Source organism: Spermophilus citellus (genome assembly GCF_964194105.1).
Source record: "Spermophilus citellus genome assembly, chromosome: 4".
NCBI lineage: Eukaryota > Metazoa > Chordata > Mammalia > Rodentia > Sciuridae > Spermophilus > Spermophilus citellus.
The window spans coordinates 63,261,863-63,550,220 of NC_138185.1; the positions used below are offsets into that span (position 1 = coordinate 63,261,863).

General features: G+C 40.4%; 1 protein-coding gene across 1 annotated transcript; it reads right to left on the reverse strand.

Moving 5' to 3' along the window:
* Positions 1–46,771: 46,771 nt before the first annotated feature.
* SV2B (synaptic vesicle glycoprotein 2B) lies at positions 46,772–227,309 on the reverse strand. The gene is made up of 14 exons (XM_081292247.1): positions 227,147–227,309; positions 129,391–129,479; positions 113,529–114,376; positions 85,993–86,173; positions 85,483–85,634; positions 79,649–79,782; positions 77,978–78,067; positions 72,549–72,659; positions 71,705–71,793; positions 68,820–68,984; positions 58,630–58,763; positions 56,695–56,895; positions 52,045–52,204; positions 46,772–49,587 (listed from the first exon to the last, which is right to left on the reverse strand). Exons 3-14 carry the CDS (start codon positions 113,977–113,979, stop codon positions 49,404–49,406), a joined length of 2,052 nt encoding a protein of 683 aa, XP_081148373.1. The 5' UTR covers positions 113,980–114,376; positions 129,391–129,479; positions 227,147–227,309; the 3' UTR covers positions 46,772–49,403.
* Positions 227,310–288,358: the final 61,049 nt, after the last annotated feature.

Below are 288,358 nucleotides of genomic sequence, written 5' to 3' on the forward strand. Positions count from 1 at the left end.
GAACAGACTCAGTGGCCTGCGGAGTGGCAGAGCTGCCAACCACACCTGTAAAGTAGGCGGACCTGCGACCCACCAGCAGAATAGGCCCAGCAACCCACGGAGGGGCAGAGTAGCCCCACACGCCTGCAAGGTAGGCGGACCTGCGACCCACCAGCAGATCAGGCCCAGCGGCCTGCTGAGGGGCAGAGCCGCGCCCTCCACCGGCGCCTGCAATGTAGGCGGACCTGCGACCCACCGGCAGGTCAGGCCCAGCAACCTGCGGAGTGGCAGAGCCGCCCCACGTCCCTGCAAGGTAGGCAGACCTGCGACCCACCAGCAGACCAGGCCCAGCGGCCTGCTGAGGGGCAGAGCTGCCCCCTCCCCCCGCACCAGCAACGTAGGCGGAACTGTGACCACCAACAGAACAGGCTCAGTGGCCTGCGGAGGGGCAGAGCTGCCAACAACGCCTGCAAAGTAGGCGTACCTGCGACCCACCAGCAGAGTAGGCTCAGCAACCCGTGGAGGGACAGAGCCGCCCCACACGCCTGCAAGGTAGGCGGACCTGCAACCCACCAGCAGATCAGGCCCAGCGGCCTGCTGAGGGGCAGAGCTGCCCCCTCCCCCCGCGCCTGCAAGGTAGGCGGATCTGCGACCCACCAGCAGAGCAGGCCCAGCGGCCTGCTGAGGGGCAGAGCTGCCCCCTGCCCCCCCCGCCAGCAAGGTAGGCGGAACTGTGACCATCAACAGAACAGGCCCAGTGGCCCACGGAAGGGCAGAGCTGCCAACCACGCCTGCAAGGTAGGCGGACCTGTGACCCACCGGCAGAAGAGGCCCAGCAACCCGCGGAGGGACAGAACCGCCCCACGCGCCTGCAAGGTAGGCGGACCTGCGACCCACCAACAGAACAGTCCCAGTGGCCTGCAGAAGGGCAGAGCCGCCTCCCGCGCCTAGAAGGTAGGTGGACCTGTGACCCACTAGCAGAACAGGCCCAGCGGCCTGCGGAGGGGCAGAGCTCCCCCCCCCGTGCCTGCAAGGTAGGCGGAACTGCGACCACCGACAGGACAGGCCTAGCGGCCCGCAGAGGGGCAGAGCTGCCGCCCGCGCCTGCAAGGTAGGCACACCTGCTACCAACCAGCAGAACAGGCCCAGCAGCCTTCCCATGTGGTAGGCACAGTGCCCCAATTGGAGGAGGAGCAGAGCCCCTGCCCGCGCCTGCACGGGAGACTTTGCAACTATACAAGAGTAATACAAATATATAGGGGGAAAATTCAATAACACAACAGTCTCAGTAAGCAGAAAGAAACGCAAACAGTATGAAGAGACAAGGAAAGAAAGGACCACAAGCAATGCAGGTCAACTCAATGTTAGAAGAGGTAATATCTGCAGCAGATGGAATGTCAGATAAAGAATTCAGGAGATACATGCTTCAGATGATCTGGAGTCTCAAGGAAGACATTAGACAGCAAAATCAGACAATGAAAGATCTCTTCAACAATGAATTACATAAACAAATCCAGGAAGCAAAAGATCAACTATACAGGGAGATAGAGGTTATAAAAAACAAACAAACAGAAATCCTAGAAATGCAGGAAGCAATAAACCAACTTAAAAACTCAATTGAGAATACTACCAGCAGAGTAGAACACTTAGAAGATAGAACATCAAACAATGAAGACAAAGTATTTCAACTTGAAAAGAACATAGACAGCTCAGCAAGACTGTTAAGAAACCATGAGCAGAACATCCAAGAAATATGGGACAACATTAAAAGACCAAACTTAAAACTCATTGGGATACAGGAAGGCACAGAGCTCCAAACCAAAGGAATGAGCAATCTATTCAATGAAATAATTCGAGAAAACTTCCCAGACTTGAAGAACGAGACAGAATCCCAAATCCTAGAAGCTTACAGGGCGCTGAATGTGCAAAATCATAAGAGATACACACCTAGACACATTATAATGAAGATGCCCAACATACAGAATAAGGAGAGAATTTTAAAAGCTACAAGAGAAAGGAAGCAGATTACATTTAGGGGTAAACCAATCAGGATAACAGCTGATCTCTCAACACAGACTTTGAAAGCTAGAAGATCCTGGAATAACATATTTCAAACACTGAAAGAAAATGGGTTCCAACCAAGAATTGTGTATCCAGCAAAATTAAGCTTCAGGATGGAAGACGAAATTAAAACCTTCCACGATAAACAAAAGTTAAAAGAATTTGCAGCTAGAAAACCATCTCTCAAAAAAATCCTCGGCAAAACATTACAGGAAGAGGAAATGGAAAATAATGATGAAAACCAACAGTGGGAGGTAGGACAGTAAAGGGGGGAGAATAATCAAAGAGGAAAACAAATCATATTCAGTAACATAAATAAACAAATATGGCTGGAAGGATAACCCATATCTCAATAATAACCCTAAATGTTAATGGCTTAAACTCACCAATTAAGAGACACAGGCTAGTAGAATGGATCACAAAACATGACCCAACAATATGCTGCCTACAGGAGACGCATTTGATAGGAAAAGACATACATAGACTGAAGGTGAAAGGTCGGGAAAAATCATATCACTCATATGGACTTCGGAAACAAGCAGGAGTGTCCATACTCATATCAAATTAAAATAGATTTCAAGCCAAAGTTAATCAAAAGGGATAAAGAGGGACACTACATACTGCTCAAGAAAACCATACACCAACAAGACATAACAATCATAAATATATATGCCCCAAACAATGGTGCAGGTATGTTCATCAAACAAACTCTTCTCAAGTTCAAGAGTCTAATAGACCACCATACAATAATCATGGGAGACTTCAACACACCTCTCTCACCACTGGACAGATCTTCCAAACAAAAGTTGAATAAGTAAACTATAGAACTCAATAACACAATTAACAACCTAGACTTAATTGACATATATAAAATATACCACCCAACATCAAGCAGTTACACTTTTTTCTTAGCAGCACATGGATCCTTCTCAAAAATAGATCATATATTATGTCACAGGGCAACTCTAAGACAATATAAAGGAGTAGAGACAATACCATGCATCTTATCTGATCATAATGGAATGAAACTGAAAATCAATGATAAAAGAAGGAAGGAAAAATCATGCATCACTTGGAGAATGAACAATAGGTTACTGAATGATCAATGGGTTATAGAAGACATCAAGGAGGAAATTAAAAAATTCTTAGAGATAAATGAAAACACAGACACAACATATCGGAATCTATGGGACACATTGAAAGCAGTTCTAAGAGGAAAATTCATTGCATGGAGTTCATTCCTTAAAAAAAGAAAAAACCAACAAATAAATGATCTCATACTTCATCTCAAAATCCTAGAAAAAGAAGAGCAAAACAACAGCAAAAGAAGTAGAAGGCAAAAATAATTAAAATCAGAGCTGAAATTAATGAAATTGAAACAAAAGAAACAATTGAAAAAATTGACAAAACTAAAAGTTGGTTTTTTGAAAAAATAAATAAGATCGACAGACCCTTAGCCATGCTAACGAAGAGAAGAAGAGAGAGAACTCAAATTACTAGCATATGGGATGAAAAAGGCAATATCACAACAGACACTTCAGAAATACAGAAGATAATCAGAAATTATTTTGAATCCTTATACTCCAATAAAATAGAAGATAGTGAAGGCATCGATAAATTTCTTAAGTCATATGATCTGCCCAGATTGAGACAGGAGGATATAGACAACCTAAACAGACCAATATCATTTGAGGAAATAGAAGAAACCATCAAAAGATTACCAACTAAGAAAAGCCCAGGACCGGATGGGTATACAGCAGAGTTTTACAAAACCTTTAAAGAGGAACTAATACCAATACTTTTCAAGCTATTCCAGGAAATAGAAAAAGAGGGAGAACTTACAAATTCATTCTACGAGGCCAACATCACCCTGATTCCGAAACCAGACAAAGACACTTCAAAGAAAGAAAACTACAGACCTATATCTCTAATGAACCTAGATGCAAAAATCCTCAATAAAATTCTGGCGAATCGGATACAAAATCATATCAAAAAAATTGTACACCATGATCAAGTAGGATTCATCCCTGGGATGCAAGGCTAGTTCAATATACGGAAATCAATAAATGTTATTCACCACATCAATAGACTTAAAGATAAGAACCATATGATCATCTCGATAGATGCAGAAAAAGCATTAGACAAAGTACAGCATCCCTTTATGTTCAAAACTCTCGAAAAAATAGGGATAACAGGAACATACCTCAACATTGTAAAAGCAATCTATGCTAAGCCTCAGGCTAGCATCATTCTGAATGGAGAAAAATTGAAGGCATTCCCTCTCAAATCTGGAACAAGACAGGGATGCCCTCTCTCACCACTTCTTTTCAACATAGTTCTCGAAACACTGGCCAGAGCAGTTAGAGAGACGAAAGAAATTAAAGGCATAAAAATAGGAAAAGAAGAACTTAAATTATCACTATTTGCAGATGACATGATTCTATACCTAGAAGACCCAAAAGGGTCTACAAAGAAACTATTAGAGCTAATAAATGAATTCAGCAAAGTGGCAGGATATAAAATCAACACGCATAAATCAAAGGCATTCCTGTATATCAGCGACAAACCCTCTGAAATGGAAATGAGGACAACCACTCCATTCACAATATCCTCAAAAACAATAAAATACTTGGGAATCAACCTAACAAAAGAGGTAAAAGACTTATACAATGAAAACTACAGAACCCTAAAGAGAGAAATTGAAGATGATCTTAGAAGATGGAAAAATATACCCTGTTCATGGATAGGCAGAACTAACATCATCAAAATGGCGATATTACCAAAAGTTCTCTATAGGTTTAATGCAATGCCAATCAAAATCCCAATGGCATTTCTTGTAGAAATAGAGAAAGCAATCATGAAATTCATATGGAAAAATAAAAGACCCAGAATAGCAAAAACAATGCTAAGCAGGAAGTGTGAATCAGGTGGTATAGCGATACCAGATTTCAAACTATACTACAGAGCAATAGTAACAAAAACAGCATGGTATTGGTACCAAAACAGGCGGGTGGACCAATGGTACAGAATAGAGGACACAGAAACCAACCCACAGAACTACAACTTTCTTATATTTGATAAAGGGGCTAAAAGCATGCAATGGAGGAAGGATAGCATCTTCAACAAATGGTGCTGGGAAAACTGGAAATCCATATGTAACAAAATGAAACTGAATCCCTTTCTCTCGCCATGCACAAAAGTTAACTCAAAAATGGATCAAGGAGCTTGATACCAAATCAGAGACAAGGCATCTGATAGAAGAAAAAGTTGGCTACGACCTACACACTGTGGGGTCGGGCTCCAAATTCCTCAATAGGACACCCATAGCACAAGAGTTAATATCTAGAATCAACAAATGGGACTTTCTCAAACTAAAAAGTTTTTTCTCAGCAAAAGAAACAATAAGAGAGGTAAATAGGGAGCCTACATCATGGGAACAAATCTTTACTCCTCACACTTCAGATAGAGCCCTAATATCCAGAGTATTTAAAGAACTCAAAAAATTAGACAATAAGATAACAAATAACCCAATCAACAAATGGGCCAAGGACCTAAACAGGCACTTCTCAGAGGAGGACATACAATCAATCAACAAGTACATGAAAAAAATGCTCACCATCTCTAGCAGTCAGAGAAATGCAAATCAAAACCACCCTAAGATACCATCTCACTCCAGTAAGATTGGCAGCCATTATGAAGTCAAACAACAACAAGTGCTGGCAAGGATGTGGGGGAAAGGGTACACTTGTACATTGTTGGTGGGACTGCAAATTGGTGCAGCCAATTTGGAAAGCAGTATGGAGATTTATTGGAAAGCTGTGAATGGAACCACCATTTGACCCAGCTATTCCCCTTCTGGGTCTATTCCCTAAAGACCTAAAAAGAGCATGCTACAGGGACACTGCTACATCGATGTTCATAGCAGTACAATTCACAATAGCAAGACTGTGGAAGCAACCTAGATGCCCTTCAATAGACGAATGGATAAAAAAAAATGTGGCATTTATACACAATGGAGTATTACTCTGCATTAAAATTGACAAAATTATAGAATTTGGAGGGAAATGGATGGCATTAGAGCAGATTATGCTAAGTGAAGCTAGCCAATCCCTAAAAAACAAATGCCAAATGTCTTCTTTGATATAAGGAGAGTAACTAAGAACAGAGTAGGGAAGAAGAGCATGAGAAGATGACTAACATTAAACAGGGATGAGAGGTGGGAGGGACAGGGAGAGAGAAGGGAAATTGCTTGGAAATGGAAGGAGACCCTCAGGGTTATACAAAATTACATACAAGAGGAAGTGAGGGGAAAGGGAAAAATAATACAAGGGGGAGAAATGAATTACAGTAGAGGGGGTAGAGAGAGAAGAGGGGAGGGGAGGGGAGGGGAGGGGGGATAGTAGAGGATAGGAAAGGCAGCAGAATACGACATAAGTATGTCAATATGTAAATCAGTGGATGTGTAACTGATGTGATTCTGCAATCTGTATACGGGGTAAAAAATGGGAGTTCATAACCCACTTAAATCAAAGTGTGAAATATGATATATCAAGAACTATGTAATGTTTTGAACAACCAATAAAAAAAGAAATTAAAAAAAAGACTAAAATTCTGAAGCAAGACTTCAAATTTGCTTTCAAAATCTGATAAACTCTGCTATAGAAACAGATTGTCTTGGTTTCATTCTCAGTAGAGTCAGAATACTACTTTGGTAACTTACCACACAGGAAATTAGGGAAGTTTGCTTGCCAAACACTATCTTAACATGACCTATTATTTAAGTCATTTTATGAAGGTGAGAGGAAGGGAGGGGAGAGGAAAATGGGGAGGATATTATTCTCTTCTAACAGTAATAAGTGTAGTTGGTGAAAAAATAAAGTAAGCAATAATAAAATAAAATTTATTTTCCAGATTTCTTCTCCACATAAAGGAGAAAGGAAGCTTCTCGCATTGCCTCTGCTCCGCAGGATACCAAACAGGAGAGAAAATGCCAGAAGAGAAAAAATATTTTTATCCTTATTTGAAATGCAGTGTGGATAGGATCTTCTAATGGCTCACATACAGCGTAATTGATTAAGTGCAGAGACTGGGATGAAATTAATAACTTCACTTTATATTCTTTAAAGGAACTGGACACTCTTGGAAGATGACAAAGAGATTAATTGCAGAGTGATAGGCAGTTATCCATGTCATATCAAAGGTCTGTTAATAGAATCTTGGAATGAGAATTGGTTTTTGAGTTGGTTTAGCTGTAAGACTGTAAGAACCTCTTCCAGGAAGACACTAATCCCCACTGGATGAAAGAAGAGACCGCTCTGCATAAAGCACAACCCACAATTTATGGCACACTTTTTGGTGAAGATCTGAGGCAGCTCCCAAGGGAGCTGTGATTCCACATTAATTGATACAAAGGATGCTGTTTTCCAGATGATCTCATAGCTAATTGAGTGAAGCAGACATACATACCATATGTAGTCATGTTTATTATATGCATTATTGTCATTTAGTGTGTATCATTCTTTACCAGCAATGTATTACAGTTAAGAGGGCTGGCCCTGAAATGAACAGACCCAAGCCCTGTCAAAAATCGCCTCATGATTTTAATTATCTTCAAAATGGTGACCAAGAATAGTATCTATCTCAAGTTATTATAGGAGACCATTGAAAAATATAACATCTGGTATACTTTGAACATTTGTGAATATTATTATTATTATTATTTGCATTTTCTGAAAGAATTACAGATGGATTAGCTAGCTAGACTCGGCTCTTTGGGAAAATTCAACTAATATTTTTCAGGCATCTATTTTGAACACAATGCTAAATTCTTTATGAACACTTTTTATTCCTCACAGCATTTCACTGATGTTAATACTATTCTTTCTATTTTAAAGCTGAGAAAACCAAAGTTAAAGTAAAATAAAATAATGTGCCCTCCATCACCTGAGCAAAAAGTTGTGAAGATTTTTACTTGAGTCCAGGTCTTCTGATTCCACAACATCATATAATGTTTTGTCCTTTTTACATATTGAATTTTAGAGCCCATGGATCATCCATCCACTGGTATTCTGATAAACTAACTCTTCAAAGAACAAGTTTATATTAGTCACATTTGCCAATTTCTGTGGTGTAAATACCTTCATCGTGGCTGATTTCAAACTGCTAAAACAATGGCTTGCAAAAGTTTTCTACACTTAACAATCAGTTTTCACTAGCCTTTATACTTGAAATATGGTCACCCGTATTTCCAAGTGCCCACAACTGAAGAAATGATCCTATACACTGGATCCTACACCTCTCTCTGCCTATTATTGACTCTGCTCTTTTTCTCTCAGCCTCCTTGACTTTCTCAGGCCTTGTGGATGCAACCTGGGAGCCTACCATGCGATGTAGGAGCAAGTTGGAGGTGCCAGACCACCACCTAAAAGATCCAGACTGTGCATCAGAATCTGAAACAGCAGAAAGCAAGGCAGAGACACAAAAATCATGATGGAGAAACAAGACCAATCAGCAGCCAAGAACCAAGGGAGCAAACCTAAGCAACTGCAGAGACAAAGCAGCCGAGCAAAGAATGATTGACTGGAGTTGCCAAGTGAGGATTGGGAAGCAGACAGGTTGGAGTTCGATCCCTTGCCCAGCCCCTTCCTCACTGGGCACCTTTGGGAAGTTTATTTCATTTTTTTGCCTCAATTTCCTCTCCTATAAGTTAGATCAATGGTATCTTCATGTGAATAATTAAATAACATGAGAATCTATCACTGCTAGTATTTAATAATAATAGGTTTTAAAAATTGGTCTTATTACTGGTAGGAAAGTCAACCCTTCCTCAATCAGGAAAGATAATTTTTATTTTACCATAGCCTACCTTTAAAGCTTAGACATATAGATTCAAGTTGATCACCTTCCTCAGCACATAGTAAGCTATGATCATCTATTTATCTGTGGCACTCTTTTAAAATTGTTGTCCACTTTATTTCTCACTACAATTCTATTCTCTTCCCCCTCATAAGCACTTTCTCTCCAGGGTTTAATAGGCATGTTTCTAAACTACATGTTTATTCAATCACCTTTATATCATGGAAAATACACATTATGGCTTCTGAGTGAACTTTTTAAATTCATGTAAGTAGTGTTGTATTAGTTCTCTAGCACTCTCATAACACAATGTCACATATTGATACTTTAATAACCTAGTTTTATTTTCTCCCATTCTGGAAGCTTGAAGTTCAAGATCAATGTGTTGGCAGGATTGATTTCCCCTGGGGCCTCTCCCCTGGCTTCTTCCTGTATCCTCCTGGTCTTTCCTCTGTGTGTGCACAACCCGGGTGTCTCTCTGTGTATCCCTCTGTGTATCCTTGAGTGTCTCTCTGTGTATCTTATTTTGCACTGGATTAAATCTTAATATTTAATCCACCCTAAAGTCCTCATTTTAGCTTAATTTTTAAAGCCCCTATTTCCAAATATAATTATGTTCTGAGATACTGGGGGTTAGGGTTGCAACATACGAATTTGGGTGTATGGGGGCACGATTCAACTATTGTAGATTGTTGTAATCATAGAACCCAATGAACCACATACATCCTGGGACCTTGGCCTCCTGTTTTCCTCTCTGTCACAGACTCCAAGCTCAGCACATAACTTGCTCTAGACAGTAGGACATTAGCAAACATGATCCAAGAAAGACTTAATAACATCTTGTACACTGGGGCTTTCCCTCTCTTGCTACCAGCAACTTTTTCACCACAATGTGAGAAAACCTGAGAGAGCCTCCTGCCAGTTGCTACAGGCATGAGGCCATAAGGAGCCAATGCCAATGGCTAGATGAGTGGGTAAAGTCATTTTAGACAACCTATAAGAGTTGGCACACTGTCAGTCAACTTCAAGGGCATGTGTGAGCCCAGAAGAAACCAAGAAAATTGCTCTGCTTAGCCCAGAACAAAATGTTGAGATAATAAACAATTATTGTAAGCCAATAAGTTTGGGATTTTTTTCTGTAGCAGTAGATAATAATCTATAGATCTCATTCGGTTTCTTGATTTTTTCCATCTAGTGTTATAGATTTGAGATGTCACTATTCATAGATCGGTTTCACTCCTCCTGGCTGCTATATGGCATTCTGTCATATGCACATGTCATATTTTACTTATCTATTCTTCTAGGGATGAACAGTTGGGCTGCCTCCAGATTTTTGCTCTACAAACATTTCCATGTACATATCTTTATCTGCCTATGTGAGAGTTTCTCTGGAAACACCATTTAGAAGTGAAAAATGCTAGGTTGCAGAGCATCTGCACACTTAATTGTAATAAATGTTTTTGAGTTGATCTGCAGAATAGTTGTACCAATTTACACTCCTAGAAGTAAAAGAGGACTGGCCAGGGGACTTTTATATTTCTTATTTGTGCAGGAATTATATGCTAATAGATGGTACAGAAAATAAAAACCCAGCTACTGACATAAGCAGATTTGAACATGCTTTCTCACAATTTCACTTCTCCACTAACTGATGACCTGTAATGGACATTCTGTTGTTTTTGTTGTTCATTGGATATATTTAATAAGTTCAACTGAGTTCAATAAATCGGTTGTACATTCCTAAATTGAAATTTTTAAATTTTAATATTTTCATTTCTTCATCATAAAATATCTAAAAGAGTAATCAGAATTTACTAGTTGTAGAGAATTATAATGAAAACAATGTGTACACATTATGAATGTGCTTGAAAATACGTGAAGAAAAGAAATTTTTATCAGAATGGGACTCAATTATGTTATAATTGTAAGAGAATAGTATTGGGATGAAGAATATTATGTAATGCATAATCAAAACTGTAATGACTGGGGCATTTTCTCTGAAGCTATCTGCCAATGCCACCTGATTAGAATCTGTTCTGAGTCTCTGAAAAGCAAGAGGACAAAATTTCAGGCCCAAAGCCTGCCCCAGATTGGAATTATCACAGGAATCCTTTCCCTCAGTAAGCATGACCCCTACGGACAGAGACAAAAGCCATCAATGATCCTTCCATTCACACACATGCAAAGCCTAAAACAGGATAGGTAACCTCAATTTTCTAAGGCATTCTGGAGGAAAATACATTCATCCTTGCCCTCAGGAAATCTAAACAAATAATTTTTCAAGTCAATCACATTCACTTTATCAAAGGTAACCAGAGGTACAAGGAAGCAAGAAAACATGAAAGAAAACAAACAGTAAGAAATAATAGACAGCTGAATTACGAACTATAAAACAACCTTGATTACCATGTCTACAGAGATAAAAGGCAGAAGATATCCAATGTTAATGAAATCTAAAAAAAATGACATGGTCATTCTGAAAAAAATCAAACAGAACTTCCAGATTTTAATATATATATATATATATAATAAAAAGATAGTAAAAGTAAACTAAATAATGTCTAACAACATATGCACATGTATACACACTTATGCAAACACACAAGCACATACATAGACAAAGCCAAATTACCATTTAACAATAAGATGGGGAAAGGATAACCAAATTGAAATATTCAGAGATTTATCAAGAAGGGGGCTATAGAATTTTATTAAATTTTGATTTTTAACAAGTTACATATGCATGTTGTCACTTCTATGGTAACTACTGACCAAGTCAAGGAAAAATAATATAATGAAAATATATTGTCTAGCTTGACAGTTCTGCTACTGTTATATGTATAAACAGGAGCTGAGCAATTAAGTAAATGGCTTGCAGATGGTTTCTTCTTGTTGGAGTAAGAATTTCAAGATAATCAAAACAGAAGGCTACAACTATCCATATAGTAATGAATTGAAGTTGAAAACTTACTAAGAACTCACATTAAGCTTAATATTGATACATATGGTTGCATAATAATGTATATGTACATGCCTACCAGTCAGAAGACAAACATACATTTCTTTTTTCTGTCAGTTAAGAGGGCCTAAAACACCTAATCAGTAAATGGGCCACGGACCTGAACAGACACTTCTCAGAAGATGACAATAAATCAAATAAATGAAAAAAAATCATCCACTAGCAATTAGAGAAATGCAAATCAAAACCACTCTAAGATTTCACCTCACTCCAATCAGAATGGCAGCTATTATACATACAAACAACAATAAGTGTTGGCAAGGATGTGGGGGAAAAGGCACACTCATACACTGCTGGTGGGACTGCAAATTGGTGTGGCCAATATGGAAAGCAATATGGAGATTTCTTGGAAAACTGGTAATGGAACCACCTTTTGACCCAGCTATCCCTCTCCTGGGTCTATACCTAAAGGACTTAAAAACAGCATACTACAGGGACACAGCCACATCGATGTTTATAGTAACACAATTCACAATAGCTAAACTGTGGAACCAACTTAGATGCCCTTCAATAGATGAATGGATAAAGAAAATGTGGTATATATACATAATAGAATATTACTCAGCAATAAAAGAGAATAAAATCATGGCATTTAAGTAAATGGATGGAGTTAGAAAAGATAATGCTAAGTGAAGTTAGCCAATCCCAAAAAATAAAACGCCAAATGTTTTCTTTGATATAAGGAGGCTGATTCATGTTGGGATAGGAGAGGAAGCTTGGGAAGAATAGACGAACTCTAGATAGAGCAGAGGGGTTGGAGGGAAAAGGAGGGGGCACGGGGTTATTAATGATGGTGGAATGTGATGACCATTATTATCCAAAGTACATGTATGAAGACACGAATTGGTGTGAATATACTATGTATACAACCAGAGATTTGAAAAATTGTGCTCTATATGTGTAATAAGAATTATAATTCATTCTGCTATCATATATAAATAAAAAATTAAAAAGGAAAATAAAAACAAGTAAAATAATAAAAAAGGAAAGTGTTCAAGAGTATGTTCACACACACACACATACATATTCACACACTAGAAAGATTATGTCAAAGGGCACAAGAGTCAATTAAAAGAGCTCTCAGTAGCCAGAGGTGAAAATTTTTGAGCAATAAAATTAATATTGGATTGTAACCCAAAATATAAAATAAATATCCATGAGTCAATATGGATATAAATCCATAACAAAATTAATAAATGGATAAATCTCACATAGAGAAGAACTGTAAATAATTTATGTACATTATCTTTCCTAAAGGAGGCGCAGCCTACTCATCATTGTTTTCTTGTTTTCTCTTGCAGTGCTGGGGATCCAACCCAGGATTTCACTCATGCTAAGCAAGTGCTCTACCACTGAGCTCTACCCCCAGCCCAACCGCTCACCTGCTGAGTGTGGGCTGCATATACAGTGTCTTTCTTCCAAAGAATACATTATGTCCCCAAAGAAAAGAATAAGTGTACAATGGAAAAACCTGACAGATGCCACCTTAGCTTGGTGATCAAGGTCAACACCAAAATCCACAAGTCACATTCATGGTGTTTACCTTTTAGATGATTAGAAGAAAGTGGCACTAAACACCAAGTAAATTCCAATAGAAGAATATCCTGCAAAATACCTCACCAGTACTCCTCAACCCTGTCAAAGTCATCACAAATAAGGTAAGCTTATAAAAAGTGTCACAGCCAAGAGAGATGGAGACATGATGTTTAAATACAATGTGGTGTTCTGAATGGAATTCTGCAGCAAAAAAAGAGATTTGAGATAAAAACTGTAGGAAATCTGAATCAACTGTGGACTTTAGTTAATAATAATGTAGCAGTATTAGTTCACAATTGTAAGAAATATATAATGCTAAGATACTAGGTAACCGGATATGTGTGTGTGTGCATTTGTGTGTGAAAAGGTACTTAATACTATACAGAAAAATTAAATAATGATGATGATGATGATTACCCAAGAGGAAGGGAAGAGGTTGAGATCACAATGGGCACATGGGTGTTTTCTAGGGTTCCTACAGTACTGTATTTCCTGACATGAATGAAGGAAAAATTAGTGTTTAAATAGGTATTTGGTTTAGTAATATTCTTTAAGTTTTAAAACTACATGTTAAGCCATATCTGTCTCTATTATTGCCTTATAAATGCAAAGAAAGAAGAGTAGACTGAAATAATATTGTCTCTGAGTTGGTGGGGTTATGGTTATTTTTGTTTGTTTGTTTGAGTTAGTTATACATGACTGTAAAATGCAATTATGCACCTTGATATACATAGATAGGATATAATTTCTCATTTTTCTGAGTGTACATGTTGCAGAATTATATTGGTCATGTACTCACATATATACACAAAGTAATAATGTCTGTTTCATTCTACTATCTTTCCTATCCCTATATCCCCTCCCCTCTCATCACTTCCCTCTACCTAATCTAAAGTAACAGTATTCTTCTCTAGTGCCCCATGCCTTATCGTGAATTAACAACCACATATTAGAGAAAACACTCTGCCTTTGGTTTTATGGGTTTGGCTTATTTTGCTTAGCATGAGGTTCTCCAATTCTATCCATTTACCTTCAAATATCATAATTTCACTCTTCTTTAAAGTTGAGTAATATTCCATTGAGGATATATACCACATTTTCTTTACCCATTCATCTTATTCTATTGAGGGACACCTAGGTTGGTTCCATAGTTTAGTTATTGTGAATTGAGCTGCTATTAAACATTGACATGGCTACATTACTGTAGTGTGCTGATTTTAAGTCCTTTAGGTATAGATCAAGGAGTGGGATAGCTGGGTCAAATGATGATTCCATTCCCAGTTTTCTGAAGAATCTCCATACTGCTTTCCATAGTGGTTGCACCAATTTTCAGTCCCATCAGCCGTGTATAAGTGTACCTTTTTTCCCACATCCTCACCAACTTCAGCTCTGATTTTAATTATTTCCTGTCTTCTGCCTTTGGTGTTATTTTTTTCTTCTTTTTCTAGGGCTTTGAGGTAAAGTTTTAGGTGATTTATTTGTTTAATTTTTATTTTTTTAATGAATGCCCTCAATGCAATAAACTTTCCTCTTAGCACTGCCTTCATAGTGTCCCAGAGATTTTGATATGTTTTATCAGTATTCTCATTTACCTCTAAGAATTTTTTATTTCATCCTCAATTTCTTTTACTATCCATTCATCATTCAATAGTGTATAATTTAGTCTCCATTTGTTTCAGTAGCTTGTATTTTTTATTTTATCATCGATTTCTAATTTCATTGCATTGTGGTCTAATAGAATGCAGGGTATTATCTCTGGGTTTTTTGTTGTTGTTGTTTTGTTTTGTTTTTGTTTTTTGTATTTACTAAGAGTTGCTTTGTGGCATAAATTATTGTCTATTTTAGATAAGGAGCCATGTGCTGCTGAGAAGAAAGTATATTTTTTCATTTATGGATGAAATATTCTACATATGTCTGTTAAGTCTAAATTATTGATTGTATTATTTAGTTCTATAGTTTTCTTATTTAGTTTTTGTTTGGAAGATCCATCCAGTAGTGAGAGTGGTATGTTAAATTCACCCAGTATAATTGTATTGTGATCTATTTGACCTTGAAATTGTGAAGGGTTTGTTTGATGTACATTGTTGCTCCATTGTTTGGGGCATAAATATTTATAATTGATATGTCCTGCTTATATATACTACCCATAAGAAGTATTAAATGTCCTTCTTTGTCTCTTCTGATTAACTTTGGTTTGAAGTCTACTTTATCTGAAATGAGAATAGAAACCTCTGTTTGTTTATGCAACCCATATGAGCAATAAGTTTTTTCCTATCCTTTCACCTTCAGACTGTGGATGTCTTTGCCCATGAGGTGAGTCTCTTGAAGACTTACACTGTTGGGTCTTGCTTTTTAATCCAATCTACTAGTCCATGTCTTCTGATTGATGAGTTTAGGCCATTAACATTCAAGGTTACTATTGAAATATGATTTATATTCCCTGTCATTTTGATTTATTTCTGGTTTTTGATTTGTCTTAGTTTCTCATTTGGTTGAATGTTCCTTTAGGGTAGATCCTCCCTTGGCTAGTTTTCAGGTCCCCCCCACCACTTCATCCTCATGGAATATTTTGTTTAGAATGCTCTGTAGTTTAGATTTTCTAGTTATGAAATCTTTTAATTTTTGTTTATCATGGAAGGTTTTAATTTCATCTTCAAATCTGAAACTTAATTTTGCTGGATATAAAATTCTTGGTTGGCATCTGTTTTCTTTCAGAGCTTGAAATATATTATTCCAGGACCTCCTAGCTTTGAAGGTCTGGGCTGAGATATCAGTTGAGTTCCAAATAGATTTCCCCTATATGTAATTTGATTTTTTTCTCTCACAGCCTTTAAGATTTTCTCTTTATTCTCTGTGTTAGTCATTCTCATTATAATGTGTCTTGGTGTGGGTCTGCTGTAATTTTGTACATTTGGGGTCCTGTAAGCCTCTCATATTTGATCTTTCATTCTATTCTTTAGGTTTGGAAATTTTCTGCTATTATATCATTGAAAAGATTGTGCATTTCTTTGATTTTTATCTCTGCTCCATCTATTCAAATAATTCTTAAATTCGGTCTTTTAATGTTATCACATAATTCTTGGATATTCTGTTCTTTGTTTCTTACTATCTTCTCGGCATGGTCAACTCTGCTTTCAAGATTATATATTTTGTCTTCATTGTTTGAAGTTCCATCTTCCAAGTGACCTAGTCTGTTGGTGATGCTTTCTATTAAATTTCTAATTTGTTTTACTGATTCCTTCATTTTGAGGATTTCTGCTTGTTTTTTGTTTTCTGTTTTTGTTTTTGTTTTCACAATCTCTAACTCTTTATTGAAGTGGTTTTTCACTCCTGTATGTTTTCTTTGATTTAACTCTTTATATTATCCTTTACTTCACATAGCAATTTAACTATGTACAACTTGAATTCCTTCTTGGACATTTCTTTTGCTATGTTATCAGTGGCTTCTGTTTTTGAAGCATCTTGATTTGTTTGGGGCACTTTATACCCTTGTTTTTTCATGTTGTTATTCTGTTTTCCCATGTAGAATTGTGGATCTAAGGCAACATAAATTCTACCTATAGTGTCCCTGAAGGTTTCCAGTGATTCGCCTTTACTGGTGAGACCAATATCAACAGCACCAGTGTACACAATATATAGCCCTAAACCTAATAGCTTCCACTAAAGCATCTACTGCTTTCTCGTATTAAACCAAAATGATGAGTTCAATAACTATAGTACACTGGATATTAGGGCTCTATCTGAAGTGTGAGGAGTAAAGATTTGTTCCCATGATGTAGGCTCCCTATTTACCTCTCTTATTGTTTCTTTTGCTGAGAAAAAACTTTTTAGTTTGAGCAAGTCCCATTTGTTGATTCTAGATATTAACTCTTGTGCTATGGGTGTCCTATTGAGGAATTTGGAGCCCGACCCCACAGTGTGTAGGTCGTAGCCAACTTTTTCTTCTATCAGATGCCTTGTCTCTGGTTTGATATCAAGCTCCTTGATCCATTTTGAGTTAACTTTTGTGCATGGCGAGAGAAAGGGATTCAGTTTCGTTTTGTTGCATATGGATTTCCAGTTTTCCCAGCACCATTTGTTGAAGATGCTATCCTTCCTCCATTGCATGCTTTTAGCCCCTTTATCAAATATAAGAAAGTTGTAGTTTTGTGGGTTGGTTTCTGTGTCCTCTATTCTGTACCATTGGTCCACCCGCCTGTTTTGGTACCAATACCATGCTGTTTTTGTTACTATTGCTCTGTAGTATAGTTTGAAGTCTGGTATCGCTATACCGCCTGATTCACACTTCCTGCTTAGCATTGTTTTTGCTATTCTGGGTCTTTTATTTTTCCATATGAATTTCATGATTGCTTTATCTATTTCTACAAGAAATGCCATTGGGATTTTGATTGGCATTGCATTAAACCTATAGAGAACTTTTGGTAATATCGCCATTTTGATGATGTTAGTTCTGCCTATCCATGAACAGGGTATATTTTTCCATCTTCTAAGATCATCTTCAATTTCTCTCTTTAGGGTTCTGTAGTTTTCACTGTATAAGTCTTTTACCTCTTTTGTTAGGTTGATTCCCAATAATATCCAGAGTATATAAAGAACTCAAAAAATTAGACAATAAGATAACAAATAACCCAATCAACAAATGGGCCAAGAACCTAAACAGACACCTCTCAGAGGAGGACATACAATCAATCAACAAGTACATGAAAAAATGCTCACCATCGCTAGCAGTCAGAGAAATGCAAATCAAAACCACCCTAAGATATCATCTCACTCCAGTAAGATTGGCAGCCATTATGAAGTCAAACAACAACAAGTGCTGGTGAGGATGTGGGGAAAAGGGTACACTTGTACATTGTTGGTGGGACTGCAAATTGGTGCAACCAATTTGGAAAGCAATATGGAGATTTCTTGGAAAGCTGGGAATGGAACCACCATTTGATCCAGCTATTCCCCTTCTGGGTCTATTCCCTAAAGACCTAAAAACAGCATGCTACAGGGACACTGCTACATCGATGTTCATAGCAGTACAATTCACAATAGCAAGACTGTGGAAGCAACCTAGATGCCCTTCAATAGACGAATGGATAAAAAAAAATGTGGCATTTATACACAATGGAGTATTACTCTGCATTAAAAAATGACAAAATTATAGAATTTGGAGGGAAATGGATGGCATTAGAGCAGATTATGCTAAGTGAAGCTAGCCAATCCCTAAAAAACAAATGCCAAATGTCTTCTTTGATATAAGGAGAATAACTAAGAACAGAGTAGGGAAGAAGAGCATGAGAAGATGACTAACATTAAACAGGGATGAGAGGTGGGAGGGACAGGGAGAGAGAAGGGAAATTGCTTGGAAATGGAAGGAGACCCTTAGGGTTATACAAAATTACATACAAGAGGAAGTGAGGGGAAAGGGAAAAATAATACAAGGGGGAGAAATGAATTACAGTAGAGGGGGTAGAGAGAGAAGAGGGGAGGGGAGGGGAGGGGAGGGGGGATAGTAGAGGATAGGAAAGGCAGCTGAATACAACAGACATGAGTATGTCAATATGTAAATCAATGGAAGTGTAACTGATGTGACTCTGCAATCTGTATACGGGGTAAAAATGGGAGTTCATAACCCACTTAAATCAAAGTGTGAAATATGATATATCAAGAACTATGTAATGTTTTGAACAACCAATAAAAATAATAATAATAACTATAGTACAAATAGAAAATTTGTTAAAATGCTTTACAATTTCAAATGGTGGATGAGAGAACAGAGGCAGTGTAATATGCGATATTTTCAAGGAAGGAAAAGAGAAGCTAGAAGTAAAAATTCACAGGAAGAGTGGGAAAGGAACCAACAGAGATTGGCTGTTGGTTGGAGAAAAATTGGAGAGAAAATAGATAAATGAGAGGAAGAATAAAAACAAAGAGAAAAAATTTTAGAGACATAAGAATACCGCAAAAATGCAAAACACCATTCATATATCATTGTTCTCCACACACTGATGCATAAAAAACATCATGTTCCAAATATGGTAGAGAGATTAGCAAATCAAAAAATAAAAATAAAATAAATGTGCTGGAAAGTCAAACTGTCTCTGTCAGTGTTCAACAGTTTCTCAGTCCTGTCTCTGATGTCTCTTGGGATCACCAAACCCAGATCAGTCCTCACAAACCTAGTCTCTATCCCACCAATCTGGGCTTCAGATACCTCAGGCTCAGCCACACTGCAGTCCCAAGATCTCAATGGTGCTCCTATTGCAGAGAGACCACCAGGGATACGCTCATGCAAAGGAGCAACCTCAAGATGCAGCAGCAAGACAAGGGCCACCAGCACTCTCAGCAGGAAGATCCCAGGCTCCTCCAAACCCATAGGCACCTCCACACCGGACTTTTAGGTCCCCGCTGGAGTCCCCTGACAGAGGCTCTTGTGGTGGTAAACCTGCTGGCACCCAGTCCCCAAGTCCAGGCTGGTGTCCCAAAATGAGTGCAGCCACGTGCAACCAAACCGGGAGTATCCCCTGAAGCAGTCCTCTAGGCCGTGTTAGCAGTGGCAGTAGCAGTAGTTTTTGGCAGAAGGCAGCAGGCAGCAGGTCAGCAGCAGTGTTGGCTTCAGTTGCATCCAGGGCAGCAGTGTCTTCTGTGGCATCAGCACCCAGAAAGAAGACCTCCAGGCAACCTCAGGCTGGCAGCAGCAGAATCAGAGGCAGCAGCAATGGTAGTAATGGTGCATGCATCAGTTGACTGACAGGAGATTTCAGGTTTAGCAGCAGAGACCATGGAGGTAACCTTGGAAGTAGTGTCCGAGGTAACCGAGGCAACTGAAACCGGGTCCAGAGAAGAGACCTCCAGGTCAGGCAGCAGCATTTGTGGCAGCAGCATCTACCTGAATATTTTTCCTTTATCCTACTTTTTAAAATATTTCCTAATTTTTCTGCTATGAACAAAAGTGTTATTTATAACCTGGGAAGAATATATTCTGCTTATTAAAGAAGGAAAGAAAGCAGACTTACAGAGACAATTTTCCCTAAAAGTAGTATTTCTTTTTCCTTCTATAACTTTATGTTCTGCTAAAAGTTGACTAGAAATATACCAGCTATGGTCATTTAATTGCATACCAAATGGAAATGTAAGGTAGAGTATAACACCTGAAAAAAAAAACTAGCAATGTCATATTATAGTTTTCTGTAAGTCATCCTGATGCTTTAAAATTTGTTTTCATAATTCCCAGTTTAGAAATAAGCTAGCAAACAACAAAAATGCAATGACTTTGGAGAAGACACCATGACCCACAGAAAAGATGGGAAAAGTTGCTTATCATTTAACAGTCCCCATTTAGAAGCAATTAAGCATCTGGCCTTGTACTTTCATTTGGTGATGTCAAATACCAGAGGGGAAATTACATGTGAAATAGACAACAGCCTCAGCCTGATTTTGTGCAGGCATTTCAAGGGAGCCACTCCATGAGATGTTTATCCTTAGAGAAGTCCAATATTCAGGAACTTGCTTGAGTACCTGTGACTTTCTGCAAGTTGCATAGGCCTCCCTGGACCTCAGTGTCCTCATCTGTAAAATGAGGGTTTGGAAGAAATAACCTCTAAGTATCCTCCTAGCATTAAAATTCTACACCTGAAGCCTATTCTAATATACAGCTCTTACAATAAAATCAATGAATAAAAACATAGCGTTGAATATTCTATAAAATTAATATCCTATAACATTTTAAAATCTATTTAAAATTTTTTTCAATCGGCATGCATTTTATACTCAGCAAGTTCTTTTGTAAATAGGAATAAAAATGTCATTATACCTATTATGGAAATGAGCAAACAAATGAAGTAGATATTGAAATGAAGCAATAAAAAGTGCCAAATTTCAATTTATTCTGGAAAGATAGGGTCTGGCATTATGTAGCTGTGTTCTTGAGCATTTGGGTTCTCAAAGTCTTATTTTTGTTTTTCCCATCTGCAAAATGAGCTGGTTAAACCAGATGAGATGGTATCTATGATTTCTGTCTTAATCATTAGCCTGGCATCATTATGACCAAAAAATACCTGACAAGAACAAGTGAAAAGACGGAAAGTTCATTTTAGCTCATCGTTTCAGAGATTCAGTCCACAATCAGTCAAATCCATGTCTCTGGGCCAGAGGTGAGGCAGAATATCATGGCAGAAGGGCATGGTGGAGGAAAGCAGCTTGGGACATGGTAAACAGGAAGCAGAGACAGTGCTCGGCTCACCAGGGACAATCATAAACCCCAAAGGCCCCCATCCAGTGACCTACCTCCACCAGCTACAACCTACCTGCCTACGGTCAGCACCCAGTTAATCCATTTGTGGATTAATGCACTAATTAGGTTACACCTCTCATAATTTAATCAGTTTTCCTCTAAGCCCTCTTGCATTCTTTCACACATGAGCTTTTGTGGGATACCTCATATCTAAACCATGACAATTCTCTTATGTGGCCACAAAAAAAAAAAAAAGGTGCTTGGACCTAAGACAAGTTCTCCTAATTATGAAAATGGCCTTCTCCCAATTGATGGTCACCTCATGCACCTAAGCCTTCAGTGCATGTGAAAATGATCTAGAAGTCTCTTATTTGGACATTCCTCCCCAACCAACATAGTGCAAGCTCTTCTATAACTGAATTGAATCTGTGGAGATCCATGTTTTAATTCCAACTCATGGTCTCTAGGCCTTGGTTTCTTAATCCTTAAAACGTTGTGTGGACTATGGAAGGTCTTGCAGCACTGCAGACACACCTTCCCTGTTTCATAAGGCAACACAACCAGGAGAGTGGTTTTCTTGGTGATGATATATCAGCTCAGCACCAGTTTCCAGAGCGTGTCCCACATTTATAATAACTGGATGTCACCCTTCCACAAGACATCCCAGAGGATGATGCCGATGCTGCTGGACCAGGGACCATAGTCTGGGATGTCTACCCTTCTGAAAGGCATACTATTACAAGGTCAGGCTGACTTAATAGTTAGCAAGTTTTTCTAACAGACTTTAATCTAGATTTTTTTCATAATGTACCCTTGCTGTTATTGCCTTCTCGTATAATGCTGAAGAAATTTGCCTTCTTCCACATGACTGCCTTCAAACATTTAAAGATAAATTTCTTGCCCACCCCACCTCTTTATAGTCACATCTAGCCAGCTACTGTAAAAAGTTATTTGATAAATTTTTAACTATTTTATCTGCTATTGTGGAAAAATAGTGATTGACCATGTTAATTATAGCAATTTTGTTTAAAAAAAATAAAATAAGCATGAGGTAATGAGACTGGTTCATGTGGTTCTTAAAGCTCTCCAAATTCTAATACGGATTACAAAGCAGTCATTATATGACATTCTGCACTGCATTATTATGATCTATTAATCTGAATGTATCTCTTCTCCCCTGTTTGATTATATGAGTTAGAATCTGAGTTCCACCACTAATTATCTCTTGACCTTGGGCAAATTTTCAGACTCATTTTTCTCATTTGGTGGCTTTGAGGACTAAAATGAATACACCACACATAAACACATACACACACACACACACACACACACATACACACTCATCATAGAAGAGTGCCATCATATACAGTAAGCCCTCTATATGTGTTTGCTATTGTTGTACACTGCTTAGGGAAAAGGACAATGTAAATTGATAGTTTTTCAGTGAGTGCCTGTCTGATAAAGAAATTGATTTCTCTAAGTAACTAATCCAATTAATAATAGAGGCTAATAGCTCATAGACTAAAAGTCTACAACAACTCACTTCTTAGGAAAATGAATTGACTTAACTCAGCAGAACTAATGAATTCGGTATTTGCTTAGGGAATGCCTCTTAAATATATTGACAAGCTTCTTGTTTTCATGCCTATGTTTCATCTTCTGAAGAGCCCAGCATTCTGAGACTTACGAGCCATGTCTGACTACTTGGTCTGACCTGATAGCATGTGAGCCCTGTGACTTGGGTCCCTGTCCCAAGATAGGCCAATCACAGTGCTGCCATGGGATTCTTGGAGCCAGGACCAAGTAAAAAAGCCACTACTTGAGGGTTTACTATAGGATGGGGAGCACAGACTGTATTTATAATCTTGTCTTCTGCAACATAGACTTAAAATAGAGGGAATCTTTATGTATAAAAAAGAGAGAAAGTCATTCGAATGTAAAGAGAATTGGAGATAAAAGAAAAACAAAGTCAATTCTGAGAGCAACCAAATTTCTGATCCCAGGTGTCCTGAGACCTGGTCATATTTGTATCCATGGCTTCTATAAGAACATGCAGTTTTCTTAAAATAAGTTTCCCTTTTGTTTAATTTAGCTAGTGTTAGTTTCTTCCACTTGCACCTAATTTCTCCCAAATGATACATTCGTGCAAGGCAGCTGAGGTCGTCGTTCATTTAGGTGTAATCGTAATGATACCCAGAACTCTACTGTGCTGAGATTTTAAAATGACAAGTAACAAAATACATACATGTATAATATTCATCTCAGATATAATAACCAAGATTGTTCATTTTCCAAAGAAAAAAAAACACTTCCAGAATATACAGGAGATCAAAGTCTGAATCTAATCCAGTACCCACTACAGCAGGAAGAGGAATTAATAAAAGAGACTGTTTTAACCCAGGCAGAACCAGGCTCATTCACCCCTTCAGCTCTGAGGTTCTGGTTTTAGCATTAGGAGAAAGGATCTCATCCTTCAATGAATTCTGTAAATTCAAGGCCAGTCCCATCACACTAAAGCAGACAGACTGTAATAAACAACCTTGATCTAAAAGGGAGAGAGAAGAACTCTAAGAGAAGTGGTGAATAAAAAAGACACAGCTTCTTTGGAGGTGTTCTTGAGATGTCATAAGCCATATTCCCACTTTCTCAACAATGCAATCAGAAGACAAATCTGCAGGAACCTACAGAGAGGGATGAGGAAGCTCTGTGGGCCCAGCTTGGAGTTGCTCCAAGAGTGGCAGTGTGTCATCCCTCAAAGTGCCCAACGTTGCACTGTTTTCTTCTTTGTCTAGAACAGTGTTAGATACTGCCTGCAGACACTTCCTAGAACTGGCAAACCATAGTCTGGTTTAATGGTTTACCCCCTTATCTCCAAAGAAAATTTACCAAAAATAATCAGGAAGGTTGGCCACACAGGTCATGGTTATAATTAATGTCATGGCTGGCAAAGATCTGGTTTTGGACTCCAATTTCTAAAGGAAAATCAGGGCAGCTCGTCTGTTCCATCTCCTGATTTATCTGTTCCATCTCCCTGTCCCAACCCATTGAAGATCTGAGCCTTAAGCCACAGTGCAGAGGGTAACTTTCAAGGAAATGCGAAGTAGAAAGCTTTGGCCTCTAAGTCAAGATCTTGTCAATCTCACAGCCTGCAAATGACTATTTTGCAATATTAGCCTTTCAGCTTCCATTATGATAAACATCCCTTGCTCATTTATTCTCTCTTTTTGGATCATTGCCTTCACAAGTTTCACTTTAATTGATTTCTTTTAATTGCCCTCTGTAGTGTGTGAAAGTGTAAACTTTCCCAGAGAGAGAGAGAGAGAGAGAGAGAGAGACAGAGAGGAGGTCTGTGTGAAGCAAACATCAGAATAGAGATAGAGAGAGGGAGAGGAGGTGTTTGCAGTGGGAACTCTCCTTAACGTAGTGACCTCCCACACCAAAGATAAATTTGCTTATCTCAATCAGTTAGAAAAAAAATTCACCACGAGACCCTCTTTATATTCCTGTTGAAGAAAGTAATGTAAGAAGTGGTTTGCAAACTAAATGCATGTGAATGGGTGGGTATAGTCATGTTTTCTATTCACTCATCCTATGATAGTCTTCTTATTTAACTGATGAATCCTTCAGGGAAGAGGCTGTGAAAAGAGTTTATGAATGTTTCAGTATTATCACTATAATTCCAACCTAGCATTCTTAAGTCTCTAGATCCTAAAATTAAGGCTGAAGCCCCAGCTCTATTGCATACCATTTATATGATCATGAACAAGTCTCTGAATCTCTTTAGCTCTACTCTCCTCACTTAAAAAAAAAAAGACAAGAGAGAATTTATTCACACCTAAAAGACCACCTCTGTGTTCATTTGATATTGCAATGAGCTATTATAACTCAACATGATGGTTGTAATAAATGAGTTTGAATAAAATTCTGTGGCCTGTGAAGAAGGAGCAAAGGATTCTGTCAGGAGGAGTTGAGCTGGGCTGCTCAGGGAAGACAAATTGGAACTTGGAAGGCCCATTAAGTCAACCATGTAAAGGGACCAGCGTGAGAAAGGGCAGCAAACTGCCAAAGCCAAGTGAGTTTGGAGAAGGAGACCTAGGAGGTGGGAAGAACCACGGGAGCAGACACTGGAGGGCTCAGGTTATGCACATTTGGAATCAAATAAGAAATTGCATGGGGAAGCATTTTCTAAACTGCAACATGAATGTGAATGTCAGCCATTAACTATGACTTCTTTTCTTCCCAAATATCCATAAGTGCTGCTGAGAATGCCACGTTCCCCCATCACATTTTCACAAAGTTGTGCTCTGAAGCCTTCAGACCTGAACTCGAACCTGGACTCCATGTTCTCACATTATGACCCATCATCACAGTACCTTGATTTCGCCATCCCAAAGCTGGGAATAGTCATACCTACTCTGCAAAATCCTTATGAAAATTAGAGATAATTTATACAGAATGCCAGCATGTCCAGGTGGTCAATAAATGGTAGCTATTAATACATTTTTATTAGATATAATGCATCTGAAGTGCCAAGATCAATGTCTGGCATAGAGGAGATGTAATAAATCCTGTCACTTACTTTGGAGATGACAAGGGCAGTTTCTTGCTTAGCATTATTTGAGAAGGGTTCAGAATTCTATCTCCTCCAGCAATAATCCCCATCTGAAATCCCCACTCTCGTTTGGTGAGTTATAGGAAAGCTCCTAAAGTAAGTTTTTAGGCAAAATACTTCTATGATCCAAATATGTTTCAGAAACACACACACACACACACACACACACACACACACACACACACATGCATGCATTTACAAACAGCACCTGCTATGAAGCATTTTCCAAACATATTTAACCATAGAACACTTTTTTTCTGCAGACCCAATCTCAGTTGGGAGAAGGCAGAATAGGGCTTTATCTGCAAAAAGCCTCTGTTACCACTTAGACATCTTGTCCAAGAGGAGATAACAATAGTGGTAGAGATAAAAATATCTACAATTCAGTGTCATCTGTATGTGAGAATCTCATTTAATTTATGTTCATTAAGGTCTTAAGATAATGAGAGCCACTCTTATATAATGCTGCGTATGTTGCCCTGGGAGCTATTCCAAGAGCTTTACATAATCCCTCAATTCTTAAGAGAATCCTCTGAGGTGCCTTTATTATCACCATATCAAAGGTGAAAGACTTGAACACAGAGAGCAGTAAGTGATCTTCCAAAGGTGACAACAATCCAAGCAGCTAAACCTGTGGAGCCCAGGCAGTGTGCTTCCAGAGTTCTGACCAGGCACACAGCGTTTGTCCATCCCTCAGGGATCCTTCCTGGGCATGAGAGTGAATCCATATGGAAAGACAAAAGAGAGACATGTCACAGAGAAATAGGAAGATGCTCACAAAAACAACTGGATGAATACTGATCATCCTCTGAGACTCTTCCAAACAAACTCCTAGGCAAACCTAAGACAGGATATAACTATTTCTGGATAGTTGGTTATTATGTGGTAGAGAGTTAAGGGCCCACAGTGGACCAGTCTCATCCACAGAAGGCCCTTGGCAAGTAACAAAGGAAGATTTATTAGGTAGCCCCCCAAAAAGAATTTCCTTTTCCTGCCTGAACTCAACTCCTAGTTTGAGATGGATCATCTTGAAACCATTCTAACTATAAAACCATCGTAGCTATGAAACCATTCTAGCGATGAAACCAGTCTCAGCAGATAGTCTCTTACAAGATGGGCCCCAAACCTTCCCTAAATTAAGAACTAAACTTTGCCAGGTAGCAGGGTTCACCTGCTGCTCATTGTCCTTGTTTAAGCACTTGGTTAAGCCAATTTTAGTTCCACTTTGCTTAATATTTTTATATTTAGCAAATGAGTTTATATGGCTCCTTCACCAGATTTACAAAGCCACAGATTCAGTTCTCTGTGTGGCTAAAATATTTTAGACCACAAAGTCAGGTCAGTGGGGTTGGAGCCTGGTGGAGTGTGTTATTGATGCTGACAGCACCTACAGATGCCTTTGTTTTTCCTCCCACGGGCAGCAGTTACACCAATCTAACAAAGAGGACTTTATTACTTTTCCAGCAAGCTCGCTTGTCTTCTCAGAGAAGAAAGGATTTATAGGCGCTTGAGAGTCCCCATGCCCTAAGATCCTCCCTACCATCGCTCAGCAGGTGTCGGCGCTCTGAAACCAAAAGGACATCAGCTCAGGTAACAGACGCTCAGCCTGGAGGCCTCCACACCTCCCCCTGAAATTATAAAACCTCATTATGACCCATCCAGATGACAAATTATTACATAAATACAAGAAGGAATTAATGAAAAACAAAACAACGTGAACATAGAAGACAATGTTCTGGTGTAAGAAAATGTAAGATAGCAAAATTCAGAACGGCCATACACTTCCAATACAACTCTGCAAAAGCATTTGTGCAAGTGAAACCATATAGGCAGCATAATAGGAACATGACAGGCATCATCGGGGGAAAATCCATTATGTGCTAGCATGTTAGGTAAAGATTTTTTAAAATTATTTTATGGTTTTTTAAAATTTATTAATTTCACAACATTGTCTAAAATTTTGAACATCACTCACACTATCCATGATAGCTTTTGTAAAGGAGGGAAGTTAACTGCCAATGAGAACTTATGAAATGTTGAGGGATGTACATGTTGAGGGATCACAATTAATCCCCACAACAAAATTACACGTGGTAGACGCCATTGCCTCCTTATTTCAGGTAACACAAAGCAACTTGCTAGAAGTTAACTGCAGTAGACCAAGTTGTATTTCCACATCTTTACTCCATCACCAATGAGAGGATGCCAACCTTTGACTTGTAAATTGGCAGTGCCCCTTAGATCCTGGTTTTAGAGAGGTGACTTGTTTTGGCTGTTGGGTTGTTAGCAGCTCAGAATGTGCTTTTGCAGTAGGACTTGCTTTCTTGTCTCTTTGCCATCACAAGTCTACTACTTCTCTGGTCCCAAAAGGATATATGAAACAGAGCCACCTTAACTGAGTCAGGTCTAGATCTGTCTACACACCCAACCCTCAGTCTTTCTGTCCCACAAACACATGTGCTAAACTAATCCTTACTGTGTTTGGAGAGAGGCTCAGTTTTAATTTTTTTAATCTTTTTTTTAAGAGAAAGAGAGAGAGAAAATTTTTTAATATTTATTTTTCAGTTTTTTGATGGGCACAACATCTTTGTTTGTATGTGGTGCTGAGGATCGAACCCAGGCCGCACACAAGCCAGGCGAGCGCACTACCGCTTGAGCCACATCCCCAGCCCTCAGTTTTAATTTTTAATGGACACCTGTAATTGTTTATATATGGCATACAGTGTAATATTTCAATACATGTATCCATTGCATAATTGAAATCATGCTAATTAGTATATCTATCACCTAAAACATTTAGCACGTCCTCGTGGTAAGGATATTCAAAATCCACCCTTCTAGCTATTTTGAAGCACACAGTGAATAGTTGTTGACAATTGTTGATCTTCTGTGTAATACTAGAACTTGTTATCCTGTGCCATATTACCACAGAGTCTGAAACTTTTTCAAATTCACACTTGATATATGGGAAATTGTGCTGAACTAAATAGGATATTGAACAAGTTAACTTTTTATCATCCTTTCTCTTTTCCCACTTATAATCTCCCAGGCCTAAATATCCAAATTAGGCTGGTCCATATGCTTCAAATGACAATAAATTTATTAAGCCTATTCCAATATGATTTTGCCTGGGACTTCGGAAGCTGGATTCAGTGTGGTCAAGAAAAAATTTTACAAAGTAATGTTCACTCTCAGATAAACAGAATCATAGCTGTTACAGATCTTATCAGGGAGGTAGTAAATAGAAAAAATTGCTAATAAATTGTTGTACATCCAAACAATGGAATATTATCCCTCTATTTTATACATAAAAACTTAAATATGTCTATTTGCTTATTTTTGCATAATCATAAAGCAAAGCACAGAAGAATATACACTACACTGTTGGGCTAATGAGCTTGGGGAGGGAGCAGCTGTCCCGTGTGGAAAGCCAGCTTAACCTGCCCACAGCCATGTTGGGCCATAACTACCATGATTGCCCCAAATAAGTCTGGTCTGTTTCCTCCACATAGTCTCTCAACATACTGTGAATAAACAGAACCAATAGAGTGATATGTGAAGCTTTTCAACTGCACCCTGGTGCCATTGGTGCCAGGAATATGGCTGGCATCCTTAATATTACCTTCAGATAAATTGGGTACATTCTAGCTGAGAAGATCACTTCTGTCCTGACCACTCTATAAGCCCCCCACTCTGACCCAAATCATGAAGATCTGCTGGTTTTGCCACCCTTGACTATCGTTCTGTCAATAAGTCCCCAACAAATTGCACTCTGCACAATTCTGAATCTGTCTCTTTCTTTAGTCTCAAGATATCTTGCAGACAATTCTCAGACACTGGAACTGGCTTTTTCTGGAACATGGGTGAAAGGTTATCAGCATTTACTTTATACACCTTCAGATTGTTTCACTTGTTTCAAAATCATATATCATTTTTCAGCCATTATTTTCATGAATACTTTTTTCTACTCCTTTCTTTTCCTTCTTCTCCTCCCCTCCCCTTCTCCCCTAACTCCTCCTTTTTCTTCTGATACCGCTATGTTAATATTCTTGATGGTTTCTCATATTTTTTCTGGGATTATGTTCATTTTTTTATCCTTTTTTTCTCTCTACTGTTCATCTTACATAAGCTCTATTGACCTATCCTCATTTTTGCTAATTCTTTTTTTTCTGCCATTTCAAATTGAGCCCCTCTGGTAAAAATTTCACTTCAGTTATGCACTTTTCAACCCCGGAATTTCCAGTTGAATCTGTATTCCAATTTCTATTTCTTTATCAATACCTTCTATTTGATGCACATTGTCCTCTTGCCTTCTTTTATTTTTTTAATCATGGTTTCCTTTAATTCTATGGATAATCTCAGCATTCCCAGTTACTTTGGGGGCTTAGGCAGGAGGACTATTTAGATCCAGGAGTTTGGAAGCAGCCTGAACAACATAGCGAGATCCTGTCTTAAAAAAAAAAAAAAAAAAAAAAAAAAAAAAAAAAAAAAAAAAAAAAAAAAAAAAGGTCCTTTGGCTACAATGTCTATTTCAAAGTCTTTGCTGTTAAATATGACATCTGCTCATTCTCATAAGCAGTTTTTATTGCCTTCTGTTTTATTCCAGTTTATGGGTCATACTTTGCTGTTTTTCCACATACCTCTCGTTGGAACCAGGACATTTTAGAACCATGGTCAAGGATGGCAGCAAAACTGTAGCAGCTCTGGGTACTGATATCCCCCTCCATGGCATGTTTTTAGCATCTGCTTGTCCATTGTTTTGTGGCCAACTGGATTTTACTGAATCTATCCCTCCTCTCCCTACCTCCCAAGCCAGTTTTAAGCCTCTGATGTTGGTCCTCTAGGAGGTGCAGTTTTGGGTATGTCCACCGGTCACCCTAGGATGACAGGAGTTCTCTTTCTTTCTCTGACGTCTCCCAGCTGTTCAGCTCTACTAGTTGCTTGCTGATTGTGCTATTATCTTCAACAACTCCCCAAAGCATATATTGCTTTATAACTAATCCAATCCAACTGTGATTCCTTGGGGGGAAACAATTGCTGAGGTTCATGTTAGAGATCATTCTGACCCCAGAGGGCTCAGAATATCTGTTACTCATTCCCAAGTTCTCTTCTGCAAACTAGCTGCTCAACAGGGTAGGCTATATCATCATGAAATTTAGGAATCAATTTCCTTTCACCACAACCTCCACTATACTTGAGAGGATCCGTAGGTTTGAACTTCACATTCCTTTGCAAATGAAGTCAGTTGCTTTGGAGAGAGATTAGGAATTGTCTATTTTAAAGAAGGCCTGTTGCTCTCCCAGGCAAAATCTCCAGGACACAGCTCTGGAGCATGAGTTGAGGGCATGACAAGCATCTCTGCTCTAGAAACAGAGTGCTTGATGAAGCAGGGGGAAGTAGACTGAGGTCTTCTTGATTTACTTCTCCTGACAAGGAGCCACCACCTCACAAGCTGGGGCAAGAGTGATTATGACCCCAGCATGCTCCACCTGCCCTGTCCCACAGTGCAGACTGAGCAGAAGGGAGCCCTCAGCCCTCACCACTGGTTGTCTGGGACCCTAACAGGCAGATAGAGACAATATAAGAAATGCTGATGGCCTGCTCCCCTCAGGAGGAAAGTCCTGACTGGGAGCTTGATAGTACACAAGAAAACTTGTGCCCAACCTGGATAAAGTGATCATTATGGAGCACAGTGGATTCTTAGGGCAGTGAAAATACTCTGTGTTGTATTATAATAGCAGATATACAGATTATGTAGTTGTCAAACCCATAGAATGTGCAATATCCAGAACAAACCTTAAGACAAATTATGGTCTTTGGGTAATAATAATGTATCAGTGTAGATTCATTGATGTGCCACTCTGGTAGGGGAGGTTGATAACAGAGGAAGCTGTTGCCCCCATATATGGGGGCAAGGTGCATAGGGAAAAATCTCTACACCTTACACTCAATTTTGCTCTGACTCTAAAGTTGTCCTAAAAGAAAATAAATCTTAAAAAAAGAAAAAAAAGTGTCTTCCTAATAGCTCAGGAGAGATGCCTCAATGTATATGAGCTGAAATATAAATGGAAGTTAAAATCCCTTTGAAATATCATAACATCCCTATTAAAGTAGTGAACATATGAAAGAGAAGCAAGACCAGGTGTTGGAAAGGATGTGGAGCAACTAGAATTGCTGGTGAGAGCATCAACTGATACAACCACTTTGGAAGAGTGTTTGGCAATATCTGTTAAACCCAAAGGCATGCTAATTCTAAAACCCAGCAATTCCTCTCTTTGATATGTACCCCAGGAAAATGCATATGCTTATTCACCAGAAGACCTGTACCAGAATGTTCATAGTGCACCACTTGCAAAAGTTAGAAATGAGCCAAAACCCACTGCTCCCCAGGAAGCAGCACTAGAGTACAGGCCATTTATTAAGAGAGCCCTCAGGACTGTACCAATAGGGGAGGAGGGAAGAAGGATTGGACAGAGAGAAGTCCACAGTGCAGTTCACACAAGAGTTCAGTCAACCCTACAAGGAGCCCTGAGACTAGGATAGCTCTTCAGAGTGGTCCCAAGTTGGGGCAAGGGAACCAGGCCTTCATGTTTCCATATATCACTAGCTCTAGATATGGTCTGCCCAGCACAGGTGTGCAACTCTGGACAAGCCAGCTCTCTTTGGCCAACAGAGCAGGGGAATTTGTCCTTCAGTCCTGAATTAGGATGCTAGGTAGAGCAAACAGTAGCATGGATAAATAAAGTGAAGTATGTTCACCCAATAAACAAATCAAGGTAAACTCCGACAAGTTAATCCAGTATAATAATGAGAATAAGCAAACAACAGCCATACATACTGATAAGGATGTGAAGCCAGACCCAAAGGGAGAACATATGGTAGGCTTCCATATGTATAAAGCTCAAAAATAGAGCAAGTCTGTGACGAGCAGAGTGCCTACTCTGGAAGGGGTTGGAAGTGGGAGGGACCCCAGGGAGAAGTGCTAATATCCCATTTTGATCTGAGCTCTGGGGACCCCAGGGTGACCCCTTATGGAAAGTCTTTGAGCTGCATGCATGTAATTCTACACTCTTCTGCATATATTTATACTTCAATTAAAAGTTTTTAAAAATGGAAGAAGGGGGTTCGGTTGAGGGGGGAAAGATGGAGCAATCGAGAAAGAGGGAAAGGCAGTGAATTCACCAAAAGCCCTATAACATGTACATGAGAAATTGTTTGGATTTTGTAGCCTGAAGGAAAGAAAAAAATTCATTTGCTTCCTTTCTCTCCTCCATTAGATATCTCAGGGCTAAGTCTGTGCTGAAGGAGAAAGGAAAGTGTAAAAGAACCAGAGTGGCCATGGGGACCCTTCATCCTCATCTTCCTTCCTCTGTTCTCTGTCTGCAAAGCTTTGGGGAGCTTGAGGGCCCTGCAGACCTGGGAGAGAGATGGCAGGTGCAGGTCTCAGAAGGGAGAAGGATGAGAATCTCCCCACGGCCCCAGGCATCCACCCCAGTTCAACAGGTAGCTCCCATTAGAGGGAGGTTTTGTTTATGTGGCACAGAGACCCCAACAATGCCAGCTCAATCAAATGTCATCCTGTAGAGCCAGGGGGGCTCAGTTTTCATTAGAACTGTTTCATTAAGTTGTGGCTCCTTTAATCTGGTTTTACTAAACATAACTCTGCTTTGTTGGACCAAAAAAAAAATGCATCTGGAGTACAAAATCTTAAAAGAGAATGTGCCCAGATGGTAGAGGTATTTAAGGAAATCAGTTTTCCAATTTGGGAATGTGTAACCCCCTCTGATTTCATTTGCATGATTTTCCAACCCCCCACCCCTATTTTAGCCTTACACACTGTTCAAGTAACTGGGGAGTTGTGTAGCGTAGTCATGGTAACCCCAAAGCCTCACTATGCTACACATACACACACACACACACACACACACACACACACACACACACACACATTCACTCACAACTCAAACTGTAATAATCATTTCTATCCTGAAAATAAGCTTAAAATAACAAATACAAAGTTATACGAACCTCCACATGTTGTGTTTTTGTCACTGTGTCTAATTACTATTCACACCAAAAGTAAAAAACACAAATGGGATTTGATGGCAGATTGCTTGTGGTTGAGGACTTCCTTCTTAATAGAGAGTGGGGAATTCGTGTGTTCCCCTATGCTAAAGGGAAAGCAGAAACTGAAGGTGTCTTAAAAGAGGTGCTCCTTCCTGATTGTTTTCACTTTCTTTGCAGTAATAATGATTCTTGGCTAATAATGTTGGTTCTTAAGGCAGGTAATTAGTGCTTCCAACACAGTAATTGAATTTCCTGAAAGCAAAGACCTGCATTCTACAATCCTGGTCCCTTTTATTTGACCAAAAACTGAATCTCAAAGACAGGAGGTAAGAATTCCCTTGTGTGTGCCACGTTCAGTCACACCTGGGTTGAGGTGGCCAGTTCCCAAGAGACCAGTTTCAGGGGAACATTAGCACACAGTTCCACATTCAGGGACAGCAGACCAAGTCAGTGGGCAGATCTACAAACCTTGTCTTAATGCTCTCGAAGCAGGAAATCTTTGGTGTGCAGGAGTGTGAGGGATTTTAAATCTCAAAGCCTGCATTTTATATCAAATGACCTCTGAGAGCACAAGAACTCCTCAAAAAGGAGTGTCCTTATGAAGTCCAACAACAACAAGTGCTGGCGAGGATGTGGGGAAAAGGGTACACTTGTACATTGTTGGTGGGACTGCAAATTGGTGCAACCAATTTGGAAAGCAGTATGGAGATTCCTGGGAAAGCTGGGAATGGAACCACCATTTGATCCAGCTATTCCCCTTCTGGGTCTATTCCCTAAAGATCTAAAAACAGCATGCTACAGGGACACTGCTACATCGATGTTCATAGCAGCACAATTCACAATAGCAAGACTGTGGAAGCAACCTAGATGCCCTTCAATAGACGAATGGATTAAAAAAAAACGTGGCATTTATACACAATGGAGTATTACTCTGCATTAAGAAATGACAAAATTATAGAATTTGGAGGGAAATGGATGGCATTAGAGCAGATTATGCTAAGTGAAGCTAGCCAATCCCTAAAAAACAAATGCCAAATGACTTCTTTGATATAAGGAGAGTAACTAAGAACAGAGTAGGGAAGAAAAGCATGAGAAGATGACTAACATTAAACAGGGATGAGAGGTGGGAGGGAAAGGGAGAGAGAAGGGAAATTGCTTGGAAATGGAAGGAGACCCTTAGGGTTATAGAAAATTACATACAAGAGGAAGTGAGGGGAAAGGGAAAAATAATACAAGGGGGAGAAATGAATTACAGTAGAGGGGGTAGAGAGAGAAGAGGGGAGGGGAGGGGAGGGGAGGGGGGATAGTAGAGGATAGGAAAGGCAGCAGAATACAACAGACATGAGTGTGTCAATATGTAAATCAGTGGAAGTGTAACTGATGTGACTCTGCAATCTGTATACGGGGTAAAAATGGGAGTTCATAACCCACTTGAATCAAAGTGTGAAATAGGATATATCAAGAACTATGTAATGTTTTGAACAACCAACAATAAAAAATAAATAAATAAATAAATGCATTTGACAAATTAAAAAAAAAAAGGAGTGTCCTTAATGAGGGAGATTCCTGCCCTGGGCATTTACCACCCTCCAAAGCAAAGCAAAAGATGGAGAATACACGGTGCCCAGCCGCTTGTGCTATTTGCTCACCATGTGCTCCCTACAGTGATGCGGTGAGTTTGAGATGCCCTCCAGGGAGGCAAGTCCCACCTCTCTTCAATTTTAGTCTATTGTTTTTCTAGTCTGCCTTACTCAGAGTAAAGATCAAGATGAAAGTTTATGTTAGTATGATTTCTTAGGGAGGGTGATTCTAGGAACCAGGAAATATAGAGGACATGGATACTAGGAAGAAAAACCAGCTCCAGAATGCACATGCATTACCAACCGGCCCTCACTCTGGGGTCACTGCCCTGCATAGAATCGCCTGAGAAGTCATGAAGTGTGCTCTGAAACACCTGCCCAGGTAAGAAAGAGGAAGGTGTGTATCCATGGGCTCTTGTCTTCTGTTGGTCTGGGTTTTAAACTCCCATCCATTTCACATGTTTGAGGGCTGAGCAATCCTCTGGGTGTACCGTGCTGTGGTTCACCAACACCCAAGGCAGGAAGCAAGGGGTCCACGCTGAAGGAGCTTGTCAAAGCCTGTGTGAATTGGTTACCACAGCAGCAGCCACTGAAGTGCAGGCGGACTTGAAATACAAGCAGAGTTGAGGTGATACCCAGGAGGCATCCACTACACCCAAAGAACAGTAGCTATGCATCGGGACCCCATGTGGATAGACACTGTCCTGGAATCCTTGGTCGTTTCTTACATAGGGAGTAGTAAGGATCTGACTGTCCAGTTCTGACCAGCAATGCAATTTCCCATTTCCTTCTGCAGAATCTTCCCCAACCATTGCTCTGTGCATGTGTGTTAGTCAGCTTTTTGTCGCTGTGACCAAAATACCTGGCAAGAACAACTTAGAAGAGGAAACATTTATTTTGGACTCAGGATTTCAAAAATCTCAATCCATGGTTGGCTGACTCTATTGCTCTGGGCCTGAGGTGAGATGGGACAGAGTGGCAGAAGAGTGTGGAACTTGAAAGCTGCTCAGCTCATAGCAGCCATAAAGCAGCAAGAGCAAGGATCCAGGGACAAGATATAGCCCCCAAAGACTCACCCCCAGTGACCCACTTCCTCCAGTCATGCCCCACCTACCTATAGTTCCCACCCAGTAGTCCATTCAAATGATTAATCCATCAAGTGGATTAATCCACTGATGAGGTTACAGATCTCATCATCTGATATTTTCCTAAAAGCCCCACCTATGAACCTTGGTGCATTGGGGAATCATACTTCCAAACCATGAGCTTTGTGGGAGTGGACAATTCCAAATCCAAACTATAACAGTTTGATTTACTTCCATCTGAAACTCTGCCTCCTCAGACATTCTGTCTCCCTCTGACCTACTGTAATGTGTGGTGCTGCCCCAAGTTCCTCTGAAGGAATCAGAATCACCAAACATTCCCCGACACCTAGAATGTCTCAGGGTGACCTCTTTCTTGCCTTTGCAGGCACCACTCGCCGTCCCCTCCTGGTGTAGCCTTGTTGGATATTCTGGCTCTTTCACCTTCTGCCTTCTTCTGTCTTTTCCACGTAAGTCGGTCTCCCTCTCCACCTCCCCCCTCTCTTTTCTTCTCTTATCATCTTTCCTTTAGGCTTCACTTCCCTGAGGGAAATCCTATATGCAGTGTAAATTAGATTTGAGAATTTGATGCAAATGTATTATTGATTTTTTAAGCAAGATTATGTAAATTGCCTACCATCTATTATTCTTACTCGCTGAAATTCTTTTAAGAAAATTATGAAATTGAAGTTCTTTAATATAAGGCAACCTGAAGTAAATACATAATGACCAAACCATGAAGGTGAGAGTCTAAACAATTCTCTTCGTGTGTGGGATGTAACATTCAGATTCAATGAAACCTTGACTTCGAGATGGTGGGTACTATCTAATCTCTGCTCAACTTCACTCAGGCTCCCTACATCTCTTTTCCATGCAAGAAACACCAGTTTCCTTCAATCACTCTTTACGTGCTTTAGGCCTATGACTGTTTCTTGTGCATTTCTGGGTCTCCTACAAACTGGGCCACATTTACAGTCATCGCCGTGTTTCTTAGGGGATTATTCAGGATAAAAATATCCTAAGTGAAAAATGAATTTAATACGCCTAACCTACTGAACATCATGGCTGACCAGGAGCTGCGGCTTGCTGCCAACGCCCAGCATCACGAGAGAGTGATCATACCACTTATCAGCCTGGGAAAAGATCAGAATTCAAACTTCAAAGTAGGGTTACTTGTGAACAGGTGTTGCTTTGGCACCATCATAAAGTCAAAAAATTGTAAGTTGACCATCATAAGTTGAACTATTGTAAATCAAACCATCGCAAGTTGGGAAGCAACTGTATAGAATTTCTGATCCCATTCAGAGTTTTGTGGGTTATTTCTGGAAGTCTACAAGGGATGCCACATGTTTACATATAAATGCTTTCCCCCCATATTCTTCTGCCTCTTTGAACCCCACATCAATATCAGTGCCCCCCAGACACACACAGCTGTGGGAAGGTGGCCTTTCTCCACTCTCACTGTTGTCAAGACCACTGCCTCACCGTCCTCAGCCTGCCTGTGGCTTCCTCTCACACAGTGGCCCAGCAACTGATTGATCTCTGCCATGAATCTGTCTTTCCCACCCTTCTTTCTCCAGATACTGGGCGCTTATTTGATCTGTTTTTCACCCGCCAGAAAAGAATTCTACAAGAATGCTCTCCAGAAGGTCCATTTCAGAGAACACACTAAGACTCACCCAGATAATTTACAGTTCCCTCTCCCATGTGTCTTTTCTGAGCTCCTTTCACTGCATGCTCATCTTTAGCTATGGAACATTCTGGAAATGGCATGGCATCTTCTGACCAGACTTAACATATCCTGACTCTTCCACTCTTCCACTACACTGTCTAGTGTCCTTTTCACTTGTTTGACTCTAGGGAGAATAAAATATGAAGTGCCTTCTCTCTTCACAGACTCAAAGCACAACAAAGAGGAAGAGGCAACTAATATTTATGACCATCAGATGGAAAAAGAGTCTCAGACGGGTCCCTCACTTGCCAGGATTTGAACCTTGGACTTTCTGACTTTCTAACTACAAGTCAATTCCAATCTCTCTCTCTCTCTCTCTCTCTCTCTCTCTCTCTCTCTCTCTCTCTCTCTCTCTCTCTCCCTCTCTCTCCAGGCTATTTCCTGTTCTTTCTGATTGCCTTCTTTCAGTCTTCACTGATTAGCTAAATGCAGTTTTTCATCACTACCTCGTTGGTATCTCAGCCAAGATCTTAATACAAAACTAAACTCCATTTTCTCTAAGGATGTTTAGTCCTAAGCCCTCATTTCTCTGCACACTACACTTAAAGATCACCTATTACTCCCTCTGCAAAAGCTACTCATGGGCAATAAGCAAATTATATCCTGCCAAGCGTCTCACAATGAAATACAGCTAATATTGCATGCATTCTCCTTCTTGTATCCTACCAAGACTCACACAGGAAATTCTGTTTCTGCATTTTGCTTCATTTGCATTCCCAAGTGGATATTGTTCTCACTGTAGATGGTCAAACCCTGGAGGGACCCTGCAGCTACTTTGTCTGCCTTTTTCTTTCCTAAACATGAGGAAATGGAAATTAAGCAACCAACCCAAGATCCCAAAGCCTTCCTTTACATCACACAAGTTAGGGGTATAGCCAAGCACCAGAAGGCTCCAAAAGTAAGCTGGGTACACAATTGCCTTTGCATGAATCAGGTGTGTTGAAAAGATCCGCTCGTGTGAGCTCAGCTCTTCAGTGGCTGCTGGTGTTTAATATAGTTAATGCCAGGAGCCTCTTCCCACATGCAGAAGAGTTCGGTATTTGAGCAGATGCCTTATGAATACACAAACCACCTCCATGTCCACATCCTTGATTACACTATATTGTCCTCACATACTCCCAGGCACATCCAGAGGTGGTTGGAAATTAATCAGCAACATTAGCCCTAACCCAGGTGAAGGAATGGTGAAGGATTGGTTAAATAAACCTGGGTTAAAAGAAAGATGGTTCTGGATATTTTCATACAGTTATGTCTAATAAATGATTGCTGAATCTACATCTCCCCACCATCACCCAAAGTCAAAAGGATGTTCTCGATTTCAGACCTGAGCCTATTATGTACCTAAAGGAAACACCAGGTCCTCCATCAAATGTCTTCTGGAACCACTTTCACATTTGGATACATCCTAAAGAGCAGAGGGGGAAATCCTAGGTGTATTAGAAAAGCTGAACCCTTCCACTGAGCAGAGACTGGAAAGACTGGGCCAACCAACCTCAGAGCAGGCGCCCATTTTGCATTCTCAAGGTATCTACTGCCCTCTAGTGTTGGTACAGGAACAAAGCAATAAGCATGCTTTACAATCTAAATCCAGCTTCACAGTTTTTTCTCAGCAGCTGTGGTAGTACTAGAGGAGGAAACTGCCCTGGGGTTGACTCCAGGCTCCCAAGTTGCCGGTTCAGCTAATTCACGCTGAAACAGCCGTATTTGTTAAAATGCTGAAAGGCTTCCTAGCCAGTTAGCAAAGGATGCCACCTTCAGCCCCCTGAGGACCAACACCAACTCCTCAGAACAAGGCCCTCCTCTGAGCCACCCCAAACCTCTCCACCATTCACTAAAGTTTTAAAGCTCAGCAAAACAGGAGATTTGAGATCCTTGCCCAAAGCTACAGCTGCAATGTGTTAGCTCAGCCTTTGAAGCAATCCAGTTGAATGAGTCATTTCGAAAATTGATGTTTTTATTTTTCTTCTGCATTCACCCAGTGTGCTCATTCACCTGCCCCCCTCCTCATTTACTGATGCCTAGGTGCCAAGCACTGTGTTAGTCACAATGTCTAGGAAAATGCATAGGACTGTCACATCAGCTCACAATCTTGTAGAGTACTCTACACTACAGATGGCATCTGATACTGGCCTGGTGGCACAGAAGCATCTGCAGCTAATGACCAACCTATGCTCAGGCTTCTCTGGGATAAGGTCAGTGGGGTTTTATTACCATACTCTACGCCTGGTGATGAGCATAATGGTCTCACCTCTCTTAACAGCTATTTGTTCTTTGGTTAGTTACTTTATCTATGTTTCAGTTTCTCCATTTCTAAAGAGAGGAAAATAGCACTTACATCATTGTTTATATTAAGAACTAAAGGTGATAGGCTTTAAACGTCTTCATCATAGTCCTTGTTATGTATGATAAGTGAGTTTTCAGTAAGTGTTTGATAATCTCTGGATCACAATTAAGATGAAAAATGTATTTGTCCATTACCAAATCAAATATGTCTACTACTTTAACATAGCAAAGAACAAAAAAGTGTAGATCATAGGAACATTTCTTCTTTCCAGAGACAATCAAAGGGAGAGGGAATCCAGGACATTAAAAAACATGATGAGAAATCAAGCATGCTTCTGGTTGCACCTACAGCATCAGCTTCAGAATTCCCTAGCTGCATTCACAGCATGAGGCATATTTATAGAGCAATGTGAAGAGCTCTAGATGGACTTATGGTAAAAACTGTCCAGTTAGCTGTCACATCATTGTGAACTGGTTAATGGGTCCCTTTGCCCGTCACTTGCAGACTTCATCATGACACATAGCATAAGGCTCTGTGTCCCCCTCTTGGCCATGGAAATCACAGGTCTGATAAGTAAGCATGACACAGACTAAAGTAAAACTGACAGTTTTAATCATGTCAACCTGAAGGTGCTTTACAGGAAGATGGCAGACTTCCAAAGAAACTTCTCCGTCCTCAGCTGGCTGTGAGTCAGCACCTCTCAATGACAGCAAGTGTGTCACATGCCTTCTGTACCTACAAATTATTCTTTTCCCGCTTCACAGGTCCATATACCTCCAGATACCTGGACACCTGTAGAGACTTATAGATACCAGGCACCACTGTTGCCTTAGTTCAAAGGCAATATCCACAGGAGTAAATTTCTGTAGTGGACACTGGTACTTAACAGCTTACCAAGGTAATGAAAGGTAATGACAGGCTGGAGGTAATGCCCCACCTACTTGAAGGAGGAAGAAGATGGTTGCTTTTGTAGCAGTTGCTAAACAGATGATTCAAAATCACTGGCCAGACACTCAGGGATACCCAAGAATAGTCACTGCTATGGTTTGGATAGGGTTTTTCCCTGCCAAGTCACTATGTGACTTCTCTCACATGTGCTTCCACCCTATGTTCCTATCCGCCATGTTGTGGTACAATCAAGGGTCCCTCACTAGATACCTATACCATGCTGTTTGAACTTTTCAGCCACCGAACCCTCTTTTGTTTATATATTACCTGATATTAGGCAATCTGTTATATCAATGTAAAACAGACTTAGACAGTCACCCATATCTGGGCTTTTTTTTTTTCTCTTCCCAAAATGGCACATCTCTAGGACCACCTCCTACCACAAAGAATGAAACCTGTTAATCTTCCAAATTTGCTTATGAGAGCCCAAAGATTAATTTGAACTTTCCAAGTTTAGGCTATTACTTTGAAATAGAAAAGGGGGAAAAAAAGATTCGCAAACAGGAATTACTGTGGATAGACTTTTTAAAAACTATATAAACTTAAAAAAAACCTTCTAATACCTCAATCTGTTTTATTTATGTTACCCATCACATCATGAACAGAGAAATAACAATAGAAGATATGATTGCTCTCTTCATCTGATAGGCCAGGGCCTTCAGGATTCAGATGGACCAAAAAGATGGAACACAATCTCATGCAAAATAATAACCTCACATACCTTCATTCCTGAAGGCTGAAATGCATGTATTGGCCATTTTGATATTTCACCCCTTTGAAATATAGCAAAATTGGCAATTTGCATTGAGCTACTCAGTAAATATTTTGAACTTATTTAAGATATCTTTTACATCTTAGGTAAAAATGGTCCAAACTGGCTTATATGTCAAAAATAATAATGATTTGAGAGACCCACAGAGAGAGAATAAGTTATGCCTTTATTTCTATTTTTTATGTCAAATACCTTCATATACTTCCACAGAATGTAATTTTAAAATGTGCTTCCTTTCAAAATCATTTATTAAGCTTACCGGATGAGCATCTGTATATTCAGGGCTACCTCTAAAATGACTCTCTTTTCTAGCTTATTTATCACAGCTTAGGAATGTGCTATCAAAATTTTTGCACATTTTGAACTCATAATAAGGTTGCTGTTTCCACTGTAAATTATGTAAAACACAGGTTTCTGAAAAGTATCCTTCTTAAAACCATTAGTACCTGTGCTGCTGGTAAATGTGATCACAGAATACATTTAGAGAAGTATACTTTTATCACTTTGAGTATTTGGAGGGGTCTATAGAATTGTTTTGGTAATTCTTGGGGGGAAATTCTTCAGTAGATAAAGAGTCATAACTGGTTCATCAAGTGCTTACTGGCTGTACTAGCTGTTTTTCTCCATATTTTTAAGCAATTCCTTGGTGATATAGTTGAAAATCTAATTTTCCTGGAAATTGATTTTATTTATTTATTAATTGAAAAGTCAAAATTGCATATACTTGTGGTACACAACATGATGTTTTGGTATACAGTCATTCACTTCATAAAAAAATGGGCCACATGTAACATGGTGGCTCCAATAAAATTATATCACCCTAGCCATTTTAGCTTGTATAAATATACCCCATGATGTCTGCACAACCATGAAACTGCCTAACTACACCTCTCTCAGAATGTGCCTCCGTCCTGAAGCTGCACGTGACTGTAGGTATACACTGTGGAGTGGCTAAGTCAAGCCACTTAACATACACAATACCTCACTACCTCTTTTCTTCTGTGGTGAGATGGGAAGATCTTTCTATAGCCTTTTTGTTGTTGTTGCTCAGACTCTACTGAAATCATCACTAATGCCAATATGGAGAAAGGTGAATTACTGAGGCTCTAATTTATTTGTAAGAGGTGAAGTTCAGGGTCCTCAATGGCTCGCTCTCCTGAGTGACAGTAACTGTGATTTAATAAAACTCCCTACCAGTGATTATCAAATGAGGCAACCTTTAGCAGAGGGCAGCTCTGAAAACCCATCTTTATGGTCTCTGAAATTTTAATATATTTTAAGCCTGTAGGATGAAAGGCAAATGGACAACTAAATGTGTGTTTCAAGGTGACATGACAGTGAGTCCTTGTTCTCCACTTAGGAACTGAACCTTCCAGAAGGTGTGGGAAGGACCTGCTAAACAAATCCCCCACCCAACCTCTAAATAGTGCCGACTCCTAACAACTTTCATTTTTCCACTGTGGCTAGCTCTACTCTGGTTCATTTCATCATCAATGCTTTGGGAATCTTGTGCTGCCACCAAAAGTCATGCACATGAATTCTCCGCCACGCCTCTGCAAATTAAACAAAATGGGCTTTCAGTATGCCTCAAATGCCAAGGCTCTATGTGATTGATTTCCCAACGGCTCTTAGGGCTGTGACTAAACATGACAGAGAGAGCCACAGTAGCACAATGTTTTGGACAGGGGGAAATCCACTTAGGTTTCTAGCACGGTGCAGGCCATACGGAAGCCATTCTGTAAATCTGTGTAGAACAAGGTACACGTGGAAGAATTTGTCCCACTCTGCCTTTCTCTAAAGGAGAATGCTATTCAAGAAACACTTCCAAGCAAGGGTCAGGCTCACTCCTAGCCATGCCTCAGTCACCCTGTGCTTCCTCAGATAGGGGAAAACTATTAGGATCAAAGAGTTCCATTATAAGGCCCAGTGAATTACAACATGCCACAAGCATATTTATCTACAAAAATCTATAAACATAGTTGCCACAAATATATTTGTCTCTGAAACTCACTACGAGGTAGATATAGCCAAAACAGAGATCTCTGCACCCAGGTGGAAGGGCTCACACCCTCTGCTTAGTCTAGCAATAATTAGAGCCCTTCAGGCAGACATGGGCCCATAAGGACAAGGCCTGAGAGAAACCAAGTAGTCTCTAGGGAAGGAAATATTGTCCCTGACACTTTCAGTGTATGTGCTGATGTCCTGCCACTAGCTGATAGTCTTCAAACTCTAATAAGATGGTTATCGTTTTTCACAGGCTGCTAGATTTTGGTGAGTTTCTGGTTGGGCTGACATTAAGTTATCAAGACAATGAAATTTAACCAACAAATCAGTATCACCTCTTTGCAGGTTGTCAGCGCTACTCAAGATGTGGATGTAAGCTGAACTCGTCCATGCCACCCGGGAGATTGTTAAAAATTCAAATTCTCAGACCCCACCCCAGATTTACTGAATCAGTGTCTCTGGTTTGAAACCCTGCCAGGTGATTCTGATGTATGCAATATTTCAGCATTTGTTCATCCATCCTTTCTCTTTTATAGTATCAAGATCCTCAGTTCAGGGATGTGTTGGCCATGTTCCCAGTAAGTACCACATTTCCTTGCCTTCTCTTCAACAAAGGGAGGTCAAGGATATGCATGTGGAGAGCAGTTTTCATACAGGCTGGCTCAGCTGAGGGGTGTCGCCCCTTGGTTCCTTGCCCTGCCTTCTGCTTCCTGCTTGAATTGTGGGTGTGAAGACTGTTACTTCAACAGCCGTCAAAGCCCATGAGGCTGCCTCAGTGAAAGATCAAAAAGTCTGAAGGTAAAATGAGTGTATTCCCAACGATAAGCTCACAGGGCACCCATAACAGCCATGGCTGTCTTTTTTCCAAGTTCCCTTCACATGAGAGAAACAAACTAACTTATTATAAACTTACTATAAATTAGCTTATTGGGGTTTTCAGTTAATTAATTAATTTTGAGTTAATTCTTACAAATCCCAACTATTACATCAGTCTTATCTCAGTACAAATTCTATCTAGAAAAACTAGATGTGCAGGTAGAAACGCCTTCCCAGGGCTACTGGAAGACTCACCTCCAATGTCCTGCATGCATTCCTGGCCTCTCTTCTTTCTTCCCTGACAAATTTTCTGCAAAATCCATCCCATAAAAACTGATTAAATCAATAGGAAATGAACAAATGCACTATTTCCCTTACCTTCCCTTATCAAGATAAGAAACTGGCACATTCCTTCAGGAAAAGTGCCTGGAGAGGAACCAGATTCAGAAGCCCACAGCTGTCTGGCAGGGCAGTAGGAATCCCCTTGCAACCAAGAGGTGCATCCTGCCAGCTATAAGGTCCCTGCACTTTGTGTTAAGACATATTTAATACCCATCGTGCCTGCTCACTGTAAGTAGAATAAATCAGAGGGCAGGAATTGTGACCAGCGTTTTTACCCTAACCTCAGGCCATCGCAAGAGATGGGCACAGGAGTATTTGCGGAGAGAATGAATGAGTGAGTGAAAGAAGGAAGGAATGGCTAAGAAGATGGATAAATACTAACCTTTTCATGTTTACACTGATCCTTCACATCTTCTACCTTAAACAGCCCAGTGGATAGTCAACAATGGTCTCAGGAGTGGAGGGTAAGTGTTGGTCACATTGTCTCACTATCAAAACACTGTGGGAGGCTCTATAGTGAGACATCGGTGACTGGGGGGATTAGTTCAGAAACTAAGCAAGCAGCAGCATAGGACCTTGTAGCCCACTACTAGCCCACATCACATGTGGCCACAGTGTCTCCATTTCACCTCTCAAGTTCCCTATGCACAAATAAGAAAATGATTCAGCTAATTTAGGAGTACAGAAAAGACCTTAGTGCCTGGAAACAATCTCTAACCCCAGTTCTTAAAGATTTTATTAGTTATTTTTATTATTTTTTTTTCATGAAATAACATATACCAGGGAACTCTGGGAGTGGAGTTATTTATTACATGACCTCAAGGTAAGACGCTACAAACTTCACATATAGGCACACCTCTTTCACTAATTATTTTTAATAAAACAAAAGATCAAAAATCAACATCAGGAGATGTCACAATACAGTTGAGACTGTTAAAAGAAACTACTCCCAAACTGGGCATCATTAAATGCATCACGAACTATGAAGGGATTTGCTCAATGAAAGAACACATCGTCCCTCTGCCCCTCCGTGGATGCTGTCAGGAGTTTCTCAGGGTAAAACACAAAATGAAAAAGAAATGGATGGTCAGGAAAGCTGTGCATTATCCCCCAAGGTCCTGCCACGGAGACTATTTTTAAAGACACATTAATCTCAGCAGTACTGACAGCTTGTGAGAAGTGGCCAGGTCCCAGTGCCAGGCAAACTCTCCAGGGGGAAAGCCTTCACCAATGCCCACATGATGGATGGAATGGGAGTCGCACTTGGTTGGTTAGGTAGTTGGTTTAAGGAGCCATAAAGATAATTCTGAAGTTGAGTCCAGGAAACCAACTGGAGTTAACCCATGAATTATTGCAGCCACCCTGCACTCAAAAGTTAATCATAATTTACATTTACAAGAGCCATCTTAACTAGAAAAGCAAGCTCTGTCTTGTACATTTCTTAAGTGGTTGCTGCTCATTCAATTGTACTATCCATTGAAGAACAATGTTACAAGGGATGTGGTAATCCTGGATCTATGCAATTCTCTTTTATGATCCTAGCCACTGTATTTCATATCACAAGAATACGGAAAGTATATTACAGCTATATTACATAGAGTCTGTCATTATCGACTTAGCGTTACGTTAGTTAACTCCTATAAAACACTGAGAGAAATGTTAATACATGATGGTATATTTACATATATATATGTACAGTTGGGGGGTTTGGGATGTCAAATCAGACTTGGTCTTCCTTACCCTGACACACACACAAAGGTCGAGTAAATAAAGAGGTGGGGATACGAGAAGCAGAGTAAACATTTTAACCATTAAAACTGATCTCAAATTGAAGGTGGAAAGGTGTCATAAAATTTACTCCTTCCCCCTGTTGACCTGTTAATGGAGAGAATTTCAGAAAGATGACCTGAAGCTAGGGCAGGATGTAAGCATTTTTGGAAGAAACATTCAACACCATTATCATTATGTATTAATTTTTGGAGCTTTCTGATAGGCAAAGTGAAGCCCTTTGCAGCAAATCAGAGAACTAGTTCTTGCAGATTGCCACTCACCCAGCCTGGGCACATTCACCTTCAGTGGTAGGAACTCCCTATGGGGGCTCACTGCCGCTTTTGCTGCTAGGCAATTCTGACTATTAAAACAAAATTATTCCTTTTTCTTGGAGGCAGGTCTTCAGTCTATTGCTGACCTTTGCCAGACAGGTTGGTCCTCCTCACCTCACCCACTCCCTTCTTATGTCCCAAACTGGAATTTTGTCTTAGAGCACTGAAGGAAAATACATCGGACTCCACTATATTCCCTGACTGCCAGGCTAATGGCCTGTGTTTCAAAAGCCTCAAACCAGAACATGTAGTATGTCTCATGGGACCTGATCACTGTAACAAATATGGATCCTGTTTTACTGCTAAGCAAACAGAAAGAATTCACACTTGGGAGAACTGTGGCTATGTTTCCTTATCCCTGAACTCCCCATGTTATTTGATTCTTGCCTATAAAGGAAGTGCCAGAGGCCAAGGAAAACATCTTGTGTTGTTTCTGGTTGAAAAGCCAAGTCAAAGACCAGTACTGAAGATGGTAAGCTTCAGCTTCACAGGTCATCTGTGTAGAAGAGAAATGTAACCTCTCTACCCACAGGAAGAAAAGTGCCTGGACTAAATGAAACCGCACTTTATTTGCTAAGTGCATCCTCTGAACAGCAGGTTAAATGGCTATAAGAAATTGTGCTTGCATTTTATTTGATTGCACCCAATTTCCTGGGACCTCAAACACCAAGTTCTCCCAAAATATGGCTAAAATGCTGGCAATGTTTGCAAATAAACCCAAAGACAGTTATATACAAACTTAGTTTACAGAATACTCATCCTATTAAGTTTCTTCAAATAGCAAAACAGCAATAAATGTCATTCTTAAATGTATCACCTAGTCATCAGGGAAAGCTGAGGACACTTAGCAAAGTCGATCTCTATAGATAGTGCTTAAATATTTGGTTTTGTATATCAGAGTATCTTCAATGCTATTGTGCCAATTTTCAAACGGAAAATATGTTCGGTGATACCTTTGAATGTAAAAATATGTGATCTCCCTAACTTCTAGGCAAGTTAATTCATTAGGTCATTGATCTCCTGGAAGCTTTATGTTTCTCAACCTCAAATTCATTTTGAAATGCAAATAAGTTCTTGCACCTCGCTTAGGGAAATGCACAGTCTTTGCTTAGGTATGTACTCACTGAAGGGTCCTCCCTCTACCTTGGGCTGGGGAAACCTGAGGCCAAGTACACAGCTCTGGGATCCTAAGAGTGGCTCAGGGCACCCCAAGTCAGTCACCTGAGTAACAAACATATTGACAACTGAAGTGGGTCCTAAACTAGGGATCTCAAAATCAACTTCTCCTGCGCTATCCAAGGTGTCCTGTGGACAATGACAGGTAGGAGATGTGGCTGCATTTTAGTGTCCTGGACAAGATTCTTTTGATCTTTCCTTTCCCCATAGGTTGTTCACATCAGGACCTGTTCTCGAGTCTCTGGCAGTCGAAGGGCAATCAGGCCACCCCCAACCAGAGAAGCAGCAGCCAGAAGGATTGGGACCACTTTGGTTATCCCAACAAAAGAAGCAAAGATGGTGTTTCCCAGGATGGCGCCAAATCTGCATAATCCATTGAGGATGCCAAAGGCTGTTGCCCTGCAAAAGAAAAGGAAAGGAAAGAATTCTGAAATTCTGGACCTTTTTAGATAAATGAGACAGGGTTCTTTTTCTTGAGTTGGGGGGTGACGGGGGCAGTTTTTTCCTAAATATAAAATTAGCACATTCTCATTTAATCAAATTTGGAAATACAGAATATAAAGATACGAGGATATTTAAGGCAATCACAATGATTAATGTTTTTAATTATTGCCTTCAAGTTTTTTTCCTTCTCTTTTCAAATATATCTGTTCTTAAAATACTTACAGTTAGTACTTGCTTGTTGCAAAAATAATAAAGACATATGCAAAACAGAAAGTGTAATGTTCCCCCTCAGTAACACCTCCTTGTGGCAGACTGCTAGTTGTCCCTCCATATAGTTCTTCAAATGTAAGACTACATTTCCCAGAATCCCTTGGTGCTGACTGTAGTCATGTGACTTAGTTCTAGCCAATGGGTTGTAAATACAAATGGCACCTACTAAGATACTTCCTTAAGAAATCTCTTGATCAGGTTTTCTGCTTTCTTCTTTGTCTTGTTTCCTTCTATCCTACTCCCTAAAACATAGATGGTCTCATTGTAGACCACGATTAAGTCTAGACAAGGAAGAACAACATAGAAAGAGCCTAAACTGCCTGCTGTAGTTTTCTACAAAAGAAAAAAATGAAATGCCTACCTCAGAAAGCCATGAAGTTTTGGGGTTTATCACCTAATCCTAGTTACTGTCCCTCAATCACACTTCCAAATGATAACTATTGTTCACCATTTATCCTGCCATGACCTCATCTATACACAGACACAATGTTCCCAACACCATTGCTCCCCAACTGAAGTAAAATATTTTTATACCAGAATTTAAGAATGTGGTTATATTTTTGTACTCACAATTCCTTTTTATATTTGTCTATAATTGAAAAACTTTTTACCTTTATAATCACTATCACCTAATCCCAGTATTTTTGTTTTCAGCATTTTCCTGTATATTTATTTTCACATGTGCTTTTCTAAATAAAATTCAGAATATTTTTTTCAAGATCCCAGAGGAAATAAATCTCATTGAATTCTGAAATACTCTCATAAGTTAGAGAAAAACTAAATAAAATTTGACATTGTCATGAGATTAAATCATCTTTTATACATAATGAGTTATATCTTGACATTTATTTAAGTCTCCATTTACCTCTTTGTAAGTTTTACGGTTATTATAGTTTTATTCCTATGAGTGTTTCAAATTGATTTCTAGGTGTTTTATTACAAATGGACTTCAATTCCTTTTTATTTTTTATTTTATTTTATTTTATTTATTTACTTATTTATTTATTTGGTACTGGGGATTCATAAACCCCAGTACGTTAACCACTGAGTTATATCCCCAGCCCTTATTTATTTATTTATTTATTTATTTATTGAGATGGTCTCACTAAGTTGCTGAGGTTCTTACTGGCCTTGAACTTGCCACCCTCCTGCCTTAGTCTCCCAACTTGCTGAGATTACAGGTGAGCCACCACACTCAGCTTCAGTTACATTTTTAACTTGTTTTGATACATTTTAAAACCTGTAAGCCATTAAAGTAGTTTTATTGCTGACCACCTGACCAGTATTACTTTCTTGTTTCTAGTTGTTTCTCTTCAGTCTCCTAGATATAAAATTACATCCCATTCAAATAACGATCAATTTTTTTCTTCTTCTTCTTTTTTTTTGGAGGGGGGGACTTAGTGTAGCTACCCAAATCCCATCTTCTCTGTCACTAATTTGGGGAATATTATTAAGGTTTTTTTTGTTTTGTTTGTTTGGTTGGTTTGTTTTGTTTGTTTTGTTTTGTTTTTAGAAATCCATTTACCCACCTTCCACACTCCTTCACATTCTTTTTTGGCCACAGGGCCACTTATCTTCACCTGAAAATTCACAATTCCCCCTCCACGTGGAGAAACAACTACCAAGTAATGGCCTTGACCCTGTGCCTTTAAACTAGGCCTTTTCCCATGTGGCTTGTACAAAATAAAAGTAAACCCTGGGCTTCTCTGACATATTCTCTGCAAATGCCCTGGAACTTCATCCTTCATCCCCACCTTTATTTCACTCCCCAGCCCCACCCCCACCCTTGGTTTTCTAGTTCACCTTTTCCCTTTATCTCCTGTGGGCAGGCTTGTTCTCACCTCCCTTGAGGATTGCATGACACAGGTTTTGCTAATTGTTCAATATTAATCCTCTGCCCAGATGTAGCTAGATCTTGTCTCTTACCTTTTGACCACCCACCCCATCCTATCGAGCCACAGACTGCCCACTTCAGGGCCTTGCCAACCCTTATGCAGAGAAACTCAATAACCTAGAATATATTTGGTGCATGGAGCACAAGAAAGACCAAGATGGCCAGGCACTTTGCAAGATTTAGTGGGCAGGTGAACTTCTAGCTAAAGAAGTCCAACAAGTCCAAAGGAAATCCCAGAAAGGACTGACCTCTGGTTGGTGGGATACAGCTCCACTGTAATCACATCCAGAGCATTCCAGGCCGCAATGCTGGTCCCGCAGAACAGGCATTGCCAGCCAATCATTGCAGACTCACTATTGCCAAAAAACAGGAAGAAGCAGCAGACTGCTGAGATTAGCATGGAGCCACCTGAGGAGAGAGGTCAAGAGCAGAAAGAAACATGAAACTTCATGGCTCAAACAAGACTGTCACCCACAGGTTCTGTCCTGTCTCCCATCTTCACAGGCACACCTAATGGGACAAGTTACCTGAAATATTAGGTCTATCCTCCACATGGAGAGAATATAGCCTGAATCCCCCTCCATGGTACTCCAGCCATGGGATCAGAGGCTTCTGCATGGGTCACCAGAGTTTACCTCCAGGAAAGATTTTGAAATTGTCACTCTATGGTACTGTTCAGTCCAAAAGAGTTGGGGGTGGTGGAAATGGAGGTATTTGTTGAGAATATACTAAGTGTCAGACACTGTTCAAGGTGCTTGAGAGACATAAAGATCAGTTTAAAAAAAGGAAAAAAAAAAAAAGCTCCACTCTGAATTTGCAATCAATATGTCAAACAGACACCTGCCCACGTTCTCACAGCTCTATTTACAATAGAAAAGATACAGAATCCATCTAAATACCCATCAACAGATGAGTGGATAATACATATACATAATGCATATGCATCGTGGAGTATCATTCAGCCCTTTAAAGGAGAGGAAAACCCTGTCATTTACAGCAATACAGATGGAACTGGAGGCCATTATGTTGAGTGAAATAACACAGGAAGACAAATACCACAGGATCTCACTTACGTGTGGAACCTAAAAAAGTGGAACTCAGAAAGTAGCATAGTGGTTACCAGGTGCTGGGGAGTGAGGATGTATCAGGAAGATACTGGTCAAAGGATACGAATTCAGTTAGAAGAATAAACTTCAGAGATGTATTGTACAGTACAGTGATGATATTGATGCTAACATATCATATTCCTCTGAATCACTGAAAATAAATTTCAAATGTTTCTCCACAAAAAATAATAAGTATGGGTGGTGAGGAGGTCAACACACTTGACTTAAGCATGCCACATTGTGTATGTGTAGCAGAGAATCACTTTGTAGCCCATAGATATATACAATTTAAATGTGTCAATTAAAATCATTTTAATTTTTTAATTTAAAAAATGTTTTTTAAATAAATTAAAATTTAAAATAAACTTCAGCAAAAAAAAAAAAAAAAAAAAGATTCTCATGCATCTTGCATTCCTGTGGGAACGGGCTACCAAAAGGGAACCTCAGGAAAGACTGACCTGCTTTCTTTTCCCTCCCATCTCCTCTCCACCCCAAGATCCCTCTGCTTTCTCTGCTCCAGGGTGACTGATGGACATCATTGTCACCTGGGAGGAGAGAGAGGTTGGAGCATTGTTCCTCAACTCCATTCTATTTTAGAAACCCCCCACTTTTATTGTTTTGGTTTGGTTTGGTTGGTTGGTTGGTGGTCAGTGGCCTCACCTCTCAGGACCACAGCTCCTGCCAGGTGGCTCTTCCTCCAGGGTTCTAGACCCCTAGGTTCTATGAGGGTGATTTCTCCCCTTGTCCCTGCTGCCACCGGGTTGCCTACCTGCCTCATTTGTTCTGAAAACCCCGTCAACATTTCTAAAGCCACCCATCAATACAGTCTCTTCCTTGAAACCAGTGGGGATGGATCTCTTCAGCCAGGACTCGAGCTGATGGAGCTAATGATGAGAGATCTCCTCAAAATAAGACCAGGCCAGATTCGGTGGGTCCACCCTGGGAGCTCGGGAAGCCAGGGTGGGGGCAGGGCGAGGCAGGACAGGTTGCAGCCCAGGAGTAGAGCTGGAGAGGAGGCAGGAAAGCAGATCCCAGACAGCCAGTGGGAAAGCAGGCTTCATTTCCCAGCAGCCATCGGGCTGAAGAGAAAGACAGGCTTTGGCTGCCAAGAACCCAGAGGCCTGGCCTCAGACCCAGGGCTGCAAGGCTAGTACCACGGCTTGCTGATGAGCTGGGAAATGCTAACTGTCCGCCTGGATGCTGCAGACCCTGGGAAGGTAGGGCTGAAAGTAGGTGTCCGTGGTCTCTTTCCCAATTGCTAGGAGAGAACTAGAAGGGGAGGAGACGGGCACCCGCGGACCACAAGTGCCATGAGAAAGTGCCCTCTACACACGACAGCCCTCAAAGAAACCATGTTAGTTGTTCCTGCTGTAGGTCCCTATAGCCCACGGTCCTCCCACTTTCTAATTTATTCCCCTGTATTTAAGAGGTTTGAGATCCAATTCTAGCTTCACCACTTCGAAACCTGTGTGACCCTGAATGAGTCACTTAACCTCTCTGTGCTGTCTCATTTCCCCATCTGTAAAATGTACATTAAAGTAGTGCCTGCCTCCAAGGGTTATGACAAGGATTTAATGTGTTAATAATGATAAAATACTTGGAACACAGCCTGACCTATAACAAGCATTTCATAGTGTTAGTTAAATGAAATTTCTAGCTTATGTCTGTCTCTCCCAATCTATCATTTGCTCTTTAAGCACGGAGATATTGACTATCTCAATTACCATTCCGGTCTCATTGCTTCCCACACAGCCTGGCAGAGAATAAGTACTGCATAAATAAATGTTTATTGAATGAACGAGTGGGTAACAGCCTCATTAGGAAAACTTCTCCTCTGCTGTTCACAAGAAGCAACTTCCACCCTGCCAAGAGCCCCAGAGAGTGAGCAGGACAGAGCTGCTCTGCATATTCTATGGGGGGCTTGGTCTGAGGGGCATGGGAAATGCTGTTTCAAAGCAGTTCACCATGTCCCATCGTGACACTGTGGAATGGATATTTACTGAGCACACAGAATTCACTGCGCACTGACCCCTGGGAGTCCGGCTTCTTCCTAAAGACTCAGGGTACAGAGACCTCTAGAGGAGGCACTGCCCGAGCCCCAAATGAGCTTGCAATCCAGCTCAGAAACAAAATTCTAATAGGAGTAGAATATGGAGAAATTCTAAATGGTAGTTCTAGATCTCTAACTTGGGAGCCCAAGTATGACCGGGGATGATAAGAAGGGGCTTCGATGGCATGGAGAAGGTATCGGCTGTCCTGCTGCCCAGCCTGTCCCCTGAGCCCAGCCTTCCTCCTGCATCCATGGAGAGCAGGACCCACCCCACCCTGCAGTCCCTGCCTTCCCCAGACCTTCCCCAGCTACTTCAAGACCTGGCCAACAGGGTCAGACTCTGGACTCAAGTCCAGCCATCAAGCCTGCTCTTACGAAAATGAAGCTCAGGATCGTAAAAGAATGTCTCCGGACTCATAAAGCTAATTTTGAAAGAGCCACCTGGCACTGACATGATGCCACCCTGTGGTACCCTCTGCTGAGAGCGAGGTGCCTCTGGAGAATGCAGGAAAGGGGCCTCCCTCATTGACACGTGACTAAGTGTCAACGCACGGCAGGTGCTTGCCAGGCATGGGGGTTTCAGAAATGAGTAAGTCCCCGTCCCTTCCCTCAGGGGTGTCAGAACTGACCAGGGCACAGCCTGTAGCAGAGACAGCTCAGGGTCCCACATCTGTGAGACGACTCTGCAGCCTGCCCGTAAGACTAAAAGCTTGAAGTCACAGGCACTTCTTATGCTCACCATTCGGAATATTCACGCTGCTATTTGTCATAATAATATTCCACATGAGTCGAACGCCAGGAAAATATTTTCTTCTCATGAACACCTGACTGACCAATTTTCTCCGATATAATGACTAGGTGATTTATTTTGTTTCCCTTTGAGTTTTGGTACTAGGAATCTAGGTATTAATTTTCCTGACCAACTATATCCCGAGGGCAGATCCTTAATGGCATTTTTATTAATGGGTCTCCTGCCTCCCCAGCCCTGGGATGTAAGATGTATTCTAATGTACATTTCCCGCGGTCCTCGATGTGTACTTTTTGTTTCTTGCTCACCATGCATGCCATTATATTGCTGTAACATACAGCTGCAAATCCTGGTGGAACTGAGGGGTGTGTGTATATAGCTACCATTTGTGGGAGCCTCCCATGTGCCAAACGTAGCACATGCTTGGGATATGTTATGTTCAACCCTCATCATCCCAACAGCTATCTACAGGTACCTCATCTTATAAATAAGAAACTGAAACCCAGAGAAGTAAAAGACTGTTCTCATCTAACAGTCTCGGGGTGCTCAGATTTCAACATGAGTCTGTCTAACTCCAAAGCCCCATCATTATAGTTAAACAACAAAAATAATCTGATTTATGTTAAATCATCAAGCTATCATTTAAGAGCATTTTGCATGTTTGTTTAAAATCCCCTTATGACACAGGAAGGGCAGATATATCTCATATTCATATGGAAGTGCTAATAGAATGAGTGAGGGCCACAGAATCTCTCAGCCTGAAAATGAAAGGGAGTCCTTCTCCTGTGCTAGAGCTCTCAAACTCCTTCCCCAGGACCCTGGGCTTCTGCAGATGCACCTCCTCGGTTCAACTGCACCAGATTCAATCTTACCTGCTTGGTTTTCTGTGCAAGCTCTCTTTAATTTAAAGAAATACCCCATGGCCCTCGGGTGCTTGAAAGCCACTGACTGGCCCAGCCCAGGGGAGTCCAGATGGGACACCCTAACAACTCACCGATCATCTTGAGCCTTCCGATTCTATCCATGAGCAGGGCAGAAATGATGTTCCCAGGCAAGACAGAGAGGCTGCCAAGGAAGCTGACGAGGTAAATCAGGAAGTCATTGTCTTCTTCGAAGTCCATGTGGCAGCCCTCTTTCTGCTCCAGGAAGGTGGAGTTGATAAACCGACAGTTGATGAACTTATGCTTGTAGAGGTCTGGAAAGAGAAAGAAACCTTTGGCTCATGAGAGTGTAGAGGAGCTGGAGAGAGGGGAAGAGAGGCAGAGATGAAGCTATGCCCCTTCCGTGAGCAGGCTGTGACCTCAGAGTCAAGGTGATGTGTACCAGGTGTGGATGAAGAGAGGCTTTACACTGAATTGACTTTCAGAAATTCAATGACCTGTTCTAATCACCACGAGGAGAAACAAAACCAACATTAATGGGAGCAACATTTTAAAATGCATCATCTCCCCAGCTGGATAACAGTCCAGTTTACACCAACTGGGTGACTCTGAGGGTCACAGAGGCTGGCCCATTCCTCTGAGGCTACCCGACTTAGGCAAGCAGAACACAAGAGAGTTGGGTCCGTATGGAACCATCCACTCCAGAGCTCCTGCTGTAGTCTGTGCAGAGACTTCATGTTCTTCAAAATAAAAACCGTTTCCTTTGGAAACAATTCACATATCTTCTGACACCTTCAAAGACAAGCTGTCCTAACAGAAAGAGGGTTAGATCGGCTCCCTGGACACCTGGATTTAAGGAGCCAGCCCTGCCACTGAACCCCTGCAACCTCCCTGAACCTGTACCTATAAAATTGGATCATCTCCAGTGCTTCTCCCAGCTCTGACATTTTCTGGCTACAAATGTTTGCAAAAACCCCTGCATTAAGAGTATTTGAATGAAAAAGCATCATTAAAACATGAAAGAATAAAAGGACATGCACAGTTTAATGATAAATAGTAAATTTCTGGAACTCATTGTTTTAAGTTCAGACTAACAGGAAATTCAGAAAGTAAGTCTCATAAGAATATTAAGAAACTGAGGGATATTGGGAGACCAGATATTGAATGGTTTGAGACTGGTATCACGGAGGGGAAAGATGTTCTTATATAAACTACACTTTGATGCTGGTGCTGGGGAGAAGGCATCCATCTGGACAAGATGCAAGTAGTTTGGTGGAAAGATTACAGACTTTAGGGCCAAATAATTGAAGAATGGATCCAAAATCCCCCATCTGTCTAACTGTGGCTTTGAGCAAGCTGCTGAAGTCCGAGTTTCCCTAACTATAAAGTGGGGATAACAATAGAATATTTCTGAGATAAGGTAAGTAAGGCCCCTGAAAACACACAGTTAGTTTCCTTCTGTTCCAACTCTATTCGATATTTTATTAATCTATAACAAGAATAATGAGGAACAGTGGATGAGCAGAATTTCGTGATTTTTTTTAAATCATGGAAACTTAAAATGGTATGCTCCTAAAACAATATCAGCATTTGTTTTACACACAAAATTTGAACAAAGGCAATTTTCCCTTTTCATTTTGTAATCATGAAAACATAAGTTTTGAATTGTGCAAGATTCATATTGGGCAAGGTCTTTAAGAATGTATTCTGTGCAAAAAAATGCAGTCCCCTGGAGTGCTGGTTTTTAGTGGTGTCACACATTGGTCCTACCAAAGGGCCTTAGCGTGTACCATCAGCCTCATCAAGATGTGAACACTTGGCCAGAACTTTGGTTTCTAATTTTTTTGTGTGACAAAAACAGACACAGATAAACTAAATGTTTGGTGAAGGCTGTGTGCCTAATTTGCGCCGTTCCTGGGGCTAGAGCCCATCTCTCCTCCCTAAGGCTTGGCACTAATATCTACAAACACTTCCCTCCTCCTAAAGCTTACAACTGAGTGTGCTGGTTCTTAGCCTACACCGATCCACCCCTGCTGCCTTCCTCTCACCTGTGTTATAAAAGACGGTCGATTCAATGGTGCAGTTTTTGAAATAGGTGTCAGTAGATGTGACATCTTCAAAATAACATTCATCAAAGAATGTGTCCTCGAAGAGTACGTGTTTAAAGTACATCTTTGTGAACCTGTGGGAGAGATGTGAGCCTCTGAGTGATTCATCCAGGAAAAGAAAAGAGACTTGAGACCAAAATGGAAAACACAGAAAGACAAAATAAGAACTGCATGACAAAAGGTGCTGGAACACTACTTTCAACCCAGATTGTTTCTGCATTTCTTAGCTGTTTAGTTAATTAGTGAGGAAGGCCTTCAGAACTACAGAAGTCAGGGTCCAGTCCAGGTCTGTATGGGGTACTGTACACAAATCGGGTATTCCCAAATGAGAGTCCATGGACCTTCCCCCATCAGAATCACAGAAGTGTGAAACAGTGTCAATGAAAATATGGGTAACAGTTCACTTTCTCCAAGGCTTTAAAAACATGCAGATCCCTTGGCTGGTCCTATAAGGTCTGGAAGTAATACATTGGTGAAGGCCTGATAATCTTTAATTTTAAAATTGTCCCAACAAAGATGTAAGGAAATAGGCATTTTCATTTACCCTGATGGTAGAATTTAATCAAGGCAGCCACTTTGGTGAGCAATTTTGCAAAAATTTAAAATTCCCATCCTCTTTCGCCTAAGAATACCATCTCTAGGAATTTGTCTTACATCTATTTATTCGTACAGTTGAAGAGACACATTCACTGGTCTTCATTGTGACATTGCTAATATTAGTAATGGATTATCGCACACATACATACAAACATACGTACTAGATAGAGGATACATAGACACCATATAATGGAATACTATGTATGATATAGCCAATGAGGCTGATCTTAAAGATATATTGCTAAGTGAAAAACATCAAGATGCAATATAAAGTTCACAGAAGGTGACCATTCATGTAAGAAAAAAGATGGTATGCGTGGTTCCAATATACACTCTCCAAATATATATAGGGAGTTACACAGGAAACAAGTGCTGGGATCTGAGGAGATGCCAAGGGGATAGAAACGAGATAAACTTCACTTTTACTATATCAAGTATACATATTACTTTTTCACTTTAAAAAACTCAGCTAATAAGGGGGTAAGTCATCAAGATGATCATGAGGTCCAGCCACCTTTGGGATCCACTTGCATCATTCCAATTTCTGCATTATCTTACAAAGAACAATATCACATTTAAGAATCTACCTCACATTCATTGACACCTTCTGTTGCTTGGTCAAATTTTTCAGGCTGCAAGCCTTGCTTTTAGCTATATCTCCATTTGTGAGTGATCACAACCTATTCATTCATTCATTGTCTAGTCACTCATTTATATTTCCCATCTTCAGCAAAAACCTGCTGAGCATGGGACTGGGAGCTATTAATATAGAGTGGAAGCCACCGTCCCTGCCCTTTGGTCTAATTGGTGAAAAGAACAAGCATCAGACAACAAGGATACAGTGGGAATCACAGGGACAGAGCAGGCAGAGAGACTTGAGGGTCATGTTCTTCAGGCTCCAAGATAATTCACTCCCAAACACATATGAAGGCCAGTGTCTATCTTGCCACATAGTGTTCTACTCAGAGGTCTAACCTAGAGTCACCTAAAATTAGCTTCTGCAAAACGGCCTCCCACCCAATAAGAAGAGCAAGTACTTGTCAAAGGGAGATGCCCCAAACCTCACATCAGAATGAAGAAGAAGGTTATTATTAAAGATATGGCTTCCTAGGTTCCAACCTGACCTTGTAAATGATAATGATCATCGGAGGCAACAGACCATTATAGTACTTACACAAAGATTTGAAAATCATTGGTCTAGAAAACCAAATTATTTTGAATATTTTTTCCTTTAGGCCAAATTTGCTTCAGGGTTTGAAAAACAGGGGCTTCCAAACATTGTCATGTACACTTTCATTTCCATAAGAAAAACCAATTGGTAAGCCTTTTATTTCAGAAAGATGCCTGTGACTTCAAATTTGCATGGCATATGTATTTACTCGGGACAGCTATTCCTGGAGACTGTCTCTGGCCTTTGCCTTTCTTAATATATCCTAATGTTCAATATAATAGTAGGCTGGCGATGCGGCCTTCAGTGATAATTTAATAGTCTTCCAAGGGTGGGTGAGAAAGCAGAGCCATAAATCATAAATGAGTCTGACGCAGGCAGATCTTAAAATGTATCTCCAAGTGGGTTATTAAAAGCCGAAAGGATGAAAGAGATGAACGGAGAAAGGGCCAGCACATGCTTTATGAGTCTTTATATGAATCATCTCTCCTGATATCTTACATAGTGAACTGGCCCAAGATGCTTAATTCAGGAAAGTTCAGAAGCTGAAGGAAAAATTAGCCAAAGGATAAGTATCTTGTGGAACTTTTCTTTTAAGGTCCAGGGCCTACGACAGAATTAGGATTACAAGAACTTAATTCAGTTACCCACATTGGAGGAACAATGCTTAGTCCAACAAAGGATCTGAATTTGGCCAAAGTCCCAATTATCTAGTCACTATATTTCAGGTTTGATGGTGTCACTCTCCAGAAACTCAGTCTAATTTAAGAGACAATGAAAAAAATCCTAACAATGAAAAAGGTAGTGTGAAAAATGTCAAGTTAGAAGTATGCAATCTCATCACCTCAAAGGGGGCACTTGTGATCCAGTGAGGTAAGTCATAAGGCAACTTGCCTGAAGGACAAGAAAAATTCTAGAAACAAAGACAAGGAAGGTGATTCTAGGCAGAGAGAACAGCAGGTACAGAAGTAGAGGCAGGTTATATAAACCTGTTAATGGTTTATCTTTATATTTATCTTTAATATCCTCTCCCCAAAAGTTCAAAAGTTCCTGTGTTAGGCAATGTTCTGGATCATGAGAGTTGGAACCTCATCAGTGAATTAATCCATTTGATGTTGTAATAATTTGAATGAGCTACTGGGTGTTAACCATGGCCAGATGGCACATGGCTATAGAGAGCAGGTTACTAGCGGCATGATCTTGGACTATATCTGTCCCTGGCTTCTTGCTCTCTCTCTCACTCTTTCTGTTTCCCAGCTGCTCTGAGCTGATAGCTTTCTTTCACTACACCCTTCCTCCATGACATTCTGCCTCACCTCAGCCCCAGACAAATGAACGCATCTGACCATGGACTGAGACCTCTGAAACCATAAGCCTTACAAAATAAACATTTCCTCCTCTAAGTTGTTTTTATTGGGTATTTGTATCACAGCTATGAAAAGCTGACTAACACAGTGCCCTTTAGTTGGCTTCTTTTTTAAGTAGAGAATTCACTTTCACATACATTACATCAATTTTCAGGGAGAAAATAATGAATGTGTTTCCTGGAAGTCCACGTCCATTCATATTCTACCACAAGCCCTGCAGGCACAGTGAAATGAAACAGAGTCCTTCAGGAAAGAGGTAGAGCCCCAGTCTCTCGCTTGTTAACTCCTAAAGCAAAACAAAAGGATCATTCACTTCAGAAAATACATGCTTAGGTCTAATGTCCTTAAAGATTGGAGGAAGCAATCTTGTCTGATACTTTGTATAACTGGTTGTAATTCCACACACATTAGGCATCAGGCATTTTCCCCAGGTCTAGTAACATTCTCCAAAAACTCAAGAGACCAACTTTTAGGACTTGACCACTAAGAGATCTTGGGCAAGTCAGCTCTCCTCCCTAGGACTTCGCTTAAGAATCTATAAAACAGGGGCATGGAGATGGCTTTTTCCAGCTTTATTTTCTAATTCTCTAAATAAGGAGCACCCTAACTTCCTCAGGAACCCTGGGGAAGAAGCATATGAATGGACTTAGGAGATGGCTGTCTTTCCCAATACTGAAATATTATTTCATGGAAACCCAGAAAATGTCTATGATAGGAAATCCTAGTGACAGTGTCCATCAAATACTCTAAGGAGATACATTCTTGTGTTTTGATGGACCTACCAGTGAATCCTACTTCCTCTCTTATTAAGTACAGAAATCATGATACCTCGTGCTTTCTCTTTACAAAGATCTTAACACATTTACTGCTTTTGAAAATAATGACCAAAGCAGAATTTCAAGAACAGAACACAATGCAAAAAGGAAAACAATGAGATAAAAACAATGACTAAAATAGTAGAACAAATTCACATATATAGTTATATACATCCTAAGTCAAACACTAACTATTGCCAAATTCTGGAAACAATTCCAAATCCCTTCAGCTGATGAATGGAAAATCAACATTCAGGGGTGCATACGTGTCATGAAATACTGTTCCACAATAAAAACAAATAAACTGCTATTCATGCAGCAACATGGGTAAACTCCAAATGTGTTATGCAAAGTAAAAGAAGCAAGTTCCAAAGGCTTCATAGGGTATGATTACATTTCTATGGCATACAGAAGGTCACTGGCTGCCAAGGACTGGGGGTTAAAGAAGGAACAAGTACAAAATGGCACAAGAAAATCTGAGGAGTAATGGCCTTATTCTGTACGTTGCTTGTGGTGGTGGTTACACAACCATATGCATTTGTCAAAACTCATAGAACTGTACGAAAAAGTAGGAATTTAATTGTCTGTAAATTAAATCTCAATAAAAAAAAAACTCCCAACAAATTTCAGGTAATCATAACAAAATCCAAACCATGTTCACCTACCAACTAGATCTCAACATCCCCACACACTGCAAAAGCCTAGCAGAGGAGGAGGGGCACTCACTTCTTCATCTTGATTGTCTGGTACATGCTATCTGCATGCAACCAAAAATTATAAACACATAAAGCAGCAAGAATAAAACAGCGTGATGGCAAGGCACAGTCATTGAAAAAATAAGCCACATGACACAAATACTTGAACTATCAGGCAGGGAATTTAATATAATTATTACTGATATCGTTAATTCTTAAAGGAAAAGATAAATAACATGCATGATTGTTGGAGATTTACAGCAGAGGAATGCAAATTCTAAGAAGAGATAAAATTAAAATGCTGGAAAAATTTTAAATGCAATAACTGAGACTAAGAATGCATTTGATGAACTCATCAGTAGATTCATCATAATTAAGAAAGGAATTACTGAAATTTTAATCCCATAAAAATTACAAAAACTGAAACACAAAGAGGAAAAATAAAGGCAGAACAGAGGAGAGCATCTAAGAGCTATGGGAAAATATCAAACAGACCAGCATAGGTGCATTTGAAATTCAAGAGAGAAACGAGGGAATTTGGCAGAAGAAATATTTGAATAGACAACTGCAAAGAGTTTTCCTAAAGTAATGAAACAAGGCCAACAGCAAGTCAAGAGAAAACCTCAAGCAGAGTAAATACCAGAAGAAGAAGGAAGAAGAGAAAGGGAAGGATCAAGCCTACGAGGTGCAAACAACTAAATATCAAATATAAAAGGGGAATCTTGAAAGGGGCAAGAGAAAAAAAAACAAAGATAAGAATATAGTAAACTGGGCCCAGTGATGCACACCTATAATCCCGGCTACTTAGGATACTGAGGCAAGAACATGGCAAATCCAAGGTCAGCTTCAGCAACTTAGTGAAACTCTATCTCAAAATAAAAATTACCAAGAGAGAAAGAGAGAGGCAGGGGGAGGAAGGGACAAGAAAGGGAGGGAGGGAAGGAAGAGAAAGAGAGAGAGCATGAGCAAACACACTGGGGTTGTGGCTCAGCTGTAGAGTGCTTGCCTCACATGTATGAGGCCCTGGGTTCAATCCCCAGCAGCACAAAAAAAAAAAAAAAGAACTTATCAGACTTCTTGTAAGAATATCCAAAATATCCTTCTACTCAGTAATTCCACTTCTAAGTATATAGACTAGAAAACATCTTTCATAAGAACACTTTTTGCAGTACTATTTGTATAGAAAAAAAAAGTTGTCAGTTATTTCAATGTCCCTCAAAGGAACAGACAAATTCACTATGGAATATGCATGTAATGCAATTAAAATTTAATGAAATGAGTTATGCAATTATGCTAACAGAGAAACTTCAAAACCCTGATTTTATGCAAAAAACAAGTTGAAGAATTTATATAATAGTAATATAGGAATGTGTAATATAATAGTATAGTGTTTATCTAAAATTTGAAAAATATGAAAGGCCACAGGACAACTTTTACAATCATGTAAACATTTGAGAAAAGTACAAAAGCATGCGTGAATGTAAAGCACCAATTCATGACAACAGTGACCAGACAGGGAGAGGAATAGTATCAAGGGTGTTCACACAGTGGGCTGGGAATGTTGCTCAGAAGTAGAACACGTGCCTTGAATGTGGAAGCCCTGGGTCCCATCCCCAGCACCAAGAGCAAACAAGAAAAGAAAGGAAGGAAGGAAGGAAGAAATGAAAATTCACACAGTGAGTTTAATCTATTTTAAAATCTGAAGTAAACGTATCATAGATTTTATAAAGCTAAGGTGCTCTGAATAGAGTTGTTTGTATCATTCTCTAGTCTTTGCAAATTTGAAATATTTCACAATAAAAAAAAGAGAAGGCATCAAACAATAGTTATTTGCAGATGGTGGGATTATATAACAATAATGAGGAAAACTGTTAGAATGAATAAAAGCTCTGATACAAAATAAACATCTAAAAATCAATAGAATTAAATAAACTAATAAGAATAAATAAATAACAATTTAAAATCTGTTATTATTGGCAATAACATATGCAAATGGTTGATGGGGGAGAGCCATCCCATTTTCAATGACCAAAATATAAAATATCCAGGAAGACTCCCAACAAGAACATGTAGGAACTTTATTAAGCTACAAATTTTACTGAGAAATTGTACTAACTCTGAAATACGATGGACATTCCATACCAGTATTATCCCTTCCCATGTGGAATCCAAAGCTGAGACAGTTCTGAGCTTTCCCAAGATGGCTCGCCTAGTTGCTGACCAGTCAAGGAGGAACTCAGCTCTGGCTGTTTTCTCAGACCTAGAAGTCAGCAGGTGTGTTTGCTCATTTCCCACCAGCAGCATTTTCAAAGACTTTTTACTAAAATTTGGTAATTTTAGTAGTTGAAAAAAAAAATCTTATTTATGCCCTACTGAAAACAGACTATCAGTGTGGCTAACATTTCCGTGTGAAGTGTGACATGATCCCCTCTTTTCCTCTTGTGCATGGCTTGCCTTCTCTCTCTCCTCTCCCTACTTCATTTTAGAGCTGAATCTTATAAACTTCCCTTTCATTCTGAGCTCCTCACCTTTGATTCTTCATGGGTAAGTCATCTGTGTAGAGGGTTAGACATTCCCATTTAAGACTTCAATCCTGAACCTGAAGAACACAAAGCAAGTTCCCTGGCAGCTCTGAGGAGACCTGGGATCAGGACCCTACTTCCTGGATCATGACCTATTGCTGAGGAATGCCCTTCCCCCATCCCCACCCTGACTGAAGTCAGCCCTGCCAAACAGAGGTCTCCTCCAGGGAGGAGAGGGCAAGTGAGTTCATTAATTAGTTAACATGTATTCTGAAATGAAAACTGATCCTGTCTTCAATGGATAATAAGGAAAACCTGAAATTTTGTCTCAGGGTTTGAAACATGAACTTATTATTTTGTCTTTCTTGCACTTTTCAAAACTTCACAAATTCTGAAGCAAAGGCTGTGTGGAATTCAGAGCCACCTGGCCCTGTAAGATGCACCAGGAGGCAGCATACAATGCTTTGGGAACAGACTGAAACTAGTCTGCATTTTTTGTTTCTTTTGGGGGTCAAAGAGATGGGTCTTGCAGCAGGAAAACTTTTAGGTTTCAAAAGGATGAAGTTTGAAGCCTGTGTATACAGAAATCATTTTCTCCCAAGTTGAATAGTAAATAAATAAATAAGTTATTTTTATCTAAATTTTAAAGCAGCAAAGTGTGGATAATGTTGAACATGGAATACTGGTACACAGGGGAGAAATGCCCCCAATCAAGCTGAAGAACAGATTCATGCCTAATTCCTCAAGTTTGGGGTTTTCAAAGGAAAGGTGTTATCCACGTTATGACCAGCAGATGGCAACATAACTCAAGAAAAGAAGCCGACTTCTTAAAACTCAGATACAGAAGTTGTAGTTAGTTCCCCGCAATTTTTGAAGGAATCTATATGCACATTTGAAACAGAAATGTGGAAGAACACCTGTGTTTACAGGAAGAGTGTTCATGAGCACTCTCAAACAATCCTTGACATGCCTACTCATTCCCTGACCCTTGGCAAGAACTCTGTGGTCCCCAGGGGTCCTGGATCCTTGAGGGGAAACCAGGACTCTCATTAGCCCTTTCTTCTTTCTCACTCCCACCCAGCAGTCCGCTGAAAGTTTGGAGAAACTGATGAAAATTAAAAAGACAGAGTGGGTTAAAATTCCTCACTTTCTACATAGCTAAGTCTTTCAACACTATTATAAATTACAAGGATTCTTGCTTTTCAATTAAATTTTTAATGAAGAAAACATCATGCCAATCAGGGCCTCTGTGGAAATGAAGAGTCTCCCAAAGGGAATGATATTTATAGTGGACAGTATTCACATGAGATCTCTGGAATCCTGGGAGGGGAGACAGACATTTCTATTTATATTAGCTATGTGACCTTGAGCAAGTTACTCAGCCTCACTCAGTTTCTGTTTCCCACCTGTTTTTCAATAGCTCAGTTCTGAACTCAGAGTTTTTGTGAGAATTAAATGAGATAATTTGCATAAGGCATTTAAAGCAGGAACTGGCACGTACAGTACAAGTACTCAATATCATTGGCTTCCACAGTTATTGCTATCAGCATTATTGCGACTCCTATCATTGTCACTTGTATCACAGTAGGGTGTGATTGAACATGGAACTTCACAAATGAGACTCCTTTAGTGAGTTCATCTCTGCAGGAGTGGTGTCATATCATGGGTGACAGCTAATCATCCATGGTGTTCCGTAGTTTTCAACATTTCCAAAGTGTTCTCAGAAAGCAGGGGTGACATTTCTTCCTTGGTATGCCAACATCAGGTGCCCTGGCTCTTATTCAAAATCTCGGAGGTGAAACATCTTGGGGGAACAGCTTCAAACATCATCCGTGTCGGAGCTGCTGTCCCTGGAGCAGATTAAGGTCACTCTGAGCAAGCAGTCTATGCGTGTGTGGCTACCTGGGCATGTGGGTGTGTGGAGCTCCAGCATTTTTTTAAAAACCACCTGAAAATCTGAACCCCATGTCCAATGATACTCCTTCCTACTGCTTCCTAAAGCAAATGCAAAATGTGTTTCTTTGAATAAGAGAAGGAGGAAGAAACAAGAAACATATAGAGACACACATACAATACCATACCCAAAGGTCACATATTTGTGGAAGTCATATTCCCCCTTTGGCTTCCCACTTTCTTATCCCAAGTAACAGCGACCTTTGCTAAGGTCATTAAGAGCAATGGGGGACTAGACTCCAGCAGGGATCTGCCAGACCTCCCCCACCACAGGGTCCTTTCCCACAGTCACCACCGGCAGGGACTTTACCAGGATGCCAGACACAGCTGAGAGCAAGTGGGGGAGAGGTCTACTATTTGGGGCTGTTAATTGTGTGTGGTGATGATAAAGAAGGAGCAGTTTATGTCCTTGACATTGAACCATCTGGGCCATGATATTTCTGATGCCACCACAAAGCCTGTAGCACTCAAACACTGATCATTCACAACCCGGGAGCTTGCTAAGTATAATTTGAGAAGAGAAATAGCAGCAGGTCCATACTCAGCTTAGAGAAGAGTGTGATGTGGGATAAACTTTCCTAATGTCCTGCCCTGACCCATCATACGTTTTCCCCTGAAGAACAACACCTCTGGTTGACAACAGAACATAATGACCCACCCTATGAGGTTACGTTAAGTGAAAGAATTTTAAAAAGTAGTGTCATAACAGGTCCAGCATGGAGTAGCTCCAGTTCTCAGTAAAGATGGCCAGATTGACTGTCCTCAGCCCAGTGCCTCATCCTCAGATGAATTAGCCATGGCCAAGAGACAGGAGTGACAGAGGTCAGCCCAATATGACTCAAGCACCAGGATTACTGTGTTTCTAGCAGCCACAAGAGGTGTGATGATGGTCGCATCCTCAGAGCTCATTCCCTGCCATACTGAACTCTTATCTTCCCAAAGGCTCTTTCCCAATGACATCCCAGTGGACACCGTCACCCTGACCCGAGGAAAGCCCATCGTCCCACACTTACTTATCATTCACAAGTTTCCCGTGTTGGTGGATCTGATTTTCCATCGTGAAGTTGATTGTGGCACCATACACGTGCTCACCGAAGAATACCTTCATTTTAGACTTGTATTCTTCATCTTGAAAATACCGGATCATATCGGGAAACCAGACCGTCAGGCCATAGTAACTGTAACGAGGAAGACGGACAGTCTGAGCAGCAGTGTGATTGAATTCCTCACAATCAGAGTCTGCATTCCTCACTAGAGGGAGATCAGACTCATTTCAGACATAGGAATTTGGTTCATGAATAGAAAAATCTAATGATATGCCTCATCATAAGGAAAACTTAGGACCATCTCCACAGATTTGGATTTGATTTTAAAAAATCAGTCTTGATTTTAGAAACACCAAGAGAGTAGGGTTTGGTGGACACTTCCTTAATACATAGGGAATAAAAATCACATTTCAGTTCAAACACCAGAATCTTAGTGAATCACGAAACACTAAAGACATTGCCAGTAACGATAGGAACAGGACAAAACATCACTATCACTTACTTAACAGTACACACTGCAGGTCTTCACCAATTCAGATGAGGGAAAAAACTTAGGAATGTCACAAATTGCAAAGCAAGAGGTAAAACTATCTCTACAGGCAGATGATATGATTTTATGCCTGGAAAACTCAAAATAACCAACTCAAAAAAAATAAGCACTAAACATATGAAAAAAAGATGCTCAACTCTATAGATAGAAAGAAAAATACAAATTAAAATCACACTGTTAGTTCTCATCACAGATTGTCAAAACACCAAAGTTTGCTAAATCACTCTGTAGGTTAACAGGTGCTGTCATAAATGCTGAAGAAAAAGACAAAATTGAAAAATGCCTTGTGGAGGAGGACTTGTCAATGCCTAAAAATATGACAGATGAACTGGACCCTTTGACCCTTTAGCTCCACTTGCAGGAATCCATTCCATTGATAAACCAGTCTCCACAAAAAGTAGCTTACAAGCACGGCTCCTCATTTTGGCATTGTTTACACAACAAAAATCTGGAACTGTCCCACCAGTCTGCAATGAGGGCCTGGTTGAATAAATTGTGATAATTTACAGTGGGGGGCTAGGCAGAGGAACTATGTGCTATAAAGAAGAATGAAGAAAATCTTAATTTACTGGCATGGAGAGATTTCCAGAATACATCACTGAGTGTAAAAAGCAAATGCAAAATGTGTTTCTTTGAATAAGAGAAGGAAGAAGAAACAAGAAATATATATGCATATACATGTATATATATATGTACATACATATCGTGTGCGTATACACACACATACAGTTATTTGTTTACATTTGCAAAAAGAATCACTGGGATAATAAATAGAAAAATGGAAGGTGATTACATACTGGAGGCATAAGGGAGTGGGTGGAGGGAGAGGGAACGGATTCAAGATTCCTGTGTTGTTTCAACATTTGAATGCATTACCTATTCAATGAAATTAAATTAAACATAAATAAATATGAATAAAACATATTTTAACACCATCAGTGAATTAATCCTAGCGTCTGTCCTTTGACTCCTAGTTGGGATTGAACAATTTGAGGAGTGCTAGTTCAGGCTTCTATACCTTTAGCTGTTTGTTTGCATCTCAAAGGTCAGGTCTCCACACACAGGTGCTGGAGAACATTAAGTCTCCCCATGTTGTTCCCAGAATCAGAGGTCATGAGAGCCCCTTTGCTTTCCTGGGGCGAGGGAGTATTTGGGGATACAGGTGGTGGTGAACAAAGCAATTTCCCAGATGGAAGTTTAAAATATTGTTAATATTTCCAAGTTGATAATAGCAATTTATTGAGTACTTATTAAGTGCCAGAAACTATTGCAAGTACTTGATACATACAGTAAAATGTTCCCACAGTGCCTCCAAGTGGGCCCCAAAACACGCATAAAGAGTAAAGTCATGTAAGCTGGAGGCCACTGGAGTGACTTGGTGTAAGCCTGCAACTTCTCAGAGGAGTCAGCTAAGCACCCCTTTGCTGCAGGGCAGTGTTGCATGGGTCCCCTGTTCAATCTTTCCTATATTCTCAGCAACATATATTTGTCTTCTCCACACTTGTTCCCTGCTACCTCTCTGTGAACAGAAACTTTTTTCCATTCAGGTGTCAACTCTTAGGAAAGGATGGAGCTTGTAGGTAAATCCTGATTTGCTCAAAACATAAGGAAATTCCATCCCCTTCATCATGATGAGTTTAGCCTGTGAGCCACCTCTGCCTACTCTAACAGGAGGGAAGATTGACTGGGAACCTTCAGAGAAAAGTTCCCTGACATTAAAAAAGGAAGTTCTGTAATGAGCAATTAGCTAACAATTAGCAATTAGCAATCAGTTAACAATATCATATTGTTTATTTGAAATCTGCTAAAAGGAGAGATCATAAGTGTTCTCAACACACACACACACACACACACACACACACACACACACACATAGACTTTAGCTATATGATGGGCACACTCATTAGCTTGATTGAGGCCACTAATTTACAATGTGTGTGTTTATGAAAACATTAATTTGTACACCTTAAATAGATACAATAATTATGCATCAATTATACCTCAGTATGGATGGGAGAGGGAGTCAGGACATTTTCCCCCTATCAACAGAATGCCTCCACCGGCATCCTGCAGTCACCATGAGAGCTGGCCTGAAGCTGAAACCCCTCCTGCAGTCCACTTCTCCTTGCTGGAACTAAATATTTCCTCTAACAGAAGCCACTAGCATATGCTGCCTGTGCCCTGCAGCCAAAAGCATCCGCTCTGATACAAACTCTCCAAGTTAGAACCCGTTATCCTCCATGTGCAAAGGAAGCATCTGAGGCACAGGGGAACGGAGGAGCTCACATAAAACAGAACTTACCTCAAAGCCATGGTAAACCAGACCACAGCCAAAATCAGCGTGTTCATTCTGTAAGGTCCCATCACACAGTACAGAGCGTTATCCCAGACCTAAACCCATACCAGAGAAGGACGGTTAAAGGAAGAAACTTGGGAAAGCCCACGTACCAGATTTTCTTAAAAATGGCCTAATAAATGACCTAGAACCCCAAGTAGGGAATGAGCAATCCATTATCCCCAGAAGCAGTAGATCTGTTCACATGGCAAGGAGAGCTTCCCGTCGCTCTTCTCCTGGGAACACATGCATGTGATAGAAAGCACACCAAATTAGAATTTTAGGGCCCTGAGCAACCTGGAGCAGTGAGTCCTCCCTGCTGCTGGCAGGGGCAATAGAACACGTGGTTAGTGACCACACAATATGAGCAACATCCAGCCTCTACAGACTCTGGCTGGTTGGCCACCTCAGTGCTCAATAGCTGACTTGTTCCAGAGAAATGGCTTTTCCCTGTATGGAGAATCTTTCCCCTAAGTCACTATAAACCCCAAGGAGCCATTTATTACATTCACTTCTCTATCTAGCAAGAGAAGTTGCTAGAAGAGAAGGATGCTTACTCAGGGAGGTCAAGTTCTTGCCTTGAGAAAGATGAGCAAAGGAAAAGTCTGAGGCTCAGGGAGCTTGCACTCCGAGGGCACTTGGCAAGTTAAATGCAGTCCTAGGCTGGAACCCCACATCCCCCACAAGCTGCTTCCTCTCCAGCTCTCTGTTCTGGTTGATGAAAGTGTTCAGGGTTTTTATTCTTCATTCACTAAGGTCATGGGTTCCCACGGAGTCTTTCTCCCACCCAACATATGTCCCCAGTTCATACCTGCTTAAAAGTGGTACTGAATCTGACCAGCCAGCGCTGGTACCAAGTTCCTGTTGAACTTTGGATCTCAATGAATTCATCCATTTGCTTGGGAGTTTTGATGTGGGAAACCTGAAAAGCAAAGCTGGTGTAGAGAATCTCTACCTCACTTTGTCTTCAGAATTTTATTTCAAAGTCTACCTAATTGACTTGATTAACGAACGTATTTAGGTGAGAAGAATGTGACCCTCTAGTTTTGTGATTTGGGGCCAAAGGTGTCCATAGTGTCTCTTAGGAAACTTTCTTGGGTGGATATGTCCCACTGAAACAAAATGTTCAGAATCTTTTTGCTAACTTAGGGCTTTAGGAGATTTGTATTAGTGGTTTCCCATTTAGGTCTGCTTTACCCACAGTAAAGTTGATGCCACATTAAAATTTACAACTCTGTCCTTAATGGACATAAACATCACAGAAATCTAGAACCCAGACAGATGAGAAGGGATGTTGCTACAACAAAAATACAACAGAGAAATCACAGCCTCCCTGCAATCCCTGAGTTTGCTGGTAAAAATCAAAGAGAGGAAGGGGATAGAGTAGCATAGCTCAGCATTCCCCTCAAGGGCCCTGGAAAGTTGGTGTGCCAAAGTCACACCCTCCTTCACCATGACATGTCCTTCAGGCTAATCAGATGCTTACTGTTAGGTGCAGGGCAGGCTGAACTAAGTTGTCTGCAGGGCAGGCTGAATGAATGTTAGCTGCAGGATAACCCAGGCACTCAAACCCCCCTCTGTCTGGTTCTTTATCACCTGTTTGCCTCAAAGCTGAACACTCAACCCCACTCAAGGCTGAACACTCACCCCCACCCGACTGGTGCAACAGAAACCCACATCTGACCCTGCCTCATCTGCCTGAAGGCAGAAAATGACACCCTTAGCAACTACTGTATGATCCAATCATTGTACACCAACAAGGCAGCTTGTAGACCCAGAGACCCCATTAGATTTGGGCTATAAAAACTCCCTTTTCCCCCCTGTTCTTTCTCTCTCCTCCTCCTCCTCCTCCTCCTCTTCCTCCTCCTCCTCCTCCTCCTCCTCCTCTTTTGCACTGCTGCAATAAAGATCTCTTAGTCACTCTGAGTGTCCTGGTCACTTTCTTTCACTTATAGCAACCACTGAAATTATATAACTAGTCACCACTTTAAGGAGATTCCTGACCCCACAAATTTTTTAGTCAAGTTATCAAGGTCCATGCTTGCAGATAATCTCCCCTAATTCATAGAACAACTAGGAAAGGGTACTAAAAAAAAACAGTGTCCATCACGTCCCCCAATAAGCCTAAAGTACAAAAAAAATGAGTCCTATGAGTGTCTCCAGCTCTTTCTTCAGCCCAAGGACTGAGAATTTGAGGACCCAATGGAAGAGAAATGGAGATGAGGTAGGAGGATGATCCGCAAGGAGAAGCCAGAGCCTGGTACAGACGCTGGCTCACTGCTGCTTGAGCACCCAGAGAGCTGGCAGGGCTTCTCAAAAGCCTCACCACAGAGGGTCAGGTGCCCACAGGAGAATCTGATAAGGCACAGACTCTCCCTGGAGTTGGCCTCCCTGAACACACTGAGCCTCCTGGATTCCTCTACCCTCCCAGGTGTGCAGCTGTTGCAAAGCCTCCTTTGCCCAGGGTCACACAGGAAGAGAGAACTGTCACAGCAGGCTACACAGAAGAACTCTCAGTGGCAGCTGGGCTTCAAGTTCAAGTTATCCAATACCCCATGGACATCAATGAACCCCAGTGACTCCAAAGGAGGCCAGAGGGGAAGGTTCACACCAAATCAGCAAGCACCTTAGAAAACACTCTCAGAAGCATTAAGACTTGCACTCAAATATAAATTTTTCTTTGCTTTGCTCCTTAGGAAACTAACACCCCATTCCCTAGGGATTTGGGAGCAGAGTGTATTGACAACTTCAAGCACAATTACTCTAATTTGTGATTAATTGGAATACTCGTCTTTGATTCAGTCTAGATTAGCAGATGGAAGGGCTGGGGATGTGGCTCAGTGGTATAGTGTCTGCCTGGAATGCGCGAGGCCCCGAGTTCAATTCCCAGCATCACGCAAAAACAGATTAGCAAATGGCTTGTGTTCCTTCCAGTCCTGCAGAACATGGGTCCTCAGCAGAATGCTTCAACTCCCGCCACCTTCCAAAGGTTTCTCCAGTGACAACTGCCAGGTGATTCAGAAGCACGTAAGGCTTGGGAAGGAGTTGATTAAAACCTGGGGCACGAGGTGAAAGTGAGGAGGGAGGCACCTAGCCTCAGCCCTAACTGGGATTCTGGCCAGCCCTCATTTCATCTTCTTAGGCTACTGAGAGCATTGAGCCATTTATTTACCGAGGGGGGCACACAGGTACCTAACAGTTAACTCCATCAGGGAGGTTGAGTACTCACTGATTGACCACCAAGCACGGGCCAGCTATCTGAAGTCAGCCTTCTCTCCATTCTTTCCTTCCTTCCTTTCCCTCCCTCCCCGTGGCCTGTGCACTCATCCACTTCTCAATGGTTTCATAGGATCCTAATTTACAGCGATGGAATATTGAACAACAACCTTTTTAAAGTTCCATTTTCCAATTAGTCACAAACTACTAAAAGCAGGGATCTCTGAGGACCTAGGAATTTACATGCTTGTTGGGACAAAACACAATCCCGGACCCCTCATCTCTATTTCTTCCTGAGCTTTCTTCCCTAGATCCCATTCCTGACATAAGGAACTCTGGTCCAGAAGTAAAAGGCTTAACTTTTGCCTTTGGAAATTGGAGTTTTATTGATTTGCATGCTAAGATCTTATGCTTCAACCTTAGGCTGCTTATATTTGCTAACATAATTAAATGGGAGGCCATTAGGATTAGGCAGTGCTAATGCTCTGGGCTCCAACACAAGCAAACTGAACCTAACTCAGAATTTAAGAGAAAATTATACTTAAGCTCTGCCAATGACAGGCACTCAACTGACTTTAGTTACATTATCTCATATTTCCCACCAGGAAAGTCCAAATAAATAAGGCAATTGCTCAAGCTTCAATTAATCTGCTTCCAAGTTCACCTATGATAGCTTTTCTCCTTGCTCCTCCTGTGGAGCTCCAAACCACTTCTGGGTTGGTTCTACCCAAATCACATTCTGCTCAAATAAACTCTTTAAGATTTCAACATGATAAAGTTTATCTCTTAAGACATTAGAAGAAGATGCCAAGAGAGAATACAGGATCACTTCTCTAATAAGGAGTTTCCAGGAGGACAAGCTGAACTGGTTGGTTTAGAAGGGGTCCTTCCAGAAGTAAAAGACAGAAGGCCCCGGGAGTATACTGCTATGGAGTAGCTACCATACCAGGGACCAAGTGTAAGATGAGGGACAGGAAGAGCCACTAGTTCCCTGGGGAAAGATGAGGGAAAACATGCAAAATGAGGCAGATAGGATTTATCTATCAGAACCCCTCTTAGGAGGAGAGACCATGCATGGAATAAATGTTAGTGTACTTCTTGAGGTAAAAGAAATATCAGGGAGATGGGCTCATACTTGAAGGACCAGCAACTATAGTCATGCGCTAGGAGAAGTTGCTTTAATCCACAAGGAAAAAGAGAGCAAGGGAAAGGAAAGGGGAGATTCCCCAATCCCCAAAAAATTAATGGAGGAAAGAGGAGAGAGGATGGGGTGAAGAAGACTGTGTCCTCTGTTGTAATTTCTGTTATCCTTAAATTCTCAGTAAGGCTATTAAATTCACAGATGCTAGGTGTGGGTGGTGGTGGTAGTGGTGGTGGTAGGGTGTGTGTGTGCACATGCGTGTCTGTCTGTCTGTGTTTTATACCCAGTTGATATAATGCAAAATCAATCTAGCTGATGTGGACTCAGAGGCTGGAGGCAGAAATGAATGACCAGGGAAACATTTCCCAGGAATAAGCAAGAGCTTGGAGAGAAACTTGGACTTCCCCAGGCTGGGGGATGGGGTGGCAGTGGGAGGATGCGGGAATGAGCCAAGTATGGCCAGCCCCCAGTGACCTGGAGCCCAGCTGTGGTATTATGTAAAATCCATCACTCAGAGGGAGGAGTGGGGGATGGAAGACTGGGAGAGCCATTAACATCTTTCATTTGGGGTATTTCTGATAATTCTACATCTTAATAATATTTGTGATAAAACTATTAATCCCATTTTTTAGATATTTTAGGAGCACTGGAATTGGGGAAATATGCCTTCAAGCAATTTTTAATAGTTTATAACTTGAATTAATTTATGAAAAACATTCATAACCTTTTTAATAATAACATTTTTTACAGATACTATTGTTGACAGATACTATTTTACATGTTTACAGATACTATTTTCTTGCTTTTCCCAATGATGAAACAAGTACGGAGAGTGCTTTGCCAAAGGCCACACAGCTAAAAAATATTAAAACCAACCAAGATTTGGACCCACACTGCCTGGCTCCGGATGCAGATGCTTAGCCATCCTGGGATTCCACCTGAGAATCAGGAGTTTTAAGCAAGGACAAACATTTTACTCTAGACTTAAATTATGGAAGCCAAAGAATCAAAAGCATTGAATCAGAAGTAGGTGAGAGTTCATCCAGGAAGGCTTCCTGAGGAAAGGGGTTTGAAGTAGGGCTTAAAGGAAGTTACAGGAACAGGTGCACAGAGCTGCCTGGCACAGGCATTCCTTGTGGTTGGCCATAGAGCACAGAGCATAGCAGGCAGGAGCACAGCATCTCTGCAACACGACATCTTAGCAAGAAACTACACTGGCTAATGACCAATGCTGGTAAGGTGTAGAGAAATGGATACCCTGTTTCGGGTGGCACCACAGAATTGCATAAACCCAATGGATATAACTTGGAGATATAACTCACAAGCTATAAAAATACCCATGCACTATGAACCAGTCATTTTCTTTCTAGGAATCTACTCTTAGAAAGCAAACTCAGAAAATGAAGGGGAGAACTATATGCCTGTGAAGTTTCATTGCAATAACATTTGCAGAAACAAGGTAATTAAAAGGGTAAATAAAACTCGAACATTTTAGGGACATTCAGGAAAATCGTGCTAACGTTCCTAACATTAACGTGCATCAAGATGAGCGTTATGAATACTATGAGGCAACATATAAAATGCTTATGAGCGCTGATAACTATGTATATGTAAATATGCACATGTATGCTTACACCCACACAAATAGAGCTAGTTTTTGCTATTATCTTTTTTTTTTTTTAAACAACACTAACCAGGGAAAAACCTAGAAAGATACTATTACAATACAAAGAATAATTATGACAAAGTGACAGGACTATCAGGGTTTTTTTTCTTTTGACAAATTTCAGTTATGTGCTTGTATAATAAAATTATTTTTAGTCATAAGCAAACCTCACAGAAGCAGTGTGACCCCCATGTTGGCTCAGGAACTGCACACTCACCGTGAACACCTTCTCTGGGGTCCCTTTGGCCCTCATGTTGGTGTCATGGACCTGCTTAAGAATCATCCAGGCTTCGTCATGTTTGCCCATCTGGTAAAACCAAGGAAACAGACAAGAAAATCCATCGTTGAATATGCTTTCTGTTCATTAGGTATATGGAGGATAATAGAGGGTACTGAGGCCTGGGTCAGAGGGATTGGACACCAACTTTTTATACTAGGAAGGACTTGGGAAAGACTAAGACAAGTTTCCATCCCCAGCCCATCTTGGAAGGAGAATAAAGTTGTGCTTCAAGGTGCAGATGCCTGGTATTATTACTATCATCACCTACTAGGAATAATACTTGCAGTTTTTTATAACATTGACTAGACCAAGAGGTAAGAGGCATGTTCCTCACTGAGTAGATAAATCAAAGAAGCTACATGTTATGGGTTGCAGTCCTCAACCCAGTACCTCAGAATGTGGCTTCATTTGCAAAGAGGGTTTCTGCAGATGTAATTAGTTAAGATAAGACCATCCAGGAGCAAGTGGGCTGCTAACCCAATGTAACTGGTACCCTTATAAGAAAAAGTCACGTGAAGGGACTGAGACTGTGGCTCAGTGGTAGAGCACTTGCCTAGCATCATGTGTGAGGCACTGGGTTAGATCCTCAGCACCACATAAAAATAAACAAATAAAATAAAGGCATCTGTCCATCTGCAACTACAAAAAAAAATTTTTTTAAAAAAAGTCATGTGAAGACAAGAGACACACAGGGAGAATGCCATGTGGTGACAAAGGCTGTAATTTCAGAGATGCAGCCACAGACCAAGGGACAGCAAAATTGCCTGTAGACCACTAGAATCTGGAAGGATGCTTCCCTGCAGATTTCAGAGAGAGCCTGGCCCTACAGATACCTTGATTTGGCACCTTGTGCTTCCAGATCTGTGACATAAGTTTGTTATTTTAAGTCATTCCATTTGTGGCATTTTATTATAGCTGCCCCCAAAAAACAAATACATAAGAAAAGGTGAATTTCAAGATGACTCCCCGCTGCATCTGCCTGATCAACGGGAGGCAGGAGGAAATTCAGTGTGGAGGATCACTGTGCAGAAAGCTCCAGAAGCAGGCAGATAAAAGGACTTGTTCTGTGGAAGCCTCAGAGTCCTTCTGCCCCTTTGACAGCTCCTGCTCTATCTGACCACTGCAAGCACAAAGAATCCCCCCAAACTTGGAAGACTCCTACAGACGTCTCTCAGGACCAAAGGGCAGTTTTCCAGGGGGAGGGGCCTGCATAGCTAAGAGTCCTGAAGGCCCTGGGAGCAGTGAAGAGGTTTCCCATGGAGCTCACTGCAGCAACATAGGAAAAACAGCACTCTTTAAAGAGCCTCCTCACCAGGACCTCTATGGGGAGTGGTCACCACCAGGCAACTCAGGAGCTGCCCCTTTACCACTGCCCAGCCTCAGATAGGGCTCCTGAGCTGCACTTCATGACCTCCTGGGCCCTGAAGTATCCATGGGCCATGAACCCACAGCCTGCCCCAATCACCAACAGGAGGGAAGCCACCGTCAGTTATGGGCCAACGTTGGCCTGTGTGGGTAGGTTTGCAGCATGCACTGAAGATAGGAGGGGAACCAGGGCTGAAAGAAGCAAGGATGTGGCTTTTGTGCCATGAGGAGGCACAGACTCACCTCTAGCAGAAACCTGGGGCTCTCTGGCATGAACTTCAGGGCCACCATGGACACCGTGCAAGGCAGAGCGCACACAATGACAAATACCCTCCAGCTGTGGAAGTGGTAATTGGTCCCCATGCTGAACCCCCAGCCTGTAAAGAAGCAGAGGATTTCGGGCAGTCTTTCCACTGCAGAAGACTGAACTCAGAAGCACCAGCTCTCAACTTGAGAGTACCACAGTATGGCTTGGGCAGCTGGTTAACATGCCACCTCCCCAGCGGCACCCCCAAAGTTTATGAGTCCTAATTCTGGGATAGAACCTGGGAATCCTCTGCATTTGGACAAATCCCTAGGTCTAGATGGCCTGACATTTACAAAGCCTTGGATAAGAGTACAAAACCCCATATTTCTATATGGGTGCTTAATTTCAAGTGAATGAATTTACATAAAAGATGTTCTATCCATTTGCTTTGACAAGATGGCTTGGCCCAGAATTACATCCACTTTTGTCAGAAGAACTTCTCTTTCTCCTCCAGCTCTTCTGCAGAACAGGGCCCCCCTGCCAACATGTAGGGACACATCACCATGATAAGAAGGGACACTCTTGCCTTGATCCCTTGAATTTAGTGGGAAGGCTGGATCCTGAGTGTCCATAGCATGATGCTGAGAGCCATTGCCAAGTAGGAATGACACATCGAAATTTTCTTGTCAGCCTACCCCATGTTGCTTAGAGGAAGGACTCTCCATTGTGGAAATGGGCTTGCTTTTGGACCCAGGTCATTTGCAGTGACATTGCATGTATGCTTGAGTAAGGTGACCTTGCTCAAGGACCAGGGCGGATCCGGGTTTAGGGCGGATCAGGTTTTAGGGAGTATCCTGCTCCTTGGGTTTAGGGCGGTTCCAGGTTTAAGGTGTACCCTGCTGGGAATAGGGCATATCCTGCTGCCTCAGGCATGCCCCCTCCTTGAGTTCCCGTTGAGTTCTCGTGGGATTCAGAGAGTATTTGGGATTCAGAGCCTGGTGGAGTACGTGGATTTTGCCCAGAAAGTGAATTTCCCCAGAACGTGTGAGTTCGGGAATAAAGAATTGCTGTTTGAATCTACAAGGCTGTGAGTGGCTCGTGATTTTGTACCCAGCCAGACTGCGGCAGCATGATCTGATTAGGAGCAGGAAGTCAAGGCCCAAGGAACCCCTCATTTTATTGGAAGACCAAAGAGGACTTAATGTGGCCAGGGCTTAAGGATGCCTCTCACCCAGGTCAAAAGGTAATGCCAGGGTTGGGGCTGTAGCTCAGTGGTAGAGCACAGGTGAGGCACTGGGTTCGATCCTCAGCACCACATAAAAATAAATAAAATTGTAATTGTGTCCATTCTACAAATATATATATATATATATGTATTTGTAATATTCGTATATATATATATATATATATATATATATATATATATATTTGTTTGAGTGTGTGTGTGTGTGTATATATATATATATATATTATTTTTAAAAAGGTAATAACAGCTCCGGGTGATTTCAATGCAAAGAATTAGGCACCAAACTTTTAAAAACACTGTAATGTTTTATATATATATATATATATATATATATATATATATATACTTTTTATAATAAAGTGGACTGATTCACTCAAATAAAGTTCACCATCACTGAAAAGGGAAAGCAACTATCATTCTACAATGTATTGCTAAAATTCATATTCAGAAGTTACTTTCAAGCATTATTTTTAATACCTCATGGGTAGCTAACTTTCCTCTTCTGAGGAGCCATAACACAAAAGGAAGACCCTGGACTTTTACAATCATTTAGATCAGAGTTCAGATCCTGAATTTATCACACCAAATGATGATGATGGGTTTTCCCAACTGTAGAAGGCAGGTAATAGTACTTCCACAAATTTGCTAAGAGAAAACCCCCTAGCAACCCATGAAAATTCAACTGCTGTTTTCAAAATAGCTGAATGACATTTAGTGCCAAAGATGTTGAATAAAATAGACAAAATGGATGAACTTCAGCGAAGATCAGCAAAAGAATTTTTAAAAAAAAGAAAAGCCTGAGATTATAAAATAAAATGATGCCACTCAATGCATCTCCAAAGACAGTTCAAACAGTATTTTTGTAAGACAAAACTACATAAATACATTCATTCCTAAATTTTAGAGGGTAATAATTATTTGGATATATAAGTTCTAGTTCTTTTACTTAAAACTATACTTTCTGACTTATTCCAGTGGGGGGAAGCTTACCTCTTGAATTTTCATTGGCTACCCCTTGGGCTTCTACTTGTTTGCCACAGTTTACTCCTAAACAACATGGGCTGCTCCCGGGGGTATTTCCTACTTTGCACAATTAAAGGACTAAGAAGAAAGAAACCAGGTAGCAAAATGTGGGGCTGTGGCCACTCAAGCACATTCAGCCCCAGCAACAGAGAACACACTTCATCCAACACAATCAGATTTTGCACAGCTTGGTTGCTTTTCATCTCACAGGGCTTTGTTTATTTGTTTTAATTTTAATTAAAAAGCCTTTCCATTCTCCTGGGAATAACACTAGAAAGAGGAAGATAAAAACCATAGCAATATTGACACATTCTCAGCTCATGTCCAAAAACTGCTCTAGCATCATTAGAAGTAATGTTGATTAGAACTGCACAGTAGTCAAACTTAGATGGATAACCAGGAAAGGGAGCAGAAGCAGGTATGGTTATAAAGTATTCTGCCTCAGAAATTGTTTTTCTTTATGATAATATGTGTAAATTATCCAAAATCCATTATCCCTCATGCCTCTGTGGTGTTTAGGGTGACTTCAGTAATCTGCATTTATTGCATTCATTAGGCACATCCTTGGGACCTTAAATTGAATAAAATTAAATGGTGAATTGCCTCCAAATATTTGGAACAATATTAATTTGGAGGCAGGGATTGTTCTGTTCACTGATCTTTTAGCTTGCCCTACTTTTCTGTCAGGATTTCACAAACATCTGGTGATGCTGGCTACAACGAGAATTAATCTTCCATAATATATCTATCTTTTTCTGGGCTATGCCCATGAGATTCCAGGAAAACATTCTGAGTTTCATAATTTTCTCACTCAATGAGTCAGTCACTCAAATTTCTGGTGCCAAGACCTCCCATCATTCATTCTTGCAAAAGCAATTATGTGGGTTACACAATCTGTACACAAACATCAGTCTCCTTTTTGTAGTCACCCTTGCATTTGTTAGAGGATTAATAACTTAGGCACATTGAGAAATATCATCACATGTCTGGTTCCCTGTGGACAAAAACATCTGGTCCTAGTAAAAGGAGGCTTAAAATAAATAATCACTCTTGTTATATTGTAATTCTAGTCCATCATATTTCTAAAATAGGTTTTCACCAAGCTAATGGATATTTGATTAAGTCTCTATTTTCAAATACAAGTGTCAAAGTCACAGATTTCATAAGACATACAAACAGGGATACGTCCTGTCCACTTGAGGTAAAATATTTAACCACAAGCTCTGCCCTCAAAACAGCAGTGGTCAGCCAGCAACCATGTGGTCCCTCTACCATGGGCTCTCATTCAATCCAACCTGAATTCTTTCAATGCTTTCTTAGAAATAAGGCACTTTGATACTGGAGTAAGTATAATCTCTAGTTTGTAGGGGCTACCATGGATTGTCGCCTGCCTTCACAACACCCACCCTGCCCTTCCTTTCCTACTACGGGACGGGGCGTGAGACTGACCCCACCCCCGATTCCAGGGATGAGAAATTATATCTAAACCATTCAAGAACTGCATTCTCTGTGGGTATATTGATGGTTGAGGTGGGCACATGACCCAATTGAAGGGAAGTCAAAGACTTTCACTCATTGCTTGAAGACGAGGGCTGCTTCCTTTGTGCAAGGACAGTATGCAAACAGAAAGCCTGGAGTAGCTACTGCTTCCCCAAAGGAAGCCAGCCAAGTACTAGAACCATATTGAAAATGTTCTCAACACTCCTTTGCATCCCAGGAATTGCTGAAACTTCACATTCTTCCATCATGTGATTCCATGATCCTATAATGATCCTACAGTCAGTTCTTTTCCCTTCTCTCCCCCTCTCTATGTTATAGGTGAAGGTACAAAGGTTAAAAAGATGGAATGACTTGTCCCATATCACATAACACAACTATATTGATTTGACTTTCATTCAATTTTTCCCCTCCCCCTAAAGGCTTTTCAATCACTTCATTTAAAGGTGGTAATCATTTCTTAGTTTTAACACATTTGGAGCAGTTAACAGAGGAGGTGATGTTATGTCAAGAATTGTAACCAAAAAAAAAAAAAGGCAATTTCTCACAAGGAAAATTAAACAATACATTTGAGTAAAGGGTAGAATGCAGGACCTGATATTAGGAGTATACAATTATGTGCCTAAAATTATAGAGAACTGCCTAGTGTCAGAATTAGCTAGAAATTCTTCAATCTTTATTTCACTATTCTTGTTCATATTTCTTCTCTGTTTCTGAGACAAAACTCAACAGGTTCTTAAATAGTAGATATAGCAAAGGCTACATGATGTTCTCACACCCTTTTCCCCCACATTCTGCACACACAACTAGATTGTTTCCCACTGTCATTACAATAGCATGTGGTCATATCACAAATGTGGGGCCAGTGGAGTATGAGCAGAGATGCTGTGCTCTACTTCCTGGCCTAACTTTTAAAACACCAACATACAAACATACAACTGCTCATATTCTCTTCCCAAACCAGAGAACTTGTGAGCCATGTGTTAAAGAAGGTGGCATTGCATGATGGCAGAGAGTGAGCCCCAGAATTACTGATGGAGCAGAGCCACCAACAGGACAGAAACAGCAGTCAGACTTTACTTTTATTGTATTAAACCACTGAGATTTCAGGGCCTATCAGTTTATTGCAGTAACGCACCCAATATCACCTTAGACTAATACAGTAGGTATTGTTCGCTTTAAAGCTTTCTAAAAAGATATACAACCGAGCCTCACTCTCAGAACACCTAGCTGAGAGTATCAGGTATAAAACAAGAAGGTGAATGGGAGGTAATGTTGGTTATCTTCAGGGACAAGGTTAGCTAAGGGTCCTCAGGATTCTTAAGCATGGCAAAGATGAGATTCATAATCCATGGTTTACCAAAAATGATTTTGAAGGATGCTGATGGCGTGACCAGTTATATTCATAATAAAATTCAAAACTGCTGCCTCCTCCCTAATTTACTGTTGAGAAAATCAATCATAAATGTTAATGTTGGCAGATCTCTATTTACAGAATACAGTTTTTATAACTATCCAGGGTAATAAAATTGTCCCAGCTAAAACCATGACCTTGTCTCCAAGGGCTGCTTCACTGTGCAGCCAAACAAGAATGACAGCAGGTACCAGAGTGGAAAGTGTGCAAGTGTCCTGCACCTGAAGGAGGCTTGGGATCCTAACCCCCGCCCCACCTTATGCCAGGGACATGACCTTGGACAAGGGCTGCTCTTGGCTTTTGTTATATCTGTCATCTATAAAATGGGGTTACCAATGTCTAACCCTGGAGGGAGGAGGGCTGGCTGGAGGACATGAAGTGTGAAATCCTTTCAGATAAAAAGAAGGATAAAAAAGGGGGAGATAAAAAGGAACAGAGGTAAAGAGGAAGGACAGAGTATACTATGTGTAAAAAGTCATGGATGTTGAAATTAAAAATATGTCTGCAGCGTTAGTTCCTTAGGAAGATCAAAGTCACATATAGGAACCTTGTGTGAATACTGGGAATGAAGCTGAGAACAGGAAAGGTTGTTTGGGTGCAGGTACCATAGAAACAGGGCCCCCTGGGCATTTTTTAAGCCAATGTCTCACCATAGTGTGGAATGATGCTCCAAGCCATGGCAGATGCATAGATGCCCCCAGTCATCCAGAAGATACCCAGCCAACTGAGATGTTCTCCACGCTTCTCTCGAGATAAGAATTCAGAAAAATAGGCAAAAACAATCGGCAGAGAGCCTCCAATGCTGCAGAAAGGAAAATGCCAGAAAGAGAGAATCAAGTTATGTGCTGAAAATGGTCATAACAGGAACCAAGTTACCTCTGACCCCACCCTTAGGCCCGGTGGTGAAATAACCCAGGAATGTGACAGAGCAGCCAGACAGTTCCTCTCTACCTTAGGGAAGCAATCTTTTGACTTTATACACTGACTTTACAATTGCTAGCCCTAAACCTTATTTTTTCTAATGTTCAACCTTAATATGATGTCTTGAAAGTCAATCACAAACAATCCAGAGCTTTCTGGAGGTAGCACACATAGTTAGAGAACCAAAGTGCCTAGACCCTTGGTCTCAGAGGGGCCAGCCCAAGGTCTCTGAGTCATACCCTATGCCTGAGATGAGTCGGCAGAAGAGGAAGGCTCCATATCCCTGCACAAAGGAGGAGAGGGAGGCGAAGGAGGCATTGATGGCCAGAGAAATGCTGAGGACTCTCTTCCTTCCCAGCTTATCAGCCAGGCCCCCCAGAATGAAGGCCCCCGCCATCATTCCTAGGTAGACTATCAGTCCTGTAAGACAGAGAAAGAAAGGGAGAAGATGGAGAGAAAAGATAAGACATTAGAGACCATCTGATGTTTAGAAAATCCAATGCCCCTTTTTACCCATCCTAGAAATTCTATATCATAGACACAAAAAAAGAAATGTGACAAGATATTCATGGAAAATTAACAATTCTATACAAATATGACCTTTTACAAATGTTAGTCCAACAACAATAACCTCACCAGGTTTACATCTGTGTACACATACCAACATAGATGAACTAAAGACGATTGTTTTAAATGCCTAATTCTAATACAAAAGGCTGTAATTTTACTTTAAATCAAAAAAAAATGTTTGTACAAAAAAAAAAGTCCTCACCCTAGGGGTGATATGTAAGGAGAGAGAATTTTCAACGTAAAGAGTGGCAACATCGGTAGGGGAAAGGTTGGGAAGGAAGGATATGGTACAAGTGTAAAAGAGCAATTGCCTACAGGGTCGACTATCATATTACACATCCATAGAGACACTTCTGGGAGCTATAATCAATGTTTAGTCTTCTTAAGGGAATGTAACATAATTTGAATATAATGTTAGGTGTGTCCAATTTAATTCTGCATGAGGGTATCCAGTGTTCTCAATTCCATTGATTGGAAGAGGTTGTACTTTTTGTTGTATTTTCTTGGCAAATTTGATCATATAGCAATTAACCATAAATTTCTTCCATTGGTCTATATATATCTTATGTCAATCCTATGCTATTTTGATTACTACAGTAATCAAACTATATTTGAAATCAGGTAGTGTTGATGCCATAAGATTTGTTTTTTTTTTTTTTTTTTGTCTTGTTTTGCAGTGGACTGAACCCAGGGCCTTCTGCATGCTGAGCAAGAGCTCTACCACTGAGCTACACCCTCAATCCTCAGCTTTGTTCTTTTAGCTCAACATTGCTTTGTCTATTTGATGTCTTTTTAATTTAACAGCATTAATTCTTCTAATCCATAAACACAGGGTATTTTTCAATTTATATGCTTCTTCTTCAATATTTTGTATTTCAATATTTTGTAGTTCTCAATGTATAGATCTTTCATTTCCTTAAATTTATTCCCATTGAGGATATTATAAAAGGCATTGTTTTCTTAGTTCCTTTTTCAGATAGTTCACTGTTAGTATTTAGAAATCATGCTGATTTTTGCTTGTTAGTTTCCCACCCTGCAACTTTAATGAATTTGTTTATAAGCTCTGACAGTTTTGGATGAAGTCAGAGTTTCCTGTATGTAAGATCATGTCATTTGCAAACAATTTTACATCCTCCTTTTCATTATGATAATTTTTATTTCTCTTTCTTGTCTAATTGCTCTGGCTTGAAATCCCAATTCTGTGTTTGACAGAAGTGGTAAGAATGGGCATTCTCACCTTGATCTTGATCTTAGAAGAAAGATTTTCAACTTTTCACCATCGAGTATGATATTAACCCTGGGTTTGTTATATATAGTCTTCGTTATTTTGAGGTACGTTCCTTCTATACCTGATTTTCTGAAAGATTTTAATCATGAAAAGATGTTTAATTTTGTGCTTTTTCTGCAGCTGTTGAGATGATCTTATGATTTTTATTTTTCATTCTGTTAATGTGGTATACAGTGTTTATTGACACACATTTGTTGAACCATCCTTGCATTTCAGGGATAAATCTCAATTGATCATGGTATGTGATCCTTTTAATGTGGTGTTGAATTTGACTTGCTAGTATTTTGTTGAGAATTTTTGCATCTATGTTATCAGTAATATTGGCTTATAATTTTCTTTCCTTGTAGTGTATTTGTCTGGCTTTAGTATCAGAGTAATGCTGGCCTTGTAAAATGAATTTGGAAGTATTTCATCCTCTTCAATTTTTTGAAAGAGTTTGAGAAGGATTGGCATTAATTTTTCCTCAAATATTGGGTAGAATTTGCCAATGGAGCCATCTGGTCCTGTGTTTTTCTTTGTTGAGATGTCTTTGAATACAGACTCAAACTTCTTACTCATGTTTGGTCTTTTCAGTTTTTTTTTTATTTCTTTATGATTCTGACTTGACAGATTGTATATTTCTGGGAATACATCCATTCCTTCTGGGTTATCCAATTTGTTTCTGTAAAATTGTTCACATTACTCTCATGATCTTTCATATTTTTTATAATGTCTCCTCTCTCATTTGTGATTTCATTTAAGTTTTCTCTCTTTTTCTTAGTTGAACTAAGTTTGTCAACAAATAACATTGTTCATCTTTTTAAATAACCAACTCCATGCTTTAACTATTACACTTTATTGATCTTCATAGTACTAATGGTAATAATAGTACCAGATTTCTCAGCTCTATATTAATTCATTCTTTCTTTGCTCAACTTCAGGACTGCTTGCTAAGTGGCTTCCTTTCATCCAAGGAGAGAAACAATTAAATGTATAATTATTATCACCAAGTGAGAAAAGTGCTCCAATAAAGGTATGTGTCAATTGTTACTAAGACACAGAGAAGGAGCATAATTTAGATATATCACACTCAATGTGGGAAGGCTCCCAAGAGAGTCATTGAGTTATTCTTGAAGGAAAAACAAAACCTAAGTTTCCATTCAGTGATTGGGGGAGTGCACTCAGGGAAGTGGCAGATGGCAAGTGCAAAGACAGGAAGGCACAAAGAAAGCCTGATACGTTTGGGCAACTACTAGTATAGTCTAGTGTAAGCAAAGCATAGTTCATGTGGGAGAACCCAATGAGGGACTGAGGCTGAAGTGTAGAAAAGAGGCCATAACATAAAAATGATAAATGGCTCTGTATGTATGTGTCAGAGAGAGAGAGAGAGAGAGAGAGAGAGAGAAGAGAAAGAGGAGAAAAAACACGCCCATGTATGGATGTATGCCATGTGTGGGTACACAAATGGATGCTTGCATAGGTCCATAAATTGGAGGGAAAGAAAGGGAAAAATTAAAGGTGTAGTCCAGAGATTGGCTAAGAACCAATCTCTACCTGCTCTACCTTGGCCCCCAACTTGGAGAAAAACATTATTATCCAATAACAATTCATTTTTATTTTACCCCAGTAAGGCAATCTTCAACACCTCTGTTTGACAAGTAAAAGCCACCCTTCTAGACCCTACTTTTAGATTCTGACTTTGCCTGCTGCTCCCCACAAGGATCTGCCAATAGGACATGAGACAGAGGCTCCAACGGTGGAGGAGGAAGAAAGCAACTGTGCTTTCTTTTCCTAAAAAACTAAGACTTACCGAGATTACTTCTTCACCCTGGCAGCAGCAATGCCTTTCCAAGGCAGCAGCTGAATGCAATGAATAGAAGCCACAGTGTGCCCCACCCTCCTCTCCCACACCAGCACCAGCCAGCTGGGGCCCCTCTTCTGCAATCTGAGCTGCCGCTCCTTGGGGCACCTTCTCTGAGCTGCCAAATTACAATAATTCCAATTCCTTCTCTTGATTTCTGCAGCCCTAGTGGTGGTAGCTGCTCGCTGCTTTCACTTTCATAGTGATACTTTCTAAAAATATTTCACTTACCCCATTAATATTTTATTCCAAAGTCACTAGCATGAGTTCTGTCTCCTAACCATGCCATGGCTGATCCAGACACAGGGGCAGATGAACAAACATTAGAAATCAGATATGGAATCCAACCCCTCAGCTTTACCAGAAGAAGAGGTTGAGCCCCAGAAAGGTCAGTGACTCGCCCAGAACCTTGACAGTGGATGAATATCTGTTGTCACCGATCCCTGGTCTCCTGGTTCTGAGCCTAGTGGTTTTGCTAGCAAACCTCCCTGTCTAAGGCACAGAGGCACCAAAGAGAACAAGGAGAGCTTCTCGAATACTGTCTTTGGAGGCTGGGAAAGGAGGAATGGAAGAAAAATGAGTCTTTCCACCAGGGAAGGAAAATGTGAAATTAACAATGCCTCTGAAATGGCTGTGCTATTAAACTCATTTAAAATCTGTCTTTAGCTGAAGAAATTAAGGCAATAAATTTAGAAAATTAGAGTGCAATGGAGTTATCAAAAATTACATGAAGCAGATGAGGGGAAAGCTAGGAACTATCATCCTTCAATTCTGCTCAGCAAGTTGAGTGGTATATTAGGGAAATGTCCCCAATACACTGAATTTTTAAGGAAATTAAAAACTATGATTGTAACTTGCAGAACAGAGAGGATGAAATCAAAGGGAAAGGGTATAGAGAGATGGGAAAAGCTTTTTTTTTTTTTTTCCTTCTTCTTCTTCTTCTATTTGGGATTGAACCTAGGGGCACTCTACCACTGAGCCATAACACCAACCCTAGCTTTTCTTTTAATATGTTAGTATTGTTTTGTTTTTGCTTTGTGTTTGTTTTGCAGTACTAGAGATTGAGCCCAGGGGGACTCTACTACCACTAAGCTACATCCTCAGCCTTTTTTATTTTTGAGACAGGGTCTCACTAAATTGCCCAAGCTGTGATCCCTGCCTCAGGCTCTAGAATAGTTAGGATTACCGAGTTTTTTAAAAAAATATTTTTATTTTAGTAGATGGACACAATCCCTTTATTTTACTTATTCATTTTTATGTGGTGCTGAGGATAGAACCCACTGCCTCACACGTGCTAAGCAAGTGCTCGATCACTGAGCTCCAACTTCAGCCCTTGGGGAAAGTTGGTTTTTTTTTTTTTTTTTTTTTTTTTGGAGGGATTGGGGAAAGTTTTTAATAGGTGATCAAGCAACAAAGGAAATGGACTACCCCTCCTTGGAAGAGGGAGGAGCCTGTGCTGACAGGAACCATGAAAGGAAGAGCCCAGTTGTAAAACAGATGGTGTCTGGTGGGTTCTGGGCTCAAGGATCAGCAGCTGCACAACCACAGGCAGCCCACTCAGTTCCCCTGCCATCGCTGCCCTTTGTAAGACTCAGACCACAGCCCTCATCCTGCAGAGTCGTTAGGGTTACATAGAGGAAGGGGTTGGAAGTACTGAGCAGGATGCCTGCCACCATGTACATCCACAGTCAATAACAGCTGCTATTGTTATCAGTATTGTGGCTCAGAAAAGTGAAAATAAGATGGTGGCATGTTAAAGTCAAACCAGCCACATATTACAGGAATCTGAAGAAAGAGGATCCAGAAAAGCAGACGAAACTTATTTTTAGCAACATGCCCTTTAAATAGACTTCCCTTTCTCTCTACCTGGAGAAGGAGCCAGATTCCAATAAAAACCTTTCTTTGACTAAAATAGTTTTCAAATTTTCTCTAACAAAACTTTCAGGGAATTATCTTTCTAACTCTGTGTTTGTCAAATTCTCTGGTTAAATGTTATCTTCACTTAAAGAGGCAACTCTGATGTTCGAAACTGGGCCTCATCAAACATTTTCTGTAAAGGGCCAGAAAGTAAATATTTTACTCATAAATAATCGTTTTGTATACCTCTGATAGTCTCTGTCACCTCCTTTTAAAATTTACAACCCTTGTCAGGTGAGGTGGTGCATGCTTATTATCCCAGCAACTCAGGAGGCTGAAGGAGGAGGATTGCATGTTTGAGGTCAGACTCAGCAACTTAGACCGTGTTCTCAAAATTTTTTTTTAAAAAAAGGAGCAGGGGGTGGAATGTGACTCAGTGTTAAAGCACCCCTCAGTTCAATCCTCAGTAACAAAAATAAGTAAAATATCTAACCCTTTATACTAAAACACACCCAAGAGGACTATTCTAGTGTTCCACAGCATTGAAGGGTGACTATATTTCACAGCAACATAGTTTGTTTCATAAAGAACTAGAAGACATTTGGTATTTGTTTTTTAAGGATTGGCTAGCTTCACTAAGCATAATCTGCTCTAGTGCCATCCATTTCCCTGCAAATTCTATGATTTTGTCATTTTTTATTGCTGCATAGTACTCCATTGTGTATAGATGCCACATTTTTTAATCCATTCATCTATTGAAGGGCCAAATGTCTTCTTTGATATAATGAGAGCAACTATGAACAGAGCAGGGAGGAAGAGCAGGAAGAAAAGATTAACATTAAACAGAGACATGAGATGGGAGGGAAAGGGAGAGAAAAGGGAAATTGCATGGAAATGAAGGGAGACCCTCACTGCTATACAAAATTACATATAAGAGGTTGTGAGGGGAATGGGAAAATAAACAAGGAGAGAAATGAATTACAGTAGATGGGGTAGAGAGAGAAGATGGGAGGGGAGGGGAGGGGGGATAGTAGGGGATAGGAAAGGTAGCAGAATACAACAATTACTAATAGGGCATTATGTAAAATTGTGGATGTGTAACCAACGTGATTCTGCAATCTGCATTTGGGGTAAAATTGGGGGTTCATAACCCACTTGAATCTAATGTACGAAATATGATATGTCAAGAGCTTTGTAATGTTGTGAACAACCAATAAAAAAAAAAGAACTAGAAGAGAAGATGCCAAAGATTCTCAACACAGCAAAATGATCAATGATTAAGGAGATGAAAATGCTAATTAGCCTGATTTCCATTATGTAGTGTGTATGTATGTCAAATTATCACAGTGTATCCTATAAATATGTACAATTATTGTGGATCATTTTTAAAAATTTTTAAATTTGCAACCCATGTAAAACTAAAAGAAGATCACGGGTTTGTGGGTCATTGTTTGCTGAACCTTGTTCTAAACAAAATGCAGTCAACTCTGCTCCTCTTTTCATAATATATTGGTCCATCTCTTCATATCATATATCTCTATTTGCTAGTAGATATCTATTGGTTCAATGCTTATCAAGGTCTGTTGACTGTCAATTACTGGAGGTGGGGACAGGGTTAGTTCTAAGTTGAGTTCCTTATTGTGTCTTGCATTTAGCACATACAAAGCACATAGTAGGTGCTCCATTAACATTTGTTCAATAGAAAAATAAATGATATAAAAATTCATATTTACTATAGAAAAATCTGAAAATATACCTGAAACAAATAAAAGGTAAAACAAAAACTATCCATCACATTACCATTGAAGGACAGCTGTTGTTACATGTTTGTTTGTTTTTGTTTGTTTGTTTGTTTGTTTGTGGTCCTGAGGATTGAACCCAGGGCCTTGTGCATGGAAGGCAAGCACTCTTCCAGCTGAGCTATATCCCCAGCCCTGAATGTTTGTTTGTTGTTGTTGTTGTTTTTAATGTTTTTTAGTTATAGATGAACACAATAATTTTATTTTGTTTATTTATTTTTATGTAGTGCTGAGGATGTAACCCAGTGCCTCACATGTGCAAGGCAAGTGCTCTACCACTGAGTCACAACCCCAGGCCACATGTTTTATTTTTGTATTTATATGTTTACATCAAACTGTATTGACTTGGTTGAGACCATTCTATATTGGAAGTTTCCTACTCTGTTTTTTCCACTTCATAAGTAACTCAGCAAAGGACATCTTTGTGCATAATATCCTCATCTGCAATTCTGGTTATTTGCTCAAAATAGAAACAGAATCATAAGGTGAAAAGGGATCAACAGCTTTGTGGTTCCTGAGATGCAATACCAGATTTTCTTCCAGAGAGCTGACACATATCATAAACCTATCACCAGCTCCAGATGATTTTATCCTCAGACAGACAAGATATTTCCTCTCTGCACCAGAGGCAGTGGGAGGAGGAGGCACACAATCAGATTGCACTGGCTTATAGTGATAATGTGAAAAAAGAGGCCCCTGCATGGATGATCATCTTTATTCAGCAATTAACCAAGGACAAAGAAGCCATTTCTAGCTTTCTTTGCTTGAATACATAGACATTAAATGCATTAATTATGCTGAGAGGATTCTGAGATCCCTTTTCCTGCAACCACTCAAATATTTATTTGACTGTATACATTTGCTTTGCAGGGATAAAAATCAGCATCTCCCAACTAAACTATTCCATTCTACTTACAATTTCTAACAGAAAATTCCTGACAACTCCTTTCCATTTCTTTATTATGTAATAAAATATATCTTCTTGAAAGATGATACTCTCCTGGATTAGGGTCTAGGATTCACAGGCTCACAAGCGGTAAATGTGATAAGGGAATCATGGGAATCCCCTAGGGAAGGCTCACTTGGATATCAGATCATGGAAGAACATCAGGATTTCTGTCTGCACATCCTATGAAATCAAATGCATTGGGAAAGTTGGGCAAATTATTTCTATGACATCTTGATGCTTGGAGACCTCCAATTGTGTAAACATTTTCTATGAGGGCTAAGTACTTCTTGGCACAAGAAAACGTTTGGCTTTACCTTGTTGTCCAGTAGAAAACAACCTGGAATCACCATGCTAGACTTTTCTAATCCTTTATGTGTCCAACACATTCAACTGAATGAATTTCGGGGAGTAGGTTAACTTTCCCAGTCTATTGGAATTTTTTCCTAAATGTCACATAAAATATTCAGAAACAAATATATAGAGGATAAATGAAAGGACAAAGGAACTAGCATCTGGGAAGTCTCTGCCATGTGCTAGTTACTTTACTAGATGATATATACAGTAATTTCTGTTTGCCATTCCAACTTTATGAGGAATATTAATATCTTCATTTAACAGATGAGGAAACTGAGGTTAGGAATTTTCCTTTCTGTCCACAGTTACTAGAATATTGAAGTAAAGCTTCCAGTTTGGATGGAAGAATCCAAGTTGAGTGATTCGTCAATGCTGATTGTTCAGATCTTTGCATAGCTGGCCCAGGTTCAAGCCCAAGTTCAGAGAGCCTTTCCTAACCCTCCATCTTCAATAGCTTTTACATCCAATGAAAGAAATCACAAAGACCAGGTAGAAGCTGTTACATATATTCCAAGTGAGTGATATTGACAACTTGGTCCAGGATGGTAGCAGTACAAGTGGTAAGATGTGGCTGGATAATGGATGCACGTTAAGGGTAACATCAAAAAGAAGAATGGAATTTAAAGTTGGGACTGAATGAGATCCCCAAAGGAGTGGGTGGCAACAGAGTAGAAATTCAAGGACCCAGCATCAAAATATTCCAGTGTTCAAAGGTCAGGGAAATGGGGGGAACTCAATGATGGCCAGCAACCAGTGAGGCAGCAGGAAGCTAGGAGATAAGGGTAGCCTAAAAGTCCAGCAAAGAAAGTACATCATCGAGAACTTTTGGTAATATCGCCATTTTGATGATGTTAGTTCTGCCTATCCATGAACAGTTTATATTTTTCCATCTTCTAAGATCTTCTTCTACTTCTCTTTTTAGGGTTTTGTAGTTTTCATTGTATAAATCTTTCACCTCTTTTGTTAGGTTGATTCCCAAGTATTTTATTTTTTTTGAGGATATTGTGAATGGAGTGTTTTTCCTCATTTCCGTTTCAGAAGTTTTGTCGCTGATATACAGAAGTGCCTTTGATTTATGCGTGTTGATTTTATATCCTGCCACTTTGCTGAATTCATTTATTAGTTCTAGTAGTTTTTTTGTAGACCCTTTTGGGTCTTCTAGGTATAGAATCATGTCATCCGCAAATAGTGATAATTTAAGTTCTTCTTTTCCTATTTTTATGCCTTTAATTTCTTTCGTCTGTCTAATTGCTCTGGGCAGTTTCGAGAACTATATTGAATAGAAGTGGTGATAGAGGGCATCCCTGTCTTGTTCCAGATTTTAGGGGGAATGCCTTCAATTTTTTTCCATTGAGAATGATGCTAGCCTGAGGCTTGGCATAGATAGCTTTTACAATGTCGAGGTAAGTTCCTGTTATCCCTAGTTTTTCTAGTGTTTTGAACATAAAGGGATGCTGTACTTTGTCGAATGCTTTTTCTGCGTCTATTGAGATGATCATATGGTTCTTATCTTTAAGTCTATTGATGTGGTGAATAACATTTATTGATTTCCGTATATTGAACCAGCCTTGCATCCCAGGAATGAATCCTACTTGATCATGGTGTACAATTTTTTTGATGTGCCTTTGTATCTGATTCGCCAGAATTTTATTGAGGATTTGATGCAATCCCAATCAAAATCCCAACGGCATTTCTTGTAGAAATTGATAAAGCAATCATGAAATTCATATGGAAAAATAAAAGACCCAGAATAGCAAAAGCAATTCTAAGCAGGAAGTGTGAATCAAGTGGTATAGCGATACCAGATTTCAAACTATATTACAGAGCAATAGTAACAAAAACAGCATGGTACTGGTACCAAAACAGGCGGGTGGACCAATGGTACAGAATAGAGGACACAGAGACTAATCCACAAAGCTACAACTATCTTATATTTGATAAAGGAGCTAAAAGCATGCAATGGAGGAAGGATAGCATCTTCAATAAATGGTGCTGGGAAAACTGGAAATCCATATGCAACAAAATGAAACTGAATCCCCTCCTCTCGCCATGCACAAAAGTTAACTCAAAGTGGATCAAGGAGCTAGATATCAAATCAGAGACTCTGTGTCTGATAGAAGAAAAAGTTGGCTCCGATCTACATATTGTGGGGTCGGGCTCCAAATTCCTTAATAGGACACCCATAGCACAAGAGTTAATAACAAGAATCAACAAATGGGACTTAATTAAACTTAAAAGTTTTTTCTCAGCAAGAGAAACAATAAGAGAGGTAAATAGGGAGCCTACATCATGGGAACAAATTTTTACTCCTCACACTTCAGATAGAGCCCTAATATCCAGAGTATACAAAGAACTCAAAAAATTAAACAATAAGAAAACAAATAACCCAATCAACAAATGGGCCAAAGACCTGAACAGACACTTCTCAGAGGAGGACATACAATCAATCAACAAGTACATGAAAAAATGCTCACCATCTCTAGCAGTCAGAGAAATGCAAGTCAAAACCACCCTAAGATACCATCTCACTCCAGTAAGGTTGGGAGCCATTATGAAGTCCAATAACAACAAGTCCTGGAGAGGATGTGGGGGAAAGGGTACTCTTGTACATTGCTGGTGGGACTGCAAACTGGTGCGGCCAATTTGGAAAGCAGTATGGAGATTCCTGGGAAAGCTGGGAATGGAACCACCATTCGACCCAGCTATTGCCCTTCTCGGACTATTCCCTGAAGACCTTAAAAGAGCGTACTACAGGGATACTGCCACATCGATGTTCATAGCAGCACAATTCACAATTGCTAGACTGTGGAACCAACCCAGATGCCCTTCAATAGATGAATGGATAAAAAAATGTGGCATTTATACACCATGGAATATTACGCAGCACTAAAAAATGACAAAATCATGGAATTTGCAGGGAAATGGATGGCACTAGAGCAGATTATGCTTAGTGAAGCTAGCCAATCCCTAAAAAACAAATACCAAATGTCTTCCTTGATATAATGAGAACAACTAAGAACAGAGCAGGGAGGAAGAGCAGGAAGAAAAGATCAACATTAAACAGATACATTAGGTGGGAGAGAAAGGGAGAGAAAAGGGAAATTACAAGGTAGTGGAGGGAGACCCTCATTGTTATACAAAATTACACATAAGAGGTTGTGAGGGGAACGGGAAAATAAACAAGGAGAGAAATGAATTACAGTAGATGGGGTAGAGAGAGAAGATGGGAGGGGAGGGGAGAGGGGATAGTAGAGGATAGGAAAGGTAGCAGAATACAACAGTTACTAATAGGGCATTATGTAAAAATGTGGATGTGTAACCGATGTGATTCTGCAATCTGTATATGGGGTAAAATTGGGAGTTCATAACCAACTTTAATCTAATGTATGAAATATGATATGTCAAGAGTTTTGTAATGTTTTGAACAACCAATAAAATAAAAGACAAGTGAAAAAAAAAAAAAAGAAAGTACATCATGAAGAAGGAAGTGGTCAATGGCTACAGTGGCTGTGAACAGGTCAGGAGAGCGGAGGACTAAGATCTGACCACCGGATTGAGTAAGTGAGGGCCACAAGTTGTCTAGACAAGAGCATGTTTCTACATTGATAGGGACCAAATCCTCCTCAAAGTGGGTTCAAGTGCAGATGGGAACTAAGGAATTAGATTCCGTGAGTTCTGCTAAAAAGAGAATAGGAAAGGTATGTGTGGGGTCAGGACCACATTGTGTGCAGGTGGGAATGGTTCCACGCAGAGAGAAAATCTGATGTCCCAGGGAGGTGAGAGAGAAGGAGACCTAGTGTGCAAATGGACAGGATACCTCTGCCTGGGTCACAGGGCAGATGGAAGCACAGAGGCAATCAGGGAGGTAGGTGTGGAGATAGGATGTACTTTTCTGGTTGTTTCTATTGTTCTTAATGAAAGAGAAACTCAGGTTACCATCCTGAGTGAAAGGATGGGGATGGGATGCTGGAAAATGGAGAAGAGTAAATAATGCACAAAATAGTTATTGAGGAGAATGGGAGAGGGAATGGTCCAGGGAAGAGAAGGATGCTGGCTGGCAGCACAAAGGGCCCCCTTTGTGGATGACCTTAGTGAATGAATTTATTGAAGCCAGTCAGCACAGTGTGTTTCTCACCAGCCACCACGTAGAGGGTACAGGGAAAGATTGATGAAAACTTAGATGCAATTAGGTTTGGAGACTACAGCAAAGTCAGAAAGGCACAAGGAAATTGATGGCATACACAAAGAGTGGTTATGATAATGGGCCTTGAAATTAAGTTCAGTGAGGACAAGGGGGTAATTAGAGACAGTTTGATTAAAAGCTATAGGGCCAGGACTGGTGGCTCACACTTGTAATTCCAGATACTCAGGAGGCTGAGGAAGGAAGATCACAAGTTTGAGGACAGCCTGGACAACTTAGTGAGAACCTGTCTCAAATTTTTTTTTTTAATTGTTTTACACAGAGGGCTGGAGGTGTAGCTCAGTAGTAGAGCACTTGCCCGAGCATGTACAAAGCCCTGGGTTCCATCTCAGCACTGCAAAGAAAAAGAAAAATGTCCATTGGAGAAGACTTGAAGGAATTTAGAGAACAAGATATTGGGAAATAGCTATTGAAATCACCAAGAATTATAACAGAAATACTGTTGGAATGTGACAGTGAATTTGGAACTAAAATTCTTAAGATATGAGAGAGCATGATTCAGGTGACCGGCAGATGATCACTACAAGAATGCATAGGAAGTGATACACTTTGATGACAAAAGACTCAGATGTGGGGGTTTTTAGTGAGGAGAGAGAAAATTGTCCAGAAAGGTCAATAAATATCAAGGAAGACAACAGTGCTAAGGTGCGGGGTGTGAGGTATGACAGAGAAAACAGCCCCCGTCTAAGACTTCACAGCTTAGCTATGTCCTCAGAGGAGAAAATGTTTCAGTTACAACAACAGGGTAAATGGTGAGGTAGGACAGACTAGGGACCCTGCCTCCATCAGCAGAGCTGACATAAGGCTAAGGATCTCCCTGTCACCTTGCCCCCTTGCTTTTATCACAGGGGCTAACTTTCCCAAAGTGCAAGATACTGTTTTTCAGAAAGATTGTCCAAACATCCCAAGGAGTATACACAAACCCCAAGTTTGACCTATAATCTAGGAGGCAGAATCCCCTACATACGACCTCATACATATTACTTGCATCTCATGCATTTAATGTAACATTTGGGGAATAAGCATTCGGTGCATGTGCAATAGGCATTATGGGCAAAGCATTGTAATCTGTCAATCACCCCCCCCCATTTAACACAATCCACTCTAACAAAAAGCCTGCCAAAGACAAATAAAGGACTCAGAAGCACATATAAGCCCAGATCCCTGTGAACCTGCAAGCAAATGTCTTTGTTCTGTCCCCATTGTGTTCTTACAGAGTATCTTTCTCCAATAAACTCTTTTAACTGTTCTCTCTTTTTTTTTTTTGATGAATTCTCACCACCCATACAGAGCTGTCACCCAGGTCCCAAGACCAACAGCATTGGGAGAAAAGCTTGACATAAAAGTTTGGGGACTGAAGGTTATAGAGTGTTCTACAGGAATAAGTCTGGGTGATAAGTGATGTCTTGGGAGACAAGGGCCTCTCAGGGTGACTGACATTTACAGGGACAAAATGCATAATGAAACTAATCTTGATTTCCATGGCAAGGCTGGTAGTGTAGTGAAGGAAAAAATGCTTGGGATCCTATCAAGAATGCATTGAGCTCTGGAATTCTCTTCAGTCCTGCCAGTGGAAGAGTAGAGGTCCAGGGGAGTCAGCTTGTTTATGATCTGTTTCTCCATTGAAATGTCACTTTCATGAGAAGAGGGACTTGTGTGTCTTGGTCATCAAGGAACAAGTGAACAAAGAGTTGACTCCTTAAACAGTTATTGAATAAAGTGAATAAATTAAAAATATGCAACTATAGGGCTGGGGTTATGGCTCAGTGGCAGAGCGCTTGCCTAGCACGTGTGAAGCACCAGATTCAATCCTCAGCACCACATAACAAATAAAATAAAGGCATTCTGTCCATCTACGACTGTAAAAAAAAAATTAAAAATAATATATAACTATAAATTCATTTGTATTGGATTCTTATGTTGTTCCAGAGATTCTGATGAATATTTCATGTGCATTATCTTATTTGATCTTCATAATAGTTTAAGGAGGTAGATACTAATAATATCTTCATTTTATAGATTAAGAAATAGCTGGGTGGTGGCGCAGGCCTGTAATCTCAGTGACTTGGGAGACTGAGCCAGGAGGATGACAGTCTGAGGCCAGCCTCAGCAATTTAGCAAGATCCCAAGCAAATTAGTGAGACTCCTTCTCAAAATAAAAAATAAAAAAAGGGCCTGGGGATGTGGCTCAGTAGTTAAATGCCCATGGTTTCAATATCTGGTGGGCTGGGGGGTGGGAGAAAGAAAGAAGGAAAAGAAAGAAGGAAGGAAGGAAAGAAGGATGGAAGGAAGGAAAGAAGAGTTCCGCTTCAGAGACCTTAAGTGACTTGTCCAAGATGGTTAGTGATGTGGCCAAGCTATGAAATCAAGTCCATCTCTAAAAACTTGTGTATGTGGTCCCAGCAGCATTTTTCTCTCTTCTTTCTTGGTAGGGGAACCTTTTTATTTTTTAGGTATTAAAATATTTTTTAGAGACATTTCCACCATACACACTCAAACCTTGGGGATGAGTCGTAGTTCATTTACGATGGTCATCTTCAACTAATGTTTCTTTTTTAAATTAATTTATTTATATAAATGACAGCAGAATGCATTTTGATTCATTGTGCACAATTGCAGCACAACTTTACATTTCCATGGTGTACACGATGTAGCATCTCACCATATGTGCAGCCATACATGTACCTAGGATAATGATATCCATCTCATTCCACCATCTTTCCTGTCCCCATGCACCCTCCCTACCCTCCTTCCCCTTTGCCCAGTCAAAGTTCCTCCATTTTTCCCATGCTCTCCCTCCCTGTTATGAATCAGAATCCACTTATACAAGAAAACATTTCAGCCTTTGGTTTTTGGGGATTGGCTTATTTTGCTTAGCATGATATTCTCCAACTCCATCCGTTTACCTGCAAATGCCATAATTTTATGCTCTTTTAATGCTCAGTAACATTCCATTCTGTGTATATATACCACAGTCTCTTTATGCATCCATCTGTTGAAGGGCATCTAGGTTGCTTCCACAGTTTAGCTATCGTGAATTGAGCTGCTATGAACATTGATGTGGATGGATCACTATAGTATGCTGAGTGATTAATCCAAGGAAGGTAATAGTCATCTTTTCATCACTGTGATGAAAATACCTGACAAGAACAACTTAGAAGAGAAAAAGATTGGCTTTGGTTCATCGTTTGGGAGGATTCAGTCCATAGTCAGCCAGCTTCATGGCTCTGGGCCTGAGATGAGGCAGAACGTCATGGCAGAAGGGTGTGGCAGAGGAGAGCTACTCAGCTCATGGCAGTCAGGAAGAAGAAAGAAAGAAGATGAACCCTTTCAGGGCATGCCACCAATGACCTACTTCCTCCAACCAGGTTCTACCTCCCAGTACTTCATTCAGCCATCAAGCCATTAATGAGATCTGAGTGCTCATGATCCAATCACCTCCCCCCACAAAAAACCCACCTCTAAACACATAAGACTTTGAGGGACATTCTAGATGCAAACCATAACATAGGGGAACCTTGTTTTTTATTCAGGTTTTAAAATGTATTCAGAAGAATCGCCTCCATACAGACTCAACGCTGGGAGATGAGTCATGGGTAATTTAAGACGGTCATCTTCAACAAGTCTCAGGCCAGTGATTAATCCACGGAGGCAGTCATCCGGGTGAAGGCATCATCCAGAGGCTTCTGGGAAATATTTTCATGCCTAAAGAGGGGCATTATGGGGGAAGCACTTTCTCGCCATCACCTCTCTTCTTCCCTACTTAGAAAGCTGTTATGAAAGGATGTAAATCTAAGGGCTAGGGTGGCAATCTTATGACTTAAAGAAAAAGGCAAAGAGAATCACAGTGATGCCAACCTGGGGGCCTGACATCAATGGGCCATTGAACCAACTCTGGAACCACACCTACTTGAACGTTCTTGTTCAGTAAATAATAAAGAGCTTTATGATCTATAGTCGTGGTTACCAACAGCCAAATGCAACTGAGGCATACAACCCTTTAAAAAAAAGAAATCATCCAGATAAAAGATCATCTGATTGATTTACATAGTCACTCCTTAATAGCGAAAGGCAAGATGACTTAGTATAGAGGAAAGACCTCTGTGGCAACAGACAGGAGTCCCAGGTCCTGGCCTCTGAATAAGTGAACTTGACCAAGATACTTCATCTCTAGGACTCAGTTTCCCCATGAATTAGAAATGAAGAACATGCCAGATCTCGATCCCTTTCACATCTAATATCAGGTGGTTTCATAATATTGTAACCCCATGCTGTTTGCTTTATAATCTGTTGTCACGTCTTTCAAGGATAAGTTCCCTTTCTAAGACCCACTGAGCGATGAGGCATGGAGGCCAAAGAAAGAATGAGAGAGACTTCTTTGAGCTACTTTCTGCACATCCCCGGAGAGATTAATGTGTGCTCTGAGTCAGCAAAAGCTCCAGCTGTGAAACACAACACGCTCACTCTGCACTTTTGAGCAGCCCAGGGCAACCCACAGGGAGAGAAGCATGTTCACCCTCAGTCTGTTCAGTGGACCCCATGGGGCACGCCAAAGGCTACTCTCCTTTCTCTCTTCCCCTGCTAACATCTGACTTTCAACCTTCCTTCTCTGGAAACTAAATCAGTACTTTGCAAAGTGAAAATCAGCTCACCTGGGCTAGTGCTGCTTAAGATTTATTTTAGAGAGAGAGATTTCACACCCACTGACCCACAAAGGACCATTTTGGCTGTGCAATCATGAGATCCACCGAGGACTTGCATATTCACTGTCCGATGTGGTTGCTGGAGAAGGGGATTGGAGGAGTCATTTGTGCTTCTGAGTTTCTGATCTATACCTAGTGACAGATGGTGCCTTGGGACACCTTTCATGGCCTGACTCAGGATGATGGCAGTGTTTCTGTACAGCTCTCTGGACAGCCTATTCTGGGTAGAAAGTCTATGCCTTAGGGATCATTGCAGACCCTTGAAGTTCCCCTGGGAATTGTGATCTAGCTGTCTGGGACATCCTCTTGTCTAGAGAGATGAGCTGTTCAGCACTCTGCTGGAGACCCAGCCCTGATTCATACTTGTAACTTATGGGAGTGATGTATTTTGCATGAAAGGTTGCTGAAGGTTATATATGTCATGGGCACCTGCAAAAATCTTCCATGGATGGTACAGCAAGGTACAGGGGAAGCAAGAGTGCAAAGTCAAATATAACAGTTTCAAATCCCAGCTCTGGCACTGACTAGTTTTGACAAGTTATTTTAACTTCTTAGTGCCTACATTTCCTCATCTGTAAAATGGTGAAAATAATGTTTACTTTGCAGGTTGTAATAAGAAATAGAAATGCCCTATATAAAATACCTAGTACAGAATGCATGCAAGGAAAGAGCTTATCAAATTGTAACTCTTGGTGGTGGTGGTATAATTATTATAATTTTCTTTTAAAGTAGAAGAAAGGTAATAGAGGTTGAACCAGGCACTTGGAAATTACTGACTCTTTTAACCACCAGTTCCTTTTGCTTTCTAGGAAGAACTCTGTACATAATAAAATAAATCTTCCAACCTCATTAGTATAAAGTAACCCATAGTGAAGATGAATAGCAATGAGTGGATCACAGGGCCAGAAAACTTCGTTAGGAACTGGAGTCCACCATGCATTGCTTAAGATCTCAAAGCAGCACTTCCCTTACTGTGGGAACTGGGATTAGCATTCTGCCCATCTCACAGGGTCATTCAAAGATCAAATGAGAGTGTCCAGGGAAACTTGAAAAATCTATCAAGCACCGTACAAGGTTTTCAGGTGCAACTCCATTTCACTATGCTGGACAAGACTTATGTACACACAAAAAACCATCACTGCAAACACAAAAAAGAAGCCGTGTGGGGTCAGTGCCTACACCTTATATAGCACAAAAAGAAAAAGTCCTGGCATCTGTGCAGTTCCCGCTGACACAGAGTTTCTGTGTAAAACTACCTGGCTCTCTATCCTGGCTGCACAATAAAATCACTATATGCCTATAACTCACCTACAGAGACTCTGACTTAATTTTTCCAGAGCCAGATCTGTATTTTTAACAGCTTCTCAGATGATTGTAATGGAAAGTCAGGGCTGAGAATACTCTTCCAGAGCAGCAGTTCACAAATGAAAGTGATCTTGCCCCCCAGGGGACATTGGCAATGTCTGACATTTTTGGTTGTCACAACTGGGAGCAGGTTGCTATGGGCATCTATCTGGTGCTTAGAAACCAGGGATGCTGCTAAGTAGCTTACAATGCACAAGACAATCCCATCCAAGAACAAAGAATTAACCAGCCCAAAGCATCAGAAGACTGATTTAAAAAATAATAAAAACAGTAGCTAATTGTAATACACAGAAATGACTCAGCAATATTTCTGTTCCCATCTGTTCTCCCCACCTCAAGAGGTAGACTGTACTTCCCCTGTCCATGAAACCAAACAATCTTTATGACTGTACAAAGGAAGTAACGCATCTCAGCCTCTGAGGTGAGGTCACAAAAGGCAATGTGGCTTTGGTTTGCCTTTTTCTCTTGGGGTAGGCACCTTGGAAGCCCTGAGCTGACAAGTGGAAAACCCAGCTACAATGGGCTACCATCTTGGAAAGATCACACATAGAGAAGCCCACAAGGAGCCCCAGTGTCTGTCTTCCCAGTGAGGGCCCAGAGTGTGAGTGAGCCTTACTAAGGAGTCCAGCATCCCGCTTCCAGCTGCCCAAGGTGACAGGCAACTAGAGCAGAGGCCTTGTGTCACCCAGACTGCAGACTTATGAGCAAAGCGAATGGTGTGGAGGTTTTGATTCTCCAGGGAGTCTGTTTGTTTAGTATGCAAAATAGGTGATCAAGACAAAATCTGTTATGATTCTATGGAAGATCCACGTCTGAACCCCCCTGGTTAGGCCACCAAAATTAAATGCTTGCATGTACTCACTAGAGAGTGAGATACTTACATATTTCCAGCCCCCACACAACCCTGCAACCTCTATCTCCATTCTCAGTAAATACAGTTTACTTAAGGTTCTTCCATCCATGCCTGCTGTGTTTTCCATGGTCTGAAGGTCATGTTTTAAAGCATATGGTTTACTCTTAGTGAATGGAAACAAATATTAACATAATAAAGGGAATCAATCTAAATAAATAATATCTTATTCCATAAATAGAAAAATCGATAATTACCAAACATCTTTCACTTACAAGGTCTTCCAGGAGTATGCATCAAACTGCGAAGAATATAATTTACAAACTCCTTAAAGTCTTTGAAGTCCCATCCTTAGTACATCCTTGCCCCACATAAAGTTAATACAAGGGAGAAACTAAAGCATCGGATTGGATTGCAGTTGGATCAAAAGAACAGGATGAGTATTGACTGAGAAACAACCATGTGCAGACCCTAGGCTGGACAGTTAGTCTGGGTGACTTCATTGACTCTCCCAAAATCCTGAGAGCTAAGAACCATCCTACCATCCTCCACTGTCCTTGCACCCTGTTCTTCTCTCCCCACATCCTCCCTCTTTAGACACTTCCCTTTACTCCCAGCAAAACTAAAATACACACACTTTAAGCTTCAAATATTTTTATTCACTCTTGGTCAAAATTTAAGTAACAACTGAGAAACTATAAATTTGAACAAGAAATTAATCACTGGAAATTGTCAACACAAGCACTTTTGAGACTGAGGCAGGGGTTCTATCTCATAACATAGGAGTAAGTCAAAAAGCACAAAAGCAAAATTGCTCTAGACAAGTGGGAAAAGCATCCCACTCTAAACCAAATCCATACTTAATCTACATCTATATCAGCAAAGTGGGTTGCTGATAAGATCTCCTATTGAGCTTTGTTTGGGTTTTTTTTTTTTCATTTCATGATAGCTCTTAATCATGAAGCTACCATGCTTGTCTTTTGGTTGTTGGTTAGCTGGTAGGTTGTTTAGAATTTGTTTTTATTGATTTTATGTTAGTTGTAGAAAAATGAATTTAATCAGCAACCTTGTCTGAATATGAGTTCTCCAATTTTGTAAGAAACACAACTTATATAAATCTAAAAATATAAATTTCTTGGGGTGGGTACTGGAGGTATGGGGATTAAAATCAGCCTCATGCATGCTGGGCAAGTGTAGTACCACTGAGCCACATCCCCAGCCCTAATCCTTATACTGCAAACTGAACCCAGGGGTCCTCTACTCCTAAGCTACACGCCCAGCACTTTATTTTTTTAATTTTGAGACAGAATGTCCCCAGATTACAGAGTCTGGCCTGAACTTACAATCTTGCTGCCTCAGCCTTCTGAGTGGCTGGGATTACAGGTGTGTGTCACCATGCATGGCTTAAAAACATAAATTTCTCTAAGAGAAATTTGCATAAATTGTACAAGAAAATAATGGTACTTAAATTCAAACTAAGTTTTAAGCCCTATATTAAAACCTCAGTTTTCAAAACATTCAGTTTGTTTCTCAGATAACCTTCTATCAGGTCTCCCATCTTTAGTCTCTGTTCCCAGTGATCCATTCTTCATTGACATAGGGATTCTGCCAGTACTAAGTCTATCTATTTAGCTTACACATTACAGAACTGATGAAATACTGTAGGTCCCCAGACCCACTGGCCTAGGATGAAATGACCAAACCAAACTTCCATCAATCATCTGACCTCCATAAGCCCGTATTCAACCTCACAGAACACAGTGAAATTTGGGGTGTCCTGAAATGAGAATCAGTTCAGAACCAATATCCAGTAGTTCCCAAAAGTTCCCTTTATTTCCTTTCCCCAATGCATAGTTACCCTGGTAAAAGTTTGTAGGTCCCTTTGGAGAGCATGGGAGAAAGATTAGCAGTATTGATCTGTGGTAGTGTACTGGGGTTCTTTATCAAGCAAACCCAGCATCCCCTTCATTCAAGGAGTTCTGGGTCTATAAACTGGCTCCAATCTGGGGAATGATTTTAGACTTTTGTTCACTTAGCCTAGAATGTTTTTGCTTACACAGATCAAGTAAGAATTGAGTAGGTGTTAGCTTTTTGTCATTATGACCAAGATATCTGACAAGAACAACTGAGAGAAGGAAAAGTTATTTGGGGCTCATGGTTTCAGAGGTCTCAGTCCTTAGGCTGCCAATTCTATTGCTCTGGGCCCACGGTAAGGCAAAACACCACGGCAGAAGTACACGGTGGAGAAAAGCTGACAAGAGGCAGAGAGAGAGAGACGGGGAAGGAGGAAGGGACCAGGGACTGATATAGTCTAAGGCCACAGCCTCAGTGACCTACTTCCTTCAGACATGCCAACCTGTCTACATTCAAATTATTAATCCATCAACCAGATTAATCTACCAGTGAGGTTACAGCTCTCATAATTTAATTTTTTCAATACTGAATTGTTCCTTTGGGGTTTATATTTTGCCCCTAGTAAGGGAAGCTTTCTCTCTGCTTCCTGGGGCCATGTTCTGATCTGCTTTCCTCCACCAAGCCCTTCCACTGTAATGTTCTGCCTCACTCAGGCCTACAGCCAAGGAGTCGCTGTTTATGGACTAAGACCTCTGAAACTGTGAGAACCAAATGAATTTACTTTTCTCTATGGTGTTTCTGTCAGGTCTTTTGGTCACAGCAATGAATCATATACATGGCCAACCAGATCACTGCCTCTTATAAGTGTTTGATTAGGAGTATTCAATGATAATATTTTACATAATCTCTACTGCACATCACACCAGAGATTATCAGTATTCTCATTACCACTAGAAATAGAATCAACAGTATTTCAAATCTATTCAAATTACCCTGCCTGTAATCTCAACTATTCAGGAAGCTAAGGCAGGAGGATTGCAAGTTTGAGGCCTGCTGGGGCAACTTACTGAGACTTGATCTCAAAATAAATTTTTAAAAAATAGATAAATAGGCCTTTTCATTCGACCTCAGTGGTAGAATGCTTGCCTAGCATGTACAAGACCCTGGGTTGGATCCCCAACCGTGGAAAAAAAAAAGAGAAAAAAATCTAATCAGATTAAAGAAAAAATTCCAGAAACCCCAGAACCAATTCAGAAACCTGAACCTTAAGATTCTGATCCTCTGGAATCACTCCCAGGACCAACATCACCGGGGGGAGAGTGGACATCACAGTTCCTGCCATGTCACTCCCTTCCACGAAGACATTCAGTGTCTCCCTATTGCCTGTGGCACCAAGTCCACACTCCTTCAGGTGGCAATCAGTAATAAAGCATCCTATGATCTATAAATAAAAATTACAGATATAAACACATAAAGGAATATATGAAAATTCCCAGTTGTAGGTCTCCTTATCATGAGTAGCTGTTTATTAGGTGCATATGTCATGTCAGGGTTTGTGACATAGAATGGCCCCTTCTTTCAGGAACTGACTCACTGAATTCAGGACTAAGGACAAAGTAGCTCATCAATCAAATGCTCTCCCCAGAGGCTCAGCTAGCATTTGCATATAAAACAATTAAAAGATCATTTTCATGACAGCAGAATAATATATCCATCTCTGAGATGTTATGAAAATTCAACTCATAATTTATGCTAATGGATTCACCCTATCTGACATTTGCTCTCTGTCCTCCTTATAGCTGGCACAGACCCCAAGCCCCAGGGGGTCCCCTATTAGGCTCTAAATTACTGTCTGAACCATAAGACTCCCTGAGTCTTGGAAAGCCACTACAGATGGTAAGAAAAACTAACAGCCAACAAAATACACCTCAAGGGACTAAACCCTTCCAAGAAATCAAAATTTTTCAAGCAAACACAGAACACATGCCTAACAGTGGGGCTCTCTTTTGATCAGCATAAATGTGGAAAATATCCCATAGTTAAGAAGTACTTTTGCAATTCTGAAAAAACTTTGGTGTCAATTTATCAAAGGTAATCAGAGAAAGATGCTGTTGGTTTGTCTTAAATGTCACTTATACTAAATGTTGTCCTAGCTGAAAAAACGGTTTGTCAATAATTCAGGGTCACTCGAAAGAACCAGATGGTTTGTCAGCCAGGCATCACTGACTTCCTACCTTCATGACATTTCTTTAGGTGATTGGACTTGGGGTTTTTGTTTGTTTGTTCGTTTGGGGAGTTTTTTTAGCAAATATCCAGAAAATGCATAACATTCACCTGAGGGGAAATCAAAAGACATGGATTCATTCATCAGCCACCTGAAATCATGGAGCTTCAGATAATCCAAAGGTCACACACAACAGTAGAGATGATGCAAAAACAAGTCATGTAACTCTAGGCACTCCCCAGGCTCTATCTCTTATATTGTTTTTGTTTCTTTCCTATCTTAATCAAAATGATAGGAGTGGATATTACATTGCACAATTGTCTTGAGCCATGCTAAGCAGGGCTGAGTCTCTGATGCTACCAATATGTTCATGGACCTTTATCCTCCCCAGGTGAGACAGTTCTAGGTGAGGAACTCAATAAAACACAATGCTGGAGAGAAACAAACTTTCATCTCTCCAAAAAGCTCATAGAAGTGGCCCAGATATCTTTTTTACCTGGCCCAGGGGCATTTCTTTTATTTTCTGAACTGATTCATTCCTTTCCAGGAAGAAAACAAAATATCCTGTGATTTGAGACCTGAATCTGGGAGCAGGAAGTTCTCTTACAGCATTCCTGAGTCATTGACTAGGAATCAAGCCTAGAGGCATTATTTCAGAGGGTCCCCCACCCCCAGCAAAGAGAAAGGAAAGGGAAAGAGAAAAAGCACTGGATTAGCACCCGAGCAGGAAAGGTATTTTCATCAGCTAAGGTCAAATAGCTTGACCTCAAAATCTATACTACATGATTTGGCTGAGAAAAAATGCACAACATCATCTGAGAAAATCTGGTCCTGAACTTGGGTGGCTCATCATTTTAAGCAATCAGGTTAGTAATAATAACTTCAATCAACAATAACAATAACTAAGGTATCTTGAGTACCTGTTATATGCAGGCAGTATTTTAGCCAAGTTTACTATATTAAACTCCATCGATTCTCATAATAACCCTGTGAAACAGACATCCTCATCATCCCCATTTTACAGATGAGGAAACCAGGGCATAGAGAAACTACATAATTTTTCTAAAGTCACTCTACTAAGAATTGACAGAGCAAGAATTCAAACCCAAGCAACTGGTCCAGCATCCACATTGACCCATTATTTGCCTGCAGCTATAATTCACTGCAAATGCTAGAAGGGAGAGCATTATAACACAAAGGAAACTGACAACTGTTTAGAAGGCATTAAGTTCTGATTGCTTTACCTGTGTTATCTCACTTAGTCTTCATTCCAAATGTATTATGACCCTTCCTTATTCCATAGATGGGAAAACTGAGAACCAGAGAAGTTATGATGTGCCCAGGGTCACTGGCTGATCAATGGCATAGCCAGTTACCAAACCCTGGAGGTTAGAGTCCAGTACCCAAATCATTATGCACTGCACCACACTCCCTTTCTTGCAAGCAATTTGCGGTACCCCAGCAATCTGTGCGTGCTTGATGACATGGAGAGGAGCCTGGGCATGGCATGGTCTTTTTCCCACAGAGCATGTGTGAGAGCAGGCAGTATGGTGTATCAGAATGAGCACAGACTGCAGTCATCCAAAGCTGGGGTCAAACTCCTGCTTGGCATTTACTGTCTGTGCAGTCTTAAATAAGACTCTTTGCATCTATTTCCTCACGTCTAATCCTCAAGGTGATTCTAAGTGTTATGTGTGATGGCATGTGGAAATTCTGGTCTCAGAGGCCCTCAAATTATCTACCTCCCTGGATCCACTTACACATCTTTTGACTACAAAGAATTCAACAAGTGCACAGAAAGTCCATCCCTACTCAGGAGGACTGTCTACCCTCCTTGGGCTAAGTCATAGCATCTTCTTAGCAAACACTATGGGCATAATTGCCCGTACATGGGCTCTCCAGTTCAGGACTGCATTTCTTCCACCACTAGCATTTGCCAGCAGGAGCTGCAAACATACTATAGCCCTGTTACTGAGGTTTCCAGGCACCATGGTGCCGGAGAATCTGACAGGGCATGAAATCATTATTGGATCATTGCCAACTTGGAGTTATAGGGACCTAGGTTTCAGGTAGCAATAATGTAAAAGAAATTAATGTCTTGGAAATGCTTACATCGGTTGACAATGGTTTGGTTTTGGTTTGGATTTTTGTTTGCTCTTAAAAAAAACTTGTAGGGCTGGGGTTGTGACTTGCTTTACATATATGGGGACTGGGTTTAAGCCTCAGTACCACAAAAATAAATAAAGATATTGTGTCTTACAACTAAAAATAAATAAATAAATAAAACTGTTGTAGGCATTCATCCTTAATAACCTGCAACATTAAAGGCAGCTATCAGAATCTATTTATCTATCATATCATTTTTCAAACTTTTCAAATTTTGCTAGTGTTTAAAATCCCTGGTTGATACCCTTGCTTCTCAAGTCATTGCTTCTGTGTACATGTATTCAATCTCTTTTGGTTCCCTGAAGGTCACGTCTGACACAGTTCTAATTATTTTAAATTGCCTTTTTGTTAAACATGAACGTAAAAAATAATTTTAAAGCCTCCAGGATAATTCTTTATGAGAACTTTTACTTATTTTATGCCCAATCTTATTTATAGTGGCTCTAAATTAGCGACTAGCATACTACAACCCACAGACTAAATCTGGCCCACTGCCTGTATTTGTAAATAAAGTTTTATTGGAACACAGTCACATCGACTTCTTTACATTTTGCCTATTGATGCTTTTGTACTATAGTGGAAGAGCTGAGTAGTTGTGACAGAGGCCATCTGGGCGTGCAAAATCTAAAATATTTACTATTCAGGTCTTTGAAGCAATGTTTGCCAACTCTTTCTCTAAAGCAAGTAGTAAGGTTCAGAATCACACAAGGTATTTTATAGCACTTATCCTTACAGTAATTAAATAATTCTTTGTTTGTGAGTGCCTGCTTGTCCTGTTATAAGTAAGTTCCTTTGAGAGACAATGGCTATTTTCTTCCCAGGGCCCAAGCACAGAAACTAGCACAATGTAGATGAAAAACTAATATCTATTAGTTGAGTGAATGAGTTACATTGTTAGATAGGTTTGAACTCTTGAGGGTCATAAATATTCTTGGTTCTGAAAGAAAACCCAAGCCATAGAAACTTCTCAATATCAGCATATTTTCTGAACTCTAAATCTCATGGACTCTAAATGTAGAACGTAGATATGTTTTTTCAGGACATTTGGTGACAAGACAAACCCTTGTCATTATTGATAAATCTCTTCTATACCACACCATTTGTGCCCACCCTGTCTTTAACCTCACAAAATTTTCTCTGAAGTTTGGCACTGCTGGTGCTAGCCTCATAATTAACTTGCAAAGCTGGTCCTCCATCTTTGGAATCCATCTGTGCTTCACAGCACGATGCCCAACAGCCTTCAGGGGCTCTGCTGGTGTGCTCAGGCCCATCACTCATCCCCAAGGCACACAGGCATTCAACCACTAATACTCAGATACAAGAGAAACCAGGAGCAGATGCTTCTGGATTCTGGAAAGACACAGAAAGAAGAACTGAATGGAAGAGATTTCTGGCCTTCCACTTCCAAAATGTATTGTAATTTGGACATGGAATATGGTTAATATGAAGAGATAAATCTGACTCTCAGGGAGGCAACAAGACTTGAAAAACAAATTAAGAGCTCAGAAGTCTAGCAGACCTGGATAGGAAACCAAGCCCTGGTACTTACTTGTTGTGTAAAGTTGAGCCAATGAATTGATTTCTCTGAGATAAAAATATTTTAATTGCAAAATGAGTATAAAATGACAACTTTGCAGGGACACTCTGGTATATTTTAAGGTGTCTACCTGTGACAGGCATTACATGTATTTTACTTTTTGCTGCTTCACATTTTTGAATGCACAAGAAGAATGATCTTTAGAAATTTCTACTTACCAAGCATTCCTTTCTTGGAACTGGATAGACACATGTCCTTCTCTGCACTGGGCAGGGCAAAACTCACCACAAACACCTCCACTCCATCAGCCATCAGGGCCAAACCCAAGACAAAAAAGAGGGTCCACTGGAAGCGCCCATGACCACACTCATCAATGATGGTCTCATACTGGTGGGCCAGCTGCTCCTCATCTTCCATTCTCTCAGCCATAAGATCTGCCTGGCCCCGAAGGCCATCTTCCCTGGAGGGTGCCATCTTGTTCTGCTTGGCCTTGATATCATCTGGATGGGGGATGCCCTGGTACTCGCCCTCATAGATCTCATCCTCCTCATCATGGCCCTCTGTAACATCACTCTGCGCATCTTCATCCGGGTTGGATTCATTGCCCCGGTAATAGCCATCACTGGGGGCATATCCCTCATAATTGTCCTGATACTTGTAGTCATCCATCTCTTCACTCTGGGGCTGACTAGTTATCTCTCAGCTATATTTCTTGGTCTGTGGTAGAGGTTTGGGCTGTTCCAAAAACCATCATCCGTGTGTAGGATTTAAATGTAGAATATGTTCATGTGTCTTCTTGAGTGAAAGTCACACCTGTTTTCTTCCTCTTTGCTTCTCAAGACAACCAGATTTGTGCAAAGATTACCTAAGTGTTATTTTGCGTTCAGTGTCTGTTTGGAGGTCTTCAGAAAGTTGCAAGCTCTGGCCTGGTCTCCTTCAGTGACCCGAAGACACAGGCTGGGAAGTGCTGATTAAAAATGGACCCAGCTGCTCTTCTTGACAAGGAGCAAGTAGATTTGGCAGCTTGCTTGCTAGACTGATTTGTTCTGCCACTGAAGGTTATGCCCTGAGAATAGAGAAAGAGAAGAATGTTATAGAAGGCTGAAGTTCTGACAAAATGCTCTCAGGATTAAACCAATATATTTAGTCATACCAATGCTTCATGGGTAAGGTAGAGGAAATCTTGATTAAACATTTGAATTTGTATCAACTGAATGATGAGTGACTCAGTGAGACTGAAGGAGGAGGGAGAAGAAACCAGGTCAGAGGCCCTTTGAAGCTCTGATTCACCCATGAAAGGGGTCAAATCTTATGCACGAATGAATCATGAAGTGGTCAAGGGATTTTTGGTACAAGATAATTTTGTGCCCCAGATTTCCTCTTTGAATGTAACAGGGCTTTATTAACAGAAGAAGTTTATTGCAGTTCAATGTCTGTTATGAAAATGCCAGCTTTTCTAACTTTGTGAAGTGGCTGTATGAGGAAGGAAGGGAAGGAAGAAGGAGGGAAGGAGGGAGAAAGAGAGGAGGGAGGGAAAGAGGAAGAAAGGAAGGAAGGAAGGAAAGAAAAGGAAAAGGGAGGAGAGGGAAGGAAGACAAGAAAGAAATATAAATAGATAAATCCAGGACAGTTTTCCTGAGGCTCAACACTGTAGTTCAAAGACCACTCTGACCTAGTATTGGCTTCAATGGGAAAGAACAGGAAGGAGTGGTGAAGACCCAGAGCCTCACTGCTTGGGTCTGAAACTGGTTGGGTGACCATTCATTCATCTTCCCAAGCCTCAATTTTCTCATCTGTAAAATGAGAATAACAATGGAACTTAACTCATAAGATTATACACAAAGTGTCTAATCTGAATTAAGCCCTGATATTATTATTGTTGTTGTTTGCTAGTTCCAATTCTGGAAGCCAGAGGCCTGGTCTATATCACAGTTTCAATCCCTAGTTCCCACTGATGAGTTCTATACCCAACACACTGACATCCTGCCCTAAATTACCTTCCTAGAATCTCAAGTCTCACAAGGTTTGGAGTCACCATTTAATGATACCTACCCTGTAGCAGGAAATGTGCTAAATGTGTCACATCCTTTATCTGAAATTCTCAGAACATGGAAGGAAGGAAGGAAGGAAGGAAGGAAGGAAGGAAGGAAGGAAGGAAGGAAGGAAGGAAGATCTTCCACTTACAGAGGGTTAGTAACGTGGGTTAGTAATGTGACAAGGCCACAGAGCTAGGATCAACACAAGGTCCACTGGTCCCAAAGCCAGTTCCTTCCAGGCCCTTGTGCTTCCTAATAGTGCTCTGAGAGACTGTCACTTTACATCACCTGGGAACTTTAAAAATACAAATTCCCAGACCTTGTAAAAGGCTCAGAGCTCTGGTTTGCACACAACTCCCCAAGTGGCTCTGCTCCACCTCACTGAGCACTTCTCAGGGGCAGAGGCTGCCCCCCTCCTTCCCTCACTCCCTCCCTCACTGCACTCCAACTGTGCCAAAATGCCAGACCTCCAGAGGGACAAATGCTCAGGTCTCTGCATACCAGCGCTGCCAGAAACTCACTCCCCAGCCCAACCTACCTGCTAAAAAGTACATCTGCCATCAACTCTTACAGTCCTCGTTATCACACCTGAGATTTACTGTACTTTCCCCAGGCTCAGCAGATGTCACCTCACAATGGGTTGGACAGGCTTGTCCTCCTGCTGCCCACAGCCCATCCCTGGGTCTTCTGCCTCACATCTGCCACCTGGCTCTCCTAGTCCTCAGCAGTGGACAGACTCCAGCTCTGGAAATCATCTGACCCCAACAATACAATGCATTTCCTTCTAGGAGAACGCCAGACAGCAGCCTTTCTCAGATGTGGGCCAGAACCACAGGGTACCAGTGAGAGGCTCATTAGTTATGCAAATCCGAGGACTCCTCCCCAAAGACAGGAGTGCAGACACAAGGACACAAAGTGCAGGAGGCCTGGAAATCTGTATTTTCCATGAGCACCACAGGGAATCCAGGGGACTGCACTTCCAAAGTGCTATGGGAGCCCGCAAGAAATATTTACTAACCACCCTTCCAGGCTTTTTATCATTCCCAGTAAATAAATTTATATTAGACCATGCTGGCCTGAACTTGTCAGATTAATATTCTAAATCTGTTTTTATTACATGCATTTAGGGACCACAGGAGAAATATAAATCACATGTAAACAGCATGAGAATTTGCAGAGTGCTACAAAAACGGGAAAGGAATGCCAACTGCCTGAGATCTGGTGTGTTATTTCCATTCTGGAGGCCCTGCAAAAGTGTCATGAGCCAGAAGTGATGGATTTGTGATTTCAAAAGCACATGTGGGAAATACCACTTTGGGCAAAGATTCTGGGACTCGCCTATGGAAAGAAGCATATCCTTGTCAACACTAATCCCACTTGCCTGATGCAGTTTTAAATGCAGTAGAATAAAGGGGCTTCACAGTCAAACATTCTTATTATTTTTTTAATCTATTTAATTGAGAAATGCCAAGTTGTTTATTTGATTGTTTGTTGGCAGCAGTACAATTTCTAGAGAATGCAGCAATTAATTATTTGCAATATTGTTGATTAAATTGTATTCCTCCAAAAAGGTATGTTGAAGCCTTAGCCCCCAGGATCTCAGAATGTGATCTCATTAGGAACAGGGTCTTTATAGGGGGTGGTCAAGTTAAGATGAGATCATTAGGGTGGTCCTAATCCAATATGAGGATTGGTCCTAATCCAAAGGGGAAACTTGGATGTAGAGACAGATGTGCACAAGGAGGAGGTGATATGGAAACCCAGGGAGAGTACCATCTATAAGACAAAAAATGCCTGAAGCTACCAGCAGCTGAGAGCCAGGCCTGGAAAAGATTGTCCAGCACAGACTTCAGAAGGAGCTGACCAGCTGACAACTTCATTTTGAACTGTAAGCCTCCAGAACTGGTCAACAACAGATTTTTATTTAGTCACCCAAATTTGTACTATTTATTTCAGCAGCCTCAAGAAGCTAATACATTCAACAAACCTAGAGTTTATCAGCTAACTAGCCATGATAAAACAATCACGAGAGCAATTGTTAACTGACCACTAAAGTGTGTTACAAGCACATTTATTGATTCTCAGAGTGAATAGCGAAACAAGATTATTTTATCCATTTTGCAAATGGAGAAACTGAGGCCTAGGAGTATTAAGAATAGGCCCAAATCAATACCGTCAATATCAGGGCTTGGATCTGAAAACGTGTTCCAACAGGAAGTGAAGGATGATTTAGGAAGGACTATCAGGGACTTGACTAACCAAGATAAGTCAAGGTCAGACTGAGCTGACAGAAGAGCTAAGCTGGATTTCTGACTCCCCCATTAGGGTTTGCTTGCTCATCCTCAACAAACATTTCCCAGAATGCTAACTTAAATCATTATAGTAAATATGGAATGAGATCCCCATTCTCAGGAGGTCAGATTAAAACAACACAAAGCATAATGCAGTACTAAAACTTATAACCTTAACTATTAATAATATTATCATGTTTCCTTTATTGAGTGCTTGCCTTGTATCTTTGTGGCAGGTGCTGTGCTCAGTTTACCATGTGCTTTGTTCTTCTCACCCTTTGAGGCAGGACTATTCTTATCCCACTTTGCAGAAGACGTGATGGAGGCTGAAGAAGTTAGAGAGGTGACCCAGGGTCACAGATAGATAGTAAGTTCTCCAAGGGGTTTCAGAGGAGCAAGGGACCACTACGTGCTGGATCTTTTGAGATGGCATCGTGAAGGTAAAGGGGCACCCAAGGGCAGCAAAGGGCTCAGAGAACCCAACAACAGAGAAGAGCATATCACAGGCTGCAGAGTGAAGATAGGCAAAGGCACGGAGGTACCAAAGGCTTTGCTTGTTTGGGCAGTGATGAAGTGGCCAGTTGGCCTACAGCAAATGATCCAAGAAGGGGACATATGGGAGATTGATGAAGAAGTATGTAGAGGTTGACTGAGTGCCCTGCTCAGGAGGGGGACTTTATTTGAGCAAGGGATTATTAAAGTGAGCATAGCATTGTGTGCAAAGCAGGAGTCTAGAAAGATCTTTCTGCTGGGAGTGTGTCTTGGTCTTGAACAGAAAACCTGGAGACAGTGAAACCAGAGAGAAGCTTGTGTGTGTGTGTGTGTGTGTGTGTGTGTGTGTGTACGCACGTGCATGCATGTGCACATACACGTCAGTGTGTGTCTGTGTGGTTTTGGTAACAGTTCAGAAGTGAGTAAGGCCTGGAAAAAGGTGTTGCCCATGGGGATGGGAGGAAAGACAAATGGGAAGCAAGTGGGACATTTCCCAGTATCGGGAAATGTGTAAAGGAGAAGGCCAAGGACTGGAACTATGGTAACTCCAAGCAGCTGAATTCTGGACAGAAAAATCTTTCCAGCACCCTATAATTTCTGTGTAAAATCAAGACAAATAAAAGTCTTTTTGCAGACTGATCTGCCCTTTTACTATGGTGGGGGAATAGGTGACAAAGATCCTGGTGTCAGAGGGCCCCAGGTTCAAATCCTGATCTCATACTACCTGTGTACAAGCACTTAACCACTTGCTGCCTCAGTTTCCTCACCTGTAAGATGGTTATAAGACAGTACCTATGTCATAGAGGATTGTAAGGAAAGTGATCTCAGCTTGAGCCCAGTATCACTCCAGAGAAGAACAAACCAACATTTAGTAACTAATGAAAACCACTTCTCAAAAATGTCCTAGTGCTAATCTCTTAAATGTCTTCCTTTATCTCTTACAAATCTATTTACTTCTGCATCAATGCTGCTTGATTCAGAATTACTATGCAGTGAACACTTGTCCATAATTAAATATCATAGAGAACACAGCTAAAATATAACCAAGCAATGTAATGCTTCCCCAAATCTATTCTGTACAACATTTGGCCTTGAATATGCTCATTTAAGAGAAAAAAAAAGAGCAAATAGATTTGGGAAACATTACATCTTTTATTTGCTGTTCTCTTTTGGCAATTCACAATGAGCACCATATTATATGCTGTGAGAAGACCTCAACAAAAACCGATTTAATACTATAATGACATACTTCTGCACACACATTAGAATAGCCATAATCAATGGGCAGACAATAACAAGTGTTGGCTAGGATGTAATGAACTGCAGCCCTTGAAAGTGATGGTCAGAGCATAAAATGGTCCCGCCACTTTAGAAGACAGCTTGGCAGGTTCTCAAAATGTTAAACATGCACTTAACAAACAACCCAGCAATTCCATCCTAAGCATCTACCCTAGAAAAACAGAAACATATGTCCACATAAAGACTTGCACATGAAAGTTAATAGCAACATCACTGAAAATAGCCACAAACTGAGAACAATACAAACGCACCAATTAGACGTGGTCTATCTATACATTGGAATATAAACTGGCAACAAAAAGGAACAAATTACTAATACAGACTGCCTCAGTCTGGCTGGGCACAGAATCACGAGCCACTCAAGCAGGAACAAAACTTTATTTTTGAAAAAGCCGCCAATACTCCGTACACGCCGGCAAGCCAAAAACCGCTTCTGCATAACTGTCCATAGAAATACATAGATCTCCCCATTTCTTTGGGTATTCATTTCTCGAGGTGCCCATGTCATACAAAATGCATATGCTCTTCTCTGGTTAATGTCTTATTTTAGGGTATCCCATTCACAAACCTAGCAATGGGTGAGAAATTTCTTCCCTTATATCACCTCTTACTCTAGTTTCCCTTTTAAGAAATCATGCCAATATTGAGTACTCAAAGAGAGCAGGAGATAAAAGAAATACCTCTGCACCCTGTACAGAGGACACAAACTGCAGTCCCAGAATTGCCATCAAGTTGCTGAGGGACCCTGGATGAGTCACACAATTTCTGAGGCCGCTACCCCTTACTGCTCAAGTGAAGACTGTACTGGATGATTTTTATTTATTTATTTATTTAAAGCTGTAGATGGATGGCATGCCTTTATTTTGTTCACTTTTATGTGGTGCCATGGATCGAACCCAGTGCCACACACATGCTAGGCAAGTGCTCTGCCCCTGAGCTACAGCCCCAGCTCCTGTGCTGGATGATTTCTAAGGCCCTTTCTAGCAATCTGAGTCAATATTTTCTGAAGTATTTATTATTTTTTAAATTAATTTTTTAATTTATATATGACAGTGGAATGCATTACAATTCTTCTTACACATATAGAGCACAATTTTTCATCTCTGGCAGTATACAAAGTATACTCATACCAATTCGTGTCTTCATACATGTACTTTAGATAATAATGTCCATTACATTCCACCATCATTTCTAACCCCATGCCCCCTCCCTTTCCCTTCCACGCCTCTGCCCTATCTAGAATTTGTCTATTCCTCCTATGCTCCCCTTCTCTATCCCACCATGAATCAGCCTCCTTATATCAGAGAAAAAATTCGACATTTGGTTATTTGGGATTGGTTAACTTCACTTAGCAATATCTTTTTCTGATGTATCTATAAAAATTCTTTGAACTATCTATTAAATATAGTATAACATAATTATTCTCATTTTAATATCTAAGATATTGACTCTGGAATTAAGAGCAACATTTACAAACCAAATAACCATTTTTAAAACTAATTTGATGGCTTTTTAACTCTCAAACATTTAGAACTACTCCAATGGGTCCCAAGGCATTGTGTATTGCTGAGGGCCATTACCAAGTAGGAAATTTCCTTGCCAGCGTACCCCATGTTAATTTCGCTGTTGACATTGCATGTAAGGTGACCTTGCTCAAAGACCAAGGCGGATCCGGGTTTAAAGCTGATCAGGTTTGAGGAAGTATCCCAATCCTTGGGTTTAGGGCGTTCCCGGTTTAAGACAAGGCGTTCCCAGTTTAAGACCTTGGATTTTAGGGAAGTTCGATGTTGAGGATTATTGCTGCTGGAATTAGGGCGTTCCTGCTGCCTAAGCTCCTGTTGAACTCTCGTGAGATTCAGAGAGCATTTTGGGAAATAAGCCTCGTGGAGTAGGTGATTTGGGTAGCAGCAGAACTGGGATTGCCCCAGAACGTGTGTGGAGGCCGGTGTGAGTTCGGGAATAAAGAATTGCTGTTTGAATCTACAAAGCTGTGTGGTGGCTCGTGATTCTGTGCCCAGCCAAGACTGCGGCATTTGGTGGCCTGTACGCGGAACGTCTGAAACTTGGAGGTAAGTGAAATTCCTCGCCCCTGAGGGAAGGCGAGAGAATGGGTGACTATTTTAAAAAACAATGTGTTCTTGTTCTGATTTATTTCGTTTTTGTTTCAAACTGCCTGTCCCTAGAAATTTCTCAGGCAAACTGGGAAAAATGGATGGCTGAAGGTTTGAAGTTTGTCAGCCCAGAGAAAGAGAAAATTGATACAGCGAATTTTTATTCAGTTTTTGTTTCATTCAGTTTCGGTTTTGTTCTGTGTTATCTTATTGGGTTGCGTTATTCTTATAGAAGATTAGAAATTAGTAAAAAAGAAACCGAAAAGGTGTTAAGCAAAGTGTTAGAGATTCAGACCATGGAGAAAGACATTTTAGATCAAGCAAAAGAGAAGGTCTCTCGAGCTAGTCAGACAGAGGAAGAAAATTTAAAGGAAAAGGGGTTATTAGGAAAAGGGCCACAACAAGAGGCTGTTACTAACTCCGTTTTATTACCAGAGGGCGTAATTCAACCAACAGCCCCACGGATGGAAACAGCTGAGTGGCCCTCAAACCCCGTAGTTGATAAGTGGGATCCTGAGACAGGACCTCAAAGATTAGCATGCCCTGTACTTGAACAGGTAGGAGGGCAGCGAATTCACCGTGCTTTAGATTTTAAAACAGTGAAGCAGTTAAAGGAGGCTGTAACAACCTACGGTCCCCAAGCTCCCTTCACGGTAAGCATGGTCGAATCCATTATTAACTTGGACATGACGCCAGCAGATTGGGCTAGCATGTGTAAATCTGTGCTAAATGGAGGACAATATTTGTTATGGAAAGTTGCCAATGAGGAATTTTGCACGGAGACAGCTAGGCGAAATGCAGCAGCTGGTTACCCTCAAAGAAATCTAGAAATGCTTTTAGGAAAAGGACCTTATGAGGGTCAACGGCAACAAATTGAATATGATCCTGCTGTATATGCACAAATTGCTGTAGACGCAGTTAGGGCATGGAAGACTTTACAAGGACATGGAGATTCACAAGGTCAGCTATCTAAGGTAATACAGAGACCTAATGAACCTTACGCTGACTTTGTAGATAGGCTTATTCAAACAGCCGCCAAAATTTTTGGGGATACAGATCAAGCAATGCCATTAATAAAACAACTTGCTTATGACCAAGCGAATCGTTGCTGCAGAGAGGTTATTAGACCATGGAGACATGAAGACTTAAATACATATATTAAACTATGTAGAGATATTAATGAACAAGGGCAAGTCTTGGCAGCTGCAGTACAACAGGCTTTAGATGCCAGGCCAGAAACATGCTATAATTGCGAACAAACAGGACATTTTAAAAGGAGTTGCCCTATAAGAGGAGGTTTTAACAAAACTAGAAATCAAAGGAATAGAATACCGGGTATTTGCCCACGATGCCGTAGAGGGAGACATTGGGCTAATGAATGCCGTTCTCAAACCACCATAGAAGGTACTCCGTTATCAAAAAACAGACAAGGATCAGGTATTTACCCACAATATCGTGGAGAAAGGCATCAGGCTTCATTGCCAAAAAACGGAGTGAGGGGCCCAATGCTCCGGGGCCCAAAACCACAAATATACGGGGCAGTGGAGGAACCCAGCAACACCATCAGGGTGGTGCCCAGGACACATTGTCCATTAAATCCCTCATCAGACAAACCCGAGGGAGCGCAGGGTTGGACATCTGCGCCTCTGCCAGAGCAGTATTAACTCCAGAGATGGGAGTTCAAATCATTCCTACAGGAGTAAAAGGACCTCTTCCCCAAGGAACAGTAGGCTTATTATTGGGACGTAGTTCATCTACATTAAAAGGACTTATGATAAGTCCTGGGGTAATTGATCCCGATTATGTAGGTGAAATAAAAATTATAGCTAGTTCTCCAGGAGGTATATCAGTAATTTCACCTGGAGATAGAATAGCACAGTTGTTAATAATACCCAGCCTACATAATAAGTTCTCTAGTCATAATGTAGAAAGAGGTTCTAAGGGATTAGGCTCCACAGGTGTGGAGAGACTGGGCTATGTTGTCTTTAAATTTAGATTCTCGCCCGATGCTAAAACTAAATATTCAAGGGCACGAGTTTAATGGGCTACTGGACACAGGTGCTGACCTTAGCATTATATCTCGTCGAGAATGGCCAAAACATTGGCCATTACAACAAGCCACTCAAACGCTTCGAGGCCTAGGAGTGGCTACTAATCCCCATAGAAGTTCTATGGTATTAGATTGGAAGGATCCTGAAGGATGTGAAGGAACTATACAACCATATGTTTTGGATCACCTTCCTATTAATCTATGGGGACGAGATGTCCTGGATCAACTAGGTTTGATGTTAACAAATAACATCAATTCTAATGCGCCCACTACTAGGGCTAGACAAGGTGTTAAGAAAGAAAAAAGATTAGGAAAACAAGAACAAGGTTTAGCAGCACCAATTCAATTAGATCAAGGAACAGACAGACATGGGTCGGATTTTCAGAAAGGGCCACTGAGATAATCAAAATTACTTGGAAATCAGAAAGACCAGTGTGGGTTCCTCAGTGGCCCTTGACTAAAGAAAAGATACAAGTAGCCCATGATCTGGTCAAACAACAATTAGCGGAAGGACATTTACAACCTTCCGTATCTCCCCATAATACTCCCATTTTTGTCATCAAAAAGAAATCGGGTAAATGGAGATTATTGCAAGATTTAAGAGCCATTAATAATGAGATGGTTATTATGGGACCTGCTCAATCAGGGATTCCTCAATTGTCTGCTTTACCAAAAACGTGGCATGTTTTATCTATAGATATTAAAGATTGTTTTTTTTCGATTCCAATTCATCCCGAGGATAGTCCACGTTTTGCATTTACTATCCCTGCATTAAATCATGAAGGTCCCGATGAGAGATATGAGTGGAAAGTACTCCCTCAAGGTATGGCTAACAGTCCAACTATGTGTCAAATCTATGTAAATAAAGCAATCCAGCCACTTAGAAATCAAAATCCTGAACTAAAAATATTTCACTATATGGATGATGTATTATTAGCACATAAAGATAAAAACATATTGCTGGAATGTTATGCCACACTTACGAACTTATTAAAAAATTATAATCTAGAGATAGGAATAGATAAAGTACAATTAAATTTTCCAATTAATTATTTAGGAGTTCTATTATCCTCAACCATGGTCCGTCCACCGAAAATTCAAATACGAGTAGATCAACTCAAATCACTCAACGATTTTCAAAAGTTATTGGGAGACATAAATTGGATAAGGCCTTATCTAGGCATACCAACAGGAGAGTTGGGACCTTTATTTGATATTCTAAAGGGTCCATCAGATCCTAATGCACCCCGAATGTTAACTCCTAAAGCTAGAAAGGCATTAAAAATTATTGAAACTTATATGGAAAATATGCATTTAGATAGAATTGATATAAGTTTGCCTTTATTATTTATTGTACTACCAACAAAAAATATTCCTACAGGAGTATTTTGGCAAGAAGGTCCATTATTGTGGATACATTTATCTTATTCTCCTAACACTATTCTTACTAGGTATCCTGAGGCTGTAGGACAATTAATACTCAAAGGAATAAGAGCAGCAAAAGGAGTGTTTGGAATTTCTCCCAATAAAATTATTACTCCATATACTATGGATCAAATTGATGAGTTAGCTAATGAGCTAAATACTTGGGCAATAATCATGTGTAAATCTAATGTTTCATTTGATAATCATTTGCCATCGAATCCTTTGTTGTCTTTTTGGTCTAAGCATCCTGTAATTTTTCCTAAAATGACAAGGAAAACACCTATCATGAATGCTCCAAATATATTCACTGATGGGTCTAATAATGGTACAGCAGCTGTAGTTACCCCTGATCAAACTTTTACGTTTTTAGTACCCAATCAGCTCAAAAGGTAGAGCTTAATGCAGTTTTACAAGCTTTTGTGATGTTCAAAGATTCTGTATTTAATTTATTTTCTGATAGTCAATATATAGTTAATGCTATTAATTCCCTTGAAGATGCTGGTAGGATTTCCCCTTCCTCTACTGTTTTTTCTTTGTTTTCCACTATACAAAGTCTAATATGGGACAGAAAAGATCCATTCTTTATAGGACATATTAGGGCACATACAGGATTGCCTGGAGCCCTTAGTTTGGGCAATGATTTAGCAGATAAAACTACACATGACGTACATATTTTCTCTACATTAGAAGAAGCTACAAATTTTCATAAAAGGTTTCATGTTAATGCTAATACTTTACAAAAGCGTTTTAAAATAACTAAGGAACAAGCCAGGCATATAATAAAACAATGTCAAAATTGTGTGACCTTTCTACCACAAGTTAATCTTGGAGTCAATCCTAGAGGACTGATACCTAACCATATTTGGCAGATGGACGTCACACACTTGCCAGAATTTGGAAAATTAAAATATTTACATGTTACAGTTGATACTTCTTCTGGATTTTTGATGGGCTCCCTTCATGCCGGAGAAAAAACTAAAGATGTTATAGCTCATTGCTTACAAAATTTTGCCACTGTGGGTGTTCCTAAACAGTTAAAAACTGATAACGGTCCTGGTTATACATCTGCCTCTTTTAAACAATTTTGCTCATCATTCGGTATTACTCATATAACAGGAATCCCATACAATCCACAGGGACAAGGCATAGTTGAAAGAGCTCATCAAACTATTAAAACGTACCTATTAAAGCAAAAAGAGGGAATTGGTAAGGGGTATATATCCCCCAAAGATAAACTTAAAATAACCCTTTTTACTCTAAACTTTTTAAATTTGGATTCATCAGGACTTAGTGCTGCGGAAAGACATATGTATCCGAAAAATGTACATAAGCCTAAGGTACTTTGGAAAGATGTTCTAACAGGACAATGGAAAGGTCCTGATCCAGTTATTGTCTGGAATCGGGGTTCCATCTGTGTTTTTCCGCAGGGAGAACAGCAGCCGATTTGGATTCCAGAGAGATTAACTAAAGCAATTTCTACAGAAAAAGAAGATGATTTGACTCAAATCCATAACAGCTGATATCCAGAGCTCCAGTTTGGCTATTCTTACATCTGCGACAGTGATTAACCATGGTGCTTTTTTCAATATCTATTTTATTATTGCATTTTTCCCACATCGTAAAGTTCTATTTTATTTTTGAGCTCATACAAACCTAGGTTAATGTTTTTCTGATCAGTTTTATTTTTTGACTGTGTTTTATTTTTTGACTGTGGAGTTTTTAAACATTGCAATGGAGATTTCACCTAGGTAAAACTACAAGGCCTTTATTGTCTTATGTGTTGTATGTTATGTGTGCACATTTCTGTTTTGTGTTGTATGTCTGTATGTGTGTATGTCCATATTTCATATATAAGGAGCGCTCATGAAAAAATGGATCCGAATTTTTTTTTTATTCACGTGATTTAAATGCTTTAATTTTAATTAGGTATACAGCTGTTAAGGATTGTTTTTTAAGGAGGTTAACAGATCTGTTTGTTTACTTTCACCTTTCCTTTTCATTATATTTAATAATTCTGTTCAGGATAATGTCTCTTTAGCATCATTGCCAGAATTCCCATCTCCATCCCATTGCCGGTGAAGACTAAGATAAAACCAAACTACAGCTTCTATGACAGTCATCACAGTAAACTGCATAAACTGATGCATCAATGAAATTAACTCAACAAGTAATGCTCAATCAAGGACTCGATTTACTTTGGGAGGAAATGGACATATTGATAGACTCCTCCGATTTGAACTGCCTGCAGAACTTGCCTGGACTATATATCAGTTGCATGCATTGTGAAATATCATCTGATGCAGCGAATTGTGGTACTGCTGGCATATCTTTGCTGATGGTGTCACCAGTGACGCAATTTTTCCAAAGGAGCCATCAATTGGCTTGGTGTCGTGGCATTTCTGTATCCTCCTCCCTTCTACTAGTGATGGTCTAAAATTTGGGGGCCAACAGAGGTGAGGCAAGAACCTCACCCCCCCACTGGCACCAAGGATATTTGGGGGCCAACAGAGGTGAGGCAAGAACCTCACCCCCCCACTGGTGCATAGGCCTATCCACAAGCATGGCTGAATGCTGGACCGGTAGTCAGTGACGGGTTGATCTGATTGCAGTGGATTCAACCTAAGACAGGAGGCTGACGCCTAAAGGTCAGTTTTCCCATGACGGGTAAGAACCATATGTTGAATTGGACAACCTACCAGGCACGGTCCTTAAGCCACATTGCTTGTTGTTTAATTAATCAGAAGGGGGGAGATGCTGAGGGCCATTACCAAGTAGGAAATTTCCTTGCCAGCGTACCCCATGTTAATTTCGCTGTTGACATTGCATGTAAGGTGACCTTGCTCAAAGACCAAGGCGGATCCGGGTTTAAAGCTGATCAGGTTTGAGGAAGTATCCCAATCCTTGGGTTTAGGGCGTTCCCGGTTTAAGACAAGGCGTTCCCAGTTTAAGACCTTGGATTTTAGGGAAGTTCGATGTTGAGGATTATTGCTGCTGGAATTAGGGCGTTCCTGCTGCCTAAGCTCCTGTTGAACTCTCGTGAGATTCAGAGAGCATTTTGGGAAAAAAGCCTCGTGGAGTAGGTGATTTGGGTAGCAGCAGAACTGGGATTGCCCCAGAACGTGTGTGGAGGCCGGTGTGAGTTCGGGAATAAAGAATTGCTGTTTGAATCTACAAAGCTGTGTGGTGGCTCGTGATTCTGTGCCCAGCCAAGACTGCGGCAGTGTATGTCTCTCTTTTTACCACATTATACTGTTTATGTGTCTATCTTTGCCAGCAGATTGTGAGCAAGTTCAGGATAGACAAAGCCCTGAATTTTACTTATTATTGAATCTCCAACACCAAATGCAAAGTCTTGAAAATAGAAGGTTCTTGAAAATGTTTGCTGAATGAAGGAAGTTGATAGTTATTCAGTGCCTAACTGAAAGCAAGTCAAAAGCACCCCATGAGCCATGTTTCTGGATAGGTTACATCAACCCGTGGACTGAAAATACCAGGGCTTAACTGGCTTCTAATGGGAGACAGTTCTTTGAGGCACCATCAATCGCTATAGGTTTTGCCCCACTTAGAACCATACGGGTTCATTAGTCTGACATGGGAAGCACTTTTCTGAGCTAGTATGTTAGAATAGAAAGCTAGTTCCCAAGGTATGAGAAACAATTGATTATTAAACAAGAACCAAACCTTGTGTTTGGTTGACTGGTTGGTTGGTGGAAAATAAAATACATTAATCTAAATCCTTCAAAGTAATACCAGCTTTAGTTTGAATTTTCAGAATGGTTCTTAGTTTTAAAATACAAAAAAAAAAAAAAGATAAGACAACAACTTATGGAGAAATGTATTAATCATAGCATTATTTCTAACACTAAACCTTGAAAACAACCCATATGTTAGACAACAGGGACTGAGTATATAAATCATGATGTATTTACACAGTTAAGTATTATGGTAATGTAACAATTGTGATTTTGATTAACTTTTTTAGGGGGGAAAATTGTCAACTGCAATGCCAGGTGAACTTGCTAGGTAAGTGATATATTCATGTCATTATACCAATAATATCCATACTATTATATAACATATAAATGTGTATTTTGTTTATGCAAGAATTTCTGGCAGTATGATCTAAAATGTTGCTGCTTTACTCCCTACAAAGCCAATTTTCTCCTTCTCTGCTCCTCTGTATTTAAAGTCTGGTCATGTTTTTCCAGTGTATGATCCTCAAACCCCCTTCAGGAGAATCAACTTGGTGCTATGTCACTCTGACCCCAGGACCCCATCCCAACCTCCATGAGATAGAAGGACAGAACTCTGCTTTACTAGCAACCTCTCCAGATTATTCACTTAAAGTCAAGCATCACTAACCCAAGTTCTCTTACCTCAGGAAACAGTCCTTTCTTTGTGACTCACAGGCAAGGACAAAGAGGCACCCACAGCTTCCAATAGGTAAGTCCTTTCAGGAGCTGAGCTAGAAGGAAAGAAGAAAGGGGTTGATGTTTTGACTTCCAGAGATGCCCGACCACTAGAGGAACTCAGCCTGTAGGCAGATTTGCAGCCTACAGGAACTCAGAGGACGATAATTCACATAGAGGAAAAGAGGTTCCACGTTGAGCTCCCTGAGAAGAGACAGCACCTGCCCCTCTTGCAGGCAGCACTCTGGATGTGGAATAGCTGTGGGATGTATGTGGAGGCTATTTTCCCTGTAAGCCTGGGATCAGCCGTAAGAGCCCTTACCCATAGCACATCCTGTCAGCAGGATCAAGAGACCTTGAGTAGAAGTGTCTTTGGTTCATTCAAAGCAGAACTGCCAGCAGATATCAGAAAGTTGCCCCTGAAGGCAGCATCAAGCAGCAGAAAGATGGAGGAGAGGAAATCCATTGTAGCTACAGCCATGGACCAAGGAGCCAGGCACCTGACTGTTCAGGTGACTATTTCAGTAATTGGTCTCCCAGAATGGGGAGGGAAGTCGGTTCTAAGGGACCAACTTGGAACATCTTGCCAATCCTACTTTGATTTGATTTCATCAAGAAAGAAATCTTAGTGATATTTTTTGCCTTGGAGTGAGAGTTGTAAAGTAAACTCTTGCCCATTGCAAACAGACAGACAGACAAGCTCTGTCATTTATAAACTGAATCACAATTGCAGTGGGTTGTTGAAGCTTCTGTTTCATGTGCAAAATGAGAATATGGGTTCTTGGCAATTGAGTTGTTATGAGAATTAAATGAATTAATATTTTCAAAAAGCTTGGTACAGTGCCTATAACCAAGAAAGAGCTCCACGAAAATAGCTTTTATTTTATAAATACACACATAGAGATAGGCCTTTCTGTGTATTCACTATATCCTGCAGCAATGCATACCAGGGCCAAAAGGACAGCAAGAGCCTTAACTTCACCCTACAGGCAAATCTTCAGCCTTCTTAAGAGAGACCCCTCCCCCAAATTTCCCCCACACTCTGCTGGAGCAGACCCCTGACTCTCCACTCCACCTCCATGAGGATCCTGACCACTGATATTTGTTCCCAACTGGCTGATTCTGAAGGTGAATATTTCCCAAAGCAAAGATGTTACCTTTTATGGTACCTGACATGATTCAAAAGGTATTCAAACATATCATTAAATAACATCAAATCACATAGAGGAAAAGAGGATCCATGTTCCACATTCTTTTAATGCTTTTTAATTTAATAGAAGAGTCTCTTAGGGGCCAGCTCAGCTCTCCCACCTCCTTGCTAATTTGCCAACTGTCCTTTTTAATGAAATGAAAAAAAAACCTGGAATTCAGAAGAGTTAAAGATGTAACATGGTATTGTTTTCATTGTATTTGCTTTTGTGATACCCTGTATTTACAGAATTAATACAGTTTCTTTCCTAAATAAATACATAAGTTAAGAAAAGTGACTTGATATTTTTTAAAGTAAGTAACTAAGAAGAATAGAGGTGATAGATGATCCTTGCCAGAGAGAAGTTTTCAAATACCACCCAGATAGGAAATGCTGCCTTTGAGGTAGAGAAAGTAGTATTTTTTGAGCTGAATAATTGAAGTTGATCATTGTGTTGCAACTTCACAATGCTAGAAAATAGATACTTTTACTTTTCTGTTCCAGATATGAGATAACTAAGGTTCAGAAGGGTTATGTCATTTGCCAAGGTTACGCTGCCAGTAAATTCAAGAGTCAGGATTCAAACTCTCCCAGACACACCCTTATTACATCTCCTTCTGCTAGACGATGCCTCTTGGAAACCAACAACAGCTGCAGGGAACACTAAATGTACATAGGACCCTATCAGCGCCCCCAGGAGGGCCTGTGGGCCAGACACTCCACCCTCACACCCTGGGGATCTTGGCCTCCTCCCTTCTCTACCAGAGAGATCCTTAACAATTCCACTTTACCATCTAACCTAGTACACCTGGCGAAGAGCTTTTTACTGTAAACAACAACTGAACACATCCCTGTTAAAAGCACTTAAGTAAACTCTAAGATGGATAGAATTATACAACGAATCTCAGCAAACTTGGGTAACATCAAATTATCTTATGAAGGGGTCATTGAGTCCAGCAAGAGCCAGGAGGGGCTTTGGGAGGATGACTGCAGCCACACTTAGAAGAGACACACTCAGAGCCAGGTTGGGAAGGGCTTGAATGACCACCGAGGGCGTCAGCTAATTGACACTTGGGTGCTTGAGGAGTGAGACCAGCACAGTTAGAACTCGGGTTCAATCAGAGGGAAAAAGATGACAAGTTTGGGGTGAGGGAGGAGGACATTGTTTCCGTGTCTATTTTTCCTGAGAAGCAATATTTCTTTTGGAAGAAAAGTAAGAGCTGTTAAAATGAAACCCTCTTCTGCTGCACAGCCACCTGGAGGCTCATCAGACACACCACAGCATTTATAGGTAGGTCATTTTCCCAGTGGCCTACCAGAGCAAAGAGATATTATAACCCGCTGGGCATTTCAGACACATTTTTTTTTCTTCCCAAAATAGAGATGATTCAAAAACAATTCTCCATGCGGAAAGCCTGCCTCAAATATAAGGAACAAATAGTTTAAACCACTAAGCCAATAATAGAATTGAGTCTGACCTTTAAGACCTCTATGACCATCAACATCAAATGAACCCTCAGAAAATAGAGTATTGACAATCCCCTTCTTATGTGGCTGGCAGATTTTGTTTTCTGATCTTAATAACTTCTAAATTCTGACACTATACCAAAGAAGTAAGGTCTGGAGACCAGCCCCCAACTCCATTCCAGCAGCACTGCCATGGTGTGTGCCTCTCCCCTGCATTTCCCCAAGGCCATCAGCCCCCTCCACACAGCCTGGCTAAATCCCTTAGTGGCTTCTCCAGATCTTCAAATCAATGACCTTGATTTGACCTGGAAGGACCCTGTGGTCGTGAGCTTTTTATCACTGTGACCAAAACACCTTACAAGAACAATTTAGAAAAAGCAAAAGTTTATTTTGGTTCATGGTCTCAGAGGTCTCCGTTCATGGTGTCAGTGGTGACTCCAATGCTCCAGGCCTGATTCGAGGCAGAGCATCATGGTGGAAGGGGTTGGCAAAGGGAAGCTGCTCAGGACATAATGGAGCAGAGAGAAAGAAGGCAGGAAGGGGTCGTAGGGAAGGTGAATCCTTCCAGAGCACAACCCCAGTAACCCACTTCCTCAGCCATGCCCTACCTGCCCTCAATTACCATCCAGTCAGTCCATTCAAACTAGATGGCATGATTAGGTTATAGCTCTCACAATCCAATCATTTTACCTCTACATATTCCTGCAGTAACAGGAGCTTTGGGAGGATACCTCATGTCCAAACCATAATAGACCCTCACTGAACAATGCACTCCAGTTGGCTTCTGTTTCTCCCTTTCTGGTATTCCCCCCAAGGGAGTGATCTTCTCATGCTTCACCACTGCCATGGTTCACCTATCTGTCAATACTTTAGGGGAGTTAATGTAGGTCCTGGCACCCAGTAGGATATAACATAAGATATTCTCTATCATTGGCTCATTAGAACCTTTGAAAGCCTACCCCAAAAGTAAAAATACAGAGATGACATTAAACTTAGCAGATTTATTGTCCCAAAATAGGGCACTGGTTGCAAATTTGAACCTCAAACAACTTAAGAAACTTTGTATATACAGATCTATGGGTTATTGAGAAGGAGCCTGGGAAAGTAGTATATACAAAAAGAGGATTTAGGACTATTTCCCACACACCCCGAATGCAAGTCTGAGAGCAGCTGGCAGGCCCCAAGGACCACTTCTTCATGTCTTGATTCGCTTCTGCTCTAATCTTGGCCTTTATGAATTTTTTTCTTTCTTAAAACTAACCTGTCCTTTACTACATTCTTACTTTGCCATCACCCAACCCACAGAGAAGCTCCATCCTCTAGAATTGCCTGTAGTCAGTACTCTGGCCTGTTGACTTACCTCTCCCTGCACAGTCAGTGTCTCCCTGTCTCTGCTTCCCAGCTCTGGCCATACATGCTCAACCTGCAGCTCTCCCGGCCTCTGAAAACCTCCCCATATTTCTCAGTGGGGAAAATAAACATAGAGACTTCCTAGGTTATCTTGGGGTCCCAGGTCTTTCCCTGAAATAATCATTTTTAACACATCTCCAGGGCATACCGTTCCATCTCCATCTCTTCTTAATCATCTTGCAACTGCTCAGTTGCTGACACACTCTCCCCTTCCAGTGCAGTACTTCTCTGTAATTAGTCCCTCCTCCTCTTATCCTCACCCCTAATTCAGCCTTGGCAATATATAAACTCTGTAATTAGGAAGGGCTAAAATCTTGCCAGGAATGCAAACATATTTAGTGCTAGAGCCTAGCATTTTGTGCCATTCTGGGCTCTACTCCAAATCCTAGAGGAACAGACAAGGGGAAAGAAATGAGCCTATAGTCCATGTGAGGGGCTTTGTCCCAATGGCATCTAATCCCCAAAGACCTGAGAGGGGCTTAGGTAACAGAGCTCAGAGAGTCAAGGGATTTGTCCAAGGTAGCAAACCTGGAAAGGGGCAGAACCAGACCCAACCAAGATTGCCTCATCTGCTGTGATCTTGGGGCTTCCCCACGTGATCACAGACTATCACAAATGATTTCTGACTGGCACCTGATGGGCTCAGCTAACTGGGTTACAGAATTCCTCAACATGGCTCTCTCCACTGTTGGGTTTTCCTGTTCAAAAAACTCCTACATATTTGGCAAGGAAAAAACATTCCAATGATGTCAACATTTCTGAACAACTCTGAGAAAGCCACCAAAAGCCATCCTGCCAGGCACTCACTTGTGCAGCCACTGCTAGGTTGTAAGCAACTTATGGACAGGGTACATCTCTTAATCATCTTTGTCTCCCATGTGGCACTGATGGTGCCACAATAAATGGGGTATTACAGAAGAAAAATAGAGAGAAAATTGGACTCTTGTGCAACTGGATCCCCAAGCAGAAACCCAGAGTCCATTAGGGCATCTTTAAACTATCCTTGGATACTGAAACAATATTGCTGTGTCCTGGAATCCCAAGGGAGCAGGAAAAGGAGATGAGGGAGAGAGAGCCAGAGAGAGAGAGAGAGAGAGAGAGAGAGAGAGAGAGAGAGAGAGAGAGAGAGAGAGATATCCACCAAGCTGGGTGACAAAATCATTTTTTACAAAATGAGTCTTCATTGCCCTCCTATTCTTAAATCTCCTTGTTATATAAAAGGTTGTCTTACACAAGGAGAGAAAAAGATACATTTTGAGAAGACCTGGCAGGAATATTTTTGTAGGCCCCTCAACAGTTACTAGAATCATCAGAGAAACAGATGGTACATTACTGCAACATGCGGCACAAAGGACAATTCCTACATCAGGCATCATCGGGGTCCACCCCCAGAGCTGCTTGCTGCTGTCATCAGGAGCCTTGAAACCAAATACACGATGTCTTTCTGCGTTCCATGAGTATGAGACTGTCATTAGCAAAATGATCTTTAGCAACTTTCACCTCTGAAATCAACTAACAACTTGTTGTTTTCTTTTCAAAGGGAAAAGAAGACACTTTCCTCTTCATCCTAAACTGCACAGTGATGACTCCCCCTGGAAATAAAAGGAAGAAAGAAGTGATTTGCAAGCTGTTGTGCATATAAATAGAAATATAGATAACATGAGCTTTGCAAAATGGGGAGGACTTAGTGGTCTCTCCTGGAGAATTTGAAACCAGCTGCTCAAACACCAGTGTATTTCTACTACACGGAAAAAGTTCCAGCTGCTTTCGCTGGGCCAGAGATCTGGGCAGTTGTGGGTATTGATATGATGCAGGAAGCACTGGCATCTTGAAAGATGGAGGAAATAACAGAGCAGAGAGGTCTCTATGGCTTCTCCTGCCTCTCTCTCCCCTGATGAGGGCCACAGAAACTAGAATTCCCCTTGCCCCTTCTTCCAAAAACAGTCCACTCTCTCATTTCCCTCTCTTCTTAAGACCCCATATGACAGGTGTCTTTCTCTATACCTGGAGGGAAGGAATGTCACACAATGATGCCCAGAAGAAACTGAACCAACCATTGCCAAGACCCTACCCATCTGAGCTCACTATCATTAGATTATAACCTTTTATCTTCCAATCACACTGTACACAATCGATCCATAAAAATACGCAGATCTCCCTCCTCCATCTTTGGGCCTTCATTTCTTAAGACTCCTGGATCACATAATGAAGGGAAAGCAAGGAAAGGGAGACGGGGGAGCGAGAAATGAAAGATGGAGACCAGGCAGAGATCCACACGAGAATTTATTTGTCAAAGCTGACAAATAAAGGCCATCTCTCTATAGGAGAGAGAGACCCCCAAGATGTTAGGGTGATGAACTTTTGTGGGGTAGGGGTTTGGAGTTGTATTTGTGGCGCTATGGGATAGGGTGGGGGTGCTTGCATCAGAGCTGGGAGAGTGGGGAACAGCATGGGATTGGCTTAGGTAGATGGCACCATGGGGCTTTCCAGAGCAAAGGGGTCGTGTCCTTCTGGGATTGGCTTATGGTACCATGTGGTAGGTCACTAATGGGGGTGGGAAGAGTTCAGGTAAGAGGAAGTACAGGAAAGTGAAACTTATCTCATAAGATGGTGGTTTACATTTAAGATGGCTGCTGGGATGTTAAATCAATACCCTATCCATAAGACTTTATGTTAACATAACTTTATTGTATGCTTTTCTCTGGCTAATCTGTCTTTTGTTATAGGGATTTCAGCTATGAACCTCACAATGGGTGAGGAAAAGAAATTACATTTTCTTCCCTACAATATTAAACTGTTCAAACAGACTAGTTCCTGAGCTAGCTCTTTGCTCTTGACACTGGATGCCTTCCACAGAGATAGACTTCAGTCCCACCTTTTCAAATAAAATCCTACAGCTTTATAGAAAACTACTCATCATTGAATTTCCTCTCTCTCTCTCTCTCTCTCTCGTACTGGGGATTGAACCCAGGGTGTTCTACCACTAAGCTACATCTCTGGCCCTTTTTATTTTATTTTGAGATAAGTTCTCACTAAGTTGCCCAGGCTGACTGGCCTCAAACCTTTGATCCTCCTGTCGCAGCCTCACTGAGATTACAAGGTGAACACCATGTGCCAGACTTAATTCCACATCTTCTATTTAGTTATCAGCTTGCCCTTGCTCTTGACCAATATGCTCCCTTCTCACTCTCTCAGTCCTCTCTGTAATGTGCACATCCCCAGGATTGGATCACAATCTGCCCTCCCATTTGGTATGATGAGTCCAAAGAGGGATCCTAACATCTGAACATCAGCCTATCAACCTTCTAAATGAATTAGAAGACCCATTTCTCCTCCTCTGAACACTGCTGACTTTGAGTATGCTTTTGCTGCTATAGAATATATTCAAGCCAAGAAGAAAGAAACCAGGATTAAGTCTCTAACATTTATATCCTTAGAAGCACATCAGCCAACAAACCAGAAGACAAGGGATTGCCCCTTAGATAGGTATGAGCCACCCATCTACATGAACAGACTCAAATATTTTTCTGACCATTAGCTTCCAAATAGGCATGGCCCATGATGTCCCCTAAAGGGTGGCCCTTCTTGAATTCCAAGCAAAGGAACAAGTTTTCATGATTCTAATCCAAAGAAATTCCTGCAGGGGTTTCTAACTTTTACAGAACTGAATTTGAAAACAGTATCCTCAGCTGGGGCTTTGAAGAGCAGCCCCCTGGGTGTCATCCATGTAAGACAATGCCATATGCACAGTGGTATGCATGGAGAACTTTCCAGAAAGCAAAAATCCTCAGCAAAATATTAATAGTAATTAGCTCCAGGAGAGGAGACATGTTCAGGATGCCAGATTAAAAAAAAAAAAAAAACACTTTCTAGAAGGAAAGGAGGCAAAGGAGAAGGGAGAGTAGTGGAAGGGAAGAGCTCAATGACTTCTTTAAGAAGCACAGTGAGCTGGTCATCGTTGAGCATGGGTCACCTTAGAAAACAACTTGAGCCTCCAGACCTACCGGGGTCTGAATTCAAGGGCAGATCTCCTGAAAATCACTCAGCCCCTCTTAAACTCAGTATTCCCTTCTGTAAAAAAATAGCTCAGATGATGAGAATCAAAAGAAAGGAAATGGATAGATAAATCAGCACTGGTGGACATGTGTAAATCACAATAAATATTACCTACTGTCAACACATCACATATGTGGGTTGATTTTTTTCTTCCAGACTATAAGGAGCATAGGCCATAGAAATGCTGGGGCATGCTGGGACTCATTAAGCTGGTGGCCATAAGGAACAGCAGCCATTGAACTGCTTAGTCATGTCTGCTTGCAATTCATAAAGAGCTGTGAGGGGCAATAGCCATAGGCATGCTTAGCAATGACTGGTTACAATTAATAGGGAGCACAGCTCCATGGACATGTACAAAGAACATGCCCAGCTGCAATTACATCACCTCACTGGACATAACCAATAGACATTGATTTTCACTGTAACCAATCACCAATGTGCACCACCGACTTGCAACTGTATTTAAATTGCTGGTCCTGTCACATTGAATAATTTTGCTCCAAGGACATCAGTGAGACTGGCCCCCTTGCTGTCCATCCCTGGACTGACTCCACTATTCCCTGATGTCCAGCCAGGGGCTAAAAAGAACCACTAAACAAGGACGATGTCTGCTCTTTAGCTAAGAGAAGTTGTGTGGCATTGGAGGTATTTTGGGGCTCATGGCTGCCTTAGGATTGTGTGATTTGCTTATGGTGTTTAATTAGTGTACACTGAATGCTAGTTGGGGTGCTCCAGCACACCCAACATTTTTGCATTAATTGTTTATATTTGATTATTGGTATGATCAAATATATACTTGCATTTAAAGATAATCCACCTCCAAGTAATTATTAATAGTGCTGCTCACAACACAAACAACCCTACTCAAAACTTAAAATATTATAAATCAATTCGGGCATGGCAGCACATGTCCATAGTCCCAACAACTTGGGATGCTGAGGTGGGAGTATCATTTAAGCTCAGGAGTTCCAAATCAGCCTGAGCAACATAACCAGAAACACAAAAGATAAAAACACACTGTCTTCACATGCTATCCAGAAGAACTTTCCCACTACAACAGCACTAGCTTCCACTGGCTAGTGAGAATTTGAACGGTGGTTAATGTGACTGACGAAATAAATTAAACTTTATTTAAATTAGATCTAAAAGGAAATGGCCACATGGGGCCAGATCTGGCCTCTTTTGCACCAAGGGTATCAGAGACATGCAAAAGTCCCCATTTTGTTAAGACAGGTCTCCAGATGATAATCCCCAACTCTGCAAAGAAAATGCCCAAATGAAGGAACCCAGATGGATTATTTTTATTTTCACTAAAAGTCCATTAAACCCTAGCTAAACCATAACAGCATTGCCACATTTAGAATATTTTAAAATAGAAACAGTGTGTTTTTGAGTAAAGGTACAAAGCCATTTCATCACAAAGGTTTAAGCTGTTAACATTTACAGAGTTGTTTTTGCATTTAAATAGAACACTCTTGATGCTTTTTAAAAATGCTTCAATACATAATGGCATTCTAATGGTAGGATTCCAGGGAGTGGGGGCACTCCTTTAAGTGGTACTCACATCTGCTGATCTAGACTACTCCAAAGGCTTGCCCTATCATATTCTGAATCACCTTGGTCACAGAAGATGGAAATGAACCTGTTGAGCAGTGACCTAGGAAAGTCCTATAGATAAATGAAACCAAAGTGAAGTCAAGACTCTCAAAGAATGCATTTGCACTCTATTCAATGAGTACTAAGATCAATAGATGTTATGGTTTAAGAGTCTTAACCCAATCAGTGATTCAATCCCCTGATAGGGATTAACTGAAGTGGTAAGGTGGGCTAGAGGAAATGGGAACTGGGGGCGTGGCTTTGGGTATACATTTGTATCTGGCAGAGTGGAGTCTCTGTCCCTGCTTTGTGATCATCATGGGAGCTGCTTCCTTCTGCCACACTCTCCACCATGATCTTCAGCCTCACCTGGAGCCTGGAGGAATGGAGCCAGAATTCTATGGACTAAGACCTCTGAAACCGTGAGCCCTCAAATAAACCTTTCCTCCTCTACAATTGTCCTGGTCGGGTTCTTTAAGCAGCAAAAAGGCTGACTAAAATGATAGGCATTCCTGGGCAAGGAGTTAACTGCTGGATTCAGGTTTTGCGGGCACTGAAGGTTCACTCTGGTGGGAACTGTGATGGTCTTCCAGCTCCCCACTCTCAACACCAGGACTGAAGCCCTCATCCCCAGATGCTGGAAGTGTGGGTGGCCACCAGTCCTTCCTGGAGTTGCCAGGACTGAAGTGAGTACCTTTCCCTAGGTCATGGCCTGTTCTCTGAGCATCCTAAAGCCATTGATCGTGATGGGGCTATGGAGTCCAGGTTTGCTGGCTCTACCTCAGGCCAACTCCACAAGGCCTTTCCACTCCCTGGAGGGATGAGCTCTTTCATCTTCTCCTTCTGGCAAATCCACCCGCTTCTTTCACTACCAGCACTACCTCCACAGGCATTAATGCCACGGGCATCCGTTCTTTGTGCTAATCTCTCTCTGATTCCCAGACAACCCACGTGGGACAGGTACTATGTGCCAGGCACTGTTCTCGACTTTTTATGTGTACTTACTTGTAGAACTAAGTACTTTTATTATCTTTGTTTTAGAGATAAACTGAGACTACAAAGAGATCAATAATTTTTCCAGACACCCAAGTGGCCTTGGGAGATCTTGTAAGGATGGTGTATGTCAATATACTTAGAACAGTGACTCACAGAGTCAGTCCCCAAATCATTCATTAAGGTTTTTCATTCAGTCTATAAATATTTACTGAGCATCCACTATCTGCTGAGCCCTATGCTCAGCACTGCAGATAGAGCTGTGAGCAAGATCCCTGACCTAAAAAAAAAAAAAAAAAACTAACCTTCTCGAGCAGGCAGGGCAAGACGTAGACAAATAAACAAGAAAATATAGATGTCACACGAGTGTTGTGCAGAATATAAGGCAAGTTAAGGGAGACAGGAGAAGGCAGGGACAGGTATGCAGCTATTTTTTTCTAGAGAAGTAAGGGAAGATCTCAAGGATAAAGTGACACTTGAGTAAAGGACAGATAGTAGGAAGTCAGTGAGTAAATATTTAAAGAAAGAGGATGTCAAATGCAATGGACAATGCCCAAGTCAGAAACAACACAAGAACCTGAGCAGAGGTATGGCAGGAACTGACAAATTTTACATGAATCACTCTGGCTGCTGTGTTGAACAGACTTAGGTCAGAAACAAAAAGGAGGCAAGGATGCCAAATAGCAGTCTCTTGCCATATCCCAGGCCGGCAATGGTGGTGGTTCAGACCAAGATGTCAGCAAGGAAGTGGTTGGAACTGTTCGATCTATGCCAGAGGTAGAGCCATCTGGATCTGCAAACGGATCAGATGTGCAAGAGCAAGAGAAAAATTAAAGATGATTCCAAGATTTGGGGCCTGGGCAGTTACAAGGATGGAGTTGCCATGGACTGAGATAAAAATCTGTGGAGGGAACAGCAAGATGGGGAAGGATCCAGGGATTTGGAGTATCGCAAGTTAGCTGTCACCAGCCAGTAGCACTTAGAGAAGACATAGCCTGCAGGTTATGAACATAGATGCCATGGCCGGACTATCCAGAGCTAAGTCTCACCAGCTCTGCTGCCATTATCTGTGTGACCTTGGACAATGTCCTACACCTCTCTGGGCTTCATTATTCTTACCTATAAATAGAAAGAACATATGTACTAACTTCACGAGGGTGTTGTGAAGCTCAGGATGACAGTTCTCATGCAACAGTTCTCACTCTATTAGTATTTAAAAATTAAAATATGGCTCTTGATTAATGTGAATTTTGAGAATCTATACATGATATACTAGACACCCAGGAAGGGTGATTCACTGACTCTGAAGACTTGTTTCCCACAGGAGGGGGCATCTGGGCTTGTGTTTGAAAGATGAATAGATGAAATAGCCAGATGGGTAAGGAAGTAGAGGGTGTGGGACAGTCAAGACAGAAGGATTGGCATGTCTCTTCCTGATCATAGAACCAATATGCAGCAAAAGCCAAATATAAAATGGCTCTTAAGACACTTGTATTTATCCTTCTCTCTGGTTCTATGGAATCTAAAATGTGTCCAAAGAGACTGAGAATGTTTTCCAGCTTATGTATTCAAAATAAATAAACCCTAGTAAGCCCACCTGGTCTTCTCATGCACCTGTCTTCACTGAGTTGGATCAGGGCCACCACTGACCATGAGCATGGGAAACCCATATTGACATACTGGGGCTTCTGACAGCCGTCACTCTGTGGCCCCAGCCGACCCCCAGGTAGCTTCCTTTCTGATCTCTTAGGTGAGGGTGTTCAAAAAGCACATGATATTTGCCTTTTCTCTAATTATATTTGAACATGTTTCAAGTCCATGTGGACCAATAAGTATCCTTGAACTCTCTGTGCCTTACCATTCCTAACAATTCTGCTAAAAAAAGAAAATAGCATTTGAAAGGTCAAAAGCTTGATTCCAGCAGAGCAATTCTGCCTGGAACTCAGTGAAATGGTCCACAAAGACAGATTCAGAAGTTAAGCATCAGATTTCATTACAAAAACTTTACCACTTGGTAAATTGTCAAGTGTCAGGACACAAGCAAAAAAGGAGAGGCTTTAACTTGTATGGGGTCAAAGCATTTCCTCACTTTTTAATGCATCCTGAATATGTAAGTATGGAAAGTCTCAACCACTAGTAACAGCTAGTTCAAAAGACAGCCAGATCCTGAACAGTAGGAGCCTGCCTCTCTGGCCAGGCCACCCACTGAAGACCTTCCATGTGCAGGCCCCGCCTCAGGTAGCCCCCCCCTCAACCATCTAGGCCCCTATGTTGCTCAAATGGCAGTATGGTCAGAGAGCTGCTTCCTCCTCATGAGCAGTCCTAAAATAAATAGCCTGCAGCCCAGAATAACCCACCATGCTCTCATCCCTTGAAACTTCCGAGAGGCTTCCATTCTGCGTCCTAGGTTACCCACTGCCCCACCCAGACACTGAAATGCAATCCCTTGAGGATTCCTCTCAGCTTCTACTACCCGTGGTCCTGCATCAACAGAGACACTCCTGGAAATCAATACCAAGAAATGCACTACCCTACTGGGATTCTCAAAGCCTTTTCTCTGCTCTAGGACACTTGAAGGCCCATGTGCCCAGCAATACCAGGGTTGATAACAGCAGTATTTAATCAACAAAATTGAGACCTGCTTACCTCCACCCCAGGTAGAGAGACTCTCAGAGAAGACGAAGATCACTTGTTTATCAACCCTTTGCCCCTCCATCACCACCAAGCTTCTGGTAGCTCTGAGCACTGACAGCAGTGTCACTCAGCCCTGTACCCCATGTCCTGCCCTCTTCAACAAATCACGGGGCCAATTACTCCTCATCCTCCTTCTTTCCCCAGAGAGTTTGTTTTTCAAAAATTCTTCCCTTAAGATTTGTTGAAGTTAACTCTGGGTAGGTCAGATGTTCTTTAAAAAACTTTTTTTTTGTCATTCTATTTTTTCAAAATAGAAAATATGCATTTTATAATACTGAAATATGCTGTTTCTAATTTTAATACCATAGGAGATTCTGCCAGTCCCAGAGAGGCATCCCCACCCACATGGCTCAGAATCTCTGATGTTTATTCTGTCTAGCAGATCTGGCCTCGTGCATATAACCCTAGTCCAGGTCAGACCCAAGTTTGCCACATAGTTCTAAAAGCGATAGCTAAGTTCTTCAGCCATTTTCCTTGGTCAGAATGTACCCCCACAGAATCTGGACTTATCCCTGGTATCCTCCCCCAACCATATTTTGTGGCCTATGCCTGGTTATCCATAGCAGAAGCCCATAAAGGTAATGTTATGTTTCATCTAAAAAAAGTATGTTTTTAGGTTCTGGAACAAAGACTCCAATCAATAAATATGCTCATTTAGGAGGAAAAGTTAATTTGGGCTCATAATTTCAGAGGTTTGGTCCATGGTCAGCAGATTTCATGGCTCTGAGCCTAGATGAGGCAGAACCTCATGGTGGAGGAGCATGGTGGGAGAAAGTTGCTCACCTCATGGTAGGCAGGAAGCAGAGAGAGAGCAGGAAGAGCCAGGGACAAAATACATAATCCCCAAGGCAGGTCCCCAGTGACCTACTTCCTTCAGCCACACCCTACCTGCTTACAGTTACCACCCAATACAGCTGTCCTTTCAAATTATTAAGCCATCAAATGGATTAACCCACTAATTAGGTTACAGCTCTGGTAATCAAATCGTTTCACCTCTGAACATTTCTGCATTGTCTCACATAGGAGCTTTCAGGAAATTCCTCATATCCAAACTATAAAACCTGCTTTATCTAATCTTAACATGTACTTTATTTTCTTTTTCTTTCAAGGCAAAATAAGCACTGAAAATCATCAGATCTCCTGTGTGCACCTTTTCCATCTTACTCCTCTCTCTTCCTCTCCACAGATTGAGCAGTTTTTATATCTATCATAGATATAAAAATATCAATGTATTCATCAAATATGTCTGCGTGATATTTAAATTTTATGTGTTATCCTCAGTGAGTATCCTTGCTTTTTCGCCCAACATTATATTTTAAAACTAAAGCCATAGCATATATGTAGTTCTAATTAATTTATTTGAATGGCCATATAGTATTCCCTTGCATACCCCTCTCTTTATGCAGCCATTCCCCTCTTTACAGTGATTTATCTTTTTTCTCTCAAAAACAATATGATGGGATCAGTCTTTTACATTAACTGATATTGATTGTCTGGGAAGAAGTACAATACTCTAACCAGCGTCCCTCTAACATCTATCAGGGGCAAAGCATACAGGTCTTTCTGACTTGCCTCCATCTGAGACCAGCATCTATGCATCAAAGTCTGCCACAGCCAGCAAGCTTAGCATAAGAGGGGGAGAGACCCATGGCCCTGAGATTGGACAGAAACTTGTCCTGCAGCAACGCCATTCATGAAGTGTCAGCGGTTGGCACAGAGTAAACAGCAGCCGCCGTCGTCGTCATCATCATCATCATTATCATCATCATCATCATCATCTTCCTGACCCCCCTGCTAAGCTGGTGTCTCAGGCCTCCCCTTTAGTCTCACCCCACAGTGACATTTTTATTCAGGCCCAAATGGCATACTTCTTATTTTAGTGCAATTTCATCCCAATGAGTCTATGTAGGCACATCCTGTTCAGCAAGCAAAAGATTTTGCTTGACATAAAGCCAGAAGATAATTTAAAACTTTGCTGATTTTTCTTCCTCCGTGTCTTTGGTGTTTATCCAAGAATATAAGCTGAATGCACATGTCTCTAAAACATCCCTACCTTGCCTGAAGAATCAAGTCTGCCTTTCTGGCCAGCCTGGGCCACCTATTCCATCTCATCCATAGCTGTATCCCACATCCTGCATTCCAATCTGGGCCTTCCTTCATCCTACTGGGCCCTACATATCCAAGGGGTTATCAGATTAGCCTAAATAACCCAACTCAAATGTCACTTCCTCTGTAAAGCTTTGGCCTGGACTCACCCACACATAATAAATCATTCCCACATCTATATTCTTATCAGCTATTCTTTGTAACTCTGCAATGCCAGAGCCTTTATGGGATCTTATTTTAATTATTCATACAGATGTCCATCTCCCCCTCTAGACTATGAGCCCTGCAGTGCAATGACCTGTTTTATGCATTATTTTACCCCCACACTTTGCCTTGTGCATAGTAAAGTGAATAAATGTTTCACAAACACATCAAATGTGATTTTTTTTTCCCATGACTAACTTCCAGCAAGAAAAGACTTTAGTATCTAGGCCTCTGTGTACTATTGATTTATTTTTGAAAGAACACTCTTTAAGCAGCATATCTTTAAAAAATTATTATGAACATAAAATCTAAGGCACTTAAACAGTTTCCCTTGCATGGATGTTTTTCTTGCCTGCGTTTTTTTTTTTTTTTTTTTTTTTTAAATAAGAGATAGACCTATTTTGCTCCAGTAGTGATAGAATAGAATTGCAGAACCCCATCCCTCCCCTGGCTTCTGTACTCCTGATGCCAACAGAAAATGTATCTAGGTGACAATAATGGCAGACTGGCCTCAATAAGGAGTTGATATAAATCAGGCACTGTGCTGTGTGTTAGCTGCACTTTGGCATTTAACCTACCTGTCACCTTATAAGGTGTATCCTACTATGGACCACATCTTAGAATTAAGGGAATTTAGAGGAGTTGAGTCACACAGCTAGTAAATGGCCCACCTGATTAACTCCTGCCTGTGTCTTTAACTGTTTATTTGATTGCTACAACAGAACCAAGCTTCATGTTTGTAGAACACTTTCAAGGCAATTTCACAAGCTGTTGCTTATTTCCATTCTCACAACTCTGGGAGATTGTATCAATTCAGGGGGATGCCATGTCTTCATTTTATAAATTATGCATCTGTGGGTCAAAGAATTTACATAATACAATAAAGGATCCATTGTTAGGAAGCATTGTATCAGTCAAGACAGGCTAAGTTATGTGGTGGTAATAAATAGCCCCTAAATATTAGTGATTTAAAACAATATTTATTTCTTGTTCATGCTACAAGTCATCTTTGCATCTGCTTGGCTCTGCTTTATTCTGCCTTCATTCTAAGACCCATGCAGTGCAGCAGGAGCAGCCTTGATCTTGAACACTGCCAGTTATTGTAACAAAGGGAAGCAACACCGTTACAAACTATATTCTGACTCTTAAAGCCACAAGGACACATGTAATTTTCATGTACACTTCATTGGCCAAAGCCAGTCACATTGGCCACACTTGAATTCAGCTTGGGAAGATGAGTAATCCTCTATGACCTCTCACAGAGAAGGGTACCAAGTAGTTCAGCCCACTACAAGGCACAGCAATGTAAGAATTTAATCCCACACACACACATAAAAAGATGCTATATCCCTTCAAGTCAGTGAGAGCTACCACAGTAGAGAATCTCTTTCCTTAACGCCTGTATCACCAGTTGGTTTCCTGATGATTAAATCCTTGACTAATGAGTTCTCCTGAGTTTTAGGGTGCTTCATCAGAAGTTCTGAAGTCATTGGAAATTCATTTCTGGAATATTCCAGAAAGTTCAAGAGAAAGAACTAGTTAAGCTAAAGATATGTGTACCTATGATTGAAAATCCACTCCTGAGTATTTATTTGTTTTTAAAGAAAAGGAGTGCAAATGTGTGCCAAAAGTCATGTACAAGAACATTTATAGCAGATTTATTCATAATCACCCCAAAGTGGAAACAACCTGTCAAAGGCATTATCCCAACTTTAAAAAAAAAGGGGGGGGCGGGAAACAGAGCTCAAGAAAGCTGGCCTCCAGTCACCCCTCCTGAAGGCAGAGCTTAGGGAGAAGCCATGCATTCCTAGATGGTACCCATTGCCTATCATCCCCCCCAAGTCACTGAACCACACCACCTGCTTCTCTGCCTGCCCCCCACCCCCACTTCTGCTTAACTGAAGCATTGTCTCCTTTACAGGTGCCCTAGTATGAGACATCAATCAGACAAATTGCCCTTGACCAATCCCAGCCAATGTTCCCTAAACTCAATTCTCTCTCACTGGGCACCGAAAGTGCCCTGGCCAGGTTCCTATAAAAATAAAAGTACTTAAAAAAATCTTTTATCGGTTTTCATGGTTATCTAGAAAACACAACTGTCTGCAATTCCCACATTTATATTATAAAAGGAGCAAAAATTTTTGTGTGTCCTTGTAAAAATTTAGGTTTGATATACTTAAGCATGCTAGAATATGGAGAAAATATTATAAATTCTTTTTCTAGACTGCTATCCCTGAGAGGATAAACATATGCATAGCATTTTTGTCTATTCCCGCAATCTCTTTTGTGGTCATTTTACAAGCACTTCACTTGGGAATTAGTCCCTGTAGTATTATAAACAGACAGATATGAAAGCTGAGTGCTTTCTAGAACAAGGATGTGAGGCAACTCTGAGAAGATGAAGGCCGCTTTAATTCTGCACTGGCAAAATGTCCTTGTGCTTCTCTCACAGATTTGAATGTCTTCAAAGGCCTTAGACTTTTAAAAATGCATGGTGTGCATCCACTCTGAGATCTGCCTCTTGCTCAGACCTGGCAAGGGGAGTGACCATCTGCTCTGCTCCAAAAAGGACTGCACAGGCTCTGTCTGGATCTTCCAAAGGGAGTTCTCTGGCTCCAATATTGTTTTTGCTTTTATAAATATCCAATTTGGGGAATGTCAAGGCAAAGCAAAGTCAGTGCTACATCATTGGAAATAAGAGGCTAACCACACAGGTCAGGAAGTACATCAGGTTGACAAACACAAATTTCCACACCTGTTTATTGAGATACTGCCACCTGCCAGGGCACCCAGGCAGATGCAGCCAACCCCCAAAGCAGGTTGTTGTCTCTTTCTCTTCCCATGGCATTTGCAGAGGTCCCTTTCCATCCCGCTGTGTCTCCTGAACCCCCCCCCCCACTTACCTACTTCCAAGAGATACAGCACATGACATTGAGCACACACAGATCCTAAGAAACAAATGCCTCACTGAGTAAAAGGAACCACTATGTGTTAATGGAAAAACATCAGCAACCAGATTTGCTGCTTTTTTTTTTTAACACTTCAAAAAAGAAAAAGTGAGGGGTTGGGGTTGTGACTCAGCGGTAGAGTGCTCGCCTAGCATATGTGAGGCCCTGGGTTCGATCCTCAGCACCACACAAAAAATAAATACCATAAAGGTTAAAGAAGAAAAAGTGGAAAAAAGTAATTCATGATACAAGAGCAGCCACAAACCTGAAAATGAATGATTTGAATCTCCCCAGCGGGGCCAGTTGCCTGCATCAGGGCGGGCAGCCATCTGACCCAACCTGGAGTCCTGCACAGCAGGAGACCTGGAACACAGCACAGCTGCTGGGTCTCAAGCTATGAGTGTCAGGTTAGTCCCTGAGGCCCTCCTTGTAAGAGGCTGCTGCAAGTCATTAACCTGCCCAGAAAAGAAAAACTTCATTTTTTTTAAACAACGTTAAACAACAGGAAAAATCAAGTGACTTCCTTGACCTTGTACAGTAGAAGTAAATGTCATTTGCTCTCCCTTTTCTTCTTCTTCCTTTTGGAAAGGGAAGTATTTTGTCAAAAAGTTTAAAGTAATATTAGGGACAATTCAATGACTATTCTCTTGTCTATAAACACATCAAGAATATCACATTTTCTCATACACTACTTTATTAAAATCTCCTTTGTAAGATAATACTGATATTATCACATTTTACAAATGTTTAATACTCTTATCCATTAACTTCCAATAAGTGGAAGTCCAAGGAAACCAAAGGCCACTCCCAAGACTGACCTCAGATGTTCTAGTCATTCAGAAGGTTAATTATATGTAAAGACCTACCTGGAAAATACTTTTAGGAGAAACAGGATTGCAAAAGAAGAAAATAAATTCCAGACGGGCACTACTAGATATGGGAGGGAAAATGAGTACATACGTTACAAAGTTTATTTTCTGAAAGGCCAAGGTTCGTGGTCGGAGATTAAAATGCACACACACAGATAGCAGTGACAAAGATGAAGCACTTTACTGCAAGCTGGCACTATCAGTAATCTTAAACCAGGGAGAGTCAGTTATCTTAAACCAGGAAGCTCCCTGGGCCAATCATAGTAAAGGTCAGGTCAAGCGTGGAAGATTGGAGGACCAATTAGAAAATTTTCAAAACAACTTGTTATCCGCCCACTGGCAACTTGCCCATCACCATGTTGCATTAGGAACTCCTTATCTGAAAGGCCCGGGGAGTTCTAGCTGCCCAATAGCAATTTGCCCACCGCCATGTTTGAAAGGCCTGGGGAGTTCTCAGGGAGACTCCCAACATTTTCTAAATAAGCAACGACTACAGAAACAAATTTATAGGCTGGATGTGGTGGAGCATGCCAATAAACCCAGCCATTCAGGAGGCTGAGGCAGGAGGATCCCAAATTGAAAGCCAGCCTCAGCAAAAGTGAGGTGCTAAGCAACTCAGTGAGACCCTGTCTCTAAATAAAATACAAAATAAGACTTGGGATGTGGCTCAGTGATACTGGGGATTGAGTTCAAAAAAATTATAAAAGCCCATTACTAAAGATCAATACTGACATGGTAGTGGGCAGGAAAGGGCTAGAAAAGCATGGGATGAGGACATGATGTAGTATTTTCTTTGTTTGATAGAAGATTTGAAGTAATAAGTATAGTTTTGGTTTTTTTAAAGAGAGATAATTTTTTAATATTTATTTTTAGTTTTCGGTGGACACACATCCTTATTTTATTTTTATGTGGTGCTGAGGATAGAACCCAGCACCCCGAGCATGCCAGGCAAGTGTGCTACCGCTTGAGCCACATCCCCAGCCCCAGTATAGTTTTAATACTCTAAGGAAGGGCGGGGGCTATAGCTCAGTGGCAAAGCACTTGCCTAGAATGTGTGAGATACTGAGTTTGATCCTTAGTATAACATAAAAATAAATTAAATAAAGGCAATTCTGTCCATCTACAACTACAAAAAAATTTTTTTTAATACTCTAAGGAAAATGTCTAGAAAATTAAAATTATAAAACCTACAAAACAGTATTCAACATATCCATTAGAAAAGATTTCTAAAAAGAAAGTGTGCAAATTTTTTAAATTTAAATTTTAAATTTTTTAAATTTTTTTTAGTTGTAGGTGAACACAATGCCTTTATTTTTATTTATTTATTTTATGTGGTGCTGAGGATCAAACCCAGTGCCTCACCTGCACTAGGCGAGCACTCTACCACTGAGCCACAACCGAAGCCCCAGTGTGCACGTTTTTTAAGTGAGATAAGAGCAATAAGTGATTTAATAAGTAAAACTAATATAAAGAGTAAATTCATGCTGGGCGTGGTCACACATGCCTGTAATCCCAGCAGCTCAGAAGGTTGAGTCAGGAGGATCACGAGTTCAAAGCCAGCCTCAGCAACAGCAAGGTACTAAGCAACTCAGTGAAACCCTGTCTCAAAATATGAAAAAGGGCTGGGGATGTGGCTCAGTGGTCGAGTGCCCCTAAGTTCAATCTCTGGTACTGTCCCCCAAAAAAATAAAACAAAAGAGTTAAACTCACTAAAACATAGTGTTGTCAGATTGTATTTTGGAAAAAAAAAAATTCTCCAGCAACCTGTTGCCTATAAGAGACTCGTTTAAAACAGAAGTACACATGGAGGTTATATAGAAGAAAACTTTTGCACTGACATTTATTTAAAATGTCAAGATAGATTTTATTTGAGCTACTACCACAGAAGAGAGAGATTTTGATACACAGCTGAGCTCCAAATACAGCAAAGACAGTTGGGGGTTTATAACCAAGAACAGAGTGAGAGGGTCAACGGGTGTTAAATCATTACCAGGAACTTGGTTACCTATGAAGGGTAGAGACTTTGTTGCTAAAAGTGGCTTGATGCTGAAGGGACCAAGGTCTCAGATGTCAAGGGTGGGGGTGAATAACTTGAGGATATATCAAGGTGGGAGGATTCTCCCTAAACTGACTTAGCAGAGTTCTTTGCTAAAATTGGGCTCAGCAGGCCAAGGTCAAGACCTAGTCAAAAAAAACGGGGGGGGGGGGGGCTTAGAAGGACCCTAACCAAAGTTTGGTCTAGAAGGGAATCTGTGTCATTTAAAAATAAAGGAAATAAAAAGTATAAACCAAAATTTAAAAAAAACCCATCTTAATACTAGAATAAACAGAAATTGGATAAAATTATCATAAGGACAAAGAAGTATTTTATATATGTAATATTAAAGTATTTTATATGTTATGTATATAAATATATATTAGATAAGAAATTGTAATAATTATAAACTTAGTGTTCTAGATAAAATATTGAAATGTATGAAGAAACATTGATAAAACTACAGAGAGAAGTAAATAAACCAATCATGGTAACCAGAGATTTTAAGGCTTCCTTCCACAAAAAAGATAAAGAAGGCAAAAAAATTTTGTCATGTAATTAAAAAATTTCTGTGTATAGATAGGTCTGTTGAAACATAGAACACTTATAAAGTTCACAACAGAAGCTGCAAAGAGATTATGTTTCTAATCATAAACCAATAACATTAGAAATCGGCATTGTATGTCTGAAAACTAAGATATGTTCTCTCTCTGGGAGAAAGAAGAAATAAAAATGGAAATCTGAAGATACCTAAAACTGAGTGAAGAAGCGAGAACTTCAAGTCAGTACTTATGACCACAAATATACCCTAATTGCCAAAATCCTACAGCAACCATCATACTTAATGAGGAAATTTTACATGCATTCACCTGAAGAACATGAACAAAAAACAGATTTCACACATTTACAACAACTGAAAGACATAGTAATGAAGGTACTTACTGAGATGATTAGGCAAGAAAAAAATAAATAAAGGGGAAAATAGAAAAAACACAAAGTCAAAAGGCATAATGATCAGTATGGATAAATAATGTGATCAATCATATATAACATTCATATAGGTGTAATACAGCCTAAGATAGAAGAGTAAGATGTCACAACCTAAGAGGTAGGTGGATAGAAGATCAATATAAATCAGCAGCGATTCTCTTTATCAGCAAGAATAAGAAAATAAAATCTGAAATCCAATAAAACATAGAGAAGAAATAAAATCTAAAAGATATCAAGAAATGATTCTTTAAAAGAATGTATGAGACCTTAGAGAGAGAATCTAATATTTGTCAAAGAATCCTTTTAACAGACACATAGACCAATGGAACAAAATAGAAGACACAGATACAAACCCACATAGGCATAGTCACCTGATACTAGACAAAGGTGCCAAAAAACATGTAAGATAACAAATGGTGCTGGGAAAATTGGTTATCCATAAGTAGAAGAATGAGACTAAATCCCTCTCACCTTGCACAAAAGTCAACTCAAAATGGACTGAAGACCTAGGAATTAGATCAGAAACTATGCAACTTCTAGAAGAAAACATAGGGCCAACACTCCAAAATATAGGCACAGGCGATGACTTTTTCAATAAGACCCCTAAAGCTCACAACATAATACTAAGAATAAATAAATGGGATGGCATCAAATTTAAAAGCCTCTGCACAGAAAAGAAAACGATTAAGAATATGGCCTGGTTCGGTGACTCACACCTGCAATCCCAGTGGCTTAGGAGGCTGAGGCAGGAGGATGGTAAGTTCAAAGATAGCCTTGGCAATTTAGAAAGGCCCTAAGCAATTTAGTGAGACCCTATTTCAAAATAAAAATTTAAAAACAGGCTGGAGTTGTGGCTCAGTGATTGAAAGCCCCTAGGTTCGATACCTGGTACAAAAAAAAAAAAAAAAAAAGAATACAAAGAAAGAACCTACAGAATGGGAGAAAATATTTGCTAGCTATTCTTTTAACAGAGAATTAATATCCAGAATATATAAAGAACTAAAAAAAATCTAGTTAATAAATAGGCAAATGAACTAAACAGAACTTCTCAAAGAAGAAATTCAAAATAGCTAACAAATAACATGAAAAAGTATTTAACAACTTTAGCAATCAGGGAAATGCAAATCAAAACCACACTGAGATTTCATCTTACTCCTGTTAGAATGGCAGCCATCGAGAGTACTAACAATAATAAATGCTGGAGAGGATGTGAGGGAAAAAGGAACACTTTTACACTGTTGGTGGGATTGTAAATGATTGTACTAACTAACTAGAAATCAGTATGGAGGATCCTCAAAAGACTTAGCATGAAACCACCATATGACTCAGCTACACCACTTCTCCATCTTTACCCTGAAGAATTGAAGCCATCATACTACAGTGATTCAGGCATATCCATGTTTATAGCAACTCACAATAGGCAAACGACAGAACCAGCCTAGGTGTCCATCAACAGATGAGTGGATAAAGAAAATGTGGTATATATACAGCGGAGTTTCATTCAGCCATAAAGAAAAATGAAATTATGTTATTTGCAGGAAAATGAATGAAAATTGAGAGTATGATGTTAAGTGAAATAAGCCAAACTCAGAAAGTCAAGAATCATGTTTTCTCTCATATGCAGAAGCTAGAAAGAAAAAAGGAAAAGAAAGGTTGGTGGTTCATCTCATGAAAATGGAGGAGAGATCAGTAGAATACAAGAAAGGAAACAGGGAGGCAAGGAGGAGGGAAAAGGAAAATGCTAGGGACGGCTATTGTCTGAATTATATTCTTATATCATGTGCACATATCAATATGTAACTGCAACTTCCACTATTATGTATAATTATAAAGCACCAATAAAATATGAAACAAGAGCCTTTTTAAAAGACTTGAATATATAGAAAGATTAACCATATTCACGTATGGCATGACAATAAAGGAGGAATTATCTTAGACTTAGATTGTATCACCAAGTTATTGTTAATTTTCAGAGAAAAATTGACTTTTTAAAAAACATTTATTTTTTAGTTTTAGTTGGACACAATACCTTTATTTCACTTATTTATTTTTATGTGGTGCTGAGGATCAAACCCAGGGTCCTGCACTTGCAAGGCAAGTGCTCTACCGCTGAGCCACAACCCCAGCCCCAGAAAAAAATGACTTTTTAATTTGTTCTTTTTACATATACATGATAGTAGAGTGTATTTTGAAACATTACACATAAATGGAGTATAACTTATTCTAATTAGGATCCCACTCTTGTGGTTGTACATGATGTGGAGTTACACTGGTTGTGTATTCATATGTGAACATAGGAAGGTTATGTCTGATTCATTCTACTGTCTTTCCTGTTCCAAAAACTGACTTCTTTATAAAGCCAGAAGTATTAAAGTACATTTAAACATACATGTGTGCACACACACACAAACACACACACAAAGAGTTATGTCTCAGTATGTGTGAGGGACAGGTTCCAGGACCCCCCCCCTCAGATACCAAAATCCATAGATGCTCTTAATAAAAACATCTTTGTAAAATCTCTTCTATAAAATGGTGAATATTGCATTCTTCTCATATACTTTAAATCATCTCTAGATTACTTACAATACCTACCAAAACGTAAATGTTGTGTAAATAGTTGTTACACTGTACATTTAGGGAACAATGAAAAGAAAAATTTTACATGTTCAGGACAGACACAACCAAGGTCAGCCTAAATACAATGGTGAACGAAGCTCAAGCCCTGGGTAGAGCAGGAGACCTTGGACCTGTGAGGTGGGAGACCACAGCAGGGTGCCCCTTCACATCACTTCCCTTGAGCAGACTCAACCTAGTTCTAGGTGCATAGCAAATCCGAGTTCTGCTTTTTGAAACTTCATAGAATTTTTTTTCCAAATATTTTCAATCTATAGTTAGTTAAATCCACTATTGACCGAATCCAAGGATATGGAACCCACAGATAAAGAGAGCCAACTGTGTGTGTGTGTGTGTGTGTGTGTGTGTGTGTGTGAGTGTGTGTGTGTATACATGCACCCACGTGCACATAAACATGGATAGATCATTAAAAACAGGACTGTAAACCAGACACGGTGGTGCACGCCTATAATCCCAGTGGCTGGGGAAGCTGAGACAGGAGGATTACAAGTTCAAAGACAGCCTCAGCAACTTAGTGAGGCCCTAAGCAACTTAGCGAGACTGTGTCTCAAAATAAAAAGGGCTGGGGATGTGGCTCAATGGTTAACATTTCTGGGTTCAATTCTGAGAACAAAAACAGTATGGCATAAAAAGGAAAGAAATGGAATAAAACTATGGTGCAATGCTCTCTATGCATATAAAATGTGTAGAAACAAAGCAACCCATATATTGTAGAACATATACATAAGTGTTTATTAAATATGTTGAAGTGGATGCCTGAGGGAGGAGGTAAATGTGAATGGAGGTGAGAAAAGATGACTAAAATAACTCAAAGTGCAAGGCACCTCTCCAAGGGCCACTTAGGACAATATGCACTGAATGAATCATGGTCCAAAAGAAGTAAAAGAGATGGGGGAGAAATGAAACTTAGAGGGGAAAGAAATAAGGCAGTAAAGAGGATGTAGGAAAATGAGGGATGAGTATGAGAAGCCGCTAGATAATGAGAAGGATTAGCAAGGCAACTGTAAAATTTGACAGATCATAAAAACAAGTGCTTTCTAAGTAATTTTCTTTACAAAGAAGTATCAAAGTAACTTTCACTGGTGAAGCCACACATTCATGCTGCAGGTAGAAAACATTCTTTGGACTCCAAATTCTCTGGACTTGAAAGAGTGAACATACATTTTACTGATGGGTCCCTCCAGGTTCCTCATTAGCCTCAGCAGACAACAGGTTGTGAGGTAACACCCTAACTATGTCACTTGGTCTCACTTACATGTAATCACCTTCTAAACTAAGGTGCATGTAGAAGAACAATGATAAGATAAAATAAAAATCAAATGAAAACTAAGACAGCTTTTGGTCCCCAACTTCTTAGTAATGCATATTTGAATATTCTATAAAGTACAAGATATCTTCACTATAATATTTTGCTTATTATGGTATTATAGTTTTAAATTAAATCCAAATAAAATATATTGAAACTAGCTGAACTCTTAATTATGTGGTTCAGTTATTCAAAAGCCCTAAACACCAAGATTAAAAGAAAGGAAACCAGAATTTGAAAAACCACAAGTCCTAAGTGCTGGGTAAATTAAAACAGAAAATTATCAAATTAATTTAACTTACACAATAAAAAAATTAACAAATCTCCTTGTCTTGGCAGCAAGGACAAAATTTTTATATGTTGCTACAACAAAAAAACATAAAATTATATTATTTCAGGGTTAGCACTATTTTTCTAAGGATCAAAACAGCACTTGACAGATGTTTTCCTGCAAGTCACAAAAAGCTTGACTGTGCCGAAGTATTTTAAAATGCTGGCTTATGGTCTTAGAATGAAGTGTCTTCCAAAAAACAAAGCCAGGGCCACTGATCTCATAGCAAGGAGCAGCTTTCAGCACATTGGAGAGTGACCTTTATCTACTACCTTCAGATGCTGGTGAGCAAGCCAGTTGGAATGGTCTCCCATTCTGCTGTCAAGTAGAAAATTATTGATTCAATGTGAGATGCTGAAATTCATCTCTTACTGAGAAACATTTCAGAGCATTATAGAATTCATTTTACCCACGCAATAAATCTATTGAGTAATGAGAAAGAAGAATCCACTTGCAAATATGGAGAAATATTTCCTCAAAGAGTTATACCAGATAAATTATTCACCTTCAACAATATGCCACAAAATATAATGTCAATAGATTTTTTTCAGATGCAGTGTTCATGCATCTAGGAATGAATGTTTATAAAATGTTAATGCTTGTCAGTTTTTCTTAAAAGTGTGCCTTGCACGTGACTCAAACGTGCCCTGCACTGATTGTAAGAATAGAGCATGTTCAAACAATCATCTCTTCGTTGTGAAAAAAAAAAAAAGTGTACTTCTAAAGCATAAGCAAGGTCTGAAAATAAATCTCTTCTGCGTATTTGGTTGACATATCATGCTTCCAAATGAATCATCTCAGACTTGAGAATTCCCTTATTTTTTTTCAAAGTTCAGTGAGCAAGTAGGAATATGTCATATTTATACAACTTGTTCAATGACCCTGATGGTTGATATGTAGACTCCTTTTTAAAAATAGAAAACCAAGTCTCAAAGAGGCCAAATAACTTGCTGAGGAACACACAGCAGCAAGTTGCGGAGCTAAGCTTTGAAAAGAACTTTGTCAACTCTATGTGTAATGCTTTTCTACTCATCATAACCTAATACACTAGAATATGTCTCTAATATAACTTTTACTTGGTGGTTTGTCTCACAGAAAAATATAAAGAAATAAATTTAACCTATATCATGGTTTCATTTGCATAAAATAAAACATGTTTATGACAGTAAGTTGCAAATAAGTCTCCAGAAGCCTTAAAGTTGTCAGCTTTGGGTATAAAATTAATCAAATTCAGTCTTCTTTCCATTTCATATCTCACTGATAAATATACAGGTGCATCAGGGCATATCTTGTCAGGAAAAATTAATTGATTTCATGCCAAAACGCAAACCTTTGTTCAAAGAAGAAAGGTACCATAGTGTTATAATCTGTAAAGAATCCTCTTCAGAGGGTGTGGTGGCACACACCTGTAATCCCAGAAGCTCAGGCAGCTGAGGCAGGAAGATCACAAGTTCAAAGCCAGCCTTAGCAACAGCAAGGCACTAAGCAACTCCTATCTCAACATAAAATGCAAAATGGGGCTGGGGATGTGGCTCAGTGGTCGAGTTCCCCTAAGTTCAATCCCCCTAGTGTGCCCCCACCAAAAAAAAGAATCCTCTTCTCTGGAGTGATGAAGATAGAAAAGGAGCAGGTATCCAAAGAACACTTCAGACAGGCCAGTGTACATCTTAGGAGGGGTCTAATCACACCTAGTTGGATGAGAAAAACCAGTCTCAGCCTCACAGACTGGTGAATCGATGCTTAGCTTAGACTATGGAGTCAGGCCACAGAATTGTGACCTTTGTGAGTCTCCCCATCCCCCCCATCTCTGATCCTTAAGTGCCTTGCTCTGGGAAAAGGAGATAATGAGATGTATCTTGCAGGACATTGTGAGAATTTAATGAGGTACCAGGTACAAGGTAATGGTTGAATAAATGCTATCCATTATCATTATCCAGTAGCTACAATAGCACTTTTCTGGTTCAGCAACTTGACCTTTGAAATGTTCAGTACTGTTTTCCTCAGAAAATCCCTGGGGACACTGACCTCTGGGTGGGAAAGGCCAGAAATGTCTCCATGTTGTTCCTCCCCTTAAGCTTTGTTGGGGGAAATATCATTTTCTAATAGAGCTTTGAGCTCTGGGTCACCAAGGACCCTTCATGTCAGTGTGCTAGGGGCAGCTGAGACCCTACATGTTTTGCAGCGTCCTGTGGTTATTTAAATGGAAGGAAAGAAAATACCATCCATGTCACATCAGCAGAACTATATCCTGACATCCAAGTAGGTGAATCCTACAAAAAAAAAAAAAAAAAAAACAGAAAAAGAAATATGTTGTACATCTCTGTGAATTAGAAACCAAAATATGTTTGATCTTGAAGGATTCCTTTTTTTTTCTTAAATGGCCTTTAATTGATATTCAACTAGATGGACAAAACATGTTTCAGAAGAAACTTCCATGAGAGGATGAAGTAATTTCCAATGCCATGCCTCTTTAAAAATGAAAGAAATAGGGTTTGTTTGTTTGTTTGTTTGTTACTGGGAATTTAAGCCAGGTGTGCTCTACCACTGAGCTATATCCCCATCTCTTTTTATTTTTTGGGACAGGGTCTCACTAAGTTGTCCAGGTTGGCCTGGAACTTGGATCCTCCTGCCTCAGCCTCCCCTGTTGCTGGGATTGCAGGCATGAGCTGCTGTGTCTGACAAAAGAATCTTTTATAAGTTTCTTTTATAAAATTTTATTGCTTGAAGTAGATTTGTATACTAATTTTATTATATAACATCAATAGATGACTGTATATTTATATCCTCTTGTGTACATCTATGCAAAATAGTATAATAAGTCTTAAGGCGACCCATGTGACATTTTGACTCGGAGTTTGCAAAGCACTGTTTCAAGAGATGAGGGCAATGCCATCTCACCACTTGGATCAGAATGAAATGGTGAAGGTCAGAGAGTCAAGTTGGAAGCCAATGATAAAATGAAACATATGGCTTTGATGTAACAGATAAGTCATGAGTAGGCATTTTCCAAGATCACAAAGGAAGCAGCAGCTGACAAGCAATGGAAAATAACAGGCTGAAAAAGAAAGGAATTAGGGAACAGAAAGGTACCAAAATGATGAATCAGAAGGCAGCTGAGGCCACCCTGGGGACATTCTATGGGAAAGAGGGACATTTCAAAATTTTTCCTCAAGAAATAATTGGTACTGATTCACCAACTCTTACACAACATCTGACATCTGATTCATGATGATCAGGCAAATAATCAAAAGGCAACACTTATTGAGAGGTCACTATGTGCCAGGCTCTGTGCAAAGCACCTTATAAGCCTTTCTCATCCTTTGAGATGGGAACCATTATCACCTCCATTTTACAGATCAGAAAACTAAGGCTCTGAGAAACTAAAGAGTTGCCTCGTGATGTGGAGCAAAATTAGTGGTGGTGCCCAGGTGTGACCCAGGACCCATGCACCTCTAAATATACAATAGAAAGAACTGCTTGAAAGTTAGAAAAATATCATATAGCTGAGCCTACTGGAATGAAGAAGAAAAAGTTCCATGCAAATTCTCACCAAACAGTATGTTGGTTAGAACTGACATCAGGGGAGAGAGTTGGAGGTTGTTTGCATAGGAATAGTATCAGGGACTTTCTTGAGCTCAGTAGTCTTTTCTTTCTTTCCTTTTTATATACACATAAAACCCTATTTATTATTGCTCTAAAGCTTTTTTTAATTTATTCTAAATTGACACATCATAATTGTACCCATTTATGGAATTCAATATGACATTTCAACACATTTGTGCAATATATAATGATCAGATCGATCCCTAAAGCTTTTTGTAAAACTTTCTTTCAGCTGGGTCATGAAATAATGACTTGCCCAATTAACCAATTAGATAAACAATGACCAAATGGAATAATCAATTTGACAGCATCATGAGACTGTCGCTTCTGAGTGAAGGGGTTGTTGTGTGGCTCTTGTCATGGAGGAGTTGGGTTGAACCTGCAGTGGGTATTTGCAAAATCATGGAAGAAACATCATCCTATCTGAATTTTAGAATCTGAAAGGTTGTAGTACAAGCAGAATTGTATGTCTCTGTGCAACATACATCTAGAGAGAGAAGGGAAAGTTGGGGGGACAGAGAGAAAGAAAGACATAGTCATTTTTAAGAACTGAAGTCTAACAGACAAGGAAAGAAAATGAACTCCTGCATTTTCTTCTTGTATCTTGAAATATTCCCACATTTCTAAGAAGTATGACTGTCTAGAACCAAATCACCACTGGCCTGAGAAAGCTTGCATTCAAATTAACAACATATTGAAACTTCAAGGGAGATTCAAACAGGAAAGCCACAAAGAGGAATGTTTTCCTGTGATTAATTTAAAACCAGCATCAGATTCAGCAGGGAATGTTGCTCTCTTTTTCAGACACCTCTCAAGGCCTCAGCTATGACCATCAACTACCCATCACTGTGATTGACCACCAGCTTTGCTTCAGACCCTGCACTAAATCGGAGCTTCACATTGTGGCTGGCACATAGCAATTGCTCAACTTGTTGAATGCATACATGCATAAATAACTAAGTTAAAAATCCAGAAGTTTCTATTTCCAGTTTCTGCAATAAGGTTATAGACCTTGACGTAGTACCAGTGATGATGATTGTCTGATGGTACTACTCAAGCCAAATTCACAAACTTGATTCCCCTGGAGGCCAGTCAGCTCTGGTTATTCTGAGCACCCACAGTCTGCTGGAGGCCTCACCAATCATCTCTCAAATACTCACCACCGCCCATGAGGACATCTAAGATGGGTCAGTAGCAAGTCATACTTGGAGGAAAAAATTCCAATGTCTGTTCTCATGGCAGATATCGGGAGCACTTGTTTGGATCTTTCATTGTAAGGACTTTACATTTTTCTTTTCCCTATGGCCTTTAAAAATGTTATTTATGAGGGTAAATCCATGACCTGCTGTATATGAGTTAACCCTAAACCAAGCTCCAGTACACATATATAGAACTGTCAAATTTGGAAATCATTACAGAGAATTTTTTTTTCATCCATGGATCCAGGGCTCTAGGATTTGCATTATCTCTTGATGTTCATAGTCTCTTTGGGGCAACTGTCGTGTACCAGGCACTGCAACAAAGCTGCAGAGACCAGCTGCAGGTCCCATTCTCATGGATCACACATTCAAGGAAGAGACAGTCATTGCAAATAGATAATCCTATACAAGCAAAGGAGAAAGCACCATTTGGGGTAATTAACATTGGGACTTACTCTGAGATCCAAAAGACATCCCCAGTGAGGTAGCCTTTGAGTTGACAGCAAAAGGATGAACAGTTAACAAAAGTAATTATTATGATCATGATGATCACCGCAATAACCCAGTTTACATGCAAATTAGGACTAAATTATCCAGATAATTATGGAGAAAGTCAACCTTCATTTGGATTCCCTAGATGCTGTCATTTGAGTTTTTATTATGCACTATTGAAATATCCAGTGGAGAATCAGTGATTGACTAATTAACCAGAAAATACTTTTGCTTTAACAACATAGCTACTTCTGAAAAATGGCTTACATAGGATCCATATAAACAACTGCTTGAGATCTCCACTTCTGCTGCACTTACATCCAGTTTTAACACCTAGTTAAGATCTACGATTTTTTTGTAAGTTGAAACTTGAGGTGTATTTTCCCCAACCTGTTCACACAACATGATAGATTCCAGTCTAACTTATTTCCTTGTTTGTAAGATACCATCTAGCCTTCCCCCAGACTAAGTTCCACCATTGAATCAGTTTTATTGAACTTCATGTTTTGCTATGTAATTGTCATCAAGATGACACAGGAAATGAAAACCCCAGACCCAGAGCCGTGTGAATGTCAACGAACAAACAGATCAAAGAAGTAAACAAGCCTGATCCTCATTCACTTGCTATTAACGGGAAAATGGAGAGGGAGGGAACTGACCGTTTGCCAAGGACAGAATGGAACATAAATTTAATTTTCCTCCTGGCCTTTGAAAATGTTGACATTTTCATTTGCTCATCATTTCTACATGTCTTTCACAACTTGCTTAGCACCCTAAATACTGCCTCAGACAAAAAAAAAAACTGCAATATTGTCAGGAATTATTTAATTGCTAGTATTGGTAAGATACTGTGTCCACTTTCATCTTCTGTGAACTGCCTAGAACTCTTGACATTCACAATATTGTGAATTCAATGCATGAGAAAGTCTTGAAGACTATATGTCTCACTCATCTCTATAGCCCAGGACCCAGCACAGAACATGGGATAAAACCATGTTAGTCTCCCTAAAAGCCTTTGCAGCTTGAAAGCCATTTGCCAAAATAACCATCATCATCAGTAGAATGGCAATTCAGTGAAAGGAAGTTCATGGGCTTTGGGATCAGACAGAAGAGGTTTTGAATTCTGACCTCTGTAACTAGCCACATAACCTAAAAAATGGCTTAAATTTTCTTTACCTTAAATTCTTCTTCTATGTGGGGAGAAAAAGACCATTTACATCACAAGGATAAACAAAGGAGAAACAAAACAGATCATGCAAAATAGAATGTTGGCACTTATTAGGAAATGTTTGTCCTCTTTCTTTACTTTCCCTTAAAACACCATGCTATGAAATTTTGATTTTTATTTTATTATTAGGGGTAAGTGAGAAGGAGAAGCAGAACACCTCCGACTCAATATGATGCATATTTGCTGGAAAAGTGACTCTTTCAGACTTGCCAGAGGAGAACACTAGGTATTTACCCATCTGGAATGTGCTCCCCTCCAGTGACAGAGGACGCCCCACACCCAAGCTTTTTGAGAACTTCTGGCAATCCATCTCACCTTTGCCTCATCTGTGGTTTGGATATCATTCAAGTGTCCCCAAGGGTTAACATGCTGAATCTAATCCCCATTATGAAGTACTGAGACGAAGGAAACTTCACCTAGCTATGACGTTTTGAGGAGGGGTCTTGGGAAGGTAATTAGTTATGGTCACAGGGTAGAATCCCCATGATTAAATACTGGTGACTTTATAAAAAGAGAGGGAACAGAAGAGATTACACACATGCTCCCTGTCTCTGGCCATGTGATACTCAGTACCACCTTGGGACTCTGCCAGCCAGAGGTTCATCACCAGATACAACTTTTCAACCTGGCACCAGAACTAAAAGAAACCTTTCTTCTTTAAAGTTACCCAGTCCTGGGTATTTCATCCTATTAATGCAGAACAGATTGATGCAGCATCTCTCCCATGAACCTCAGAACAGGAAAAAATATGCCCCGTCCAGATCAAGACACTGGACCCAAGTTCACCTGCACTGTGCTTGGTCCACAGAGGAAGCTAAATCCTTCAGAGGACATCACCAGACCCAGAAAGCTCACTGCTGAGATACCAGCCCATCCGGGGTTAGTCCAAGAATCCTTTAATTAACTATGTGGAAATACCACAACCTTACAGAGCTATGTTAGAAAAAGCTTTTCTTCTGCTATCACTACACTTGATTCCATTTGTCCTCAGATTTAAATCCCCTCCGTGGGCTCTGCTCCAAAGTGTGAACTGCCTGGGCTAGCCCACAGCTCTCTTCACACTGAATCCCACCTAAGGAAGATGACTGTTGAATGGAAATAGGTCTAGAAGGGAGGGCAAGATAGTGCAGAGGGCTTAAACTATATGGAAAAATGATCCTTAGCTTTCAACGAAATCTTCTCCCCACTAAACTAAGGGTAACACAACATTTGACATTCAATTTTCAGCCAGGAATGGACCCATAATGCACAGAGTGCCTATTGGACATTTTACAAAACTATCACATGCAGAACTACTGCATTGGTGATTGTGAAGTTTAGTTATCAACCCCAGCGAAGCACAAAGAACTTGAGTAACTTGCCTAAAGAAAGTCAATGAAGTCAAGGAACAAAGTCAGGGTTCTCTACATCTCAAGTTGAATTTTCTGAACCAGAGAACCTTCTGTTTTTCATACTCTGGTGATTTTTATTTGTCTTTGAAACATAAATTGGAGTTTCTGGCCGTGTCTCTACAATGATCCACTGGCTCTTCAGAAATCTGTTCACTGTTAGTCCTTTCAAGACAACTAACAGAAGGTCTTGCAATCAGTTGCTAAATGGTTGGGGGAAAGGACGAATGAGAGTATCTTCTCACAGATGCTGGCCGGCTTGATTTAAAGACCCTTGCATGGCCCTCAATGTGCATTGAAACCAAGATCCCAAGGAGGACATGGAAGCTTTCAGATGGACAAGACAAAGGCAAATCCACTTTAAAGTACTGAAAAGCTGATCAAAGGCAGAGACTTCCACAACAAAGGCCTGGCTACCTCTGAGACAGCCACAGGGAATGGTCCTTTTGCCCAGCATTTTCCCAGCTGGTTTGCAAGGTGACTTTAATAATGGTGTTGGAAATAACCACTTCTGCACACATGAATTCCTTCTGTGCAGCTTCCTGATAAAGAACTTTCAGTCTTTTTGAATAGTCTGGAATAGATCTTCTCTCAGCTTGGAGTTGGGTCATCATTCAGGGAGGTCAGGAGGGGGTGGATACAGGTTTGCATGGACTGGGGGACAGATAAGTGGGCTGGGAGGACCCTGAGGACTGGGGAGGCTGGGGAGGGCTTGCTACTACTGGGAGAAGCAGCCGCAAGATACGCTCCAGGGGAGAGCCTCGAGGGAACAATCTGGAAGACTATGCTCCTGGTTTGGCTTCAAGTAGAAACTGAAAGTATTAAATGTCCTGGTAGGATCAGACCCTGCTTAGGGCTCTCCAGGGTTTTCCAGAACAGTTAAATGAAATCAAATTCCAGCCTCTTGCCAGAGCCGGCATCACTGACAACCAGGCCTGTCAATCCTACCACCCTGCGCCCTCTGCTCTTCCAGTTCTTCAAATACCCTTATTTCCTCTCTTCCCAGAAGTCTACTCCCATGTCCTTTGTATGTCTGGCTTCTTTCAGCTCTTGGGCTTTAGACCAGATGGACCCTCCTCCTTGAAGGCCACTCCCTGCAACACAACCCAGAAGTCTCTTCTCTCCCCGAAAGTAATTACTCCAGGGCAAACTCTCCTCTTTGTGTATTTCATAACAGTCATTACAACGTGGTATCATCTTGGCATTGATTTATTCACCTGTTTATTATCTGTACTTGTCTGCCATGGAAAAAAATAAATGCTTTTTTAGTCTGGCTCCTACTCATCTCTGCATATTAAATGACAGGTAATAATAATAATAGCAATACTTAAAAAATGTTTTTATGAGCTGAATACTGCTTATAATCCCTTACATGTATTGATTCACTTATTCCTTTGGGGCCAAAGTGATTCTCATCCTCACCACCTTACAGATAGAAAATCGAGGTGCAGAGAGGTTAAGTAACTTGCCCAGGGTCACACAGCTAGAAGACTAAAAGTGGAAACGACAAGCTGTTTCCAGAGTGCAAACTCCTAGCTGCTCTTCTCCCCTGCTTTTTGCTTGTTGAAGAGAGGACAGGAGACTTCTTGGAAGAAGACACAGAGGGAGGCTTTGGGGTCTCATTCACATCAGCCTGCTTGCTTCCAGGCCCTGCTACAGACTCATGCCTCCCTCCTTTCACTGTTCTGAGGATTCCTTGTGCCAGAAGGACAAGAAAAAGACTCAGTGAGACAAGATGGTGTGTCAGGGAGGGAGGGAGGGGCTGTTCCGTGTGGTCCTGAGAGGCTGAGCTGGGTCTTGCACATCTCTGAGACCCCCTGAGCCGGGCACACAGGAGACCTCGGAAGGGAGCAGAGAAGGGAATCTCCTCTCCAAGAAGGGCCACAGAAAGTTCTCCCAGCACACGTGAATGTTTGGGCTCAGGAGGGGGACAGGTAGGACACCGGCAGGGAAAGCTGTGTGGCTCCTGTGGGGGAGAGAGGAACAGAGCAGGGAAGGTCGGCTGTGGCCAAGGCCAACCAGAAGAGTTCAGCATGCCCAGCACGGAAGTTCAGGCCCTTTCCTGCTTCTTCTTTTTTTTTTTTTTTGGGGGGGGGGGTGGTTAACCAGGGATTGAACTCAGGGCACTTAACCACTGAGCCACTCCCCAGCCCTATTTTGTATTTTATTTAGAGACAGGGCCTCACTGAGTTGCTTAGTGCCTCATCATTGCTGAGGCTGGCTTTCAACTCAAAATCCTCCTGTCTCAGCCTCCTGAGCCGCTAGACTGCTTCTTCTGATTCTTATTGTTTGGAGAATCAACTCGAGGTGCACAGTTGATGTGTTTTGAAGACCGGATCCGCCCACTTAACCACTGGCAATCACCATCATCCACGTGGCTATCACCCCACAAAGTTTCCTCATCACTAAAGACTTCTGACCGACAAAGTATCCCCGGCAGGCTGGTTTTCTGAGAGGCGATTCTGCAGATGGTGTGCAGAGAGGATGGGTGAAGAGGGAGGGGCGTTGAGAGCGCCAGTCTTCTCTTTGTGCTTCACGGGGCAAGATGGAGGCATCAAGAGTCAATCACTTTAAACTACTCCCTGGAACACTGACGCCTCACAGACTTTGTCAAGATGCCAAAAGAAAAGAGAGCATAACAGCAGTGGGTTAAGCATAGTGTTTTTCGTGAAAGCGAGAGATTGCTGCCCGATCAATAAAGCTGCAGCAATCCAGAGTCATCATGAGGAGCGATGATGGCCATTTCAGCTGGTCTGTGTGTTTTACGACTGTAGGCACAGCCTCCAAGATCCATTCCAACCAAACACTCTGAGAAAATTAGCTGCCAACTTGATACACGACCCAAACCAGCAAACCAGGCGGGTGGAAAGCAGAGACACCAACTGCAAGAGGAGTCACTGCGGCAACAGAAGGGCAGCCAGGACCCTTCCTCCAAACACCAAAAACAGAACTAGCATGGGATCCAGCCACACCACTCCTCCGTATGTGGGCAAAGGAACTAAAGGCAGAGATACTCACGTGCCCTTGTTCGTCACAGCACGATTCACAATAGACGAGGTATGGAAACAGCCCAAGTGTCCTTCAATGGGTGGATGTATAAAGAAAACATGGTGTTTAGCTGGGCATGGTGGTGCATGCCTATAATCCCAGTAACTTTGGAGGCTAAGGTAGGATTACAAGTTTGAGGTCAGCCTCAGCAATTTAGTGAGACCTTAAGCAATTTAGCAAGACTCTGTCTCAGAATAAAAAATAAAAGAATTGGAGATGTTGTTCAGTGGTCAAGGACCCCAGAGTTCAATACCGGGTACCAAAAAAAAATTTAAATTAAATACACACACACACACACACACACACACACACACACACACATATATATATAGTGTATATACACAGTGGTGGAGTATTATTCAGCCATAAAGAAGAATGAAATCATGTCATTTGCAAAAAATATATGGAACTGGAAAGAATTACATTAAGGGAAGTACCAAATGTCCCCCACATAATCGTTGCCACTGCATTAATGTATATTCATGAATATTCTGTGCATCCTAACTTTGCACCAAACACAGTTTGGTAATAAATGATTTTTTACATAATACTAGCACAATTTAAAAAAAAGTTTCACATAACGAGTACACTCCATTCTTTTGCAAAATTCTTGGCATTAAATCTGCAATAATTATGTGGTAAAATACAGTAAGCCAGGCTTTGACAAATATATGGAATCTAGAAAGGAAAATTTTTGAAAAGAAAACATGACAACACTTCAGTAGAAGAGAAGACTGGGGACTATTAGAGAAGAAGAAAATCGTGGTGAGGGAGAGAGTGAGGGAGGTAATATGGTGGGTAGAATCTAGAGTCTAGCCACTTACCCAAGATCACACAGCAGAGCTATGATTCTGACCCCAGGAAGCCAGCTCCAGGGAGCCCGTGATTGCCTGGCTTTCCCACACCCGGTTAAGAACACAGGTTTCAGAGCTGAACTGAGATCCACAGTCTGTCCCCTAACCCACTGTATGACTGGAACTTACCCTCCCTCTGCCACAGTGTCTCATGTGCAAAATGAGAAGAGATGGTATGGATATGTTTTTGTGTAAAAGCATCTAATTCAGGGAAACCTACAATGAAGAACAGATGTGATAGCATTTATCTGGGAGATCCCAAGTCCTGCTCATTCCAAGATGCAGATTATTCAGACGCCACTGTCAGTCAAATAGCCATCTTTAAAAAAAAAAAAAAAAACTGAATACTAATCAACTTGGGTTGGTTTTATTTAAATCTGTTATTCCATAAGATTGGGGGTGGGTGGAAGTTCCCCAGAATTATTTATTTATATGGCAAATATTAAGTGCTTGTTTGATGCCAAGCACTATCCTAGTTTCAGAAAATATAATGGTGAACCCAAGAGGAAAATTCCTATCCTCAGACAAAAAACAGTTAGATTTTTTAATGTATTTTTAATCAACTTTACATAAGGTTAATTTTACTTAAAAAAAAACATTCTAACAAATCAGTATGTTAACCTCTAATACAGATGTATAAAAAAACATTAAAAAATCAAATGCTTTTATCTTCTGACCTACTTATATGAACCCCACACACTGACACTAAAATCTCATAAGAAATCTACCTAAGTTTTTTTGGTGGTTAACCACTTGGAAAATATGGATCTAGGAAGACAAATTAAATAACAAATTTAACTTTCATGATTAAAAACAAATCTTCTATTTCTCCATATTTATCACTTATCACCATCTGAAATTATTTCACTCATGTGTCCATTACTGATTCCTCATCTGTCTCTCACATGTTACAAGGAAGTTCAGTGGGTCTGGGGTCTCATCTGCCTCCCTACAGTAAGGGACACCAGAAAGCTGCCTGGGTCTGTGAGGAAGGAAGCCGCTGTACTCCTGTGACAGGGTCTCTCCCTGCAGCTGCAGTTAGAAAAGAGAGGCAGGTACATGTTACTAAGTGTTCCCTAACTAGCCTGTTAAAGCAGGGTGGGGGCAATCTTCATTCATTCACTAAACAAAAAATTTTTAACTTATTTTCACTAATTTATTTATTTATTTTTGATTGGTGCATTGTACATATACATAAAGGTGGAATTCTCTGTGGGACATCTATATATGCACACAGCATGATTTTTTAAATTCATAACACATTTCCTCCCCCTTTGCCATCCCTCCTTCCTCCCTCTCCATCTTCCCTGTCTTTATTTACTGAGCATCCATTCGGGACAAGGTACTGGTACATGCAGGAGAATGAAGTAGACTTAGTAGAGCAGGTTCCTAAGCCAGAGAGTATTGGGCTGGAGACACAACTCAGTGGTATCCTTGCTTGCCTTGCCAGTGCAAGGTCATGGGTTTGGCTGCCAGCATGAAGAAGGAAAAAGTGAAGGAGAACAAGAAGAAACCATTGCCCAAGCCCAAGCCTGAGACATCTGCAAAGAGAACACTGATGGGGCTACTTCAGAGATATATAATATATGACAAGCTCTTGGCACCCTTCCTGGAATATAGAAAGTATCTGGTAACTGATAGGGAGGAGGAGGAGGAAGAGGAAGACAAAATAGAGGAGGAGAAAATACCGTGAGGAGGAGGAAGACGACTACTTCATACGCAGAAAAATTAAGGAATCTTCTACAGACATCAAAGGAGTAATTAATACTGACTTTTAGAAAGTACCCATAATCTGCCCCTGGGCTAAGGAAATTCCATATAGGTTTTCTCTGAGGATAAAAAAAGAATCACCATGTTTAATACCATGTTTATTAAATCACCATGTTTAATAATCTTTTAGTTTAATATTTAAAGCTATAACCCAGCTGTCATCTATACCATTAAGAAGCTACCTGGAGCTTCTGGCTCTGGGGAATATGGAATAAGAAGAGTGCTCTGTATCTTCCACTGATTACAACTAAACCTGCATAAACTAGATAAAGCAACTCTATGAGAATTCTAAAAAGTAAATAATAGAAGGCATGCTGGGAGAAAAATCAAAACAGAAAGAACAACCCACTCTGCAGTGAGTTTTCTGATTTAATATTTTTTAAAATCTCAGTTCTGGCTGAGACTCCAGGGTGGCCCAAATCCCAGAACTGCACAGCAGACACTGATGGAAAAATCTCCAGGAGAAACTCTTTTTCTGTCCAGAAGACTGAAAAGCAGGATCCCTGTGGGACAGAGAAAATGGACAGTATTCCCATTCTCCCTCCTTCTCTCTGCTGGCTGCATCCTAGGGGATCCCCTGTCATGAGCCTGCAGATCCATAGCAGCTGCAGAAGTGCCAGCCACATAGGCATCAAAACCCCAGGACCAGACCAATGGGCCTCTATGGTCTGAAGAGTGTGGGAGGAATCCCTTTATTTTTCTTTCTCTTTTAATCTCACTGTTTTGTCCCAGGCAAACCTATTCATGTAAATGTGAAACTGTGCAGAATGGCTGGACCTCAAATTTCTAGCCAAGGGACCAAGAAAAGAGGACCCTGGAAGTTAGACTTGAGAGGGGCTGGCCAAAGCTGTTCTCTACATATGAAATCCTAGCCTCACTCCCAGGCTGTGCATGGGTAGAGGTGACCCACAGCAGCATAGAAAGACCTCCAGGAGCCACGCTGCAGGAGAAACTGTCTCCAAACCTTGCACTGACCCCAGTGGCACACCCAGGGAGGAGACCCCAATGGTATGACAAAGGCTTTGAAAACTAAACTACCATTAGAACTGGAGCCCACAGAGTGAAGTTCTGGACTTGGGCTCAAAACCCCACTGAGTCAATTTCCTGCTTAAAAACAAATCAACTTTCTTCAGAAGATTTTAATAGAATTTAGAGTCTTAATATTCAAAATGTACAGGATGCAATCTATGGTAGGATAAAGAATGATGCCCACTTCCTAATCCCCAGAACCTATGCCTATGTTACCCTAAGTGGCCAAAGGGGCTTTGTAAATGTGAAGTTAAGGATCTGCAGGTGGGATGACCATCCAGGGGGCCCAGGGTATCAGAAGGGTCCTTATAAAGAGGAACAGGAGGATGCAACCAGACAAAGGACTTGTGATGATGTGACGAGTAGGTGAGGCGTGTGATGATGGAGAAAGGGGGCCATGAACAAAAGAGTACAGACCTAAAAGACAAGAAATGAATTCTCCCGTGGAGCCCTCAAGAGGAAGGAAGCCCTGACAGCACCTTAATTCTAGACATGTGACCACCAGGACTAAGTTTGTGGTCATTTGTCACATTAGTAAAGGGAAATTAACACACAACTCAAAATAACTCTTAAAAAAAGTTGGGGAAATCTTATTAACTCTCAAGGAAAATGACAACCTGAAGAGGACTCATGGTGGTTCAGATGTGGTTCATGTGTCAGAAGCTTAGTCCCCAGTGTGGCGGTGCTGGGAGATGGTGAGACCTTTAAGAGGTGGGGCCCTAATGGAAAATCTAGACTGGCCCCTTCTCACTGGCTGCCTGCTTTGTTAAGTAAACACTCTCATGTGTGCTCCCACCATCATGCTCCACCATAAGGTCCTCAGCAGAGCTGAGCCAATGCCAGTGCCATACCCTTGAACCTCCAGAACTGTGAGCTAAATAGACGTCTTTTTTTTTTTTTATAAAGTACCAACCTCAAGAATTTCATTATAGTAAAAGAAAACAGACTACTACAACCTAGATATTGGAATTATTAGATGAAGACTTAAAAAAAAAAAACAGTGACTCTAACTATATTCCATGACATAAAGGTAAACACTTTTTAAATGAATGAAAAGAGAATTTTGCAGTACAGAAATACAAACAACAAAAGAGAACCAAATAAAAATTTTAGATCTGAAAACTTCAATCGCTAAAATTTACAACTACCTGCACGAATTCAACAACATAATCCTTATATAAATATAAAATTATGACATAAAGTTATCATTCTGGCCTAAGGATGGAGGAGTACACTGGACTAGAAATGAAGGAAGCCTCTAGAAATTGACCGCAATCTCCTATGACAACCCCAAAGAAATAGGGGTCTCATCCTATAATCAAAAAGGGCTTAGTTTTGCTGATCTTCTCCCAGGAATTCCAGAAGATAACAAAGTGCAGCTGATAATTTGTGATACTCTGAGCAGAGAACCCAACCATGCCATGCGGAACTCTGAGCTAAAGAAACATATGCTAATGATCAGACATTATTTTAAGTTTCTAAATTTGTGACAATTTGTTACACAGGAATAGAAAACCAGTACGATAATACACAACTTTCCAAATCATTGAAGACAAATGTTTCCACTTCTTTTCAAGACTGCCTAATTTTATATTACTTTGTTATTATTTTGATGCAACAAAATATATTCAAACACATCCTATTTATATAAATCCACCTGGCTCTTATTCTTGCTATTTTAAAATAACCCAGCAAACATTCAACATGCATTTGCCTTGACATATCTGCATTTTTTTCTGGAAGACAGATTGTTAGAAGAGGAATTATTTTACTACAGGCACACACATTCTAAATTTTAATAGCAATTTTCTAATTAATGTCCAAAAATGTTGAATTGATTCACACTCCCCAAAACAGACTATAATTTCCTTACACCTTTTACAATGTGTACTATCAAAGGTTAGCAATTTTGCCCAAATAAAGTAAATCCATTGTTTTAAGTTTCCACTTCCATAGCTACATAGCAAATTTTCTCATCTTGTTGTCCATTAATATTGTCATATATGAATAGCTTGGCTAATCTGAGATAAGAGTGTTTGCCTCTTTGATTTTTATAAGGTTTCTGCATAATAAAAAATTCTCTCCTTATCTAATTATTCAAATACCTCTCCAACTCTGTTATTTGCATTTTTCATTTCAAATGTCAGTTATGAATTTTTTAATTTTTTTATGTTGTCAAATAAATATTTTTCTTAATAATTTCTGTTTTTCATGACACATTTTTTTTAAAAAAAATCTTTAAATGTGTACTCCACTATTCCAATATTATATTTGACATTTTTTTAATGATTTCTGTTTTTCATAGTGTTTAAATATGCTATGCCAAAATTATATTTTATAAGTTTTCTTTTTTTACTCTAATATTTTCAAGAGCTTTATTAGATATAACTTACATTTTAAAGAATTCATCCATTTCAATATTTTAGTTTTGGTAAGTTGTAGTAAATTTATATCATCCCCAGAATTTTCATCATGCTAGTTGGCAAGTAAGTCCTGATCACAGTCCAGACTCCAAGAAACCACCTATCTCTGTGGGTCTGGACTCTTCTAGAAATTTCTTATAAATGGCTTCATACAATGTGTGGTGGTTTTACATTCGGATTGTTTCATTTAACATATGATCTTGAAGGGGATGTCGTCTGCATCAGTGATTCTGTCCTTCTGATGATGAGTCATACAGTTGCCCTCCAGGTTGTGTATCAACCGACCATGGATTGAAAATACTTGGAAAAAAAATGGGACTTTACTGAACATGCACAGACTTTTTTTTTTTTTTGTCAATATTCCCTAAGCTATACAGTATAACAATTATTTACATAGTATTTACATGGTATTCGCCATTATAAGTAATCCAGAGATGATTTAAAGTTTACAAAAGGATGTTTGTAGGGTATTTGTAAATATTACACCATTTATACAAAGCACTTGAGCATCTGCAGATGTGTGTATCCACGGGTCAGCATGACATTATAGGGATAAGCAACAATTAGTTTATGCACTCACAACTTGACAGCCATTTAGACTGCTTCCAGTTTGGGCTACTCTTAGATGATGAATCCATCTGAAATTTATTTTGGTTATAAGGTTTAAGGTAGGGATCTATTTTTTTCTAAATAGCCTTCTTCAGCTAATATTGTAACCCTAGTGATTCGAATTGCAACATTGTCACACACTAACTTCCCATTAATCCTTGGATTTCTAGACTCCTTCTTCTAGTCCACTCAACGTCCATTTTGATCATTGAAGCTTTATATTATATTTTCAAAGCAGGTAGGGAAAATACCTTTTGATATTCTGTTCTTAAAATCTCAGCCATTTGCACACATTTATTATGTGATATAAAATTTATTTTTTTTATTATTTTTTTTATTTTTATTTTTTATTGGTTGTTCACAACATTACAAAGCTCTTGACACATCATACTTCATACATTAGATTGAAGTGGGTTATGAACCCCCAATTTTACCCCAAATGCAGATTGCAGAATCACGTCGGTTACACATCCACAATTTTACATAATGCCCTATTAGTAATTGTTGTATTCTGCTACCTTTCCTATCCCCTACTATCCCCCCTCCCCTCCCCTCCCATCTTCTCTCTCTACCCCATCTACTGTAATTCATTTCTCTCCTTGTTTATTTTCCCATTCCCCTCACAACCTCTTATATGTAATTTTGTATAGCAATGAGGGTCTCCCTTCATTTCCATGGAATTTCCCTTTTCTCTCCCTTTCCCTCCCATCTCATGTCTCTGTTTAATGTTAATCTTTTCTTCCTGCTCTTCCTCCCTGCTCTGTTCATAGTTGCTCTCATTATATCAAAGAAGACATTTGGTATTTGTTTTTTAGGGATTGGCTAGCTTCACTAAGCATAATCTGCTCTAGTGCCATCCATTTCCTTGCAAATTCTATGATTTTGTCATTTTTTATTGCTGCATAGTACTCCATTGTGTATAGAAGCCACATTTTTTTTATCCATTCATCTATTGAAGGGCATCTGGGTTGATTCCACAGTCTAGCTATTTGTGAATTGTGCTGCTATGAACATCGATGTGGCAGTATCCCTATAGCATGCTCTTTTAAGGTCTTCAGGGAATAGTCCGAGAAGGGCAATAGCAGGGTCAAATGGTGGTTCCATTCCCAGCTTTCCCAGGAATCTCCAAACTGCTTTCCAAATTGGCCGCACCAATTTGCAGTCCCACCAGCAATGTACAAGTGTACCCTTTTCTCCACATCCTCGCCAGCACTTGTTGTTGTTTGACTTCATAGTGGCTGCCAATCTTACTGGAGTGAGATGGTATCTTAGGGTGGTTTTGATTTGCATTTCTCTGACTGCTAGAGATGGAGAGCATTTTTTCATGTACTTGTTGATTGATTGTATATCCTCCTCTGAGAAGTGTCTGTTCAGGTCCTTGGCCCATTTGTTGATTGGGTTATTTGTTATCTTATTGTCTAATTTTTTGAGTTCTTTGTATACTCTGGATATTAGGGCTCTGTCTGAAGTGTGAGGAGTAAAAATTTGTTCCCATGATGTAGGTTCCCTATTTACCTCTCTTATTGTTTCTCTTGCTGAGAAAAAACTTTTTAGTTTAAGTAAGTCCCATTTGTTGATTCTTGTTATTAACTCTTGTGCTATGGGTGTCCTATTAAGGAATTTGGAGCCCGACCCCACAATATGTAGATTGGAGCCAACTTTTTCTTCTAACAGACGCAGAGTCTCTGATTTGATATCAAGCTCCTTGATCCATTTTGAGTTAACTTTTGTGCATGGCGAGAGAAAGGGATTCAGTTTCATTTTGTTGCATATGGATTTCCAGTTTTCCCAACACCATTTGTTGAAGATGCTATCCTTCAAGCTATTGTGTGCACATACAACTAAAAAAATAAATGTTAAAAAAATTTTTTAAAAGAACATGGTGTGTCCCTTCACATGTTCCTTTGATAAAATGTGTATCTTTCTATAGCCATTTAGAGTTTCCTTCATGTAGACATTATATTTCCTATTTAATTTATCCTTTGGTAAATTAAAGGATTGTAGTTTTATCAAATTTTTATTTCATTTTATTTCTAAAATAATGTTTCATAGTAGAAAAAGGAAATCTGCCATGAAGGTAGAGTCCAAGCTCTATCTTTTACTCATGAAGAAACCAGGGGCCACAGAGGGAGGGTGACTCACCCATGGGCATATCAAGGCCTCTGAATCCAAGTCCAGTGCTCCCCACCTGTACCCCCAGAATGGAACAGATGTGGAGATCAGGTATGGGGACATAACAGGTGCAGTTAAGAAAGCACTGATCCTAAGGCACACAGCGTGCTCTGGACGAGATGCTGAATGCCAGACCGACCAACTTGCTCTTCATCCCACAGACAAAACGGGGTCCTGATCTAGGTCCTAGTTCAAATCCTGGTCTGCCACTGTGCTCCATGACCTGGTGCAAGTTAATTAACTAACTTCTCCTATCTTGGTTTCCCCCTCTAAGATAGGAATGATAACAGCACGTAAGCCACGGTGCTGTTACGAGGAATAAGTAAAGTAGAAGATGCAAAGTGTTTAGAGCTGTCTCTGGCACACTGTAAGCATCAAGAAGTGTTTTGTTATTTTTGATTGAGACAGAGTCACAAAGAAAGCTATGCTTCAAGATTGTTACTCTGGCCAAAACCATCCTGAATCCAGGGAGAAATGAGGGGCATGTTAACATTGCCTCTTATTTGAGATGGTCATAAAGAAAGGAAAAGGAAAAAGAGGGTGTAGAGTGGGCCTCTGTTGTGGTTTAGATAATAGTCCCCCTAAAAGCTCACATGTAAGACAATTTAATAAAGTCCAGAGGTGAAATGATTGGGCTATAAGAGCCTAAACCTAATCAGTGCATTATTCCACTGATGGGGATTAACTGGGTGGGAGCTATAGTCAGGTAGGATGTGACTAGAAGAAGTAGGTCACTGGGGGCGTGTCTTTGTGATATATCCTTTATTCCTGGTGAGCAGCGCTTTCTCTCTCTGCTCCCACGGTGTCATGTCCTGAGTTGCTTTCCTCCACCGCACCCACTTGCCATGATGTTCTGCCTCACCATGAAGTTGGCCACCTCTGAAACCATGAGCCCCAAATAAACTCTTCTTCTTCTAAAATTCTAAAGGTCTTTTGGTCACAGCAGGAAAAAAAAATAGTTGACAGAAACAGAACCCCATGGGGTTCTAAACCCATCCCTCTGTGATCTAGAACTTCTCTCTTGATTTCACGTCTTTACCTTGGAGCCTCACAGAGATATACTAACATAGATGAAAATGAGGCAAAGGAAAAAAAATCCTCTCTGGATCCTACTCTGCATTTCAAAGATCAGCTTCCCTCTCCCCACCTGCTTTCAGGACTTGTGTTTAATGTACCAGGCCCTTACCATCTCCTGACTTAATAAACCCGCAGCTGGGGTAGGGTACAGTCATAGAGAGCCCTGGGCATCAAGCAATGGGCTTGAGCCTACCCATGTTTATCTGTGGCTTTAGTTTCCAAATAAAGCATCTGTCCAATGCTTTATGCAAACACAAAGTTGAAATGATCATCCCACATAAAGTAAGTAAGGAGCTCTTCATGTGGCGTACAAACCAGGGAAGTTTATTCTTGAGAGCAAAGGATTACACCCTGGAGGATTTCCAGATAGTGTTAGAAGCAAGCAATATTGAGCTCCTCTGGGGATTTTGGTTTTCACTCTGAATTGATCATGAGTCACCGTTTATCTGACTTTGCCTTCAACTAGAGATTTCCAGGAAGGGATGAGTTCTTGACCTTGTATGTTTAAGCCAGGCCAATATCCATAAAGGTGGATAGCCCAGAACCACCAGTGCAGTCTCTCCTGTACCTCTTCCCATCATTAACCTGCACCCATTCTGCTGAAGCTTCCTCACATCCTTGGCTTTGGTTCCTGATTCCTAATGTGCCATTTTGTTTAAAGCTCCAGCTTGATTTTTCTGAGCTTTAACTCATCTGATGCTTAAAATGTTCTGTCCCCACCTTCAGCTTCAGAGCTCATTTAACTTCTGGTATCTTGGGCAGTATCCTCTGCTATAGATGCAATTCTTAGGTACTGAAACCCCCACAGGCCCTGCACTATCCCCTAGGAAGAGCATTAGGAAAAAGAAGAGGTGGGGCCTTTAACCTGTGGCCTTGTGGCCAACTGAGTCACATCCCTATGACACTGGAGGTCCCCAAGTCTCCTATCAGCCTTTTCCAGGTGCATACATATACTACTCAACATCACACTAGAGAATCTCTCTCCAAGAAGTCCCTAGTGGTCATGCTGGACCTCTCATTCCACTCTAGAGAAAGAAGCACTCCACCCTTTTATTACAATGCAACAGAGAAAATGTGCTCAATGGCCTCTCTTGAGTGTTCACTCTCAGGGCCCATGGGCCCTGCAACGGAGTCCCTCCAAACCGAGTCCCTCCAAGACGTGTCTCCTATGTCCCATCCTGGAGCAATATGGAGTTTCCTATGACATGGACAGAAAACATTTCTCTATTCCTCATTTTTTTTTCTTCTAAACTTCTTGCTTCTTTCCAACCAAACTCATGTTTGAACTTGACTTTTGTTTTGACTCATCAGAATGTCAGTATCTGGACCCATCACTTCTTGGGAAACAAGAAAACAGCCCTGGGAGTTAAGATGAACAGGAGTCTCTAGAGAGGCCACATGCATTCAAAGGACTGCTTAACATGCATGAGAGTCCTCTGAGTCAAAGCCATGATCCTAATCATCTGGGACAATGACCATCGCACCATATCAAAAAAGAAAAAAAAAAAAACAAGATCTGTAATTCCAGTTTAGATGGGTAGTTCAGATTATTTAAAGCTTACACTTTGGATTAAAAAAATGTAATTCAGCTGAAGAGGTTCTTTTTTCTTTTCCTTTTCATGAGGCAGAAGAGCTCCCTTCTATAACAGGCAGTGGGGTGGGGAGATTAGTCCCGAGACCAAACCCTCAGGTATTAAGTAGATCACTCAGTCATAAGACCTCAGGCCACATAACTCTGAGCTAAGGATCAAGACTCAAAGCCCTCTTATATCCATGGGTCCAGAGGAAGCCAGGAAGCAGGAAAAAATGATATTTGTATATAAAATTATGAATACATATGGTGTATATAATCTAGACCTGGGAGTGTGACAGCGTTCCATATATATATATATATATATACACACACACACACACGTATATATATGTACACAAACACATATGTATATGGAATACATCTTTATTACATTTGTAAAGAGCTTACATTTAAATAAAGTCCCATTCATAGGTAAAGATATACAACATGAAGATATGGGACAGATGCTGATCTTGCACAGCCAAGTGGGGTCTAGATCTAGCTGTTCTGAGCTCCTGCCTGTTCCTCCAAATATGTGTGTGTGTGTATGTGTATAAAATGCTGCCACACTCACAGATCTACATGAACAATGACTACAGTTCACTTAGTCTGCACTTTAAGCAATAAATCTTTCTAAAGCCACATGCTGGTGACCACAAAAAGAAGATGGTTAGGCAGGGACAGAACTGGTAAGTCAGTACCATGGCCGCCTGAACCCAGTGCTCACTGGAGTTGGATCCTGGGAACCCAGCTGCCTGCTTTGGACCCTGCAGGAACAGATTGTCTTTTAGATCTTCTCCTCTTCTATGATGCCTCCGAGCTCAACCCTGCCCTGCCCTTCCTGTTTCCTTCCAGGGCTCATGCCTCTTTCTCTCCATGGCTTCTTTGGGGTGATGAAAGGTGGGAACTGTGGGGAGGGTGACAGGGAGATGTCAAGAATCCAAGTCCCAAGAATGAGGCAAGAAGGGGTTCCTTAGGCTGTTTGAGCACATTGAGGACTCATCTGTAACACACAGGTGACTCATCAATGACAAATAACTGGCAATAGGCAAGAAGGGTCAAGACAGCACCTCATTTGTTTATCCACATCATGCTATGCTGGGGCTGCCCAAGGACCTCTGCTTTTAATCTGAGGTCTATTTCCTAGAGCCACCATGACAACTACTAAATCACCATGCACTGGGTAGCTCAAAACAACAGAAATTTATTTCCCATAACTCTGGAGGCAAGAAGTCAAAATTGAAGGCTCCGCAGGGTCACTTCCCTCTGTAGGCCCTAAGAAAGGATCCTTCCTTCCCTCTTCCAGCTCTGGTCACCTGCATTCCTCAGCTTGCACCTGCCAGGCTCTGATCTCCACTGCTGTCATCACACATGTGACCTTCTTCCCTCTGCATAATCTCTATATTCACATTCCCTTTCTCTTTTTATTTTTTCCACAATAGACATGCTTTAAATTTTTATATCTTTCTTCATTTATTTTTATTTTTTAATTATTTATTTATTCTAATTTGTTATATATGACAGCAGAATGCAATTCAATTCATATTACACATATGGAGCACAATTTTTCAAGTCTCTGGTTGTACACAAAGTGGATTCACACCATTCGTGTCTTCATACATGTTACTTAGGGTAATGATGATCATCTTATTCCACCATATTTCCTACCCCCATTCCCCCTTCCTTCCCCTCCCTCCCTTTTGCCCTATCAAAATTCTTCCATTCCTTCCATGCTCCCAACCCCCATCCCCATTATAAGTCAGCATCCTCATATAAGAGAAAACATTTGGCTTCTGGTTTTGGGGGGGTTGACTTATTTCACTTAGCATTATATTCTCCAACTCCATTCATTTACCTGCAAATGCCATGATTTTGTTCTCTTTTAATGCTAAGTAATATTCCATTGTGTATATATACCACAATTTCCCTATCCATTCATCTACTGAATGACATCTGGGTTGGGTCCACAATTTAGCTAGTGTGAATTGTGCTGCTATAACCATTGATGTGGCTGCATCCCTGTAGTATGTTATCTCTAAATCCTTTGGGTATAAATCAAGGAGTAGTATAGCTGGGTTGTAGTATGTTATCTCTAAATCCTTTGGGTATAAATCAAGGAGTAGTATAGCTGGGTCAAATGGTGTTTCCATTCCAAGTTTTCCAAGGAATCTCCATACTGCTTTCCAGATTGGCTGCACCAATTTGCAGTCCCAACAGCTCCTCAAAGAAATAGAAAAGGCAATCACAAAACTCATCTGGAAAAAATAAGAGACCCAGAATGGCCAAAGCAAAACTTAGCAAGAAGAGTGAAGCAGGTGGCATCCTATTCCAGACTTTAAAGTATACTACAGAGCAATAGTAACAAAAGCAGCATGGCATTGGCACCAAAATAGACCTGTAGACCAATGGTACAGAATAAAGAACACAGAGACAAACCCACATAATTACAGTTATCTGATATTAGATAAAGGTGCCAAAAACATATATTGGAGAAAATATAGCCTCTTCAACATTCAGAGCTGGGAAAACTGGAAATCCATATGCAACAAAATGAAATTAAACTTCTGTCTCTCATCATGCACAAATCTCAACTCAAAGTAGATCGAGAACCTAGGAATTAAATCAGAGACCCTGCACCTAATAGAAGAAAAAGTAGGCCCAAATCTCCATCATGTTGGATTAGGCCCCAACTTCCTTAATAAGACCCTTATAGCGCAAGAATTAAAACCAATAATCAATAAATGGGAAGATTTAAATTAAAAAGCTTCTTCTTAGCAAAAGAAACAATCACATCAGATAGATGCACATCAGCTAGAGCACTGATCTACTCTTCTTATAAGGACAACAGTCTCTGAACTTGGCCTGTCCTGATCTAGTATGACCTCATCTTTTATTTTTTTTAAGTTGTCAATGGGCTTTCATTTTATTTATTTATTTATATGTGATGCTAAGGATCGAACCCAGTGCCTCACACATGCCAGGCAAGTGCTCTGCCACTGAGCTACAGCCCCAGTCCCTCATCTCATCTTTATTACATCTGCAAAGAGCTTACATAATAATATGACATAAGGTCACATTCATAGGTAAGTATGTACACCATGAAGATATGGGACAGATGCTGAGATCAATAAGGTGATGATCCTGCATGGCCAAGTGGGGTCTAAGTCTGTCGGTTCTGTGCCCCTGCCTGTTCCTCTAAGTACAGCCAAATTCTGTCACCTCATTTCAGTATCTCCTGAGCCTTCCTGGCTAACCATGTTTCCATACTACCACACCCAGAGCCTAGAGGGCATGCAAAAGATGATGAATGTAGGAGACCCAGCTGATCTTACTCAAGAGACAAGTGGCCCTAAAAATAACTTTCTTGGGGGAGATAAAGATTAGAGAAGCTGTATCTCCCTTAATCAGGATGGAAAAGCCTTGAAAGCACACCTCAACACGGCCTGCCTACGGGAAAGGGATCTCTTTCTTGCTTCTTAGAAGATGTTCTGTTAACACCCCCAACCCTGCCAGGGGTTCTTGTCAATTTCATTCTGACCCTTGTCTCCAACCCTGCTTTTATCCCCTTGGTAAAATAGGACTTGACCTCAGCGGTAGCTTGCCTTTCCCCTTCCTCAAGGAACGCCCTTGGATGGGCATCTTTGGTGACCCATATCTGACCTCTAGGATCCCCCAGGCCCAGGGCATTTGGAGGTAGACGACAAAGCGTGTCTCGGCAACTTTCATGGAAAACCTTGTATATGACAGACACGCTACTACTGGTTTCCCATGGATTAGCTTATTAAATCCTCAAAGCAATACTGAGAGGTAACAACAATTACTATGCCCTTGTACAGATGAGGAGACTGAAAATGAATGAGGTTAAAGACCTGCCCCAGAGTCACACACCTAAAAAGGTGTGGCACCTGAGCCTGTGACTGCAGCCAGTGGTCCTGAACACAATGCCAGTTTTTCAGAGAATGGGACACATAGTCATGTGGGCACTAGAGATGATTTGGGGTGGCACACAAAGATAGTCTTAATACTGAATCTTGGTGCTGTGGTTTTAATATATGTGTCCCTCCAAAATTCATTTGTTGGAATTTAACCCCTAACATGATGGTACTGAGGTGATACCTTTGGGAAATAAGGGCTCTGCCCTCATAAATGGGATTAATATCCTCATAAAGAGTCTTCAGAGAGCTGCCTAGTCCTTCCATCTTTTTCATGTGAGGGAACAGAGTTCACTATTTTTCCACCTGCGGACACAGGAAAAAGGTACCATCTTGGAGCAGAGATCCCTCACCAAACACCAAATCTGCTGATTCTGTGATCTAGGACTTTTGAGCCTCCAGAACCATGAGAAATAAATTCATAATACTTATTAATTACCTATTCTCAGATATTTTGCTAGAGCAGCACAAATGGACTAAATCACCTGGAATGAAACTCTTCTTTAAACTCTTGTCCATCTTTTTGTGTTACATCATAAAGTCTAAGTTTGGTACCAGCAGGATGTGATTTAATACTTTTTCTGACAGTTGCTAATACTCTCTGAACCCTATCCCATTTTTTTTAAAGGCAAGGTAAGCCAATTTTGAAAGAAAGTTCACGCAACTTGACAAGCAATGGTCTAGAAAGAAAAATAATCCTGGCCATCCACTTGTTTTTCTGTGGTGACTTTGAATTTGTGCAAATCATACTGTTTTCCCTTTTATGGTAATGATTAAAGACCTCATTTTGTGATGCCTTTATTTAAATACAAGATGTGAACCAATTTCTTAAAAAATAAGTAAATAATAGTACGTTTTTCCCTATATGGAAAAATCAGGAAAGTGGGACAGGAGTCTCAGAGTTGGGAACCGTGCCCTGTGTGATACCACCTCTCAAGTCTGAGTAATCCCAGAGTGGTGGGTTATGCCACCTCTCAAGTCTGAGTGGTGGCAGCAAAGCTGGTGTCCCCTACCCGTCTCCCTCCAAACACCGCTAATAGTTTCTGATCGTTTAGAATAGCCGAAAGTTTTCACAAGTTTTAGAAAAATCTATTCACAGGTTTGGGAAAATGTGAAGAGCATTGACTCATTAACCACCACTTTCTCCTCCAAAGAGTCCCAAAGTTTAGAGAAAGTAAAAATTAGTTCAGACTCAGAAAGGAGGAAAATGTGCCCTGCCATTCTCCAGGCTGAGACAGCAGGTAGATAAAGTCAGCTTCAAAGCAACAGGAAGCAATATTTTTTCCCAAGAACACCCTGCACTTTACAACCTTCTTTGAGTAACTGTTGCTTTCTTGCATCCTGAAAAGCCTTGATCTCTAAAATCAGAGAGTATCAGAACCTTCACTGTTGGAAATGCTATCGGTAAGAATGAAACATCTCACTCTTGCCTAGAGGATCTAAGTCACCCTGACAGCAGAGAAGCAGCCGTGAATTCCAGCCCAGGAGTAAAGCTTCAGATAATGGGCCCCTGAATCTGAAGACCACACTCACATACATCTTAACTTAGTAGTTTCCAAGGAAACAAGAACCTGGTTTCAATTGACTGCCAATTTGCAGTCCAGACCTGATATCGACTTCCCTGCACCCAGAACTACTTTGCTATGAACCTTTATTTTCATTTTGATCTAAATTTTATCCTTCCCTAAAATCCTATAATAACTCTGTCTCTGTGTGTAATGAGATGCCCCTCAGTTCCTCTGGGTGTGGTCTTCATCATGGAAATGGGCTGCCAAATCTAACTTAACTGGGCCACAGATTTGTCCTTGATGGTCTTAGGCTGACTATGCTGAAGCTGTTTATACTTAATTGTCTTTATTTCACTCTTTGGTCATTGCTTATCTAGTTAAAAAAAAAAAAAAACAAGCAAATAATTCAATTCCCTGAGGACAGCAGAGTAAAATTTTCCTAGTGCAGTTTAACTCTCCTTTTAGGAATCTTAAATGGAATCAACTTTTCGGTGTCACTATTAATGTTATGGTTCATCTCTTTTGATGGTTATGGCTTTGTTTTGTTTCAGTTCTGAGTTTGGGCCCTAGTGGGAAAACACACAGGCTTAAACTTCCCCTGGTGTGTTTAACTGGTGTTCCATGTCAGCACAGGACAAAGTTCCATGGCCATGGTGAGATGGCATCTGTGCTCAGGGCCACGGGCTCTTGCCAAGTCATCTTGAAAGAACCCTTCCCAAGCTACATGAGTGGGCAGGGGAGTTCTTTCAGCACAGCACATGGCTCTCCTAGGCATGGGGAGGAGAGTCTAACCCCGGAGTGGAGGGGCGGGGGTGCAGGATTCAAAATTCCTTCCCCACAGAGCCATCTGTTCTCTTGTCTCTGCTTCCCTACAAGCATCTGTCTGTTCTCTGCTCACTCCAGCCCCCCATATCTAAGGCTCAGACATGATTTTGCAGCATGTTTTGTGTGATTATTTCAGCCCCTCAGAGCTTCAGAACTACATTCGCACAACAGAAAAAAAATGACTGGATTGGTTACCCCCCAGACGAGAGTCCACCCCTGTGCAAACACAGAGAGCTGTTGGGCTGTTCATCAGGGGCAGTGGACAGGAGCAATTCCAAATAGGGAGAGAGGCATTATGCATCCATTTGTGTATTAACTGTAATAACAGAAGGATAAAAGAGAGCCAAGTTTCATTCACAACTTGTTTTTCTAACTCAGATTATTAGCAGCTCTCTGACTTATTTATACTTCAGAGGAAATATCAATCGATCAGGAGTATGGTTCAGCCCCAGCGCTGAGCTGAACTGATGGGCTCAGAATCATGACACCAGATCACCCCCCACAGTGACATGAGAGAAAGAGGCCAGCAGGTCAGAGCAGCGTATTCCCCCAGCAGAAGAACAACTTTCTGCCATTGGCCTGGATGTGAGTCAGTTCAAGAAGCAGACAATTCTACCATTACTTACTCATACTAAACATGAGAATGTCATCTTCCCACCACTGGATGCCATGGAAAGGGCACCAATTTTATGATTAGGTGGCTCTGGATCCAATCTATGTGACTTTTCCAGATCAGTGACTTGGGAAAATCCCTCTCTGATCTTTGGTTTTCTCACTTAAAAACAATGGACAGCATCACCTTGCCCGAGGTTGAATTTGAATATGGCAGTATGACTTGTCCTCCCTCTAAGCTCCAAACCACATCCCAGATGGAGTGACTAAGAGCCTGGGCTCCCAGTGACTCGGGTTGTAAAGTCAACAGTTCAATCACTTATAAGTTTGCTTGTAAGATCCTCCTTCCTTCCTTGGTAGATTGTCTCCAGAGAAAATGACATGAGAGCACAAGTTCTTGTTTGAGATTAAGAGATCCTGTCAGATGGTACAGATGGCACCATCACATACAGTGCCTGCTGTCTCCTCATCTTACCATTCCAGATAACCCACCAGATTTCCCAAGACTAGTACCTGCATTGCTTTGCCTGAAGGCATTCTCTGGCCAAAATGTATCTGCCAGCTCATGGGTAGGACATATGTGTCAGGGACTCAAATTCCCTAGCAGCCCTCAACCACATGACAGCTCCCATGTGGTTTAGGCTGAGACACTCCAATCGGGTTAAGCTCCAGTTGCCCACAATGATAACCACCTTGACAATGGCCTCTTTCATGGCCAAGATGATTGGGCCATGGAGTGCCCAGATATCTGGCCAAACATTCTGAGTGTGTCCTGTGAGGGTGTTTCTGGATGAGATTAACATTTGATCAGTAGACAGAAGAAAGCAGATTGCTCTTCCCACTGTGGGTGAGCCCCATTCAATCCACTGACATCTTGAGTAGAACAAAAGTCTGATTAAGAAAGAATTTTCTCTAGTTAAGCATGTGGTACACACATGTCGTCCTAGCTTCTCAAAAGGCTATGGGAAAAGGGTCATTTAAGCCCAAGAGTTTGAGGCCAGCCTGGGCAGAAACACAATGAGACTCACTGCTCTACCAGGGTTTACTTCACCACCCAAACAAACCACTTTTGTCTGAATCCTTGTCTCAGGATCTGTTTCTGAAGAACCCAGACTCAGCAATCCCAGGCCTCTTCTCCCTTTCTATCTTCCCACACTGAGGCTAGAAACCCAAAGTTTGCTTTTCCAGCTCCTTGGGCTGTACAATGTGGACATGTAACCCAATCCTGGACAGTGACACATATAAAGAAGTCTATTGCAGAGCAAAGGGGCTCAAAAATGCCTTTTGACTTCTTGTGAAAGGGGGTAAGTTTAAAAAGAAACTCTTGTTCTTGTACCCTTCTTCCTATCTTCAATGCTATAATGAAACCTGGAGTTTCAACACCATTTTATAATCAAGGGAAATTAGCATCCCTGAAAGTCAGGTCACATTTTATATCTCTGATAAGACCAGTCCCAAAAACCTAATTATTTGCTCCTAGGCATTATATATAAAACATATGAAAATAGTTAAGTCTCCCTTTCCTAATTCTGGCAAGTGCTGAGTTTTGCCTGTTGGTGTCCAGGAAAAGTTTCTGGCCAAGCAGAAAATAAATCAGCTGAAAGTGTTTCTGGTTTATGTGTCCCAAAAGCCCAAGGCCTCTGAAAAGGGAGATTCTGGGCATGAGACACCACTCTGCAGTGTCTTAAAGAACGGAAAGGGAGAGTCAATTCCACTTTAACTGAAAAGATTCCCCTGGGTTGGGGGAAGAAGCAGGGCTAGGAACCACTAGCATCCCTGAGAAAATGTGTATCCACCTGTGTCTCAGAGAGCTAAGAGGACTCCCAGACAAGAGGGAATGAGCAGGAAGAGACAGCTCAATTCTCAATGACAGCCTTTGTGGACTGGCAAGGCCAACACCCTGCTGGGGGACTGAGAAAGTCTAGGTGCTAAGTCCAAACTCTTTTAGGGACATATTAAGAGTTTAGGACTAAAAAGTTGTCCACAACCCAGCAGTAGCCATTGCACTGTTGCTAACCTTACTAATCAAATAAGTCCAATTTACTTTTCATAGTTTCAAAAAAATATAAGTTCCTTCCATTGCTAGGCATTGGAGACATAAATAAGACAGATTGTCTGGTTCCAAGGAGTTTTTCCATCTAGTAGGATAATTGCTCACAGCCAATCTGTAGGCTCATGATTGCATTACATGTCTCAGAAGCTTCCCAAATGTTGCATGAATCAATCCTGACCCAAAAAAAAAAAAAAAAAAAAAAAAAAAAAGGACCATCTTATGCCCCACTTGTGGGTAAGCAAACAAAACTCAGAGAGGTTAAGTGACTTACTGAAGGTTGTACAGTCACTGTAGTACAGTGTTCAAAGATTCAGACCCAGGTCTGATTAATGTCATTGGACAGGTTCCTTCTGCTTTGTTCACCACTCTCCAATGCCCACAAAGAGCCAAGAGGAATTCCGGGGATAACCCTTCATACTCCAGTCCCTAGTGGACTTTACCAAACAGAATTTACTCATGTCTTGCTATTCAGTGCTAGTATCAACTCAAAGTCGGTTGCTGCACCTACTAAAGCTCTAAATGACTTACATGAAAACCAGTTTCATTCATCACTCCTTAAGGGTAAACAGCAACCTCCTATATGCATACATTAATTAACTCAGTAGAAATCTGAGACAGTTAATTATATGGTTTAAAAAATGAGGAACAAGCCTATAGGTAAAGAAGGCTCAGCTCTACAGAATAAGCCAAGAAAAGTGGATCCTTGTCTGAGAGCCACCCCTCTGTTGAGAAGCAGAGGTGATCAATGTCTCAGAGCTGGCCACAGGCTCAGGAAGTCTTTCTCAGCTGTGTCCATGAAAGGCCCTTAGCCATTAGAAAAGATATGTGCATCAATTATTCCGAAGGTTTATATCAAGGAGGAAGGAAAAATCACATGTCATTTTCCTAGCATTTAATGTTTCTTCATTATTTATTACCAACATCCATCTATTTGGGGAGGAATGAGTCAATGCTTAAAAATCCATGAACAACTGAATAGTTGTAGAAATACTGAGCAGTATATTCTCCAAGGCCCAGAAAATACACATTTACCACAAAATTTTGCCTCAAGAATACCAAGCAAAGTACATTGAAGCATGCTACAGTCCCCAAACCACTTTGATCCTCTTTTACCCCTGCATTTTTTAAAATAAACATGATATCAGCCAAGAACTTCATCTCAATCTCTCTAGTTAGTTCTCACAGATATATAAGCAGTATTATACATCTTCTTCAAAGTAAAATAGGTGTGGTCTGCTGGTATCAACAACAAGCAATAGCATTTTCCACTATAAAGAGAACAGAAATAATATTTGACTAGTTACCCTTTCCCACATGAATAGAACACTGTGCTTTAAGAGACATAAGGCTCTTCCTTAACAGAAAATAGAATTCATAGACTTTAATGGCAACCTGTTCCAGTAGTCCCCATACCTTGGCATGCATTCCAATCACCTGGTGAGCCAACCAGGTCAAACTGAGTCATCTCTAATAAGATCCAGCCATCTATATTTTTGAATATGCCTCCCCCAAGTGATTCTGATGGATATCCCTGTTTGAGAACCTCTCATTCAACATCAAATATCTACAACAACATCTCAGGCAGTTCCTACAGTCTTTGCTCAAATGCTTCCCATGAGAGTAGTTCAGTCTAGTCTACCCTTTGACAGCACCAGCTGTGAGAACATCAGCCACTGGCCCTTCCTTTACCTGTTATTAACAGGAGCCTCGTTTTGAGGGAGCAGGTACTTGCTGCTTGCACCTGAGAAGCTTATATAAAGAAGGATTTACACCAAGATCTAAATTGCAGCCTATAAGAAAATGAGGTACACCTTATCAAAAATGATTCTGTACAGAATTAGATCCAAACATGAGTTGAATTAAACACAGCTTTAGAATGGCTTTTACTGTCCTCTATGGTAGAAATATTAAGTGACTGAGAATCATATGTGAATAAACCACAGTGAATCTCAACATCATGTGCATCCACAAGACTGGAATCCTGATTAGAATACGATATATTCCATGCTTGTATAAATACATTAAAATATATTCTAGATTCTACTGTCACATATAACTAAAAAGAACCAATTTTTAAAAATTCAAAGCCCAAAAAAAAAGAATCCAATGCAAAGAATACAGGTTTTTACATCAGACCAGGGTTGGAGCCTGGATCTGCCATTTACTCTCTGAGTGGTCTTGGAAATAATAATAACCTCTTTGAACTTTAGTTTCCTGGAAAATTGGGATGAAAACCAATTTAGTAGGGTTATTGTTGAGATAATATGAGAAATTGGCATTCAATAAATGTTGGTTCCCTTCCTTCCCCTTCCTTTTGTTTTTCATGAGATCTTATCATTTCTAAATGGCTTCTGGATCCAATTTTCCTCTGTATTATTAACACCTCCACTACCACCCACATCACCATGACTATATTTGTTCATCATCTTATTATTTAAATATTTAGGCTCAGAGGAGATAGAAAATAAATATCATTTTTTAAGAGCAAGCAGTATAATTATTTTCAGAAAGTTATTCTTTGCTCTGGAAAAAATACCTGGAAATGTCACTCAGGGCAACAGATATCCTAAGAGCGTAAGTTAGCAAGAGAAAAAGTCATAAAAGAAGTACAGAAACTGTTCTGCATTTGAAATAAACAGGATGCACTACACATAAAAGAAACGTGGGGAAGAAGAGAAGAGTGAAGCTATGGGAAGCAACAGGAGGAGAGTCTTAAAATGTGGGGTAGCAATGGAGAATCAGAAGAAAACAGGAAGTCAGAATCAAAGGGGACCTTTGAAAGCACCTGAGGGGCTGGGATTGTGGCTCAGCAGTAGAGTGCCTGCCTAGCACATGCGAGGTGCTGGGTTTGATCCTAGCACCACATAAAAATAAATAAATAAATGAGTAAATAAAGGTGTTGTGTCCAACTACAACTAAAAAAAAAATTTAAAATAAATAAATAAAAAGAAAGCAAGCACCTGTGAACTAGAAGAAATCTCAGACTCTTCCACAGTGTCTAGATGGGAGTGTGACCTGATCATATGCAGCTCTTGAAGGGTCCAACACTTATCTAGCCTGCATTGAGGTCCCTGCAAAACAGCTAACATTTCGTCTCTGCTCTCCCTGTAGCATTCTTCTCCTTAGGACATCTGAGGGCCCCAGGCACTGACTTTGTGGGGCCATACGTTCTTTATTGCCAATTTCTGTTAGAAATTGTCTTTAAAATACACATGCTTGCAGGTACAACATTTCTCTCTGGATATAACTTTCTTTAAGCTCCCTTAAAAGAAAAATGTGATCTCTAACCAGAAAAACTATTTGGCAAATTGAATCTTTAGGAAGAAAATAGCAATATAGTAACATCAATTGTTTGTTGAGCAACCATGAAGTGCAAGGCAATAAGTAATCACTTTACTTACATATTCCCATTTAACCTTTACAAAAGCCTCCTTAGGGCATTATTATTCTTAATGCTGCTCAGATAAGCAAAGTGAGGCTCACAGGAATTTGGTAATTTCCTCCAAGTTTTCCTAATGGTAAGAGGTAGAGCCAGACTTCAAAGCAGAACCTGTCTGTACTCTTGACCAGGCCACCTCGAGGGACTTTCCTGTCACCTGTTTTGGGTCTAGGTGGGAACAGCGAACTGTAAAGATGCTTCTGCACATCTTCCTGAAGAAAAACATGTCCTTACTCTGCAAAAGACCTCAGATGATAGTAGCAAAAGATCTGGGAAAACTTTCAGCCCTGGCTAGAACAACTTGCGTTTAGCATCAGCAGATCCAGACTCAGACTACACATCAGAATCCCTTTAAACCCCTCCAGAATTGGAGTTTTTCGTACCTCAGTGCAGACCTACCAAAGCAAATTCTTTGAGAATGGGGTGCAATAAAAGACTTCATTTTTAAAAATCCCCAAGTAACTAACTTGTTCCAGATGTGGAGTTTAAGAAACAGTGTGATTCAATGCCACTCTTAGCTACAAATCTTACCACCTCAGTGCTGACAGCACCTCTGACTTACATCACAGTTATAGTTCTATTCTAAGAGAAGTTGGGGAACTTGTGGGGAATCTTAATGTTAGCATATGCTCATCTGAGGCAACCACTTTCTGTTTGATGCCTGTGGTCACGAGAAAGGAGAGAAACGTCAACTTCTCCATGTTTGTCTCAGCAAAGCTATAACTAATGAGGGATGCATTCTATTATGCTTAATAAAGAGGTGACGAGCATGCCAAGACTTTTCAGCAGAGGCACAAGCATGCCTTTGGCAAAAGATAATGTTTCAATCTATCAAAATATCTGGTACCTGCCCCAAGCTCTGGGTAGTCCAGAAAGCTCAATGTAGAAAAAAAAAAAACTGCACATCAGTTCTGTTCTTCATTCTGTTTGAAGGATATCAGAAAGAACAGAAACAGCCCACTCCCCAGACCCAGAGTAAGTGAGAGCAACCTAATGAATGAGCTAGTGCCAGCTAAGGAGAGTTCCAGCCAAAAGTGTATGAGAACTTAACTGCAGGAAGTCCACAAATGAACACACAGGAGAGACATACACTTCATTTTAAAGCCTTGAGAAGGTGATTTGGTTTTTTGCCCTACTTCTCTGGGAAAAATACTAGACCTTTTGAATTGAAAATGTTTACACAAAATCCCAAAAGGCACTTTTATTGCTTTGAAATCCTTTCTAATGGTTAACTGATTAATGATTTTCATTAGACTATACTTATAGAATTATCCAGCACCATTAAAATGTTTGTTATTGGGAAAATGTAACTTTTTTCTTAATCACTATTATTTTTAAGAAAAATATATTAGCATATATAATTATAATTAAAACAATTAGCATAGAACTATACTGCAATCCTTTAAAAAATAATAATAGAAGATAGATCAGCAGAGTAGATCAAGTAAATTAGGGGGAGGAATGAAGGTACTGGGGACCAAATTATGTTATGTGCATATACAAATATGGCATGATGAATCCCCATTGTGTATAATTATAATGCACCAAGAAAAAAAGAAAAAAGAAAAATGTCACTAGTATTTTAACACTCAAGGAATGTTTATGAATAGCCGCATGGACAGCAGCTCAGAAATGTTTTCAACTCCCTGATGGTCCAGTGGCTAAGATTCAGCTTTTTCACATATGTTTTCCTACACCATGGTCTTCAAACCCGATGCATCAGAGTCACCTGAAGAATTTATTTCAAAAGAGCTTGCTGGGCCCATGCCATGAGTTTCTGATTTGGTCTGGGTTTGGACCCACAAATTCATATTTCTAACAAATTTCATTCCAGGTCCTATTCCAAAAGAATAGGACCCAGGTGATACTAATGCTACTGGCCCAGGACCCCATCCCACCATATTCCAGAAACAGAAGAGGCCATATTTCCCTTTGTTCCCTATTTGTCAGGGATACTATACAATTTGCTCTCCCAGAACAGTTCTGGTTCATATCCTTTACAATAGATTGATATCTATTAATTATTTTAGCATCTCCTTCCATCTTTAAAAGTATCCTGGTTTAGATGGTGATTATTGTATTTGCCCTAATGTTTGTTAGTCTTCATCTGTAGGAATCCCATGTACCTAAATGGAGGATGCTCTCCTTCAGGCAGTTTGCTTTGCTTTCTCTGAGAGCCTGGGACACAGGAGACCTGGGACCTCTTTAGCTGGGGTGAAGCGAATGCAGAAATCCTAGTTCCTATTCCTCACAGTTCTAGATCCACCTATCAGTTTATGGGTCACAGAGGTCATAAAAATATGTTAAATGACACCAAAGAAATGCAAATAGCAAAACACACTCTATGAAAACTATGGGGCAAAGTATCTGGTTTCATCAATAAAAAAAGACACGATGCATGGAGAACTTATATATTCTTAAAGGTGAGTGATATCCACCAAATACAAGGTAGGGAATTTCTTTGGATCCTGATTTGAGTAAGTAAACTAAAAAAGAAAAACTATAAGACAATTGGGAAAATTTGAACTCTGTGTATGTAATGATGCTACAAAATCATTGTTAATATTTTAGTCCTGATAATTGTACTTATTTTTCAAAAGAGTCCTACTCTTGGGCTGGGGATGTGGCTCAAGCAGTAGTGAACTCGCCTGGCATGAAAGAAGAGTCCTACTCTTCTAGAGATACTACTGATCTACTTAAGCAAATCCCAACATCCTGTGATTTTTATCCATAAATAGAGCAATAGTATTTCCAAAAGAATAGGACCCAGAATTGTGCTGTCCAATACAGCAATCCATAGCCACATGGAGCTACTTAAACTTAAATTAATTAAAATCAATGAAATTTAAAACTCAGTTCCTCAGCCACACAAGTCTTATTTTAACTTCTCAACATGTAAATATGGTTAGTGGCTACTATGGTGGACTGCACATATATGTGCACATACATATCTGTGCTCTATCACTGCAGAGCGTTCTATTGAACATGTTTTCAAAGATTCAAATATTTGATAAAACCATCTTAAAAATTGATAGGAATCAGGACTAGAGCACTTGCCTTAAAAGTGTGAGGCACTGGGTTCGATCATAGCACCACATAAAAACAAATAAAGGCATTGAGTCCAAATACAACTTAAAAAATTTTTAATTGATAGGAATCAAAAAAAAAATTAAATGAGATCTGGAAATTGTAAGACCCAACCCTCTCCTCTGCTAGCTGAGGAAACAGGCTCAGGGACTGCTTGGTTTTCCTGAGTCACCCCAGTACTGGTTTACAAGCTGGGTCACACACACTCTTCCAGCAAAATCTCTCATGGGCGTTTTGTCTTTGCCTGCACATTGTCTTCTGCACAGGATCCATTTTCCATCTAGAAGCAGATAGTTCTTCCTTATCTGCCAATCTTAATCTCCTGGTCACAGTAAGGAGCCTGTGAGCAGGACAGCAGGGATGAGCAGGCCACACAGAGCTCTTGTGCAGCTCTGGCCAAAGCCACTGCCCTCTGTTTCATCAGGGCCTCCTGGATCCCACATGCCCACCTCCAGATGCCTCTCTGCACGACAGGAGAGCCAGCCAACCCTGGCTGTCACCGCCTCCGCCTCTCCTGGGGAAGGAAGCAGCCATTCCTACTCCTCAGAGACAGACCTGCTGACAACTACAAAGGCAGTCTGCCTACAGGAGCCCGGAGCTTCCATCCTCTGGGGAATGGAGGGAATGATTGGCGCCATGCGGCTGTCAGGTCAGTCCCCTGTGAATGAAGCCAGGGATGAAATGAAAGATGTAAGGGGCTTTCTGGCAGCTGATCCCAAGATCATTTTTCTGCTTCATGGTTCTCTGCTGGAGCAGAAGCCACCCAGAGAGCTGGACCCTCCCCCTGGTGCTCTGTTAGCTGGGATCAGCACATATAGAGAAAGGGTCTGCCCCCCGCCCCAAGATTGTACCAAAGACTGGTGGAAAGTGAGCCACCCACAGTCTGACCCTTTAAGTTCTGGTTGTCATTAATTCTGCATGGAATCTTCCAGAAACCTGCTGAGCCAGACCTGCTTCTTCCTGCTGATCTGAGGTTTATACCTAAGCCACACTGTACCCAAGCCTGGAAGGCTTCCTACTAAACTGTCTCCTAGAAACTTAGGCCACTCTGGCATTTCAGAGACCAGCGGCCACCTAACCTGGCATTCCCAGATCCCCCAGGAGTTTATGAAAACAGTATTGTGTGAAAGTGTTTTCAACACATTGTGATTTATATTTACCTTTGTATCTAACTATGCAAAAAAAAAAAAAAATTGAGCATGGAGTGGGAGATAGAGAAAGGGAGGCTGGATTGGATCTGTGCGTGCATGCATTAAAATATCACAGAGACCCTCCATTAAGATGTATGATTAATACATAGTAATCAAAACATTTTTGAAATTGAGCAGAGAGTTGGGAAGAAGTGCTAGTATACAAAACCCTAGCAGTGGTTCTCTCGCCCTCCTGAAAAGGGGAGGCCAAGAACATCCTCCTCCTGGGAGCCATGCTCCTTAATGGACAGAGAGAGGTGTGCAGGAGATGCAGGCTCAGTTATAATCCCCTTGTGAACTTCGACAAAAGAATCACTGCAAACCCATCTTTTGTCTCTGAAACTGAAGACAGCCCCTCCACTTCACAGAACAGGGACACAAAATAAATGAGCTAAGTAGAAAAAGCAACTAAGGGAGTCCCAGGCACATAATATTAGCAAATTAAACACTGTCTTGCTTCTCCCATCGCTTTCTCTCTAGCTCTCCTGGATGAAGGAGTAAAGCACCAAGGTTTTAAGTTTTGTATCAGACAGGTGTGGCCTTCAACTCCACCACATGGCCATGGTGACTTAGCCTCTCTGAACCAAGGTTTTCTCATCTAGGAAAGAATTTTTTTTTCTTACAGCATTTCTATGAGGATTAGAGAAAATGTACCATGAATCATTTGCTCAACAATAAGTAGATTTCACTGTTTTTTTAATGTTTTTCCCCACCCATCCACGTAAATAGGTTCCTACTGAGAAGCATCACACCTCCCATGTGGGTGGATCTGAGATAGATCAAGGTGCTGAATGTCAACCATCCTCAAAGTGGGAGCCATATCACTTCTAAGGGACAAGGATCAGTCCTCAGAAAGAACAATAATTGGTTCTTCAAGGAATAAGGTTAAGAAAAAAAAAAGAAAGAAAATCTTAGATATCACAATGGTTCATGGCTACTCAAAAGGCCACAGTTCATAAACTACACATGCAGTGAGTCTGTGGTATCAACATTTTTTGAGACTAGGTCTCACTACATTGGCCCAGCTGGTCCAGAACTCCGTGTTCAAGCCATCCTGTAGCCTCAGTTTGCCAATTGCTAGGACTACAGGGGCATGCCACCGCACCTGCTTGTTATTAACATTTCATAATGGAAGGGAAAAAATGACAATTAAGTGGGAGAAAGTTTAAAAAGGCTCTTTGGGAGATAATAAAAAGAAAAAAAATAAGATTGTAAAACACTGCTATGTAGAGACCAGAGTTTGAGCAGAAGAGGAAAGGGCAGACCTGAAAAGTAGTACTTCACCTCTGGATTAGACGGAAAGTAGAAGGAAGGACAAGTAACAAAAATAAATGGGATTCCATCCCAGCTGCTGGAAACCCAGCAATGATTTTGGGGGGTGGGTAGAACAGTTTTTGTCATTGCTGTTGTTTTTATTTGAATTCGTTTGCTTTTTAAAGATAAAAAGGGCTAATAGAGATTGGACATGCATGTGCTAGGAACTGTGCCTGGCATTATGGATATAAATATGACCACAAAAAATAGGTTTCAGGTTATCAGAAGAGAAAACTGAGGTTCTTTGAATTAACAAGCAGAACACTCCAATCCAAAGCCAGGTTCTTGGTACAGTGGCCATCTTCCCAAATTGCTCTTGACAGTGCCTGATTATACCTGATGTCATTATTAAAGATCACCCCTTTCCACACTCTGGTGTTTCCTGGTTTGTATCACAAATTCAATCATCATCCTACTTTACAGCTGCATTGTTGCTCTGTCCATCCCTCCAGGTATTTCCACAGAGCAATCCTGAACAGACCCTGAATTGTAGCAACACCCTCATCAGAAGAGGAAAGAGGCTCCTGGGAGAGAAGAGGAGGAGCAAGGTAAAGAAAACGCAAACAGATAGAGGAGGACTCACATTTTAAGAACTTTCAACATGTCTCGCTCTTTTAACCACCCTGCAAAAAGCCCTGGCGTGCACATGTACCTTTTGGAAATCAAAGTATACAAAACCTCACATGTGATTACCGCGGAAATGTACTGCAGCTTCCCAGCTTTCTGTGCATCACATACCTAGGAGGTTCACTGATACCCTCATAGAGGTGGACAAAAGAAACCAGAAGCCCCAGCCAGGGGCTTCGTTGCCATGGCACCAAGCAGTGCCCAGTGACCAGGCAACCTAGAAACTGGAAATACAGAGGGTGGAGGGTGTGGAATCTCCAGACAGCATCCTGCAAGCACTGGCTTCCTGAGAGGTGGAGGGAAGCCAGGCCGCCTGCTCCCTCCCCAGCCAGTGCCTCATCTGCAGACCCTTGCAGGGCCCGACAAATTGACATCTGCAGGTTCAAGCAGGAAGTCAAGCCTTCCAGAGACATCTATTTGTGCCTGACTCTGAATAATTTAACACTCCCTCCAAAATAGACTTTCATTAGAATTTGTCAATTCCTGTGCATTTGAGCAGACAGGCTTGAAAAAAGAAAAAGGATGAAAAAAGAAGGAAAAAGTTCCCACACATACTGCCTCCGAGTAACGGAACACACAGGTGGTAAGTTCAATTTTGTTCTTTTTTTTTTTTTTAAGCATCAAAGCCCTTTGCTCACTGGTGCATCTGACCCAACAAGAAATGCTGTCCTTTCATGTCTAATTAGCCCTAAGACCGAGTCTGTGCGGGCATGAGATGTAAGAGAAAATGCTTGATTCTTACAAATGCACTTGAGTCGGTTTCCACCTTCACTGCTTATTCTGTGCTTGATTGGATGCAAGTCACTTAACCTTTATGGTCCTCAGTTTCTCCACATGCAAAATGTGAACAACGTGGCCTCACCTGTGGGGTGTTACTAATGGGGATAACATGCCTCTCCCAAAGCCTTTCATCCTCTATCCCTTCTTATGCACTGGCTTTAAGTAAAATGGGGCCAGTTCCCATGAAGAAGCATAGATAGGCAGTTTCCAACTCTACACAAGCCCACTTTCTTTTTTCCCATTGCTTAGGCTGCCAAACACTCATGCACACATGCACATGTTCATATATACAGACACATAGTACATATAAATGCACGCACACTCATAGGGAAGCTCATCATCTCCACCCCAACACAGATGTTCAAATCAACTGAACCCCAGTCCCCGTGGTCCATGCCCCTAGACGGTGCCCAGTTTTGTTCCCCTGTTTCAATCCTTTTCTATAAATCTCACCCCACTTGGAGAACCCTCCTCTGATTTCCCTGACTACCCCGCCCCCAGCTCACTGAACACTATCTCTCAAATCCTTATACATTCTGTCCACTCCATTCTCCTCCCCTCCTGCCTCCACCTCCATGGCATCGTTTCCAAGGCTACTCTCCCTGCTGGCTCTCAGCCCCACCCCTTCCTCTTCAATCCTGAACTTAGCTTCATCAAACATCTCTTTCTTTTTCATCTTCAGACTCCTCCTCGCTCTCTTACTTTTTACCACATAAAAATGCTCAAGTAACACATATCCTGCATTCATTTCTGTTATCCCTCTTTCTTATAACCTCAACCTGCATTCCCTCCTTCCCTTCACCACCAAACATTGTAAAGAAGTCTGGGGCACTGACTGTTGCCCCACCTCCTCCTACCTGTGCCTCTGGTTTTGTGGCTCATTCCCATCACTGTACTGTCCCTGAGTCTCACTAGACACGTCCAAACTGCCATCAGGGAGCTCCCTCTTGGGCCCCACCCTCCTCGAGCATTTTTTGGTCAGATTTCTCTTGTTGTGGTAACTGTGCCTCCAACTCTCCCCTGACTCTCCCCTTCCTTCCTGAATGCTTTGTCCCTCTCTTGTTCCCTGTCCTTTACCCTCCACTTGCATTTGAAACAGAAATAATCTCTGTGGTCCTGTGCTTAGAAAGTTTCCCATCTGCCTTCTCCCTCTCCCTCTCCCTCCCGACCCCTGTGTGTATGTGTGTATGTGTGTGTGATTTCAGTCACATGTACCATGTCACACTTCAGCCCTAGCCAAGCACATCACTCTAACTCTGACCGTGCCCCTGAATTTGCAAAAGCCTCCTCAGCCTACCCACTCAGACGCCCAGTAGCCCACTAAAGGCCTGACATAGCACTCCACATTCCTCCAAAGCTCTTCCTGAGGCTCTAGCCTAAAAGCCTCAGCTGTCTGTCTCCTCCTGCTTTCTGCAGTCCCACTTCCCATATTTGCCTTGTCCTGATCATTTCCTCCCAACATTATGAGTCTTCTGCATATCTCCTTACTTCCCCTCCACTGTCCAGGTTCAGACGCCAGCAATCCTGATTTATGTGCCAGCCTCAACTGTCCTCATGGCTCAGGCTACAGTCCCTCCCTTTCTAATCCAACTATCCACCTTGCCTCAGCATCTCCTTAGAATGGTTGTTAGTATGAGCTCCCTCTGCTGAGGCCAGGCACAGTACCAGGCACTGAGCTAACCTCTTCATCCCAATTAACCTCTTCAAGTTCCCTACTTGGCCACTATTCTTTTCTTCACTTTACAGATGAGGAGGCAGAAGTGGAGGAAAAGCACTCTCGTGCTCACGTGGTAAGTGGCAGGACTGAGATTGTCACCCAGGCTCACAGATTCCAGAGCACAGGCCAAAAACCATGAAGTCATGCCGCCTCCAACCACAGACCACACGGGACCAAACAAATCCTCTCTGAAGATGCCTTCCCTGGCTCTCTACTGCCTACCAGTTTCCTCTGCATGGTCTCCAAGGCCATCCACGGTGGCCATGCAGTACAGTCAGTGCCTGGCTCATCATGCTGGACACTCCGCCTGTCACTCCAGGTGGGTTCTGTCCACCTTTGCAGCCACATCTCTACACTCAAGCCATACCCCCATTCTGGGCTATTCCCCAAGCAAACTTAACCTTTGCCGGCTTCTACCACCTTACTCTGCTGAGTTTCAAAGTTCCCTCCACCCCTAATTCAAGCTCCACACAATCAACTTCCTCCTCCTTAGCACTTTACTTATACTTCTGCCAAGGCCTTCATTTCACTCTGCCCTATAAGATGGTCATTGGTACATTTTACTCCACTGAGTTGACTCCAATTTTCTTAAAGACAGACCACATCAATGTAATTTCTGTAGTATGTCAGTGTTTGCTCCATTTGTCAAGATGACCTGGTCCCAAGGGTCTCACACATGAACTGTCACTGTAACAATTTTACCCCTGTTGGAAAAGCCACAGGACAAGAGGCTTACACGAGGCAATGTGAGGATCTCATATTCAATCAGAAGCAGGCTGCAGAGTCTGGGAGGGTCCCTGGTCCATTCACTTATTTGGACTCTGTGCAGAAAAATCACTGTAACAAGCTGTTAAGTTGATTTTTAAGAAAAGAACAGAACATTCTTCACATTCTGACACCTCCTCCTGCTCTCCCATCCCACCTTCTCGGAGAACGGCCTCTGAGGATGACTCACTGGTGGGAAAGGATGAGAACAGCTCCAGGGAGGGGCTAGAGATCTCTGCTAGACACAGAACAGGGCTGGTGATGGGATTTGTCCCTAGAGGGGTGAAAATTTAGTTTCTGTACAGCTCCAGACTTGATTTGAGCCCTTAGGATGAACCCGAACAAGATAAAGGCCTTTATAGGTGGATTCTCCTCCTTTTCACCAGTAGAACAGGCTTAAATACCTCAGGGATATTTTTCTCTGCAAAGCATCTAATGATATTATTCTCGATCTTCTCCCAAGTCTCCTTACAGTCTATAAAATGCAAGTCACTTTAATGCTTATGAGAAGAGAAGTGCAAAGAACTACTCTTGAATCTGCATACCTTCCAAGAGTTAACACAGAAATCCCGGGGATCCCCTGAGACCACTTCTGTACCCCACTCTGCAGATGTTAAAGCCTTAAATCCCTCTAGGAAGACAGCATGCCAGAGCCCTGCAGAGCCCTTAACCACATGCCTCGCTCCTTCATCCCCTCCACCTGCCTCCCCAACACATCTCAGCTCCCTGCACACACAAACACACTTTGGGGCTGTCCCTGGACTCATTCTGCGACTGTTATATCTCTGGAATATCTCTTTTATTTCTCATCCAAGGGGTTATTTGTCCCATAGATAGAGCCTTTCCTTTCCATAGTCAGAAAAGGGTGGACAATCTGCTTTTTAAATACCTACCGAATCTTCCTGCCAGAGGCTGCAAGCTGAGCTGCTGGACGATGCTGTCCGTGCGTGGGTTTGGAGAACAGGATGCTCTCTTGGCAGCCCAAGCCAAGGTCACCACATAATGAGCTGGCTCTGGGTCAGCTGCAGGAAGGATGCAGTTGATCCTCTTTCCATCCCCGCCCCTGCCTCTGAATTGGAATATCTTTGAAATGTCTAAACTCACCTCCCACCCTCCTCACCCCATCCAACCCATACCTTTCTCTTTTTTTCTCTAAGATGAAGTTAAAAACCCAAGGAAAGAAAGGATAGTGAATATTTTGTGAACATCTTTCACATGTTAAGCTCAGAGCTGGAACCTTGGCATCCATTCAGTCCTCACAAGAACCCTCTAACTTAGATAGTCATCATCCCATTATTTAAAAGGGAAGAATGAGGCAAGCTCAGAGAGGTTATGTCACTTGTCCCAGTCACCTAGCTGATGATGGAGCCAGCCAGCATTTGACTGTAAGTCCTTTGATTCCAAATCCCATGTTATGTGTCTTACCATAGTAAATAGAAGTAGTGAGAGTGGACATCCTTGTACTCTTTCGGATCTTAAAGAAAAAACTTCCAGTGTTTCACCACTATGAAGTTGTTCACTATGGGGTCTTCATAGATGCCCTTTATCAGACTGAGAAAGTTCCCTTTTGTTCCTAGTATGAGTATTTGGATCATGGAAAGCTGTTGGATTTTGTCAACAGAATGTTTTCCTGTATCAATTGAGATGATCATATGGGTTTCTCTTTCAAGCCTTTAATGTGGTATATTACATTGGTTGACTTTTCACTGTTAAACCAACCTTGCATTCCTGGGATAAATGCCATTAGATCATGATGCATAATCTTTTTTATGTGTTTCTGGACTCAGTTTGCTAGCATTTTGTTGAGAAATTTTAAATTTTCATCAAAAGATATTGGTCTATAGTTTTCTTGTGATGTCTATGTCTGGGTTTAGCCATTGAAAGTTTTTGATTATAAGGCTGTCATAACTCAGTAGTTATGTAAGAAAGCATAATGCCTCCACAAATATGTCCACCTCTTAAACCCAGAAAATGTGAGTATTCGCTGTATGCAGTAAAGGTACCTTACAGATATGATTAGATTAGATTAAAGATAAAGGCACTATCCTGGGTTATCCTGGAAGGGTGGCTATGATCAGTCACAAGGGTCTTTATAAGTGAAAGAGGGAGGCAAGAGCATCGGAGATGGAGAGAAAGATTTAAAAAGGCTAACCATCAACCTTGAAGATGGAGAAAGTGGCTGCAAGTCCAGGAATGAAGTTGGATTTAAGAAGGTGGAAAAAGCAAGAGACCAGATTCTCCCCTAGAGCCTCTGAATGAGACATGGCCCTGATGACACTGATTTTCACCTGGTGAGAATATCTTTGAAATGCCTACATTCACCTCTTCTGAGTGAAAGGACACTCACAAAGCCCACATGAATTCCAAAGACCACGCCACACACCAGAATCCCTCACAAGAGATTTATTGTCAGTAATAGGAGGTATATGGACAAGGCTGTCCCTCTGAGGAAAGCAGCAAGTTCCTGACAGAGGCAGACTCCTGACCTCCAGAACTGTAAGATAAATCTGTGTTGTTTCAAGCTACTGAGCTTTTGTTACGGCAGCGATAGGTAACAAACACAGCATCCCAATGTAAGGCCTAGCATCTACCCTAAGTCAGGTGCAAAGACATGGTTCATCAGCCCCATAACCCAACTCTCTTTCCCATCACCTAAGCATTCCACATGGTGATATCAACCACAGTGCCACCTGACTCATTTGCAAGAAGAGTATGCATAAGACAGACTCCTTATCTTGGCATGACCAGCACCTCCTCTCCCTTTAATCAGACCAACACGGGAAGTCGATCCATATTTGGAAGGATGGTGTGCAGCATGGGAATGCAGCAATCAGAGGTGGATAAGCTAACCTGTCTGGCTCTCCAGCTTTTGCCCACAGCACCTGTGCCCACAGCAGGCACAGCCTTGCCAAGGGAACCCTACTACCCAAGTTTGTTGGCTAGAATGCTCTTTCTTGAGCAGCAACCTAAGGTTACCCTCTAAAAAGTCCTTTTTCTAAGCAGACTTGGCTGATCAACCTCTTAATAGAGTTAGATGTGTTCTTTCTTTAGAATTGTGACTATTAAATAAGTAATATACTTAAAGCACTTAGAACACAGACTTAGTCAAAGTAAGCACTCCACCAATGTCAGATATTATTATTATTATTATTAGATTATTGTCATTAATATACTCAGTCCAGTTATATTTGAATACAGAGGGGCTGGGCCTCTTTTCCTCTTTCAAGTGACTTCATTTTTCCACTCTGCTCTTTCTGCCCTAATCTTTTTTTTTTTTAATATCTTTGTTTTATTTATTTATATGGGGTGCTGAGGCTCGAACTTAGGGTCTCGCATGTGCTAGGCGAGTGCTCTACCGCTGAGCCACAATCCCAGCCCCTCTGCCCTAATCTTAAACTTTCAAGTTTTTGAGGAAAACCTAGCCCCTTAGACTGACTTCCAAATGAGAAATACATAAAGGTCAGCTGCAGCCTCTGTTGGAAGATCTGTAAGATGCTTTTTGCCTAGAATCTCAGCAATTTGGGTGGCTGAGGCAGGAGGACAAGTTTGAGGCCAGCCTCAGCAACTTAGCAAGACCCTAAAAGCAGCTCAGAGAAATCCTGTTTCAAAATAAAAAATTAAAGGGCTGGGGATGTAGCTCAGTGGTAAAGCGCCCTTGGGTTCAATCCCTAGTACCAAAAAAAAAAAATGCTTTTCAATGATAAGAAAAATGTATCTGAAGCCAAGAGTACAGTGACCACCTTAGAATACAAAGTCAGCAAGTCACACTTTTCCTGGGAGACACTCCCTGTCCTCACTGGTATACTCATTCCCTGTTAATGGGCTGAACTGTGTCCCCTCAAAACTCCATATGTTGAAGTCCTAACACCCAGTACCCTAGAATGTGACTGTGTTGTGAGACAGGGCCTTTCAAGTGGTAATTAAGTTAGAACGAGGTTGCTATGGTAGACTCTAATCAAATGATTATCGACCTCATAAGAAGAGGAGATTAGAACACAGACACGCACAGAGAAGCCCATGTAAGACGCAGGGAGAAGACAAGCATCTGCAAGGCAGGAGCAGATCTTAAGAGAAAATAAATCCCTGTTGCTTAAGCCCCCCAGTCTCTAGTGTTCTGTTATGGAGGCCCCAGCAAAGGATTACTCTCCCCTTTCAAAGCAAATCTTTTTTTGCATCTTTAAACAGCAGAAAGTTTTAGTATGACTTAAAAGTGCCTGATCCTTCATTGGGTCAAAAAAAATCTGTTTTGTAGAGTAAGGATTGCAGAGATTTCCACAGACTCCCCTCCCTAGGATACGGATGCTGCACTTCACATGCTGTTAATGGTTTCTCACCTCCTGAGGGAAGAAGGTGCCATCCCCCCAAGGGTCCTACTTGGAAACTCGTGCATCACAGCCTCGCAGAGGAAACACCACTGGCACCACAGATACAAAAAAAAAAAAAAAGATTCTAAAGTTGCAAATGACAGATTCGTGACTTCCCTGGGGAATAAATAGCATGAACAGATGGGTTCCGAGGCTGGAAGATTTTACTAAAATCTTAATAGAACTTTGATAATTTAATGAATGTAGGGGGGAGGGAATGGCAAACCAGTCCCGGCAAGTGAAAACACCATTTGCCTATGTTGAGGTTACCTCCAGAAGAGTTTTCCCATAATGAGGAGCACAACAGGGTTAATGGACAAGATCCTTCCCTAAGGATTTAAGGCATCCCCTCTAAACACCTCACAACGGGGTGCATCTAGAGCAAAATAATGCAGCCCATTTTCCTTATGCATCTCTGCAAAGCACCTGTCTAAACACCAGTCCCAGGTAACAGCTAGATAAGGGATGAATTTTTAGATAGATAGATCAAGTGTGCTCAGGGGTCAGGATGGTCCCTCTAGGTTTTTTTTCAAACTACCAACTCATCTCTGGAGACTTCCATGTTCCATATGGAGAAAAAAGAACAGGATAAGGAGACCAGAGACCTGATACAAGCCTGCCACTCTCCCATTGTGGATTTGGAAAGAGTCACTTAGGTTCTCTATCCAGTGGAACAATGCTCTCTTTCTTGCAAGAATTTGATGTAAAGTTCAAGGGAGGTCTACTTTTCAGAAAGTACAAGGCAAATAACTGTCTATAGCAATAGCAGATCTTTGAACACACCCACCCACCACACATTTGTGTTTCACAAATAACACAGTGTGCACAGGAACCACTCTGAATATTTGCTGCTTGGAATGAGCCAGATCTCCACTCTCCTGGTTATTCATGAATACAGGGTCTATGGTTTTATGGCCCATCTACACTATCTTCCTTGGTCATTTCTCTTTTTTAATTGACTAATAAACATTGTGTACAACATGTACAACGTGTTGTTTTGAACTATGTGTACAGTATGAAATGGCTCAATCAGGCTTATTAGCATATGCAATACCTCACAGACTTACCATTACTTGTGAGAATACTTAAAATCGACTCTCAGCAGTTTTCATGAATGCAATACATCATTATTAATGATAGTCACTTATTTCACTTAACATAATGTCCTCCAGGTTCAGACTCTTATTTTGGGGAATGACTTGGAAAGCACAGGACTAAAAACAGACAAAATGTTGGGGAAGATGAGCCCCAGGTGCAAAGTATCTTAACTCAGTGTTTTGTTAAAACATGCAGAGACAAAATCAGCAAGTAAAAGCAAGAGAAAGGATGAAGAGTCAGGGAGTGGCTGTGTACAGTTCACAGGCACCAGGATGGAGATTCAAACCTGCAAGAGGAAGCTGAGCCATCTAAGATGACTCATGGAAAGGATCAACCCCACCCACTCTGTCTTTTCAGGCTAGATCCCCCAGGAAGTTATCTGGGGACCCTGTCTGTGCACATCATGACTTGATTGAGATCAGGGAGGGCATCTTTGATAAATTCCTACTCTGAATCTGGCTCTGAGCTCATCTCTTCTGCATCCACAAAACCCCTGGCTTACTGGGACATACATCAATGAACTAATAAGAGACAGTAGGAATTTACCAAAGGGGAGACCCTCAGCACACACTGGGAATACTTTCTCCGTGATCACTTTCCTGGAGTCAACAGGGGAAACACTGCTTTTTAAAATGTTAATAATGTAAATGCAGGATGAATATTTCTTATCCAAAAATGCTTGGGATCAGAAATGTTTCAGATTGGTTTTTGTTGTTGTTGTTGTTTGTTTTTGTTTTTGCATTTGGGAATATCTGCATATATATAATAAGATATCTTGGGGAAAGGACACAAGCACAAAATTCAGTAGGTTTCTTGTATACTGTATATGCATAGTCTGAAGGTAATTTAGACAATACTGTTTAGTGCAGCTGTAATTTGACTGAAACCCATCACACACGACAACAGGCATGGAATATTCTGCTTGGATCATCATGTTGGAGCTCAAAAAGTTTCAGAGTTTGCAGCATTTCAAATTTGGTATTTTTTCTTATTATGAATGTTCAACCTGCCTTTTGGAGATGGGTGCAGAAGAGGAAGGGAGTGGCAGAGAGAAGCTAAGGCCCTGATTGGGACAAGGACCCATGTGGTTCCAAAGAGTTGATGTTCATATTTTATTTGCTTTCATTCCTAAGCCAACACCTCTTTCTGCCCTTTGCCCAACTGTAGAGACCACATTCAGTAGGAAAAGAGAAATATGCAAAAAAAGTAAAAAGCATGACACACTATAATAGACATGAAATACAAAGAAGAAAGATTCTGCTGTGAATTATAGGTAACTCCAGAGGGAAACAAAAACAATACAAACGAACAATAATTGAAGGTTTCCTGTCCTACAGGGTCTGGGCTGCATATTAGGATCACCAGACAATTTATTTTTAAAATTGCAAGTTCCCTCCCCATCCCCAGGAATTCTGATTTAAGCATTCTCAGGAGGGTTCAGAAGTTTTGTTCATGTATTCAAATAAATTCCTCACCTCATTCTGATGTACAGCCAGTATTAAGAGTCAAGGCAATAGATAAAAACTTGTCAGTGGTGGAAAAAAAAAAACCTGAATTTTTGAATCCATAGTGCTCACTACATTCTAAGCAAAGTTGCCTTGCCTGGCACTGTTTGGGGAGAGAGGCACAGAGCACCGCTCAGTGAGAACAACTTCACAACTTCTTCTTAGGGTGTTCCTCTGCAGCCACACACTCCAGGCTGATGGGGACCTGCCCTGATGATTTCTATGTCAAAGAGAAAATGACAAAACAAGCTACCAACATAAGGACAAAAATTGGTATGTCCATAGACTAGATCCATCCTACTTTAGACCACGGGAACCAACTTACAGGAGCCTTAAAGAAGGGAATAGATTGTAGAGTTTAACAAGACAGATTTCAGAATCAGAAAGCCTTATGTGGGTGCCCCAGCTCTGTCACTTACCCTACAATTGAGTCACCTGGCATAAATCAAAAAGACAACATGAGACACTGAATGAAAAGAACCCAAAGCCTGCCACATTATGTTCCCAATAAAGATCAGCTTCTACTATGTTATTATTCTTTTTAAATACAAAGTTTTATAACGGGATCAGAAATAAACATTGAATGAATTTTAAAAAATACCAGATTCTGTAGTGCTAGTTCTCATCAAATTAACTTGTAGTATAATTTAACTGAAATATAGTTGCTATCCAAATTCCGACAAGATTTTTTAACTTGGCAACGTGATTCAGTAGTTCATCAGGGAAAAAGAAATGGGTGAAAAATAACCAACTAATGTTTTAAAAGTGATAAAGAGGAAGTTGTACTGCTAGATATTAAAACATAACATCAAATAATCATAAAATAATTATGCCAGTTTTTACATGAGAGACAGAGATCAAATGAGACAAAATTATACAGGTAGCTTTTCAATTCACTGGGAAAAGGACTGTTCTTTAAATGATATGAAGAAACTTATTAACAATAGTTAAAATTAACTAAAATATAGAACCCTACCTCATGGCATAGTTATAATAAAAATCCAAACAAAATTTTGAAATCACATACAAAATTAAAATACTAATGAAAGTTACCAATTATCAGTGAATACTTCCCCGATTTTAGAGTTAAAAAAAAACTTTATATGCATGAAAAGGAAAATATTTAAATGAGTGTGTAAAACCTAGGTTTAAAATGGGGAAAAATCATAGAAATACAAAATTAAAGTCAAATACATTAGAAAAATATTTGCAAGAATTACAAGAGCCCCACTGATTTAATGTCCTCAATATACAGAGTTCTTACTGACAAATATGAAAAATGCTAATACTCAATTTAAGATGGACATAAAACATGGAAACACCATGCTTAATAGAGGAAATACAGTCAATAAACAAACTTATAAGTGAAAAGTAAAATGAAACATTGTCTCATCCAATAAACTGACAATGTTTGGTTTTCCTTTTAATGATTATATTCTCTGCAAGCATGGATGCACTGAGGGAGGCACCAGCCATTACTAGCTGTAGGGTAAATTAGGACAAGCATTCTAGAAAGCAATGAAGTTGCATGAGTAAAAAGCTTTATCATTTATAAGTTTTTCTATTTTCCCATTCTTATCCCATAGCAAACATCAATTTCTAATCAGAAAAGAAGGAAGAGGAGGAACTAACTATCTGAATAGAAAACTTGAATATTAACTAATTTCAACAAAAGATGTAGGTAATTTCCAATTCCCTTGCAAACCCAACAACTGGAATAAACAACATTGTGGATATTATATTAGTTTATAACAATCGGAGCCAGGTGTGGGATTTCTTACTTGCTAAATCCAGGCAGGTGACCAAACAGCCTGGACTTAAGTATGAGAAGAATTGAATTGATGGCCACAGTTGCAACTCCTTGGACAGAGTGCCTTAGGTACATTATAACTTCTTTTTTCATTTGAGTTGGCCACTTAATCTGCCCTTCAAAGCTGCAAGATTGTCAAATTAGGAGAGTATTTATATTTTCCAAGACAGTTCTTACCACTGGGAAAAGCTTGTTCCCCAAGAAATGCCAACCCTTTGGCTCCTCAAAAAGGCATGTTCTTGTATAGAGTATTGATTTAACATTGGAGCAGCCATCTTAAAGGTTAACTGCCATCTTATGAGATAAGTTTCACTTTCCTGTACTTTCCTGAACTCTCCCCACCCCCATTAGTGACCTACCACATGGTACCATAAGCCAATCCCAGAAGGACACAACCCCTTTGTTCTGGAAAGCCCCATAGTGCCATCAACCTAAGCCAATCCCATGCTATTCCCCACCCGCCTCCCTCTGACGCACGCACCCCCACCCTATCCCATAGCACCACAGCTACAACTCCAAACCCCTACCCCACAAAAGCTCAACCACCAAACATCTCGGGGTCTCTCTCTCCTATAAAGAGATGGCCTTTATTTGTCAGCTTTGACAAATAAACTTTTGTGTGGATCTCTGCCTGGTCTCCGTCCCTCATTTCTCGATCGCCAGTCTCTTGCTTGCTCACTTTCCTTTCACCCTGCCTTATTCTAAAAAGTAGAGCAACTGGCCAAGCATCCTGCAGAGGATTCCATCTGCTGCAGGCCAGACAGAAGCTGTGGATTAAGAGTAAAAGCCGGGAGCTTCAAGCGGATCAGCCAGCATGCCCACACCCCCAGGCCCTGCCTCTGTGCAGAGAGAGCTCATTAGCCACTGTACAAAATTGTGTAAGGCTCCAAACAGAGCTGCAAGGGGGAGAGGGAGCTACAAAGAAGGGCCCCAAGTGAAGAAGGAGGTAGATTAATTTTGTTCATTCAAACTGGGACAAGTGTTAAGTACAATAACAACAGTGACAATAATTTTATTTATGATAGGGAGATGACCCTCCCTGGCATCACTGTGGTTTGGACTGGGTCCTCCAATGCCAGTGGCTTCTCTGTAAGCAGTTTTCTTGGGACAGCCTGCATCCTCACCTTGGCCCTCTTTGGCACTGATGATCCTTTCAGAAAGGGACAGCTGGGTGCCTCTTCAGATACCAGCTGTCCACATGCTCAGCCACTTCTCCAGGCAGAGTTTCCCCTCTTGTGATTCACCTACTGCTTAGGCATCCTTGGGGCTCCAGTTCCTCCCCTAAGCATCAGGCTTTTTTTTTCTTTTTTTTTAATTGGTTGTTCAAAACATTACAAAGCTCTTGACATATCATATTTCATACATTAGATTCAAGTGGGCGTCAGGCTTTTTTGTATGGAGCCTCCTACACCTTCCTAAGCCCTTGACGGATGCAGTAGAAAAATATTCTTATCCTTTCTCAGTAATACACTATCATCCATCTTTCCCTGCTGGTACAAGTTCTCCATAAAGCCATCAAAATTTCCAGACTAAGATTAGACTCAATGTATTCAGATGGCCCAAAGTCCAAAGAACATGTCATGCACTCTGAGGATACTCTGATGCCTAGTCCTCTTCCCATGACATTGATGTGGGCTTGGGTTTGGTCATGGGATGTGCTTTAGCCAATAAAAAGTTAGCAAACATGAAGTGTGCAGAAGTTTTAGATGTTCTAGGCCAGTTTGGCATCCCTCATGTCCTTCTACAATCTTCCATGAGAAAAATATGTTACTGGTAGTCTTTGGTAACATATAGATGATTGGATGAGAAACACATGGAGCAAACCTGAACTTGATCTGCCGCATTAAGGTGAGTCCCCAGGTGACTGAAAAATTCATAGGTGAGATAAATAATGTTTGTTACATGAGCCACTGGGATAATTGGGGCTATTTATTCGGCAGCATTATTACTATGCAGTAAAAGCGTTTTGCTATATGTCCAACATTATGCTGTGCATTGTTTTGTCTCATTTGATCTATATCACTTGAGAACTAGGTGAGATAAGCACTGGTTAATATTATCCTTATTGTATAAGCAAAGAAACTGAGGTGCAGTGCATGTAAGCACAATTAGTAAGTAAAGGAGACAAGTTTCAAATCCAATAATCTGACTTCAGAGCCTATACTCTCACCAAAAAAAAAAAAAAAAAAAAAAGGAAAGAAAGAAAGAAGGAGGAAGGAAAAAGAAGAAGAAAAAAAAGCAAAATATGTGGCTCTCTGCTCTTCTATATCTGTCCTCTGAAACTGACCTTGGACTCAAAGCTTCAATGGCTGCTTAGGAGCTCCCTATCAGTATAAACCTAAACAATCTCAAGAGCTGAGGCAATATTTCCAGCTCTGTCAGTGTATGCAAGGAAGATGAGACAGGCTTTCCTTCCAATATGCATGACCCTTCTCTGAACTTTGAGGAGGGGAAATCCCACTGGGAATTCTAACCAAGGAACAATCCTGCCGCTGTGAAGTGCAGTCATACACCCTTCTGCACAAGATGCACAGCACACCTCATTCTCTGCCTATTTTTATTCTCCCTAAGCAAATATCTCCAGGCTTCTTTTTTCTCTTAAAAAATATTACACAATTGCCAACTGCTAGGCTTATACAAATAACTTGATAATAGCAAAGCAATATGCTGTCCCGTGTTCAAACACCACCACACAACAACAAAGCAGCCTGCAGTGCCAGTTCTCATTCACAGCCTGCAAACAGAAGCAGCACAAATGAAGGCCATCCACTCCCTCCCACCTCAAGAGAACAGAGGAGCCGGCAACTTGGTCCCAAATGAATTTCGCTCCTCAGCTTCCAAGATATTCTACACAGGGAGAGTGCAAAGTCATGCTCTTCAGCAGAATAACTCATCAGTGTGGTTCACAGGTACATCCTTTTCTTGGACCAAGTTAGCAACCCTAATTTCAGTAGATTTTTCTTTTCTTTTTGCAGTACTGGAAATTGAACCCAGGAGTTCTCTATCACTGAGCTACATACCCAACCCTCTTTTTATTTTGAGAAAGGGTCTCAGTTGCTGAAGCTGACCTCAAGCTTACAATTCTCCTACTTCAGCCTCCCAAGTCGCTGGGATTGCAGGCATGCACCACTGCACCTGGCAGGTACAAGGTATTTAAGTTATAAACTAACTAATAATTCTGAAGTACATAATACAAAATTATGCTACATAGTCATGCATGTGTATGTGTATTTGATATACATATACAGAGTTTCTTAATAAACAGCTAGACTATACATCCCCTGAGAGCAGAGATCATATCTTCCTTTCCTACCATTAACCCAATGCCTGCCACACTGGGCAGTCAAAAAGTATCTGTCGAATAAACAAATAAATGTAAAGGGAAACCGTCCATCTTTTAATTTTATGTATTTTAAAATGCAAGACCAGGGCAAGGAGGAGTTGGTTATGAAAAGTTGATCCCCTTAGAAAAGGAAGGGGAGATGGAGAAATAATCAGATTGAGCACTTATGCACAGGACAACAAGTAAGGGCATCTGGGATAGACCATTCTCTTTTCCCAGAACGTAAATTTTGCTGAGCACACAAAACCAGAAAATGGCTGGGGACTCAGCTTCTTGGGAGTTTTTCCAAACAGTCCATCTATTAGCAAGGGCATAGGCTGGACTCTTTCACAGATGCAGATGTCCCCAGAACACAATGTGGAACTTGCTTCTGTACACAAGTCCTCCCTCGGGTTTGTTGTTTTGCTCTTTCAGCTAAGGCCCTTTTCCTGACCCCTTCAAAGCAGAGAAAAGAGCTCCGAGTCAGAAACAGAGATTCTGATCATAAATCTACCTCAGGAAATAAGGCACCTCCTCTCCTGGGGCCTCAGTCTCCTTCTCCATAGTGTTAAGGGGCTGGGATTAAATTACCACAAAGGAGCCTTGTGTATTGGGCCAACGGAAATTAACCCCTTGAATCCTGGGGCTCTGGAACACAAAGCTCGCACTGTCAGGAGCAGGGAGGCCTGGAGTCTGGAGTAGTTAATCCTCTGCTGGATGCTCGGACAAAGAGGATTAACCTCAGACGAGAAAGTCCTCATCCAAATATAGAGCAACCCCAGTCACACACATTGGAGACTGGACATGCCCCTCCTTCTCTGGAAAATTCTTATTCTTTAGCCTTTTTGGTGATGGGATCCACCTTCCTGCAGCCCAAGGTTACAATGTTAGATCCTGAGGGCCTTCAACACACTCCTCCACTACCTTCTCTGTTCTCCAATCCAGGGTCCATGGTTTCTCCTTTAAATATGCGGATTTCTTTAAGGTTCTCTAAATTGGCTAAATCACCCTCCATTTAGCACCTACATGTGCCAGGGACAGTATTAGACAATTGAGCTACAATGGCAGAGAAGATGGCATGGTCTCAGCACTCAGGAGTTTTCAATCCAGTGGGAAGGCACCATTGTGTGCCCTGGGCCCTGTTGAGCACTTCACAACCATGTCTCTTTCAGTGTCCCCTCGTCAACCCTAGAAAAGAGATCTTAGGACCATTTTACAGACGAGGACACTGGGACTCTGAGAAGTCAAAACACTTGTTCAAGCTGATGCACCCTGTGAGTATCTTGGTTTCAAAATGATAGGGGGTCCTAGAAGATATTCCCATCATTTTGTAGAAGTCAGAAACCATGGGAGAAGAAAGGAGAACATAGTGAATTTCAGTCCCTTGGGTGAGCACACTCTCCTGGAGTAGCCATCCTGGGAAAAGACTGGATGTTTAACTTCAAGCTTACCAGCACTGAAACTGCGCCAGAAGAACAGGCAACTCAACAGTCGGCTGAGTCATGACTTTGATGTCATCTTTATGTAATCTAGAAACATTTTTCTGGGTCCTCTACAAGGTGTTTCCAGAAGCCTGTGAGACATTGTTCACTGACATTTCAGGCTGTGGTGGTGAAGGTAGGCTAACCACTGCCACAAGATCAGAGATGTCAGGAGTTTAACGTAAGCAGTTTACTTCTGGTGGTGGAAACAGCCCCATGTGGGATCTCATGAAAATCCAAGGGAGATCAGCGGAGTGAACAAAAGGGACCAGGGAGAGGGAAGAGGAAGGAAAAGGGGAAATACTGGGGAATGATACTGGCCAAATTATAGTGTTATATTGCATGCATGTATGAATATATGACAATAAATCCCACTATAGTGTACAACTATAATACACCAATAAAAAATATGGAAAAAAAGAAAAAAAAAAAAAACAGCCCCATGCATGGCCAACCAGTAGACAGGGGAAAGACCTAGAAGAGGACTCACAGGAAGTCATGGGGCCATGTCCACTCATGAGGGAGTCTGGGAGATGTAGTCCAGACGTGCAGGAAGAGTAAGAAAAGGTTTTGATGAACAGTCTGTGGATCTCATTCATAGGGTCGGATACTACATACTTAATGTGGATATTTCTAAAGAAAATAATGAAAAATGCTGTCATGGATAGTGGGAATTGTAGGTAGGTTTTCCTTTTCATTTCCCAATTTCTTGTATTATCCATAATGTGGTTCCAATACCTCCAAAATGGCAGGGGGTAAGCATGCAAAAGAAAGAGAAGAAGTCCCTGATCAGCATTTGAGCAGTCAGAGTAGAGCCAGGTAATTCAGGAAACTGCCTGAGAAATAGAGGCTAACCCTGTTTCCGTGGTCCCCTTGCCTTTCTCTTATCTGTCTCAAATAGAGCAAACAGAACTTTCTGCTCCATTTGTTGTGGGCAATTGCTATCTGTGGGCTTCTTTTTCTTTTTTAAATGTTTTCCATGCTCTCTTGGGTCTTAAAACATCTCCAAGACATCAATCACACTTTCCAAGACTGCCATTTCTCTATTTGGATGGATATCTGTGATCAAGGCCAAATCAAACTTCTGATCCTCTCAGTTGACACACAGCCAAGCCTTGTTGCACAGGATAGTGGGTATCTCACACTTCCAGGGCCACTTCAAGGAGCCAAGGCAATCAGCCCCTGTGTGCATCCCAATGGTTCTTGAGTTTTTTTCCTTCTTGATACACCCGATGATAACTTTTAAATCCAAGAGATTCTCCTGTGTGTCCTGACACTCCTTTCTAATCTCTTCCTCAGCCCCCTTCTCTTCATTCTCACCCCCTGGCCAATACCACCTCAGACCCCATGATTTAGACACAATAACTACCTACTGTTTCAAAATCAACCATGCATTTTCAGGTCTACATGCCTTTCCTCAAGCTATTCCCTCTGTTAGGAATATTCTTCCCCCCACCGGCCATTTGAAAAACGCCTATTCATCCTTCAAGGCTCATTTGAACAACACTCCCACCCCTGTACAATGGCTTTACTTGTGCTCAGTCTTCTTTTCTCATGCAACAATAGCAACTGCATCTAGCTTTGTGCTCCACAAATATCCAATCTGTGCATTGCTCTGTGATGTCACCTTGTATTCTAATTATTAATTATTGAGCTCCCCTATGGTGGAGCCCAGGCCTGGCAGCCCCTGTAGGATCTGGTCAATAGAGGAAGTTTCCCTGATAAGCCAAAAGTGTGAAGCCAAGAGTGTGTGAACATGTGAGTTTCAAACTAAGAAGAAATGGTCAGAAGAGGTTGTAACCTAAGCTTATAACCTGAAGATCTTGTTAAAATGCAGGTCCTCACCAACAAATCTGGATTGGGGCCTGAGATTCTGCTTTTTTTTTTTTTCTTTAGTACTGGAAATTGAACCCTGGGGCTCTCAACCACTGAGCCATATCCCCAGCCCTTTTGTATACTATATTTAGAGACAGGATCTCATTAAGTTGGTTAGGGCCTTACTACTACTGAGGCTGGCTTTGAACTTGCGATCCTCCTGCCTCAATCTTCCTAGCCATAGGGATTACAAGCATAGGCCACTGCACCCAGTGAGATTCTGTATTTCTAACAATCTTCCAAATAATGTGGATGCTGCTAGTTCAAGCCCTTACTAGTGGTAAGGCCCCAGGGTTTGTTTACATGTACCTGGGGCAGCAAGAGAGTCAAACCTCAAAGACAGCTATTTTCAGAAGATGAAACATCTTGAAAAGACAGATGCCTTTCTGTTATGAAATAAACTTAAGAGATAAGACCTAGAATGTAGCAGTAACTAAAAAAAAAAAATCTGCATAAGAGTATAATGTGGGTGGGGTCCCCAACTCAACCTTGGAGTACAGAATAAATGAAGTCACATTCTATAGAGGAACACAAGCAAGTTTCTCTTCATTCATCCTTGGGAAAGATAGGGAATTGGTCTCACATTATAGAAGAAATTGGTTATGAGACAAGGGGCACTGAATTAGGGACAGTTACCATTATGGATATGAAATTGGAGCCTTTTTAAAGTGTCTCCAACTTGAGGTAAGTCTTGGCCTTGGGAATGAGCCTACAGGTAGAGAAGGGAATGGGAGTGTAGGAAAAGAGCTCTAGATTCTGGAATGCAGGTTGGAATCAGTTCCTGGTTGAAGCCAATTAGGTAGTAGGCGGGCATCTAGAGCAGGTTGTAAAGCAAGAGCTGGAGACTTGAAAGCCAGAGGTTCTGAATTTGAGGCTCAGTCACATCTGACAAGCCAAATGGACCTGGCATTCTAGGGCATCAGATAGCTTCTTGGTAGAATCCACTCTGCCTTTTAGAAGATGCTCAACTTTGGGCAAGTTATTTAACTCTTCTCAAACTCAGTTTACTACACTATAAAATGAAAATAACAATCTCTACTTCATGGAGATTATAAGAATTAATTAAAATCATATATACATAATCTTCATTATTGTCAATCAAACTGTAAGCACCTAGGAAAACAATATGCCTGTCTTTCCCTAGTATTTAGTATAAAGATTAATTTTTGCCATAAAATCAAATTTCATTATGTCCATTTCTTTGTCTATAAAATGGAAATAAACTGGTTTACAAAATATCTATCCAAGGGTTGTCAAGGTGGCTTTCATGCTTTAGAATACAAAAGGGTTGCGCAGATACTGGTGGCAATTCTTACAACCAGAGGGTGACTTTCCCTCCAAGTCCCAGGTGGGCAAACCCTAAGCAGTCCTTTCTCTCTCCAAGGTGACAGCAGAAGGGAAGTAACAGAGGCCTGAGTATGCTCCAGGGAAACTGAGGTGACACACTCAATCTGGAGCAGCAGCTGGTCCATGTGGTCAGATTCAGGATGTGACATTTAACATTATCTGCCCTCGGTGAGCACTCCGTAGGAGCCCGGCCCATTCTCAGCAATTTATGCAAATTAACTTGTGTCTTCTTCCCCACAACCACATGGAATAGGTAATGCTATCATCATTCCCATATTCCTGATCAGGAAACTCTCAAGGTCTCAGTAACAAGCAGAGCCCAACTAGGAACCTAGGCAGATAGGCTCTGGGCTGGGCCTGCACCATCTCAAAAAATCACAAGTAGGGAGGGTGAGCTCCAGAATCCCAGAACTGACAGAAGTCACTAGGAGGAGCCTTCCTCGTTTGGAGGAAATTGGCTGAAAGTAGCAAGACATCAACCTGAGAGTCCTACAGATGAAATACAGACACCTGATAGGACCAACCTAGCCTCTGACCGCACCCTGTAGTGTCCCTAAGACCCTGCACACTGGGCCACTGAGAAAGCAGGAGGCCCCAACCATGCAATGTGATTTCAAGTCCCCTGCACAGCTTCTCTGCCAAAGATGGGACTAGCACCACCAAAACCCCAAACCAAAAAAGTCCTGGGGAGAAAGAGAACGTGGCCCAGTTGCACCCTGTTTTCACATTGCTTCTCGCCCTTTCTCAGCTGCTTTTTCACTATTCCACTTGAGTTTATCTTCTACTGCTTTAAGCCACTGCCTTTCCTTTGCTTTCCTATAGATTTCCTTTCCTTAAAGCTTAACGATGTTTACGCTTTGCTGTTAAAAAAAAAAAAAAAAAGGAAATGGCTGTATTTAATCTATGGACCTTTAGTGACTATGTTTGCAATGAGCACTCACTCATCCTGGGGGTAGGGATAGTCCCTTTAGCCCTCCAGGGTCAAGGTCAGGAGATCCTGACCTTGCTGTGACCTTTCCAGGCCCCTCCCCAAGCCTAGGACCCTGCCCAGAGCAGACCACCCCACAAGGCCTTTTCCTCTCCCTTAGAGCCTCCCACATGCCAGCTGGGCTCCATTCCGCCATGCCATCTGCCGCGCCCCAGATCAGGCAAAAGGCCACGGGCGGACTCTGCCTGGCAGGAGAGCAGGGACCGCAGGCAAAACAAGAGCGGCCCCCACTAGGGCTGGGCTCTGGGATCCAGGCAGGGAAACTCCCAGAGGATCAAAACATTTGGAAGAAGCTGCTTAGGGGCCTAACCAGGTCTTCACCTGCCTGGGAAAACTTTTTTTTTTCAGTGGAGAGTTTGTGAGCATAACAATGAAGAGACCCCATTTTTCTTTTCTCTCCTGACATCTTCTATGAACTTATGTTTCTGCAACCCAAACCTGGGCTCTGGTCCTCTATCATTAACTTATTTGTATGACCTTAAGTGAGTTATGTCCTCCTCTAAATGTAGCTCCCTCTATAGCCTAATAAGGAGTTTCCATTTCCTGCGTTATAAACTCCCTGAATCCAGCTCTGAAACTCTGAGATCCTACAGCTCAGATAAGCCCTTCCTTTGTCTTGGACTTATTCTGGGCCTGAAAAGGAACTTACCCGTGAACCATTAATTAAAACACAGCCTGCCCACCTCCAAGTAATGATCGACAGCTCAATTATCCATGGACATGTTTTCTCTCTCATCTTCAGTGGGCTCATTTGCAAGTTTTCATCTTGGAAGGGCCAGGAGTTATAAATCATACCCATCCCCACCCACATGGGTGATTCTGAAAACCTAGAGTTCCTGCCAACAACACATCGCCTGAGGTTGACATTGGAAACACTTAATGAGAGCCAAGTCGCAGCTTGAACAGTCAGCTTCCAGAATAAGACATCTATGATTCAAGAAGGCCCAGAGGTCAGGCAAAATTACCTCCTCTTGCAGCTATGCAGAGCTGGCAGAAAAAGAGATGATGCAATGTATCTACCTCTTCAAGAGTACTTTTGTCTGTGATTTCTTTTCTCTGGGCCTCAAATTTCCCAGCTGTTAAATGGACACAAAAGAAGTGGCCTCCATGATCTAGTTCCTAAATTTCTGTCCCAAGGTGTTAAGCAGTCACTAGTCAGGGGAGTATTTTGTTGTCTTTTGGGGAAAAGAAAGTAAATGCTATTCTCTCCCCAGCCATTTAACACAAAAAGCAACAAATTTTATAGAAAACAAGAAGAACAGGCATCCATTGGAGCACTAAAGGAGGGCATCTGTGGCGTGTGTCTTGTTGGTAGGTGCTACAGTTTGAATGTGGTTTGTCCCCACTGAAGTGCATGTTGAAGCTTAATTCCCCAAAATAATAGAATAGCAGTGATGGGGACTTGAAGAGATGTTTGGGGAAATAAGGGATCCACTTTTTTGAATAGATTGTTTTTTCTTAAGAAACTGGATTAATTCTCTTGAGACTGGATTAGTTAGGGCAAAAGCAGGTTGTTCCAAAGTGCATTGTTTCCTTGGCTCACTCTCTTGCTTCCTCTCCTTCCAGAAGATCTCTTTCTCTTGGAAGGGCCATGTGATACTATCATATGTGAGGCCCTCACCAGGAGTTGATTCTGGCATCATGCTCTTGAGCCTCCAGAACTATAAGCTAAATAAACCTATTTTCTTTATAAAGTACCTAGTCTCAGACATTTTCTTATAGCAACACAAAAAAACACCTAAAACAAAGGACAGGAGACTCTGTTGAATGAGCTGCAATCAATGGTCAGAACAGAAAGGGAGATTTGATGATGGTGTGTCTGAGAGTTCAAAGGGAAAGATGAGTATATTATTCTTAATCTAGAAGAGGCCAAAATGGCAGCAAAGGTACAGGATTCAGAGGAGGAAAACCAGGAGCTATCAACTACCTATCAGATGCTAGACCTAGTTCATCATCACTGCCACCTAGACTTTTTTTTGCCTAGGTCATGGGGGAACAACCATGAAAAGCCTCCGCCAACAGTCTCACACCTAGTATAGTGATCCTTTAATCAACATTTAGACCAGCATATTCCAAGTCCAGGAATATAAAGGAAACTGCAGAGGATTGAGGGTTTTCTTCCTACCATCACCACCACCACTATCACCATCGCCACTTCCATCATCATTTGATAACTGAAGGCTCCAAAGGAATTAAATAAGTTGCCCAAGTTCACGCCAACTAGAAAGTAACAAAACTTGAGTTCAAACTCAGCTCTAATTCCAAAGTCTATTGTTCCATCCCCATATGGTCAGGCCTAACATCGACACATAAAAATAAAGGCCATCTTGCTCTTTCTCACACTTCATTCTGGGCTTTGTATTTGTTCATTTTCTGTTTCTATAACAAACTACCTGAGGTTAGATAACTTACAAAACTCTTTTTGTAAGTTCACTTCACATACAGTTTGGGAGACTGAAAGTCCAAGATCAAGTAGTCCCATCTGTCTGCCCTCTAGCAAGGACTCCCTTGGCTACAACACGGCAGAGAAACTGAAGGAAAACCATCATATATGGAAGGCTTCACTTTATAATAGCCTACTGTCAGGAGGGCTGACTCACTCCATGAAACCAGCATTAATTCCTTTCAAGGTCATTGCCCCTATGATCTTAAAGGTTCCACCACCTCAACACCACCACCCTGGAGACTAAGCCTGCAGGATAAGAACCTTCTGGAATCATTTGCAATTGCAGTATCTACCTTTATTATTCAGTCTCCATACCCCAAATATCAGTGCAGACAAAACTCACACTCACATATGATCAGCCACACCAGAGGAGTGAATGAGCAGCACCCACAGTCTGAGACTGGTCCTTCCAGCCCTCCCATTCATCTATAAGGCTCCTGCCTGTTTCTCTCCTTTTATAAACAGAAACACATTATGCAAGACACGGTAGAATTGGGATTTTTCAAGCAAGCTGGTGACACTCCTTTGCGCAGCATACATTGATTTAAATAAATTTCTCCCCTCTTCAGGATTCTTCCTTGATGCTGCTTCATCTTAAATTAAAAGCGGTACAATAATAACCCAAGAACATCACACCCCTGAATTCCAGCCACTTCTCTCCGGAGGGTCTTTCCTCCCTGTTTCAAAGGATGAGCTATTTTTTTGTTTTTTTTTTTTTGGTTTCCACATGTCCCTCTTTCTTACTTGTCACCACACAATATTTTCTACAAGGTATAAACAATTGGAGGCTTCATGTCTAGAGTCCATTTTTAGTTCACAAGATCCACAGTAAGACTCCCAGGAGGAAGAGAGGCAATGACCTCAGGGGGTTGTGGGGAGGTCACATGTCGCCCTCCACCCAAGCAAAGGTCTGCTGTCACCTCCATCCACTCACTCAGTAAATAGTCACCAGGCAATATTTTGGACAACTGATGACACAGCAGAGACTTGGCTCATTGAAGGGACAAAGAAATAATATGCTAATGTTATTCAAATTTAAGTCTCCTTCCTGGACTTCTTCCCTGAACTCTAGGCTTTTATATACAACCATGTACTTAACATCTACCATTGCATGTCCAATTAAACCCCATAACAGCTCCTTCTGCACCTTAGCAAAGAGTTAATTCATTCAGTAGCTCAAGTCAAAATTCACCGAGTCATCCCTGTTCATGCCCCAAACTAATTCATCAGCAAATCCTGTTTACTCTACCATCAGATCTATCCAGAATTGGGCCATATCTCACTGTCTCAACCATGATCCCACCTGATCCAGACCACCACCATTTCTCACCTGGCTGATCTCCCTGGGTCCTCTCATGCCCGACCCCCAGAGTCTATCCTAAGCTCTAAAGCTCAAGTGATCATTATAAAACATGTATCAGGTAACAGCTAATCGGCTCAGAATTTTTCAGTGGCTTCCCATCAAGGGAGACCCTCATTGCTAAAATTACATATAAGAGGTTGTGAGGGGAATGGGAAAATAAACAAGGAGAGAAATGAATTACAGTAGATGGGGTAGAGAGAGAAGATGGGAGGGGAGGGGAGGGGGGATAGTAGGGGATAGGGAAGGTAGCAGAATAAAACAATTACTAATAGGGCATTATGTAAAATTGTGGATGTGTAACCAACGTGATTCTGAAATCTACATTTGGGGTAAAAATTGGGAGTTCATAACCCACTTGAATCTAATGTATGAAATATGATATGTCAAGAGCTTTGTAATGTTGTGAACAACCAATTAAAAAAAAAAAAAAGTAAAAGCCAAAGTCTATCCAAGGCTGCTCCGTTTCTGGGCTCATCTTCTACTGTGCTGATCCAGTCTCATTCACTTCCTTCTGCAGGAGCCTCCTTGCCATTCCTGGAACACACGAATTACTCAGAGGACTCAGAGCCTTTGCATTCTTGTTCTCCATATCTGGGAAGGTCTTTCCCCAGATATCCATCTGGCTCACACTTTCATTTCTTCGTCTCCCCAACCACCTCTTATAACCCAGCCCTTCCTGTCCCCGCCTTCCGCTCCTGATAAACCAGGCACTCACCCCATTCTCTTTTCCCTGACTGATGCTCCTTAAGCACCTTATATATCACATATTTACTTATTTTGTTACATATTACTTGTCTCTGTAACTAAAACGAATGCTTCATGGCTTTTTGAAAACTGCTGTTTCCCTGCCTATCGCATTCTGGCACATAGAGAACACTCAGTCAATATTTGGTAAATGAATGACCCACATATATCTATAGATGGGCAGTCATGGAAACACAGGAAACAGGGAGTCACCAGTCAAGAACAGGCTTTACCCATTCAAGCAAAGTCAAAGAGAAAAAAAAAATTTATCCGAGGGGACTTTTAAGATTCTTATGGTAGATGCAAAAATATTCCAAATGCTTCCCCTTCCTGAACCCATGCTCTGTGCCATGTGACTATGTAGCTTCTCCCAGCAAGATGCGGGGTCTGTTTCTTTAGCCTCACTCGAGCTGCCTCATGGTTTATTTTCATTGGTAAAAACAAGAGAACATGTAAACTTCTCTCTCTTGGTCCTCTGTCATTACCATGAGAACATACTGGGTTAGCCTGTGGGGGAATGAAGGACCCACATAAAGCAGAGCAAACCATCCCAGCTCAGACCAACCTCCCTCAGCAGACCAAAATCACCAGGGTGAGCACAGCTGAGAGCAACCAAGCACAAGTCAGATCTGCAGAACTGCCCAGCCAACCATAGCCGTGGAAGAATATTAAATGATTTTTGTTTTAGGCCACTAAGTTTGGGGGTGGCTTTTTCCATAGTCCCATGGTAAGATCAGCCCTAATGTACGTGATCAGTCCCTAGGATGGGCATCTAAGCTTCTCTGCTCTGAATAAACATGCATACGGGAACATTTCCCTTGTGGTTTGGGTCTCATGACAGGGAGTCTGCAGGAACAAGACACACTAGCCAGGCCACACAGTGTCACAGTCACTGCAAATCAATAGACTGTCATACAGGCGAACAAAGTCACTGTGATGTAGTCCAGAGAGACATATTGGGTTTCTGAGGCAGCAAAACTAGAAGGCAGACATTGGACGAGGGAAGCACACCCTCTGAGGTGAGTTGGCGGATACCCAGCCAGACACCCTGACCTTGACCCAGCCTTACCACATCCTATGTCACAGAAACTTTGACAAGGTTCTCAGGCATCAGCCCTATTTCTGTCCATGCAACACACTGCAGTAGCCCTACTGCACCAAGGCAGCCATGCAATAGAGCTCTCAAACCCCAAAATGGTGCTTTCTCTAGAGGAACAAAGTCTCAAAGGGACAGAGCTGCACATTGTGATCTTTATATTAAGCCCATAAAATAGAAGCACCAAATAAATTCATCACGATATTACATAAATGCATTCCATGATACACCGACACCCATTGTATTTCTAGAGGATCCCAATACTTTTTTATAACCATAGAAACTCTTCTCATTCTCAAAGAAAAAGAGAATAATAACTAGCAAGGACAATACTGCTGGACTGTCACTAAAGGTGACTCTTTCTTTCATAAGGGAAAAGAAAAGACGCACAAATACTGTCCTCACTCTGGATGAAAGAAATCTGAACACTGTGTCATTCTGTCTCCCTAATTTCCATTTTCTTGTGAACACTCATGTCTTCTGCTTGTTGCATTAGTTTAAGCTTTGAGTGACCACAGGTACCTATATTTAGTAACCCACCTTCTTCTAAACACAGAGTTTAGGATGTCAGCCAATTCCTTAAACCAGAACTCAGCCCATACATTTTAGGGCCCAACATAAATCAGAAGAGGCAATAATAGCTCAGTGATCTGTCATGTTACCCCTTTGACCTCAACTCCTGCAGTTGGCCTCCTTTCTGGTTCTTTATGAACATGTCTCTCTCCTGCCTCAAGCTTTTACAGGTGCTTCTTCTCTCATTTCCCTCTGGTCTGGTCAAATATCACTTGCCAGCAAAGCATTCCCTGGTCAAAAACAATAATAACAACAACAACAACAACAACAAGCCCCACTCTGCCCTGCAGTAGCATTCTGCATTCTTCTCACTGTGCTTTTTTTCTCTCCATTACAATGTCTCATCAGCTAGTATGCTATATTTATTTGTCCATTATCACACACACACACACACACACACACACACACACACTTACACTCCTTGAGAGTAGGGGCTTTATTTTGTTCAGTTCGTATTCCTCCCACATGGAGCAGTGACTGACACAGGTTAGGAACTCGACAAGTGAACTGCCATTTTTGAGCACCCACTCTGCACCAGGCAATTTATATATGACAATTTTTTAGCAATGAACAAATACTTTAGGTATCTTTTATATAATTAGCCTAGCAACCCTGTTGTCTCCATTACAGATCAGGAAACCAAAGTTCAAAGAAAGACTAAGTAACTTGCTCAAGACACTCCCCAGCTTCGATGGAGCATCAGAGTCCATACTCGTTGCAGTGTGCCAGCCTGCTTTTCAAATACCTTGATGATGGTTTAGGTTACAGAGTGCATTTAACAGGCATCTCTAGAAAAACTGCCTCGCCCAGGAGTTCTTCATTTTATCATTTTCATCACCCACGGCAGCTTTTGTCCAGAAAGAAACAACCTCAAGGTTGGATTCTCCTCTCCCAGTGCAGAATTGTAGTCATGGCTTTAGCTCTCCTTTAGGCCACCCATTTAGGGAGATGGGGGTCAGAGTTTTCCTTTAGAAGCAAGCTGGGACTAGAATGAGTCAGAGGCCCAGGAGGAGGAGACAGAAGCACATCTGCTCTAAAACAATCTAAGAATTTTCCAGAGTCCCTGCCTTTGTGATGTGCTTCTTTAAACCTTCATAGTCCTGGAACTTAGGAAAACCATCTGTCAAAAAGAATAAAAAGGCTGACCTGCATTGGGTGTGTTCCTCCCTTGGTGCCAGCCTGTGCCTACTGTGGTCTAGTCACATACTGCAAACACTGCAAGCATTGCTGGGGCTTGTAAAATTCTGCCTACCCAGTGGCAGTGAGAGTGGTGGGGTCAGAGAGGGATATGGGTCACTCACAGACCAAGGAATCAAGAGAAGGACCCAGTCTTTACTGAAATTCATATTGACTCCATCTTTAAAATTATTCCCTTCTCCTCTCTGCAACCACCCACAAGATTTTCACACCTTTCACTGTCTCTGAACCTGTCACACCTTGTTACTACAGGTGTTTCTCCAAGTGAGAGCTTGTGGGGTCCTGGACTTGGTTTTCATCATCTCTGCATCCTTAGGGATTAATCCCATCTCTGACCCATACAAGGTGTTCAGGAGTATTTGCTGACTCAGGAAAGATGCAGAATGAACCTCACTGCATCTACTGCAGACTAGAGCAAACAGGACAAGTTACTTCTTCTGGAAAAGGAAGCAAAAAAAAAAAAAAAAAAAAAAAAAAACATAGAAGAGACTAAGGTAAACCAGAGCCACAGCTCAGCTGGCTACAATGCCTAATACTTCCATGTACACACACCTCTAGTCCCCTCTCATCCACCACTCATTGAGTGGCTTAGAAAACAAGCAAGCATACCCAGCGCCCCATCTCACCTCACCCCTGCTGCTATTATCAAAGCCTAAGACACCGGACTTTACCTTGAAACACAGCTGGTTTGCATAAGCGATTTCTGGATAAATGATAGTGTTTCCTCAGCCCTGCTGAACCCGGGACCCGTCTACGGAAGAAACAGCAGTACCTCTCTCTTCCCTAGCTAAACACATTTGCTCACCCATCCCTGCAAAACAAATCGTGTTCTTTTCCTTGCACTAAAACCCATCCAGAAACAAGAAAAGGCTTTCAAACCCACGGAGGGCGCCCTCCACCTACGGAAATACACACAAACCCCAACCCAGAGCCATCAGGTATAAGCATGTTTTTAATCTATTCTTTAAGAACAAACCAACAACAAAATCCTTCTAATACAGGAATAGAATTTAAACTAAAAGAGGTGGCTAGGAAGCCTACGGAAACGGGCTATAAATGTCAGTAGCCTAAGTTGCAAAACTATTTATGACGCTAACAGTTCGCCAGGTTTAACAAACAGCCCTTGGGGAGGCCCCACCTTCAAGAAGCGCGCAGCCTGGAGCAGCCAGCAAGTCCTTGCTTTTCTGAGCGCTTTCCAAGACTCGTTCTGCTTTTTGTGCCATTAACTATAAACAACACTCAGTGGTGCCGGCATGTGTGCTTCAGCCCAGGCAAGCTAGCGCCGGAGCCGCGAAGCGCGAGTCGGCGCCGCGGCTGGGTCTACAGGCTGGGTCTACACGCACTGCAGCTAAGCAACGCAGTCCCCTACCTGGGTGGGAAATCCGCCGACGGTCGCCTCCGGGTGCGTGTGAGGCCGCGTCCCCCTCGGCAACCCAGCCCGCACTCCGGCTGAAGCGGCGCTGGGGCGATCCTGGTGGAGGGAGGCTCCGGCCGGTGTCACACCTGCATCACCGCGCCCACGCCGCCGCCGCTGCCACCCGCCCAGGCGCAGCGCGCAGCGCGCCCCCGCCCCACGAACACCCAGGGCGGGAGGCTCCTGGGTTCTCTGTTCAGCAGGATGAGATCCTAACCAGGGCATTAAAGGTATTTGCTGCGGGCAGCTCTTTACTTCTAAATCCCCTTCTGATTCAAGGCTAGGTGTTTGGAATAGTTCCTAGGGAAAGGATCTGTTTCGAATTTGCAGACAGATAGTCTGCAAACTTCTTATTCCTCTAGATTTGGACCCAATTGATTATAATCATCTCTCTCTCTCCACAAGCTCTTTCACCAACTCCAAACCAAGATATGTCAGAGGACAAGATCCAAATTCCTGGGAAGAGGAATCCTCTGATTATGTCATCCCTCCAAAAGCATTGTAGATAATAGATGTTAAATTACTCTGTCCTTGTTACTTCCTCAGGAACTGGGGGAAAAAACTATTTGACCAAATAGAGGGAGGAAGAAAACTTAGAAGACTGGATGCACTCCACGAAGTACTCTCTATTCTTCCAGCCACCACCAACTCCGTTCACAAATGCCCAAGCTCATCCCACATTGAAAGACTTCTCAGAGCAGAGGGCTCCTTCTGGGATGAAGTGAGGAACAAAGAAATAAAACCGGAAATTCGGAGGGGAAATCCAACAAAAGCCAAAGTCCACCTTGCAGGTTCTGGTCTCCTCCAATATTGGGAAGGACATTCCTTTCCTAATAGTTCTGACATTGAGGCAAATCCTGAAATATTATTGTCTTTTCACCATCGAGCCCTCTGCCATCCCCAGGTCTTCCCCTGTACCTCCCCACTTGGGTTACAATCAGAGTGCTGCTCTCAGCTCCTTGCTCCTTTCCTGGCTCAAGCCTTCTTCAACTGGATCACTGGCAAGAGCTTCACCTACTGGACCTCTTAGGGTCGTTTCTTAAAATGTAAGTCTGCTCTTGACTCCTTCCTACCTAAAACCCTGCCTGGATTTCCCTATGTCCTTAAAAAAAGCACCTCTCTGGTTTGCTACATATAAACAGGGCACAGAGCATCCCTGTGCTCGGTATGGATTACCATAGCCATGATCTAGATTGAGATTGGGAACAGTTCTGACTTCCAGAGATGTCTTTATGTCCCTTCCCAGACAATATCAATCATCCCCCAAATGTAACCACTATCCTGATCCCTTGCAGCATCAGTTTGTATTGCCTATTCTTGGACCACATGTGAATGGAATCATACAGTATGTACTGTTTTGTGCATGGCCTCTTTTACTCAAAATAATGTCGGTGAGATTCATTCATAACATTCCATATATTGGAGGGTCACTCTTTTATTGTTACCTAACACTTCATTGCCTGAATATAAAACAATTTATTTATCCCTTCTCCTGTGGGTGGACATTTGGGTGGCTTTCAGTCTTCAGCTGTTATGAATAAAGCTATTATAAACATTTGATAGAATCTATAACCTTTTCTTTTGAGGGTGTAAATAAAAGTGGAATTCCTGGGTCATAAGATAAGTTTTTGTTTTAGCAGATACTACTGGGCAGATTTTCAAAGTGATTGTGCCAATTTATAATACCAATTGCAATATCCGAAAATTCCAGATGTCCTATTCCTTGACAATTGACAATGTCAATCTTGCTAATTCTAGCCATTCTTAGGGGCATGGTGGTATTTCCAAACTATGATTTTTATTTCCTTGCTGATTAATGATATTGAGGCATCTATTGATTTTTTTATTTTATTTTATTTTATTTATTTATTTATTTTGCTTTTGCTTTACCCATACATTTTGGGTTGTCTTCTATTCATATATAGCATGAAGTAGGTTCAAAGTTTATTTTTTCCAAAGATAGCTAGATGAAAACCCATTATGGAAAAGGCCATTTTTATTGATTAGTTACAGTAACCTCTTTGCTATAAACCAAGTGACCATCTATGTATGGTTCTGTTTCTATCTTGTTTCTTTTGTCCATGTGCACAACCTGTGTCAACACTTCACTGTCTTAATTAGTTTATTTTTATTTTAAGTCTTTAAATTTGATAGGGTTTGTCCACCAACTTTGTTCCACTTATATTGCCTTTGCTCTTTTAGGTCCTTAGCTTTTCCACATGAACTTTAAAATTATATACATATAAACCCTGATGATATTTTGATAAGATTTTTAAATCTTATCAAAATTGGTTTAGTCGACATGATTCTGCAATCTGCATTTGGAGTAAAATTGGGAGTTCATAATCCACTTCAATCTAATGTATGAAATATGATATGTCAAGAGCTTTGTAATGTTGTGAACAACCAATAAAAAAATTGGTTTAGTGAGAATCAATACCTTATCAATATTTCCTTATAATAATTTTACATTGTATATCTCTTCATTTATTTTGGTCTCTTTAATTTCAGTAATATTTTTTGGAATTCTGTAGGTAGACCTTGCACATAATTTTTCTGTGTGATGCTTAAGTATTTTCACCATTAAGTATGATGCTAGCCATGGCTGTACAGGGAAATGAAAAATAATTTTCCTTCTGCCTTTCTAAGTTTTCAGCTGGGGCCCTGTAACAAAGGACAGATTAACAAGAGAAAAACAACCAAATTTATGAATATGTAAGTCTCCTACATACATGGAAGAAACCCAAGGAATGAGTGATTCTCATAGACATGGCCTAGAACTTCAACTTACATACCACCTTCAACAAAGAACAATAAATTTTAAGGGATATGACAAGGCAAAGACAAGACCCTTGAGTCTTTAGGGATAGTAAAATGTGGGAAGGCAATTATACAGGGTCCTAATGGTAGACAAAGACTAGTTGGTAAAATTAACTATTTGGATTTCTCTGCTGCCATCTTCAGACTGGTAAGGCTCTCAAGTCATATCCATTCAATGATTGGTAGAAAAGGGATGAGAGACACCCTTATTAATTTAGGAAAATAAGGAGAGACAAATAGTTTTTCTTATGACTGCTTCTTTTGACTCAAAAATCATCCTATGCCAAAGTGGCATGTCTGGGGGAGGGCGTTCTGCTACCCTTGAGTGTTTATTCTGTAAACCTTTACCACATTAAAGTTTCCTACTTCTGTTGTTTGCCAAAAATTATATGTATGCATTTATTTTTTTTAAGAGAGAGTGAGAGAGGAGAAAGAGAGAGAGGGAGAGAGAGAGAGAGAGAGAGAGAATTTTTAATATTTATTTTTTTTTTTTAGTTCTCGGCGGACACAACATCTTTGTTGGTATGTGGTGCTGAGGATCGAACCCGGGCCGCACGCATGCCAGGCGAGCGCGCTACCGCTTGAGCCACAACCCCAGCCCTATATGTATGCATTTAATCTTGTCAACTTTTTGGCATCTATTGAGATAACCATAGGATTGGATAACAACTGTACACAAATTCATTTAATCTCTGTTTTCATGTTTCAAAGGTGCAATCTATCTTACTGATACCGATCAAGCACTTGCTGCCCCACATGCATAGAAGCCACTAATATGGCACCAGGTTTTGCAAAACTGAAGAGCTTTAGTGCACAGTTAACCTGCAAGGAGGTCAGAAGCTGCAAGCTGATCTGCTTCCCCATGAATGGTATCCCAGAAATTTGCAGGAAGAAAGAGAATTATTTTTTGATTAGATAGTAAGAAGGGGAAATTTTAGGGTTCTTTTGTACAGAGGTAGTCTCTTCACGTATCCTATGTTTCTTTTGGGGGGCAGTCATGATGTTATGCATGTGTGACTTTGAGGTTATCATGTCAAAATGTCATTGAGCAGATGATCTGGATGCTTCCATACAGGTCCATCCTTGGAAAGTCAGCTCCAAATGGTCCTTAAGTGCATTCTAAAGGCTTTTCCTAAAAAAAACAATTTAAGTACTGTGTTATTTAAGAGAATAATTTTGTTCGAGCTTTAGCCAATTTATTGTGTCTATCCTACTAAATTCCCTGTAGGGAAATTTTTTCTCCTGAGCACTGTGAAACTAGAATATTTCATTCTGCCTTTCCAGCATAGTGCTCAGTTTCTCATACCTCTCATCTCAGCATTCAGCAAACAACCTATCAGATAAACTGTACATTTAGAGCTTCTCTAGATTTTAAACCAGCATATGTGGTCATGTGTTATTCTAAAACTCCACAGGTTTTCCCTTCTTTGCCTACAACCTGCCTCATCTGTAATACATACTCAAACTCAACAAGTTTCCTAGGAAAGAAAAGAATCAGCTCACCTGAGAGGAGCTCTTCCCTTTGGGGAATATGAGTTTATCTAGTCTTTATTTCCACTGCCCTTTGATATCTTTTAAAACATCATTTCTATAATTGACTCTTTTTTTTAGTTGATACACAGATTAATGACTTGCAACTATCTATTAAATATTAACAGAAGTTAGAAATCAATTTGCTAACTTTTTAATCCTCATAACATTTTTATGGGGCAGGGAGCATTTTCCAACAAGTTATGTAACTTGCCAAAGATCATGTAATAGGAAGTATTGAAGCCAGGGGATGAGGCTAAACTCTCACATTCTAAAACTGAGGGCTGGCGATGACCATGAAGATCTATTGTCCCCAGTTGTTGAGAACATTCTTTTCTAAAGAAGAAAAGAAATGCTAATTCTAATTTCTAACAGAAAATCTGAAGCAAAGATAATTTTTAAAACATTCTTTTGAGGTTTGCTTAGAGTCAGATATGTAAATAAATCACTTTAAATTCAAGACACACTTCTCACCAAAATTCATCTGTAGAAATTAAATTACCATTTTCTGTTCCTTTAGACCCAAAGGACAAACCTCATTTAATCAAGACCATTTTTGTCTCTATTTTCTGCAGTAACCATGAGGACAACTGTCAAATTTTCTGTCTTATTCCCACAACAAGATTATTGTTATGTATGATAATTCACTTTATTGATAGGGAGGCAACTAGGAGATTTGATGTTTTCATTTGGGGGAAATAAATGCAACAACTTCCCAAACTTCTTGCCTAAAAAGGCAAAAGTTAAAAGACAATTAGGGCAGAAATGGGAAATTCTACAATCCATAAGTATTTTGAAAAGAAATTAAATGTCACGTGAAGACCTAGAGGTCATCAACAGCGGTTGGTTTGTGGCTGAAAAGGAGGAGTCACCAGTAAGCTGGTGTGGAAATCCAGAACATTCTACAGAGCTCCGGGGTTTCCTCTGTGGACCTCTGGCTAATAAGGATGTGAGAATGACAAATCTCCTCCACAATTTTAACAGGACAAAAATGTACCATGCAAAGAATCAGAATCTCTTCCACACACTGTAGTGGCAAAGACGAATTTAAGATTTGTCCATACAAAATCCAATATATAAACTGATTCAGAAAGCCCTCTGGATATTGGTTTTTAGGGAGGAGAGCATGACCTAATCCTGCAAATATACCAAAAATTTCTATAGGGAAAGTGTTGGTTGTTTGAAAGCAGATTTATAAACTATGTTTGAAAGGGAATTAAAAGGAACCTGCAAAGTCCCTGCATAGGATTTGAAATATTTCCATTGCCTTCTTCTGCCTCCCAGACAACCAAGAAGACAGTGATTCCAGGCATTGACAATGTCTAGCAGACTTCTTGGTTCATTTCCTGAATTTTTATCACTCTATAAATTTTGATGATTCAATTATAATACCATCAGATGATGTGGAAACGCCACTCTCCTGTTTAGAAAAAAAAAAAAAGCTTTTTACACTTTCTGCCAGTATAACAATCAATTAACAGGTGCCTTTATTAGGTGCTTACCATTTTGAAAGGCATTCTGTGTGTATTTTAATTAATCTTCTCAAAAATATGCACTTCAAGTTATGCACATTATTTTTATTCGAGAGATATCAAAAACAAGCTTAAAGTGGTCAGGTGATTTAACAAAGGCCACACAACCAGTAAACGGTGGGGCCAAGAGCAAATTGTGGTACAATTCCAAAGCCTAATCTCTTTTCTCAGAATCACTTTTCTTCTATTCCACAGTCTTGACTCCTCCAGAATTTGATTCTAAATTCACCCACCTATCTTCTCCTCCTTCCTTCCTTTCCCACACCTCTCATTCCCAGCAAATTGGTCTATTCTCTCAAATGTTTTGTACTTAGTTTTTCTGCTATATCTTTAGCACACAAGTTCTCATACTAAGGCTGGTCCTTGGCTGTAAAAAGCCCCTGTCATTGACACTCCTGTTGAGATTCCACCTCCTCTAATAATTCTGCCCAGACTACTCTATCCCCACACTCAGCTTTCCATAGCAATCTCTCCCTTCCATATATATATATATATATATATATATATATATATATATATATATATATATATCTGGTTTGTTTTGTTTTTAGATATACATGCCAGTAGAGTGTATTTTGACATGTTATACATACATGGAGTACAACCCATTCTAATTAGGATCCCATTCTTGTGGTTGTACATAATGTGGAGTTACACTGGTCGTGTATTCTTTTTTGAGCAAAGGAAGGTTATGTTTGATTCATTCTACTGTCTTTCCTACTCCCATCCCCCCACTTCCTTTCATTCCTCTTTGTCTAATCCTTAATACTATTTCTTCATTCATTCATTTAACAGATCTTCACTCACTTAAGGCACTGGAAACATGAAAATAACCAGAAATGAATTCCTATAATAGATATATAAAGATTAAAATACACACACACAAACACACACAATAGTTAACATTATTGAGTACTTACTATGCATCAGGCACTGTACCAGGCCATTTATTTGTTCTAATTTATTTAATATTCACAGCAACTCTGTAAAGTTTAAGTACCTCTTTACTTATGAGAATACTGGTACAGAGAGGGGAAACAAGTTTCCCTAAGTCACACAGCTGGGAAGGTGAGCAAACTGGCTCTGGAGCCTTCACTGGTAAGACTGCTACTGAACCCATATAGGTTCAGATGTAGCACAAGGGAGATAAGCCTACCTCACAGAAGTCTTCACCAAAAAAAAAAAAAAAAAAATGTGATATTTTAGTATCTTGAAGAAAAAAGGGAAGCTGCAGAGCGCAATGGTGCATGCCTGTGATCCCAGCAATGTGGGAGGCTGAGGCAGGAGAATTGCCCATCAAGACCAGCCTCAGCAACTTAGCAATCCCTGAGCAACTTAGTGAGATCCTGTCTCAAAATGAAAACTAAAAATGGCTGGAGGGATGTGACTCAATGGTAAAAGGCCCCTGGGTCAATCTCCAGTACCAAAAAAAAAAAAAAAAAAAAAAGATGAGAAGCTGGTCAGGGCCCAGTAGAAGAAGGCTGCGATGGACACTACAGTCGATTCCCTACCATCCAATGCAGTCCCTCAGGTGAACTCCATGAGTGTCCATGACTAACCTACAGCTCTCCAGATCTGACATTCCAATAAGTCAGTCCAGCACCCTTGCCCATGACTTGTTCAGAAACCCACACCCGACAGTTTTCTTTGCTATGGAAATTGATTCAAAGAAGCTTATAAATCCATTCTGGGAAGGGGGAACCCTACTCTTTGAGGCACCCTTTCTCCTCTTACAGACATGAAAGAGGAATCAAGTAGACCTGCTTGCCACTGGCAGCTGTTTTACAACCATGAGGAGGACATGGACATAACATGACCATGAGCTGTGTTCATGAGCATGAACAGGAAGGTTCCCATTCCACTTACACCGGTGTTTCTTCCCTGCCCATCTCCTTCTCCTCCCAAGTCTCCACCATCAAGAATCTTAATCATTGTAATAGCACTACATCCCCAGGGATAGCAACACTCCACTTTCCACCAACACTGGGGTCCTCATTGACATCTGACCATTGAGAGACTCAGTCACATAATCAGTCCAAGCTAAAGGACTTTTTTTCAGGGCTCATTCCAGTACCCAATGTCAACCCCTAAGTCATCCCAGAAAGCAGAGCCTGAGGCAAAGATTTGCAAGGTCATTTATTTTGGAAATGGGGTTCAAGGGTGAGGAGACTCTCAAAAGGGAAACAGGAGGAAGGAAAGCAAACTCAAGAGCACATTATCAAACTAGTCCTGACCATTGACAACTGGACATTGGCCTTGCTGAGAAACTCCGCGGAACTATGTACACCACGACACAGAAATATCACCACCAGTTAGAAAAGTGAAGCTCTCATCTGCAGTTTTCTGTATTAGGAATAGAGTGTAAAAGGCAAGGAGGAGGCAAGGAGACCAGTGCAGAGGCTAATGCAGCAATTCTGGCTAGAAATGACAGTGGCCTGGACAAGGTAGTCAGAGTAAAGGAGGCAAGAGGGCTTCATCCCTAACACCTCATTGCACATGTCAGTAAAAAAAAAAAATAGGAAGAAAGTGTTTAAGAGAGGGAAAAAAAAAAAGGATCCAAAGAAATGGGGGACAGAGTGAAATAGAAAAGGCCGTGGGATAGGTGTTGAGGAGGATATTTGAATAAGGGCAGGAGCAAAGAGTAAACAAAGCAGGGAGAGCCTGAGAGAAAAGTGAGTTCTGAATTGAATCTATGATGATGCAAATCCATGGGCAAGCAAAGACTGAAACTACTTTTAATTTCATTCAGTTGCATCTCTTTAAAAGACAATAGCATGCCAAAGCTGGACCACGCGGGACCCAGTAGACAGAAGGCTACACAGATTTATGCTGCATGAAATTATTCATGTTTAACACATTTTGAAAGTGTTTTTAGAGTATTTTTACTCATTGATTGATTTAGTATTTCCTTCTGAGATATATTAAGTACAAACTCCTGCAAAGAAAATTAGATGGAAAGCAGTTTTCGATACAAATTAGACTAGAATCGTGATCAAGCAGAGTCTCTGCAGATAGAATGCAGCATAGAATTAACTTAGCTAAGTTTGGACCTCCTACATTAATCATTTCATAATTCATATCTTCAAATATTTACAGTTCATTGCACAAGCTCATTTTCTTTCCCTGAGGGAAGATGCTCCGTTCTTAAGGAGCCCTGTGGTTTAGTAATGGAAAGTGTGTGAAGTAAGGTGTGATGACATGAGTCTCTGAAGCCACATTTTTGTGACTTGGTTTGCCTCCTTTCCAGACTAAGTGGATTGGTGAAATAGAGGGAAACTGGATGACCAGTTAAGCAGGGAGCATTGGATGGCTTCCTTGCCCAAAAAACATGTGCTAAAACAAATTAATTCTTTTATAATGCAAGTGGCACAGTGAAAGTCTGAGCACCATCACATCTTTATGTGAACAGAGGAATACCTCAGTTATCTAAGATGGTGGGCAATGGCATAGAACTAAGAATATTGAGAAGGTCCTAAAAACTTGGAACAAGAGAACCTAGATTCTAGCCATATCTCCACTACTAGATATGTGGCTCCAAGAAGTCCCATTGCTTCAATAAATGTCATTAGGAAAACTGGATATCCACATGCCAAAGAATGAATCTCAATCTCTATCTTATGCCTTTTACAAAAAAATTATTCAAAATAGATCACAAACCTAAACATAAGAGCTACAACTATGACTCTCTTAAAAGAAAATATGAGGCAAATTTCATGATACTACATTTCACAATGGTTTCTTGGATATGACACCAAAAACAAAAACAACAAATGAAAATATAGGTAAGTTGGACCACGTCGAATTTAAGTGTCTGTGCTTCAAATAACATAGTCAATAGATTTACAAGCAACCTACTGAATGGAAGAAAATATCTGCAGGTTATATAGCTCATAAAGGATCAATATCAAGACTACATAAAGAACTCTCGCAACTCAGCAACATCAACAAAAATGAAAAATGGGCAAAAGACTTAAGACATTTCTCCAATGAAGATATGCAAATGCCAATAAGCATATAAAAAGATGCATAACATCACTGACATAACTAGGAAAATGTAAATCAAAACCATAATAGATAATGCCTCATACCCATTAGAGTAGATATTTAGGGAAAAATTTTTGAATATTTTTGTACACTTGGTAGAAACTCATGTGCCCTGTTGGTAAAGTTGCACAGAAATTATGGAAACCAGTACAGTGGTGTTACCATTTGGATCTGCAGTGTCCTCCACAGTCTCATGTGTTCAAATCTTGGTCTCCAGCCTGTGTTGCTACTGGGAGGTGGTAGAAACATTAGGAGGTGAGCCTAGTGGAAGTTACATCATTGGGAGCATATGCTTGAAGAGGATGTTAGGACTCCAGTCTCTGCCTCCCTCTCTCACTTTTCCTTCCGACCACCAGAAGGTGAGCATTTTTGTTCCAATATGCATTCCCTGCTGTGATGTTCAACCTTATCATAAGTCCAAAGTGATGGACCCAAGCAACTATGTTCTGAAACTTCTTAAACCATGAGCCAAAATAAACTTTTCCCCTTTTGAAGTTGTTTGACTATGGAATTTTGTTACAGGGACAGAAAGCTGACTAACGCAAGTGGTTCCTTAAAAAAATTAAAAACAGAATTGTCGTATGATCCAGCAATTACACCTATCAGTACATACCCTACAAAACTGGGAGATGGGATTGGCAAATATTTTTAGATTCATGTTCATAATAGCAATATTCACAATAACCAAGGAGGGGGAGGTTATTCACAATAACCAAGGAGGGGCAGGTGAATGAATATTGGTCTATAAACAACAAAATATTATTCAACATTATAAAAGAAGTAAATTCTGGGAGCTGGGTTGTGGCTCAGTGGTAGAACGCTTGCCTACCATTCATGAGGCACTGAGTTCAATCCCCAGCACTACATAAAAATATACAAATAAAATAAAGGTATTGTGTCCATCTACAACTAAAAAATATATTTTAAAAAAAAGAAGTAAATTCTGACACATGCTACAACATGTATGAAGCTTGAGGATGTTATGTAAGTGAAATAAGCCAGTCACAGAAGGACAAACACTATAAAATTCCATTTATATGAGGTCCCTGGAATAGTTACTTTCATAGAAATAGAAAGTAGAATCACAGCTGCTGAGACCTGGGGGGAAGAGAATGACAGTTACTTTTTTTTTTTTCCTTTGCACTGGGGATTGAACCCACGGGCACTCAACCACTGAGCCACACCCCCAGCCCTGTTTTGTATTTAATTTAGAGACAGAGTCTCACTGAGTTGCTTAGCACCTCGCTTTTGCTGAGGCTGGCTTTGAACTCACAATCCTCCTGCCTCAGCCTCCTACCCACTGGGATTATAGGCATGCGCCACCCAGCCCGGCAAGAGCTACTTTTTAATGGGTACAGAATTTCACTTTTGCAAGATAAAAATAATTCTGGAGATGGATGGTGGTAATGTTGCACAACCAGGTGAGGGTTCTAAATGTCACTGGACTGTACACTTAAGAATGGTTACCAGACTAAGGTTGTGGCTCAGTGTTAAAGCACTTGCCTAGCATGTGTGAGGCACTAGGTTCGATTCTTAGCACCACATATGAATACATAAAATAAAGATCCATCAAAAACTAAAAAAATTTTTTTTAAATGGTTACAATGGTAAAGTCTATATTATATGTATTTTTCAATTTATAAAACTTTTTGAAGGCAATAACCATAAAAATGCTCTCAGTGTGCAGAGTACACAGAAAATGTTCCCAAGCTAATAAATCTTACATTTGTTATTCTTTCATGAAGTTTTATTGAATGAGGCCCAAGATAGCTCCATTATGTCAAGAGTCCCTTTGTGGAAAAAAGCATGTGATGGAATAAAATGATCAGAATTGTTAGAAATGCCTCAGAAGTCATTCAGTCCCACCCCTCAGATAGAAAAAAAGTCACATCCCTTGCCAACTCTTAGAGTGCCTATTTCTAAAATCAATGGTTTGGACAATTCAGTTAGACCACCTATATGTCCTTTCATCTCTCATACTTCTCCAATCTAATTCAAAGTTCAAAAATCATATCATGCCGTTCTAGGTCCTCTGGGCAAAAGGACATGCTGAGAGGTTTGAGCTCTGAGTGCTTCTGTATACACGCACACACCTTGTTTTAAGTAGAGCTGCTCACTGATTCTTGTTTTATAGGCTGTGGTTATGTTCGATATTTACTTTTTTAAAGTGTTCTTCTAAGAAAATAATTGAAAGTCACATTTCTAAAGGCACCAAATAAATGATTTTTTTTTTCAGATGACTGAAGTTTACCCCCTATAAGTCATAAAACTCATGTTAAATTAAACTGATCCTTGTTCCACTGCTTCCAAAATAGGATTCCTTGTGCACAGCCCCACTGGGGAGGCTTGGCTTTGCCAAAGCAAGTGACAGATTCTGCTCTACATAGATTTATGAGTTTCTGTTCCCTTTTCATTCAGATACCATGCTTTGAGACCAAAATGAAACTAATAACTAAGGAGGAACTTGGTGCTTCCTCTCCGCCCAGGTCTTATCTTTTCCTGAATCAATACACTCTGACTCCATTTGCCATTCAATACCATCCTTGGGTCCTCCCTTCCATCTTTTCATAGATGTTATCTCTCTTAAGAGATCTTCCTCAGCCTCGTCTTTATCAGCCTAGTTTTTACCATTATTAAAAACTCAGCTCAGTTGTTACCATTTTAGGAAACCACCCAAGGTAGGTAAAAAAGCTTTTGCTCAGCTCTCCTAAACATCACGTACACCACAGTACCGGCCATATTTTACTGATTGTCATTTAGCCTTCTCCTTAGCTAGGTATGTGCCCCTAAATCCAAAGTCTGTGTTCTATTTATTTCTGTAACCTCAACAAAGATAAAAAGGCTATGTTTTTTTTAACTGTACTATAAGAATTTTATGCCATCTTAAAGGCTCACCGATCATTTTGTTAATTGCCAAAGTCTCTTGACTTCCTCAGTGAGTTTTCTGCTGTACCCTCTTAGTTATGTTAGATGATTGATGTTTCCTCCTGTTGACAAGAATATTTAATGACAGAAAAAATATAAGTGAAAATTAAGTAAAACATCTAAATACAAAGCTGGGCAAACCTTAATCAAATTTTATGAAAGCAGTTACATATTTTACATATGTATGAATGAATCATATTCATACATTATTTATGTGTCATTTTATAGAGATATCATCAGAATAGTTGACAATGTTCAAATCTTGTTAGGCCAGGCACAGTGGCACACACCTGTAATCCAGGTTACTCCAGAGGCTGAGGCAGGAGGATCACAAGTTGAAGGCCATCCTCGGCAATTAAGCAAGACCCTGTCTCAAAAAGGGCTGAGGATGTAGCTTACTGGTAAATTGTCCCTGGGTTCAATCTCCAGTACCAAAAAGAAAAAAATCTTACTAGACTGTCCAGACGCATTTTTCTAATTATCATTCTGAGACTTCCAGTTTCCAGTCAGACATGTGAGAAGATCGAAAGCCACTACTCCATCCTAACAACAAATCAAAAGCTAAACAAACTGAAATATCAATAACTTCTCCTAGATCCTCAGAGAAGTGAGGTTACAGGGCAAATGACTGTCCCAAAATTGGAGAGAGAGACAGCACAGCAGATACAGAGGACCATACCACAGAGCAGAAAACTCCTCAGGAATTTTTCACAATTTTTTTCTGTTAACCTAAAACTGTTCTGAAAAATGATGTCTGTTTAAATGGAAAAAATTTTTTTTTAATTTAATCTTTCTGCATTTTCCAAATTTATCATAATTAGTACATATTCATTCTAGGGAAGCAGACGTAAATATGCTGAAATGTTTTCCTCTCTCCCCAATATCAAAGAAGAAAAGTCAAATGACTCAGCGGCTTCTCCCAACATTGTGCTTCCAAGTCCTGAGATGTTGGGTGAGTCTCATACTTCCTTCTCCAGCACTGAATGATCTTGTTCTGCGGTGAAAAGATGGAGAGAAGGGATTGTGCCCCTCCTTGATTGGCATCCTCCTCCATCTCTGCTCCTAGTCCTCCCACCAATGTAACCCAAAGGATACGTGTGACTTTGTGGCGCTCTTATGCATAATTCAAAGTTTATTGATTTGGACGAGACTGCCACTCTCCAAATGTGTGCAACAAAGTCAGTATGACACATTAATATTTTATGGTTTTTCTGTTCATGTGAGAGGCTGACTCAGACTGGACTTCCCAGGACAAAGGCTACTGGGAAGTGCAGAGTCCCCTCTGAGACTGCTGAGCAGAATGGGACCTCAATTGATATACACTGGTCATCAGAATCTGAGACATGGGTTAGATATCAAGATGAGTACCTAACTAGGAATTATGTTTCTGTGGCAATCTTATATTCCTGTGTCTGTCTTTGTTCCCCCACCCAGAGTGTTAAGCCCATTCAGAGTCTCTGCAGGCTTTGCCCATCTGCATTGCAGCTGGGGCTTCAGCTGCCTTAAAGCCTGCTAATAATCATGGAAAATTAAGCCAAAGCCCAGACAATATTGTTCACAGTATCTTGTCATATTTTTAAGATTTTTAAAAATTCAGACATTCAAAAACATTTAAGACTATGAAAGTCATTGTTGCATTATTAGTAACAGAAAAACACTGGCAGCCATTTTGATGTCCAACAAAAGAGGATTTTTAAAATAAATCATGATATATAACTTCATGTGATGGGATACTTTAAGCCTAAAATCTACTCTAAAATCACTACCTGGAAGACTAATCATGAGGGGAAGACACATGATAGATTATAAGGTGCAAAAGTAGAGTCTCGCAATAGTCTGTACAGAATGGCCCCAATTTTGGATAGCTAAGAGGTGAGTTATGTGCTTCAGAGAGCTGATTTCATGTAGTTCCGCCAAAGTACCAAACTAGTCTTTCCCTGTGACCTCACTGCTGCCCTTCCAGGTGTCACTAGGGCTCACAGATATTCTTGACCTTTGAAGAGTAGTACTAGCCACACAAAGTAATTCAGATGGGGAATACCAGCATCTCTGGGAACAGATGGCCAACACACAAGCAAATTGATCAATGTGCCAGAGACCCACTGGCTGACCCGTGGATGGTCCTAGCGCCATGGCAGGGAAGGAACTGCTGACTGTTTTCTGTGGCTCTGGTGAAGCAGTTACTCACATCGGGCAGGTGGTCCACGGGCATGGTCTTATGCAGTTCCCTCAAGGCTCCCAGATGGTACTCACGGAGACAGAGCAACTTAGGGAAGCAGCTAAGTACTGGTCCCCTCCAGAGGGTCTATGTCATCCCTCTCAGACCCATTCATCTAGCTCTTGCCAAAGTTCTGTGTCCCATTCCCACATGCCTTCCTCTGGCACAGAGAATTCTTCATCTCCCCTGGGACCAGGGAACTTGACTTTTCTTCCCTTCTTGTTTACTCCAGGCAATTCTAGGCACTGAACTCTTTGGAACATGGACTTTCAAAATATTCACTTCCAGAACTTGAATTTCAAGGCTTCTAAATTCAGATGTAAGTTTCAAAAGGCAATTTTGAGCCTTTAAAAAGCAATAGGAGAGGGGTGGGGGTCATGGCTCAGTGGTAGAATGCTTGCCTAGCATGTGTGAGGCACTGGGTTCGATTCATATGCACCACATATAAAATAATTTTTTAGAAAAGGTTGATCAACCACTAAAAAAATTTAATGATAAAAAAATAAAATAAGTGGGAGGAGGGGTGACACAGGACAGAGTACAAAGGAATATAGTGTGGGAAAGTATTCAGAGTAATATCTCCAATTTGACTCCTACCTCATAATTATTTGCATATAATAAACATTGGAGCAATATTCATCTTTCACAATCATTACAATTGCTCTCTCTTTATAGAGATGACCAATGACTTTCATCTTCCTCTTTGTCCATATTTTCTTTTTCAAATTTTCTGCAGTGAAGATATATTACAAGAGAAATAAACTCAATGACAGTATTGCTTTCCAATGGCAACTTGTAATGTGAAAAATTATGGATAGTTAAAAATTGAATCCCTCTAAATGTGCACCAAATACAGTACTCAGACATGCATTGATCAACCCAACCAGTAATTCCTGTGGGTTTGGAACATAAAGCTGTTTCTTCAGCCAAGCACTAGATGAGGTAGTCAGCTTGCATCTGAAGTCCATGATGCATGAAAAAGAAGCATCTTAAAACACCTAGAATCACTTACATATAGCTGAACTTACTTTAGTGAGTATATTAATAAATGCAATCATACTGTACTCATAAAATTAGAACAAAGACTATATTAAAAGTGTTGCTCAAAAATATTATTGAAAGAGGTAAAATAACTTCAATATCAAAGAAAAACCTGATTATTCAAAGGGCTTATTTAATTGCCAAAAATATTGTCCTTCTATTTGCCAACTATGACACTTTTGAAATGTAAATCATTATCCCAATCTGGAGAATGGGCATAACTAAACAGAGTATATGCTCAATGATTATCTTCCCAGTCAGTGTGAATGTACAGGTACTGAAATTTGCCAGCCTGGCCAGAATGGGATTGGGCTGATGATGCATACAAAGGGCACATAAATATTATGAGGACACAGAATTTCAGAGATGGACACCCCAAGACAGAGAGGAACTGAGCCAAGCCCTCATATTTAACAGGTGTAGACCCAGAGGGTCAGAGAAGCAATGTTTCCAAGTTCATGGAGCTGCCTGGTAAAGGGGGGACCAGAAATCAGGTCTCCTAATTATCCATCCTGAGTGCATCCTGAAACTGCCTTTTTTTCACAGAGGAAAAAACAGAAACAGAGAAAGTGGATAACTAGAAAATATGGGGTGGGAGAAACAGACTCAGCAGAAAGACAAACCCAGCACACAGTGGAACTCACTAAATATGCACTAAATGAAGTTCAGGATATGTTAATGACCTATTTTTTATTCAAATTTTGAAACTCAGCATAATATGTGCACATTATAAAATAAATAAGTACTAAAATATACAAGGAAAAAAATAAAAACTCTGTTCCCTCAATCTCCCCATAAAAGGTACACTGTCAATCATCATCATTGACAGCTTAAATAATATCTTGCCAGATATTTTCCTGCACATATATAAATGATTTTATACAGAAGTTGATTCATAATACATACCTTCTGCATCTCTTTTCTTTTAATAATATATGAACATATTTTTTCTATGTCATATTTATGGATTGCCTTATTTGTTACAAGGTCTGAATAGTACTTATCCAATATTCTCACAATAACGTTCTCTCTTGAAAAAAAATGGGTTAAGAAAATTAAAAAGAGCACTCGGGGAGAAGACAGGCATTTTACAAATGATGCTGGGAAATATGAATAGTCATGTGGAAAATGCAAAATTGGAACCATTCTTCACACCATACAGTAGAATAAATTCCAAATGGATCAAAGGTTTAAAGTAAAATGTGAAATCATACAGAAGAAAATATGAGTAAATGTATTTTACTTGGGAGCAGAAAATTCTTCCCCTAACCATAACACAAAATCCAGAACAGTAAAGCAAATATGGATAATTTTGACCACATAAAAATTTTTCAGTTGGTCAGGGAAGAGAAAAAAGAAAACAGGAAAGGAGAACCCATAAAAAGACACTCACGAAATAAATCTAATGCAAGGTATAGACCTTATTTGCACCCCAATTCCACCAATCGAAGTATAAATGCACAAGAATGCAAGTACACACATTCTCTCTCTCTCTCTCTCTCTCTCTCTCTCTCTCTCTCTCACACACACACACACACACACACACACACACACACACGAAAACAATCAGGGAGATTCAGAAGACTGACAAATTGTTTGAGATTAGAAAATAGTAATTTTTAAAATAACTTGCTCTATATCATGTGTTTGAAAGAGGACATATCTTTCAGAGATTCAAACTGGTCATATTTATGGATAAAATTTTTATGGGATTTTTCATATTTATGGAATTTGCTTCAAAATAATTCAGGATGTGAGATATCACCAAGTAGCTGGCAATATGCATGACATAGAACGGCCATGGAACCTAGCATAGAGTTGGCACATGCTTGTAATTCCAGGGACTTCGGAGGCCTGAGGACCGCAAGTTCATGCCAGCCTGGTCAACCTAGCAAGACTCTGTCTCAAAATAAAAAACAAATAGGGATGAAGATGTGACTCAGCAGTAGAGCACCTCGGGTTCAAATCCCAGTAACAATAGGTTCTACATCATGTCTTCTTTTTTCTTTTAGGGTTGGCTTTCATCCTTACATTTTTACTAAATTAGAATGTCCCAGCTGGCACAATGGCTCACACCTGTAATTCTAGAGGCTCAGTAGCAGAGGCAGTAGGATTACAAAAATCAAAGCTAGCATCAGCAACTTAGTGAGGCCCTCAACAACTTAGCAAAGCCCTGTCTCAAAAACTAGGGAGGTGGTTCAGTGCTTAAGTGCCCCTGAATGTGTGTGTGTGTACACACACACACACACACACACACACACACACACATCCCAACCTACAGTTTAGGTTATCAAGAATGGCAGTAAAGGGCAGAGTGCTTTGCCTAGTATACGTGAGGCACTAGGTTCTATCCTTAGCACCACATAAAAATAAGCAAATAAAATATAGGCATTCTGTCTACAACTACAAAGATTTTTTTTAAATAAAAGAATGACAGTAAATGCTTGAAGCCTGTTTTTACACAAATGTGGGATATCAGTGAGAAAATGAAGTGGTTTCTCACTGAATATAAACTTGACCTCCCTGTTACACACTGCATGGACAGCAGTCCCTCTGAAAAACTAAGGTAAATGACCTTGAAAACAGATTTTCCTCACTCTCCTTGATGATGAAAAGTTCTGTTGTTGTACTTGAATGTGGCTATGGATGTTTTTAAGTATGCAACATAAGTATCTTGGGTTTTTTCTTAATTTCTTTATCTAATGAAGATAAACCTTAACTACTGAAAACCAATCAAATTCTCAGAGATCAGATTCTTTGCACCAGAGTTCAGCCTACCAAAGAAATCCTGATACCTTGTCCTGAGTGTTCACTCCAAGTGAACCTGAGTGTTCACTGTCCTTACCCTGCAAGTTTAGAACCCTAGTTTATTCAAGATACAAAGATGTATTAATTAAAGTAATATCAGCATTAGTAATAAAATAAAACTTTAAAAAGTAAATGTCCCTTAAAATTTCATCAGATTTTTTTTACAAGAAACACTTTTCAAATTTGTTTAAAGAAGAAAACTTGATTAATTTACAAAAGGTCATTGTGGTTTGCTCAAATACATAATGAAACTTCAGTAATTTTATGCCACTATGAGAAAATTTCTCAAGAGACCATGCATTGGACTGGGAGCAAATGGATCAACAATTTATTAAAAACCAATTTTCAGTAATTCATCATTTTGCCTCCTTTTTGAAATAATCTTTTAAAGCAACTTGTACAAAACCAATAAACTATTAGTCAGTTGTCCTAAATTATAGATTCGCATTGTTTTTGCCTGAAAACCTGTTCACCATTCATATTTACAACTTCATTATGAATTGTAGCACATATTGAGCATTTTAACATTTTTGCATCAAAACCCACAAGGAGCTGCAAATACTTGAAAACAGCCTAGGAAAGTTGAATATCTGCATCCACTATGACACAGCAGTCCCACAACTAGGTTTGTAGCATAAAGAAATGGTTGCATCTTCACATGTACTCTCAGACATGAATCAGAACGCTGAAGCAGCATGATTTGTACAGGCAAACCAACTGAAAACCAACAACCAGAGCATCACTAACAGCAGAATAGATGGATTAATCGTAGTCTACTCATGAGTTCATTCAACTGTACAAATACATTCAGCAGTGAGAATAAGTGAATCAGAGCTAAATACATCCACTTGGATGAATCTCAAAAACACTGAGCCATAGAAGCAGGACACAGATAAATAAATACAATTTCATTTAGTAAAGCAGGAAAGTAGGGAAAAGTAAAGAATAAATCATTTAGTGATACTTACACAGGTAGTAAACTACAATGAAAAGAAAGGGACTTGAAGATGCAAAAGCCAGGAATGCAACCAGGTGTGATGGTGCACACCTACAATCTCAGTGACTCAAGAGACTGAGGCAAGGGCTGGGGATGTGGCTCAAGCGGTAGCGCACTCGCCTCGCATGAGTGCGGCCCGGGTTCGATCCTCAGCACCACATACCAACAAGGATGTTGTGTCCGCCAAGAACTAAAAAAAATAAATAAATAAATATTAAAAATTCTCTCTCTCTCTCTCTCTCTCTGTCTCTCTCTCTCTCTCTCCTCTCTCACTCTCTCTTTAAAAAAAAAGAGACTGAGGCAAGAGGATCGCAAGTTCAAGAACAGCCTTGGCAACTTATAGAGACCCTGTTTCAAAATAAAAATTTAAAAAGGACTAGGGATGTATCTCAGTGATAGAGTGCCCCTGGATTCAATCCCTAGTACAAAAAAAAAATCCAGGAGCATGGTCAGGGAGGCAGGTGAGAAAGGGAGAAGGGTACCATTGGGAATAGTACATGGGTACTCTAAAGTACTAGTAATGGTCTAGTTCTTAATCCAATGTCAGTTAGACAACTATTCATTTTACTATTAATCTTAAATCTGTACATATAAGTTTATATACCCTTCTGAATATATATATATATATATATATATATAAAAAACACTCATTAATATGCAGAACACTTTGTGCCAATGATTGATTTATGTGAATTTTGTCAATAACACAGTCTAATAGCTTACAGATTAACAAAAATGACATGCAAATGATGTGAAAATATTAGCTGGGCATGGTGCCACATGCCTGTAATCTCAGAAACTCAGGAGGCTGAGACAGGAGGATTGCAAGTTCAAAGCTAGCCTCAGCAACTTAGCGAGACTCTAAGCAAATTAGAGAGACCCTATCTCAAAATGAAAATTAAAAAAGGGCTAGGAATGTGGCTTAGTGGTTATGCATCCCTGGGTTCAATTCCTGGTACAAAAAAAAAGAAAGAAAATATTAGTTAAAACAAAAGGTACCCTATCCCTAAATTTTAACTGGGACAAACTAACCAATACAGTCTTTGTGGCATATGTACAATTTATAAGAATGTAACAATTAGGATATAAAGACTCCCTCTATTAAAAATATCACAATTGCTTTATAGAAAAATTGTATAGAATGTAGTTAATGAAACTTTGTTTTATATTTTCTATAAAGCTAAGAAAACATTATTTAACACATAATCAAGAATCATCACTAATCTATCAACATAACTTTAGATAAACTGATGTAATGGTTAAGAGCTCTGACTTTGGCACCAGACACAGGAGTTTAAATCCCAGGAACACTGGGATTTGCAGTTGCATCATCTTGCAAAAAGAAAAAAAAATTTAATTTAAATATTTCTTAATTTTCTAATCCACAAACAGGAATATTATGGTACTTATATCATAGCCTTACTATAAGGAATAAATAAGACAATGTTTGAAAATTCCTTAGCACAGCTTTTTGCAAATACAAAGCACTCAATAAAAATATTTATTGATGGGCTGGGGCTGTAGCTCAGTGGTAGAGCACCCGTCTTGCACACGTGAGGCACTGGGTTCGATCCTCAGCACCACACAAAAATAAATATATCGTGTCCAACTACAACTAAGAAAATATTAAATGTATATGTATATTTACTGGTTTCATCACACACACACACACACACACACACACACACACACACACTTCATTTTTCCCCCTGATTATTGTACTTTGGAGACATTCTCCTCCTCATTCCAATCATGTGGTCCTAGTGGGTACTGAGCCAATTACAGAGCCCTGTCAGTCAAGCTGGAGTGGTTGGCCCAAAGTTGCACAAGGGAACCAAGGTAGAACAACCAGACTCCTTCCTCTAGATTTTTCCAACTGCTTCTGGAAATTTTCTCTCTCTTCTTAACTACAAAGATAGAAGGTATAAGTTCAAAGCTTCCCATACCCATAGTTCCAGGCTTGTGAGAAACATCAAATTGAGAGAATGAGATCAAAACTCAAAGAAAGGGAAACCTAATAGTAATGGAGATGCTGGATCCAACCATCACTGAAGCCATCACAGAATGCATTCTTTCCATGTATCAATTCCCCCTTTCTGCTTATTGGTTAGAGTTGGGTTTCAGTGTGGTAGTAAAGGGCTTCATAGCTGTACAGCACCCAACATGTGCTTAATAAAAAACAGTTGCTTAAGTTTAAGGGCTTTAAAATTAATAAAAAACAGTTGCTTAAGTTTAAGGGCTTTAAAACTATCTTAAACAGCCATATATTATTATTCATCTCTCCCAACATTTTTTATGACAATGACTAATAGTTTCATAAAGAGCAACCATCCCTGAAGGTTCCTGGGAGAACAGCAGGCTTTGTTTTTCTTATCACATCTACCTAACTAAAATTTTATATCCTTTGACCAACATCTCTCTGAGCCTCCTATTATTATTTATTATTAACAACTGTAGGGCTTGTGGGCCCAACATTCTTCAAGACCTGTGAGAACAGGCCCTTATCGCTAATATTTTAAACTCTAAAAAGCATATTGGTTCTTCATTTTTCTTTATCCAAAGTGACTCTTCTGGAAATTTTATTATGAAGTTTGTATTTTCCAAGAAAATTTTTGCTTAGCAACCAAGCAGTAGGAAAATTCAAAGGGTGATATTATTTTGGTAGCCCCACTAAGGTGCGGGGTCTATTCATTCCTCAAGCAAGTGACTGGTTATCAAGAACCAGAAGGGCCCCCCCCCCCCCCCCCCCCGACTGCCCGGCTCAGCAAATGGTCCCCGAGGCACGGCCCAGCAGGCGCCTCGAAGGGACTCTAACCAAGCCTTTATGAAATAGCGAAACGGGGAACTGAAAGCAGAGATTGGGTCAGACCAGAGACAAGCCAGTCCCACCCCTCCCTTCAGACACTCTGGCAAGGAGCCTGGGGCCCTCCATAGCAGAGAGGGGAAGTCACCAAAGTTCGGCCTACAAGATTCCTTCCCAGCGGAATCCACTTTAGCAGGTGTGTGACTCCCACCCACACCAGATACAAACAACCGGGAAACTTCAAAAATCTCTCTGTGGGCGTGACTGTAAGGGCCAAGGGAATCCTGACCCCCAACTCCCCCTACTGCCAGTGACGTGGGCATGACTGTAGGGGCGGAGGGAAGCAGAGAAGACTCCCCACCCCCAACTCCCCCAACCGCCAACTGAGAGGGCGTGATGGTAGGGGCGGAGGGAAACAGAGGGGATCCTCGACCCCCAACTCCTATTACCACCAGCAGTGACACCAATGGTCTTAGCTGCCAGATTCTGAAGGTGTGCCCACCAAAGGGGTCCAGAAAAATTAAACTATTGACTCCCAGACCACAGCTCCACAGCACTGGGGCTTAGATGAATGACAGAGAGAGTGCTCAGTCATTAGGGAAATAGAGCACTCGGTGGGGCTGAAAGTGTAACCAAATCCTTGGGGAACTGCCTCCGGTGAGCAGGACCTGGCTGGCTGGCAGGAGGAAGGGGAGGAGGGGCCGTAGAAGTGAAACGGCTCTGGACCAACAGGATTGAGAGACTCCCAGGAACCGCCTTACAGGGATTGCTGTGGACACATAGAGGGCAGAAGTTCGGCTCGGAGGGCACAGCTCCGCCTACTGGAAGAGAAGAAAATGGATCTCTAAGACCTAATTTTATTTTTAATTTTATATTATTTTTTTCTCTCCCCTTTTCCTTCTTTCTTTCTTTCCCTTTTCAAGTTTTATTGTTCTTTACATTCTCCTCTAATCTATCTATCTCTCTCCTTCTTTCTTTTTAAGAGCACCTTCCTTCCCCTACCCCCCAACTTTCATCCCAAGCATTACGTCTTCCTTTATGTGTAATTGTCTAAATGCAAATAGGTGAATGTTTCAAGGCTGTCTATAGGGCTCCTAAATACCTAGCTTCTACCAACACCCTGTTAGTATCCCCCTTCAGTAGAGCAATCTTCTAAAGTAGCCAAGACATACCCTCATACCATCATAGCACCTAACCTAAACATAAAGTCCTAAGAACAAACAACAAATCACTATATGCATACAAAATCCGGAAGCCTTTTATGAATTGAATGAATCAGCTCTAAAGTAAAAGCCCAACATCTCTAGGCATAATCTCCCACCACAAAGGAGAGACAACAGAGATATACAAAACCAAAACAAATTTATAGGAGAAAGCAAAAACACAGCAGTCAAACAGAGCTGGAAAGTAACATGAACAACATGAAAAATAAGGGAAAAAAGGATTACAAACAATGCAGGACAACTTAAATCTACAGGAGGACCTAGAGGCATCAAAAAATGGACAGAGAAAGAACTCAAGGCATACCTAACTCAGATGGAACGGAATATTAGAGAAGACATGAGAGAGCAAGTCCAAGCATTGAAAGTATATTTTGAAAATGAAATAAATAAACAAATCCAAATGGCAAAGAACGAGCTCTACCAGGAGATAGAGATTTTTTTAAAAAATCAAACAGTAATCCTAGAAATGCAGGAAACCATAAACCAAATTAAAAACTCAAATGAGAATATTACAAATAGACTAGATCAAGTAGAAGTCAGAACATCAGATAATGAAGACAAAGTTTATCAACTTGAAAAGAATATAGTCAACACAGAAAGGATGCTTAAAACTCACGAGCAATCTATCCAAGAGATATGGGATGTCATAAAAAAACCAAACTTAAGAGTCATTGGGATAGAAGAAGGTATAGAGGTCCAAACCAAAGGAATGGACAACCTATTAAATGAAATAATCCTAGAAAACTTCCCAGAGATGAAAGATGGAATGGATTGCCAAATCCTGGAAGCTTACAGGACCCCAAACATTCAAAACCGTAATAGACCAACTCCAAGACACATAATTATGAAGATATCCAACATACAGAACAAGGAGAGAATATTAAAAGCTATGAGAGAAAGGAGGCAGATTACATTCAGGGGTAAACCAATTAGGTTAACGGCTGATTTTTCATCACAGACTTTGAAAGTGAGAAGATCCTGGAACAACGTATTTCAAACGCTGAAAAATAATGGATTCTAACCAAGAATAATGTATCCAGCAAAATTAAGCTTCAGATTTGACAATGAAATTAAAATATTTCACGATAAACAAAAGCTAAAAGAATTCGCAGCCAGAAAACCAGCACTGCAAAGCATTTTGAGCAAAATACTACAAGAAGAGGAATTGAAAAATAGCACCCAAAACTAACAGTGGGAGGTATCTCAGTAAAGGGGGAGAAAAATAACCAAAGAGGAAAAACTAGCCAAACTAAAATAAATAAATAAATAAACATGACTGGAATTACAAACCATATTTCAATTGTAACCTTAAATGTTAATGGCTTAAATTCACCAATTAAGAGACATAGGCTAGTAACCTGGATTAAAGGCATAAAAATAGGAAAAGAAGAACTTAAATTATCACTATTTGCAGATGATATGATAATATATCTAACAGACCCAAAGGGTCTACAAAGAAACTGCTAGAGTTAATAAATGAAATCAGCAAAGTAGCGGGATATAAAATCAACATGCATAAATCAAAGACATTCCTGTATATCAGCAACAAAACTTCTGAAATGGAAATGAGGAAAACCACTCCATTCACAATATCCTCAAAGAAAATAAGATACTTGGGAATCAACCTAACAAAAGAGGTGAAAGATTTATACAATGAAAACTACAGAACCCTAAAGAGAGAGATAGAAGAAGATGTTAGAAGATGGAAAAATGTACCTTGTTCATGGATAGGCAGAACTAACATCATCAAAATGGTGATATTACCCAAAGTTCTCTACAGGTTTAATGCGATGCCAATCAAAATCCCAACGGCATTTCTTGAAGAAATAGATAAAGCAATCATGAAATTCATATGGAAAAACAAAAGACCCAGAATAGCAAAAGCAATTCTAAGCAGGAAGTGTGAATCTGGAGGTATAGCGATACCAGATTTCATACTGTACTACAGAGCAATAGTAACAAAAACAGCATGGTACTGGTACCAAAACAGACAGGTGGACCAATGGTACAGAATAGAGGACACAGAGACTAATCCACAAAATTACAACTTTCTTATATTTGATAAAGGGGCTAAAAGCATGCAATGGAGGAAGGATAGCATCTTCAACAAATGGTGCTGGGAAAACTGGAAATCCATATGCAACAAAATGAAACCGAATCCCCTACTCTCGCCATGCACAAAAGTCAACTCAAAGTGGATAAAGGAGCTAGATATCAAATCAGAGACTCTGCGCCTGATAGAAGAAAAAGTTGGCTCCAATCTACATACTGTGGGGTCGGGCTCCAAATTCCTTAATAGGACTCCCATAGCCCAAGAGTTAATAACAAGAATAAACAAATGGGACTTACTTAAACTAAAAAGTTTTTTCTCAGCAAGAGAAACAATAAGAGAGGTAAATAGGGAACCTACATCATGGGAACAAATTTTTACTCCTCACACTTCAGATAGAGCCCTAATATCCAGAATATACAAAGAACTCAAAAAATTAAACAATAAGATAACAAATAACCCAATCAACAAATGGGCCTAGGACCTGAACAGACACTTCTCAGAGGAGGACATACAATCAATCAATAAGTATATGAAAAAATGCTCACCATCTCTAGCAGTCAGAGAAATGCAAATCAAAACCACCCTAAGATACCATCTCACTCCAGTAAGATTGGCAGCCATTATGAAGTCAAATAACAATAAGTGTTGGCAAGGATGTGGAGAAAAGGGTACACTTGTACATTGCTGGTGGGACTGCAAATTGGTGCGGCCAATATGGAAAGCAGTATGGAGATTCCTGGGAAAGCTGGGAATGGAACTACCATTTGACCCAGCTATCGCCCTTCTAGGACTATTCCCTGAGGACCTTAAAAGAGCGTACTATAGGGATACTGCCACATCAATGATCATAGCAGCACAATTCACAATAGCTAGACTGTGGAACCAACCTAGATGCCCTTCAATAGATGAATGGATAAAAAACATGTGGCATTTATACACAATGGAGTATTACGCAGCACTAAAAAATGACAAAATCATGGAATTTGCAGAGAAATGGATGGCATTAGAGCAGATTATGCTAAGTGAAGCTAGCCAATCCTTGAAAAACAAATGCCAAATGTCTTCTTTGTTATCAGGAGAGCAACTAAGAACAGAGCAGGGAGGAAGAGCATGAGGAAAAGATTAACATTAAACAGAGACGAGTGGTGGGAGGGAAAGGGAGAGAGAATGGAAATTGTATGGAAATGGAAGGAGACCCTCAATGTTACACAAAATTACATATAAGAGGTTGTGATGGGAAAGGGGGGGAAAAACAAGGGAGAGAATTGAACAACATCAGATGAGGTAGAGAGGGAAGATGAGAGAGGAGGGGAGGGGGGATAGTAGGGGATAGGAAAGGTAGCAGAATACAACAGTCACTAATATGCCATTATGTAAAAATGTGAATGTGTAACCGATGTGATTCTGCTATTTGTATTTGGGGTAAAAATGGGAGTTCATAACCCACTTGAATCAAATGTATGAAAGATGATATGTCATGAGCTTTGTAATGTTTTGAACAACCAATAAAAAAAAGAAGAACCAGAAGGAACATCACAGTATTTCAAGAATAATCTCACATTGGCAATTTGCAGAAACTAGCAAGTGACTCAGAATGTCAGTTTATTCATTTATAATGAGTAACATAACTACCACACTGAGCAAAAAATTACTGATGTGGAACTCATGAAACAGAACACAAGCCATCAGATGGTTTCTTGGCATGTATAAAATAAGAATAGGGATGCTTGAATGTAGGGTTCAGATGTTTAATGGCATTGCTAGTGGAGTCCAGCTTCCATAGAAACTAAGAAAGTTAAATATACTAGAGATGGTAGACACTCCTTGGATACACACTGAAGATCAGAAGTATGATCTAACTGTGTTCTAAAACCCATGTTTCTCAAATTGGAGTGCCCCTGAAAACACCTTTGAACAATACTGGCACAGAGAATACTTGCAATACATACATGGCAAATAATAAAGGGAAAAGGATATATTACTACTCAAAGCCAATGGGCAATGTATCTTCCTAGGATATTGAATGTAGGCAATTGCAAATAATATTTAAAATACCTGCCAGGCACGGTGGTGCGTGCCTGTAATCCCAGCAACTCAGGAGGCTGACACAGGAGGATAGCAAGTTCAAGGCCAGCCTCAGCAACTTAGCAAGGCCCTATGCAATTTAGTGAGACCCTGATTCAAAATAAAAATTAAAATAAGGACTGGGGATGTGGCTCAGTGGTTAAGCACCCCTGGGTTCAATCCCTGGTACCAAAATAAAAATAAAAAATAAATATCACATATGCACATATATTTATATTATAATATAATGTTATGCTATATATTATAGATAGCACTAACTAGGGAGAATCCTATTCACATTTCTGTTAAAACATTAAACCAAATAAAAATGTTTGATTGAAAAAGATGGCTTCCAACTGTGATTTTACATGTTTGATAATATGAATCACTTTCTTCTGCCCTACTCTCTTAAGTTCACCATTTTCCTTCCTTTCATCAGTATTTTTTAATTGCTTTTATTTTTAAATACATGACAGCAGAATGCATCGCAACTCTTATTACACATATAGAACATTATTTTTCACATCTCAGTTTCTATATAAAATATGTTCACACCAATTCATGTCTTCACACATGTACTTTGGATAATGATGTCCATCACATTCCACCATCATTGCTAACTCCCTACCTCCCATTTTCCGTCCCACCCCTCTGCCCTATCTAGAGTTCATCTGTTCCTCCCATGCTCCCTCTCCCTACCCCACTATGAGTCAGTCACCTAATATCAGAGAAAACATTCGCCATTTTTTTAGGGGGGCAGGGATTGGCTAACTTCACTTAGCATTATCTTCTCCAACTGCATCCATTTGCCTGCAAATGCCATAATAGCTAAACTGTGGAACCAACCTAAATACCCTTCAGTAAATGAAAGGATTAAAAAATGTGGCATATACACACAATGGAATATTACTCAGCAATAAAACAGAATAAAATCATGGCAGTTGCAGGTACCAAAGGCCAAATGTTTTCTTTGATATGAGGTTGCTGACTCATAATGGCGATTTGGTCAGGGGGGAACATGGGAGGAATGAAGGAACTTTAGATACAGTAAAGGGGGAGGGAGGGGAAAGGAGAGGGGAAGGAGGTGGAAATGATGGTGGAATGAGTTAGACATCATTACCCTAAGTACATATGTAAGACACGAATGGTGTGAAAATATTTTGTGCACAATCAGTGTCTTGAAAAATTGTGCTCTATATGTGTAATATAAAATGAATTGCATTCTGCCATCATGTATAACAAATCAGAATAAATTTTTTTAAAAAAAGAACTTTGCCCAAGATTAAACAAATGATAGATGGTGGAGACAAGATTTGAAACAGATTCTTTTCAACTGTAGAGCCTCTGTGTTTTCCACTTGATTTTACTTGGGGGTGTCCTCCAATTCTTTGTTCAAATAACCTTACAATTTATTCCACAAAAATCCTAACAAGAATAATTTTTCAACTTTATGAATGCAACTTCATTTCCCTTATTTCCAAATATTCAGGTAGAGGGAGGGGCTGCCTCAGTGCAGTTTCCTTGCATCACTGAAGAACATAAAAAGCAAGCAAGAGAAAGAGCGTGCACACATCAAAAGGAGCTTTCAGAAACAAATTTATTTCAATGTAAGAAATTCATTTTTACTGGAAAAGAATAGATTTACCTGTGCTTGGAACCCCTGGGGTATAAGCAAGCCAAGAATTTTAAATACTAAAAAAAGAAAAGCCTGAGGTTGGGGATGTAGTTCAGTGGAAGAGCACTTGCCTAGCTTGTGGAAAGCCCTAGGTTCAATCCCCAGCCCCACTCCCCATTTTTTTTAAAAAAAGATCATGTCAAAACCTTCATTAAGCAGGTGAGCCTCAGGGTTATACACAATTACATATAAGAGGAAAGGAGGAGTAGGAGAGAAATTATACAAGTGTAAGAAACGATTTACAGTAGAGGGGGTGGAGAGAGAGAAGGGGAGAGGAGGGGAGGGGAGGGGAGGGGGGATAGTAGAGAATAGGATACACAGCAGAATACATCAGTCACTAGAAAGGCAATTTGTAAATCAATGGAAATGTAACTGATGTGACACAGCAATCTGTATACGGGGTAAAGGTGGGAGTTCATAATCCACTTGAATCAATCTGTGAAATATGGTATATTAAGAACTACGTAATGTTTTGAACAACCAACAATAAAATAATAAAAAAAAAAACTTCATTAAGCAAGGTAGCCTTACCAGTAAGTTCCATGGCACTGAGAATCAGATTGAAAATTGCTCATCGAAGAGGCCACTGTCAGTTTCTCACATTTAAGGATCAGGAAGGAAAAGTGACCCAAAGCCCTCAGTATGTGTCTTCTGCTGGCTGGTCACAGATGCTAACCCTCCTCCAGGTCTCCACGGGGTGATTGGCTCGGGGGGACCTGGGCTTCCCAGAATCTCACCCACCACTCAGAGTCCTGCTTACAAGCAAGACATTCAGGGAAATGCCACTGAGTGAAAGAGCCTCAGAGGAGTGAACAGGAAATAGGTGCCCCAGTGAGTCTCTGTGGGTTAACAAGGTAGACTGAGGCCCCGCCAAATCTTCTTTTCAAAAACTGGTAGGAAAGCCAATAAGATAAGATAAAAATAAATCAAAATTTAACCAACATAGCCTGTAGAAGTACTTCCCAGTACAATCTTCACTTGGCCAAAACTCTTGGAAACAAACACTGCATTTCCTGTTTTACAAATGAGGTGACAGAGGAGTCACAGTGACAGCTGTTTTTTTTTTTGTTTTTGTTTTTGTGAGGTTTTGAGCCTCACAGATTATCTCTAAAATCTCTCCTTTTCTTTCTCCATGCTCAGATGCTTCCACTACACATGCTGAGCTCCAGCTGTATGCTGAGCACTGGGCTGTGTGCTCAGAGAGAGCAGAGACAGCATCCCTGAGAGCAGAGTCTACGAGGAAGACTGACCGTCACACCAAACCCTCTGCAGTGGCTGCCACACAGGGCAGACAGGAGAGGTATGTCCACCTAGGATGTGGGAGTGACACCAAAGCTGGGACCTGAGATGACCAGAAAATGATCAAAGGACAGGGTTTCATGAAGACTTTGATCTTGGGAACTGACTTGAGCAATCTCCAATCAGACAGCGACAATCACAAGTTCCCCTGCTACTCAGGGGTCATGAACTTCACGGACTTCACATTTTCACGCTGTCCGGCAAATATTGTTAGAAGAATGATCTATTCAAAAAAAAAGAAAAGAATGGGGGACCAATAGAAGTGGAAACAGACCAGGGTTTCCCCAGAGAATAAAACCAGGAAAGTCGATCCTCCATTGGACTGCTGTGTTTGGATTCGATCTTTTATTAGATTTTAGTTAATACTTTGTTTTTAAAAACTGAGGAAAAATGAACAAAACCAGAAACTTAAAAAAAAAGAATGGGTATGTAATACACATATAATATACATGCACACATATATGTGAACATGTATGTATGTGCATTCTATACACATATACCTGTATCTAGAGAGAAGAGTTATAGACAAATTATATTCAGAAGTACAAAAAAGCCATTACGTTCATGGAATACTCTTTTTTCAAGCTGAGCATTGCTTAGTAAGTCATTTTTTCTGTGATTCATATATTTAATTATTTGTTTAAAAAATGCTTAAGGTAGGGGCTGGGATTGTGGCTCAGTGGTAGAGTGCTCGCCTAGCATACGCAGGGCCCTGTGTTGGATCCTCAGCACCACATAAAAATAAATGAATGGAATAAAGGTATAGTGTCCAACTACAACTAAAAACAATAAATATTTTTTTTTAAAAAAGAAATGCTTAAGGTATAAATATGTCATGATGTATTCCACTATTGCATATAATCATAATGCACCTACTTTTAAAAAAGTGCACACACACTTAAGGGGCTAGAGGAGTAGCTCAGTGGTAGAGCATGTGTTCTGCTGCCTAAGGCCATGGGCTCCAGCTCCAGCTCCAGCTCCAACATTAACAGAAAGAAAACTTAAAAATTATTAACTGAGCAACTGTGTATGCCAATCTTTATGCTGGGCACTGAGGATACAGCAATAAACGAGGTCCCTAGCCTCGTGTTACTACATTCTACTGGGGAAAACCCATACAAGTCAACTTAAATAAGAAACTTACAGACTGACATAAGTATTATAAAGTCGGGGGGAAGACTGAACACTTTCAATAGGAATGTCAGGACATTCAGAAGAGGTGACGTCTGAACTGAGACCCTGCAATTTTGAGATTTGGGAACAGCATTCCAGAGAGGACAGGAAGAACAGAGGCCCAGAGCAGTAGAGCTTGCTGTGTTAACACTCTGATTCTCAGCCTTGGCTGCCCATTAGATTCCCCTGGGGAGCTTTTTAAACTACAGATACCCGAGCCTCGTTCCTGTGCTAGTTTTTAAGTTCTTTCTCCAGGTGAGTTTAATTTTCAAGTTGGCTATCCCTGTGTTAAAGGATCAAATTCAGTGTGTCTGATCACAGGAAGTAAGGGGAATTGAGGTTAGACAAACAGGAGTAAGTCTGTGCTGAACCTTGTATGCCTTAGGAAGAAATCCGAATTTTATTCCAGGTCTTGGAGATAACTATGGGAGCCTTGTTCCAGAGGCATGTCACTAACTGATTTATGTTTCTAAAGAACAGCCTGAGAATCAAGAGTGGCTCTAAGGGGCATAAGTGGAGGGAGGAAGACCAAAGAAGTGGCCACACAATTGTTCAGGTGAGAAAGGCCAATGGCTTGGGCTGAGGTGGTGGCAGCAGAGATGGGGAGAAGTGGATGGGTTTGGGCTACGTTTTGGAGGCAGAAACTACAGGACTTTGGGGTAGATTGGTTGTGGTCGGGGAGCAGAAGGAAGAAACGATGGATGACTTCTCAGTCTGAAGCCTTGACAAGTGGATCAGCGCAATGCAATCCTGGTACCTGGAGTTCAGTCCCATGTCAAAGGTTGAGGACACCATCTTCCGCCAGACTCTCTTCAGTCCAGGCATCAGCCTCTAGTACCAGGGTCCCCAGAGTGGAGACGGACTTCTGACTGGGTGATGGGAGAAACAAAATCCAGTCAAGTGAGTGGGAACATATGGGCAAAACTGCAACTGGGGCTTCAGGGAAGGGAGAGAGTGCTGATCAAAGGACCAGGGCGCTCCCAAAACAAAGGGACATGTCAGCATTTATTGATGTGCTAGGGTGAGCTAAAGTCCTATAGTTTTCTACCAGCCAGGGGCACGGTTCCAAAAGAAGTTTCTTTCTGCATGAGATTCATACCACTGGGCAGTCATGGTCAACTTTTCCCAGGAATTGCTAGGCTACTCTTGCTGCTGGTGCCATCATCCTGTGCAAACATCCTGGCCTGAGGCTCTATCTGGGACTTCTGATAGACTTTCAGGTGCTTGGGCTGCTACTGCTGCTGAAAAAGCACAAGAATGGGGGTGGAAGAAAACATATCAGTTCCCATGGGCAATCAACATGTCTACATGCAAAGTCAGGTAGAATCAGACCCAAAAGTTAAGGCACCAAAGGGGTAGATGTAATATGAAAACAGAAGTGCCGAGCCTCTTCATCTCATTCCTGTCACCCATTGGACATCAGCAAGTCCAAGTGAAGAGGCAGCGTTAGATGTGGACTGAGGATGCAGAAGCCTCACGTTTGGGAAATCCTCAGACCTCATGCTTTGCATCTCTTCATTTGGCTGGTCCTGGTTTGTGTCTTTCTTAGTAAACTGCAATGGTACAATATGGTGTTTCCCTGAGTTCTGTGAGTTGTTCTAGCAAATTATTGAACCTGAAGGGTGGAGGAACCCTCCAATTTGTAGCCAGTTGGGGACAGTCAGGGAACAAAAAGCTGCAGTAATGAAATAAACCCAGCTGACAGAATTAAATCCCTCAGCAAGTCAGTATTAAAAGAGAAGATGGCCCAGGTCTAAGCCCCAAAGCAAGGAATCATTACTACCTACAACTCTGCCTTTCCTGCTATCTCATCTTTATCTGCTCAGGTAGCCAAAAAATCAAAGTTTGTCCCAATTGAGACAAGTTCTGGCTTTTATATATGCAGACCTCAAAAATCATGCATTATAGTAACAGAGTCAGAGGATTGCACCAAGGATATCAGGCTTATGCCAATGAGCACCCTTGCTGTTCACATCTTCTAAAACAGAGAGTAATATAGAAGAAAAAAAAACTAAGAGCCCAGAATATTCTAAATGACATGTGGGATATAACAAAATATATTTCTTTTGCCAGCATAAAACTATGAAAGGATTTAAACAATGAGCTTGTCACTTCTACAGCAATTTCTTCTATTTGATAATGTTCACTATCCAAACTGTAACTGTATTAAAAACGATATTGTTTGTATTTTGTTTTAAAGGAAAATTTTTCTCATTTCTTATTAAAAGCAAAATTTACTCAACTTTATTTTCTTTTTCAGTGCATAGGGATCAAACCCAGGGCCTCACACATGCTAGGCAAGTATTCTACCAATGATCTACATTCTCAGCCCAAATTTACTTATTTAACTTTTGAGAATTTAAAACTACTATAAGTCCAATAGATGAACCATTCTGAAGATCATTGCCACCTAGGACCAAAATTATCATGGTGATAATCAATAAGATCTTCATCCAAAGCAATCCCAATTAATAATAAAAAGAATGGCTAGCATTTAAGCTCCTATATATAACAACTCACAGCTAATATCTATTAGTTATTGAATGCAAGCATTTAATTTTTATTTAATAATATGTTTACTGTGTATTAAACAATGACCCTGTGAAATAGAAACTATTACTACCCCTATTATACAGGGGAGGAACCTGAGGCTTAGAGATAAAATAACTTGCTTCTTTGCAAGACATGAGTTGTTATTGAACTGCATACAGTTAGCAAGCACCGAAGTCGGGATACTCGCCCAGTGCTGTCTGAAGATGAAGCGGTAAGAGGCTCAGAATTGAAGGAGAGCTAGTCACGGGTGCGTATGCACATGTCCTGGATGCATGACTGCTCCAACAATGTTGGTTTTTCTCTGTTAGAAGGGACAGGACAGTGTGCACTTCCTGTGGGGCTGCCTTGCCCTTTAGGAGCAAGGTTAGGCAAGCCTTGAATTGGTATTGGGTAAAGGAAGTCCAATAAAATAAAGCAACCCATTGTTCCATGTCAGGTTTATTTATTTATTTTTAGCCTTAATACAATCCCTGAGGACTGTCTGATTTAGAGATTCTTTCCCCCGTTGATGATGTTCCAGAAACTTCCCCCCCAACTGACTGTGCGTTGGGTGAGGGAGACCACCACCAGAAGTCAAGCCATTGAGACTAAGCCAGTTACTACATATTTGTCAAATACCAAAATATCAGAATGTCTAGATGTCAGAGCATTGAATTTTAAAGAACTGGGGTTTATTCATTATTTTGTGTTTTTATATAAATATATTCTAAATATAAAACACATTTTATTATTAGAAATTATTTATTATGTATTTACTATAGTAATAAGAGCTCTCATTATTGAGTTTTTTCTATGTAACAGTTCACAAATATTTTTATTTAGTCTTTGTAACTCTGAGCATAGAAGGCATTATAATTCCCTGCAGAAACAAAAGATTTAAGACCACCCAAGGTCACACAGCAGCAGAATGGAGACTCCTTAATACAGGTACTTTCCTACATAAATTCTGCCTCTAATACACTGGTAGCAAACAGTCCCTTAGCTCCAGGCAGAGTGTAGAGAAGTCTGTTTATCTTGGATGCCATTCTTTGCCATCCACAGTCCCTGCTTAGCTGCAGGTAATAAACATCCCCCACCTGTTTTATTAAGCTGAATATATTAACATTATTGGAACAGCTATTATGACTCAATGTCCAAATACAGCGATAGTCTGGGGGTTGCTGGCATGCATACAATTCTTTGCCTCCATGCTAAAAGGTGCAACACTAACATGCTTTTGTAAATTTTATTTTTTTAAGTGCCTGTGTCTTTCTTTCTTTTTTTTTTTTTTTTTCATGTTTCTTCCTCTACTCCACTGTTAGTTTGTAAGTTACCACACACATACCTCACTGGTGTCCTTGCAAGCCCAGTTTGGGGGTGGATAATTCTTAGTTCTGGTAAGGGGACCTTCCTGTGCATTTATCAGCAAACCTGTCTTCTTCCTCCGAGATGCCAGTAGCAACTCTCGCTTCCTATTCAGTTAAGCCAAAGAGGCCTCCAGACATTGCCAAATGTCCCTGTAGCGAGGGGCAAACTCACCCCCCCATCAAGAACGATCATTCGGGGGGAACACACACACATATACACATTTCTGGATTACTACTTCTAGAACAGCTTGCAAGAGGAAACAGCTAGCCAAGCTTATTAGGGAAAAACACAAAACAAAATTCAATAAGCTCACAGTGACAGTGTGTGAGGAAGCCTCACGGTGAAACTCAGGAGCTTTAGCTCTTGACATCTGTGACATGTTTCTGCTGCTCAAAGGCCTATTTTATTTTGTATACATTTTATACTTCCAGCAGATTCTGAAGAGGGGAAGTCCTCAGATACGTGATTGTAGAAGAGAATACTGGGCTGGTGTGTAGCTTGGTGGTAGAGTGCTTGTCTCCCATGCATGAGGCCCTGCAAAAAAAATTAATACCCAGCGCTGCAAAAAAATTAAAAGAAAATTTACTATATACGCCACTATTGTAATTCCAAAGGCTGACTCTCAAAAAAAAACTTGCCCTGAGAATCTCTGAGGCATACAGCATGGTCTCCACCATTTCAACACTTGCTGTCGATGTGCGTGCTCAGCTACCGACAGCAGTATTCCAGAATCGATTTTTTTCTTTCATATGAACTTGATCAATTTTCCCTGCTTTTCAAATATCATCTGATTGAAAAATGAAACCACTGGGAGCCACTTATATATGCCATTATTTGCACAATTTGGTTTTTCTGGGTTTGCTGATTGGAAATAAATCCTTATTGATGACACTAATGGAATTGCTGGGTCAGAGGATGCCAGCACCTTCAACTTTAAGATATAATGCTAGTTTCTTCTCCAAATGGCTAAGACAATTAAAAATTCCACCAGCAATTTACTAGAGGTATAGCTACTTCTTACACAAAAAGGTGTTAAATTATATTAATAATATTTGGAAACACATATATTTGCATTATTTCAATGCTTGGAGGAATTGTACCTTTCAAAAGCTCTTCCTGACTGATAGATGGACTTCCACACTCTGTACATTGATGGCTTGTGCAGAACAAGGAGGAAGCTTCGTGGTGGCAAATCGGAATCCCAACTTTCCCTCTGAGTGACTCCAAATGATCTCTCTTTCTTGCAGTTTCCATTGCTAGAGTTGGAAAATGACATTTTTAATTAGTTCTTTTTAGTTTTATATATAAAACATTAGGATTCATTTTGACATAATTATAAAAGCATGGAGTATAATTTGCTCTGATTCAATCCCCAGTACTTCCCCTTTCCCTCCCCTCTTTCCTCTCTCTTTCCCCTTCCCACTACAGATCTTTCTGCTGTTTACTTATAGTTGTTGTTGTTTTAATTAGTGCCTTGTGGATGTGCACGATGGTGAGAGCACTGTGGTATATTCATCCATGTACATAGGAAAGTGAGATCAGATCTATTCTACTCTTCTTCTTTTATCCTGTCCCTCCTCCTTCTCCCTAAATCCCTTTCCTCTATTCCATAGATCTCTCTTCTATTTTGATGGAATCCCCCTCTTTTCTGTCTTTCTGGTTTTGTTTGTTTTGTTTGGGTTTTTTGTTTGTTTGTTTGTTGTTTTTGTTTTCTTAGTTTGGACTAGCTTCTGCATATCAGAGAAAACATTTAACTTTTGAAATTCTGGGTCTGCCTTATTTCACTTAGCATGATAGTCTCCAGTTCCATCTATTTGCCAGCAAAAGCCATAATGTCATTCTTCTTTATGGCTGAGTAGTACTCCATTGTGTAAATATACCACATTGTTTTAGATTAATTCATCTGTTGACAGGAACCTAGGTTTATTCCATACCTTGACTGTTGTGAATTCTGCTGCTATAAACATTAATGTGCCTGCATCCCTATGGAAAGTGACTCGATGAGATTAAATGTTGAAGTTTTCCAAGATCCAAAGTCATTTGAGTGAGTATACCTTTTTAAATGGTTGACTAAAGAGGACTTTAAGTCAACACACTATAGTGACACAGCCACAACAATGTTTATAGCAGCTCAATTCACAATAGCTAAGCTGTATGGAGCCTATCCAGGTGCCCTTCAACAGATGAATGGATAAAGACAATGTGGTATATGTATACAATGGAATATTACTCAGCCATAAAGAAGAATGAAATTATGGCATTTGCCCATAAATGGATGGAACTGGAGCTATCATGCTAAGTGAAATAAGCCAATTCAAAAAACCAAAGACCTAATGTTCTCTCTGATATGCAGGTGCTGACTCACAATAGACACATGGGTGGGGGTAAGTGGGGGAGATTCACCAGATTGGACAGGAAGGAGTCCGGGGAAGGGAAGGGTGATGGAAATGGGAAAGATAGAATGAATCAGACATACATTTCCTGTGTGTTTATATGAATATACAACCAGTGTGACTCCACATCATTCACAACCACAAAAATGGGAAGTTATACTCCATGTATGTATAATATGTCAAAATACATACTACTGTCATGTATAACTAAAAAGAACAAATAAAAAATTTTAAATAAAATAAAATGGTTGACTGATTATCATAGAAGAGTGATCCCCCTCCATAGTGTATTGTTGATTTCAAGAAGAGGCTGCCCAACAGGAACTGTATCTCCGTCCTGTTTCTAGGCAGGACTAGTTCTGTGGTGTGATGATGGTGTCACTCTATGTCACTCTGTGATGGTGGTGTCTCTCTAAGCCAGTGATTAAGAAACACAGTCCCTCTTCTCAACCCATCAGATGAGTGAAAACCACTCGGGACCTGGCAGATGTCAGAGTCACAAGACAGAAGGAGCCTAGGCTCTGAAAAGCCACATCAAGAGCTTCCCAACCAGCTTGCTGGGGAATCTGAGAGAGATGTTTATTGTTTTAATCTATTGGGAAGTGGAATTAATCCGCTGGAACAGCTAACATTGCCCAAATAATAGCAAAAACCTATGCAGCTAAAGTACACTTTATATGTATATGTGAGGGAATCCTTCCTTTCCAGAGAGAAGTACAAGGATAGGCAATTATCAGGTCCACAGAATCCAACAACCAGTGTCTTCCCAAGCCAGCACCTTCAGCTTTGTTCTCAACCCCTTTGGGGCTTTTGATTCAGGGAGGCAGTAAAGTCACCCGCCCATTGCTCAACACAGTCATGCACCATTACAGATAGGACACATTCAAAGAAATACATCAGGGGCAGGGGCTGGGGCTTGGGCTCAGTGGTAGAGCACTTGCCTAGCATGTGTGAGACACTGGGTTTGATTCTCAGCACCACATATAAATAAATGAATAAAATAAAGCATTATGTAAAATTGTGGATGTGTAACCGACATGATTCTGCAATCTGCATTTGGGGTAAAATTGGGGGTTCATAACCCACTTCAATCTAATGTATGAAATATGATATGTCAAGAGCTTTGTAATGTTGTGAACAACCAATAAAAAAATTTAAAAAAATAAAAATAAATAAAGGTCCATTGACAACTAAAAATATATGAAAAAACCAAATGTATCATTAAGTGATTTCATCATTGTACAAACATCACAAAGCACCTACAAACCTAGATGGTCTAGGTTAATCATTATCACTCCATGTGGCTTTTTCTTTTCCCCCAAGACAGGGTCTCACCAAGTTGCTAAGACTGGCCTTAAACTTTCGATCCTCCTGCCTCAGCTTCCTCAGTCACTGGGATTGAAGTTGTGCACCACCTCACCCAGCTTCAATATGGCCTCTTGATATAATCAATAGGCACGTTAAACATAAAATATATGAGACCACTGCTGGCTCTTTTTTAGTAAATTCTTTTTTTAATAAGTGGAAGTATACTTGAAAATAATGTCAAAAAAGGAGTATAGTAAATACATAAATCTGTAACATAGTCATTTATTATCATTATCATAAATTATGTATGCTGTACAGTATTTATGTGCTCTGCTTTTATATGACTGGCCATGCTATAGGTTTGTTTACACCAGCATCACTGCAAATACGTGAATAATGCATTACACTACAACATTTATATTGGCTATGATGTTATGAGGTGACAGGAGTTTTTCAGCTCTATTACAATCTTATGACACCACAATTGTAAATGCAGCCAGTTGTTGACCAACACATCATTATGCAGCACATAACTGTAAATTAAATTCAAACAATACAAAAATGTGAAAGAAATGAGAAAATGAGATCCTGATGAAATCAAGTTTGGCAATTGGCTTTCTAGAGTTAACTACGTTGGGCACCTCTTTATGTCCCTCCCCCCCCCCATGGCAAGCACCCTCAATACATTTAAAGACATGAGATCTGGCTTAAGAGATGGACAAGAGTAGACAACATTATTACTCCCAACATTTCTTTAGCACTCACAGCCTCCTGGGTCCAGCCCAAGTCCCACGAGTATGGACAGAAACATTCAGTTCTAAGGAACTCATCTGGGCAGAAGTGTGCCCAACCAGGCATTAAGTTTTCCAAAGTTTTATCAGAACTGACTCTCCTGAGAGGGACTCTTTATGGCAAGAACCTGCCTGTCCATACTGCCAGGAAGAAGAACACTAATTACTTGAACATGGTGATAGCTGTCCATATGCAAAGAAGCCATCTCTCATGAAACTCTGGATATGTCAACTCAAAGATCAAAGTGATTAAACAAGGGAGAGGACTAAATAGACCTCATCCATGGGCAGGGAGCACTGGGTGAGGATCTCTCCTCTATACAATGATCTCCCAGCTTCGTCTCCATCACAAGACGTGATTAAGTGGAAGTGATCTAATACCAATGGCATTCTTCACAGAACTAGAAAAACAGTCCAAACATTCATCTGGAAGAATAAAAAAAAAAACCCAGATTAACCAAAGCCATTTTAAACCAAAAAAGCAATACTGGAAGCATCACAATCCCTGACTTCAAATTACACTACAGATCTATAGTAACAAAAACTGCATAAGACTGGCATAAAAACAGACAGATAGACCCATGGTATAAAATAAAAGGCATGGAGAGACAAACTCACCCATCTACAGTCATCTGACCCTTGACAAAGTTACCAAAAACATACACTGGAGAAAAGACAGCCTTTTTAACAAACGGTCCTTGGAAAACTGGTTATCCGTATGTATAAGAATGAGACAAAACATGGAAGAATGAGATGCACATCATTACCCTAGGTACATGTATGAAGACACGAATGGTGTGATTCTACTTTGCATTCTACCAGAGATATGAAAAATCGTGCTCCATAAGTGTACTATGAATTGAAATGCATTCTGCTGCCATGTATAAAAAATTAGAATAAATAAATAAATTTTAAAAAATAATAAGACAAATCTTTATATCTCACCCTGCACAAAAATCAACTCAAAATGAAGCAAAGACCTAGGAGTTGGATCAGAAACTTTGCAACTCCTAGAAGAAAATGTAAGGTAAACATTCCAACATACAGGCACAAGCAACAACTCTCTCTATAGGACCCCCAAAGCTCAGGAAATAATGCCAAGAGTTAATAAATAGATTGCGTCAAATTAAAAAGCTTCTGCACAGCAAAGGAAATAATTAGAAATGTGAAGAGAGAGCCTACAGAATGGGAAAAAATGTTTGCTAGCTACACTTCTGACAAAGGATTAATACCTAGAATATATAAAGAACTCAAAAAACTTTACACCATGGGGGCTGGGGATGTGGCTCAAGTGGTATCACGCTCGCTTGGCATGCGCGGGGTGCTGGGTTTGATCCTCAGCACCACATAAAAATAAAATAAAGATGTTGTGTCCACAGAAAACTGAAAAATAAATATTTAAAAATTCTCTCTCTCTCTCTCTCTCTCTCTCTCCGCCCCCCCTCTTAAAAAAAAACAACTTTACACCAAAAAATGAAATAGCCCAATTAATAAATGGGCAAATGAATTAAGCAGACACTCCCCAAAAGAAGAAATACGAATGGCAAACAAATGTATGAAAAAAAATGTTCAACATCATTATCATTTAAGGAACTACAAATCAAAACTAGGCAGAGATTTCATCTCACACCAGTCAGTATGGCAGTCATCAAGAATACAAACAAAAATAAATGCTAGAAATTATGTGGAGAAAAAGGAACACTTTTATACTGTTGGTAGGATTGTAAATTAGTACAACTACTATGGAAATCAGTATGGAAGTTCTTCAAGAGACTAGGCATGGAAAAACCATATGACCCAGCTATACCACCCTTCAGTATTTAGCCTAAAGAATTAAAGTCATCATATTATAGTGATACCAATGTTTATAGCTGCACAATTCACAATAGTCAAATTATGGAACCACTTAGGTGTCCATCAACAGATGAGTGGATGAAGAAAATGTGTTTTATATACACAATAGGGTTTCATTCACCCATAAAGAAAAATGAAATTATGTCATTTGCAGGAAAAATAGATGGAACTTGAGATCATTATGTTAAGCAAAATAAGCCAAACTCAGAAAGTCAAGGGCCAAACTCAGAAGTTTATGTTTTCTTCAATTACATGTGGAAGCTACAGAAGAAAAAGAAAAAGAAACATGGGGAGTGGGGAATCACATGAAAATCAAAGTGAGATCAGTAGAAGAAATGGACCAGAGAGTGGGATATAGAAAGGAAGGGTGAAGTGCTGGGGTGCGATGTTGGCGAAATTATATTGTTATATTGTGTGCATGTACCAATATGCATCAACAAATCCCATCAACGTGTACAACTATAATGTACCAATTACAAAAATGTAGAAATAGGGACTGGGGCTGGGGCTCAGCAGTAGCACACTTGTCTGGCATGTGTGAGGCACTGGGTTCGATTCTCAGCACCACTTATAAATATAAGAAAAATAAAGGTCTATCAACAACTAAAAAAATGTTTTTTAAAGAAAATGTAGAAATAAAAAATAAATAAATAGAAGTTATCTATCCAGGAAACTGATGAGATACAGCAGCTGCTGCATTCCAGCGAGATGCCAGTCTAGTTTTCTGAGATCCACTGGGCATTGGACCAGGAAGATGGCGCCCTGTGGCAAGATTGCCTGTTTCAACCGCGCCATCGTGTGGTAGGATCGGTAATAACAGCCAAAAATCCTGGACACCGTAGATGAAAATATTGGAGGTGAAAATATCCAGGAATCAAAGAGTATCCCTGGAGGGAAGGGACTTTGGCATTTTAACAGAAGAGAGAATAGCATGAAAAGAAAAATCACATTCTAATGATCAATGGTATTGAATATGGAATGAGCTGTTAAATATTAAAGTGAATGTGTATTTCAAGCCATTGAATAATAAAGACAAAGGCAGCTTTTGTCTTTTTTGTTATGGTCCCTCTGATTCAGGCATGAGAGGTGCTCTGCATATGTTATCTTCCTTTACTGTTTGCAGCCAAATCTATAAGATGTGTATTTATTTTCATTATTTGTGGAAACTGAAGGTCAGAAATCTAGGAATTTGCTCACATTAACACTTGCCAAGATATTGTAAAGTATGTTGAGTCTGCTGTTCAGATCTAAAACTGTCTCCTTCCAAATCCATATTCTTTTTATGATTCCAGAGAACATAGGTAAAAAAGAAGAAGTCAGTCTCCTCAGAAGGGAAGGGAGGGGTCCCTCATTACATTCTCTGATCCGTGCAGGTGTAGAGGGGTCAGAAGGGACCTATGAAATTTTGAACCCCAGGCACAGCAATCAGAACTCCAGTTTCTAGCACAACCCTTACAAGGTATCTATCCATTTTCACCTCCAGTCATTCATCCTGCCTGGTTAAAATCGATGTCAAAGACTGTATTCTTCTTACTACTAAATGTCACACTGAATTCCTGGGCACAATGCCCAACTGGGTTTATCTTTACTAATTAAGATGGAGCTTTGTAAAGTACAGTTGTTCCATTAAGTTGGTGTGACCTATCCATCTGCTACCAGCATAAATGTCTGTGTCAGTAGAAAGAATTGTCAGAGAGGAGACATTCTGTTATCTACTACCCCCATTAATAACCCAGCATAACTCAATGCAAAGAAATCGCCTCCTTAGATTGAATCCTCTCCTATTTCTCACGATTTGGGCCCCAGGAGCTTTGACAAGTCCAAGGGTATATTAATCTGAGAGCTTTTGGTTGCCTGGAAGAGAAACACACAATGCTAATTCATGGGAACTTGTGGGTTTGCTCTAAAAGACTCCTTTCTCAGTTTCTCCCATGGGAACATGATGGAGTAGAAAGCAGCAAGTGTCCAAAATCTTAATGAAATCAAACCTCCCTGTGTAAAAGCTAAGATGTAGCTGATGCCAATCAGGATTTGGGAAGAGGTAAGTAGAGGTGGAAATCAGAGGAGTGAGAATAAATGTCCTGTATGTACACAATGGGGGGGAGGACAATACCATCAGCTGTTCATGGAATGAGAAGGTTTAAACAGTGGACACAGGGGAATAGAACAATAAATGGGGAAGGAGTCGGAGCAGGAAAGGCAGCCAGCAAGCTGGGCTGCCAGCAAGCTGGGCCGATGGCTTTGCCTCTCATCCCAGGTCTAGGGTGGGCTTATCTTAGTCCACTGGAACTCACCTTGATTTTTTGTTTGTGTTTGTGTTTTTTTGAGATGTTTTATGGAAAAAGTGTCAAAGAGTTTTCAGACCTGGCTTGGTCACTGAATTATTGTTCAGAGTTAGCTTTTTGTTTAAATCTCTGGATTTCTGTCTCCTTATTTAAAAAAAAGGTAGTATAATAATGGTTGTTATTATACACAGGGTTATTGCAAAAACTCCAAAGACAATGCTCATATTTAAGATAGTCTGTATAAAACTCAGAAAGTCAAGGGTTGAATGTTTTCTCTCATATGCAGAAGCAAAGTAAGGAGAAAACGGGGGAAGCAGATCCACTGAAAATATAGGGGAGATCAGTGGAGTAGAAGAAAGGGATTGGATTGAGGGGGGTGGGAGAAGGAACCCCAAAAGGAAGAAATGTGGAATAAATTGATAAAATTGTGCCATGTTCATATGTGAATATACTACAGTGAAATGTGCATGTGTGTGTGTGTGTGTGTGTGTGTGTGTGTGTGTGTTACCAATTAAAAATAAATAAGTAGGGTCTGGTGCTGGGTCTCAGTGGTAGAGTACTTACCTAGCACACGTGAGGCCCTGGGTTCAATCCTCAGCACCACATGAAAATAAATAAATAAATAAAGGTATTGTGTCCGACTACAACTAAAAATATTTTTTAATAATAATAATTAATAAATAAATAACCAGTAGAGAATAAAAAGGGGAACACAGCAAGGGAAGAGAGGAGGGAAAGAGGAAGCGCTGGGGACTGCGATGGAGCAAATTACATTCCAAGCGTGAGTGTGTCAACGTGAACTCCACTATTATGTATAACTATAATGTACTAATAAAAACTTTTTTTTAAGTTTGTATTAAAAAACAGAAGTAGATTTTCATCTTTGGAAAACACTAAAGATGAGCTGCAAATGGGAGGTGACATGGATGTCACACTGGTAAATCTGTCCAGGGTATTGTCCCCTCTGTCTTTCACAAAGCCTATAAGCTTGGCTTTGTCTCTATTGGTTATCCAGCTTTGGGATGTTATGAAATGCTCGTCCCAGCAGATGGCAGAAGAGAACTGAGACAGGCCCAGAGCTTGAATACACCCTGTTAAATAAAGCATCGGGCACCTTGGTGTGCAGGCTGAACTAAGCCTACACATCGATTTCACAATCTTACTGAATTGTCCAACAAAGATAGGTCTGGAAAGTCATGAAGGCAACCACTGTCACCAAAACACCATGTCACTGAATTCACAACTCAAGACATTTATTCCCTGAGCACTTCCGTGGTGCTGGAGACACAGAGATGACACAGAACAGAGCTCCCAGTCCAGCTGACATCCAATAAGGACACCACACTTTGCACTTTGGCCACTTCTCTCTCTCCATCCCTACCATCTCCACTCCAGTCCAACCCATCTCTGCCTGGGACACACGAGACCCCCTAATAAAGCCCCCTCTTTTCTGACCAAGCTCCAGTTCATTCTTCCCATATGGACAGGGCAATCTTTCTAAAACACGAGTATTATTCAGCAAGTTACATGCTACCTACTTTAAAAAAGACTGAATGGCTCTTCACTGACCTCACCTGTACCCTTAATCTCATTTATAAGGCTTTTTGTGATAGGATTCTTCTTCTTCTGTTGCCTCTTATGTCTCTCTCCCTCCTCCTCCTCCTCCTCCTCCTCCTCCTCCTCCTCCTCCTCCTCTTTCTCCTATCAACTCAACAGATATATTTACAACTTCCCAAATTATTTTTATCCCTACTGGTCTTTGCCCCAGCTGTTTTCTCTCTCAGCCTAGAATACCTTAAAAATAAAGCTGCTCCCTCCCACTCACCCATTCTCCTTCCTGTGGCTAACTAGTTTTATCCTTCGGGTCTCAGATTACATGTTCTTTCCTTTGAGAAAATATCTCTGATGGTACACAGAAAGCTGGGCTGGATACTTTCTTGTGTACTCCACTGCATGCTTGACTTTCATCTCCCTTGCTTTTACCAGGTTTCATCATCATAGATTTACACAAATTCTCCATCTAGTATAAGCTCCAACACAAGGACTTTTTTTTTTTCTTCAACAGTGTATCCTCATGTGTTGGCACTGTTTTGTTTGTTTCATTGTTGTTTGCTTGTTTGTGGGGTTGTTTTGTTTGGTACTGAGGATTGAACCCAGGGAAAAACTCCCCAAGCCATGGCCCTTCTCACCCACCACCACCACCACCACCACCACCACCCTTTTTTTTTTTTTTTGAGACAGGATCTCACTAAGTTGCTGAGGACCTCACTGAGTTGCTGAAGCTGGCCTCAAACTTAAATCCTCCTGCCTCAGCCTCCCAAGTCACTGGGATTACAGATGTGAACCACCACACCCAGCACAGTGCTGTTTTTGATGCAGATAACAAAATTAATTGAATAAATGAAAATATAAGTCATAAAGCACAATTGTTATTATTCAAGGTATCATAAAATCTTTGGGGCATGAGGTCTTTGAGGTCTTAGGAAAGGAGATCTTCCTGTATGTGTGACCAGATCCCTTTTTTCAAGAAGCTGTCAACCACATGCACTCAAGACAGGTTTTTTAATATGCAAGAAGGCCTTGAACTTGGAGCAAGTCACCCAGGGAGACTTTTCATCCACAGCAAAGGAGTTCTATAAATTTATTATTTTTTGACTTTTACACTGTGTCTTCTTGTATCATTCAGATGGTCAAACTGCAAAGGCTCTATGAAGGGATTGCTGAGAGCTTCCATCATAGATGAGGAAATAAATGGGATACAATAAGGCGTCCAGAGACTAGAAGCTATTACCCACCCCTTCCAGGGCCTACTTGAGACAAGAGCTGTAAGCACTGTTAGCAGAGTTAGCAAGAGCAGAAACTCTGGAGGAGGAGCTACTTGGTGAGACTTGCACTACAAACAGACAGGTACGCAATGCCAAAGCAAGTAGAGGGCTGGGAAGAATTCCTGCCCTCCAATCTCCCGAGATACATCCCACTAGCTGAACTGAAAGCCATCTCGGGCCATGGAGCCTGTGCGGGCTGTTGTCAGGGCTCAGCTGGGCACAGCATGACTCCAAATAACCAGCATCCTTCCTGACCAGCACCCCAGAGAGCAGGACTGAACATCTCCATGTGCCTGGGAAGCAAGAGTGGAAAATATAAACAATTAATGTTTAATTATTAAATGCTTTCAAAACACAGAGACGCCTAGAAATTAATATGACAGCCACCCATAGACTCACAACTCAGAAGTAACATAATAACTTTTAGTCATGGTTGTTTCAAGAGTTGTTTATTTTGTTATTGTTATTTAAGGAAAAAAATGCAGCTAAATTATAATTACCCCCATCTTTCCCTCCCACAGTGATCATCACTACCATCAAGTTGGTGTGCATTGCTCCACCAATAATTCTGCCACAAATACTTACTTATAGCCATAAACAATATATTATGTTGTTTTACGCCATTTTAAATTTATTCAGGGGCTCCATGCGGTATAGATCCTTTTGCACCTTATTTTATATACACAGTCCAATGTTTCTGATGTTTGTTTATGTTGACATGGATCTGATATTTGTCTGTGAAAATACAGATCTGATTAGGTGGGGTTTTTTTCCCCAACATCCATGAGGTTTTCCATTGTATGAACATTTACATTTCCTGTGATTTTTAGTGTATTTCAATGTGTTTCCTCCGTTGTTATTGTGTTGTTTCATTTATGCTTTTCCTTTTCTGCCCTTTTTTGGGAAGGGGTGGGGTGCATATCATGCTTTTTTTATTCTATTTCCATTTCCTCTAGCCTTTTAGGAAGTTACAGATTATATTTTTTTTTAATTCGTTATCTGAATATTTTAATGTGCATGGTTTACTTGCAGAAAATATTAGCATGTTTTAACTCTGGATTATCTTCCCCTACCTTCCATTTTATTGTTTTCCTGAATTTTTAGTTTCACCTTTAACCACCCCCCCCCCATTTTTTTAATACTGCTGGAGGCAGAACTCAGGGTGTCACATGCTAGACATATGTTCTACCACTGAGCAAAATCCTCAACTCCCCAAATGTGATGGTTTTGAAACTTGTTTTCACTCAAGATTTATTTAGATTTGCTTAAATGCTTACTGACTGCTTTGCACAACTTTGTCTCTTACATCCCACTCCTTTATTCTGTACCGAGTTTCCTTCTCCTTGAAGCGCATCCCCTAGTAGTTCTTTCGTCAAGAAACTGTGACTGATTGTTTCAACACTGTCTAAGTGTTTCTATTTTTCTAATGTTTTTATTTTCTCTTCCACTTCTGAATGATAATTTAGTTAAGATGAAATTACTGAACTACAAGTTGCATTCCTGAGCAGTTTGAAAATATAATTCTCTTGACTTTGTTACTAATGAGAAATCGTCCCACTGAAGTTTTCCTCTGCATCTGTCTCCCTGATTCCTTTTTTATTTTTTTTAATCTTGAAACTTTGAACATCATTTCATATTTAGAGAAAATTTGCAAAATAGTATAAAGAATACTCATATGCCTTTGACCCATATTTATTAATATTAAACTTTTCCCTATCTGCTTCATCTTTTGCTTTCTACACACACACACACACACACACACACACACACACACACAATATTTTGCTTTGAACCATTTGAAGATAAGTCATTTGACTTACTCTTAAATGCTTCATTGCACACTTAAAAGTAGAAATATTCCTTATACAACCGTCAGGACAATTATCAGCTTCAGTAAATTTAATAATGATACATTTTCATTAAATCTTTCATACTTATTGTGATCTTTTTCAATTATTTCAATTAATGTCCTTTATCATATCCTTCTCCCTGGTCTCCAAGCCTACAATCCACTAGACTCAGGTATTGATTTAGCTGTCATTTGTCTTTAGCCTTTGTAACTCTGGACTACTTACCTAAACTTACTTTGGTTTTTTTATGACATTGTTAGTTTTATGACAGTTTCCTCCTTTTAAAATGAAATATTCCTCACTTGGAATTTATTGAATATTTCTTCATTAGACTCAGGTTGTACATTCTTGCCTGGAATATTACATAGGTAATGTGGTGCCCTTGGAATATCTCATTTGAAGAGATGCGATATTCTGAGGGAGTTAAAAGATCTTTTTGATTTTACTAAATGTGTAAAATGTTAATTGAGTCTATCTTAAATGTAAATTTTTGTCATCCTCCAATCTGAAGATGCATATTTCCCTAGTGTTCTCATTTAGCTAGACTCAAAAGAATATAAGAAAAAAACTAACTTTATTCTCCCAATCCCTTCAAACTTTCTCTGCAGCTCTCTACCTATTCCTGCATGAAATCACAGATAATTACCTAATTGGGGGCTAGTTCAACATAATGCCAAAACTATAAATTTATTCAAGTTCAAAATTTCCTTTCCACAGCTCAGAAAGCAGGCATCTGTGCACACCAAAAGTGGGAATGCAGCTCTGTCCCCAGAGTACAGCTACCGCTTATCATCCTGCTGCTGGGCAATAGCAGCTCCAACCATGGCCTCTTGGTTTTGAGCTTTTCTGGCATGAGTTGTGCTGCTTCCCCGGAACCTTCACCTTCCGGAGACACATCACTGAAGTCACTTTTTTTTTAACCTGATATGAGGGGACAGCCCCCTCCTACTCCTCCTCCATGACAGTCTTAAGTAGCACATCATTAACTCTCCCCTAAAAAGTCCTTATCATGAGTCTTTTCACCTTCAAGCTCTTATATAGGTCAAGAGTAGGTGGCTGGGGCCAGGCTGTAGCTCAGTGGCAGAGCGTTTGCCTAGCATGCCTGAGGCATGGGGTTCAATCCTCAGCACCACATAAAAATAAGCAAATAAAATAAAGGCATTTTGTCCATCTACAACTACAAAAGTTTTTTTTAAAAGAAAAGAGTAAGTGATTGACTCCTATCGTCAGACCAGTTTTGCCATCTATTAGCATGTTCTGCATTTGTAGCCAAGAGAGGAACTTTAACATCTGGGTCACAATTTGCCACTTATCATTCTTGATCTTGACCTCAGCTAAAACTGAAAAGAACCTCACTTTCACATGCAGTTAGACACGTCTTTTATCTCTTTGGGGGAAAGTCCTAGCCATTATCTTTTTGAATATTGCTTTTCCCAGTTTCTTTTTCTTCTTTCTTCTGGAACTTCCATTGCACATGCATGGCTCCATCTCCTATGATTATTCTTCTCTAATATCTCACTCTCTCATTTTTTTTTCCTATCACATAAACTTTCTATGGGACATCCTGGATAATTTCCTCAGAACGATCTGCCAGTTCACTATTTCTTCAGTTGTATTTAATATGCTATTTAATCTATCTGAAGACGTTTTAAATATGCTATTTAATCTATCTGAAGACATATTTTTTAATATGCTATTTAATCTATCTGAAGACGTTTATCTGATGATTATTAATTATTCATATTTTAATTTTCTTATTTCCTTTGTATGTGTCTTCTTTTTTCCTAGGGTTCTCTTTTTTTATTGTGGTCTGTTTTTTTTTTCTTTTTCTAAAATCTATTAAGTTGTTTTAAATACTATGATGTTATCATCTCTTTCAGATTATCATTTAATTTCAAGTCATTAAGATGCTAATCCTTCCTTATCTTGTGCTTATTGATTGACCCTTATAGAGATTTCCTACTTGGGTTGTTATTTTTTATCGTAAGCTCATACCTAATGAAAATCTTATACCCCATGGATTATTAAAGTGTCCCTGCTAAATGGTTTTGAATTTGTTTCTGATGAATGCTCTGGAGAGTTCATTGGTCTGGAACCATTTCTATCTATGGTGCAATTACAAAACCTTTGGAGTCAACACTCACGTGTGGCATAGGAAGGAGCTTTCGTGTCCTCGCTCCCTCCTGGGTGAAATAGGAAGTTTTTCTAATCTCTTCTTGTGGAGAGAGCAGTCTTCTCCTGAAATCTGCTTATATGGAGGAGACTCAATTCTGTTGCTTGGTGTCATTTGCCTCATGTTCCTGGAAGGGAATTCAACCCTCCCCCAACCCCCACCCATGCCAAAGTTCCTAAGACCCATATCAAAGTCAATATGTGCCTAAGTCTCCAGAGCATTGGCTGGCACACCTCCTGTTCTCTCTGGGAGTACTTCCTTCATTTCTCCCACCTGGTGATTTTCATTTTTTTCTTCAAATTTGGCTATATTTTTATTTTCCCTGGTGATTTGTTTTGAATTTTTTTAATAAGTTGAAAAAGTCATGCTATAGGAAATGTATTGAGAATGTGTCCCCTAAAATTTCAAGTGTTGAAAATTTAAACCCCACATTTGTAAGATGATGGTATTTAGAAGTATGGTCTTTGAGGGGTCATTAGGAGTAGATGAGATCATGATGGTGGTGCCCCCATCATGGCATTAGTGGCTTTCTAAGAAAAAGAAAAGAGATCTGAAGGAGCACTTCTGTTCTTTCTTGCCATGTGATGCCCTCTCCCATGTTATGATGCAGGAGAAAGATCCTTACCTGATATCAGCACCATGCTCTCAGATTTCCTAGCCTCTAGAATCATAAACCTCTTTTCTTGATAAATTATCCAGTCTCCAGTATTTTGTTACAGCAACAGAAAACAAAAACAAATATTATGTTCAACATCTGTATACCATTCTAGATTCACCCATAATTAATTGGAGGAAAGAGAGAGAGAGAGAGAGAGAGAGAGAGAGAGAGAGAGAGAGAGAGAGAGAGAGAAATGTCTGGCTTCTTTATTGCCTGTTCAAATCTTTTGTCAATTTTTAATTGATTTATAGAAGTTCTAGATGCAACTCATTAGTCAATTAGATATAGGCTACTTTTGCCTATTTCCAATCCTGAATGGTGTCCTTTGACAGAGATCTTAATGCAGTTAGATTCATTATCTTATTCCTTCATGGCTGATTAATATTCTTGTTCTTCATAAGAAATAATTCATTACATATATATGTTTATCCAGCATTTGGTACATTTTAATAGGGAGGAAGTAAACATCAGCTCATTCCAGCATTATGCCAGAGCCTTATAATATAGATTGTAAAAAGAAGCAGCATGAGAAGAACAATCCAGTCACAGGTTTTGTTATGGTTTGGATGTGGTGTCCCCCAAAAGCTAATGTGTGAGACAATGCAAGAAGGTTCAGAGGTGAAATGGTCCAGTTGTAAAAGTCTTAACCCAATCAGTGAATTAGTCCCCTGGTAGGGACTAACCGAGTGGTAACTGAAGTACTAGGGTGTAGCTGGAAGTAAGAATTGGGGCGTGGCTTGGGGGTATGTATCTGGCCAGTGGAGTTTCTCTCTCTGCTTCCTGATCACCATGTGAGCTGCTTCCCTCTGCCCTACTCTTCTGCCATGTTGCTCCTGCTTCACCCGGAGCCCTGAAGAATGGAGCCAGCCTTCTATGGACTAAGACCTCTGAAACCATGAGCCCCTAAATAAACTTTTCCTCCTCTAAAGTTGGGCTGGTTGGGTCTTTTAGTCAAAGCCATGAAAAAGCTGACTAAAACAGGATTGAGCTCTGACCCCTATGACACCACCTACAGTATTTGATTTTTTTTTTAATTTCTTCATCCCTAGTGTTTAATTTAACTTTGTCTTCAAGTATGCAGTTACCCCATTGTGTGTCTTAAAGCCAATTAACTATTAATCGAAGTTTCCCAGGTGTTTTATGAGACCTCAAATTCACATCACACTTAATGAGAAAACCATTTTGGGGTATTTTTACATTTGGATGTATTTCCTAGGGTAACGGATGGGGAAGCTGGTCACCATTATCTAGTTGTAACTAATGAAAAAAAAAAGTTTAAAAACAAAAGTTGCTTCACTTCTAGGAACTTCATTTTCTCATCAAGATGATGCTCATCAAATTTATTATCCATATGAGACACTTTGATATGGAAAGGCAGTGCTATTCCCGTACTCTGGTACATGAGTATGTTGTTTCCTCCATCATAAAGTTTTATTTTTAGTAGTCTGTTCTCTAGTGAAAACTTCAGTAATTCAGATAAACTTCAGAAACAGTAATATGGGACTGGACAGGCTCAGGTTTCTTTTTTCTTTTCCCCAAAGTCACATAATCACACATCTCTAGCCACGTAACTCAGCCATTATACCAGTGAGAAGGATGACTCTGAGTCTTTGGGAGTAGCCCCTGAACCTGGAGTCTGGACCCGGGATGCTCCTTGGGAATCCACACTCCCCCAACTCCTAGTTCTTACAACTGCAGTCTCAGTAGCCAGACAAGCAGCCATTAAATTTCCTCACATATTCCCATGAAATAATGTTAATTGAAAAAAAAAAACTGAAGAGATACCAAACAGGCCAGAACAGAAGAATCCTGGAAACAGATCTAGCCTCATATAAATGGCAACTGGAACTCTAAGTGGGGAAAGAAAACACAATCTAAATGGTACTGGGACATTGGCTTCATAAAAAAAAATGTCAAATTAGGCCCTACTTCACATATCCCAAACTGCAAATGTAAAAATCAATATTTCTAGCACTTTTAGAAGAAAATATAAGACAATCGCCAAGCATGGTGGTACACCCCTGTAATCCCAGTAACTCTAGAGGCTGAGGCAAGGAGGATGGCAAGTTTGAGGCCAGCCTTGACAACTTAGCAAGACCCAAACTCAAAATAAAAAAATAAAGAGGGCCAGGCATGTGAATAAAGCTCAGTGGTAAAGTACTCCTTAGTTCAGTCCTCATTACTAGAGGAAAAAAAAAAAAGAACATATAAGAGAATGTAATTTTATAATGGTATAGTAGGAAAGTACTGCATAAGGCACACAAAAATACAAACCATAAGGGGAACAATTATTAAATTTTAGCAAATTAAAATTATAATCTCTGCCTTTTAAAAAAAAGCCCATAACAAAAATAACCAGCTACGGATAAGCACATAATCCACAAAGATGAACAACTAAGAAAAGAAATCTTACAGAATAATAAGAAAATGACTAAACAACCCTGCTACACATGGAGAAAGACTATGATCCAGGAATTTATACAAACAGAAATAACCAATTTAAAACAGAAACAAACAAAAGCAACCAATTAATATATGAAAAGATGTTTAGGGAAATGCAAATTAAGACAATGACAAAATTTAATTTTATATCCATAACTTGGCAAGAGTCTGATAATACAAAATGTTCATGAAAATGTCAAGAAATTATTATTTACCACTTGTGAGGTATAAATCAGTTCAACCACTTTAATGAACAATTTGGCAATACTTAGTAACGTTTAAAACTGTTTTCCTCAACTCAGAATTATGCACTGAGGAATAGAGTGTGAAACTCACAGATTCACAAGATACCACCTATAAATGTTCATTGCAGCACTGTTTATAATGGTAAACCAATTTTTTCCATCATTTTGGAAATTATTAAACTATGTAATGGGAAACAATGCACCAGTTTAAAAAAAAATCAATGAATTTTAACTTTTAATTTATAAAGTAAAAGCAAAAAAAAGTAATAGGCTGCCATGTATATACATTTAAAGACAAAAACAATACCAATACATTATTTCAGATATTCAAATCTAAAGCTAAACACTTATTCATAATATCTGTGAATTTAGGTATATTAAAAAATATTAAAACAGAATAGAAATTATACAGGAGTTAGTTTCCTGACCTCTCCCTCCCTTTCTTTGTGAGCCTGCCCTTGTTCCTCGTGACAGTCAGACTCTGGCTATTCTCTCTAGAAGGTCTTACGCAGGAGTTAGTTTCCTGAACTTTCCCTCCCAGCAAAAGGCCACAGTCATTTTAAATTCCCAGAAGTTATACTCACTAACTTCAGGATAAATGCTTTGGGAAAAAAAAAAAAAGAAGAAAAATGGACTGAGGAGTAATTGTGTATATCTTTGACCTCAGTTTTTCTCTTTTCCTTCTGTAATTCCCATTACATGTATTTTGGACCATTTGATACTGTGCTATAGCTTTTGGGTGCTCAGGTTTTTTCTTTTCTGTTAATTCTTTGTGTTTTTGGGGTTGGGTCATTTCTAATGCTCTTTCTCAAGTTCATTTATTCTTCCCTCAGTAATGTAAGTTTTCCTGAACTGTTTATTCTTCATCTTGGTTACCTCGCTTTTCATTTCTAGCAATTCCATTTGATTCCAATATCTTCCATTTCTCTACTGAAATCCCCTATCAGTTCATGCATGTTATCTAACATTTTTCCATCTGGGTAGTTTGATTTTGTTCATTTTTTAACAATTTTTTTTTCTTATGTACATATATTGTAATTTTTTATTGGATGGTGTACAGTGTGTATAGAATAGTCAACTGATGTAAATAGTATTTATGCCAGAAATGGGCACAGGTCTTCTCTTATTAGGTCACCAGTGTATGAGATTGAATGGGTCTAGTCAGGAACTGAGGATTTGAGTTTTTGTTGTTGCTATAGTTACCAGTAAATTCAAATTCCTCTACTGTAACCTTGTGCTTGGGTGGGGGTGGATGCTGGAGGGCTTTTATCAGTGTTTCTGTGCTGCACTTAGCTTTCTGCATCACACAGGATTTCCTTCCACGCCCTGTCTCTTCCACAGTGGTAAGCTGCTGTCATGGGGTGGGGACGGAAGAGGGCATTCTCTGTTGTAGAGAGAGGGACTCTGTTATCCTGGCAAGGCCCGCGTGAGCCTGCCCTCGTTCCTCGTGGCAGTCAGACTCTGGCTATTCTATCTACAAGTTCTTACGCAGGAGTTAGTTTCCTGACCTTTCCCTCCCAGCAAAAGGCCACTAATAGAGAATTTGTGCTTATAATTGTTTCCCTGAAGCAAAGAGGATGGGTTTTTGCCCCCTTCTGCCAGCCACAATGGGTCTTCCCTTTAGTGCTGCCTCTCAGTTTACTGCTTTCCTTTCATTGCTAGTTGCTTTTGTTCCACAGGGAGGAAATCCTAAGGGATAAGGTCTCCTACCTCCTGCAAGTCTTGGTCACCAAGAGAAACTCCTTCAGGTCTTTCTTGTGAGCACCCAACAGGGGTCCATGCAGAATAAACTGCTAATGAATGTGAACTCCCCTTGTGTCTTTTTTTTTTTTTTTAGAGTTGTAAATTCTTTAGTTTAAAAAAAAACAGCTCTTTTCCTTTCTTGATTTTATTTTTTTAAATACACGACAGCAGAATGCATTACAATTCTTATTACACATATACAGCATAATTTTTCATATCTTTGTATATAAAGTATGTTCACGCCATTTCATGTCTTTATACATGTACTTTTTCTTTTGTTTGCATGAGAGGATTAGATGAATTCCCCTTGTGTCTTGGAGAGCTCAGATTTCTATAAAGTCAACAGTAGCCCTTATTCAGCCTTTACCAATTCATTAAAAATTTAGTTGAGGGCTGAGGTTGTAGCTCAGCACCAGATAAAAATAAAGGAATTATATATATATATATACACACACACACACATACACATATATAGTGTATATTGTAATTTTTATTGGATGGTGCACAGTGTGTATAGAATAGTCAACTAAATTTTATAATATATATATGAAGTTTTCATATATATATATATATATATATATATATATATATATATATATATATATATAAATTTAGTTGACTTCTTTTACCTTCTAATATGGTATCCAGTGTTTCTCCCTCCTGTGACTAACACAAGGGGAGCCATATCTGTGTCCTTTCTCCTTGGCAGGCCTATCTTTCCTTGGATTACAGGCTTCTTAGTTACCCTCCATCCCCAAGGCTCTGATGACTTCAAGAAAAGTTACGATTATGGTTTATCTGGATTTTCTTATTAAGTGGAAATGGCACTTTTCAACTTCCTACAGCCAGTGAAAGTGGAATCTATCTATATCTTTAATTTTTCATTTCTTAATTTAAATTGTTTTAAAGAGACCAAAATTAACCAAGTGATTTAATATGTTAAATCTGGCTGATGATTCCACAGCATGGCAAAGAATCTTTTTTAGCTGGGAACATCATCATCTTGAATAAAAGATTTCATTTCCTATCACTCTGCAATGACATGTGAACATATGACTAAATTTGAGCCAATTGGTAGAGAGTGTTGTCTAAAACTTCCTCTAAGTCTTTTTAAAGAGTAAGTCATTCCTATGGTGTACCATGTGGATCTGATTTCTGGAGCTCCAACAACCATCTTGAAAACACAAAGACAACCCAAGATGGCAGAACAAAGAACTAAAAGTTGTGTTCATAATGATGATACTGCAGAAATGCCAAACCAGCTCTGGATGGACAACCTACAGATGGATTTTATGTGATAGAAAAAAACAAATGTCTTTGTTGTCTAAGCTGATGGTATTGCATGGGATGAAGAGGGATTTGTACCAAACAATCTAGACTGTTATACTTGGTGACAACTTATTTTCTGTGTTTGAATTATTTCATAATTTAAATTTTAATTAAAGTGAAATTGCATGTACTATAAAAATATAAACTATATATAAAAATATGCATTGAAGAAGAGAAATCTTTTAAAAATATTAACAATGGTTCTCTCTGGATAATGGGATTATGTGTTTTTTTCTTTTGTCTTTGTACACGTCTTTTCAAATTTTCACATTGAGCATGATTCATTTACATTTCTATTTGTTCTACTGAAGTATGATTTTCCTGCTCTGTTGGCACTGGTATCTCATTTCTTCTGGGTGCTTGGTGGAATCCTTCATCATTTGATGTTTCCATAGTACCTCTCTCTGCTGTTTTCATCCTTCTTTGTAGTTCATCTCCCGAGCATATGGTAGCCCTAGTCTAAAACCAAATTTGCCGATTAATAAAGATGTGAACTTCCTTCTCTCTCTTTCTCTTCCCACACTTAATACTTTCTGCTCCTGTTTACCAAGGAGAGAGATTTTTCTCCCAGCCAATGACTTCCACCCCATTAGGATTCCGAAAGAAATCCTGGATCCCTTAATTCAAGCATTCTTCTCAAAAGCTCTTGCCAGACCCTGTATTAGAGAACTTAACCAACATAGCCTGTGGCCCTCAGAGACCAGTCATCACCACTACCTTGGATTCTGAATGCTCTGATACTGCATAAATACAATCATTAGGAGTATCCAAAACCCTGGAGTTTTTGAGCAGTCTTCAAGACTATAAATTTCATTGCCCTAGCATTTTAGTTATCTAGTGCTACAGTGAAAATCGTCCTCAAACTTAGCAGATAAGGACAACACACTAATATGGCATCCAGTATTTTTGTCCCATGTTTTTGAGGGATCAGGCATTCAGACACTCAGTCCTCTGTTTCAGAACTTCTCTCAGGGCAGAAAACAAGATGACAACCACGGTTCCAATCAACTGAAAGTCCAACAGGGGCAGGCTGGTTGCAGTTCCAGACTCACCTTGGCTGTTAACAGGACTCAGTTCCTCACCAGCTGGTGGGCTAAGAGTAACGGGTCTTTGTTGTATGGTGAACAGGAAGTCACCTTGGCTCTGTGACACTCTGATCTCTCCAACATGGCAGCCAGCTTCATCCAAGCACACAGGTCAAGAAGGCAAGAAAGGGGATGAGACAGTGGCAGTGAGAGAGAGGGATTCCGACAATGGAATTTTATCCATCTATAAAGAAGAACAAAATTTTGTCATTTGCTAGAAAATGGATGGAATTTGAAAGCATTACAGGAAGCAAAATAAGCCAGACTCAGAAAGTCAAGGGTCATGTTTTTTCTTACATGTGGAAGCTAGAGAGAGAAAAAGGAAAAAAAAAGTATATGGGGGAGTCTCATGAAAACAGAAGGAAGACCAGTAGAGTAAAGGAAGGGGATTTGGGGGGGGAGGCAAGGAGGGACAGGGAAGTACTAGGGAAAGAAATTGACCGAACTATGCTATGTGCATGCATGTACACATATGCAACAAAGAATTTTCCTATTATATACAATTGCAATACACCAATTAAAAAGAAGAAAGGGGATTCCTAGAGAGGTAGAAATCAGTCTTTTGTGACTGAATCGTGAAAGTTACATCCCATTTCTTTCTTTCTTTTTTTTTTTTTTTTTGTAGGTATAGATGGACAGCATACTTTTATTTTATTTATTTTTGTATACGGTGCTAAGGATCAAACCCAGGACCTCACACATGCTAGGTAAGTGCTCTGCCACTGAGCCACAGCCACAACCCTACATCTCATTTCTTTTGCTGAACTCTATGCTTGAGAAGCTGGTAAGACACAGAGGAAGGAGAATGTACGAAGGGCTAAGTACCAGGAATTCGGGAGCACTGGAAGTCTGCCAATCATACTAGGTATCACCACCAGTCCCAAAGTTCTCACCACAGTTTTTTCCAGGAGGCCCAGAAGATTTCAGGCCACTTGGACTCCAGATGACCTCTTCTGCTATCCCTGGGTTCATATGCGGCCACGCAGGCACACTCGCTACCACTTTGCAAAGTTGGTCTGTCCTCTACTTAACACACAATCCAATTTAGTTTGGGCTGTCAGAGAACAAAAATGGCAGACAGACAAAAGAAAAGCTTATCTGAAGTCAAAGACTTTAAGGATGCTTCTGGTTTCCAAAAGAAATTCTACTCCCTGGTAAAATAAAATCCTTATTCTGCTTGTCCAGTACGCTTGTCCCAGAGCCCAACAAAGGGTATTCCCGTTCACACTCACTGAAGCCACACTGTCTTCCTGCAAAGGCTGTCTTGGCCCTAGGCTAAGGCTCAGCTCCTACAGAGGGACTTAAAAGGAAACAACAGTTCTTGGTCCAGAGCAATAAAGAGAGGAATGAGTCATAACAGTCTAGATTCTCCCCAGCATAAGCAGTTCCGTGAATCGCCTCTATAAAAACCCTGCCCTTCCATCCCAAGCTGTGTTCCAAGTGCCAAAACCTTCCATTCAAGAGGTTTATAACTCAGCCCTGTGCTCAGAAATGTCACTGCACATAAGAGGGCCTTTGATCTCTGGCCATAACCAAGCCCATAGTCTGCAGCGAAGCGTGGTTTGATAACTATCTAAAGAGAAAAGTGCTTTGGTTTCCTCTCATCTATTTCTATTCTACTTTTTTTTAATCTTTCTTTTTTTTTCCTACTTTATTTTTTTATTTTTTTTATTGTTGGTCGTTCAAAACATTACATAGTTCTTAATATATCATATTTCACAGTTTGATTCAAGTGGGTTATGAACTCCCATTTTTACCCCGTATACAGATTGCTGTATCACATCAGTTACACTTCCATTGATTTACATATTGCCATTCTAGTGTCTGATGTATTCTGCTGTCTATCCTATTCTCTACTATCTCCCCTCCCCTCTCCACCCCTCCCCTCCCCACCCCTCCCCTTTTCTCTCTCTACCCCCTCTACTGTAAATCATTTCTTCCACTTGTATTATTCTTCTCTTACCCCTCATTTCCTCTTATATGTAATTTTGTAAAACCCTGAGGATCACCTTCCATTTCCATGCGATTTCCCTTCTCACTCCCTTTCCCTCCCACCTCTCATCCCTGTTTAATGTTAATCT

What these genes read in the sequence shown, in the direction of transcription:
- SV2B (XM_081292247.1), bottom strand. Translation starts at nt 113,979, where the DNA reads ATGGATGACTACAAGTATCAGGACAATTATGAGGGATATGCCCCCAGT. An exon ending in GCCCCAGGTTTCTGCTAGAG is followed by an intron (nt 78,068 to 79,648) that starts GTGAGTCTGTGC and finishes TGGTTTTACCAG; the next exon opens with ATGGGCAAACATGACGAAGC. An exon ending in CGGAAGGCTCAAGATGATCG is followed by an intron (nt 52,205 to 56,694) that starts GTGAGTTGTTAG and finishes CTCTCTCCTCAG; the next exon opens with GTGGCTCCATGCTAATCTCA.